The following is a 266,551-nucleotide window of genomic DNA, read 5'->3' on the forward strand; positions in this document are numbered from 1 at the left end:
CAGTTTTGCTCTTGGATAAGCTATGCTTGCGACTCTTACTGCTCTCATAAATATCTAAATGTTTGTCCCACATACTGCTAATGCAGTGAAGAGTGATCACGACTTTTCAAAAGATAAAACAATTGTAGTAGTTTCACTTATCCAAATCCACCCATTGAACTGATTTCCAGGATAAATCAAAAGCAGATAATTTAAGAAAGAAAAAAAATCAGCACCAAAAAACGTAAATGGCGGATGCTATTGTATCAGAAGTGGTGGGGAGAATTGCAACTATGTTAGAAGATAAGATTCGGTATGAAGTCAATTTGGTGAGAGGCGTGAAGGACGAACTTCGTTATCTTTCCAATAAGCTCAACACGATCCGAAAGGTGTTGGATGATGCAGAAAAGAGAGGAGTGAATGATCAAAGTGTCAAAAGTTGGTTGAAGAAGCTCGAAGCTGCTGCTTATGAGATGGAGGATATTTTGGATGAATGGAGCTATTCTCTTCTCAAAGATAAGATGGAAGCTTCGGCTGAGCCTGAGCCTGAGCCCGAGCCTAAGAAAAAGATAGGTTGCTCCTTCTTCAAACCTTCTTGTTTATCTTTCAAGAAAGTTTCTGTCCGTCGTGATATTGCCAAGAAAATTGAAAATGTGAAAGCCATGCTTGAACAGATTAACAAGGAGAGAAAGGAATTTGATTTTGTCATCGCACCGCCTACAACTGATCCCGTGCCCACACCTTGGAGAGTGCAATCCACACCTTTTGTTGACTTGACGAAAGTTCACGGGGTGGATATACATAACAAAAAAGATGACATAGTGAGGAAACTAATGCTTAATGGTGGTCATACCCAAGTTTTGTCTATTGTTGGGATCGGGGGACTTGGGAAAACAACTCTTGCCAAACTGGTTTATAATGATGAACGAATGAAGGATTGTTTTGAATTAAGAATATGGATTTGTGTTTCTGATCCATTTGACACGGCTGCGATTGCAATAGGAATTGTTAACGAAGTGGCAATACAAACGATTTCTCCAAATTCCAACCAATTGGCACTGGTATTAAAAAGGCTAGAAGCGTCCATTTCAGGAAAAAAGTTTCTTCTTGTGATGGATGATGTTTGGACGGATGACTACACCAGGTGGGAGCCTTTGAAAATCATTTTCCAATGTGGTGCAATAGGCAGTAAAATTCTGGTGACAACAAGAAAGGAAACTATAGCTGAGATGGTCGGTACCTCAAACGATGATATGTATCACCCAAATAAGCTTAGTGAAAAAGAATGTTGGTCATTATTGCGCGACACATCTCTTCCACGAAAGAGTGAGAAGGAACGTGGAAAGTTTGAGGATGTTGGCAAGAAAATAGCTAGCAAGTGCAATGGATTGCCTCTTGCTGCAATTGTTTTGGGAACACTTCTGCAGTTCAAGGATTTAGAAGGATGGAAACATGTAGAGAAGAGTGAAATATGGCAGTTGGAGAATGCACAAGTAGATCTTTTTCCTCATTTGGTTTTAAGCTACAATGAATTATCCCCGACTCTTAAGCGTTGTTTTTCATATTGTGCGGTCTATCCTAAAGATCACAGAATTCATGCAGAGACTCTGATAGAAGAGTGGATGGCGCAAGGTTATCTAGGCTCTGATATTGGAAATGGTGCAGTGGAACTCAAAGGGCGAGAGAACTTGAGAAATTTAGCAATGCGTAGTTTGTTTCAAGACATTGAGAGAAGTAAGCCGGGAGAGCAGATAGAATGGTGTAAAATGCATGATATAGTACATGATTTTGCTTTATTTCTTAGGAAGAATGATGAGAGAGAGAAAAGTTGTCAAGTTTGTGATTCTTCATTGGTTTCTCATGTCCAAGAATATCGGAGTCTACCGTTGGACTACAAACCTCCTGGTGATGTAAGAGACACAAATTTTTCTGAAGTTTGTGATTGCATGAAAAGCCTTAGGGTGTTAATAGTTGACAGATTTTTCAGTTCTATTCCTGTAGGAATGGAAACGTTGATTCACTTGAGATGGTTGGATTGTAGTTGGACTACATTGTCAAGGGATGGCCTTGAAATCATATGTAGGCTTTATTTCTTGCAAACTCTTCTCTTATCAAGGTGCGACCTAACAGAGATTCCACGAGAAATTGGGAATTTGGATCAGTTAAGACGACTTGACTTAAGTTGGAATGAAGAATTAAAGCGGTTACCGGATAGCATGTGTAAATTGGTTGAATTGCGATCTCTTTCCTTAGCAAGATGCTCTCTAGAAGTGATTCCACAACAAATAGGGAATTTGGTTCAGTTAAGACGACTTGATTTAAGTCGGAATGAAGACTTAAAGGAGTTACCAGAGAGCATGGGCAATTTGGTTGAATTGCAAACTCTTTCCTTAGCATACTGCAGTCTAGAAGAGATTCGGTGGGAAATTGGGAATTTGGTGCAGTTAAGAGAACTTGACTTAAGTGGTAATAGAAAATTAAAGGAGTTACCAGCGAGCATGTATAGTTTGGTTGAATTGCGATCTCTTTCCTTAGATAGTTGCCCTCTAAAAGAAATTCACAAAGAAATTGGGAATTTGGTGCAGCTAAGAGAACTCGACTTAACTTGGAATTATGAATTAGAGGAGTTACCAGAGAGCATTTGTAGTTTGGTTGAACTGCAAATCTTGAAGATTAAATGCACTCGTATCAACTGTTTTCCTGAAGCATTAGGTGAGTTAAGTAATCTCCACACACTGGAACTGTGCAAATTTAAAGTTGGAAGTCAATACAATAAGTTGGGTTTTCTGAAAAAATTATACCATTGTCTTACCGAATCTCTAGAACTGGGAATCTACTGGAGTAGTATGAGTGAAATGGAGGAATTTGTTGAGGAAGCTCGACAACCACAATTAAAGACACTCCTTCAAAAACTGAAAACACTCACACTATCTTTCGAGGATAGGCTGAATAAAAGGGAACAGTTATCATCATCAATGTGGAAGGAGCTACTAGAAGCTCTCGTGCCCCTTCACAACTTGATGAAACTGGAAATCATGGGATATGAGGGCTACAGGCTTCCAGATTTTATGTCATCGCCTCTCAACTTTATAAAACAGATAGATTTTATTAATTTGAGTAAGGTGTCATCATTGCCGGCTATGGGGAAACTACCTTTCTTGGAAATTCTCTCTATAGGGATAGTGGATCAATTGAAGTTGGTTGGGAGGGAGTTTTTAGGAATAGAATCTTCATCTGATCACGATGTTGTTGCTTTTCCTAAACTCAAGGAACTGAAATTTTGGTACTGCTTCATATGGGAGGAGTGGGAGGACATAACGGAGAAAGAAGAAGAATCTGCTGCCATCTCCATCATGCCATGTCTCAAAGAGTTGAATATCAGATACTGTGTGAGTTTGAAGAAGCTGCCGCATCGCCTCCTGCATAAGGTCTCCTCATCTTTGCGGTCGTTGAATATTTATAAATCAACAGATCTAGTAGAAACATACGGAGAGGACAAGGAAGGTTCAGCTTGGAGATCCATATCACAATATAATCCTCAACTTCAACTTGGCATAGAGGTCTAATGCAATTTATGTCTTTCTGTTTGTTTTACTTTTTTGAGGTTTAATTTAGGATTGTAATATATATTTTTCTTCTTTAATCGTAGATTTTTATTAGACAGATACTCTTTTTCTTTCATGGTGTTTTTTCCCCTGGGTTTTTTCACTATGAAGGTTTTAATGAGGTCCGGTCTTGAACGATCATTCTGTGATCTTCAATGTTTAGGTTTTGCTTTTAATTGCTTTTTTTAATTGTGTAAATAATATACTCCTATTTAGTAAAGCTACTCAAACTGATTGGCTATACGGCACCGACTCACGTAACATCACACACGATCACACACTAAATCTCTTAGATAGTTTTATATTTTAATGTTTATTTCTCTTTAATGAATATTGTCTAGTCTCTTTAATCAAAGCATAGCATCACATTCAATACTATAATTAGCGTGTGTGCACTCAACAATTTGTCAATAAACAAGTAACTAAAATTAAAATAGAATTAACCTTTCAATTTCGATTAATATTAACACAATAATATATAATTAAATTGGATGGTTCGAATTTAAAATTTAAAACAATTCTTGATTGTAAAGTTTACTTATAATTTAATCGAAATAGATCTATGCTCCATCTTAATTTATAAATTACTACACATGTATTAATAATCATAAAATATTTTTATACTATATTAAATCATTCAGCAGGATTCATCAAATATCGTTCTTAATTAATTTTAAATCTATATTAATAAGTAATAAATATTTTTTATTTTAGTATATGCATGTATTATAAATAAAGAACTATTAGGAATAAAACAAATTAAGTATATTGATGTGTACTCCTTTTAACCGGATTAGCTAGTTCGCTAGTCTGGAATATGATTATTTATAGTTTGAGTCGAAAATTTGTAAGTCAATCAAATTTGATTTCGGTTAGTCCGTAATTTGAGTAAAGTTAAATTAAAATTTAATGGAAATCAATCACGTACTATTAGAATTAACATTATAAATATAATCAATCTCTTACTCATATAAAGCCCAATAATCAGCCCATTAAATAACGTCCCAGAATAGTGTGTTGCTGTTGTACACCAATCTGTTCGAAAATTGGGCTTTATCTACTGCCCTAAGGGAAAAACTCTAATAGGAAAACACATCAAATTTCATTTCGATCTATTAAGATTAATGTAACAAATTTAATCTAAAGCTAGCCGACTTTAGCAATAAAATATGATTGACTTTGAAAACCTGTAAACAGGTGGTCGACTCTAATTAATCAATGGTGATGAGTTGGCTGTCAACATGTGCAATTTCTAAGAAATTTCCGAGTTGGTAGCAAAGAGTCGACTTCATTCCACGTAACCTCAAACTTAATCTAGATTATTACTATTATTAAATTAAATTAGTTGTCTCAATCAGCATATTAAAATATACCGATCATATTCATAGCTAAAAAACAAAGCAGCTCCAAAAAAAACCCGCAGTTCCGAAACGCAACGATCACGCCTCGCTCCTCAGAGTCCGCAGTGTGAGGCCGTTGTCTCGCCGATCGTTGAGCCGTGCAGGTAAGTCGCGCTCACTCATCTCTCTTTTTACTCATCATTATTCTCAATTTTATTTGAATGAATTTATGTGTTGAATGTTAGAGATTATATATAGAGTGTTACAGATCAAATAGGAGAATTCGTTCCAAAAGGAACATTTAGTCTATAAATCCCACTCGTTGGTCATGGTGAATTCTTTGCTCAGCCACCAATCTGAACCTTTTAAGCTCTCAATGAAAACAAGAATGTTACATACCAAACAGTAAAACTCATCACAAAACACTAGCCTATTAGGAAAGATAGTCCATTTAGTCTATAAAACCAGCTGCACCGATTGCTTTCACAGCCGATGTGGGACATTGAGTCCATAATATCGAGCATTAGTAAAGTTATGACCGTAGAAGAATTTTGGTTATTAAATTGCTTGTAGGCTTCTTAATTGAATTATGATTCGAATACTGTGATTCGAATTGCGGTCCAACTTTATGGGCCTCTATATAAGATCAAGCCCAGCCCTGCAGTATTTTGTAGTATATGATATCCCATAGATTATTTTACTATTTTAATAATATTGTTGTAAAAAGAAATTTTAGCATTAGATAAGACATCATGATTAATTAATGTTTGTAATAAAAATTGTTATGTTAAAAAATGATTAAAATATGAATGAACTTTGGATAGCAGTTATGAAATTGTTATATTCATATTCAATTCCAAATGTTTGCTTTTATTATTTGTATCCAAATTCAATTACAAATGATTTTTAAACATTTTTATATTTTTTATACCTAAATTCGAGGTATTGTGGACTCCGTCCCATTAAATATGCAACATTTGCTTTTCGACACAAGAATTTATATAGTGTTGTTTTGTGAGTTAATGAAGAAAGAGTAAAGTAAGAGAGAAGAAAAAGTAGAGAGAGTATTATTTCTATTTTTGGAAACGTTTCATTTTTAATGGGACAGACCAAAAAGGAAAACGTTTCATTTATTCACCGACGATAAATATTTTTTTCTTTTCTATTATTTTTAACCAGGAAATTTCACTTGACTCACTGACGAAATGAAAGTTCGTGGTTTTAAAAACAAATCTCATAGTTCATGGGAAAAACCGGAATTCGGGGAAAGGTTTTGGTTTAAAAAGCCAAAAACCCAATTATATATTATTCTTATTTAAACTAAAATATGGTATAAAATATAAACTAATTTCTCGCCATAATATTGTAAATTCATTCATTTTTTCAAAATATTATTTATGAAGTACTAACTTGTTAGAGGGATATATTAAATAAATGGGAAAGAAAAAAATAGAGAGAAGAGAGAGGAAAAAGAAATAAGAAATATAGATATATTGAATAGGGAAAAAACCGAAATAAGGGCAAAAATGTTCAATATGGTGTAAAAGTACCCAAGCAAAATTAAGTTTTTATCCAGAGACCTATAATGCAACACCAGGAACCTGTTTTGCAGTTCACTTTGAATATATTCTAAATTTATGATGTTTGATTATTTTTAATTCTAATTTTGGTATGAAGTATTATGAAATGATAAAATTTTATTTTAAAATGTTAGGAAAAAAGCATCTCCAAAATTCATAATCGGAGAGAGTAAGGAAAGGTGTAGGTAGTAGTGATCATGGCGGATGCTATTATTTCAGTTGTGGTGGAGAGAGTTGCGGATATATTAGTAAATCGGATTCAATATGAAGTCAATTTGGTGAGAGGCATGGACGAGGAGCTTATCGATCTTTCCGACAAGCTCAAGACAATCAAAAATGTATTGGCCGATGCAGAAATAAGAGGAGTGAACGATCAAAGCATCAAAAGTTGGTTGAAGAAGCTTGAAAATACAGCTTATGAGATGGACGACATTTTGGATGAATGGAACTACTCTCTTCTCAAACATAACATGGAAACTTCTGCTAATCAAAAAGTGGGGTGCTCCTTCATCCCATCTTCAAGTTTATGTTTTAAGAAAGTTTTTGTTCATCGTGAAACTTCCAAGAAAATAGAACATGTGAAAGCCACGCTTGATAAGATCCTAAAGGAGAGAAATGATTTTAATTTTGTCATCTCTCGGGCTGCAACTGATCACGTGCCCAACTCTTGCCATGTTCAAACCACATCTTTAGTTGAATCTGAGAAAGTTTTTGGGTTGGACGTAGAGAGGAATAAGAATGATGTAGTGAAAAAAATGTTGAATGATGGTAATACCCAAATTCTGTCTATAGTTGGGACGGGGGGACTTGGGAAAACAACTCTCGCTCAACTTATTTATAATGATACTCAAGTAGGGGGATGTTTTACAAGAATATGGATTTGTGTTTCTGATCCCTTTGACGTGGTTGTGATTGCTAAAGGAATTGTTGAGAGTGTGACAAAAGAGATTATTCCTCCAAATATGATCCAATTGGAGATGGTGCTAGAGAAACTTAGAGATTGTATTTCAGGAAAGAAGTTTCTTCCTGTCCTTGACGATGTTTGGGAACATAATTACAATAAGTGGGAGCCCTTGAAAATCAATCTCAAATATGGTGCACCGGGTAGTAAAATTCTAGTAACAACAAGAAATGAAAGGGTGGCTAAGATGATGGGGGCCCTAGACGGTGATATCTATCGCCCAAAGCCACTTAGTGATGAAGAGTGTTGGTCACTATTGCGTCTAATATCCCTTCAAGGACAGACCGATGCGAAATATAGAAAATTTGAGGATGTTGGCAAGAAAATAGCTAATAAGTGCAAGGGACTGCCTCTTGCTGCAAATGTTTTGGGAAGACTTTTGCAGTTCAAGACTAGTTTGGAAGAGTGGGAGCATGTGGAGAAGAGTGAAATATGGCAACTGGAGATGGTAGAATTAGAGCTTTTCCCTCATTTGGTTTTAAGCTACAATGAATTGTCCCCGTCTCTTAAGCGTTGTTTTTCATATTGTGCTGTCTATCCTAAAGATCATCAAATTGATGCAGAGAGACTCATAGAAGAGTGGATGGCATTGGGTTATTTAGGATCTTCTAGTGAAAACGGTGGAGTGGAACTCAGAGGGCGAGAGTACTTGAACAGTCTAGCGATGCGTTCTTTGTTTCAAGACATTTTGGAAAGTGATGGACAAATAAAATGGTGTAAAATGCACGATATAGTACATGATTTTGCTCTATTTCTTAGAAAGATTGATGACAGAGAAGAGGGTGCTAAAATAACAAAAAAAAGATGTCAAGTTTGTAATCCTCTTTTAGTTTCTCAAGCTCAAAAGTACCGTAGCTTAATCTGGGATGAGAGAAGGCATCCCCGTCTTTGTAACTGCGTGACAAGTGTTAGGGTGTTAAGGTTTGGGTGGCGTGCAAATGGTTTTCTTCCAAAGGGAATGGAAAAGTTGATTCATTTGAGATGGTTGGATTTTAGTTGGACTACATTGTCAAAGGATGGCCTCAAAATCATATGCAGCCTTTATTTCTTGCAAACCCTTCTCTTATCAGGGTGCAACATAACAGAGATTCCACGAGAAATTGAGAATTTGGTCCAGTTGAGACATCTTGACTTAAGCAGGAATGCAGAATTAAAGGATTTACCGGACAGAATGTACAGTTTGGTTGAACTGCGAACTCTTTCCTTAGCATACTGCTCACTTGAAGAGATTCGGGGAGAAATTGGGAATTTGGTTCATTTAAGACGACTTGACTTAAGTGAGAATACAAAATTAAAGGAGTTGCCAGACAGTATGTATAGTTTGGTTGAACTGCGAACTCTTTCCTTAGCAAGCTGCTCTCTAGAAGAGATTCGCGGAGAAATTGGGAATTTGGTTCAGTTAAGACGACTTGACTTAAGTTGGAATAAAAAACTAAAGGTGTTACCAGAGAGCATTGGTAGTTTGGCTGAACTGCAAATCTTGAATATTGACGGCACAGGTCACCACCGTTTGCCTCGAGCAGTAGATCAATTAAGTGCATTCAAGGTAGGAGGAATTCATTACGAGAAGTTGGGATTGCTGAAAAATTTTAACCATCGCAGTGAATCTCTAAAACTGGCACTCTACTCTAGTAGTACGAGTGAGATGGTGGAATTGGTTGAGGATGCTCGAGAAGCAGAATTAAAGATACACCTTCAAGAACTCGAAAAACTTGAAATATCTTTTGAGGGTACAATGAATGAAAAGGAGCAGTCATCATCGTCATCAATGTGGATGGAGCTACTAGATAATCTCGTGCCGTATCGCACTTTGGAGAAACTGACAATATGGGGATATAAGGACTCCAGGCTTCCGGATTGGATGTCGTCGCCCCTCAACTTGATAAATGAGATATGCCTGACCGATTTGAGTGAGGTATCAACGCTGCCAGCGATGGAAAAACTACCTTTATTGGAATATCTGTGTGTGGGAGGAGTGGAGCAATTGAAGGTGGTTGGAAGGGGCTTTTTAGGGATTGAAGGTTCATCTCATGATGATGATATTGTTGTTGCATTTCCGAAACTGAAGAAACTGAAATTTGATATGTGCCGGAAATGGGAGGAGTGGGAGGACATAACGGAGGAAGAAGAAGAATCCGCGGCCATCTCCATCATGCCATGTCTCGCGCAGTTGTCCATCAATTTGTGTGGGAGTTTGAAGAAGCTACCGCATCGCCTCCTACGTAAGGCCTCCTCGTCTTTCGAATTGTTGAATGTTGAGTACTCACCGGAGCTGATAAAAACATACGGATGGGACAAGGAAGGTTCACTTTGGAGATACATTTCCCAACATAATCCCCAACTTTTACTTCAATGGTAATGCAAATTTATGTCTTTTAATTCCTTCTGTGTTTGTTTTACTTATGTTGAGATTGTATTTGGAGTTGTGACATGTTTTTTTATACTAAATCTTTACTAGACGGGCACTCTTTTTTCTTCACGGTGTTTTTCCCTTTGGGTTTTTTTCACTTGAAGGTTTTAACGAGGCCCGGCCTTGAGTGATCGTTTTGTGATCTCCAAGGTTTTAGGTTTTGTTTATTCTTTTCTGTGATATGTATTTTTATTGCTTTAATCATAAATCTTTGTTAGACGGATACTCTTTTTTCTTCATGGTGTTTTTCCCTTTGGGTTTTTTAGCCATGAAGATTTTAATGAGGTCCGGCCTTGAGGGATCGTCCTGTGTTCTCCAAGGTTTAGATTCTGTTTTTTATGACATGATCATTTGGCTTATTTTCAATCGTGTGAATAATAACAGAGCTACTCAAATTGATTGGCGACTCAAATACATAATGGAGTGAAACTCAATTGCTTAGATGTAGATATAAATGATCCAAATATATATTTTAATTATAAAATTTTAATTAGATATTTAACATATTCATCATAATTTATTTTTATACTAATTAAATTATTCAGATTTTGATGACGGCTATGGAACACAGAATTATCTTCCTATATCTCATTGAGGCATTTCAATCTGGAAAGCTCAAGAGGAAATCTAATCTCACATGGTCATACCAATTAGAACACCATAAATCACACAAATCAACTCACAGAGCTAAGAAAATTAAATAAATGCAAAAACCAGCAAATGCAGAAACAGAGAATTTCAAAAAGGAAGGTAATTAGGGGAAAACCTCCATTGGAGAAATTGAGGTGAAGCACGAGTGAGAATCTCAACATACTTGGCCTTCATCACCCATTCTTCTTCTTCATCGTCTTCACAGAGCAAATGGGGGTTTTAGGCGAGGGTTTTTGCGATGTGCGACGACGTCGTTTCAAAATTAGATGTTGGATTCCCACCAGCTCAAACTCTAAATTGTAATTTTAAAAAGAATAAAATAAAAATTACTACTAATAAAATTATAAATGCTTGATTTATTCGGAACAAAAATTTCTTAATATTATTGGATTAGACATTAAATACCAAACAATTGAAAATTATAATTACTACTACCTCCGTCCCTGAAAATTTGACACAGTTTACCATTTCGGTCCGTCACTGAAAGATTGACACACTTTACTTTTATCATTTTTGGTAGTGGACCCCATATTCCACTAACTCATTCCTACTCACATTTTATTATAAAATTAATACTTTAAAAATATGACCCACATCCCATCAACTTTTTCAACTCACTTTTCATTACATTTCTTAAAATCCGTGCCGGTCAAAGTGCGTCAAAATTTGGGGGGACGGGAGGTAGTAATAGTTATTTTGTTTGATCAGTTGCACTTACACCAAATTATATTTGAAATGAACAATAGAATTATTTGTTTAATTTTCTAAAGTGAAAAATATCTAAGAGAGAATTTTTATCGCTTGAATCATTATTTATGGAGAAAAAACAATAAATTAAACAATTTATTTACTTTGAGTCATTATTTTAGTTCAAGCCCATGTCCATTCATCTTTTCGATTTAGACAAATTAGTGTTAAAAATGTGACCAATCTAGGCTTAAAATGAGATCAATTTATTAGATCCATTTCCACAATTTGGGTGTAAAATAGACAAAGAGAAAACTATGTTCTGGACAGCTAAATTATCCTAAAATTTTTATAAGAATTTGGACTTATAGGCCCACAATGGCTAAAAAATTTGTACATACCTTTGTTAGAAAACCTAATTCATAGTAGATTAATTAATTAATTTTCACCATAAGATAATTCAGACAAACGCCAAAAATATGATATAATCCAAATGAGTATTTTCTAAAAGTTTTAGGAAATTACTAAAATTTGCTCAAACTTTGATAGGTGTTTTTAGGCTATTTGCTCTTTGCAAAAATGTAAATTTACTCGATTTTGTTTTTTCATTTAAACTGAGTACTCTAGCTATCTTTTTGTCCTATAAAAAATCATTAAATAGATGTTTACTTGATCTTCTCCTTTAAAAACATTGAATCAGAATAATATCTTGCAACAAAATATAAACTTTTTAAGTTATATTTTGTGCTATGTATGATACTTTATTTTATCTTCAATGGATAAGGTCAAAAAATGTGTGTTGCCAAACTTATTATGGATGAAAGTGCATAGCATGTGCTAGACTTTGATTGTGGCAAACTAGTTCAATAAAATATTACTAGTGTCTAATGATGCTCTAATTAATTAATGTTAATGACTTGGCTGTCTGGCATTGTGTAGAAATTTCTGAGTAGGTGAATAGTTGTTCTTCTTCAATCCACAAACTCTATTATTACTATTACTATGATTAAAATAGTTTAAGCTCTACTAATTTATTAGTATAACGGAGCATGCCTCGAAAAAAAACTCAACACAATCAAATTATGTTCACACGCTTTTAAATAAATTAAAAAATTTAAAAACAATAGGCAACAGAAATATTTATTTGTTTAAAATTAAATTGCAATTGAGTTCAATTATTATGATATACCTTGGAAAAAAAAGAATGAAAATTAAATGTGACATTATTATTTAATAACTTTGAAAAAAAAGAATGAAAATTAAATGTGGTCTATTTCCTAGCACCTTAACGACAATACAAACGAAATCTAATGGATCTCTTTACTAAAATCAGAATGAACTTAATAAATATGCAAATAAATCTAATGAATCTCTTTTTTCTAGCTCATTAAATTAATGGCATGGTTTTTTTAAACGAACAATTGGGTCGCTAGAGATTTTGTTATCATCCAAAAATATCTATCTCTAGTAAAAAAAATCAATAAAACTTATGTCAAATAAGATATTATATGTACAGAGAAAAAAAATTAAATTTTATTAAATCAAACACTATTATATGTTTGTTGCCAAAGTTTGAATGCGTTGATACTGATACATGTCACATGTGAGCACGTGATTTACTTTGATTTTGGCGTACCAGTTCAATTAAATACTCTATTAGTTTTCTAAAAATAGAAACTCATTTCTTTTTCGGTCCATTTTTTAAAAGTAAAACTTTCTATTTTAGAAAATAAACCCAATAATCTACTAACACTATTTGCTTTATTTTTATTTTTATCTTTATCTTTGTCTTTCTTATTTTATCTAATTTTTCTATTTTCTTCTCTTAATTTATTAATTTTATATTAAAACTCGTGCCGTTTCTCAAGTTCTCATTTAGGAAACGGAGGGATTGTGATTAATGTGTAATCATGCTCTAATTAATTAATGCTGGTTGTCGGCAATGTGTTGGAAGTTTTGGACTCCAATAATACATACTTGAATTATTAATGTGAGCATGATAAATTATGATTAGTCTTTAAATAAATGGTGATGACTTGGTTGTCCACACTGTTTTATATACTATTTCCGATTAGGTGCCAAAAAAATTCTCTAGTTCAACCAACCTTGCTAACCTCAAACTTGATCTCTATTACTTCTGCTACTATATTTAAATTGGTCCAAAACACACCGCCGGGAGGCTGCCAGTTGTCACCGTCGGCCGTCGCACAACCATAGTAGCTGCCGCCTGCAGGTAAGTCGCTCTTTTCAGTCTTTTATTGCCTAAATTTTAATGAAACTGGATTTAAAATAATCATGTGTTACTTGAATTTGAATACCAGAGTGTTATAATCACATTAGAATAGGTGCGAGAATTTCGGTTATTCAATTGATTATTGTTGATTTTGAGCCTTAGAGGTGTAATCACATAAGGATAGGTGCCGGAATTTTTGTTATTCAGTTGATTATTGTTGTTTCATTAGTATCTATTGAATGACTAAAATAGAAAAATTCTACGGTTTCGGGCAGCCGAATTTATGAAGATCTTTTGGCCTCAGACTAACGTAAAGAATAGTCTTCTCTATATTATTTTATCTTACTTTTCTTCTCTCTCTTCACTTTAACTATCGATGACCCCTTCCTTCCTTTGGTTATAACGGGAATTCATGCAATTTAATTTTGTGTGTGAAGTGGGGCAGCGGAGTATACAAGTGAGAACAAGGGGGTACAACTGTACCCAAAATATATAATTTTAATACTAGTTTTAGTGTGAAATCACTTAAAACATTGGTAGTCCAGTGGCAACTAACTGGGACTGTCTATCACTTAAATCACTTGCGCCATTAATTTAGTCGCTTATTCTTCTTTCTTTTCATTGTTTTTAATTTATTTGAATACTTTTTAATTTATGTACTCACATTGTTCATTTTTGTTACGTACTTAGATAATTATTTGTACTCCTCACATTTTCGTGTTTGTAATGTACTAGTAGTAATTAATTTTTTAGTTAGGTACTAATAATTTGCACTCCTATTTTCTTTTCTAGACATTATTAGGATTGCTTACTATGTTTTAATTATTTTGATTTGCCCTATCATGCTTTGCTAAGTAATGTAACTCGTACTTCAAATAAAAAAAATTCTTAGTTTTTTTATTGTTTTTACTTTTTAATATTTAAATTTCTTAATTTTAACATTCTATGTCTAATATTATTTGTAGTACAACTCATACTTCATATAAAAAAGTTCTTACTATTTAAATTATTTTTATATTCAATGTTGTTTTATTTATATCATAATTATGGATAGTACAATTCGCACCCCCAACTAAAAAACTCTGGATAACCCACTGAAGTCGAGAGAGTAAAGTAAGACACAAAATAAAGTAGAGATAAATGTGTTTTTATTTTTAGTAATGAGTCATCTTAATTGGGACAAAATCTATTGCTCAAACCTATTAACCAACGGTTCAGCCTTCAATCGGATCGGTCAACCCTTGCTCAAACCTATTGACCAAGGTGTTGGACGAACCAAAACTGGAAATAAAACGTAAAAAAGATCTGAATGCTTGTCCCACATACTGCTCATGCAGTGAAAAGTGATCACAACCTTTCAAAAGAGGAGTTGTAGTAGTGTAACTTAACTAAATCCAACCATTGAATTGATTTCCAGGATAAATCGAGAGGAGATAATTTTAGGAAAAAAAACATAAATGGCGGATGCTATAATTTCAGAAGTGGTGGGGAGAATTGCAACTATTTTAGAAGATAAGATTCGGTATGAAGTCAATTTGGTGAGAGGCGTGAAGGACGAACTTCGTTATCTTTCCAAGAAGCTCAAGACGATCCAGATGGTGTTGGATGATGCAGAAAAGAGAGGAGTGAATGATGAAAGTGTCAAAAGTTGGTTGAAGAAGCTCGAAGCTGCAGCCTATGAGATGGAGGATATTTTGGATGAATGGAACTATTCTCTTCTCGAGCATAAGATGGAAGGTTCAGCAGAGCCTGAGCCTGAGCCTGAGCCTGAGCCTGAGCCTGAGCAAAAGATAGGGTGCTCCTTCATCAGATCTTCTTGTCTATGTTTCAAGAAAGTTTCTGTCCGTCGTAATATTTCCAAGAAAATAGAAAATGTGAAAGCTATGCTTGAACAGATTTACAAGGATAGAATTGAATTTCATTTTGTCATCTCTCCGCCTACAACTGATCCCTTGTCCACACCTAGGCGTGTGCAATCCACACATTTTATTGACTTGACGAAAGTGCATGGGGTGGATATACATAAGAAAAAAGAAGACATAGTGAGGAAACTAATGCTTGATGGTGGTGATACCCAAATCTTGTCTATTGTTGGAACTGGGGGACTTGGAAAAACTACTCTTGCCAAACTTGTTTATAATGATGAACAAGTGAAGGATTGTTACAAATTAAGAATATGGATTTGTGTTTCTGATCCATTTGACGTGGCTGGGATTGCAAAAGAAATTGTTAACAAAGTGGGAACAGAATCGATTTCTCCAGATTCCAACAAATTGGAACCGGTATTAGAAAAGCTAGAAGCATCCATTACAGGAAAAAAGTTTCTTCTTGTGCTGGATGATGTTTGGACAGAAGACAACACCGAGTGGGAGCCTCTGAAAATCAGTCTCCAATGTGGTGCAGCAGGTAGTAAAATTCTGGTGACAACGAGAAAGGAAACAGTAGCTAAGATGTTCCGTACCTTAGACGACGATATGTATCACCCAAATAAGCTTAGTGAAGAAGAATGTTGGTCATTATTGCGTGACACATCTCTTCCAGGAAAGAGTGATGAGGAGTGTGGAAAGTTTGAGGTTTTTGGCAAGAAAATAGCTAGAAAGTGCAATGGATTGCCTCTTGCTGCAATTGTTTTGGGAACACTTTTGCAGTTCAAGGATTTGGATGGATGGAAACATGTAGAGAAGAGTGAAATATGGAAATTGAAAAATATAGAAGTAGAGCTTTTTCCTCATTTGGTTTTAAGCTACAATGAATTGTCCCCAACTCTCAAGCGTTGCTTTTCATATTGTGCGATCTATTCTAAAGATCACAAAATTTATGCGGAGACTCTGATAGAAGAGTGGATGGCACAAGGTTATCTTGGCTCTGATAGTGGATATGTAGAATTGGAAGTCAAAGGGAGGGAGTGCCTGAACAATTTAGCAATGCGTTCATTGTTTCAAGACATTAAGAAAAGTAAGTCGGGGGAGCAGATAAAATGGTGTAAAATGCATGATATAGTACATGATTTTGCTCTATTTCTTAGGAAGAATGATCATAATGGAGAGAGAAGTTGTCAAATTTGTGATACTTCATTGGTTTCTCATGTCCAAGAATACCGGAGCCTACCATGGGACTACAAACCTTCTGTTGATGAAAGAGACGCAAATTTTAAAGTTTGTGATTGCATGAAAAGTCTTAGGGTGTTAAGAATTAACAGTGGAATTCCAGTAGGAATAGAAAAGTTAATTCACTTGAGATGGTTGGATTTTAGTTGGACTGAATTGTCAAAGGGTGGCCTTGAAATCATATGTAGGCTTTATTTCTTGCAAACTCTACTCTTGTCAGGGTGTGGGCTAACAGAGATTCCACGAGAAATTGGTAATTTGGTTCAGTTAAGACGACTTGAATTAAATTGGAACAGAGAATTAAGGAAGTTACCAGAGAGCATGTGTAAATTGGTTGAGTTGCGAGCTCTTTCCCTAGCAGGCTGCTCTCTAGAAGTGATTCCACGACAAATTGGGAATTTGGTGCAGTTAAGACGACTTGACTTAAGTGGGAATGCAGAATTAAAGGAGATACCGGAGAGCATGTGTAAACTGGTTGAATTGCAAATCTTGAAGATTGCAGACACTGATATCGACTATTTGCCAGAAGGATTAGGTGAGTCGAGTAATCTTCGTGCACTGGAACTGAACAAGTTCAAAGTAGGAAGTCAATACAACAAGTTTGGATTTCTGAAAAAGTCATACCTTTGTCTTCCTGAATCTCTACAATTGGAAATCTACTTGAGTAGTATGAGTGAAATGGTGGAATTGCTTGAGGAAGCTCGTCAAGCACAATTAGATATAGTCCTTCAAAATCTCGAAAGTCTCTATATACAATGTTTCAAGAATGGGATGAATGAGACGGAGCAGTCATCATCATCATCATCAATTTGGATGGAGGTAGTAGAAGCTCTCGTGCCCCATTACAAGTTAAATGAATTGATAATCAGTGGATGTAAGGGCTCAAGGCTTCCGCATTGGATGTCATCACCCCTCAATTTTATAAAAGAGATCTGTTTGAGTAATTTGAGTGAGGTGTCATCATTGCCGGCTATGGGGAAACTACCATTGTTGGAAGAACTCTCTATTGTGTATGTGGAGCGATTGAAGTTTGTCGGAAGGGAATTTTTAGGAATAGAATCTTCATGTGATGATGTTGTTGTTGCAGCATTTCCTAAACTCAAGGAACTGTCATTTAATGGCTGCTCCGAATGGGAGGAGTGGGAGGACATAACGGAGGAAGAAGAAGAATCTGCGGCCATCTCCATCATGCCATGTCTCAAGGTCTTGAATATCGAATCATGTGAGAGTTTGAAGAAGCTGCCGCATCGCCTGCTGCGGAAGGTCTCCTCATCTTTGTGGTTGTTGGATATCAGTGGTTCACCAGAGCTAGTAAAAACATACGGAGAGGACAAGGAAGATTCAGCTTGGAGATCCATTTCCCAACATAATCCCCAACTTAAACTTCGCCAATAGGTCTATTGCAATTTATGTATTTCTGTTTGTTTTACTTCTTGAGATTGAATTTGGGATTGTGATATGTATTTTTTGCTTTAATCAAAAGTTTATATTAGACGGATACTCTTTTTCCTACATTGTATTTTTTCCTCTTGGGTTTTTTTCTCCAACAAGGTTTTAATGAGGTCCGGCCTTGAGTGATCATTCTGTGTTCTCCAAGGTTTAGGTTTTGTTTGTTTAGTAACATAATCATTTGGCTTTTTTCGATTGTGTATTTAGTAGAGCTACTTAAACTGATTTGAAACTCAAAACTCAATATCTTCTCTCTCAAACTCCAAATACATGGAGTGAAACTCGTTTGCTTAAATATAGATATAAAATAGGGGTGTATTCAGATTAAAACCATAATGTATATTAAAACATCAAACCATGTAAAATAATATAGATATAATGTACTGTCAGCATAATGTACAGAATTCATATAATGTAAATGTACATTATTAGTGTGTACAATATTTAGAACAGTACATTATACATGAATAAAATGTACATTATTAGTGTGTATAATATACATTATTTACATGGTTTGATGTTTTAATATACATTATGGTTTTCATCTGAATACACCCCTATAAAATATCCATTTCTGCATTGTGTTGAAGAAGAAAAGAATAACAAAATAGGTAAATGGAAGAAAAGAAACCATGCATTGAATTCTCATTTATGAACTCCTAAAACTAAGAGAGAAATGCACACCATTTATGATTAATTCTCATTCTTAAATGGAGCCCAATTAAGTCCTACAAAACTAGCATTGAATCAAGAAAAGACAGCATTTTACTTCTAACTAAATTACTCTTTCCATAAATAAAAAATAGTCTCGTTTTATCATTTTGATCATTCTACTAATCAAATACTTCACTTTTAATTTTGAAAATTTATTTGATCAAACAAAAGTTTTAATGCGGCTTCTTTTTGGACCTAATCTCAGAACTGGGCTATCTTAGGAAGCCCAATCAATATTATATATTCAAATCTAATTTAACGAGAGATAGTAAAAACAGCTCTAATTTATGGGCCCTCTTATTAAGCCCACACAATTTCAATTGCAATAAGACCATGAAACCATCAATTTTGGCCTTGAACGAAACTAAAATCATTTTTGGTATGATAGACTGGAAGAGGGTAAAATAGAATGTATATAGGAATGAATACGTACCTTTAAGTTTTTATAATTAAACACTTTCATTAGGCTACTTTATAAAGCTAAAGTTATGCATTTTATAATCCAAAATTGAACAAATAATCCCAAAGGTGGCCTAATTTTTGGCCCATTCATCTATTTTTAAAAAATAGGCTTAATGTATGGCCCACAAAGCTGGCCCAACTCGACTACAACCCAGTCCGCGAACCCAGACCCGCTACATAAAAGCCAACCTAGGCATCTTGAAGGGTTTCAATTCAACAACAGCCAATGTTGATGGTTTCTTGCCACGCCGTCACCGGCTATCTAGTAACGCCGACGACCACCGGCCTAGATATATACACAGATAATCATAAAAATAAACAAGACAGATATAGAAATTGTTCACCTAGTTCGATAATATGTAATTGGATTGATGACAAGCCATAAATTTCATTATATGATCGGTGGCCACACTATTTACAATGAGAGAGGCAATATAGAAAATTATAATCCTGATATGCCCACAACACCAAAGAGACTTATTGTGAATGAAAGGATTGAAAACTGAAAAAATGTCAACCATCATGTCACACATCAAAATGAAAAAATAAGATAGAATGAATAGAAGACATTATTGCTAAACTTTTTTTTCGTTTCCATTACAATAGAAAACATGGGAGCAGGTGATTGATCTGGATTACCAGTTCAATAAAATATGATTAATGTCTAATCACGCTCTAATTAATTAATGTTAATGACTTGGTTGTTAGCAGGGACTGGACAATTATTGAGGGACTTAGAGAGTATATATTAGTTATACTATTTCTCTAGTCTTTTTTTTTTATATAAATAAAGACTCAATTTATTTTTTATGCTAAACACCTTATCGTCATACACGGTTTGATTTACTTAATATACTGTTTGTTGATGAGCTCTATGTCAACAGGGGCTGTGTAGATGGGCACGTGTCCTTAAAAGTTGGACATTCCACCTAACTAACTCTATTATACTAGAATTATTACTTTTTCAATATTATTAATTTGTTTGACTCAATCAAAATTATTAATAAGCAATGATAGGCCCATTCATTTAATCGCGAAAATCTACAATGAATTCAATTTCATTCATAAACGAAAGCTGTTCATTGGTCAGACTTACTTAGTGACATAGACAATAAATATTTTATATTGTTAGTATAATCTATCTAAACTAATATTCCATCCATCCCAAAAGAGCATGCACTTATATTTGGGTACCAATTTTAATTTATAATTTGTAACACAAAAGATAGATATAAAAAAAATAATTAAAGTATTGTTAGTTGAAAACTGATTATCCAAATAAAAATAAAAGAGTTTTCAAAATTAGAATATGCATATTTTTATGAGACTGACAAAAAAAGAAAAAATGAATGCTCGCATGAGATGGATGGAATATAAAAGAAGAGTTTTGGAGTTAGTTTTAGAACGTTTTTTTTATTCTTATAAAATATGCTTATATTAAAATTATATAATGCATAACCGTTAGAGATAATAAATGATTATATATTTTTCTATTTAGTACTACATCAAATAATAAAAGAGAATTTATTTAATTTTTATAATAAAATAAATCATATTGAAAAACTCATAATGCATAAAGTGACTGTTATGATTAAATTTTTAAAATGCTATTTAATGCAATAAGGGAGGAAAGCCAAAAAAAAATATTTGTGACGTGATATGTGATGGAATGTCATTATATGTTCACACTTCAATTATTGTTATACCGGTGTATTTCCGTTGTTCGATATAGGTATGAAAATATTATGGTGGCATCATAGATAAAGTGACATTATATCATCAATATAATCTATTAGATCTCATAATCTAACGTCTATAATTGAATTTCATGAATTGAGTGCATATTGCACTCTAATATATTAGGAATTGCTGGAATGAGCATTTTTGCCATTTTCAAAATTTGAAATTGAATAAAATTTGGGATATCGCCAAATTTCATCGTGAGAACAAAGAATATTGTAAAGAAGGTGATTAATGAATAAATCTAATTTCATCGTGAGAACTAAGATTATTGATTGGATGCATAAATAAGATTAGTTAATTTGCAATAAACTTCATCCAAAATTTGGAAATTTTCATTTTTCATAGAAATCGATCTCAAAATAATTAGAGGTTCTAATTTAAACCCTCCTCATACAGTCATATATGTTGAAAGAAAACAAAAGCGAAATCTAAGATAGTATTTTTTTTTTCTTTTAAGTAGGATTCTATCACAAGCCCCTGCATTCATTCAGCATAGAAACGTATTTTGTAAACAGAGAAAATAAAAGCGAATAATGGACACTCAACTCATATTTTCTGTCTATTTATGGCGAGATTTTCCCAGACAAATGATATCAATTAGTTAGCCTCGAGAATAGCAAAAAAAATCAGATACTAAAATTTATTATATACTCCATGTCCTTAGATAATGAGGTTTATATCTGCAATCGACATACTTCACTATTTTAATTAATCATATGTTTGTTTCGAAACTTTTAAGGATGAAAGGTGGTTGACAATCGAAAACATGTGACCAGGTGATTGAATTCATATTTAAACATGGGAGCAGGTGATTGATCTGGATTACCAGTTCAATAAAATATGATTAATGTCTAATCATGCTCTAATTAATTAATGTTAATGACTTGGTTGTTAGCACTGTGTTAGGCGTCAACAAGATGATAACTCTAAGAAGAGCAATTGCAATCAAAAGAGAACGGAAATATAGAAAGAGTATCAATGCGGCGGAATTAGAATTAGTAAAGTAGGGTTTGGAGGAATTAATTTAGATATATACCCTAAAAAAACTCATTATTTAAGGACACATAAAATTTGAAATTTAATTATAGACTTTTTGGTTGTAGTGATATTACTATTTCTCTAGTCTTTTTTTATAAATGAATACTCTATTTAATCATCAGAAACTTATAATCCACTCAACACATTACTTTATTAAATAAAAGGCTCACAAAAAATTGTAAAAATAATCCATATTCAAAAAGATTAACATTGACTTGATATCTATATTTTTATGATATAATTATTAAAATTTGTTCATGAGCTGTTTCTTGATGAGCTGTGCTCGATGTCAACAGCGTCTGTGTAGATGGGCACCTAACCATGAGGGCATATAGTCAATAGTCGAATCATTTATTCAAGTTCATACCATGAAATTAAAAAAATTAAGTAAAATATTAAATTATGAAGTTTTAATTTTTCTCAATTATCCCTTTAATATATTCTAAAAAATTATCGATATTGTCTTTTGATGAGGTTCAAAACGGTATTTTTTCATAAAATAAGAAAAGAAAAAAAAATACTAGTTATTTTCATGACATGTCATTTTAAATATCATTTAAAGACAGTATTTGTACATAGATAGAACAACTAAGAAATATTGAAACTTATAGGATTTACTATTTAATTTTTAAATTTAATGAAATAGATCAGAACTCAGACCAAATTTCATGATTTAATTGATTACTAATCCTATAATTAATGTCTATGTATATTAAATTTATCAAATGCACTAGGCATACTATACTTATTAATTGGTGAAAGCGTTGACGAATGAAACATGATCAATATAAGTATATTTAAAGTCTAATAATGCTCTAATTAATTAATGTTGATGAGTTGTTTCCCAGCTGCTACTCTGTGTTTATATATTTTCAAGTAAATGGCAGAGTCCTTAAACTTGATCTCTAAATTTTTCCAACGCTACGATTTTACCTTAAAAAAAAGCAGTTCCAAAACGTACGTAATCGTCTGCCGCAGCGCTTCCTGCTCGTCGTCACCATCCGCCGCCACACAACCATCGTACGTAGCTACTACTTGCCAGCGCGCTGTGCAGGTACTCCCGCCATCCCAAGATAAGTGAGTCATATTTCTTTTTGGGATGTCCCTCTATAAATGAGTCATTTTTATTTTTAGCAAAAAATAAATTATCTCTTTTAATTTATTCTCCACCTACTTTATTCTCTCTTTAATTCTTTACTTTTCTCTCACTTGTACGTTCCTCTCTCTACTTTTAACTCTTTAAATATCAATTTCTTAAATCTCGTACCAAAAGAAATGTTTCACTTAACTTGGGAAGGAGGTTCATGTCGCTCTCATTGCTCTTTTAATCTCTAGTGTTCTTAATTTTTATTTGTACGGAAAGTTTTATAAAAAACTTGCATTTAGTAACGGAATTATCCGTCACTAATCAGTGAATTTCTTCACATAACAACTTAGCAACATAGTGAATTTCAGCAGATCCTTCATTAAATAAACTTGTCAGTAAAAAACTTTGGTGACGAATTTGTTCGTCAGTAAAGTTACCAATTCAACCATAAATATAGGCGGCTGCTTCGCATTAGTGACAGAGTATTTAGTCGCTAATTAGTGACTGACACTTTTCAGTAATTTATCCTGTAACAGCCCGCCCTCCTAGGGTACAATAAATGTGGCGACTGCTACCAAAATGGACTCGAAGAAATGATTGAAGGCTAGGGTTTCAATTAAAGAGTGTTGACCAAAAGATTAGAAAGAAACTATCAGAGTGTTTAAAGCAATAACTTAACCTCGAAACTCGAATAAGAAAAAGGAAGGTTTAATAAATGACGTTCAACAATGTCAAGAGTATGGCATAGTTTTCCAAGATAAAAACCACAAGATAGTCTAAAGCCTCTAACTCAAAAGGAGAGTGCGAAATATTCGAAATAAACATAAGTGTATCAAAACTCAGCGGAAAACGACTAAGAGAAAGAATAGCTATGTATGAAGACACAACTACGCTTGAAGTTTCAAATATCCATCTTAATTAATTATCATGCTCAACACCCGCCACCGCTCGTCATCGTTCAACCTGCACATAAGGAAAACACATGCAGGGCTGAGTATTTTGAAATACTCAGTGAACTCGTTGCCAAAACATTTTATAAGTTATGCCACACTTACCAAGTGAACTCGAGTTTTAAGCAGTTTAAAGAGAATTTCACGAGTATCACAAAAATATTTAAGATAGATTGGCCAATCAAACAACTCCCCATTTCTCATCAATTCATAAATCACAATCTTTCCATAGTGCGACGAAAGTGTGGCCACACTTTTCGCCCACGAGACCGGCCGACTAGCAAGGACGGCTCCCGATCCCCTCGTGTAGACAGCCTGGTAGGGTTTGCGGCCCATACTCAGACCCGAATTCGTACAAACATATCCATAGCCTTAGCCAAATGGAGCGAACTCACAAACTAGGCATCGGGCGCACAATATCATAATAAGAAAGACATAGGCATGTCATAACAGTTAAACCACCCTTATAACACCAATAAATATTTTTGCAAGAAGTAAAAGAGTTTAAGAATAAAGCCCACCTCGACTGCTTAGGTTTCAAGTATGTTCTTTCCTTTGTTATCCGGCTTCGCAACTGAGGTTTCACCTTTTTAATCACATAGGCACACATATCACAAATTAGGTTCAACACTACTCTTACTTATGCATGTCTCGATGTTTTTCCCTCTTCCCAACGATTTATCTTATCATTACTAATCAATAAAAATCATGTCTATCGTACAATAATATTTAGCCATCAAACACACTCTACACAAACACAACACACACATGACACACACACACACTCACACACGACACACACACACACATGAAACATATTCCCACATCCCTTTATATCTCACTTTCACTCAACCAAGATGCATGAGGGTTCAAGAAGACCGATTAATCGGTTAGAGAGAAGAGGAATAAGTAGAAACAAGAAGATGGATATAAAAATACCTTATGAGAAAAATGAACGGTTGAAATTAAGTATTAGGCTTGGTTCTTCAAGATTCTTGGATCAAACTTCAATTCTTCTTCAAAAGATGACAAAATAATGGAGAATGGAAGAAGAAAATTTGGAGAGAGTGAAGAAGGGAGGGAGGCAAAAATTATGGGGCTAGGGTTAGGGGTTCCTCTTATTTATAGTGCTCAATAAGATCTTTAGGTAAATAGAATAGAATATTTGGTAAGATTTTATTCTCCACAATTAAATAAATAGACATTGTGAAGTAGGGAAGAAGAATTAACAAAAATAGACTAGGGTATCAAGGCATGTAATTTTTGAAATATATGGCTCCCAATTGGCCAAGATTTTGTTTTGGTATATTTTACGGGGTAGAATGAAATATCACGGAGCAGAATAAAATAATAAAAGTCTCCCCTTGGAAGATGAATTAGGCGTGTATTTTGGGGTTCTCCCATAAAGAATATATTTGAATATTAACTAAATTAAGATAAGGCAAGATCTCTTGAGGTATGGAAAGATTTGGTAGAATATTTAAATTCTAGGTATGGAAGGAAATCAAATAAGGGATCAATTAAAATAAAATAAATTATTCCTTCCCAACATTATGTGATTTTCAAAAATCACCTTAGAGATAATAGGGCTCAATTTTTCTCAATAAAAATAAGGAATAAATTGGGTCTTGGATTTAATTTGGATAAATATCCCAAGAATTAAATTAAATCCGGAAAAATAGAATTTCTTCTTCAAAAGTCAAGGGGGTCGAAAATCTCAAGAATAGAGTGGCTAGTATTTATGGAAATTTTCTCTAATATTCTCACTCACCCTTAAACAAATAATTCACCTCATAAATTTAATAAATCACATGCCACTCCACATAGTCAACAAGTTTGACTTTTCAAACTTTCCGGTCAAAGAAACTCATGCAATAAATTCATATATCAAATAATTCACATCTTCCACGTCATCAATAATAAATTTTAGGGCTCCAAAATTAGGGTTCGGAAATTCGGGATGTTACATATCCGCCACTAATTGTTAAGTTATAGTCACTGTCACTAATTTCCGTCACTATTTAGTGCTTTTTTTTGTAGTGAAATAATCATGTGTTAATATTAATGATTTATCTTTAGAGCCTTGGATATAACCATATGAGTATAGGTGCCAGAATTTTGGTTATTACATTGCTTATTATTGTTGTTTTGCAAAGTAATTAATGTTGAATAATTCAATTATAATAGTATTTATATGATGATACTGATGCATGGTTAAAACTGAAACCAATTTCTTTTCCAGTCCTTCATTGCTCCTAATTGGTTACTCAATTTGCTTGTCAGTTGTTTAGTTTGATATTTAGGGACAATTTGATTGAGAACATAGATGACAAAACATAATCAGAACATACATTTTACTAAGTTATTTTAGATTAGATAACTCCGGAACAGAGGACAGTTTGATAATTAGGTGCAGTTTGATAGAGGATAGTGATTCATTGTTGAACCAAAACAAATGGTCCGGCCAGACCCATCACTGGTTCAGACCGTTGATAGTGATTTCGGGCTAAGCCCAAAATCACCAAGTAGCCAGTCCACTGGTTTCAACATATTTTGACATATTTTTCATTTGTCTATTTCGCAATTTTTTACTTCACCCAACCTTGTTATTTCTTGCATGATCGTCATGCGAGGACTCTGTGCTTCACCTGAATTATCTCAACGATCCAACTCTTGCTCTGTTTCAATTTCTTCGCTATCAACTTGATGTTGATCCTGTCTCATCTATATAAGTGTCGATAACCCGAGGCGGATCTAGCCTTGTAGCACATGGGACAAATGTCCCTCACCATTTCTTTACCTTTATACATTAGTTACAAATTTTCAAATATATACACCCTCCATCCAAAAAAAATAGAGCATATTTACTATTTTTGTCCGTCCACAAAAAATAGAGCACATTCATTTATGGAAAGTTTTCAATAAATAATAACCATGCACATCATTCCACTAACACTACTTCTCACTTACTTTTTCTCCTTCTCTCTTACTTTTTTACTTCTCTCTTACTTTACCAATCCTACATTAAAACCCATGCCATACACCAATTGCTCTATTTTTTTGGACGGAGGGAGTATATAAACTTATACAAAATGCCCCTCCTCAAATGTATATAAATTTTTGACATATAATATTTGCCCCTCCTATATCAAAAATCCTGGCTCCGCCCCTGCCGAAAACCTTCCTCTTATAAAGCCCTTTTAGACGGTGAGTGACTCATTTCTAAACTCTTGAATTCGTTTCACTTGAGCTTCATTAAGCTTCTTCTCCCACTCATCTTGTTTTGTATGATGACATTAATTGATGCATGGTTAAACTGAAACCAGCTGTTCAACCTTGAATCGGATCGGTTAACCCTGGCTCGAAACTATTGACCAAGGTGTTGGACGAAGCATAACCGGAAATACCAACTATATTTTTCCCGGTTCCCATTCCGGTTAATGATTTATCCCATTAATTCGATCTCTAACGTATAGCATAACTGAATACTTCGAGACTAAATCTATGAATTACGGCCACCACTGTCGTCGTAACCTAAATCATATCACACGAATTTAATTATATTAATTAAAACATAAAGTTATAAAATAGTTGTAGCAGTGTCACTTATCTAAATCCAACCATTGGATTGATTCCCAGGATAAATCGAGAGGAGATAATTTAAGGAAGAAAAGATAAAGCAGCTCCAAAAATCATAAATGGCAGATGCAATAATTTCAGAAGTGGTGGGGAGAATTGCAACTATTTTAGAAGATAAGATTCGGTATGAAGTCAATTTGGTGAGAGGCGTGAAGGACGAACTTCGTTATCTTTCCAAGAAGCTCAACACAATCCGGAAGGTCTTGGATGATGCAGAAAAGAGAGGAGTGAATGATCAAAGTGTCAAAAGTTGGTTGAAGAAGCTCGAAGCTACAGCCTATGAGATGGGCGATATTTTGGATGAATGGAACTATTCTCTTCTCAAAAATAAGATGGAAGGTTCGGTTGAGCCTGAGCAAAAGATAGGGTGCTCCTTCATCAAATCTTCTTGTTTATGTTTCAAGAAAGTTTCAGTCAGTCGTGATATTGCCAAGAAAATAGAAAATGTGAAAGCTATGCTTGAACAGATTAACAAGGAGAGAGATGAATTTAAATTTGTCATCTCTCCGCCTACAACTGATCCCGTGCCTACACCTTGGCGAGTGCAATCCACACCTCTTGTTGACTTAACGAAAGTTCAGGGGGTGGATATACATAAGAAAAAAGAAGACATAGTGAGGAAACTAATGCTTAATGATTATGATACCCAAATCTTGTCCATTGTTGGGACGGGGGGACTTGGGAAAACAACTCTTGCCAAACTTGTTTATAATGATACTCAAGTGAAGGATTCTTATAAATTAAGGATATGGATTTGTGTTTCTGATCCATTTGACGTGGCTGGGATTGCAATAGGAATTGTTAACAAAGTGGGAACAGAAACGATTCCTCCAAATTCCAACCAATTGGCACTGGTATTAGAAAAGCTAGAAGCATCCATTTCAGGAAAAAGGTTTCTTCTCGTGCTTGACGATGTTTGGACAGAAGACAACACCGAGTGGGAGCCTCTGAAAATTAGCCTCCAATGTGGTGCAGCAGGTAGTAAAATTCTGGTGACAACAAGAAAGGTACAGGTAGCTAAGATGGTCGGTACTTTAAACGATGATATATATTACCCAAATAAGCTTACTGAAGAAGAATGTTGGTCATTATTGCGTGACACATCTCTTCTAGGAAAGAGTGATGAGGAATGTGGAAAATTTGAAGTGTTTGGCAAGAAAATAGCTAGAAAGTGCAATGGATTGCCTCTTGCTGCAATTGTTTTGGGAACACTTTTGCAGTACAAGGATTTGGAAGGGTGGAAACATGTAGAGAAGAGTGAAATATGGCAATTGGAAAAGGCAGAAGTAGAGCTTTTTCCCCATTTGGTTTTAAGCTACAATGATTTGTCCCTGGCTCTTAAGCGTTGTTTTTCATATTGTGCCATCTATCCTAAAGATCACAATATTCATGCGGAGAGTCTGATAGAAGAGTGGATGGTGCAAGGTTATCTGGGCTCTGATAGTGGAAATGGTGTAGCGGAACTCAAAGGGCGAGAATACTTGGAGAATTTAGCAATGCGTTGTTTATTTCAAGACATTGAGAAAAGTGAGTCAGGGGAGCAAATAGAATGGTGTAAAATGCATGATATAGTACATGATTTTGCTATATTTCTTAGGAAGAATGATGAAAAGGATAGAAGTTGCCAAGTTTGTGATCCTTCATTGGCTTCTCATGTCCAAGAATATCGTAGTCTATTTTGGGATAAAGAAGGGAGTTGTCATGTTTGTGATTGCTTGAAAAGTGTTAGGGTGTTAAGAATCAAGGGTAAAGCTCCTCCAATGGGAATGGAAACACTGATTCACTTGAGATGGTTGGATTGTAGTAATATTGCATTGTCAAAGGATGGCCTCGAAATCATATGTAGGCTTTATTTCTTGCAAACTCTTCTCTTATCAAATTGCGAGCTAACACAGATTCCACGAGAAATTGGGAATTTGATTCAGCTTAAACGAATTGACTTGAGTAAGAATGGAGAATTAAAGCAGTTATCGGATAGCATGTGTAAATTGGTTGAATTGCGATCCCTTTCCTTAAGAAATTGCTCTCTAGAAGTGATCCCACAACAAATAGAGAATTTGGTTCAGTTGAGACGACTTGATTTAAGTTTGAATAGAGACTTAAAGGAGTTACCAGAGAGCATTGGCCGTTTGGTTGAATTGCAAACTCTTTCCTTAGCATACTGCAGTCTAGAAGAGATTCGGAGAGAAATTGGAAATTTGGTGCAGTTAAGAGAACTTGACTTAAGTGGTAATAATTCGGATGAATTTCAACCTCTTCCCTTAGAATGGTTGTCTCTAAAAGAGATGCAGAGAAACATTGGGAAATTGTTTCAGTTAAGAGGCTTCCGTTCTAATTATGGAATGAAGCTACCAGAGAGCATTTGTAATTTGGTTGAACTGCAAACCTTGAAGATTGATGGCAATGATATCAACTGTCTCCCAGAAGCATTAGGTGAGTTAAGTAATCTCCGCACATTGGAACTGTGCGAATTTAGAGTAGGAAGTGAATACAACAAGTTTGGACTTCTGAAAAAACTTGACCGTCATCTTACTGAATCTCTAAAATTGGGAATCTATTGTAGTAGTATGAGTGAAATGGTGGAATTGGTTGAGGATGCTCGACAAGCGCAATTAAAGATACTCCTTCATAAACTCAAAAGTCTCAGGATACGTTTCGGGGGTACGATGATTGAAAAGGAGCAGTCATCAACATCAATCTGGATGAAGGTAGTAGAAGCTCTCGTGCCCCATTACAAGTTGAATCTACTGGAAATCAAGGAATATAAGGGCTCAAGGCTTCCGGAGTTTATGTCATCACCCCTCAACTATATAAAAGAGATTAGTCTGACTAATTTGAGTGAGGTGTCATCATTGCCGGCCATGGGGAAACTACCTTTCTTGGAAATTCTCAAAATTTGGAGGGTGGAGCAGTTGATGTTTGTCGGAAGGGAGTTTTTAGGAATAGAATCTTCATCTGAAGATGATGTTGTTGTTCCATTTCCTAAACTCAAGGAAATGAATTTTTATGGCTGCTCCAAATGGGAGGAGTGGGAAGACATAACAGAGGAAGAAGAAGAATCTGCTGCCATCTCCATCATGCCATGTCTCACAAAATTGACTATCCAAAATAGTGATGGTTTGAAGAAGCTGCCGCACCGCCTTCTGCATAAAGTCTCTTCGTCTTTGCAGTCGTTGAATATTTGGGAGTCATCAGAGCTAGTAAAAACATACGGAGAGGACAAGGAAGGTTCAGCTTGGAGATCCATATCCCAACATAATCCCCGACTTCAACTTCGCCAGCAGTAGAACTAAAGCAATCTACGTCTACCTGTTTGTTTTACTTTTTTGAAATTGAATTTAGGATTTTGATATGTATTTTTTTGCTTTAGTCGTACATTTTTATTAGACGGATACTCTTTTTCCTTCGTGGTGTTTTTCCCTCTGGGTTTTTTCACCGTGGAGGTTTTAACGAGGTCCGGCCTTGAGTGATCATTCTGTGGTCTCCAAGGTTTAGGTTTTGTTTGTAATGACATAATCATTTGGCTTTTGTTAATTGTGTAAATAATATACTCCTATTTAGTAAAACTACTCAAACTGATTGGCGACTCAAAACTTTACACCTTCTCTCTCAAACTCTGAATACATGGAGTGAAACTGGATTGCTTCAATATGTATATTAAAATATTCATTTATGTTTCGTGTTGAAAAAGAAGAAGAATGAAGAAAATAGGTAAATGGAAGAAAAGAAAATACATAGACAAGAAACGCACTTCAAAGAAATTAAATAACAACTTCACTAAACGCTGAGAGCTGAATTAGTGATACAGCACCGACTCACTAACATCTCTTTAATCAAAGCATACCATCACATCTAATACTCCCTCCGTCCCAGCTAAAATGACACATTCCTTAGCCAACACGGAATTTTAGCAGTTATGGTTAAAGTGTTTAATTAAAAAGAGAAAAAGTGAGTGTAAGTATTAAGATAGAGGGAAAGAAAGAAGAATATTTCAATAAGAGTGAGAAAAAATGGTTTGGTGTATTAATTGGAGAGAGAAAGTTTTCAAAAAAGGAAATGTATCATCTTAGTTGGATAAACTAAAAAGGAAAACATGTCATCTTAAGATAGACGGAGTAGTACTATAATTAGCATTTGTGCACTCAATAATTTTTCAATAAACACGTAACTAAAATTAAAATAGAATTAACCTTTGAATTTCTATTAATATTATACAATAATATATAAATAAATTGGATGGTTCAAATTTAAAATATAAAATAATTCTTGATTGTAAAATTATTCACTTATATTTAATCGAAATAGATCTATGTTCCATTATAATTTATAAATTACTACCCATATACTTCATCCGTTTCTTCATAGTTGAGTCATTTTTTCACTTCGGGAAGTTTCTTCATAGTTGAGTCATTTCCATATATGGTACTCCCTCCGTCCCTTAAAATTTGGCACCATTTGACCCAACACGGGTTTTAAGGAATGTGGTAGAAAGTGAGTTGAAAAAGTTAGTGGCATGTGAGTCCTACTTTTATATATTAGTTTTAAAATAAAATGTTAGTGTGAATGAGTTAGTGGAATGTAGGGTCCACTACCAAAATGGTAAAAAGTGAAAGGTGACAAATTTTCAGGGACATAACTTTTTTCTCTTTCTTAGTTTAATCTCTCTTGCTTTATTCTCTCTATTCACTTTATACTTTATTCTCTCTACCTTTTCCTCTCTTACTATTTTATTTATTTATTTAACACACCCAACATTCATTTCCGAAACTCCGTGCCAAAAAGTTCCGCCTCAGCTATGAAGAAACGGAGGGTAATAATCACAAAATATTTTTATACTATATTAAATCAGTCAGCAGTATTCATCGAATATCGTTCTTAATAAATTAAATTTGTATACATTAATAATTAGCTGGATTTAAGTTTATGTTTGATAAATAATTAATATTTTTTATTTTAGTATATGCATGTAGGGGAGCACTAGGGCGCATCCTTAATTAGAGTGCTAACGTACATCCAACCACGTGCTGCCATGTGGCACGAAAAATGCAATATTGTATATATAAAAATGCAATACACATTTGTGAAGTTTTTCATGCATATCCGCATATTGCATTTTAGTTATAGGAAAATTGCATTTTTTATTGCTAAGTTTTGCATTTTCACATAAATTGCATTTTATTTTGTTAAGTTTTGCATTTTCACATATATAAATGCAATCCGTATAGATATAAAATGCAGATTAAACAGTCAATATCGAAAATGCAAAACTCAACAAACAAAAATGCAATCCGCATATAACAAAAATGCAATCTGTCGAAATTCAATTATAACTTTTACAAATGCATATTGCATTTTTCTATAGATAATATTGCATTTTTCGTGCCACGTGGCAGCACGTCATTGGATGTACGTTAGCACTTTAAAATTAGTTAGCATATTAGTACATCCCTATGCATGTATTATAAAAGAATAACTATTAGGATTATAATAAATAAGGTATATTAATGTGTATACTCCTTCTAACCGGATTAGCTAGTTCGCTAGTCTGAAATATGATTATTTATGGCTTGAGTCAAAAATTTGTAAGTCAATCAAATTTGAATCGATTAGTCCGTAATTTGAGTAAAGCTAACTTAAAATTGAACAGGTTAACCCAATTGTTATTTTATGTGCGTATATTTAATTATTAGGAATCATTAATTAAAATGTTTGGAAATCGATCTCTTACTATTAGAATTAACATTATAAATTTAACTACAAAAGGTTTGGAACTCGCCTTATATTTTAATATAAAATTACTCATAAAAGGCCCAAAAATCTGCCCAAAGCCCCATTAAAATAACGGCCCGGAATAGTGTGTTGATGTGTACCTCAATCTGTTCGAAAATTGGGCTTTATCGACGGCCCAAAGGAGAAAACTCTCCTCGTCATCTCCACAAGCATTGTATATATATGGGCATCTTATAGAATACTCACTCACAAAATACTTATGGGATATTTCGTCGAACTGATTGTACGCGTAACAAAATTACGTTCCTAGAATATAAATCACAGATGCATTTCAGTTAATGGACAGAAGGCATATGAATTTATTTGGAATAATTTCTTCTTGGCTTATGAAATTCAAAATGAAACTCGAGAATGCTAAAAAAAAAATTCAAAAAGCAACTAATGAAGGCAGAGATTAAGATTAGCATATCACGAATCTAAAAGAGATTCGCACACCATTTATATTCTTAAGTGGTTACCTGATCACGGAACTGGGCCACCTTAAAAAGCCCAATCAATACTACAGATGCAAAATGTATACAAATTAGGAGGTGTTCGGTTGACGAGACTAAATATCATGATTAAATATGTATCATATTTGGTTTATAAGATTGACTCCCACAACTTAATCCTAGATGAATAGTCTCATGATTATTAGTCATACCCTCCCCCTTCAACTAAAATAATCCCACAACTTATTTCCAGATGGATAATCTCATGATAATTAGTCATAACGCCACCTTAAATTAAGTTTTTAATTTTAATAATAAGATATAGTTTTAATTTTATTCTATGTGACTACTTTTCAAATAATGTCATTTTCATCAATAATGTTAATATTAATTGGTTGGTTGAGGGCACTGCCTCAAGATAAGAATGTTGATAAGAATTGGTTGGCTCCTTACCTTTGTTCATTCCTCCCAACTCAAACATTATCACTATTATTATCGTTATTAGAATAGTTTTAATTGGCTCAGTTTAATCGTCAAAAAGCAACGGTGGTCCGGCGTGTGAAGCCACCGCGCAGTCGTTGTCCACGTCAGCAATCACACAGCTGCCGTACAATGCCTTAGAAATTTCCAAGTAGCTCCAAATTTAATCGCCCAAACATTTTGACAATTCTTGGCTTCTCACCAATCTTTGTATTAATTGACTTAAAAAAGGCACATAGTCATCCTAGCTTGTTCATTCCACATTATTAAAACTCAAACCTAAAAAAAGCATACCCATCTCTCAGAATCACACATCCATACAGCTCTCTATCCTGCACCTTGAGTCGTCCTCCCCATCGCTCCCGTCATCGTCCCCGTCGATCGGCCATCACACAGCCACAGTGCAGTTAAGTCGTGCTATATAGTATGTCACAACACTTTTCAGCCTATTTTTACTTTTTTTTTATTTTAAATTTGTGACAAAAATATATTTATGGGCTACCTGAAATTGTTTCACAACGTATACAAAGATTAAGTTATTAATTTTGAATTATAATCTACTCCCTCCGTCCCACAATAATTGTTATTCTTTTCCATTTCGGTCTGTCTCACAATAACTGTCACATTTCATTTTTACCATAAACTGTAAGTAGGTCTCACATTCCACTATCTCAATTCACTCGCATTTTATTATAAAACCAATATAAAAAATGAATCTCACATTCAATTAACTTTTCCAACCAACTTTTATTTACATTTCTTAAAACTCGTGTCACCACTAAGACTCTAAGAGTGACAAATATTGTGGGATGGAAGGTGTATTTTATTTTCATTCTTTATGCTTATATTAATTTGGCTTTGGCTCACCCCTCAGAGTCGGACATCCATTCAGACACTAAACTATAGTCCCATCGCCTCCCGTCCCGTCGTTGGCCATCACACTGCTCATAGCAGGTTATTCGCGATCTCTCTCACCACTCTTTTCAATCTTCATTGTTCTATATTTATTGCATTTAAATTTTATTTTTACCCTTTTGATTTAAATATTAGAAATGGGTCACTCATCCCTTAAAAGGTTATCCACACTTATATAGAGAAGCTAGGATCATCACCAAGCCAACGTGGGACAAGATATTAGAATTTTAACACACCCCCTCACGTGTGGGCCGGAATGACATATCGGACTTCCATCACGTGGGTAGGCAAGAGAAGAGATAAAGAGAATAAATCCATCATCGGCTTGGGCCCTGCTCTGATACCATATTAAAAATGGGCCACTCACCCCTTAAAAGGCCTCATAAGGGGGAGGGTTATCCACACTTATATAGAGAAGCTAGGATCATCACTGAACCGACGTCGGACAAGATATTAGAATTTTAACATTAAATTTGTAACACCAAGGTATTTATGACTGCCCGAATTTTCCCATATGTTATTCTTCAACAATTTTAAACGAAGATAAATCATTAATTTTAAATGTTAAGCTATTTCTTTTTATTCTTTATATCTATTTCTTTAATTATGTCGTTTTCATTAGTGTGATTCATACGTGAGAGGTGAGTGGTGATCAATTACTAACTAATTAGCAATTCCAATTTAAAATTAATTCTTAATCTATCAATTCCAATTTAAGATTAATTCTTAATCTAATGATTAAGAGATCTAGTGGTTAAAATAATATTAAGTAGATAATATTTTGAATTTAAATATTTAATAAATAAATTTAAAGGGTATTCTAAAAGAAGGTCGCTTGTTAGTTAAAGTACGAGTTTTTAATATTTTAAAAAAAATTCCCTTGAATCTTGTTTTCTAGTCTTCATTGTACTAAGTTAATTGTATTGTATCTGAATCTTAACTATACATTTTTTATTTAAAATTGTGAAAAATTGGGTTCACAAAAAAAGTGTACATTTAATATTCATTTTTCTTCGATTTCTTCTCCAATTATGGTACGATTTTTCCATATGAACTATTCGATCATAACAGATTTTATTGAGCTCCAAATTTAAGCTAATATTGGAAGGGTCATGTGATAAATTCGACTGATTATTAAAATAACGGTTTTTTTTTTTTAAAAAAAGGTTATTTGTCGCACATTCATACAAACGCTCAGAGCTAGCCCGCGGCGTGAGGCTGCCTAACGTAGTCGTCCGCCCCGTTGCCTCCCGCCATCGTCCCCGTAGACCAGTCACACACAGCCATAACCCGAGCAGGTTAGTCACTCATTACTATTGTTCTAAGTTTTATTAGAATTGAATTTCAAGTAGTGTGTTGAATGTTAGAGACAAAATTTAGAACCATAGTTAGAGGCTTAGAGCAATGACCTCGTTGCGATTTATGCAAGAATTCGATTAATCAATTTCTTGTTGGTTATAATTGCAGATAGCTGTTTTATTTTGTAGTTATTAGCATCGACCCTTCGATGTCCAAATAATAACTCATAAGAAAATGATTTATTAAACTAAAAAATTGTATATGAAACACCAAATCTATTAGGCAAGATAGTTTACATAAGACCATTACAAAACTTCAATATATTTACTATTCATTTTATTAAACTAAACAAATTGTATATGAAATACCAAATCTATAAGACTATAGACAGTTTTAGAGTGTCTTTCTTGATGCTCTATATAAAATTTCTATATAGACTATATGAAATACCAAATCTATAAGACTATAGACAATTGTATATGTAATAACAATTGTAACCGCGAAACACCTCGCGATTTGGTTCCGGTTTGGCAATTTCCAAAAAATCAGAACCAGCGGTTCCAAATTGTAACCGCCAGTTCCGGAACCGTGGGCACCTCTAATCCCAACTATCACTTAAACTTTTCTCCGTCCTAATATAATTTATATAAATAATAATCCTCCTTAGTTTCAGAGTGTCTTTCTTGATGCTCTTGCTCACCTTCTTCTTATCATTCAATCTTCAAAGTCTCTTCATTGGATAAGATATCCCATGCTTCTTTAATAAATATTCTGTCTTAGACATCATAATCTCTAACTAAAAAGTAGAGTAACGGTGTTAAATGAAAAAGTATATGTTCTAAGAAAACATACAAACTAAAAAGATCTAAATGTTTGTCCAACATGCAGATTGCAGCTCATGCAGTGAAGAGTAATCTTGACATTTCAAAAGAGAGCCCAAAAAATCAATAATTGTAGAAGTGTCTCTTTTCCAAATTCAAAAATATTGGATTCGGATATCGAATATCAAGAGAAAAAAATACAGCTCCAAATCACATATATAAGCATAGCTAGATAGTGAGGACAGTGCAAGTAGTATCTAGTGATAATGGATGCTGTAATATCACCAGTGGTGACGAAAGCTGGAGCATTCTTAGGAGGCATGATCACCGATGAATTCAATTTGGTGAAAGGTGTGAAGAAGGAGCTTCTCGAAATTTCTAACAAGCTTAAGACGATCGGACATGTGTTGGATGATGCAGAAAAGAGAGGAATGCAGAATCAAAGTGTCAAACATTGGTTGAATAAGCTCGAAATAACGGCCTGTGAGATGGACGACATTTTGGATGAATGGAAATACTACTCTCTTCACAAACAGAACACAGAACCTTCTGTTGTGCAAGAGCTGCTGAATTCTCTGCTCAAATCCCTAGACTGCTGGTTCATCCCATCTTCATGTTTATGTTTCAATGAAGTTTCTATTCGTCGTGATATTGCCAAGAAAATACAAAATGTGAAAGCCACGCTTGATGTGATTTTGAAAGAGATGGATGGCTTTAAATTTATTGTTGGCCTAGCCAACTCTCCACCTGTAACTAATCCTGTGCACACATCTAGGCGAGGACAAACCACACCTTTAATTGACAAGGACAAAGTTCATGGGGAGGATATACATAAGAAAAAAGAAGACATAGTGAGCAAACTAATGCTTAATGGTGGTGATATCCAAATTTTGTCTATTGTTGGAACCGGCGGACTTGGCAAAACAACTCTTGCCAAACTTGTTTATAATGATGAACGAGTGAAGGATTGTTTTGACTTGAAAATATGGATTTGTGTCTCTGATCCCTTTGATGTGTCTGAGGTCTCCAGAGGAATTGTCGAGAGTGTGACAAAAAATACAATTCATAGAAATATCCAATTGGGTTCAGAACTAAAACAACTAAGCGATTGTATTTTACAAAAGAAGTTTCTTCTTGTCCTCGATGATGTTTGGACAGAAGACAACAATCAATGGGAGCCCCTGAAAATCAGTCTCCAATGTGGTGCAGCAGGTAGTAAAATTTTGGTGACAACAAGAAAGGAAACGGTAGCTAAGATGGTCGGTACCTTAAATGATGATATGTATCACCCGAATAAGCTCAGTGAAGAAGAATGTTGGTCATTATTGTGTGACACATCTCTTCTAGGAAAGAGTGATAATGAATATGGAAAATTTGAGGTTTTTGGCAAGAAAATAGCTAGAAAGTGCAATGGATTGCCTCTTGCTGCAATAGTTTTGGGAACACTTTTGCAGTTCAAGGATTTGGATGGATGGAAATATGTAGAGAAGAGTGAAATATGGCAATTGGAGAATGCAAAAGTAGATCTTTTTCCTCATTTGGTTTTAAGCTACAATGAATTATCCCCAGCTCTTAAGCGTTGTTTTTCATATTGTGCCGTCTATCCTAAAGATAAAAAAATTTATGCAAAGACTCTGATAGAAGAGTGGATGGCGCAAGGTTATCTAGGCTCTGATAGTGGAAATGGTGTGCTGGAGCTCAAAGGTCGAGAGAACTTGAGACATTTAGCAATGCGTTCATTGTTTCAAGACATTGAGAAAAATGAGTCGGGGGAGGAGATAGAATGGTGTAAAATGCATGATATAGTACATGATTTTGCTCTATTTCTTAGGAAGAATGATGACAAGGAGAATTGTGATTCTTCAATGGTTTCTCATGTCCAAGAATATCGGAGTCTACCGTGGGACATAAGAGGTCAAGTTTGTGATTACATGAAAAGTCTTAGGGTGTTAAGAATTAACAACACTCCTCTTCCAGTACGATTAGAAACGTTGATTCACTTGAGACGGTTGGATATTAGTTGGATTACATTGTCGAAAGATGGCCTCGAAATCATATGTAGGCTTTATTTCTTGCAAACTCTTCTCCTAACATGGTGCCATATTACACAGATACCACGAGAAATTGGGAATTTGGTGCAGTTAAGACGACTTGACTTACGTGAGAATAGAGAATTAAAGGAGTTACCAGAGAGCATGTATAGTTTGGTTGAACTGCAATCTCTTTCCTTAGCAGGCTGCTCTCTAATAGAGATTCGGAAAGAAATTGGGAATTTGGTGCAGCTAAGAGAACTCGACTTAAATGGGAATTAGGGAATAAAGGAGTTACCAGAGAGCATTTGTAGTTTGGTTGAACTGCAAATCTTGAAGATTGAAGAAACTCGTATCAACTGTCTGCCTGAAACATTAGGTGAGTTAAGTAATCTCCACACACTGCAACTGTGCGAATTTAAAGTTGGAAGTCAATACAACAAGTTGGGTTTTCTGAAAAAATTACACTGTTGTCTTAGTGGATCTCTAATGTTGCTAATCTTCATAAATAGTTTGAGTGAAGTGGAGGAATTGGTGGAGGATGCTCGGCAAGCAGAGTTACAGACAGTCCTTCAAAAACTTGAAACGCTCGATATATTTTTCATCGGTAGGATAAATGAAATGGAGCAGTCATCATCATCACAATCATCAATGTGGATGGATCTACTAGAAGCTCTCGTGCCCCATTACAAGTTGGAGTCACTGTTAATCAGTGGATATAAGGGCTCAAGGCTTCCGCATTTTATGTCATCACCCCACAGCTATATAAAAGAGATTCATCTGACTGATTTGAATGAGGTGTCATCATTGCCGGCTATGGGGAAACTACCTTTCTTGGAAATTCTCTCTTTTTACACAGTAGAGCAATTGATGTTTGTCGGAAGGGAGTTTTTGGGAATAGAATCTTCATCTAGTGATGCATTTCCTAAACTCGAGAAACTGGAATTTTATGGCTGCTCCAAATGGGTGGAATGGGAAGACATAACGGAGGAAGAAGAAGAATCTGCGGCCATCTCCATCATGCCATGTCTCACACACTTGTCTATCACTGGATGTGAGAATTTGAAGAAGCTGCCGCATCGCCTGCTGCGTAAGGTCTCCTCGTCTTTGTGGTTGTTGGATATCAGTGGTTCATCAGAGCTAGTAAAAACATACGGAGAGGATAAGGAAGGTCCAGCTTGGAGATCCATTTTCCAACATAATCCCCAACTCGAACTTCTCCAATAGGTCTAATGCAATTTATGTCTTTCTGTTTTCTATCAAGAGTTGTGAGAGTTTGAAGAAGCTTCCGCATCACCTTCTGCATAAGGTCTCCTCGTCTTCGCGGTCGATGGATATCAGCGGTTCATCAGAGCTAGTAAAATCATTTGGAGAGGATAAGGAAGGTTCAAGTTGGTGATCCATATCCCAACATAAATCCCCAACTTTAACTTCAACAATAGGTCTAATGCAAATACCTACGCTTTTCTGTTTGTTTATCTTTTTTGAGATTGAATTTGGGATTGTGATATGCAATTTTTTGTTTTAATCATAAATTTCTATTAGACGGATACTCTTTTTCCTTGTGGTATTTTTCCCTCTTGGGTTTTTTCGCCAAAAAGGTTTTAATAAGGTCAGGCCTTGAACGATTTTGTGTTCTCCAAGGTTTAGGTTTTGTTATTTATTACATGATAAATTTGGCTTTTTTCAACTGTGCAAATAATATACTCCATATAGTAGAGCTCGGTGACTCAAAACTCGATATCTTCCTTGTCAAACTCCGAATACAAGGAGTCAAACTGAATTGCTTAAAAATAGAAATTAACTAACAACTTTAGTAACACACTTAACATCGCCCATGACCACACACTTAATCTCTTTCATATTGTTCCATTTTAATTTTTAAGTACTACAAATATATTAATAATCATAAAATATTTCTATACTCTATTACATCACTCAGCAAGACTAGTCAAATATCGTTGTTATTTATTTTTAAAACTTGTATACTAATACTAATAATTAATTGGTTTTAAAGTTTATACAGTGTTTGAGAAATAATTCATTTTTCGATTTTAGTATATGCATTTAGGATGTGATCAATTGCTAACTAATTAGCAATCAAAAACTGAGACCAATTTTTAATTATTAGATTAGAAGATCTAGTGGTGGATATAATGCCATGTGGAAAAATTTAAATGAGTATTAAATAAAATTGAAGGGTATTAATATCAATTCTCTCTTATTAAAACTTTAAATTTACATAACTCACTCGATTTATATTATTTTTTAGCAAAAAATATATCAAATTAAAGGTAATTTTATAAGGATTCTAACGATATATCACTTGCATATGTTCCGACGACGTTCGGATGATGAAATTTGATGATTTTTGTTTCAGTTTTCGTAACATATTTTTTTTATCAACAAACACATAAAAAAATCTCAATATAATGCATATAAAATCTCAACATTATGCATGTGAAATCTCAACATAATGCATGTGAAATCTCAATAAAATTGTATTGAGATTTTGTATATTATTTATTGAGATTCATAAGATTTAATCTCAACCACTCATTTTAAGATCTAAGAGTGGAGATTTGGTCTTGATGTTTGATTGTGATGCTAAAGCATTAGAAGATGACCCTATGCATGTATTATAAATGGAGAACTATTAGGAATAAAACAAATACATATATTTATATATACTCCTTTTAACAAGATAATCTAGTTGGCTAGTTTGAAATACGAATATTTATGGTTGAAGTAAAAAAATTATAATTTCAATCAATTTTTATGTCGATTAATCCGAATTTGAGTAAAACTAACTTAAAATTTAATAGGTTAATTCGATTGTTATTTTACCCATTTATTAAAATGTTTGGAAATCAATCTCTTATTATTAGAATTAACATTATAAATATTATTTAGAAAAGGATTGGAATTCACCTAATATGTTAATATAAAATCACTCAAATAAGGCCCAATAATCAGCCCAAATGCCCCCATTAAAATAACGGCGCGGAATAGTGTGTTGCTGGTACATAAATCCGTTCGAAAATTGGGCTTTATCGACGGCCCAAAGGGGAAAACTCTTGTCGGCGTTTCGAGTTTCGATAAACATTGAGATTTTGTTTCTTGAATATAAATCACAGATGCATTTGAGTTAAAACGTTGGGGACGTAGCATGAACATATGAAATTCAAAATGAAACTCGAAAAATATTAAAAAACACATTCAAAAAACAACTAATAAAGACAGAGATTAAGTTGGCTATGATACTAAGATTAGCCTATCACCACTTATATTCTTAACTGAATTTATAGTTTGTTAATTTAGTCGTGAAAAATTACAATAAATTTATTTGTTCAATTTTATATATTAAATTATTCAGCAAGATTCATCAAATATCGTTCTTGTCAAATTATTTTTTAAATTTGTACACTAATAATAATTAATTGGTTTTATGTTTATGTTTGTTAAATAATTAATATTTTCGGTTTTCGTATATGTCTGTATCATAAATGAATCATTAGGAATAAACAGAATACATATATACTAATTTTATTCTAGTCAATAAGGACCCATTTATCATAATGTTTGGAAATTGGTATTAAATCCCATTTCTCTTATGAAAATTAACATTAAAAAAATAATTAAAAAAACATGGCTAAAATCTGATTGGTCAGTGTCTACAAATCCAATGGCGGTGGCGCTACCAATATTTTCACTATCATCCACCGTTCGAGCTTCCTCTGTCGACACTGATTGATTACAAATCAATTGATTTTACGTTGGGTCCCCAAATCCAGACAGAGTAATTAACCCTACAATCCGATTGTGATCGCCTAAAATTATGAAAATCGAGAGAAATGGTTGAAGTATTGTTTGTTGATTGTTTATGTTTAAAGCATTTTTACGTGTCTGCAAGGTGTTGTGTGTCTCATCTCGAGGTGGGTTTTTGACAAAGTTTACACATGGTTGAATACCGATTTGGTTGTGGTTTGATATTGTTTTGTTTCTCGTAAATTCTTTTGGTTCTACAGTTCTATCGTGTTGGATTTGATCACAATCTTCATATTCATTAAAGGTCAATTGGCGTGCTCTAACCCGCGACATTTCAATTAGTTTTTAGTATAGTACTTTATTTTATATTTTAATTAAATTGAAATATCAAATTTCATTGTAAAAATATTTAAATTACGAAATAGTTATAATTCAAACCTTTAAGATATTACTACATCATTGAATATTGAAACTTACAGGCAAAAAACCCTTTAAATTATGAAAAATGCATTATGAAAAGTTGCGACATTGAATATAAAAATTAAATTCATATGTGAACCGAATTCATTGAAGTGAATATAAAGGAAAACTGGCTAAAATCCAGACACAGTAATTAACCCTACAATCCGGTGATTACAACAAGTTTTATTGATGGAACGATGGGTGATTTGAGAGATTTGCTGATTACAACAAATATATTTAATCAGGTGATTTTATTGATGGAACGATGGTAAGCGATGAAATGTTGTGACATACACTGTTGTGTAGTATAAGTAGACAAAAAAATTTCTTATCTCTCTTTATTACTCCAATTATTTAAGTTATAAATAGATTTAAAACTATACAAATATACTCAACATTTTATTCAAAGTAGCCTCTCCGCCAAATGAATATAGATATAGATAAGCATTTAAAAGACACATAGCTTAAGGTGATAGTGTCCACGAATATTCCTAATATTTATTTGGTCTTTTGATTTTTTTTTATTCGTGGCTGGAGTGAACTAGGCAGTCGCTTTTGCATTGCAAAAAAAGTTCTTATCTTTCTTTCTTCTTAACTGTATTTAGGCAGTAATTAATGTATTATCGATTTCAACATTTAATAAATCACTCTGCGCTTTTTCATCTTAGCATTGACCTCATCAATTAAGTTATTAAGGGCAAACTATTACATAGCTATATGTTTTTTAATTAATTCTTGTAGTATTTGATAGAGATTAAACAGAAAGAAACAGTCAATCAAGACAAACATTCATAATGGGCTTGTTAGAATCATATTGGGCTTAAATAGCTCTTGAAAAAAGGTTCAAACTTTATTATGCTGGTGAACAAAAAATTGAAAAGATAAAACAAATTTGTAGTATCAGTTTTTTTCGGCTGATTATTTATGGTTGAAGTATTGTTTGTTGATCGACAGTTTTAAAATGTGGTAGGGTTAATTACTCTGTCGAGGTAATTGATTTTTCTGTTGAATTGTAGCTCGGATTCCGTAATTTCGTGTGTGAATGAAACTGTTAACTACGCCTCTGATGATATCTCGCTTTTATATATGTTAATGTTAGCCATATTAATGTGTAGAGCATGTTTACTTCTTCGGAGTGTCTCATTACATGAATAATTTTTAGTGGATTGTTGGAATTTTTCCCCTGCTTGGTATATGCTTTTGCTTCAATTATATTAACTGTTTATTATAAGTTGTATGTGCTAATGATATAGGTGAATCTAGTGAATCATATTTGGGGTATGAAACATGGACTCCCAAACCACCTAGAGTGGAGAAGCCTCGTTCTACTTTCAATCCGGCATCACTAGCTTACTTAGGCGACTGCATTTACGAGGTGCGTGCCGTATAAGCTTCTTTCCTCTGTTCTCAATTGATTGTTGATTAAAATGACTCATGCCCTTATCTGAGGAGCTCTCTGACATGCATGTTTTTGGTATCATAGAATTAAGGTTGCACGTTTCAAATACGCAACATCGTAGAAGATTTCGTGGTGAATTTTTAGGTGTTGTTTTGACTACATGGAAGTATATCATGGAAGCATACTCTAAAAGAAACTTATTAATGTAGCTTCAACATAAGTTACATCACTACAAAAATCTTGTGATTTAGCAACGGACATTTCCGCTACTAAATAAGTTAATTCCGTTGCTAAATCACGTTAGCAACGGATTAGTAGCAGATAGTGTCCGCCGCTAAAAACCTTGCTGCCAAATGGCTTGCAGCATACACCATCCGCTGCTAAGTTTTAGCAACGGATTTCCGACAAAGAGTATCCGCTACTAAATGGTGATCAAATCAAAAACGAAAATGAATCAGGTTTAGCAACAGATATATCCGTTGCTAGTACTAGCGGATCAGTAGCGGAGTTAGATTAGCAACGGATATAGTCCGCTCCTGGATTATTTTTATTTTTATTTTTATATTTCTATTCTGTTGCTATTCCGTTGCTAATTTTAAAATTATATTACAGAAAAATTATTTTATTTCTTATCCAGTTACGGCAACCTGTTTACTACAACCCAACATTTCAACAAATAAATCACAATAATTCTTTGTAGCAAAAGATAATAATAGATATACTAATAAGTATTTTGAAAATTACATGAAGTTCGATGCTGTCATAACTCTAAAATATAGATGATAGTGAATCTCAAAAGAGTCAAACTCATAATTCTTCAGAATCATGACTACGAGATTGAAGCACAGAATAACTCGAGTTGTGGGACTGATGGGACATGAACTGGTCCATCTTCTCATATAGAATCTTCATATCCTCTTCTAATTTCATTCTCTTCTCGCGCTCTTCATTGAATTTTTCTTCCATCTCTTCAAGTTTGCGGTCCACTTGATGACTTGTCCCTCCAACATTGTGGGTAGAGGAATTATCTACAAGGCATGGTCCGAGGTCTCCGGTTCCAACCATCCTCCTCTTTTTGTCGAGACGGCCTCCCATAACTTGATTTACAAAAATATCATTCAAGTTGGCATTCTCGCCTTGAGCAGCAGCAAGCTCTTTGACCTTCGCCTAGTTAATATAAATGAAAATAAATGTTATATGAATTATCAATTGAATATATCTACATAATGCTAACGTAATACTCTAATACTATTTATATAAATTCTTAATTTAAAACGATTAGTTATTAAAATAAAGTCGCTACAACAACATATGCATTAATTCTTTTGTAATAGTCACATGAAGAAGTTCTTATTCTGCCTAAATCTTGGAGAAAGTTCAAAAGGTTAATTAAGTGTAGGTAAAAGATTAACTAAATCATAACATAATCACTTTTTCTGTGGGTTCAGAGCTAGACATAGCAACCTTGAAGCTTGCACCATTCTATAATGTAAAATGTTAAGTACGATTTGCACCATTGTATATATATATCTAAATACATATATACATATTTATAACTTACAGCTATATCGGCAGTCCTCTTATATGTGAATTCCCCATTCTTGCAATGTAGTGTCAAGAATGATTCATACGAAACTTCAGCAACGGGAACACCTTTTTCTTTTGCCTATTTATTAAAAATATAATAAAACAAACATTATTGCCAAATGAATTTCATATATATATATATATATATATATATATATATATATATATATATATATATAACACTTACCAACTTTTGAGCTTTTGATGCAACTGAAGTTGAGCCTCCGTAATTCTTACTGTATCCGGTTCCGGGACCATCGGGCTCGGAAAGTCTGGCCTTTTTTGCAAGTATCGATTTATGCATCACGTCGGGATCCTTCCAATGCTCTAGTAATCCTTTCCACATCACTTCTGATACGTAACCCGGTCTTGCTTTATTAGGAGCGTTAAACTTTTTTAAGCTGGTAATAAAGGACGAGAATCTGATTGCAGCTTTCTTTTTCCAAAGGACCCACACCTCCTGCTCCCATGAATCGGGCCAGAAATATGATTTCTGTAGAAAAATAAAAAATAAAAATATATTTGTAGGCAATATCCAAAAGTCAATAAAGCAATTCAAAATCAGAACACAAGTGAGAAAATACATAGATGTGTAAAATGCTATGCAAATGAAATTTAAAAACAAGAATGTAATCAAACTGTACAAATCAGATAGTATTACATTTGCTATATTTGGAAGTAAACCATGTCAGTAACATAAACAAATCAATTAAAATACTCCAACCATCCAAAAATAGTACGTAAAAGTCAAATCTAAGGTCTAAACAAACTGCACATATATGCACATTCTATGATTGCAAATGCTGTAAAAATTGTACTCCATATTCTCACACACCACACATTATATCAATTGCAAATAATCACCAATTTCAAATCTGGATTCTTGATTTATGAATCTGCTAAATTAATCAAACTAATACTTACTCGAAACTCCTCAAAGTAACCATTCTTAACGTCATCTGGGGTTTTAGCCCAGGTAAAACCCGTTGGATTTCGGATTTGGTGAAATGATGAGGTAATTTTACTTGCCATTTGCCAATGGGTCAATAATTTCCTACAATATTTTAATATTAGTTAATATATAATAACAAGAATCTTAATTAATAGTCAACATAACAAACCCAGAGTGCGGATCCCTTTCAATTTTTATCCTCCTATCAGGCACTACATGGTCATCATCTTCCATGTCATCGACATTCTCGTGGATGTTTCGTTCGGTTGATCTCATTTGAGAGGACTCGCCGGTGATAGTGTGATGGCCACGACGATGATACATATCTACATCACTGCAAAAACATAAGTGAACATTAGTAAATATTCATGTGTTTCTGGTCAAGCCACTCCCCACAAGAAAAGAAAGGAATAGAAATAAACTAAATAGAAAAGAATTGCAGCGGCAGATTGCAACACTGCAGCAGTTCATAATTCAACTCTCTCATAATGTACTAAAGTTCTAATCCCTAGTGTACTCTTCGGATGGCTTTTTAAACACAAAACATCATTCTAGTTAACCAAAAACTAAAATCAGTAAGAAACAATAATCATAATTAAGCAAAAGTGCCAACTAAACATAAATTCCCCAATAGAATTGATCGAACAAAAACTATAACCCTTTTGCCATACATTCTAAAATTGGTGCTTCTCTTTGGGAACACTCATTCACAAGCAATGCAAAATTTAGATGAGCACTGCGGGAAAGATAGAGATAGGGAGAGGGGGAGAAAAAACCGTGAGAGGAGAAGCAGGGATGCGGAAGATGACGACGAGGAGGCCTCGTCGGCGGCGTCGAGGAGGCGGCGGCGGCGTCGAGGACCCAGCAGTTGCGTTGAGAGAGGCAGTGGAGTTGATGCGACTTAGGAGGAAGGCAGAGTCGTGCGTTGCGTTGTGGTGTGAGTTGGGTTAATTATATTAGTATCTAATTAATACTCTAATTATGTTCCACAATTTCCAATTGATTTATACAATCTTCTATCGTGTTGACAAAATCAATAAAAGAAATAAAATATAATTTTATTTGCAGCTTAAACAAAAACATCAGCTAATTAAATGACATAAAACTAATTAAAAAATTATTTAAAAATTGTATATTTGTTTTGGATTTGATCGTGTGAATATTTGTTACAAATTTCTTTACGTCACTTATTTTTATTGCTATTCAATTAACAAATCTAATATCATAAATAACTCAATTAAATTTAAAATTTAAAGATATTATACACATATATAGATTATGGAAAATATTAAATTTGAACTTAAATGTCTACAAATTTAAGAAAAATATATTATTTTATTTAAAAATTGTACTCCCTCCGTTACATGATAGTTGAGTTATTTTTCTATTTTAGTAGTATCGTTTCCCTTTTTAGCAAAAAGCAACATCTTTTCCCTCTACTACTCAATTCATTCTCTTACTTTATTAATATTCTCTTTACTTTTCCCTCTTACCTATTTTATTATCTCTTCATTTAATATACTTTAATATCTCTTCCTTAATATCCATAACAAAAAAAAATGACTTTACTACCACGGGAAAATATTTATTTTAGATAAAACTCAAAATCATGTGAAAATTTGTTATGAATTTCCTATGTCACTTCTTTTGTATTACTACTATTAAGTAATAACTAAATTAATTCATATATAATTCAATTAAATTTAAAATTTAGGGGTATTTTGTACGTGTACAGTTTATGTACGTTTATCTTTATTTGGATAACAATAAACTTACATAAACTTACATAAATACGAATTAACTTAAAATAAACTATGCTAATCATTCCGTAATAATTTAAGAAAATATTAAATTTTAAATTAAATATCTTCAAATTAAAAAAAAAATTATTCTAACAAAAAATTGTATATTTATTTTGCAAATGCTGTAAAAATTTGTATATCAAATGCAAATAATCACCAAATTCAAATCTGGATTCTTGATATATGAATCTGCTAAATTAATTTTGAATCACATTTGTTTCATGGGTTTAAACTATAGTATAACAATCTGAGCTATATGAATATGAATAAAAGAATCGGAGAATTTGGGAAGGTGAACCGCACTATTTTTGTACTAACTTTTTTTCCTAACGTATGCAATTGATGAACTTATGAAATAAACTAGGTAATCTATCAGATCAAAATATTTCTTTAAATGGAAAATAAATTTTAAAATACTATATAAGCAAAACAATCTCTGCAATTACATAAACAATAATCTCAAATCAATAAATTTTTATGACAAAAAGTAAACGAAAAAAAAAGTGAAAAGCAAATTTTATGCTTATAAGACAATTTCCTGCGGTATCCGCACATTTCGGTTATTGAGAAGCAGAGTTGTGCGCACAACCCATACACCAACTCATTAAAGAGCCGATTTAACATTCCAAACAGATCAGACCACACCAATTCCTATTTACTTTCCTCCTTTTGTCCTTCCAATACAAACTCAACATACAAATTTTTCAGAGCTATTACAACTGTAGTGATCAGTGGCCCCATTATTGCTCCCTGCTAAAGTGAAGCAAACAGCAAACATCATTTAACAGATCATCTGTCGAAGATCATCTTACATAGGATGTTCCATAATCATTGTCTAAACGATGCATGATCTGATGTAGTTTAACAGAGCTAATGAAACCATGGAAAGTGATGTTGAATTGTCTATCAAAGTATAAGTAACAAACAACAGCAGACAAAGACAGAAGTAAACTACCTCCAATGCAGAGTCAAACAATGTCATCCCACCGATGATGCTGAGACCCGTAAGATAAGCACTATGACCAGGAATATCCTCCTGTATCTCTATAGTTCCATACTCCACAAGCGCAAGATGAATGATGGACAACGTGATTGCCAATAAATATCTTCCCTCGAACACCAACTGCAGCGTTGCTGGTATTGTCGAGATCCAATGGGGAAACAGAGGCAGCAAACAGCTCACAAACGCCATCACAGTTGACATATACAAAAAGTGTATTGAGAATAATCTGAAGATAAGCCAAGTCATGCATCCTTGATAGAAGGCAATCTCAACGGTTGCTAACAGCTAGAACTCCCGAGATGGCCTTATCCAGCACTTCAACACACCGGTCTCTTGCAGAAGGTGTGATGGGGAACATATATATCACTTGCTCGGTAACTCCACCAGACTCCGATGTGATCAGATAATACAACACCCAAAAAAACACCATGGATTGTGAAACAAAGTTGAGCAGCCCTGCAGCACCGGAGAGAATGGAGCTCCAAACCAAGAACACTAGCTTAGCGCTTCCACCTAGAACAGACGTGCTACTGACGGCGTGATCACAAACTGCTTGATCCCAACGACAAATTCAGTCATGTTATACTGCATTGCCAAGGAATCAATCTGATCCGACACAGTCTCGTAGAGCTTGGTCGAATACATATGCACCGGAAAAAATAGGAAATAGATATATCAAGAACAAGATCAAAGGGATATATATTTGACATATACTACTGTTATCAAAATTTATGCTGATAAAAAAAAATCAAGTACAAGATCAATGGATTATGTGGAAGTTTAAACTATAAATTTCATTCATTTAGCAAAATCCACAATGAATGCTAGTAAAATAAAAAAGAGAGAAAAAAATTATCCATATAGTGAAAAAAATAAAAACTGACAGCAACAGCTCCTGCTCTAGAATCATCATATCTATCTCATACATTATGATATTACTCATCATCTATATCAATATTTTCATCATCAGAAAATACTATATCTTCATCCGAAGGGTATTCATCAACATCATTGATATCTATCATCCCACCATTTGGATGAAGTATTGGAGTATCATCACCAATTGCTAGATTCATATCTAACAAAGGCACAAGCATTTCATCCTCTTGGAACGGTGGCTCTATTGTTGATGTTGTCGGGTTCGGAAGTTCAACCTTAGACCTTGCTTTCACCTTACACACTTCCCACCAATCCTTTTTTACCTGATTCGTGCTAGGATACGAGCAATAATACACTTGGGTGGCTTGATTTGCTAAGACAAATGGCTCATACTTATTATACTTACGCGTGTGGTTTATAGAAACCAATTTGAAATCCTTATGAACCACTGTCCCAGAAGTTGATGGATCAAACCATTCACATTTAAATAATGTGGTCCTTTTGATTGGCATACTAGGATAATCTAACACACAAACCTCAATCAATCGGCCATAAAAATCCATCTCATCAGTGCCAAATATTTCACCCTTTATACAAACTCCACTATTCATAGTAGCTCGACGTGACTGATATGATAGTGTATGAAATCTATACCCATTAATAACATATCCATGATATGTTTTAACCTCTAACAAAGGTCCTTTGGAAAGATCCTGGATATATTTGTTCACATCATTCGGTGGCTGACATCTTACAAATCTTTTGAACCAATCAGCAAATTGTGTGTCAACAAGATTTCCTAACTCAGAATGTGATAGCCTTGGATTTGATCTTATCATTTCATCTTCAAACAATCTTTCAAAAAAAGTAAAAGAATACGAGTTAGATATTTACTACTGTGCATTTGAAGATAAAATTAGGAAGATACGATATTACTCACTTCAGATATGTAGTTGTGACCTCAGGACAATTGAGTAGAATGTATGTATGCGCAGCATTGTATTCTCTAGTATCCATGTATCTAACTGACATTTTCCCAAGTGGGCGTCCCGCATGTTTGAAAACCGAAATAACATCGGGCCCCTCAAGAACACTATTACTTTCTCCGCCATAATTACGAGGCTCGTTCCTTATCTTTGTTTTCACATGATCCTCGAAATAATATGAACAAAATGTAGAAACTTCTTCTACCAAATAAGCATTGCATATGGATCCTTCAACTCGTGCTTTGTTCTTGACATTGTTTTTTAACCTCCTAAGGTACCTATAGGACAAATTATATAAAAATATTTTAAGATATTATATTTGTATGTTTATATAAATATCAATTTATACCTCTCAAATGGATACATCCATCGAAACTGAACTGGCCCAGCAAGACGAGCTTCATCGGCTAAATGAACTGGCAGATGCTCCATTGAGTCAAAGAAACTAGGTGGGAAAATACGTTCAAGATTGCACAAAATTATTGGAATGTTATCACTTAGCCTACCCATATCTTCAATTCTTATTGCTCTAGACGTCAAGTCCTTGAAAAATAGACATAACTCTGTGATAGCCTTCCAAACATTTTGAGGAAGAAGTTCACGAAACGCAACAGGTAGTATGCGTTGCATGAACACATGACAATCATGACTTTTCATTCCAAACATCTTTAGCTTCCTCAAATCAACACATCTACCCATATTAGACACATATCCGTCTGGAAATCGAAGACCTCTGACCCATTCACACAAGACTTTCTTTTCACGGTTGTCAAGGGTGTATGAAGCTTTTGGAAACTTCCCAGTCTCCTCGTTACGCTTTAATTCAGGTCTGGCACAATATTTATCGAGCTCTTCTCTCGACTTTGATGTGTCCTTAGTCTTCCCTTGGACGTTAAGCACGGTATTAAATACATTATCAAAGACATTTTTTTCAACGTGCATTACATCCAAATTATGTCGAATCAATAGTTCCTTCCAGTAAGGGAGATCCCAGAAGATGCTTCTTTTCTTCCATCCAGATCTAGCACGACTTGAGACAATCTTGTTCATGTCATTGAAGTCATCCATCACTCTTACCAAACCTAATGTATCTATCTCGTTCAAGATTTCTTCTCCTGACTTTGGTTCTGGTGGGCCATCTAGGATCATCGTGTTTTTACGGAATGCTTTTTTATTCTTTCGAAATGGATGATTAGTAGGTAAGAATTTTCGATGATTGTCAAACCATGATTGTTTACCACTTCTCTCTAAAGTAAACGCATCAGTGTTTTCCATGCAATGAGGACAAGCTAATCTTCCAGCTGTACTCCATCCAGACAACATAGAATATGCTGGAAAATCGCTTATGGTCCACATCAAAATTGCTCGCATTTGAAAATTTTGCTTCAATGAAATATCATAGGTAGGCACACCCACTTCCCACAATTGTTTCAGTTCATCTATTAATGGTTGTAGAAAAACATCCAACTTATCTTTAGGATTACGCGGCCCGGGAACTAACACTGTGAGGAACATGAAATGTTCCTTCATACATAGCCAAGGAGGAAGATTGTAAGGTGTTAAGATAACTGGCCACGAGGAGTACTGTTTCCCTGATTGGCCAAATGGTTGAAACCCATCCGTTGAAAGTCCTAATCGCACATTACGGCAATCTGAAGCAAATTCGGGGAATGTATTGTTAATGTGCTTCCACGCAGGAGAGTCTGCTGGATGTCGCATAACTCCATCATCAGTAGATGAAGAATGCCAACGCATTTCTTCAGCTGTGGCTTTGGATGCATATAGTCTTTGCAATCGAGGAGTCAGAGGAAAATAATACATCTTTGCTTTAGCCACCTGTTTGTTTTTATCCGCTATAGAACCAACATTTTGGTCTTGAAAGCGTGATTCGCCACAATGTCTGCATGTGTGTAACAAACTGTCGTCTCGCCAAAAAATCATACAATTATTTGGACAACAGTCAATTTTTTCAACCGGTAATCCTATGCCACGCAATAATTTTTTTGTGCTATAAAAGCTATTTGGCAATAAGTCATCATCACTTGGAAACCCTTCTTTGATCAGTTCTGTGACTCGATCATAACATTTCTCAGGCCAATGAAACTCTGCTTTCAAACTCATTAGTCGAACCACATATGACAACTGTGAATGTTTCTTGCAACCAGGCCACAACTCATTATCAGCAGCATTTAGCATATCATAAAGTTTCTGCGCATCAGGATGCGGTGGCTCATCCATGTTCTCATTGTTAAACTGAGGACCGGCAGCATCTAAAACCATCGTATGATATGTGCTTGGTGCTTCATCATTTATTTCCATACAAGAATTTCTAGTTGATTGGCTTGATGTTTCACCTTGGAACCTCCATATGTGGTAATTCTTTACAAAACCAAACTTAGAAATGTGAAATCGAACATCATCTGTCGATCTATATAGCTTATTATCGCACTTTCTACACGGGCACTTAATTTTGTCATTATCCATATAAGCTGGTTTACTCCTTGCAAATGTAATGAAACTTTCAAGCCCTTCTAAAAAATCAGGATTAAAACCAAAGTCGGGATGGTACCGCCTATACATCCACTCTCGATTTGAAGTCATTATTATATTTCCTGATCAGTAATTCAGAGCATCATATTAATTCCTAGTCAATAAGGTAGGCATGTTGTACAAACTCTTAACTAATTAGCATTCAAACACATAATTTATCAAGCTTAAAATAGAAACGATCAACAGTCAAACACATTAAATCAGAATGTAACATCAAGGCCACGAAATCACCTCACTTCAAAGCCACAAAATCACCTCACTTCACAACAAATTGGGTCGGTGAAGCCGACAAGGCTTCACCCCAAGCCTAACCACCATCTACACCCTAAAGCATGTTTCTATAAACAATTTACTCAGTACCATTACCACTATTTTCATCATGGTACAAAAAAACATAAACACAAAAGATAAAGATGCTAACCTTTGTGATAAACTCTTCTCTCAATCTGGTGCAGTTCTAAAATGTCCCAAAACAACTTAGAAGATTGAAGAGGCAGATTGCAACACTGCACAGTTTAGAATTCAACTATCTCATAATGTACTCAAGTTTTAATCCATAATGTACTCTTCGGATGACTTTCTAAATATTACCAAAAACATCTTTCTAGTAACCAAAAACCGAAATCAGTAACAAACAATAATCCTAATTAAGCAAAAGTGCGAATTAAACATAAATTCCATAATAGTATTGATCGAACATAACTTATAACCCTTTTGCCATACATTCTAAAATTGGTGCTTCTCTTTGGCCTTATTCAAAACATGAGGGAACACCACAATCACAAGCAAGTAATTGAATATGCAAAATTTAGATGAGCACTGTGGGTAGATAGAGATAGAGATAGAGAGTGGGGGAGAAAAAAACCGTGAGAGGAGAAGCAGGGATGGGCGGAATACGACGAGGAGGAGGAGGCGGCGGCGGCGGCGGCTTTGAGGACGCTGCAGTTGCGTCGTGAGAAGCAGTGGAGTCGACGGCGTAGGAGGAAGGGTTACAGTCTGTTCTATGTGGTGTACGTGTGATGAGTGAATTATATTAGAATAATTAATACTCTTTCCATTAAAATAATTGATTTATATCAATCTTATATATCACGTTGGAGATATAATTTTATTTGTAGCTTAAGCAAAACACGTCAGACAATTAAATGACATAAAACTAATTAAAATATTATTTTAATTAAGAATTGTATATTTGTTTTGGATTTGATCGTGGGAAAATTTGTTATAAATTTCCTTATATCACTTCTTTCTATTGCTATTCTATTAACAAAACTAATATTATAAATAATTCAATTAAATTGATAATTTAAGGGTATTATTCGCATACAAAGTTTATGGAAAATATTAGTAAATTTTATCTTAAATATCTACAAATTTAAGATTATTTTATTTAAAAATTGTACTCCCTCCGCTCCATGCTCCATAATAGTTGAGTCATCTTTCTATTTTAATAGCTAATATGTTCCACCATAGTAAAATCGTTTCCCTTTTTAATAAAAATCAACATCTTTTCCTCTTTCTCTTACTTTATTAATGTTCTCTTTATTTTTCTCTCTTTACTACTCCACTTTATTATCTCTTCATTTAATATATTTTGATATCTCTTTCTTAATATCGGTGACAAAATGAAATGACTTTACTACCGCAGAACGAAGGGAAAATATTTATTTAAGATCAAACTCAAAATTATATGAAAATTTGTTATGAATTTCCTATGTCACTTCTTTTGTATTACTAATATTAACTAATAACAAAAATAATTCATATATAATTCAATAAATTTAAAACTTAGGGGTATTATGTACGTGTACATTTTATGTACATTTATCTTTATTTGGATAACAATCAACTTACACAAATTGTACATACATAATCAAATTTTTTCAACATTCTCCATTGAAAATAGATTTATAAATACGAATTAACTTTAAATAAATTATGCTAATCATTCCGTAATAATTTAAGAAAGTATTAAATTTTAAATTGAATATCTTCAAATTCAAGAAAAAATAATTATTCTGACTAAAAATTGTATACTTATTTTGGATCAAACTCGAAATCGTGAAATTTTGTTAATTATAAATTTCCGAAGTAACTACTTTTGGATTGCTTTTAATTAATAATCCCTCCATCCGTGAAATGTTGTCCAGTTTTGCTATTTCGGTCCGTCCGTGAAAAGTTGTCCATTTTGCTTTGTTTTTTTTTTTCATTTTTGTACATGGACTCCACTTTCCACTAACTCTTTGCACCACATTCTATTATAAAACTAATATATATGTACGAGACCCACATTCTGCTAACCCATTTCAACTCACTTTTCTACATATTTCTTAAAATTTGTGCTGATTCAAACTTTGACAATATTTCATGGACGGAGCGAGTAACAAAACTAATTCATAAATAATTCAATTAAATTTTAAATTAAGTGGTATTATTCTAGCAGCAGAATAGTAGCGGATATTTTCCCTGCTGTAACATACTAACGGATAGGAATCCGTTGCTAAATTTATTTAATTTCAAAATTTTGATTTTTTCAATACAAAATAATAATAGCAGCGGATATGTCTGCTACTCTTTTCTAGCGGATGCAAATCCGTTGCTATATTCATTAAATCTTTTAATTAATAAATAAATAATTATTAGTAACGGATTTATCTGCTACTAATTACTAGCAGGCACTGATCCGCCACCGTATCCGTTACTAAATGTGGCGCGCTGTTATGCCGCCAAATATTAATGAAAATCCGCTACTAAATCCGCTACTAACGATGGCGACGGACGTTCCGCTACAAAGTCCGCTACTAGTAGTGTCAGATCAGAGTCCGCTGCTAAATTCCGTTGCTAAATCGCGAAATTTTTGTAGTGCATGGAGCAATATCTTTCACATTCCGCCTTGATAGATATATTTATTCTTTAGATGATTTTGATGGACATATTTGAGGTTATTTGAAATCCTTCCATGCTATCGTCATGTTTAATTTCTAATCCTTGTGCTTGCATTGTATCTGTAGGGATCAGATTAGTCTAGATTCACTAATTACCGAGACCTCTTTGTTCTTGTACAAGAGAGCTCAGCCAAACTCTCACCCACGCGGCTGATTTTAACAAGTAATACAAACTAAGATTTCTTGAATCTAGTTCTAACTATTAGAAGATCTTGAAGCTATTGCTCCAGCTTCAATCGCACTCAAAAGTACCTGCACACTCAAGGAACAAGTCAATACAACTAAGAGAGATCCTCTCGGATCTAAACACAAGATATCAACTAAAACACCAAAGAGTAAGAACAAGATATCAGTGGAACTTGGCTCAGAACCCGCCGCACAAACATAGATCTATTCTTCCAGAACTTAGATCCAAGGGAGCACCAATGGATTGGATAGAGTTAACCCTCAGACCACCAATACCTCCACCGTGAAAACCCCTCACACCAGATCAAGATCCACCGGACAAAACCTACACTCGCAAACCCTAGAACTTCTCCAGAACTAAGCAATCAAAGAGATTGCTTCACACCAGCACTCACACACGATCTTACTCTCAAAGAACCGAGAAAGATCAACAAGAGATGGCCGGAAGTACACCGGAGAGGAGAGGAGAGAAGAGAGAGAAGGTCACAGTCACACAGAAGAGAGAGAGAGATATGAGATATGAAACGGCTCAACAAAGCCAGCAAAACATAACACTCTCAACCCTGCATCCAACGGTCACGAAACAATCATCCAAAGAGAGGACACGTGGCAGCATCTGGTGAGAGGGGTTAAGTCATTGGGCTCAGGCCAATTTATAACATCTGGGCTTAACAAATAATCACAGCCCAAATAATAGTCCATCAACAAATATCCAACATACTCCACCTTGGACTTTTATTCTGGGAAACCAATCAAGTGTTGTGGGCTAAGGCATTCTCATCATAGCCTACAAGGCAGATCCCTCAGCACCAGAGGACTAAGTCCACAAGCATCTTGGGAGCTACCAGGTTGCCTTTAGACACCAGAGGGGCTGACACCCATTAGTCTAAAGGACTTCATGCCTCCAGCCACCTACCACCCTTACCACAGCAGATAAGGTGGCTGAGGTCTTTCCCCCGGGACATGCAACCTATCCTAGGTCAAAGTGCAAAAATTTAATGCAGAAAAGAAGTTTTGCTAAAGGTAAGGGCTTAGTTCCCATGTCAGCTGGGTTTTTATCAGTATGCACTTTAAGAAGAAACACTTCACCCTTTTCTACAATATCCCATGTAATGAAACCTTACATCAATATGCTTTGTTCTATCATGGAAAACAGGATTTTTACATAACTGAATAGCAGATTGAGAATCAGAAAACACAGTAGGAGATTCATTCACAAACTTAAGTTCAGAGAGAACTCCCTTTAACCAAACAGCTTCTTTCATTGCCTCAGTGATAGCAATATATTCTGACTCAGTAGTAGACAAAGCCACAATATGCTGCAGCTGTGATTTCCAGCTAACACATGACCTGCAAACAGTGAACACATAGGAGGTAGTTGACTTCCTCTTATCTCTGTCATTAGCATAGTTGGAATCCACAAAACCAGTTAGTAAAACACCATCATCACATTTAGAGTAGCACAACCCATACTTGGCAGTGTGTTTAAGATATCTCAGAAGCCACTTCAAAGCCTCCCAATGAACAGAACCAAGATTAGCCATGTATCTACTAAGGCAAGACACAGCATATGCAATGTCAGGCCTAGTACTAACCATCAAGTACATCACTGATCCAATAGCATTAGCATAAGGAACTTTCTTCATGGCCTCAATATCAAACTGAGACTTAGGGCACAAATCTTTACTCAACATAAAATGAGCAGCAAGGGGAACAGAGGCAGGTTTGGCATCAAACATGTTAAATTTCTTCAACACTTTATTCACATAAGGCTCCTGATGCAAAATAAGAGAATGATTCTTCCTATCTCTATCAATGCATATGCCAAGAATTTTCTGAGCATCTCCTAAGTCTTTCATGTCAAAATTATCACTCAGAGAAGATTGCACAACCTTAATAGTTTTCAAGCAAGGACCCATAATGAGCATATCATCCACATATAGCAACAGAAACACAGGAACAGTATCAAGGTTTTTAATATACAAGCAGGCATCAAAGGTACTCCTTGCAAAGCCTAACTTATGCATGCAATTATTAAACTTGATATTCCACTGCCTAGGGGATTGCTTCAAACCATACAGGGCCTTTTTTAACAAACACACATGATTAGGGAACTTAGGATCAACAAAACCTTCAGGCTGTCTCATGTAAATAGGTTTATCTAAGTCACCATGCAAGAAGGCAGTCTTAACATCCATTTGTTTTAATTCCCAATTGAAATGAGCACATAAGGCAAGCATTAATCTCACAGTGGTAAATTTAACAACAGGAGCAAAAATCTCAGTATAATCTACCCCCTCTTGTTGAGTAAATCCTTTTGCCACAAGTCTGGCCTTGTACCTAAGGCCCTCCACTTCATTTTTCAGTTTATAAAGCCACCTGCAATCAACTATAGAAGCACCAGGAGGCAAAGGTACAAGAATCCAAGTAAGGTTAATTTTTAAAGAGTGCATTTCCTCCATCATGGCTGTATGCCACTGACTCCAAAATTTAGATTTAGTAGCTTGCTTGTAGGTTTGGGGTTCATCCCCATCAGACTCATGAACATTGAAAGCTAGGTTTATAAGAGCAACTAAACCAACAAAGCCATCAAACTTAACAGGTTTCTTAACATTAGTTCTTCTAGCTCTATCTCTAGCAAGCACATAATCCTATAAGTTAGGGACTTCAATAGCATTTTGAATACCAGCAGGGCTATTAATCACATTTTGGACAGGGGAAGGAGGAAAATTTCTAGCAGGACTATCATGCATAACATTTTGATCATCATTTGGTTGTCCTTCATTGGGTGTGTCATCAGGCATATAGGCTGGATAGGTGTTCCAGAAGGGCTGCTCCACCTCACTTGGAGCATCATTGAGAGGCTCCACAGCAGTGAGTGAGTCTGTGGACTCCACCTCACTAAGAGGCTCATTGTCCACATCTTTGGGATCTGGGGTGTTTGTCAATCTTAAGCAGGGGAATTCATCTTCATTGAAGACCACATCTCTGCTTATGATGACCTTAAACCCAGGTTCATCCCTAAGCCAGACCCTATAACCTTTAACACCCTCAGGGTACCCTAAGAAAACACCTTTCCTAGACCTAGGCTCAAGTTTATCAGACTTGTGATGCACAAACGCAGAGCAGCCAAAGACCCTAAGGTGGGAAAAATTAAGAGGTTTTCCATAGAACACATATTCAGGACACTGACCAACCAAAGGCACAGAAGGAGACCTATTCACCAAGTAAGTGGCAGTTAACAAAGCTTCACCCCAAAAATTTTTAGACAAACCAGACTTAGATAGCATGCATCTCACTTTTTCAAGAAGAGTCCTGTTCATTCTTTCAGCAACCCCATTTTGCTGGGGAGTATATGGCACAGTTTTATGTCTTTTAATTCCAAAAGCATCACATAAGTCATCCATCTGATTATTGCAAAACTCCAGACCATTATCAGTTCTAATAGCCTTAATTTTCTTACCAGTTTGAGTTTCTATCAAGATTTTCCAAGTTTTAAGCTTTTCAAAAACATCAGACTTGTGTTTCATCAAAAAACACCAAACTTTTCTTGAGAAGTCATCAATCACAGATAAGAAATAAACACATCCAGAGTGAGAAGACACAGAGGCTGGACCCCAAACATCCATATGCAAGTATTCCAGAATGCATTTACTCACATTAACAGGTGCAGGAGAAGGGAAGGAAACCCTGTGCTGTTTACCCAGCACACAAGAATCACAGAAGGGCAACTCACTTGGGACATCATTATCAGACAAGATGGCATGCTTTTTCAGAATACTCAGACCTTTAGCACTCATGTGACCAAGCCTATTGTGCCACAACATGGTTCTATCATTTTTAACAACATTTGCATAAGCTTTTTCACATGAAAGAGGCACAGCAGTACAGACATATAAACCACACTTTTTGTTAGCTTTGAACAAGCACATAGATCCTTTGCAGATTTTCATGCAGCCTTCCCCCCCATTTTCCCCCCATACCCTCATTCTCAAGAGCAGGGCAAGACATCAGGTTATAACACAGATCTGGAACATATCTTACATCCTTCAAATTAAGCACATAACCATTTTCAAACTTCAAACACACAGTGCCAATACCAAGAATTTCACATTTCTTGTCATCAGCCATTGACACAAAGGTTTTAGTCACAGGTTTTAGCTCAGAAAAACACTTCCTTGAAAGGACTTACATGATAGGTACACCCAGAGTCACATAACCAATCATTAGTGGTAAAGGGGCATGAAGGAGAAGCATTCACAAAGGGCAAATCATGCACCATGAACACAGAGTCATTCATGTTATCATAGGTAGCAACATTTACAAGGGGTTCAATGTGGGAATTATTATTCTGGAATTTATTCTTTTTAGGTTTAGTGCACTCCTTCTTATAGTGCCCAACATCCCCACAGTTAAAACACCTTCTATAGGTCTTAGGATCCTTACTTCTAGACCTAGATCTATACTTCTTTTTGCCATTGTTACCTGAGTTAGAGCCACTTCCTGATTCAATTCCCCCTCTAGATTTAGACCTACCTCTAACATTTAGGACCTTGTTATAGGCATTCTTATCAACAGCTCTTTCCCTAAGTTCAAGTTCCTTAGATTTTAGGGAGCTTACAATGAGGTCTAGAGGTGCAGAGTCTCTGCCATACTTAATGGCAGCCTTAACATCACTATAGGAGTCAGGAATGACATTCATTAGGGCTATGCTGGTATAAGCATCTATTGTGGTGTCACCAGATCTCTTAATGTCTTGAACAAGCTTCTGAAACCTATCTACATTATCATCTATATCCTTAGCAAGGTCAAGCTTAAACTTAAACAACTTTTCAAGCAAATACATCCTTGAGGACATAGAAGTTTCAGTAAACAGAGTATCAAGTAATTTCCACATTTCAGAAGTAGATTCAACATGATCAACCTTTCTTATCACAGAATCAGACAAGTTTAGCACAATAGTGGCCCTAGCCAACTCATTCATTTCATCTTTTCTATCCTGATCAATATCCTCAGGCAAAGAACCATCAACAACCTTGAACACTTTTTGTTGAATCAAAATACACTTCATTTTCTGTTTCCAAATAGCAAAATCATTTTTACCATTATAAGGAACCAAACCAACAGGCTGAGACATTTTTGCAACAATTTTTGCAAGAACACAGGAGGCAAGGCAGAAACACACAAACTTACACACCTGAACACACAGGGACATACAACAACAAACACAAGGACAGGAACAGAGCTTTCTCACACAACAGAAAGGACCTCAAATCCTTGACTGTCACGAGCAACACTGGCCAAGGCTATCCCAGCTCGCAATCACTCACTTGTGGAGGGCGCAGGGGGTCACTTGGGCAGAATAAGTGCTTGGTGGTCAAGTAAAATGAGATCACAAGATCACAAAGCACAAGAACCAGCGGAAGCAACACAGAAAAAACAACAGAAAGCACAGAGAGACCTAAGTCTTTGCCAGAGACTGTCTACCAGAAAACAAGAGCCCAAGCCTATGGTGGCACTAAACAGAAAAGAAAAAGGAACAGGAGATAAAGCCAATTTACCAGAGCGAACCCTCACTCGAAGGAGGATTCCACTTGCCCACCTCCTTAAGCGACTCGGCGTGCTAGACTAATCCCCCCGTGGCTCTGATACTACTGTAGGGATCAGATTAGTCTAGATTCACTAATTACTGAGACCTCTTTGTTCTTGTACAAGAGAGCTCAGCCAAACTCTCACCCACGCGGCTGATTTTAACAAGTAATACAAACTAAGATTTCTTGAATCTAGTTCTAACTATTACAAGATCTTGAAGCTATTGCTCCAGCTTCAATCGCACTCAAAAGTACCTGCACACTCAAGGAACAAGTCAATACAACTAAGAGAGATCCTCTCGGATCTAAACACAAGATATCAACTAAAACACCAAAGAGTAAGAACAAGATATCAGAGGAACTTGGCTCAGAACCCGCCGCACAAACACAGATCTATTCTTCCAGAACTTAGATCCAAGGGAGCACCAATGGATTGGATAGAGTTAACCCTCAGACCACCAATACCTCCACCGTGAAAACCCCTCACACCAGATCAAGATCCACCGGACAAAACCTCCACTCGCAAACCCTAGAACTTCTCCAGAACTAAGCAATCGAAGAGATTGCTTCACACCAGCACTCACACACGATCTTACTCTCAAAGAACCGAGAAAGATCAACAAGAGATGGCCAGAAGTACACCGGAGAGGAGATGAGAGAAGAGAAAGAAGGTCACAGTCACACAGAAGAGAGAGAGAGAGAGAGATATGAGATATGAAACGGCTCAACAAAGCCAGCAAAACATAACACTCTCAACCCTGCATCCAACGGTCAGGAAACAATCATCCAAAGAGAGGACACGTGGCAGCATCTGGTGAGAGGGGTTAAGTCATTGGGCTCAGCCCAATTTATAACATCTGGGCTTAACAAATAATCACAACCCAAATAATAGTCCATCAACAAATATCCAACAGTATCACTTTCTAATTCATGATGTTTCCATATCCAAATGATGAATTATTTTTGGGATTTTGATGGTGTGTTCTATTGGTTGGGCACAGCTCTATGCTCGCAGGCATTTTTTTATTTCCCCCGCTAAATATTGAAGAATTTAATGACCGGGTGATGGCCGTAGTACGTTGTGAAGCCCAGGTACTTACTTGTTCCTTTCTTTTAGGGCATCATATTTGCTTTGCCTAGATGCTTCTAGATTTAAGGTTTTAGCTCCATTGATTATGTTAGACTAAGTTGGTAATAAAGTATCAGTATTGAACCTTCAAAAGAAGTCGAGTCCCTTGTAAAGCTGATTTAAACTTATATCTTTTAAGATGGATCACCCTTGTTTCTAATATATAAACTTGTAAAGCTAATTTTCATCAATGCACACCATTCTTTTGACTATATAAACATAATTAGTAATGATCATTCGTTAAAGCTATATATGATACTTTCATGTTTCTTCTATGTACATGGGGCTAATCTGTCTTTGAACCATAGGCTACATACATTCCTTTTAGATAGTTTCATGGATTGACTCATTCTTTTATTAAAGGGATTGTTATAGAGTCACAATAAATATGTAACCAAGCATTGAAGCATGCCTCTTTCATAGCCATGTTAGTGTGTTGTAAGGTGTCAAAACTGGAAAATGTGCTTTGATATATTACCAAACATTTATTTGAGCAAACAAAGCTTTAATAAGGCTTCTTTTTGGACCTAATCTCAGAAATGGGCTATCTTAGGAAGCCCAATCAATATTATATATGCAAATCTTATTTAATGAGAGAGAGCAAAAACAGCTCAAGTTTATGGGCCCTGTTATTAAGCCCACACAATTTCAATTGCAATAAGACCATGAAACCATCAATTTTGGCGTTGATCGAAACTAAAATCAATTTTTGGTATGATAGATTGGCCAGACAATCTATTAACTTTGATTTTAGAAAAAAAATGTAGATTGATTAGAATACATTATAGCAAGTTTGTTAGGCTCTCATATGAACCCTCTCCCCACTTACATGTTAGCATGTGATTAACTTTGATTTTGGAGCACCAAATTAATATAATATATAGTACTATGATTAGTGTCATGCTCTAGTTAATTAATGTTGATGAATTGGTTGTTAGCACGTTATAAACGTTCTCAACTATAGACCTATTAATGTTCAATACAGAAATGAGTATATGTAAAATATAATTAATGTCAAATGATGCTCTAATAACTAATTAATTAATGGTGACGACTTGGTACCAAAGAGTCGAGCACTCTTCATTACACCTAACCCTCAAACTCTATTATTACTATTTCGAATTAGTTTTGACTCTATTAATTTAATTAAATTTGGAAATTTAGAAACAACAGTATAAACGAAACAATACCAACTACAGTAATTACTAAATACTAGAATGAAAATGGACAATCTCTTTCTCTTAATTTCAATTTGTGGTATGGTTTTTCCTGGCGAACAATTGGGCCACTAGAGATTTTGTTAGCCTTCAAAAATATCACTCTAGCAAAAAAGATGAGAATAAATTTACGTCAAATTGAATGGAGTATTATATATTCCTAGAATAAAATTAAAATTTATTTAGTGATATTTATACGTGCACTAGGCATACTTTAGTAATTAATGATGAAGCGTTGACAATTGAAACATGTGGGCAAGTGGTTGAATTTGATTTTTTCCATAGTTGTTCAATATAATAGGAGTATAACTAAAGGATAATAGTAAATTAAATCTTTAGTCAAATTTCGATTCATAGTATTAAATTTAAAAGGTTAATACTTCATCCCTCTCATTTAAAATAAAATATTTACTTTTCGGCACGAGATTTTATGTAGTGTTGTGTTGTGAGTGTAGTATTCATTTTATTTTTAATAGGACAATCTAAAAAGGAAAAATGTTTCATTTTTAATGGGATAGAAGGGTATTAAATAACAAAGTTTTAATTTTTGCAATTGTCCCTTTAATATGCTCCACAAATTATCGATATTGTCATTTAATGATGTTCAAAACGATATTTTTTTTAACAAAATAAGAAAAGAAAAGAGAAATCACTTATTTTCATGAGCCATGCCATTTTGAATATCATTTAGAGAAAATATTTTGTACACAGATAGAACAACTGAGAAATATTGAAATTGTGTACTATTTAAATTTAAAATTGAATAGAACGGATCAGAATTTGATCAAACTTCATGATTTAATTGACTATTAACCATATAATTAAATTCTATGTATATTAAATTTATCAAATGAAATTTATATGTGCACTAGGCATACTCTGCTAATTAATGGTGAAAGCGTTGACAAATGAAACATGTGGGCATGTGGTTGAATTTGATTTAGGTTACTTGATCAATATAGGTATAATTAATGTATAATGATGCTCTAGTTTATTAATGTTTGAGTTGTTTCCCAGCTGCCACTGTATTAAAAAAATTCATGTAGATGGCAGAGTCCCTATTTAATCAGCTCTTAGACTTAATCTCTAAATTTGCCTAACGCAAAAATTTTACCTAAAAAAAGCAACTTCAAAACGTACGTCGTCGTCTGCCGCAGCGCCTCCTGCTCGTCGTCACCGTCGGCCGCCACACAACCATAGTAGCTGCCACTTACCAGCCGTGAAGGTATCTCATTGCTCTTTTCAGTCTTTATTCTTAATTTTATTTTTACTGAATTTCAAATAATCTTGTGCTAATATTAATGATTTATATTTAGAGCCTTATTATAACCATATTAGTATAGGTGCAAGAATTTTGGTTATTCAATTGCTTATTATTATTATTATTATTGTTGTTGTTTTGTATAGAAATTAGTGTTAATTCATTCAATGATAGTCATAATTATATGATAATAGTGATGCTTGGCTAAACTGAAACCAATGGTTCAATCTTGAATCGGACCGGTCAACCCTAGCTTCAAACCATTGATTTACCATCCATAACCAGAAACACCAACTATTTACTACTCAAACTATTGTACTATTTCGTTCTAGGTACCTATTTAATTCACAATTCTTAGTAATTTACTTCTTTTTGGACTTCAAATGTCCCATGTACCCCATAGACCAATGTCTTTTTACTACACAACGTTTAAGTTTAATTATCCTCTATACATTTATTGATATGAACCAAATATATGAAACAATATTAGTCATATCATTACATAACAGATACAATGTACTACCTCTGTCCCTGAAAATTTGATACATATTACCATTTCGGTCCGTCCCTGAAAATTTGATACACTTCACTTTTACCATTTTTGGTAGTGGACCCCATATTCCACTAACTCATTCATACTCACATTTTATTATAAAACTAATACTTTAAAAGTAGGACCCACATCCTACCAACTTTTTCAATTCACTTTCCATTACATTTCTTAAAACCCGTGTCGGGTCAAAGTGTAGCAAATTTTGGGGGACGGAGGTAGTATAAGGGTACTGATAAAATGCAATTGCATTACTACAAATCCCAAACTATGATCTGGATTATTAGATTTTAAGATTTGATGTCAACATATGATCGTCAACATAAAATATCAACACAATGTCAATCGGTTGAAAATGTTGAGGTTATGTTGAAATTTTCTATTGACGTTATTTGTCATCCGTTGACATCAAATCTTGAAATCTAATAGTTCAGATCCTAATTTAGAGTTTGTACAATATATAGAGTTTACATTTGATTACATCTGCACGTGATTAGGAGTATGTTTTGTTTACAAATATATTCCGGGTGCATGAAAGCGTGATAATTGAACATGTGGGCATGTGATTGACTTTGATTTTGGCGAATATAATATATAATTAATGTCTAATGATGCTCTAATTAATTAATTAATGTCGATTAGTTGGTTGGTTGGTTGCACCCTGTTATCAATTTCCTATCCATTCCACAAACCTCAAACTTTATCTCTGTTACTATTGCTCTGCTTTTAAATTAGTTTTGCCTAACGCAACGATTATTCCTAAGAAAGGCACCCCCAAAACGGAACGTGAGGCTACCGCCCGTTTGCCGTCGCACAACCGTAGTAGCTGTGCAGGTCAGTCGCGCTATCATTTTCAATCTTTCATTGTTCTCAATTTGCTTGTTGTTGTTTAGTTTGATATTTAGGGACAGTTTGATTGAGAACGTAGATAAGACAAAACATAGTCAGAACATACATTTTAGTAGTACTACTAAGTTATTTTAGATCAGATGACTCCAAAATAGAGGACAGTTTGATATTAGGTACGGTTTGATAGATGGTAGAGATACATTGCTGAACCAAAACGAATGGTCCAGCCAGACCCAACACTGGTTTGGAACCGTTGATGGTGATTTTGGGCTAAGCCCGAAATCACCAACTAGCCAGTACTGGTTTCAAAATATTTTCACGTATTCTTCACTTGTGTCATTTCTTGCATGATCGTCATGTGAGGACTCTGTGCTTCACCTAAATCATCTCTACGATCCAACTCTTGCTCTATTTCAATTTCTTTGTTATCGATGTCTCATCTATATAAGTGTGGATAACAATCCTCTTATGAGGCCTTTTAAGAGGACGAGTGCCCCATTTCTAATATCTCAACTCTTGAATCTATGAATTACGGCCACCACTGTCGTCGTGATATACAGAAATGAAGCTGACGCTTCTCCATCTAACCAAATTGTTATCATCGGAGAATCTTCTTCAGCTCTACCACTTGCATTCTTGCGTCTTCTTCGTCATTTCCTTGTGGTTCTTGAAGTTTCTTGATTTGACTCCTTTTCCCCAAAAACTTCTCATACAAATTCTTGCAACTTGGTTCAACTTCATCTCAATTTCTCCTCAATCTTCTTGGCAATCATTCTTGAACGATGATATTCATGCCTCTTTGTCTCCAATATTTTACAAAGCCGGTGGAGATTTTTGTTCAAAATGTTAATCTTCTCTATAAGCTGCACCCGGAATCTTCTCCATCGATTCATTCATTTATTCGGTTTTGTTCGTAACATAACTGTCCGACCATTGAGAAAAGGTTGCATTACCGAATTTGTTATATCCTTGAAAATTTGTCACTTATTTCCATTTTCATATGTCCCTAAAAATTCGTCGCCTTACACTTTTACCATTATTAGACCCCACATTCCAAACTCATTTCCACTCACATTTTATTATAAAACATTCTATTATATTTCTTAAAACCAGTGTCGAATCAAATGGTGACAAATTATAAAGGACAGAAGGAATATTTGCTTTAAGAAAACATAGGAATTCTATTATATTAATTAAAACACGAAAAGATCTGAATGTTTGTCCCACATACTTTTCTAAATCCAACCACTTAATTAATTTCCAGGATAAACCAAGAGGAGAAAATTAAAGGAAAAAAACACAAATGGCGGATACTATTGTTTCAGAAGTGGTGGGGAGAGTTGCAACTATGTTAGAAGATAAGATTCGATATGAAGTCAATTTGGTGAGAGGCGTGAAGGACGAACTTCGTTATCTTTCCAAGAAGCTCCAGACGATCCAAACGGTGTTGGATGATGCAGAAAAGAGAGGAGTGAAAGATGAAAGTGTCAAAAGTTGGTTGAAGAAGCTCGAAGCTACGGCCTATGAGATGGAAGATATTTTGGACGAATGGAGCTATTCTCTTCTCAAAGATAAGATGGAAGGTTCGGCTGAGCCTGAGCCTGAGCCTAAGCAAAAGATATGGTGCTCCTTCATCAGATCTTCTTGTTTATCTTTCAAGGAAATCTCTGTTCGTCGTGATATTGCCAAGAAAATAGAAAATGTGAAAGCTATGCTTGAACAGATTAACAAAGAGAAAAATGAATTCAAATTTGACATCTCTCCCCCTACAGCTGATTCAGTGCCCACACCTTGGCGAGTGCAATCGACACCTTTTGTTGACTTGACGAAAGTTCATGGGGTGGATATACATAGGAAAAAAGAAGACATAGTGAGCAAACTAATGCTTAATGGTGGTGATATCCAAATTTTGTCTATTGTTGGAACCGGGGGACTTGGCAAAACAACTCTTGCCAACCTTGTTTATAATGATAAACGAGTGAAAGATTGTTTTGAATCAAGAATATGGATTTGTGTTTCTGATCCATTTGATGTCGCTGCGATTGCAATAGGAATTGTTAACGAAGTGGAAAAAGAAACGATTCCTCCAAATTCCAACCAATTGGCACTGGTATTAGGAAAGCTAAAAGCATCCATTTCAGGAAAAAAGTTTCTTCTTGTGCTGGATGATGTTTGGACAGAGGACAACAACAAGTGGGAGCCTTTGAAAATCGTTCTCCAATGTGGTGCATCAAGTAGTAAAATTCTGGTGACAACAAGAAAGGAAACGGTAGCTAAGATGTTCAGTACCTTAGACGACGACATGTATCACCCAAATAAGCTGAATGAAGAAGAATGTTGGTCATTATTGCGTGACACATCTCTTCCAGGAAAGAGTGATGAGGAGTGTAGAAAGTTTGAGGTTTTTGGCAAGAAAATAGCTAGCAAGTGCAATGGATTGCCTCTTGCTGCAATTGTTTTGGGAAGATATTTGCATGACAAGAACTTGGAAAGGTGGAAAGGCGTGGAGAAGAGTGAAATATGGGAACTGAAGAATGCAAAAGTAGATCTTTTTCCTCATTTGGTTTTAAGCTACAATGAATTATCCCCGGCTCTTAAACGTTGTTTTTCATATTGTGCCGTCTATCCTAAAGATCACCGAATTCATGCGGAGACTCTGATAGAAGAGTGGATGGCGCAAGGTTATCTAGGCTCTGATAGTGGAAACGGTGCAGTGGAACTCGGAGGGAGAGAGTACTTGGAGAATTTAGCAATGCATTGTTTGATTCAAGACATTGAGAAAAGTGAGTCGGGGGAGGAGATAGAATGGTGTAAAATGCATGATATAATTCATGATTTTGCTCTATTTCTTAGGAAGGATGATGAGAGAGAGAAAAGTTGTCAAGTTTGTGATTCGTCATTGGTTTCTCATGTCCAAGAATATCGTAGTCTATTGTGGGACTACAAACTTCCTGTTGATGAAAGTGACGGAAGTTTTCATGTTTGTGATTGCATGAAAAGTCTTAGGGTGTTAAGAATTGACATTCCTCTTCCAAGGGGAATGGAAATGTTGATTCACTTGAGATGGTTGGATTGTAGTGGGACTATATTGTCAAAGGATGGCCTTGAAATCATATGTAGGCTTTATTTCTTGCAAACTCTTCTCTTATCATATTGCAAGCTAACAGATATTCCCAGAGAAATTGGGAATTTGGATCAGTTAAGGCGACTTGACTTAAGTTCGAATAAAGAATTGAAGGAATTACCGGAGAGCGTGTGTAAATTGGTTGAATTGCGATCTCTTTCCTTAGAAAGTTGCTCTCTAGAAGTGATTCCGCAACAAATTGGGAATTTGGTGCAGTTAAGACGACTTGACTTAAGTTGGAATGAAGAATTAAAAGAATTACCGGAGAGCATGTGTAAATTGGTTGAATTGCAATCTCTTTTCTTAGAAAAGTGCTCTCTAGAAGTGATTCCGCAACAAATTGGGAATTTGGTGCAGTTAAGAGAACTTGAATTAAGTGGGAATGAAGAATTAAAGGAGTTACCAGAGAGCATGTGTAAATTGATTGAATTGCAAATCTTGAATATTGCAAACACTGATATCGACTATTTGCCAGAAGGATTAGGTGAGTTGAGTAATCTTCATACACTGGGACTGAGGGAGCTCAAAGTAGGAAGTCAATACAACAAGTTGGGAATTCTGAAAAAATTATACCTTTGTTTTACTGAATTTCTAGAGCTGCATATCTACTTGAGTAGTGTGAGTGAAATGGTGGAATTGGTAGAGGAAGCTCGACAAGCACAACTAGATACAGTCCTTAATCTCGAATCTCTCGGTATATTATTCAAGAGTGAGATGAATGAGACAGAGCAGTCATCATCATCATCAATGTGGATGGAGCTACTTGAAGCTCTGGCGTCCCATCACAAGTTGGAAGTATTAATAATCGTTGCATATGAGGGCTCCAAGCTTCCGCATTTGATGTCATCACCCCTCAACTTTATAAAACAGATTGTTCTTTTGAATTCGAGTGAGGTGTCTTCATTGCCGGCTATGGGGAAACTACCTTTCTTGGAAACTCTTTGCATTACAGAAGCAGAGCAATTGACGGTGGTTGGAAGGGAGTTTTTAGGAATAGAAAATTCATGTTGTAGTGAAGTTGTTGCATTTCCTAAACTCAAGGAACTGGAATTTGATTTCTGCTCCAAATGGGAAGAGTGGGAGGACATAACGGAGGAAGAAGAAGTATCTGCAGCCATCTCCATCATGCCATGCCTTAATGAGTTAAGTATATACATGTGTGGAAGTTTGAAGAAGCTGCCGCATCGCCTCCTGCATAAAGTCTCTTCGTCTTTGCGGGTGTTGGATATCAGAGGTTCATCAGAGCTAGTAAAAACATACGGAGAGGACAAGGAAGGTTCAGCTTGGAGATCCATATCCCATCATAATCCCCAACTTGTACTTCGCCAGCAGTAGAACTAAGCAATCTATCTCTACCTGATTGTTTTACTTTTTTTTAGATTGAATTTGAGATTGTTATAATTATTTTCTGCTTTTATTAGATGGATACTTTTTATTTTTTATGGTGTTTTTTCCTCAGGGTTTTTTGCCATAGAGGTTTTAATGAGATCCGGCCTTAAGGGATCGTTCTGTGTTTTCCAAGGTTTAAGTTTTGTTTTTTAATGGCATAATCATTTGGCTTTTTTCAATAGTAGAAATAATATACTATTAGAGCTACTCAAACTGGTCGGCGACTCAAAACTCGACATCTTCTTTCTCAAACTTCGAATACATGGAGTGAAACATGATTGCTTAAATATAGAAATTAACTAACAACTTCAGTAAACGCTAAGAGCTGACTTTGCGATACGGCACCGACTCGCATAGCATTAACCATGACCACACAATTAATTTTATAATTAATGTTTAATCTCTTTAATCAATAGTGTTTCATAAAATAATTCTTGATTGTAAAATTTACTTTAAAATTTTGTCGAAATAGATCTATGTTCCATTTTAATTTTAAATTACTACAAATATATTAAAAAACATAAATTATTTCTATACAATATTAAATCACTCGGCAAGAATCAGTCAAATATCGTAATTATTTAGTTTTAAAATTTGACTAGTAATTAATTGGTTTAAGTTTATATTTGAGAAATAATTAATATTTTCGATTTTAGTATATGCATGTATTATAAACGAAGAACTATTAGGAATAAAACAAATATACATATTAATATTAATATACACTCTTTTTAACCGGATTAGCTAGTTGGCTAGTTCGAAATACCGAGTATTTATGGTTTGAGTCAAAAAATTGTAAGCCAATCAAATTTGATTCTATTAGTCCGTACTTTATATAAAGCTAACTTAAAATTTAATAGATTCGTACTTTGTATAAAGCTAACTTAAAATTTAATAGATTAACCAGATTGTTATTTTATGTGCGTATATTTAATTATTAGGTACCACTTATTAAAATATTTGGAAATTAATCTTACTGTTAGAATTAATATTATAAATATAATTTTTAAAAAAAATTGGAACTCACCTAATATTTTAATATAAAATCACTCATAAAAGGCCCAATAATCAGCCCAAACGCCCCTATTAAAATACGGCCCGGAATAGTGTGTTGCTGTTGTACACCCCGTTCGAAAATTGGGCTTTATTTATGGACCAAAGATGAAAATTTATTTATCATAACATATTTTTATATATGGAGTATTAAATTATTCAGGAATATTCATCAAATATCGTTCTTCTCAAATTATTTTTTATATTTGTACACTAGTAATAATTAATTGGTTTTATTTTTATGTTTGTTAAATAATTAATATTTTCGATTTTAGTATATGTCTGTATCATAAATGAAACATTAGGAATAAATAGAATACATATAGTACTAATTCTAATATAAAACCTTTTAATCTGATTAACTCTTCGAAATACGAATATATTTACAATTAGACTCAGAAATTTGTAATCCAATCAAAGGTCCATTCAATTAGTCCTAAAGCTAACTTAATTTAATGGGTTTATGTACACATATTTCATTATTATTCTAACTAATAAGGACCATTTATCATAATGTTTGGAAATTGGTATTACTACATCCGTTCCCCCATATTTTGACACAGTTTATTATTTTAGGTTGTCCCTAAAAATTTGACACACTCTCTTTTACTATTTTTGGTAATGGATCCATATTCCACTAACTAATTCGTACGCACATTTTATTATAAAACTAATATTTTAAAAGTATGACTTACATCCCACCAACTTTTTCAACTCACTCTCTATTAGTACATTTCTTAAAACCTGTGTCGGGTCAAAGTATGTCAAAATTTGGGGGACCGAGACAGTAATTCACATTTCTCTTACGAGAATTAACATTATAAAAAAATTAAAAAAGTCGGCTAAAATCTGATTGGTGAGTCTCTACAAATCCTGGCGCAAAAAGCAGACGCAGCTGGATATAATCTCGCCGGCGAATTCCAATGGCGGTGGCGCTTCCAATATTTTCGCTATCATCCACCGTTCGAGCTTCCTCTGTGGACACTGAGCAGCGCCTCCCTTACAACCGCCAGCGCACTTATCCGAAGAAGCCAGAACCTCTGACGGCGGCATCGCCTTCAACTTCAGCCAAAAAAACCACGAAAATCTCCATTTCAGATCTCCTCAATCGCAACATCTCAAGATCTACTACTCAAGGTATAATCTATTATTCAATTAAACTGAATTGCTCATGTATTTTTGTTGCTGATATGGTTGGGTTAATTACTCTATCGAGGTAATTGATTTTTCTGTTGAATTGTAGCTCGGATTCCGTAATTTCGTGTGTGAATGAAACTGTTAACTACGCCTCTGATGATATCTTGCTTTTATGTATGTTAATGTTAGCCATATTAATGTGCAGAGCATGTTTACTTCTTCGGAGTGTCTCATTACATGAATAATTTTTAGTGGATTGTTGGAATTTTTCCCTGATTGGTATATGCTTTTACTTCAATTGTATTTACAGTTTATTGTAAATTGTGTGTTATGGATATAGGTGAATCTAGTGAATCATATTTGGGGTATGAAACATGGACTCCCAAACCACCTAGAGTGGAGAAGCCTCGTTCTACTTTCAATCCGGCATCACTAGCTTACTTAGGCGACTGCATTTATGAGGTGCGTATTTGCTTCTCTCCTCTGTTCTCAATTGATTGTTGGTTAAAATGACTCGTGCCCTTATCAGAGGAGCTGTCTGACATGCATGTTTTTGGTATCATAGAATCTAGAATTAAGGCTGCGCATCTTTTCAAATATGCAACATCGTAGAAGATTTCGTGGTGAACTTTTAGGTGTTGTTTTGACTACATGGAAGTATATCATGAACTGATTAAGTATGTAGCATACTCTAAAATAAACTTATTAAAATAGCTTCAACATAAGTTACCTGGAGTAATATCTTTCACATTCCGCCTTGATAGATATATTTATTCTTTAGATGATTTTGATGGACATATTTGAGGTTATTTGAAATCCTTCCATGCTATCCTCATGTTTAATTTCTAATCCTTGTGCTTGCATTGTATCACTTTCTAATTCATGTTGTTTCCATATCCAAATGATGAATTATTTTTGGGATTTTGATGGTGTGTTCTATTGGTTGGGCACAGCTCTATGCTCGCAGGCATTTTTTATTCCCCCCGCTAAATATTGAAGAATTTAATGACCGGGTGATGGCTGTAGTACGTTGTGAAGCCCAGGTACTTATTGTTCCTTTCTTGTAGGACTAGGGCATCATATTTGCTTTGGGTACATGCTTCTAGATTTAAGGTTTCAGCTCCATTAATGATGCTAGACTAACTTGGTAATAAAGTACTCCTTATAAGTTTTGAATCTTCAGAAGAAGTTGAGTCTCTAGAGCTTGACTATTTAACCTTATATTTCTAGATGCATCATCCTTGTTTCTAATATATTAACTTGTAAAGCTAATTTTCATAAATGCACACCATTCTTTTGATATAGACATAATAATTTGTAATTGTTGTTCATTGAAGCTTTGTATGATACTTTCATGTTTCTTCTCTGTTTAGGAGTAATCTGTCTATGGTCCATAGTTACATACATTCCTTTTAGACAGTTTCACAGATTGTCTCATTCTTTTATTAAAGGGATTGTTGTAGAGTCACAATGATGTGTAACCAAACATTGAAGCATGCCTCTTTCATAGCCATGTTAGTGTGTTGTAAGGAATTAAAACTGGAAAATGTGCTTTGATAGCACACAAACATTTATCTTATGCTCATTATCACTTTTTGAGTTTTCTGAAAAATCAATATTGTTGCCATGTTTCAGGATGCAATGCTTCAAAAACTTACAAGGGATAATTTCTTATCACCAGAGGAGAGGTGTGTAGCTTGTCTAGTTTCCTTCTTGGCTCTTTCCATTTGCTTAATTTTAACTTTTGTTTCTGTGAGCAGTAATTAAGATACTATACAAAATTTATCACTTCTTTTAAAAGTCATTCAGCTGTTAGTATAACTCAATATGGATGGATTTCAAGTATATCCTCGAATGAGCCCATGGTCCTTTTTGAGTCTCTAGAGTCTATATCAGATTATGCAGTTCCTCCTAACTCTTATCATACAAACTTATCACCTCATGGTCCAGCCTTTCAATACCCTCTTTTGAAGTACTATAAAATAGTGATGTCGATAGAATCTGTTGTTATATGTTGATGATTTAAACAAGCATCGAACATCCAGGGAAGTGCTGCGTTGGGGGAAAAATATTGGTTCCTCCAAAACAAGGACGAAGAAGAGAGCAGGTGTGGCCGTTTACAACAGAGCATCTTCATTGGAGACACTTGTAAATTTCTTATATCTTATGCTTTCACTAAATCCTAAAGTGTCTCTTGCATTAGGTCCTTGTACTTTTAACGTTTCCCATCCAGTGCCTTCTAAAATTTTAAATCCTAGAGTATCATTATCATGAAGAAGAATGGCAGTATGCGGTCTTCTGCATTTATTTCCAGTGTTTTCCTTACACTGTTCTTATCATGTTGTGGTCATATGTGATCTTGCTATACTGATTATGTACACAGTGACACTATTATGTTCCACACTCTATGTGTCAATTTGGATTTCCACAATGATGTAGATCTTGTTGAAGACTCAATTACCTTGTTTTATTGGATGTATGATCTGTGCATGCATCCATTAGGTGCGCTTAAGCTAAATTGCAAGTAAGTGTTCTTGCCTTGAAGGGTAATATGGTGTACACTTTCTGTTTCAGGTAGGTTACTTGTATCTTACAAATGTTCAGCGGCTAGATGAGATCATGGAAAGAATAGGCTTTTCCACTGATACTTCTACCGACTTAGAACAAGGGGAAGGAAATGTTAACCACAACACCGATCTTTCCAAGATATGACTAACCCATGAAAGGAACTCCAGCGAGGTACAGTTTCACATAAACACCTTACCCCGTGACTTGCTTTTTACACCTAATGTAAAGAATAAACTTAATGCTGTTGCTTTTTACTAAGCAGGCGTTACCATTCTATTCTTCACGCATCATGTTCTCCCAGTGAAATCCAGTTGCTCCTTGCAGATTGCTCGTTGCAACGTGTAAAATGAAAGGTCCCTTGCATCAAAAGGCCAATTAAAGAAAGCAAGTAAAGACTGTAACTGGGCCGGAATTCTTGATCGGGTACTTGATTACTATCCCCTTGCATTGATCCCTAGATATATGACAAAAATGGACAGGTTAAAAAGTTTTATTATGTCACATGGTCAATTGAGCTTTTCCTCAACTGCTTTATGGAACTTTTCATATATTGACATCGACTACTTTGTATATATATCGAGATGATTTGTAACCTTGTTCTACAATGATCCACACGACATGTGCTAGGCAACATGAGTCTTAAATTCACCTTCTGTCTGTATCCATACTCTTTTACAGACTGCTTGTCTACTTATTTCACGAGCTGTGAGTGTGTTTGTTGAAATCAGATAAATGGTTCACACAAATATAGAAAGGTCACAACTAGAGATGCCCAAATTTAGGGCCAAAATTTTTATCCGTTTCGCGGATGAGGTGATCTCATGTGAGGCCGACTTGACCGTGAAGTCGATTATGAACTAGGGTAATTCAATCCACTTAAAAGTTAAAACCTTGCATTTAGTGTAGAGGTCCAGCTTGAAAGTGCAGTTGGTTGGCCCCTTTTCTGCCCTTGACAAACATGTATCATCTCTCAATGTTAGTATTTCTTTTTTAAGAGCAAATGAGAATTAATTTATTGCGTAAAAGTCGATGATAAGCGTGACAACATTGTGGGGTTTAGGCTGTTGGGATTTTGGCCCCATAAAGAGAGCTACAACTACAAGTTGGATAATTAAATACTTCCAAATTTTGCAAGTTGTAATGAAATTATTTTTGGATTTTGGCCCTATCTCATTTTCAACCCACACAAAAAATGAGATAAAGAGTGAAACTTTTAGAGTTGGAACTATCTTAAAGATGAAGTGCAACTTGGTACGAAGCTTTACCTTTAATCAATAAGTCGAGAGTTTGATTCAATATAGTTATAAATGTAACCTTAAATCAATAGGTCGGGAGTTCGATTCAACATGGTTATAAATGTAAATATTGTATCACTATTGAGCATCTTTTAAAAAAAGTATCAAGAACATTAGCAATATCATTGATACGATGCCATAAAATGTGATCAATGTCACGTGTGATGCCTTAACAGAATAAATTTTAATATATGATTAACAATTGTAATTAAAGAATGTGAATTGACATGCAATTAATCATATGACTTCAATAATGTAGAGGAAAACATATGTTTTCGAGATCTGTCCCTACAAAAGTCTTAAATTTGAGGGTGATTGGGTGACCTACAATAAACAAAAAAACATTATGTACCTTTTAAAATGATTATTTATTTACTGTAACCAGCTTTCTCATTTCATATTAATGTTTCCTAGTATAACCAATAGTGCACCTCAATTTTGATTGAACGAAACTTGTGCCCACATCGACTTTTGTATGTCCCTCTATTTTTCATTTTTATCCCATTGAATGAATTTTGTCTTTGAGTTTCTTGGGACCAACTAATATTCTTGCATGTGCATGATTCTAAATTTCTAATAGTGAAACATTAATTATTTAGTGGCCCTCATCTTCTCGATCTTGATATAGTTATGCAAATTTCACATAAAATTCTAGATGAGATGCTTTTGGTTCTAATACATCTGTTTCCGTTCGTCCCCAAAATTTGTTTTATTTCACTTTTATCATTTTTGGTAGTGGACCTCATATTCCACTAACTCATTCCTACTCACATTTCATTATAAAACTAATACTCCATATGTAAAAGTAGGACCCACAATCCACTAACTTTTTCAACTCACTTTTCATTACATTTCTTAAAACTCGTGCCCGGTCAAAGTGGGACAAATTTTGGTGGACGGGGTAGTAACATTTTTTATTTTACCAACCGCATAGATATCAAAATTAGATTTACTTTTACTTTATTAGTTTATCTAAAGTTAAGTAAGGAGTACAAAACAAATCGAGCTTTGACATGTTACTTAGTTATGGTACTAATTAGGGATCACACGAGTAATTAAATAATTAATGATATAATTAAGACTAGTAAGGCTATTTAGATTGAAGAAATAATGGAGAATCAAATAGGGGCTCAATAATAATGATAATAAAGATTTGCTTGGATAGTAGGTTATAGGTAGACACAATTATGTACATATAGTAATGGGTTGTTGGTTAGCAGTGGATGAAGGTCATGTGCATTGCTAACTAATTAAATAATTTTAAATTGATATTGCAAAATTTAAAATTCAAAGAGTGTCTAATTTTCATTTATTAAATGAAGCAAACTTTTTCTTCCCGGCAAGCAAAATCAATTCCTTCCATATCAATGCTCATCGAGTAAGTTTTAAACACCAAAATGTTCATGGTTAGTTCACATCCGATCGATTGCAGTTCAATCTTTATTTTGAATTAATTTTTATAACAATAATTTTTAACTTAATAATTTTTTTATTAATAATAGCAGTAATAATTGGTATTCTTTTATTAAGTGTATGGTACTTATTTGAACGATTGATAGCAACTCTTCTAGATTGTAAAAAAAATGTTAAAATTAAAATTCATTCTAAAATTCGGAAAAATTACATCCAAATTACAAATTATTACGCACAATTGAATTTGAAATTATAAATAACCCCAAAAAACACAATTCCAATGTGAAGAAAATGACTTTCCCATACGAAGACAATTTACGAGGCTCTAGGGGTGGGGAAATGGTTCTCGGTTCTTGGTTAACAGAGAACCGAACTATATTTTTCGGTTATTGGTTAACCGAGAACCGAAAAAATAAGGTTAAGGTTCGGTTAGTGGGTTTAGGATTTGGACGGTTCTCGGTTCTAACCGAGAACCGGAAGGTTAGAACCAAAGAACCGATTAGTAGATTTAATTTTGATTTTTTATAGGTTCACTTTAATTTCATAAACCCTACACCTTTCAAGTTTCAAAGAACAATGTTGTGGTAGAAACCAAACTCTATGTCCCTATAATTTGTTTGCATTTCAAACAAGAGAAAAAACAAATTATCTCTCTGATTCAATAACCAATCTCATGACAGCTACTTTGTTTATTAAATTCGGAACTTCAACGTATTAGATAAATATTGAACATTAGCAAATAACTTATAAATCTCATACTGATATAGTACATTGACTTATCTTCCATGAAAAAATTACCAAGTGTTTACCGACTCCTGATCAGTTTGGTTCCTGCGGTGGAATCGAAGACCGAACCGATCGGTTTCTCGAGGAACCGAACCAACAAAGGTTCCGATTCCGATTCTAAATTTTGGAAAAAATGGAATTCGGTTAACCGACTATCGGTTCGGTCGGAACCGAACCGACCGAATCCCCACCCCTACAAGGCTCAATGTGAAAAACAATTGTTATCAAGATTTTAAGCGAATAAAAAAATAGTTATATTTCACAAATTAAACCAACCCATGTGTTTAATAACCAAGATTCAATAATCACGTGCAATCCACCTCCCGATCAAGACCAATAAGAACCGAGCGTAGAGTAAACGCGCTACTTAGGACGTGATAAAACGGATCAACCGACCACATTGGGATTGACAATTTAGAATCTTTGTACATCAAAATTTCAATAAGCGCGTTTAGGCACAGCTTTTACGCAACAGCCAAACAGCCCCTTATTGTTTTGTTTCTTTGTTTTTCTTAATTTTTCCATTTTTTCTGCTTTAATGGGAACAAGAGAAAAGTTTCCTAAATGTCTCTTAAACAATGGAAACCCCATATTATTAAATTTTAATTTGAATATTTGAAGCTTAAAAATAGAAGTGTTGGGCAACGGGGGGACCCAATTCTTGGTGGGTTTGGTCCTAATCCTAATCGCTAGCTACTAACAATTAAACTTAGGATATTAAGTTATATTTTAAAGCATAAATTACGGAAGGAGATCGTTTCAAAATTAATTGTACTGAATGTGAATGCCTGAATAAACCCAACAAAAAATATTTTTTATTAGGTGAATGCCTGGAGTAATGAATTTTAGATCGTTCCAATAGATTAAAGAATGTGATAATTTTTTCATTCACTTTGAAAATTTATGGAGTCCAAATTATTGATCAATCCAATGATCCAGCCATGAAAAATTGTTGGGCTGCCTAAGAATTGATCCCATCGTCCATAATTAAAAATCTCATATTTAATCGGCACAAATTTTAAAAAATTGCTTGGCTAAGTAAAGTGTACAAAAAAAGTTAAGGAAATGTGGAGAATACTTTTATTTATTGATTTCTGATAAAATGTGAGTGATATGAATTAGTGGAACGTAGAATCCACTAACCAAATATAGTAAAAGTGAAATGAGACATTTATTACGGAAGGAATATATATTTTCAAGATGCTATGGGTGTATGAAAAAATTGGGTTCACTTTCACTTTTATTTACCTAAACACGAGTTACACATGAATAAAATATGCGGCACATAAATTGGTATCGTTTTAACCTACAGTAAAACTAGAATAAAGTAATCTTTTTCAAAGTAATGGTGTATTTTGTCACATCATAGTTAAAAATTAAAAAGTTATAATTTATATTTTGTTTTAAAAATTATACTCTAACCAAGATCATCAAAATTTATGATTTAAATGGTAATCATCCATAAATATAAATATTATTAAATCAAATTTTAGATATAATATTACGAAAAAACCATGTATATATATATTGGGATTTATTGAAATTTTTTCTAAATTTATGCCATGCATATAAACCAAATATTAGGGTCATCTTCTAATGCTTATAGCATCACAATCAAAAATTAAGACCAAATCTCCACCCTTGGATCTTAAAATGAGTGGTTGAGATTAAATCTTACGAATCTCAATAAATAGTAGACAAAATCTCAATACAGTTTTATTGAGATTTCACATGCATTATGTTGAGATTTCGCATGAATAATGTTGAGATTTTATATGCATTATATTGAGATTTTTTTATGTGTTTGTTGATAAAGAATATGTTACGAAAACTGAAACAAAAATCATCAAATTTCATCATCCGAATGTCGCCGGAACATATGCAAGTGAGATATCGTTAGAATGCTTATAAAATTACCTTTAATTTGATATATTTTTTGCTAAAAAATAATATAAATCGAGTGAGTTATGTAAATTTAAAGTTTTAATAAGAGAGAATTGACATTAATACCCTTCAATTTTATTTAATACTCATTTAAAATTTTCCACCTGTCATTATATCCACCACTAGATCTTCTAATCTAATGGTTGAAAATTAATCTCATTTTTTATTACTAATTAGTTAGTAATTGATCACATCCCTCAAATATTATACACATATTTAAATCAAAATTCTAACTATTTGATCAGAAACATTAAAATATATCCAAAATTATTCATGAAATATTAGAACAATATAATAATGGAACGCGGTGCAACTGGTTATTTAACACACACCGAGTGTTTTTGGGAGTAAATAAACCAACAGCAAGCAGAGAGGGGGCAAAGCAATGCTCATTTTCCCTGTTTGCTGCTAAAATTTGGAACTTTTTTGTGCTGAATTCTTTCTCTCTTATTGGAAGAAGCATAGAGAATAAAGTGGGAAAAGGGGATAGAAGAATCAAGCATCTTTTGCAAAAGATAGTGGGAGAAGTGAAAATAAGCAAACAAGAAAAGAAAAGAAAGCTCATTTCTCTCTAAATATTCAATCTTGGAGAAGGGTTTCTCGGCATTATGGGTTTGAAATTGAATATCGCAATTTGCAATGTGATTTTTGTGGTGTTATTGAGCTCATGGGTTTCTAGAGTGGAAGGCTCTGTTTCGTATGATTCAAGGGCCATTTCTGTTAATGGGGAGAGGAAGATTCTTATCTCTGGATCAATACACTATCCAAGAAGCACTCCTGAGGTATATTAATGGCAATGTAGCCCCAAATCTTTCCTTTTCTTTTCCCATTAATTGCATTTTGTTTAAAGAAATTTTTCTTTTAATAGTAACTTTTTCCTTTTTGGGAGGTGTAGATGTGGCCAGATCTTATTCAGAAGGCAAAGGAAGGTGGAATTGATGTGATTCAGACTTATGTTTTTTGGAATGGGCATGAGCCTGAACCTGGAAAGGTTGAATCTGTGTGTGTGTGTGTTTTATTATATTTTCTGATTTTCTCACAGAAATGTTTCTTTTTGATGAATATTTTTGCAGTATTATTTTGAGGAGAGGTATGATTTAGTGAAGTTTATTAAGCTGATTAAGGAAGCTGGGCTTTATGTCCATCTCAGAATTGGTCCTTATGCTTGTGCTGAGTGGAATTTTGGGTAATGATGCTAAACAAGCTGAGGATTTTCTAAATATGTGTGATTTTCTTGCATGATTTTTGAAGTTTTGTTTGTTTGTTTGCTGTTTCCTATTTTCAGGGGTTTCCCAGTTTGGTTGAAGTATGTTCCAGGGATTAGTTTCAGGACAAATAATGAGCCTTTTAAGGTTTGAATCTGATTTTGACATTTGAAGGTTTTGCTCCATAGATTGATATTTCAGAGCCCCTTTTAATTGGTTTTCTTGTTTGTGTATTCTGAAATGGCTTGTTGACAAAAGGCTGCTATGCAAAAGTTCACAACCATGATTGTGGACATGATGAAAGCCGAAAAGCTGTACGAAACTCAGGGCGGTCCGATCATACTATCTCAGGTAGTTGAATTTCCATCAAGAAAATATCTAAAGCATTAATAATGTTCTTTCCTTTCTAAAAATGTGTTCTTTGTTATAGATTGAAAATGAGTATGGACCGATGGAATACGAGCTAGGTGCACCAGCGGTGGCTTACTCAGAATGGGCAGCCAAAATGGCGGTGGATCTCGGCACTGGTGTCCCGTGGATCATGTGCAAGCAGGACGACGCCCCCGACCCAATTGTTAGTATTGCTCCTTTTTCTCACTTGAGTTTCAGTAGTGGGCTTGTGCAGTTTTTTGTCCCCATTCATAGTAATAAATCTTGTTTAAGATCTTGTCACTCTTGCACATGGTTTCGCTTCATAAATCTATCTTGCCATGATGCCAATCTGGCTGGTTGTCTTCAATTAAATAATCACAGAAGTGTGGAATCTGCCTCTTGATTATAAAATTAGCATGCTCAATTTCAACCATCACTCCTATTTTTGGAAGAATTATTTGTATAATCCAAAGGTTTCCATCTTTAGATCAGCTCTACAGGCTTTGAGTTTGCTTTTTTACTTTGCCTTTTCAGATTAATACTTGCAATGGTTACTACTGTGATTACTTCTCGCCCAATAAGGCTTATAAACCGAAGATGTGGACTGAAGCATGGACCGGCTGGTACTTACCGAAACTGACTTTTTAGCGAAATATATGTAACAGGATTATAACGTCTTGCAATATTGGTACTAGGTTTACTGAATTCGGAGGTCCAGTTCCGTACCGGCCAGTTGAAGACATGGCCTATTCCGTCGCCAAATTTATTCAATCAGGAGGTTCTTACATAAACTATTATATGGTAAACTGTTTATTTCCTCTAAACATGGTGAATACATAAAACTGATGATGGATTTATTTGAGCTAAGTGTGTTTTACATCCTTTTCTATCAGTTCCATGGAGGTACAAATTTTGGGCGGACTGCTGGCGGTCCATTCATCGCTACAAGCTACGACTACGATGCACCTCTTGATGAATATGGTTCGTACACAATTTTTTCCCCGTTGATGTGACACAGTGTTTGGCTTCCATTTCGATTTAAGCATTTTACCGCCTACACGACTAAATTTCTAGTGGCTCGACGAATCTTGACATCTTAATTTTTCATATGTAGGACTACCGAGGGAGCCAAAGTATGGTCATCTGAAAGACTTGCATCGAGCCATCAAGCTCTGTGAGCCAGCTCTATTATCTGGAGATCTTACAGTAACGTCACTCGGAAACTATCAGGAGGTCTGCTTTAGTTTATTAGTTACAATCCCCCCTTTATCGTTTCCATCAGCTATGACAAATATGTGACATTCTTCCGTGCAGGCTCATGTTTACAAATCAAAGTCCGGTCTTTGTGCTGCTTTTCTTGGAAATTATGATCAGCATTCATTTGCTAAAGTGGCGTTTGCGGACCAGCACTACAACTTGCCTCCGTGGTCCATCAGCATCCTTCCCGACTGCAAGAATACTGTTTACAATACAGCAAGGGTAAGAAATGGCCTTTCAGCCTCGTGTTTATATTGAGAGAGCGAATGTATTTGTGGAGCATCTTGATATATGTTTACTTTTTTTGGTGAAGATTGGTGCCCAAAGCTCCCAAATGAAGATGACCCCGGTCAGCAAAGAATTTGAGTGGACGTCATACAACGAAGAGGCTGCATCACGTGGGGCCAACTCGTTTACGATGGTTGGATTGGTGGAGCAGGTTAATACCACCAGAGACAACACTGACTATTTATGGTACACAACAGAGTAAGTCTGTTCGTCGTGATATAACTAGCATTGTAATAGAATTAGACCATTCTTTTCCTTTCTCAGTTTCTTGTTCGTTTGTTGTTATTCAGAGTGGAGATTGACCCGAGCGAGGGATTTTTAAGAGGTGGGAAGCCTCCCGTTCTTACAGTATCGTCTGCTGGACACGCCCTGCACGTATTTATCAACGGACAACTTTCAGGTAGGCGATCTAATGGATAATGTCAAGTATTGTAAATCTCGTTCGATGTAACAGTCACTGCAAAGCATTCTGGTTCGACAACAAGAAACTGTTTTCAATTACCACTTAATTTTGGACATTATTTCTCTCAGGAACTGCCTATGGAAGTCTAGAAGATCCCAGATTAACCTTTAGTGACAGCGTGCCTCTGAAAGCCGGAGTAAACCAAATCTCGCTACTGAGCATTGCTGTTGGTCTCCCGGTACATTTTCTATCTCTTCTCTGCCTCTCATGCATAAACGGAAGCCTTATCTTTTAATTCTTGTTAACACATCTTCATTTGCATAAGCGCAGAATATCGGCCCACATTTTGAAACATGGAAGGCCGGAGTTCTTGGTCCTGTTTCACTCACTGGTCTTAATGAGCGGAGAAGAGACTTAACATGGCAAAAATGGTCTTATACGGTTAGTTTACAAAACCTGTGTAGTACTATTTATCCCCGATCCCTCCCTGCATTCCCGTTTGTTAACTCGTCCTCACTCTGGAATCTGGACAGGTCGGTCTAGAAGGAGAATCCCTTAGCCTTCATTCAATCAGTGGAAGCTCTTCTGTAGAATGGGTTGAAGGATCGCTCGTAAGTGAAAGGCAACCGTTGACGTGGTACAAGGTAAACGTATTTCAATTATTTTTCTCTATACAACAAACTAAGTATAAGAATGATGTATACTAATGACTGAGTTCAACTTTATAGTCATTTTTTCTTTATCGTTAAGTTTTCGTGTAAATACAAGCAGTATTTTTCTCTTCGTTTTCCAGACTACTTTCAACGCTCCAGAAGGAGACGAGCCTCTGGCTTTGGATATGAACACCATGAGTAAAGGTCAGGTGTGGATAAATGGTCAAAGCATCGGGCGCTACTGGACCCAGTACAAAGCGTCTAATGGCTGCACGCCCTGCAATTATACGGGTTGGTTCACCGAGAAAAAATGCCTAACCAACTGCGGTGAAGCTTCTCAGAGATGGTAATGCGAAATCAATTTACTTTACTCCTCTTTCACTCAGATAAGAGCACGAATTTGATAAAGCTCGGATTTTTATGTTGTAGGTACCACGTTCCTCGCTCCTGGCTCCGTCCAACGGGAAATTTGTTGGTCGTGTTTGAAGAATGGGGAGGGAATCCTTACGGGATCACTCTCGTGAAGAGGGAAGTAGCAAGTGTATGCTCTGATATATATGAATGGCAGCCGACCTTAGTGAACTGGGAGCTGCGGTCATATTGGAAAGTCGACAAACCATTGAGGCCGAAAGCTCACCTCTCGTGTGCTACGGGTCAGAAGATCTCATCCATCAAGTTTGCTAGCTTTGGAACACCTGAAGGCACCTGTGGAAACTTCCAACAGGGGAGCTGCCACGCATTCCATTCCTACGACGTTTTTGAAAGGGTATTACCTTACATCATCTTACACACATTTACCTCTTTCTGCATTTTATGACCGTCTCCCGTGTCTGATTTCGGCCTTCTCGTTCTCTTTACAGTACTGTGTCGGCCAGCAATCTTGCGTGGTGCCTATAACACCCGAGATCTTTGGTGGAGATCCATGTCCGAATGTGATGAAGAAACTCTCGGTCGAGGCCATCTGCAGCTAACAAGAGGCGCTCGTTTATTTCTTTCGATGCAGGTACTCCTACACCACAGTCAATTTTGAGACCACATTGTTCACCACAACCATTTTTATTTGGGCTAAGTTGGGTTGAAGTTGTACATACTTGCAACACACACCATCTAAGTCCAAAATCACAGTAGATTTTAACGATGATTCGACAGAAGAACGTGTATATATAGATAGTTTTCGTCATTGTTCATCGTGCATCGCTGCGTTGTAAGGCGCATCGTGGCAACGAAATGAGTCCATGTGCAGTCTCATGACTTGTGAGGTTGTAGTATTTCTCATGTTGAAGAAATCCATTTGTTAGAAATGCTTTTGCAAGTATCAAGATTTGTTGGTGACATGTTGTTTGTTGATTTTTATTTCTTGGCTTTTGGATTATCTTGTGTTGAGTTAAGAGGATCAATTTAGTGTACATCGTTGCTATGTGTAGTAGATCAAATCAAGATTAAGCTAATTTAAATGTTAAAAAAATATGGAAAATTGATCTTTCATTATTAATAATCAACTAAAAAACAAGGGTTAATTGTGTATGTGTTAAGATTTAGTCTCTTCCATATTTTTCAAAATTTGAATGTTTCTATTAATTCTTGATTGTCCCATTGTTTTTTTCTCAAACAAATACGATGTTGAGTTGGAGCATATGTGTAAAATTTTGATAATATTGATTAGGGTTTTTTGCCTATAAATGCATGAACTTTCAATTTTTCAATTACAATGTGAATGATTAAATGACGTATCTTGAGCCTCGAAACTAAATAATGAAATACTAATAAAACAAATTTGGTCATATGAGACTTTTTCACAACTTCGTGTATTGTTATTAAATTTTTAATAGGCAAATAACTCTAAAAAAGAAGCATTATTGTAGTATGAAAAATATAGTATTTGTTTTGTAAATAAATGCTGAATTGACCAAAAACTAAGATGTATAGGAATGTCTATGTTATGATCAAATACTATCTTTTGGATTGATATTTACCAAATTCTTTAATTCATTAGGCAATATATTTCCAAAACTGTAATATGATGGGCAAAGAAATGAAAGAATACCAACATAAAATATCTATAATAATATTAATACACTTTTTAATTTAGATCAAACAAATATTAGTAGGCAGCCTACAAATTAGCAAAAATATTGGGATTTAGGTAATACTACCATTTTCCAAATACAACAATGAGGTACGCAATAAAAAACCGCATTCCACATATAAAAAGATGTATGGAATTTTATTTTTTACTTTTTTCCCAATTATTAGAATTAGGCTGATTAAATCAGACCCCCAAAAATAAATCAACCACACAAGATATTCGCAATTAATTTGTTTTTTTTTTAATTAACCCTCTTTTGTCGCCAACCAAAAATCCATGACAAATGGTGACATAAGCCTCAAGCACACTAAAATTTGTAAAATCCTTAATTTGGACACAAATTGCAATGATTTGCAACAAAATGTAAGCTTCTTAAATGCAAATAATATACATTTAGTAATGTAAGCCAAAACACTTACTCCTCAAGCACACAATCCAAAGCACAATAAATGAAAAATATAAATAGTTTTAAAGCTTAATTTAGTAATGTTAGGATGCCCAATTTCCAAGATTTCCTCATATATTCAAATCATTCTGGAAGAATGGAATCTCATTTTTTTCCACAAATGACAAAACCTAAAACCTTAGGTCAATAAGAATAATACCTTGAGCTCCCATTTTCAAGAATTGAAAACCTAACCTAGACCTTCCTTTCCTAAGAATTCAAATAATCTTCACAAATAAAAAATAATGGAAAATTACCCTAAAAAATCATGAATTCTAGTACAATGTTGATCTTTTCAATCAAACGACGATGTTTCTTTCGAGATAGATACTCATCAGCGGTAACGTCCACGTATAATTTTTCGAGTGTCACATCAGATTTAATTTTGCCAGAAAAATCACCAAAACTTCATAATTTTTTCCGTTAATTCTAATGAAGCGAAATCAAATCGACCGAAATTATTCAAAATTTATAATTTTTTCAACAATTTAATCTCATTTCTAAACCTAGAACAAAACAAAAAAGATTACTTGGAAGAGTTAGAAAAAGCAAAAACTTGGTAAATACAAACAAAAGAGAAAAACTGATTCAGAAGAAGCGGTTTCAGTTCACCTGATTCAAATTGCAAAAATTCCAAATCCACTTTTTATTATAAAAATATTATCTTTGCAAAAAAACACACGAACACACAGTGAGAAAAGAAAACTCACCACTTTCTCTTTCTCTTTAACCATGGCGGCCACCCCACTTCTTCTTCTTCTCCCAATCACCACTCTCAATTCGCCGCAGCAAGCTTCAATCTTTCGCGTTACAATGTCCTCCTGCCTCTCCTTCTTCCTCCTCCTCACCCTCTCCATCCTCCTCTTCACCCTCTACACAATCTTCAAGAATCACAATGGCGGAAAGGGGGAAGAGGGCTCGGTAAAAATCCAATCTTTACCCGAAAACGCCGCCGAGAAGCCGAATCAGGAAACGGGCCGAGAGCCTGGCCCGGGGAGTTCGGCCCGGTCACTGCTTCTCGAGATCTTGCCGCCGGAATGGGAGGCCCTTTTGGGTGGAGGGGAGGGTGCTGGTGAGGAGAGCGGGCCGGGCCGGGAGGATAAGAAGAGGAGGAAGAAACGGGCCCGGAAGAAGAAGGCCGGGCCGAGTGAGGAGGAGGAGGGGAGGAAAGGGAAGGAGGAGTTGGTGTGTTTGTATCCTTTTACGAAGTCTTGTAGTGCTACGCAGAGGAAGATCAAGCAGCAGTATGATCAGCTTGTCAAGTCTCATGGATCAAATGGATTGACTCTTGATCAGGTTTTTTTTTTTTCAATTTATACCCATTTTTTTTTAATTATAAGTTAGTTGATTGTGATTTGTGAATGTGGTTAAAGACTCAATCTTTTATTCAATGCTTAGCTATTGAGAAATGCCATTAGTATTTGATGAGAGTGTTAGTTTGACTGAATGTATACTGTACTTGAACTGAGATTGTTGAGGCTGTGTGCATCTTTAGATAGGCTTGATTTGAGAATTGAGACTATATATACATACATATGATTTGTTGATAGTTGGTAGTTGGTTTCTTGATTTGGGTCTGAAACAATGGTTTTGTTGCTGAAGCCTATCGAGATTTCGTGCTGTTTATAACTGTGGTATTTGAATGGGTGTGTTGAGTTCTTCGCTCGCCTTAAAGCTTTACATGAGCTTAGGTGGCTCTGATATGATCATATAAAAGCATAGCTCTAGTGACGACTAGTGTAATGTTAGTCTCTTTCTTGAAAGTTTTGGGGACTGAACAGATTAATCGGAGTAGATGAAAGTTCAGGGAAGAAAAGAATCTCTGCACGTTGCTAGTTTCGTGTTTGTTATCCTTCTAAATGTTTTACTCCATGGTTCTAGTTTACGCTTCAACTGATTCTGATCATATCTTTTCTTGAGCACTCAGAGGCCCGTGTAATTGAATATCCACGGGTATTATCAAATTCAGATGTATAGAACAAGGCAATCGAAGAGTAGAGGAAAAAACGTGCTGAAAAGTAGTCATACTGCTTAAGATCTCTTCTTGTATTATGTATTTAGTGAACAGTGCAAATTTTAGAATTTAAGAAAAGAAGATGCTAACTTCATTTAAATGAGGAACATGATCTGATTTAATATTAGGAGGGGTGTGGTGAAAATTGTGACGGAAACTTGAAATCATGCTGTAGTTACACTTTTTTGGCTTCTATATTAGTATCTAACAATCCCTTCAATATGTGGCCTTGAATCTATTTGATGCTGCAAAAAATTTCTAGCACTTTGCACATTTGCTGTTTTTCCAAAATTTGAGTATTCTGTGTTACTTTTTCATGTTGCAGGTTGGACAATTTGTCAATTGCCTGGTTGAAGCGAGAAACGAGCTGCAAAGCAAGTACGTTTGTTGTATACCTTTAGATTACGAGTTAAATTAAGTTTCTTAACCGTATGTTCGTAAACATCAGATCCGAAGTCATCAAGAGGAGATTCACCATCACCAAGGCCCTTCTGTTTAAGGCCGACAGATCCTCCTTTGACCGCCTCCGTCAACAGGTGCAGGAAAATCACTCTTGAGTCCTGAGTCATATTTTCGTCCACGCCATCTACTGAATCTCGATATCTTTTGTGATGCATAGATATACAAGCTGGAACTAGAGCAGAAGAGACTAGAAGAGGATGCTTTCGTGTATAACTGGCTTCAACAGCAGCTTAAGGTCTCTCCCGCATACAAGAAGGTACGTGTTACTTTATACTATCCGGCCACTGGATTGGGGTACGATTTTTTGACATCTCCTCATCTTGAAAGATGCTAGAAATCAGCGCGTGTATGGAGACGAAAGCAAAGTCCAGCAGCCCTGAAGAGAGCCAAGACGCCAGCTTCTGCGATATATCATTTGAAGAACTACTAGCACAAGAGAAGAAGGATGCGTTTTGGTACGTTTTGAACTCTTTTTCTGTGTACTTTCGTAGAGAGGGGTGTGATTGTGATGGTGATTTTTGTGCGCTGCAGGCAGAGAAACGGGAAGCTGAGAACTTGCTCGGGGTGAGAGACGAAGTTTGGCGGAAACTGATTTTAGGTGATTCAGAAATAACATGTACATCCAAAATCCAAAAATCACTCACTGCTGCAGGAATCTGATGCTGACTATGCTCTCTTGGATTCATTTGATCATTTTTGATCCTCAATTACCAGTTTTTGTGTTAGTGGAGTGTAATCCATCCAGCATAGTGCAAACAGATTTTCTGTGAATCAAGTTTTTGCATAACTTTTTTGTTATTTATACCAACCACAGTTTGATATGAACTAGCCTTCCCTCTATCCATCTGTTGTCAATCCATTTATTCTTATTACTCCACGAAAAATAGTCTTGATGTTAGACGACACGAATTTTAATGCAAAATTGATAAACCACGAGAGGAGAAAACATGGTTAAAATATGCAAAATAAGGGAGGGATTAATTTTGTGGTAAACAACCCAAAATGAAAAATTATGATTATTTTTTATGAACAAAGAAAGTGTTTGGTAAACAAAATGGCTAAGTGGATTCAATTTGAATTATATCTAAGATTTATTTATAGTCAAACGAAAGTAAATTAGAAATGTACTCAAAATTATAATACATAAATTGGGACTTATAGCTACACGAAATGTTAATTTATGTATAAATGGTTGGGGAGCCTAAAGAAAAATGGGTGAAGCCACAACAAAGAGGGAAATGTTCATCAATCAAGAGAAAATTATCAAAATAGAAGAATAACTAGGAAGAGCATGATATATTATAAACTACAATTCGTATAATTGGTTCTTCCAGCATGTCTAGGATCTGTCTACTATCAAAGTTCTTCAAAATCTTAAAGACTCCAGAAAAGTGACGTCGCCGTCGACAGACACGAAAAAACTAAGAATACAAGACAAGCCCTACATAGGCAGCAGAAAATTGAGATTTTGCAGCAGTAGACATTTACACAGTTTAAAAGCTCATCCTGCAAATCGGAGGTACCTGATATGACATCACTTGTCTTCCATCCCAAAGACTTCTTAACATCCGTGAAACTGTCAGAATCTCTCGCTACTATGTTGTGCTTAATCGATCTTCACGGAGGAGTATATCTTCCGGACAAACCAGAAGCAAGCATAGAACCCGATAGTTCCGGTCAGGGCAAAGAAAGCATATGATGCGATGAGCATGTACCCGAAATACAGAATACCCGAAACGAGCTTGGTGATTTCCAGCTTGGTGAAGAAGTAGAAAGCTGAGTACAGGAAGAGGTACAGAGCGGAGGAGCCAGCTGTCAGATAAGCTCTCCACCACCAGTTGTAGTCTTCGCTGCAAAGCTGGAAATAGCAGAGGACGATTGTGATCTCTGCGGATGTGACTATCAAGATCACGAAAACGATGAAGAGGAAGCCGAAGATGTAGTAGAACTGGTTCAGCCAGATGGAAGTCAAGATGAAGAATAACTCGATGAAAACTGCACCGAATGGAAGAATGCCTCCGATGAGCACAGAGAATATTGGTTTCATGTACCAGGCCTGTTCGGGTACCTGCCTCGGGATTTTATTTGTCTTCACAGGATCTTCAACGGCAGGCTTTTTAAATCCCAAGTAACTACCAACAAATACCAATGGTACTGATATTCCAAACCACAAACATACAAGCGCAAACATTGTTCCAAAAGGTACAGCACCAGATGACTTTTCACCCCAAATGAGTGCATTCAACACAAAGAAGACTGCAAAGAGTATACCAGGGAACATGAAGGCTGTTTTTAAGGTGTTCCTCTTCCACTCAGTTCCCTTGAACATTTTGTAAAGACGGGCAGACGAGTATCCACCGAACAACCCCATAAAAACCCACAAGAGAACCATAGCTGTCATCAGCCCACCACGGTTGGAAGGAGATAGGAAACCAAGCAATGCGAAAATCATTGTGACGAGTGTCATTGCAAAGATCTGGATGCCGGTACCAACGTAAACACACAGCAATCCATAGTTTGATGGTGCTCTAAAAACATCTCCATGAACCAGCTTCCACCCAGTTTCTTCTTGAGCTTCATCTTGGGTTTCCAATTGATTATAGTTGGCAATATCCTTGTACAGAGTTCTCATCATTATCATGGCAACCATACCAGAAAGGAAGAGGACAATCATCAAGGAGTTAATGATTGAAAACCAGTGAATCTGATCATCGTTCATGAGAAGGTAAGTATCCCACCTGGATGCCCACTTGATATCACTCTCCTGCAACAATCTCGTGTTATTGTTGTTGGAGGACCAACAAAAGATATTAGTAGGGTACTTGAATTCTTAGGGTTACAGGAGCTTACCTTGAAAGTAACGTCGTAAGTAAATACGATGTCTTTGTCTTTATCCACTTCCTGTGGTACAGTACTGCCCTGAACCATATTTTTGGTGTTTTGGTTGCACGTTGGCACGTTAGGGTTCTTTTCATCCCACTCCTTGAACTCATGGTTAATGCTGCAGAAACAATATTGGAAAAAAGGAATGAAAATTCAAAAAAAAAAAAAAACTTCAAGAAGAAATTAACTGTAGAGACCAAAATGGAAGCCCTAGGTATTCTATATATGGATGTGGAAAAATCATTCCAATATCATCTTTTTTTTCTCATAGAAACTCCAAATACAACTTCAAGAGTATTCTGTACATGCAACTATGCAAAGTAATCTGAGCTACTGCAGTTATAAAAAAAAAGTAACACACCTTCCAGGGGATACTTCAAATCCAACAATTCGAGCAGTATCAGTCTCAGGATCTTTATGATACATAACTCTGAAGCTTAAGTGGTTATGAATAAAATATTTCTCCTCTTTGCTCTGGAAAATATTTACATGCATTAAAGCAATTAGATGTGTATGCAATATACATTTAAATCAGACATCTTTAACATAAAAAAAGAGACAAACTAACCCCAGCATAGTTTCCCTTGAATCCTACACGATAACCATGCTCATAAGTTGTAGATGGAATTCCATCTCTCCTTTGCCTAAGTACAGCTACTGGAAGATTATCCAGAATCCTGCATTAGGTTTCAGTTTCGGATGTTATCATGAAGAATGAATAAAGAAATCATCACCAGCTATCATCCTACGGTAGAGGAAGAGGATGGATAATGCCAAAAAAAGACGAAGCAAAAAAAGGACAGCAGCAAGAAAGAATACACTTACATATTGACTCTGTACTCGTCATCTATTTTTTCCTTGAAATCCTTTGCAGCTTGAGCATCAAGATGACTTTTGCAAGCCACCGTACAAGATTTTTCCTCCCTCATGTTAAACTAATATTGCAAATCATAACAGTTCATATTAGGAACTGAGGGATAATAAAAAGAGTAAACAGTGTACAGAGTTTTTATCCAGTCGTGAATGCTTACCGTATAAATTGAATTTTCGATACGGTCACCTCGAAGCACCTCACCAAGGTTTTCAGCGACATTCTGAATTTTAGATGGCTTGCAGTATTTCAAGAAATAATAGTCATATGGAAGTTGTGTCTTAGTAGATGACAGCTTGTTCACTTTCACAGGAAGTTCATCCCCCTGTTATGAATGGGAAGGAAAAGTGTTACAATTGGAGAAGGCATAAAATTCTGAGTAAGCAAGACGTCTTCACATCAAGATGTGAGATAAGTAGCTAGCAAGCATGAGATGTATGAAAAAAATATGATTCTTAAACAAAAGATATGTAAATTCATAAACTCTTATATTAACTATAATGATAATATACATAATAACTTTGCTCCCTCTCTAATACCACTGAGCCATAATACTTGCACTCATTTTTTTTAAAAAGAAAGCAACTGATGAAATCTAACATTTGACAAGCAAGAAGAGGAATCAGGCACAGTAAATTATGTACATCTAACAAAAGGGTTATGCTTCTGCATTAGGTCAACACTGGCAACTTGAAGGAGGAAAAATAACACTTTATCCACGACTAGCACATGGAGAACCCGATCGAGCTAAGAAATTAAGTGTTATCAGTAATTCGCATTTCCCTATAAAATCCATAGTCACATACTATTAAAAAACGCTTCATTATTATGGGCTTTATGCATCACAGTTAGCAATTCTAGATCCACTTTGATCTCTCCTTCTTACTACAAGATATCCAGTCATCATGAAATCGAGATCACAAAATGCTACTACTAGCGACTTGAAATCAACATGAACCATCATCAGAAATATAAACAATAGGGAATCACATATTATTCCTGAATCAAACATTAGCAGTCAAAACTAGAAATACAGCCAGACAAAAGCAACACATGCAGCCCCAATCACTGAAGTCAAACACTCACATGAAGCATCATAAACAATTAAAACAAATTATCCAATCACACACACCAATGCCACCTATCCAAACACATAAAGCAGTAAAAAACCACTTTTCACACTCAATACGCCCCCAAAAACCCCGGATCGCCCCAAAATCATCTAATAACCGATCAGGTAAGCATAAACCCTAGATCTCCACCGATCAACGGAAGAATAGAGGAACAAAGTTCACATAAAGCCAACACGCCACCGACAGATCTAATCACCGAGGTTTATCCAGCTAAACCTCGATCTAGAGCTCAAAATTGAGAGATAGAAGAATCGTTACTCTTGCAAAATCACGAGGCGCAACGCCGGGGAGGTAGAAGGAATGCGCCGACGAGAACAAGACGAGCAAGCAGGAAACAATGGCGGCGACCCGATCCGGGCTTCGGCGACCCATCTCCCTCGATTCGGATCCTTCTGCGAAGAGAGAGAAATTCAAGTAAAACGAAATGAACGGTGGATCAAATAGAGGTTTTATAGTCGCTACTATTTATAAAGTCGCATTTGTTGCACACGACTTTTGTGTTAATGAGATGTGACTTGATTGGGGTATTGGTGAAATGTCGCAATTAAACGGATATTTATTGGTCAATATTTGGTGATATGCTATCTGATAATGTAATTAATAAACAGCTTGTGTTGAAAGAAAAATGATTTTATACTTTATATAGGAAAAGAAACATGTTTGGTTCATGTTGTGTGTGTTTTCAATTTAAGTAATTAGAGATAATTACCATACATCTGCTGATAAGGGCATTAGCAACGCGGGCCCATCATGAAGGGACGAAACGATCGTGAGCTGCATTTTAGGGGGTAGAGGGTCCGGATGTATCACTGGGGCACGAGAGCTAGTGGACCACTCGCCTCGCACACTTGCAAAGCCCGCGCCTGACTTAGCCAATTAGAACGGACCATACAGTTCATTAGGTGAACGATTAAGTAAGTTTTATTTCGGTCGTTTAAATTAATTTTTACAAAGCAATAAAATTGATACTAGTATTTTCCTTTATTTCTAGTTCATATGATCGCTTTCCACTTTTTTTTTTTACTCCATCCGTCCCATAGAAATAGACCATATTTCTTTTTCCGTCCGTCCCATACAAATAGTTCATATCCATTAATGGTAACCTTTTTCTCTTCTCTTTACTTTGTTATTTATGGACCCCACTATCCACTACACAATTTCAGTTATTTTTTCTCATTTTCTCTTATTTTACCAATTATGCATTAAAACCAGCCCATATCAAATAATCTATTTCTATAGGACGGAAGGAGTATATTTTAATTATTTCACCCTCTATAAACAACTCCATTCTTGCCATTTCATTTATAAATAAATAAACAGAAATTTGAAAGATCACATCATAGGAAATACGAACCAAACAACTCTAACACTAGATCAACACATGCTCAAGGAAGAAGAAAATATCCATTAAAGTTCGTTATTTAATTAGTTTGAGGAAAAGTTTGGTATATTTTTGGTTTCGAAAAAGTTTGGTAATTAGTTATAAAGAGAATTCAATACAACCACTCTATTTTTAGCTATAAAAAAATAAATTTCTCTCATCTTCAATTTTTCACATTTTACAAACACACAAAATCACGTACGCCTATTTAGGATCCTCCCTTTGTTCGCACAATTCTCCGATCTCCCAATCTCCGGCAGCTCTCCGCCGTCGCATTGAATTTCTCAATTTTATTCCGGCCATGGGTACGCCTACAACATTATATTTTGTTGTTTTTATTATACAAATGCATTGATCAAATAATCTGCTAAAATAAGTATCAAAGAATTTTCTGGTATTGGATTGCGATATTATATTATCAATGCATTTATTTGCTTTGTTTTGGTTATTTGATTTTTATACGATGCTGATAATGGGTTGCATGAGTACTATTTCTTTTGATTTATGTTTAATTTTTTATTTGCATGAAATTAAATTTTTGGAATCATGTAAAATGTGGATATAATTTTTCTTCCCTAGAGAGTTGGAGATATCGAATTAGCTACAACCTCGTTGGGAGCGAGTAGTACTTCGATAGCTTCCCTGTTGCATCGTATGCATGAGTTCGTGTACAAAACACAGATAAAAAATGATCGTGTACGAGGCTTCTCGTCGCGAATTCATTATCACATGCATATGATTGCACTATGCACACATTTGTGTTTGCATGTTGAGAATTTGAGATTATAGTGAAATGAAACCACTATCTTGGAAGTAAGTGATTCTTCATAACAACGGTTGATTATCCAGATAAAGAGTGTTGCTCGACTCACCTCATAGACGGTGATGGTAACTTCAACGTTGAGGGGGTCGACATATTCATGAAAGAAGTGAAACTCGCAGAATGCGGGCTTTCTTATGCAGTAGTAGCCATCATGGGCCCTCAGAGCAGCGGTATAGTTTTTGATACTTAGTGATTGCCATTTGCCAACTATCATCCCGGTTGCGTGAAACACGTTTCATTTTTTGACAGGGAAGAGTACATTGATGAATCATCTCTTCAATACTAATTTCAGAGAAATGGATGCTTTCAAGGGAAGGCACGCATTTTTTTGACTCTGCTATTGTAGTTTGTTTCGTTATTTGTTTCAGATGTCGATACTTTTCAACTCTATCAGGTCCCAAACCACAAAAGGTATATGGATGGCTAGGTGCGTCGGCATGGAACCTTGTACTGTTGTTATGGATTTAGAGGGTACTGATGGAAGAGAACGAGGAGAGGTCTAACCAATTTCTACCAAGTGACTGTTAACATTCTTGTGGCCTTTTGTGAGCATGCAATATGTTTTCGTTTTCCTTTCCCTCGGAACCAATCAGTTGTTATTTTGCTCTTCTCCAGGATGATACTGCATTTGAGAAACAAAGTTCTCTTTTTGCCCTTGCTGTATCGGATATAGTTCTGATAAACATGTAAGTTTGTTGAACTGCATTAAAGGTGGACTAGCTTTTGTTCCATGTTAATGACTATAGTGTTTTTAGGATTATTGATATATTACAATATTCAGGTGGTGTCATGACATTGGTCGTGAGCAAGCTGCAAATAAACCTCTCCTGAAAACTGTGTTTCAGGTGAGTTATTGGTCTGAATATGATGTTTGAAAGTCTTTAATACGGATAGGGAATATATCGATGATTTAAGTTGATTTAACATGCTATGTATAGGTTATGATGAGATTATTTAGTCCGCGTAAGACAACTTTGTTGTTCGTTATTCGTGACAAGACAAGGGTATGCTCTCCTCTAAATTGAGTTCTTAGGTGTATATGTAAAAAAAACTGTCTATCTAGATGCTGCATTTGTCATGTTTGTTATTGTAGACACCTTTGGAAAACCTGGAACCAGTTTTACGAGAAGACATTCAGAAGGTACGCTTTGGTGAATTCTACATTGTACACTGGTGTTTTCATTACAATGTCTCCCTAATACATTCCTTTTATTTTTTTTCCTGTACTTGGCTAGATATGGGATTCTGTCCCGAAACCGGAAGCTCATCGGGAAACTCCATTAAGCGATTTTTTCAATGTAAGATAAAAAGATTTTGATAAATTCATTCAAGTCTTGCTCATTTGTAATTAAATGATGCATGAGTGTTTCTCTTGAATCATTAAATTGCAGGTTCAAGTTGTGGCTCTCTCTAGTTTTGAAGAGAGAGAAGATCAATTTAGAGAGCAGGTATATATGCATGAAGGAGCTAAACGTTCGATCGTTTAATTATTCTCAGCCTCTCTAGAAGAGGCTAATGATTTACACCAAATATTGGAGGTAGGAGCAGTTCATTTGGTTAACATCTTCTCTTTAATTATAGGTGGCAGATCTAAGAAAGCGATTTCACCAATCAATAGCACCTGGTGGGCTTGCCGGTGATAGGCGTGGTGTAGTTCCAGCTTCAGGCTTTTCATTCAGTGCACAAGAAATATGGAAGGTCATAAAGGAGAACAAGGACCTTGACCTGCCTGCACACAAGGTAGCGACGCGTACATATTTTTAGGACTAGAACAAACTTCGTTGGACGTCTAAACATTTTGAAGGCTTGCTTGTTCGCTTATAGGTCATGGTTGCTACTGTCCGTTGTGATGAGATCGCTAATGAAAAGTACACATCTTTCAGTGAAAATGCGGTATTAATCTTATGACAAGTATTATTAGAGCTGTTCTTTTCTGTTTTTGATAAACTTATGAATTGTTAAGTTGCTTTTCATATTTCCAGGAATGGCGTGAATTAGAAGAGACAGTAAAGACTGAACTAGTACGAGGGTTCGGGAAGAAGCTTACATCAATTATTGATGTTTGTATAAAAGAGTAAGTTCAATCAGATTTAATTATGGCTCTTTGTCATGTTTAAACAACTTTGTCATGTTATTTACTTTCCCATGTTAGGTATGATTATGAAGCCACATTTTTTGACGAAGGAGTGAGAACTGCAAAGCGGAAGCAATTGGAAGATAAGCTTTTACTGGCATGTTTCTTAGTCTTGTATCATACATTGATGTCAGAATCATGCTTCTTTATGCACATTAGTATTTCTCCCGGCTGAAATGTTGCATTTATCTTGTCTATTAATGCTTTGTTTCATTTGCTGTTTTTACTTACAGTTTTCCTTTGTTTTCATTAGCTTGTCCAACCTGCGTACCAATCCATGTTGGGACATATACGCGCAGGAACCTTGGATAAGTTCAAAGAAGCATTTAACAATGCCTTAAACGAGGGAAAAGGATTCTCTGCAGCTGCACGCGACTGTACTAAGCTCTGTATGTCTCGGTTTGATGAAGAGGCTGAAGGTATGGTTATCCAACGTGTTTTTCGCAATGTCCTTAATGTGCTACAAGTTTGCATCAACCTTGTTTTTTGATGATCATGAGAATTGGTTTATCGTTTGATTTATCGCTGCTTTGCAGGCGTTCATATTGAGCAAGCAAACTGGGACGCTTCTAAAGTGAGAGAGAAACTTAGCCGTGACATTGACGCGCATACTGAATCAGTTCAGACAGCCAAGTTGTCGGAGCTTACAAGCACGTATGAGGTGAGAAATAGTCTTATTAGATCTTGTCCTGTATTCAGGTTGTGATCCTTCGTACTAATTTCTCGTATCTTCAGGCTAAGTTAGACGAGGCATTGTCTGCGCCCGTTGAGGCTTTGTTAGATGGAGCTAGCAGTGACACATGGCCGGCAATCAGAAAACTCCTCCAGCGCGAGAGAGAAAAATCCGTTTCTGGATTTTCCGGTGCGCTTTCTGGTTTTGAAATGGATAACTCAACCAAGGATAAAATGGTGTCGAAGCTGGAGACTCATGCAAGAGGGATCGTTGAAGCGAAGGCAAAAGAAGAAGCTGGAAGAGTTTTGATCCGTATGAAAGATAGGTATTCGTCGTATTCATTGTATGGCCTTTCGATATATGTTGCTGGTTTATTCATAACTGTTTCTGGCTGAAAACTAGGTTCACGACGCTATTTAGCCATGATTCTGATTCGATGCCACGTGTCTGGAATGGAAAAGAAGATATTCGAGGAATTACTAAAACTGCGCGTGCTTCTGTATGATTTTGTCTACTTAGATCTGTCATTGGACTATTAGTTCTCCAATAACTTCTTGTATGTTTGTTTTATTCAGTCGTTGAAGTTGCTATCGATTATGGCTGCCATCCGGCTGGAAGACGATGCTGATAACATTGAGAACATCTTGTCCCTTGCTCTTATGGACCCGAAAGCAGCAGCTTCCGCCAATAAGAGTATCACAGCGGACCCTCTGGCCTCGAGCAGTTGGGATAAGGTAGTCCAAGCATTATTCTTTCGTTTCGTTTCGTTTCTCTCTTGCTCATTGTTTATTCACTGCCCAGATTCCAACAACCCGAACCTTGCTAACACCGGTCCAGTGCAAATCTCTATGGAGGCAGTTTAAATCTGAAACCGAGTATACAGTCGGTCAGGCAATCACTGCTCAGGTAAACTTGACATGCCAACACTCGTCGAAAAATGAGGCTTCATTTCTTGATCACTATTTCTTATGCTGCTTTATTTCTCCAAAATCAGGAGGCCTGCAAGAGAAACAACAACTGGCTACCGCCTCCATGGGCAATCCTCGCGCTATTTATCTTGGGTTTTAACGAATTTATGACGCTTTTGAGGTACTCACCATCTCATCATGTGTTTGCTGATGGTGTATTTTGACACTTCACCCTTTATCTTGACAGAAATCCTTTGTACTTGGGAGTGATTTTCATGGGATTTCTGCTCGTGAAAGCCCTCTGGGTGCAATTAGACGCCTCCAACGCCTTCCGTCTTGGCTTTGTAAGTGAATACTTACTTCTCTAGCTAACAAAATACTACTACTGTCTATGACCCTATTGCCTTACAATGTTTCAACTCAGATTCGTGTTTTTTCTGATATTCGTTCTACTTTGGTCGCACAAAGCAGACAATCTCATACTTTTCGGATAGTGTTGCGAGTCACCAAGAGTTTTAACTCTAAACAAACTCTATATATGTGTTTGTTGGGAGCAAAGTTATGAGTTTCTTGACATGATCACATATGTTATAACATAGTCATCTTTGAGGTCTGATGTCTGTTTTTCACACCTACAGCTACCTGGGATTCTCTCAATATCCACCAAATTTCTCCCTACTGTAATGAACCTTATGAAGAAGCTAGCCGAGGAGGGCACAGCGGCTGCCACTCCAAATCAAGAGCGAAACGCGTCTAGTCAGTCGAAGAGCTCCCCGGCTTCCTCTGGGGTAACTTCATCTGACTCTGCACATAACAAAACACAGTAAGCAAACATACATTTCTTCTTGTTTGAGGACTCCATCTACTAGTATTGATCACAAATGCATAATGTTGAAGAGTTTACTTTGGGGGTGGTTTATATATAAAAAAAAAATGCCCCATTTTTTTTCTATGTTTTGTTGTTTTGGTGATAATCCTCAATGTGATTATTTGGTTTAGTCTCCTTCAGTTTTGTATTGTTAGAAGTTGAATTTAATTTGTAATTAATTTGAACTTGGTCACCATCCATTTTGTATTTAAATTGGAGTAATTGGCTTCATACCACTGAGGCCATGATCTCTATGTTTCTCTTTTCCCCTTTTTCTTGCTGCATTTTCATTTTAAATATCCTATATCATGATATATTCAAATAATTTCTTAAAATTCTTGCAAAATCAAACGAGACATTTATTGATGAACGGAAGCAGTGCAATATAGATGAAGTAGGATTAGTAGCAAGCTAATTGGGCTTGATTTGAGCAAAAAATTCACCAATGGGCTCAGCCCAGAATAGCTTAATGGGCCTTTTTTTCTTTTCTTTTTTATGCACTTAACTTAATAGTCTTTGAAGGATCTAAATTATCTAATAACCTATTTTTGTGAAAAATTGTTATGCACAATGCGCCAATTTTGGCAGTTGGGATTTGAACTTATTTATTGTGGCAAGGAACAATATTATTTGATGTATATAACTATTTGTCAACTACCCTTTTAGTACCCCCAATCATAAACTGAAAATTATATTTTTGACGACTCTATTCGTTTCTGGAAATTTGATTGTCACTCTGCATAAATTAACATTATGATTTCCATCTAAAACTTGGTCCCTTGTACGCCTCCCATAAAGCTGATGTTTCAAAAACTAGAAATTTTGAAATTGAAATTTATACATCACCTAAATCTAGGCATTATCACAATTAATATATAGTTGATGTTATTTAGTCTTAATAAACACTTCACTTATGCTCTCACAACTACTTTTAAGTTATTATAATTTCACAATCATAATCTTTTTAGCATTAAGCCATTAACAAATATTTCAACACTACTTTTTTTTTCATTTCCTACTTATATATTTTAATTTAATAATTTATGAATAAATAAAAATGTTAAAAAATTCATTAAACAACAAAAGTTAGACCACATGGCGGAGTTTAATTGAATGATGATTAACCACTTTGCATAGTACTTTTATACTCCTCAAAGTGTAAAGCACGATATGAAGTGCTCTGACAATGATATGCTTTGATGATCTGTGCACTACACGAAGTATTCAACAACACTCCGTTGGTGATGCCGTAAAACTTAGAAGATGTTCATCAATTTGTGATCATGAAATGACTAATTTGACCTTACCACTATATACAACATTATTCACAAATTAAATAATGCATTGAATATTTTGCTTAGTTCTTCATCTATAATGTACTACGTGATTGTATGTTGTCTTCTCTTTGTTCTGCAATTTTGAGCTGTTCCAGCCTAGCTTTTACAGCACATTGATTAATGCAATAAATGTATGTACGAGTAATGCAAACCAAGAAGTATTAATGGTAAAAGTTAGTTGATGCCATTTTTATTTTTTTCAAATTTGAAGACAGCATATATTATGAGTTTATCATTACTACTTGGTTGGTGGTATATTCGTACAATAATAACAGCATTGTCTGCCACGTCATTAGAGAAACGAACCACAAAATTGATACTAGGGACAATCGGATCAAATACGGAATACTAATTTAGACAGAGACCCGGATGCGCGTATCTTAATCTTATGCATGTGGGTCGGAACAATCTGGATCCAATTTGAACCGATCCAAATACCAGTGCGATTATAGACATATTTTCATGTGCATCAAGTGTAGGCATAATCAACGAATGTTCGGGTATGATCACAAGTACGAGTGTGATCACCAAATGTGCAAGTGTGATCGTCAAATCTTAGTACGAATGTGCATATTATAATATTGTAATATCACATTTTATATCTCTTGCAATCGAATTAGCAATAAATCCATGTAGCTTAGTCAGATTATGAATTACTATTAACAAAAAATTAAAATTGAATTAATAATATAATTTAATACTCAAATCTCTTTACATTATATATAGAGATATAATTTGATTCAAATATAAATGGATGTAATAGCACCACTAACCCTGACCCATTTTGTGAACCAAATTAGTCGAATATAAATTGGTGGTATTCTCATCTGTGACATTATTCCCAAGATTCATTACTAACCATGAATTTAATTGGAAGGCTCCACACATTAATAATAATGGAAACATTCTCAACATCATTTTCTTCTATTTTCTTCTCTCAAAATCAATGTCAAAATTGATAGTCACCTCATTTCAAATGTTTGGGACCGTAATACATAGAAATGACAATTAGTCCCACACGAAATGTAACGTAATACAGTCATTTAGAAAATCAATATCATTTGTTTGTTACAATTTCATCACTTATTCAATAACTTTGTTGTAAAACTTAAATACCAACATATCAATGTCAATCAACCAATTATCCAATATTACAACTTCATTTCAAGTAACTAACTACAATAGTTACTCATCACTCACCGAGTCTCGATCTGAGCAAAGTAAATATATTACGATCATCTACTCCAAGTATAGAACGATCCCGAGTCATTTATTCACAAAAATAGTTACTAATTGGTTTGAGTATTCAATATTTTGTCGGTATTTATTTGATTAGAAAATTGTTTTTATCCGATAATAGTATTACAATAACAATCAGCTATAATCAAAAGAGTTTTCAATGTAAAGATTGGCAACATTGACTTCAATAATTTGAATTTTATCATAGCTCTTTTTCCATTCTAGCTATGGTAAAATACAAGAAAATTTGAAACAACTTAATATTGTGCTACTTTTGAAATAAAATATTTGTGAGTAGTGAATTAAACTTGATTTTCACACACTTACTCACTCACACTAATTAATAGAAACCTATAATTTAACACAGCACTTTAAATTTTGTTCCTATATTTGCCCTATCCTACCTAATTTATAGATTTATCAGTGGTTGAACGTGGATCTATTTGATCAACCTATGTATTCATAGAAAATTTATCCAAATTTATGTATTAAATAATAAAGTGGTACGTTTAATAGGATGAGGCAGTGAGGCACCATATTGCTAACATTATAATATGGTTTCAAATTTAATTAAATGCTGTTAATTACTGATGAAAATTTGAATGCATCCGAATTTGAGCTGTTCTCGTATCTTCAAATTGGAAGAGTTCATGTTTTTCGTGATTCTACTAGAATATTAGTGATGGGAACCTATTTAATTAGTATCAAGTCTACAAAAATATGCATTTATGGACAAATTGAGAGGTCCAGACACAGTAATAGAAAATTAATACTATTATTATATAGTATAATTAATCAACATTATCATATAGAACCATAAAATGTTGTTGTAATTTATACATATAGGATATAAAAAAATAACTAAATTTTCTCTAAATTTATAAAAATTGATCAGTGTGAAAATCATGATCGTCCACTTACTTAGTCAACTTTAACAAACCTTTAATTAGCTAGCTTTTACAAAGAAAAAAATACATGTATAATAATTAAATTAGTTGGAGGCAAGTAATCAATGGATCCAGAAATTGATTTTGAAATATAATTACAATATTTTACAAGGGTTGTAGTGTAGATAAATGGGGCAGTTAGCTCTCTAGATTTTGTGTTGCAAGTACAATTATTAGTATTTCTTTTTTTCTTGAATGGGAAAATCTCACTAATCCTCAACCGAATTATTAATTTATAATTTACCGATTCAACAAATTTTATAAGTCCATACCTACACTTGCTATTATTATATGATAATTGAGTAGCTAGTACATTAATCTATAAGCTAATACTATAGGTCACTCTTGCTTTATTTTTGTGAGGTGTCGTAATTTAATACGAGAATAGAGCCTTTAATACTATTTGGAAGCTGGTTTATTTTGTTTAGCTGGATTAAGAAAGTATAAAAATACTATTTTGACCTAGAACCAATTAATGTTATAATGGGTGAATTCGTGATCAAATTCAAAGGTGATGAATTCGATTATAAATATGTGTGAACATTTAAATAAAAAATAGGAGGTATTGGAAGCTGGTTTATTTTGTTTAGCTGGATTAAGAAAGTATAAAAATACTATTTTGACCTAGAACCAATTAATGTTATAATGGGTGAATTCGTGATCAAATTCAAAGGTGATGAATTCGATTATAAATATGTGTGAACATTTAAACAAAAAATAGGAGGTACACGTTTTTCCTCGCATTTCAAGAAAAAAAAACTCACTATGTCCTACTTTAGAAGTTCCGGTTGAGTTCGACACAAGTTTTAAGAAATGGAGTATATAGGAAAGTTGATGAAAAAAAGTAGTGGAATGTGAGTCCTATTTTTATATATTAGTTTTATAATATAACGTGAGTGGAAAAATGTGAGTGAAATGTGGGGTCTATTACCAACTATGGAATATTCTAACCGGGACTCCTAAAATGGAACACCCAAAAATAGTAAATCGGGACTCCTAGTGGGACGGAGGGAGTACAATACTAATTAATATAAAGGGATATGATTAATTGATAAATATTGATAACTGACAACTATATTAATAACTTACATTATGAATGTCAATATGAAAATATTTGTATGTTAACTATATTTAGTTGACATACAAATGTAATTTTGTATATCAAACATATGTACGTTAACTATATTTAGTTGACATACAAATGTAATCATGTTTAGATAGTTGTTAACATAAAAAAAAAAGAAAAAATGTAATTTTGTAATCTTATTAATTATATAATAAATGTGTATATTCAACTAATTGCACGATTCCAAAAAGTATGGAAAAGGGTAAATTGAAAAGAATGTTGTAATTATACTCTAAATTATTTAAACGAGACATTTATTTAAAAACAAGAAAAGACACTTACTTAAAAATAAATGAAGCTAACTTATTTTATTTGTTTTATAAAACTACATTAGTTGTCTATATACTATATATAGTTAAACTTTGATTAAATATCCATACCACAAATTGAATAGAAAATTGTGGAATTAAAAGGAATGACTTTTTAAATCAACACAATTGGCCTAGAAAATTCCATTTTCACAAGGACTAGAAATAAAGACACATAACTGCAAAGTGCAAACCAAGAAAATATTTTTCCATTGTTCAATTTAATCACATGACAGCATAGTATTATTCAAACTTCTCTCTCCATCTCTCACAAAACATGGACACAATTGAGTGGCTTGAATTAAATGTTACCTATGATCACCACATACATTTGTAAGAATTCCAAGTGCAGGCTGGATTTTCTTTTGTTGAGCTGTCAAATTACACACACATAATCAATCACAAAAATGAAAAATATAATAAAAATATTAAAATTCTATTGCATAAATCCAAAAGGCAGCATGCATTAATGGCTTCTCCAACCGTGCCATTCATTTCTCCATTAATGCCCCAATTTTTTTTATTTCCCAGTTGGATTAATTCTGTGCAACATTCAAAGAAAAGATGCATCATTGTTCTTCATCTTCTGCTGTTTCATCTGTTTATAAATAATCCCCACCAAAATAAATAATTGTCCTAATTAATTAAGTACTTTATAACTTATACTATATAAGTTTACTTACCCTTTCTGATAAATGCATGCATCAATATCCCTACCTTAGTTAGTTTAATCATCTCTCTCTTCTCTCTCTCTCTCTGCAGAAAATTTGTGCATAATATATATATATATATAGAGAGAGAGATATAAACGCAGAGAGGAAGGCCAACCAGTGGTAGCCACATCGATCAAGGGATTTTAAGGGGTGTTTTGTGGAATATGAATTGAATTATTTGATTTTGGAAGGAAATTAGTGTGTGTTGTGGGTGTTCTTTTTTTTTTTTTATATTACTATGGCTTTGGTTGGTTGTGCAGTTGTTTACTGGTGTTCACTTGTTTGGATCACTACTCAGCTCTCTCTCTCCCAAGGTTTTTTCTTTCTCTTCTCCCTTCTCTTGTCTTGCAGAAACACACACACTGACACTTCCATTGTGTGTGATTTTCTTGATTTGGAGGTGGGGTTTCTTTGATATTGTTCTTGTGTATGCCTCTTTGAATATTTGGAAAATTTAACATTAGGAATACAATGTTTTTTTTATTGTGTTTTTATAGATAAATTAGCTCATAGTCTTCACACACACAAACAAAGGTTTCTTTCTCTTCTCTTGTACAAACACACACACACACACATTGTTTTCATGTTTTTAAGGTGGGATTTCTTTGAAATTGCCCTTGTTTGGGATTTTAAGTTTATGCATGTTTGAATCTTTAGAAAATTTAACATTTTTAAGAATACATTGGTTCTGTTTTTTGTGTTTTTGTATCAACTAAATTACCACATCAAACACACACTGTCACTTCCATTGTGTGTGATTTTCTTGATTTGGAGGTGGGATTTCTTTGCTAGTACTATTATCCTTGTTTGGGATTTTAGTAGAAAATCTAACATTTTTAGGAATACAATGGTTATATTTTTAGATGTGTTTTTTAGTGGTTTTATTGTGTTTCCATCAACCAAATTAGGGACTAAATTACCTCATCCTCTTCACTCTTTCTCTCTCTCTCACACACACAACACAAACATAGAAAAAAGAGCAAGAATGTAGGAAGTAGAATCAAATTTGAATTCATTCATTCTAATAAAAAAGATTGAATCTTTTTCACACACATCAACAAGAAGTCTGTTTTTCCCCAAACAAAATCCAAAACCAAGAAAAAGGGAGGAAAAAAACAAAATCAGTTACCATATTCCCCCAAAAAATTAACTTTATTGCATTTCCCAACACCCTTTCCCTCAATCAACCCCTTCCCCCAATTTGCCCTAATTTCCCCCAATTTGCCCCAAATTTGCCCTAATTTGCCCTAATTTACCCAAATTTCCCCCAAATTTGCCCTAATTTCCCCCAATTTCAATTTCCCCCAATTTCTTCTCATCACAAATTCTGCAATTGCAGGTGCTCAATATGAACATCCAGCGCAATACCGGTACCCCTTCATCAGGCCAGCCAGCTCGTTCTCATCGGTGCCGTCCTCCGCCGCGTGGGTGAACCCCGCCGCCGCGTACGACTACATCATAGTGGGCGGCGGCACGGCGGGGTGCCCCCTCGCCGCGACGCTGGCGCGGAACTACTCCGTCCTGCTGCTGGAGAGAGGGGGGACGCCGTTCGCGAACTCGAACGTGTCGTTTATGCAGAATTTCCACATCACTCTGGCCGATATATCGGAGAAATCGGCGTCGCAGATGTTCATCTCCACCGATGGCGTGTTCAATGCCAGGGCTAGGGTTTTGGGCGGTGGGACCTGCATCAATGCTGGATTTTACACCCGGGCAAGCGCAAGGTACAACTCCCTAAAATCCTCTCTTTTGGTAGTATTGATTTATTTTGTTTTTTTATGTTTTTTTTTTCGCTTTTCTTAATAGTGTAGGACAATAATATGACTTTATTTAAGTGGGACTTTAGAGGTTCTAGTTAATGAAGTGTTAATATATGGTATTATTATTATTATGAAAAGAGAGCAACAAGCATAGAAATTTCTCGAATATTTGAGAGAATATTCGAGAATGTAGACTTCAGTCCTTTATGAAGTTCGGTCAAGTTCTAGTTTGTTCCGTACATTTTAAATTTTGAATGACGATCACAAATTATTAGAAATTTCTTAATTTTTTGGGGAATTGCGATGAATATTGACATAAGCTAAATATTGTCATTTTGAGTCTAAGAAACTAAAAAAATATTAGTAGTCCTATGTTTTAATTTTTTGGGGAATTGCGATAAATATTGACATAAACTTGCATTAAAGTGAAGATTTAAACGGCTAAACGTTGTCAATTTTTAGTCTAAGAAACTAAAAAATAAAATAAAATAAAATTGTTATAGAACAATTGAGAAATTTTTAAAGTTTTTAATTTGTCATTTAAATTTTGAAAGATACGTGACAAATTAAAATGACATATTTTTGTGATTTTATAGACAAATAATCCTAAATTAAAATAGTTTCTTTTAGGTCAAAATCGTGTACAATAGTTGCTTGCATACCCACACACGTAGTGTGTGTATTTGCTTAATGACATTTCTATAGTTAATGGTGATCAATTCAAATTAATGAAAAAAGGATGGAAAATAATATAAAAGTAGTAAGAAAGAGAGTGGAAAATACAAGTAGTAGTATAAAATCAATGGAGTATGAAAAAGAGTGGAAAATACTAGTGATAGTATAAAAGTAGTAGGTCAATTTCTAGTAAAGCATCTACTAATTATCAATCAACCATACCTAGGCTAATAAATGCCTACATTAATGGTGATTATTTCTTTTAAAGTGAAAAGCAAAATACCCAAAAATGGATGGTCCGAGTCTATTTTTAATCAATTTTAATGAAAACGAGAGATAAGAAAAAAACAATCAATTTAAACCACTAAATTTTGTGGCCTAATTTGCTCCATGTGAGGAGTTAATGTCGCACCCACCCACTCCACACACATGAAGAGAGTGTTAGGTTTGTGTCATTACTCAAAACCTACTTAGGATTTGATGCATTTATTATCGATCAACTCCATTTGATCATATTATGGCTACTTAGTACTATTAAATTTATTATTTATCATATCACTATTAAATTATGAACATGTCCTAATCGTGGTTGACCATATGTGGGGCTATTTAATCGATCGATTCGGTTAATAACTAAACTGATTTGATGGTTATTTGCTTAAAAATGGCTCCGAAATAAAAATCGGACTAGTACTGATTTGAAATTGGTTAGTCTACTAATCGACCGGTTTTAATGACCATTATTTTCTAGTTTTTTTTTTTTTATAAATAAAATGTAATATTTCAACTTTGTATAGTCTTGTTATGCAAATATGTCAAACGAAAAGAATTTATGACAATGAAATACTCCCCACAAATACTTGGAGTGAAACATTTAATAAATAAATATATGCAAGTGTGTGTTTTTGTTGTTTTTTCTATAAAATTCTTGTGTTTTTTCCAATTACTTTTTTTTTAAACTTAGGTAGAGGCTGTCACATGGGCTAAAAAAAGATTAAAAAAAGTAGATAAATAACACATTTATAGGTAGGAAGTTAACCACTAAAGAAGGCTGAAGATTAATCACATTTATAGCAACTTATCTACCACGAACTATCATCAATGAAATAACTTTTTTTTTTCTTTTTTTCTTTTTTTCTTTTTGTTGTTACCTAAATAAAAAAATGTTCATTCTTTTTCTTATATTGTGAAATGTAATCCAAACTTAGTTAATAGTTATAGCAAATATTTAGACCATGTAAACTAAGTTCATGTTAAAGAATTTCAATTCTTGACTCATTTTGATGGTTTTAACCATTGATGTGGTGCAGTGAGATTGAGAAAGCAGGGTGGGATGCTGAGCTTGTGAATGAGTCCTACCCTTGGGTCGAGAACCAGATCGTCCATCGGCCCGATTTCGGTCCGTGGCAGCGAGCCATACGCGACAGCCTCTTAGAAGTTGGGGTGGCACCTTTCAATGGCTTCACCTATGACCACTTGTATGGCACCAAGGTCGGTGGAACCATCTTCGACCGCTTTGGTCGCCGCCATACGGCTGCCGAGCTTCTTGCCTCCGCCAATCCCGATAACCTCAGTGTCCTGGTCCGTGCAACGGTCCAGAGGATCGAGTTCGACACAACGGGTAAATTTGATATATTCTTAAATGAATTGATCATGTTGCAAATCTAACACTTTTGAGTGGCAGGGAAAAGGCCTAAGGCAGTTGGAGTGATCTTCAAGGACGAGAACGGGAAGACGCATAGGGCGGTGCTGTCGAAGAGGGCGAGGAGCGAGGTCATCGTGTCCTCGGGTGCGATCGGGAGCCCTCACTTGCTGCTGTTGAGCGGGATTGGCCCGAAGGCTGATCTCGAGAAGTTCAACATCCCGGTGGTGCTTGACAACGGGTTCGTGGGGAAGAACATGTCGGACAACCCGATGAACACGATCTTTGTCCCGAGCAAGACGCCCGTGAAGCAGTCCCTCATCCAAACCGTCGGAATCACCAAGGTGGGAGTCTACATTGAAGCTAGCAGTGGCTTCGGACAGAACAAAAGTAGCATCCATTGTGACCATGGCCTTGCTTCTGCTGAGGTTAGTCCCTTTTTCGCTATTTAGGTAAACGAAATTGTTCGCCTTCTGTCCATGACTAAATGTCAGTGGAACGTGAGTTCTACTTTTATATATTAGTTTTATGATAAAACATAAGTGAAATGAGTTAGCGAAAAATTGCACTGTTTCCAATTTGTGGATTCATTAAGGTTCCTCTGTTTGCTGTACAAAACAGATAGGGCAGCTCTCCACCATTCCCCCGAAGCAGCGGACGCACGCAGCGATCCACGGCTTCAAGAACCGGAAGCGGAACCTCCCGGTCGAAGCCTTCCAAGGAGGCTTCATCCTGGAGAAGATCGCCCGGCCGCTCTCCCAAGGCGAGGTGAAGCTCTCCAACACCAACGTCGACGAGAACCCCTCCATCACCTTCAACTACTTCAGCCACCCGGACGACCTAGCCCGGTGCGTGGAGGGCATCCGCATAGTCGAAAAGCTCCTCAAGTCGAAGCCCTTCTCCAACTACACGCAGCTCGACGACGACGTGGTGGAGAAGCTCCTCAACATGAGCGTCGAGGCCAACGTCAACCTCATTCCCCGGCACACCAACGACACCAAGTCGCTCGAGCAGTTCTGCAAGGACACGGTCATCACTATATGGCACTACCACGGGGGCTGCCACGTGGGGAAGGTGGTGGGCCCCGACTACAGGGTCCTCGGTGTTGACAGGCTCCGGGTGGTGGATGGCTCGACCTTTTTTGACTCCCCGGGGACTAATCCTCAGGCAACGGTCATGATGTTGGGACGGTAAGTTCGCCTACGCCCCTCTCGTGTTAGTTAACGGTTGTGGTCTAATAAACTTTGGGCGAATGCAGGTACGTCGGGGTGAAGATTTTGCGAGAGAGGCTAGGGGAAGCAGCCCGGGTGTAAGGATGTGGAGGATTTGTAATTCTTTTAATCTTGATTGTTTTTGGTAGGGTTAAGAGGTAGCTGATGATGTGTGAAGAATGTTTGTGGAGTTTGCAGTCTCTGTGTTGTATTGACAGTATCAACTCTCTTGATGCTGCTTTTGTGTTATGTCTTTATGGATCATCCGCCACGTCTTTTCTTCACTTCTCTTATGTCAGTTCGAAACTCGTGGGCTGGCCTGAATGGTTATGACCAGTAATCGAACTTTTTTCGTAAACGTTACTTGAAATCAAAAAAATTGGTTATCGGTTATTCAATAACCAATTTTATTCGATTCGATTATCGGTTAACTGATAATTGTCTGATTGATTAAACATTAACATTATAAACTATAGTTGCAATGAATACTCATGCTCACTCATGCTCCCTCTTGACACTCTCCTCAGCCTCTCCCAAAATCTCCTCTTCCTTTCCATCTTCAAAGGAGCAGAGTTAAACACCCTCCTAAACGACTCTGATTCCCGGCCTCGAACAGCAGCCGATGCGCTCGACAAATCCACACCTGACAGCTCCACATCCGCCCCAATGTTCAACTCACATTGGTCATCCGCCTCAATGGAGAGGTCATCTCGGCTGGCACTTCTGGACATGACCTCCTTCGTTTCATCGAGCTCGTTGCACACGAGCTTCAGAGCCTGGACAACTTCCCCCATGAAGGGGCGATGGGAGACCTCAGGCTGGACACACATTGATGCTATGGCTGCAACTCTGGCCACACTGTCCAGCCTCACAGCTGGTTTTAGAGATGGATCGATGATCGTTTCAAGGCCTTCGCTCGTTGCAAGGAGAGGCCGGGCCCAAGCCACTAGATTCTCCTGGCCTGAGGGCTGTGACAAATCGACAGGCTTTCTCCCGGTTAGGAGCTCGAGGAGAACCACGCCATAGCTGTAGACGTCGCTCTTGACTAGGAGATGGCCCGTCATCGCGTATTCCGGAGCTAAGTATCTGCAGCAAGGAGGTGTGAGTTTATCAGGCAGTTCCTGCTGTGAAAATAGATGGATTTGAGTGTTTTTTCAGAGGAAAAATTCTTACCCAAAAGTTCCCATCACATGAGTTGAAACATGCTTGTTTGCTTCATCCATGGCTGATCTAGCCAAGCCAAAATCAGAGACTTTGGCTGTGTAGTCATGCTCAAGCAAGATGTTGCTTGACTTGAAGTCGCGGTGTATGACACGTGGGCTCGAGTCCTCATGCAAATAGGCCAGACCCCTGGCTGCGCCGAGGGCGATTTTCATCCTAGCTGCCCAATCAAGAGGAGCAATCTCCTTATCTACCCCTGCACAAAACAAGAACACCATGTTTCTTGGCAAAACTTATGCAACCTTTTGAGTATTTAATTGCAACGTTGAATCGGGACTGACCATGTAAATGAGACTCGAGGCTCCCGTTGGGGACGAGCTCGTAGACTAGGCATCTAGAGTGCTCATCAGGGCATATGCCTATCAGCTTCACCAAGTTCCTGTGGTGGAGCCTGCCTAGCATCTCGACTTCTGCAAGAAACTCGCGGCCGCCTTGCTTGTCATCCCTCTTGAGAACTTTCACAGCCACTGTCCTCCCATCGTCAAGAGTGCCGCCGTATACGAGCCCAAAGCCTCCTTCCCCTACAATCCTTGAACCATCAAAGTTATCTGTGGCCCTCTCCAAATCCTCAATGCTAAAGACTTTAGAGGCCCCTGTGTATGCAATGAGGCTCGAGCTCAACGACACTGAGGCTGAGCTCGGCCTGCTCCTCAACGTCAGCATTCGCCCACCACCACCTGCCAATTCATATGCATATCCATGACAATTAAAGAACAAAAAAGTATGTGATCATTTCATCATTATCTGAAGCCAAACCTGACTGCTGCTTTCCATCCTGTGAAATTAGCCCTTGCTGATGACTTTGTCCACGTTGGAAAACGCCGTTGCGCCATTTTGATAGAATCAGTAACATAAATCCCATACAAACTACAAAAGCTGTGACAGATGATAGAACAATTACAACGATCATGTTTTTGCCTGACTTGTTTTTCCTCCCCTTCGGCACGTCTACTCCCAGAGGCTTTATCGGGCCGGTGCCATCCCCTCCGCGAGGATAAGGCTGCACGTCGACTGTAGCAGAGGTAGACGGCCATGCTGGTGGAGACGGAGGTAGGCCTGCACCAAATTTCACCTCACAAATATGCATCAGAACAGAAAAAATGATCAGTGTTTTTAACCATTTATGTTACCTGGATAGTGAACATAGAGCACATCATAAGCACCAAAAGTGGAAGTGTTGATGGAGAGCTCTTTGCTCCAGAACATTTTGTAAATCGAGAAGGCGGTAGCAGATGTGAAAGCCTCGGATAGAGGTACTAAATTGATGAGTACAGTGGTTTTCTGTAGCTCTGTATCGGCTGCATCTGCTCCCATTATATGAACTTGGGATTGATTTAACGCGACAGCCTCAGCGATTTGCTCACCAAGCTCGGACACCATTGGGAAAAATGCATACAGAGAGATGCTGAATTGGAGCCTGACTTGAATAGGCCAAACACAGGCACACGTTGCTCCGGGTGGAGTGAATGTCAGCGGTTCAGTGCACGTGACAGATACACATCCTACAAGATCGATAACAAGTATACATCTTGTTTTCTTGTTTTCTCGAGAAAGAGAAGATTTGAGCAAGAAAAACAGGTACTACCTTTATTGGGAGGAGGAGGTGGGAGTTCCATGCTTGGTAATGGTGGTAGAGATTTCACGTTGCTCACTGCAGGGGAGCTCGTTGGAGAAACAGTAGGCGAATGGGACGGTCCTTGTAGACGAAGGCGAAGATTTAGTATAAATAGGAACCACTTTAAGATTGAAAGATGTGTGGTGTGGAAACTGACCTTTTAAATGATTGTGTGGAAATGCAGGCAAAGGAAGAGGCCCTTTCCGACTCCACCTTACCGGAGATGCAGTCGGCCCTGCACAAAAACAACGAGCGATCATCAAAACCTAAAGAATCAAAGACAAGACAGGCACTTGGATCAGCCAGGCTCTAACCTTGGTGAGGTGCAAGAGAAATGTGATGGACTTTTTTCCTTAAATGGTGCTTGTGATGAGATGAGACGGGCAACAAAGGCACGGATTCTGAACTAGGAGACAGCGTGGAAGGCGCATCTGCATTGCTGGAGGAGTTCAATATTTTTTCTCAGAGCAGAAATTGACAATGTATTAATTTCCTAACCTCTACTTGATGGATTATGCAGAGGTGGTTGAGCATGAAGGCTTTTGGGATGAGGAACTGCATTGAGAAATTTCATTAACTAACAGCGACTCAAACGAGAAACGAGGAGAGGCGAACCGTGGAGTACCATTTAGTTGAACTAGAAATCGGTTTCTGCCTCCATAGACACTAAGATCAAGAGCCCATTTAGATGATGGGAAATCAAGACCTGCTAAAATGTGTTAGATTATACCTATCAACTTATTCATCTGTATTGACAAATCATGATCCATTCTTGGTGAACTAATGTAACATATTGATCAAACAGTTTAACAAGTTTAAAAGGAAACATTTGTTCAATCAAGAATAAGCTTCTCTAACACATCATTGGCAATTAAGCATAATTTTCACCAAAAAATGAAATTTTTCATGGATCTAAGTTCTGATACAGCTAAAACAAAAGAGCCCATTTACCTGTAGATTCTTGAAACAAGAAAGTGCAGAGAATCACAAAGCTGAACTGCAGCAGCTCCATATCTCCCAAGAAGAAGAAAAAAATACAGACTTTTCAAGTCAAGAATCATCAATCATTCACTTCCCAGTTCAATAAAAATTCAATCTTTACAAAAAAAAGCAGAATATATTTGCATTGGCCTCAGTCCCACATATAGTATCACTGATGCAGACAAAACATAGGGGAAAAAAATCAAACTTTATTTCTGTTTCAGTGTGTTTTTCTTATTTTTGGGAGTTTTTAACTCTGCAAGAGCTAGAAAATTTACAGAGCTTGAGTGCTGGCAGTGAAGTAGCATTACTTTTCTTGAAATTGGTAACAAAAAAAATAAACTGATCAAGAAAAGGGGAAAGAACTGTAGATTCTTTCATAAATCACTTTTGCAAAAGGGATTAAAGGCTGATGGTGGGGATCAAAGAGAAGCTGCATAAACCAAGAAGATTAAAAGGAAAAAAAATGATTCTTGCAGGAAAAAAAATGAAAAATGATTCTTGCAGGAAAAAACATAAATAAAATAAAAAAATAATGTGTTGGTTGAGGCTTTGAAGTCTTTGCTGTTTGAATAAATGGAGAAATTGGCCTAAATACTTTTGGATTTAAGCTGCAAAATTCAACATTCCATTAAATTAGTTACAGACCACTAGCATGACAACAGTGCCTCCTGTTTTTGTCAAAGGATGCTGCAATTTTTCAACCTAATTTAATAAAACAATCTCCCTTCTACTGAGGTGGAATTCAATAAAGTAATCAAACCTAATTTAGTGATTATGACTACTTAAATGCTAATGATTTAGTTTGATATGGTTGTGAAGCAGACATAGTGAAGACTGAAAGTTCATTCAATTTAGTGGCAAAATTTGAATTAATTAATTTGCTCAAGTAGAATGTAATTCAAATTATGGTCATTCATACTCAAAATGTCATTTTGTGTTTTTATCTTAGTGATTAGTAAAAGAAAAGGATAATTTTTAAAAATATCTGAAATGACTTTCAAATATATTAAAATATTGGTTCAATTCATCAACCAAACTTTTGAAAGGGCCATACATGCACATGTTTCTGTTACCTGTGTTTGAAAGGATCAACTTTCTTTTATTTTTATTTAATTAGTGACATTAATTTCTTGTGGGATTGTGAGAGCGTCCAATGACCCCACCGGTTATATAATCTATGTAAGTAGGCCTGTCAAACCGGGTATCCGCGGATACCCGATCCCGAATTTCCCAAAATCTAATATCCGATATCCGATCCGAAAATAATTTCGGGTACCCAAATACCCGACTCGGGTATCCAGTCCCGATAAATCGGGTATCCAATCCCGATTTTAAGAAAATTAAAAATTCATAAGTTATAACATCCATTATTCATCCATAATAAACATCACAATTCAAATATTAATCCTAAATTTGACTTAAAAGCGAAGGATTTTGAGATTATATTTAATTATTTGATTTTTTAAAATAAAAAAATGAATATTTAATTTATTAAATTAATTAAAAATTAAAAATTAAAAAAATCGGGTAATTCAGGTAATTTGGGTATACCCGATCGGATATCGGGTAACCCGATAATCCAAAAATCTTATACCCGAACCCGATCCCGAAACCTGAAAAATCGGATATCGGATATCCAATTACCCGATATTTCGGATTTGGATATCGGGTATCCAATATCCGATATCCATTTTGACACACCTATATGTAAGTATTAATTTCTCATTTGATTCATTTATTTAGATTCTAATAATGGTAAAAATAATTAGTAGTACTTAAAAAATAATGATAAACATTTTGTAGGGAGTAATTAATTTTTCATTTTATATAAAAATAAGAAACGTAGAATAAAATATGGTTACATGGGGTTTGGAGTGTCGGTGAAGACTTTGTTTTTAAATATAGATTTGATCGATTCAACATATATTTTATATTACTAAAGATGTGTAAGATTTTAATGGAAACAATAATTGATAGGTGAAGATATTCCCCCACAAACCATTTTAATAAAAGCGAAAAAACAAATCTAACGACATCACTTTATTCTCAAGATTATAAATTCTTATTTTGGACATTTGTCACACATTGAGTAGATTTAGTAAAATATCAACTACATTTAGTAAGCACCCCCAAATTAAAAAATTTGTACTTGGAGAAAAATAAAAAAATACAAAACCACCCCCAAATTCCCAGATTTTATGCAGAAGGAGAAATCCTCCCAAAAAATTAAACCATGAATTTCCAGAAAGCAATGATCTTTGGAAGATTTTTGTCAAATTGTTGGTTGAAACCCCTCCAATTTCACTCATTCATCAACGCCAGCCAACAAATTCGATGCTTTTCGGCTTATCCCCAATTTGATTTCAGCTGTATAAGTGATCCTGATGATGCCGTTGATCGATTCCGGAATATGATGAGAATGCAGCCTCCCCCTTCTGTTATTGATTTCACCAAGTTATTGAGTGCTGTGGTCAAGATGCGTGAATTCTCTCTCGCCCTTCATCTGTTCGATGAAATGCGTCTAAGGGGTGCTCCTGTAGATCACTACACCTTGAGTATTGCGATCGATTGCTTCTGCCGATTGAAAAGTCCTGATCTTGGGTTTTCAATTTTAGGCATTTTCTTCAAACGTGGATACGAGCCTAATGTGGTAACCTTTACCACTCTCATCAAAGGGCTTTTATTGGTGGGAAGGATCCCAGAGGCAGCAAAGCTATGTTGGAAGTTGTCTGCGGAGCAGCTCTGCAATCCCAATGAACAAACATATAGTACTATGATTAACGGGTTATGCAAAGCCGGAGGTACTCTTGATGCGCTTGAATTGCTTCATCGATTGGAAAAAGATAGGTGCAAACTTAATGTTTATGCTTACAACATAGTTATTGATGCTCTGTGCAAAGATAGTAAGGTAGATGCAGCTCTTCGACTTTTCTCCTCCTTGGGTGATAAGGGGATTTCACCGGATGTTGTGACATATAGTACTGTAATTGAGGGGTTATGCAATCATGGAAGAGGGAATGAGGCAGAAGCCATCTTGAGGAGGATGATATCGAATAAGGTCTTCCCCAATGTGGTCACTTGTACTATTTTTATAGATGCTCTGTGCCGAGAGGGAAGGATGGAAGAGGCCGAGCATATGTTGGTAACTAGTATGAAGCAAATTGATGTCCAACCTGACATTTTCGCATACACTGCATTGATGAATGGATATTGTTTGCTAGGACAAATGGCAAAAGCTAGAAACATTTTCCAACTAGCAGTGAAATCTGGCATCAAGCATAATGTTACAAGCTATAATAGTTTGATGAACGGGTACTGTAAAGTGGGACAATTTGATGTAGTTTATCGCTTATTTACCTTGATTCGTAGGAAAGGGTTAGAGTGCAATGTGATTTCTTATAACATAATGCTAGAGGCCTTAATTTATGAAGGCCGGTGTGAAGAGGGCTTCAAGTTGCTGAAGGGGATGGAAGCTCTACAAGTGCATCCTAATATATTGACTTACAATATCTTGTTAGGTGGCTTGTGCAGGGCTCATCGTATTGATGAAGCATTTTCCATGTTGCATACCATGGAAAGCAAAGGCGTCATTCCAGACATAGTAACTTATAATATCCTCATTGATGGATTGTGCAAAGATGGTAAACTCAGACGGGCAAAGGATGTGTTTGTCGAGCTTCCTTCCAAAAATTTGCAGCCTAATGTCGTAACATGTACAATTCTTGTTGGTGCAATTTGTAAAGAAGGTCGGATAGATGAGGCTATGGATTTGATGATGCAAATGGTTAACAATGGTTGCTTACCTGATGTTGTCACATATAAAATCCTTATGGCTGCACTCTGCGAAGAAGGACGGATAGAAGAGGCTAAGGATGTGATGATGCAAATGGTGAACGAAGGTTGTTTGCCCAACAGTGAGACTTACAATGTTTTTGTTCAAGGTCTTCTCAAATGGAACAAGATGGACGATGCAATTCTTGTATTGAAAGAGATGATTGCAAGAGGGGGATGTACAGTTTGCGCCACCACTATTTCGATGTTGAGTGAACCTCTGCGAAGGGAAGGTAATGAAAGTGTTCTATTTGATATGGTTATGAAACTTTTGCCAAAGAAGGTGTAGGCTAATCTAGTATAGACATAGACAAGAAGCTAGAGAGAGATATGCATAAATTGATTGAAATCCATAGTGGTCCATTCTAAAACCAATTGGTGATATGACGAAGGACTCATTAGCCTTATATAGGGATTTTTGTTCTCTTTGATGTGGATATTGTTTTGGTTATTCTTGAACCTCCAAGTTAAACCTTGAAGGGATTGTACTTGTTTTTCCAGATTGGTTGGACCAACCATCTAGGAAATTGGCCTTAGTTTAAAGTTCAGATGTATGTTGGTTGGTGGTCAGTCTGTTTCAGTCATCTTTTTTCAGTTTTAGTATGTATACTGCTGGTTCACTTAAATTTGGTTTAGTTAAATTTGGTTCACAGTTGACGATACTCTCCGATACCATGATAGAAATCCATAGGTTTCCATTCTAAAACCAACTCGTTGTAAGAGGAATAACCCATTAAACTTATATAGGGTTCTGAACTAGGACGCAGCGTAGAAGGCACGTCTGCATTCTGAAATCGGTTTCTGCCTCCATAGACACTAAGATCAAGATCCCATTTAGGTGATGAGATATCAAGACCTGCTAAAATGTGTTAGAAGAAAGCTTATAAACAGCCAAATAAGCTTAAAGCCCAATAAAATTATAGGATTAAATTCAAAAATCTGTCAACATTGTTATCTGTAGTGACAAATCATGCAACATTCTTCCTAAATGATAAGTCTACTTAAACTAATGTAACTTACTGATCAAACAGTGTAACAAGTTAAAGTAAAAAATGAAGATTCTTGCTGAACTTACAAAGCACACCATAACTAACTACTAAAAGGATGCATCTGATCAAAAAAGAATAAGCTTCTGTAACATCAGTAGCATAGTTTTCACCAAAAAAGTGAAAATTTTCATGGTTCTAAATTCTGATACAGCTAAAAAGATAGAGCCCATTTACCTGTAGATTCTTGAAACAAGAAAGTGCAGAGAATCACAAAGCTCAACTGCAGCAGCTCCATATTTCCCAATAAGAAGAAAAAAATAAAGACTTCCCAAGTCAAGAATCATCAATCATTCACCTCCCATTTCAAAAAAAAATCAATCTTTATAATAAAAAGCAGAATATATTTGCATTGGCCTCAGTCCCACATATAGTACTACTGATGCAGACAAAACATATGGAAATATCATATTATATGTGTGTTTTCCTTAATTTTTGGATGTTTTTAACTCTGCAAGAGCTAGAAAGTTATTACAGAGCTTGGTGTTAATACTTTTCTTGAAATTGGTCACTAAAAAAATAAACTGATCAAGAAAAGGGGGAAGAACATTGCAGTCTTTCATAAATCACTTTTGCAAAAGGGATTAAAGGCTGATGGTGGGGATCAAAGAGAAGCTGCAGAAACCAAGAAGATTAAAAGGAAAAAAAATGATTCTTGGAGGAAAAAACAAATACAGTAAAACTTAAATAAATATATTGTTAATGTGTTGGCTGAGGCTTGGAAGTCTTTGGTGTTTGATAAATGGAGAAAATGGCCTAAATCCTTTTGGATTTAAGCATAAAAATTCAACATTCCATTAAAATCAGTTGCAGACCATTTGTCAAAGGATGCTGCAAATTTTCAACCTAATTTAATAAAACAGTCTCCATTTTTCTGAGGTGGAATTCAATAAAGTAATCAAACATAATTTAGTGATTATGACTACTTAAATGCCAATGATTTAGTCATATTGGCATGTTTAAGAATAGTTTGTGATAAAGAACTGATGGTTTTGAAGCAGACTGCAGACATAATGAAGACTGAAAATTCATTCAATTTAGATGCAAAATTTAAAATAACCAATCTGCTCAAGTAGAGTGTAATTCTAATCATAAAATTTACAAATACTATATTAGTTATGGCCATTCATATTCAAAATGCCATTTTATTTTTAATTAGTTATTATACTAACTGAAAGGGATAAATTTAAAAAAATCTGATATGGCTTTTAAATATATTAGTATTAAAATATGTATAAAGATTTGGTTCAATTCATCAACCAAACTTTTGTTTCTGTTACCTGTGTTTGTAGTATATAAAATTATTTTAACAAATATTGGAGTATGGGACTTAGGGGTGGGAAAAAATACCGACATACCGAAATACCGAACTTACTATATCGAAAAAAATACCGAAAATACCGATTTTTCAGTATACGTAGTTTTCGGTACGGTATCAAGGTACTGAAAACTTTCGGTACGGTAACGGTATCAAATATCTCATACCGCGGTATACCGTGGTATACCGAATCTTCGGTATATACCATACATGCGGTATACCGCGATTTACCGAATCTTCGGTCTATACGTTATATGTATAAACTTAAAATATTTAATATACATAATCTAATTCAATACTATATAAAATACCTCAAACATTACTTTCAGAGTTAATACCTCCGCTCCACATCTCACGCAGATTCATTTGACACATATTGCCATTATTTTACTTTAGTTTCATTTGGTACATATTTGAACAGTAACCTAAATCAACCTAAATCGTGTCCCATTTTATATTTAATATTAAATATCAGTAGTTGGATTATGATGGTTTCATCAAGTTTAAGTTTAAATGTTATTTTAAATATTTTGGATATATGTTTAGTTGTTTTGGATTTGGATTTGAATTGAAGTTTTATTATTTTGGACTTTTTTCAAATAGTTGAACATTTGGAATGTTATTTTATATATTTTGGATTTAAAATTATAATAGATTTTTTTATAACATGTATAACGGTATTACGGTATACCGCATTAGCGGTATGATAATGGTATTGAAAATTATCATACCGAATTTTCGGTATACCAAAGGCCGATATACCGAAAATACGTTAAGGTATCGGTGTAGAATTTTGTCATACCGCTACTTTCGGTACGGTATGTGGTATAACAAACACTCTTGGTACAGTATGCTGTACCGATCCACGTCTAGGATGGGTATGGAAAAAAGGATCAACTTTATTTTATTTTATTTTATTTAATTAGTGATGACATTAATTTCTCGTGGGATAGTGAGAGTGTCCAATGACCCCACATGTTATATGATCTATATAAGTATTAATTTCTCATTTGATTCATTGGATAGTGAGAGTGTCCAATGACCCCACATGTTATATGATCTATATAAGTATTAATTTCTCATTTGATTCATTTATTTAGATTCTAGTATCTTAATTTTTTGTATTCATATCGTTTTATAAAATAAAAATATATAGCCATGATTTAAAATTGTTGTGAAAATAGATTAATGGAACTTTAGTTTTTATATAATTTGTAGAATTAACATCATATACAATCATTTTTAAATTATTAGATCAAACTACATGTACAAAATGAAAAAAGAACCTACATTTACTAAATCAAAATGAGAGTGATGGTGGGTCTGAATTATATCACTTGACCTAAATTATTACTGCATAATATATTAATTCAGTGTCCCACTCAATGCCGGCCAATTTTTAAATAATTTTTTTAAAAAATCATTTGATTTTTTTGAGGGAAGGGGATAGGAGGGGTATGATTTTATTTGTTATAAACTAGTCGATATGAATATAATTTGGGTTATTATTTTGTTTGAAGTTTAAACATGTACAAAAATTGGCATCTAGGACATAATTAAAAAAAAATCATTTTGATATTTTATAAATAAAAATAGACACAAAGAATAAAAAAATAATCACTCTAACCATTCAACTCTTATAAGGTCATTGTTGACCTTGAGGTTTCACTTACTAGAAAATTACTTGCTCACTATTTAATGAATTGAGTGAAATACATCAATCGTACTTGATCTTTCACTTTTACACATAAATGGTACCTGATCTTTATTTTATAAGTATCGTTTTTGGTATCTAGTGACAAAAAAATCCTAGGTACCAAACATGTGATTTTTTGTTATGGAGGATTTTTTAGAAATTTCAATTAAATAGGGAGTACCAAACATGAAAAAAAAAATCCTTTCTTAAATTTTTTTTTCTGCTTTAGTTTTTTCTTCCGTCTTTTTTCCTTATATAGACATCTAATTGCATTTATAATAGTATAAATCAAGTACAAAACACCTAATTAAATTAGTTATTTAAAGTAATTAAATCAATTGAATATTTATTAGTAGTATTAAATTATTTTATACTCCGTACTAATTTTGGTAAGTGGACTCTACATTTCACTAACTCATTCCATTCACATTTAATTATAAAATCAATATATAAAATCGCATTCCACTCATTTTTCTATCCATTTTACTATGTAGAATTAAATAATTTTTTTAAATCAGTGCCAGTCAAATATAAGACATTTACTCATGCCTGGAGGGATAGTATTTGCAAAGAGAATAATAATTGATAGGTGAATAATGTCAAATGTAGGTGTTGTAAGGGTATAAATGACTCCATATTACTATAATAAGATTGCCCCACATCCCATTATAATAAAAGAAAAAAACAAATCCAACTCTTTTCCTTGATGATCTACTCCTACTTTAGAGCATCCGCAATGGTCAACTAGCGACCGGCTAGCCGATTTGTCGCGCTAGCCGATCGGCTAGCCGAACCATTGCAATCGGCGAGAGCGAAATCGGCGAGCGGATCGGCGTGGGCTGGCCGATCGCTCGTCGTTGGCCGAAGCGCTGGCCGATCGGCTAGCCGCCATTGTGGCGGCCCGATCGGCCAGCGGCGATTTTTGTTTTTTTTTTTAAATCATATATAAACGCGATTTTCGTTTCATTTTCATTTGCACCACTTGTTTTAACGAGTTTTCTCTTTCTCTCTAACTTTCTGTACAAGAGCATCATCGAGCGATGGATCACAACAACGAGTCCAGTCCAGCGACGAGAGGATCTCAGACTCCCACGGTACCTGTGGGATCTGGATGAGGGCAGATGGGCCAGGGTTTAACATCCCTTGGAATCAGATGATGGGGATGATGGCTGGTGTGCCCGGGGGGGGGGGGGATGGGGGGGAACCAGGGGGGTATGCCGTGGGGGATGCCGGGCGGCGGGCAGGGGAGCGGCGGGCAGTCAGCGCCCGGGTGGGGGGTATGCCCCAGGTGCAGCAGCAGATGATGCTGCAGCAGATGATGAGGATGATGTGGCAGGGCGGGATGCAGGAGGGGATGCAGTACGGTATGTGTTAGGTTTGGTATACTGAAAAGCATGTTTCGAGCAAGTTTCGCACGAATAGAATCTTGCTTGTATACGTAAAACTCTACAATCCACTTTTAACCCGATTCAGTATTATTCGAGCAGTCTCGCACGAATAGAATCACTATTATTATTACATTGTGTTTGCTTGTGCATTTATAAGATGTCTTACAAACATTTAAATGCATAAGAAGTAAACAAAGTCTAAGTCTTTTGCTTAGTAGACCGGTTGTGGGTGTCGTCCACTTTAAGGTAACACGGTCAGATCTATGCAATGCTTTGCAAAAGAAAAAGAAGAATTTCACAACCTAGATAGGCTTAGACTACCTATCGTGAAAGGTTGCAATGTCAGTCCGCATATTTCTAAGCCTTACTGAAATAAGATGACATTGGTGTGGTATAGCACTGAACGGATCTAACAGCAAGACGTGTCTTTATGCTATCTACTGAAAGACTAGGTCTTGATAAAATACTATTTCTTAATCTACATATGTTAGCATTGAGCATACAGTATTGATTATGCACTACTTTGACTTATCAAATGGTGCGGGTTTTTCGCAACCCAATAATCCTGATATATTGGGTAGTGGTGATTAATATCTAGCGGTGCTAGGATTGCTATTATGTTGAAACGTGCGCGAGGTGAGTCTCGTTTGATAATGTCCTCAAGAGGAGCTCGAACAAGGTTTTATTATTCAGAAAACTGGCCAGTTGGAGTTTTATTACTCTATGAATAATAAATAAATATTTCTTGCTAAGTCCACTCTTGGAATTAATAAGATATTAATTAATTAAGTCCATAGCAGATATTAATTAATTAATGGACATTTATATCTTAAGCGCGGGAAATAAATTATAAAAGTGGAAACCCGGATTACTTGTAATTTCGGATTTGGATGGGGAGAGTTCAATATTACTTCTGTAGTGGCTGCTCGTAATATTCCAATATAAGCTTGTATTAAATTGTGGGTTCAATTTAATTAGTAAAAAGCTAATTGGGCGAGCCCATATCCAAAACCTTCCATAGATCCCTGTCTGGGCCCATAAGGAACTTAATATAAATAGGAGAATAAAGGAGACAGAAAGAACACAATTTTCATTATTGTATTTTTCGAAAATTTCAGCTCCCCAGCTGTAGGAATTTTCGAATTCCTCTCCTATTCCAAAAAGGATTTCTTCTGTCTTCTTTATTTAAGTCCTGATATTCTAATAAGATCAGCCCACACTGATATTGGAGTACAGTTCGGGAACCAGAGAGAAGATCCGTGGTCTAGTATTGAAGATCATCACGTGGAGAAGGCGCAAGCAATCGTCGATTCTTTGGAGAATCAAATCGGTAACTCTAAACCGTAGAATTCATGTTTAGGATTTACTTTCTATGAGCATGAATTATTTGCGTTCTAGCATGCAATTATCTGTTTAACATGTGAATTGATTAATCGCATAATCGGTCAAATAGATCCTTATCTGATTTATTTGTTTTGTACAAGTCTTCCGCTGTGCAAGGGGCTCCAAACCCCAGCAATTGGTATCAGAGCCAATTTTTGGCTCTGATTATGTGGATTAATTTCATGTTATGTGAGTTGCTTGAATGCATATTTTTATTCGTTATGTGTTTCGTTAGATGTTTGTTGTTTTATTTGTTTTTCAAAACAACGAACGACGAAGAACACAAGTACGGAAATAGTTTTTTGCCCGTCAATTCCATGCTATCATTGAATCCTTTTTCTTCGCTGCATCGTGAAAAAGGAATTTGCCTAATATGTAATCACTATGTCTTACCATGTCTCCTTATGACTTTTTGAGTATGTAATGATTGCACATGTATTCCGTGAGTATGCCTTACGTGAGTTATGGAATTGAGACATGGAATTTGCTGCGCTGAGTCGTGTGGCCGAGGACGGTGTCTTGCACGTGTGCAGCGCCGGCGGCTGCGGATACGGTGGGAACGACAGCTGTTCGAGTGGGAGCCCTTCGTGGGCAGTTCCGGGCTCGGAGGAAGCTGTTGTCGTAGCCGCTGCAGAGGCGACGTCGCAGTAGCGACGATGCAGCAACAGCAGCAACGGCGACCGGAGAAGATGCAGCTGCAGCGGCTGTGCTTGGCGGCTGGATGTCTCTCTGCAGCAGCGCCTGTGGGGGGCACGGGCTGCCGGAAACGACGCAGCGGCTGCGTCGTTTCAGTGAGAGTCAAGCCGAGCCATGCAAGGTTCGGTCAAAGTTCGCTTTCCAAATTTGATTAGGATTTCCAAATCCTTGGATTCAATTTTGGAAAGAATTCAAGATTAATTTGGAAATATCTTTTGTGGATTTTATATATTACATAAGATTTGATTTTGTATTAAATCATGGATTAATTATAGATTTTATCCTTATTTTATGGATTTGTAGGGATTTAATTCCTAGATGAAAATCCTAGTTAAATTAGGATAATGACAATCTAATGTTTATCTATATCCTATGGATTAATGTGGATTTATTCCTAGACAAATCCTAGTTGGATTTAGATAATGATCATATTATTTTATTCTTATCCTATGAATTTATATGAATTTATTCATAGATAAATTCTAGATGGATTTGGATAGTGATAATATAATACTCTATTCTTATCTTATAGATTTATATGGATTTATTCCTAGATAAATCTTGGAAAGATTTGAATAATTCGAATATAATATTATTTAATTCTATGGATTTATATGGATATACTCCAAGTCAAATCCTAGATGGATTAGGATTAATATTAATATTGATTTATTTTATCCTATGGATTTGAATAGATTTAATTCTATTAAGACAAATCCTAGATGGATTAAAATAAGTATTAATCCAAGTTATCCTTATCTTTTGGATTTATATCCTAGATAGATTAAGGATAAACATGATATATAAGAAATCCTTAATTAATTGGATTTAGATAACTTTATTTATCTAAGAAATCCTAAGTCATGTTTGATATATTCTAGATGTCTATTCTAAATAGAATTAAGATTTTTACAAATCTTTATTGATTGGATTTTATTTTTATCTTATGGATTATGATGGAAGTGTTTCTATCTAGTAATATCCTAGTAGGATTTAAATAATGATAATCCTAGATCAACGTTATCTTGAATTGTAGGATTTGATTTTATCGAAATAAAATCTAGAATAATCCTAAATGGATTTAGATAGTTAACTCTATCTTGATAAATCCTAAATAAATTTGGATAAACATTATCCAAGATAAAATTTAATTATTTAATTGATTCTCCCTTGACTAGATTAAATAATTGTCGATAATTATCCTGTGTGTTTAAATGCCATGCATTAAATGAATTTATCTGTTTATTTGGTGTTTATCTATTTTAAGTGGATTATCTGCTTTATCTGCTTATGTGATAATTATGCAAAAACCATATAAAAATATCTAAGTGATGATTACAACAAGTGCGTTGTATACGGTCTCCATCGGTTGGTCTGCCAAACGTTGTGAAGCTGATTTTCTAATATTATCGCCACCTACAGAGTAGGGACAATAATCCCACGAAAACAGCAAGTTCATAAGGGCGGACTTCTCACATAATAAATAGAATGAACTAGAAAGCGGTTCCCAATATTATTGCCACCTGCAGAGTGGGGACAATAATCCTTAAGGAACTGCGAGTTTCAGGGTTCAATCAGAATTTATGAGATAGCTTGATTTTGTTATCAACACAAGAACATTGTTATGGGAGTGTGTTGTAGAAATAAAATTCTGTAATGCTAAATCTGATGGTCGTGCTTAGGCAGCATTAGGCGTGTCAACCTCCAGAGGAGGAAGCTATTGATGCGTCGGTGTTGTGACCAGGAAAATTGTCAAAATTTTAATGCGTATTAACCTCCAGAGGAGGATACAATTTATTAATTTTGCTGTTGTAAGATACATAATTGTTTTGTGGTTATTTGTGATTATGTATTGAGCATGAGTATGTGATAATAAGTTTATTTGCCAAATCTTCATTATGTCATTTAATATTTGTCTGCGATCCTTAAAGAAAGTAAACTCGAATGCCTAAATTATGTAGACCGGAAACGAAAATGGATAAGTTTCTCATCGCTGAAAACCTTGAGTTTATACTCAATGATTCATGTCCTCCATTCCCTCGACATAATTCCACAAAGAATGTTCGAGAATGCATTATGCATGTACTTGACAAGCTCTTTGAGGAATAAGGTCAAGCTATTTTATCACCTCTTTCCTTACCACATTTTGCATAATAGGATTAAGCCTCCTTTGGTTTTGGGCCTTAGGCTTATGGTCATTCTCTAAATGGATCCTATGCATACACAGAGATGGACTTATTCCCTTCAAGTCCGAGATTGACCACCCTATTGCTCCTTTAAATTTCCTAAGAACTCTCAACAGTTTGTCTAATTCAGAAGCAGAGAGAGATGACGATACAATTACCGGTAGGGTGTCATCTTCTCCTAGGAATGCGTACTGCAAATGTGAAGGAAGAGGATTCAGCTCCACTTTGTTGCTCTTTTCCTCATCCTTGCCGTCTTCTTCTTCATTCCTAAGAGGTAGGAACTGTTGACGGTATGCTCTCGGGACCTCCTTCCCTGAGCACCTACAAACTCAATAAGCTCATGATCAGCTTCCATGGTATCAATAAGATGAGAAGAATAAATAGAGTTAACGATACACCCCTCTAGTTGATCTTCTGGTGCGTTGGCATAGGCCATCTTTCTGACACAATCATCCACTATAGTCACTACATTGCAATGCTGCAGGCTTCCTCCTGGTTCCACGTCGTGCCTCTTCAAGGCTTCATAGATGGAGAAAGTCACGCTCTCGCCATTGAAGCGAAAAGTAAGCTCTCCATTGTCAACATCGATCAGGGCCTTCCCTGTAGCTAGGAAAGGTCTTCCTAAAATGAGAGGCACCTTCTTGTCTTCCTCCATGTCCAATATCACGAAGTCAGCTGGGAAGACGAACTCGTTCACTCTCACCAATATATCCTCCACTACACCCACTGGACGGGACACCGATCTGTCTGCCATCTGCAACGTGATAGAAGTGGGCTTCATCTGGCCAATCTTCATCTTGTTATAGAAAGACAGAGGCATGAGATTAATGCTCGCTCCAAGGTCGCATAAGGCATTCTCCACAAAGTAGTCTCCGATGGTGCACTCAATAGTAAAGCTTCCCGGATCCTCCATCTTGGCTGGGAGCTTTCTTTGCAAGATCGCACTACAGTTTTCCGTCAAGTTGACGGTCGCATGATGTTCCCACTGTTGGGGTTTGTATACTAAAAGATGCTTCGAGCGTACATGCCTTTGTACAGTCAGCTTGTGCATGTATACGAGAAACGCCACATCCACTTGTTTACCTAATTATGAGAATAAATAATATAATATAATGGTTTATTATTGAAATATAATAAACAAGTCTAAGGCTTTTTACTAAGAAGGTCAAGTAGGGAAATTCGATGAATCTCCTCATGAGTTTTCCAGTAGGGGACTTGGCCAGATCTAGTAAGAAGAAAAACGTATTCACAACCTAGATAGGCTTTGGCTACCTATCGGTACGGTTGCGGTGTTTGTGATAATTCTCTCTTACCTAAGAAGAGATTAGTAACACCGGTGTGGTAAAGCACTGAAAGGATCTAATCCGAAATGTATTCTTTATTGCTATCTACTGAAAGAATATATTTCAGAAAGTTTTAGTATTTTCTAGTCTATGATATTAATATCAATATTGTTTATTCAATCAAACGCCACTTTGACTTATCAATATGTGAGAGTTTGTACGTAACTCAAGTTCATGATATCTTGGGTGGTAGTAGTTGAATAACATGAAGGTATTGGAATATTATTTCATAGAATTCGCGTGCCCAGTGTGGTATGATTAAATCCCTAAGGGGTGATCCCCAAGAGGTGTTTGAAAAAGGAATTTATTATTCAGAAAACTGCGCAGTTGGAATTTATTCCACGAATAATAAATAAAGTTTCAAACTAGAAAAACTCTTTGGAGAATTAATTTAATTCTAGTCACATAGCAGACAAAAGAATTAAATTGACGGATCAAGATAATCTTAAACGCGGGAAATATTATAAAATAAAATGGACCCAAGTTATTTGTAATTTGGTGATTTAAGTGGGAGTGCAATATTATTCTTTAGTGGAATAAAATAATATTCCATTGATAATATATTAAATCATGGGCCATTTGATTTAATTAGTAATTTATCTAATGGGTGAGCCCAACACTTAAGTCATTCCATGGATCCCCTTACTAGCCCAATAAGGTCCACTATAAATAATGAATGAATGGGAAACCCTAGCACACAATCCAAGACAACACAAACCCTAACCCTAGTGCCTAGAAATCGGCGCCTCCTCTCTCTCTCACTTGGTCTCGATTTTCGTGCCTAGCACGTGAGAGAATTAGGGTTTTGATTATTGTTCTTGATCTATCCTAATTCATAGGATTAGATCTAGACAATTTCGTGATTGTATTGGTTTTCCCTAGATCCGTTCAAAGTTATTTAATTGGTTCTCTAAGATCCGCCCACACGGATGGAGAATCAAGGACGAGGGAATAGTGAGGAAGATTCGTGGTCGATAAACCAAGGATCTCCGGGTGGTGCAGCTAGCAACTTCAATCCAATGATGGATCAAGAGGTAACAATCGAATCTACATCAAATTGCATGATTATGTGTTTTTGATGTGTTATATCTATAGATCTATGTTTATTGCATGAAATTGGAATCGAATGCATAATCACCTAAATAGATCCGCCTAGGACCTATTTGGTTTCCGTGTCTTCCGCTGCGGTAGTCCCAACAATTGGTATCAGAGCCAATTTTTAGGCTCTGATTATGTATTTGATTAATTGAATTTTTCGAAAATTATAGTGTTAAAACTTGGGATTTTCGAAGATAATGCAATATGTGTTGGATCTATGTTTTTCTTGATTTTCTTTTTGGATCTATGATATGATGTTCTAGATTGATGATTGAATATTATGAATCTTGAATTTTATTCAAGTTTTTCACAAAAATATTCTAGATCTATGATGAACATCATTAGATCTATATGTTCTAAGTAACATATACTAGTTTATATGTTTAATGTTACATATATGTATGTGTTTAAGTGAATATATGTTTTTGAATCAAGAAATAAAGTGGTCCATGATTGAATACTTGGATCGATGAAAGAATATTATGAATCTCGAATTTTATTTGAGTTTTTCACAAGAATATTCTAGATCTAAACAAGTATTCATTAGATCTATAGTTTTATGTTCTTAATATGCTAGATCTATTTAAATTGCTAAAAGCTAGATGTTTAAATATGCATATGTGATGAACATAAAAGATTGTTACATATTAAGAAACGAATAATTAAGATTTAAGATCGCGGTCAAGCGAAGCGACCGCGATAAATCAAGTTAATTAGATCGAAAAACGGAAAAAGGAATACAAGGGTTAAAACCCTAGTTGTGTTCCAATACCGGGCTGCGGATCACGCCTTGTCGGGGATCGTTGATCCAGATCCGGTTGCGCGAGGCAGCGGCGGTGGCCAAGAGGCAGCGACGATCTGCGTCGTCTTCGGGCAGCCCTCGCGGTTGTAGATCCGAGCAGCTGCGACGTCGTCTCCTCCGGGCAAGTGCACAGCCACGTGACAGCAGCAACGAGCAGCTCCGTTGGACAGTGGCAGCCCTGACTTCGGTTGGGGCAGCAGCCGCGATGTTCCAGGCGACGGAGGGCAGAACGGCGTCGCGAGGGGCTGCTCCAGTGGGAGCGGCAGCGACGGACGGTGTTGGTCAGTGAAGGCGGCGACGCTGCAGTGGGCAGCAGCTCCGGCAGCAAGCCGGGCAGCGGCTGCACAGCCGTATGGCTGGCAGCGTAGTCTCCGTCGGACAGCAGCTGCGCCGTCGGCGAACAGTAGCTCCGATGGACAGCGGCGGCCATGACTTCGGTTAGGGCAGCAGCCGCGGTGTTCTAACCAACGGAGCAGCAGAGACGGCGACGGTCAGCGGGCGGCGGCTGCTCCAGTGGGAGCGGCAGAGGCAGTGCCGCTGCAGTGGGAGCAGCGGCGGTGGTCGTGAGCAGCGGCGGAGGTCGGGCGCGGCAGCAGCGGCTGCCGCGAGGCCCGTGGCGGCCCAAACCCTAATTAGGGTTTCGGGTTGCATCGCCGTTGTGTCGTCTCGTTCTTCGTTTTTCATGTTTTCGTTTCTTAAGGCACAAGCTATTTATAATTGTGGTTTAAAATCCTAAACCTAGAATAATTAAAATATCTTGTGGGAATTAGAATGATTTTGTAATTAAATCAAGATTCTAATTTAAAAAGAGAATATTTGTCTTCTTTAAAATTGCCAATTGATTAATTAGGTCAAATAAATTGATTTAATTTGTTAATTAGTTGATTTTGATGGATTCTTTCCATCTAGATAATATCATGGTAATTAACATAAAGAAATTCAATATTTGATTGATCTAATATTTGGCTTTTCAATAATTGGATGTAATTTTAAAGAATATTCTCAATATATGCTTTCATGTTTTAAATTTAAGGTTTAATTGAAAAATTGTCTATATTTTTAATTTTGGTGTGTTATGGAATTATTTCCTAGAAATATACCTAAGTAAAAGACATAAGTTTTTCAATTGTTTAAAACCTTAAAAATTTTCGAAAATTAAATAAGTAATAATTGGATGGATTTTATTTGGAATCCTATTCCTAGTTTGAATTTTGTCTTTAATATGATGTAGGTGAATTTTATTTCATCTAGATAACATCGGATTAATTAAAGAAGTGAAAAATTCATTTGGGCATTAACATGCTACTAAAATCCTAAATTATTAAAGTGTTAAATGATTAATTGGATTTTAATTGGAATTCAATTCCTAGTTTAATTTGAATTTTATCTTTAATTTTGATGAAGGTGAATTTGTTTCATCTAGATAACATCAAATGTGATTTAAAGGTATGAAAATTCATAGAGCATTAATTTTGCTATTAAAATCCTTAATTATTTATTTAAGTTGAATTTTGTCTTTAATTTTGATGAAGGTGAATTTTATTTCATCTAGAAAACATCATTTTGAATTAAAGATGTAATAAGATTCTTCTTGTCATGTGATTTTATGAAAGCTATGAGAAATTAAGTTCTCAAATTTAATTGGTGTGTTTTAAATGGATTTAGTCTTAATTGGATAAATGCGGATTTATATATCCAAGTGGGCATTTAAAATTAAGACTTAGCTAATCTTTTATGATATACACCTAGACATTAATTTTAGGATAAAGATGGATTAATTCTATCTAAGAAAATCCTAATAGTATTAAAAGGTAATTCTAATAATCAAGATACGTTATTTTAACTAATAATGTATGATTGTTTAAGATTGGACTTAATGTCTAGATAATCTTGTTTATGTGAAGATAGAATTTTAATTCTATCTATTTATTTTAGATGCTTAATTAAATGATCAAGTTTCGTCATTATGCTTATGTGAACCTTTTGTAAATGTGTTTACATGTTTTATTGATGAAAGATGGATATTTAATTTGAGTTATGATTTTATTTGTTAAAATCTAGTTTAACTCATGCATCGCCTATGTACTTATTGCCTTACATGCATAGCTAGTACATGTTTAATTGTTCTTTGAATGTGGATATCTTCCTTATCTGCTTAAGTGATAATTAAACTATTAAAACCACCAACAAAGAAAATATGAAGCGATAATTACAACACGTTTGTATATGGCCTCCATAAAATTGGTCTTAGTACGAAGTAGTGACCGGCCTGTCTTTACGGGAGGAACATTACCAGTTCGTAAGTTTTGACTTCTCTAGATAAAGGGTTATTAAAATCGTAAAATTAGTTTTTCAGTAATATCGCGACTGGTCTTTACCGGAGCAATATTGCTGCGAAATTATAAGGATTGTATTTTAATAATTCTTAGAGGGAGCTATAGGAGAAGGTGCTTGTCCGGTTCGACCTTTCTTTAGAGGAGTTCACGCACAAGTAAAGAATCCTTAGTGCTTAATTTTATGGTTATACGCTTTAGCATTGTTAGTCAGCCATGCCATTTTTATGGTCTTTGGACTATCTGTCGACATTGTGGCCAGTAAAAATAATGAATTTCTTGCATGAATAAGACTCGGCTTCCTCGTAGAAGAACGTTTGTGCTTGATTTTTGTGGATGTAAAATTGATGAATTGTTTTGTGGTTATTTGCAATTCCTTGAAATTTTACATGTTTATATTATTGGTGTTTTATTCTCAGCTTGAACGAAAGATGTTTAATACTTGGGAAGTTTATAGTGCGATCCTTAAATCAAAGGAATGCGATTCTGATTCTTATTTGGATTGGAAAAGGAGACTTGACATTGATCAGTTGGTTAGCGATTTGAGGTTGGTCCTCACTAAAGATCGCCCCTCTGCTTATTACATATCAGACAGGGAAAAGGATGCTTGTGATCGATGGGATACCGCGAGCCGTCATGTCAAGAGGTTTTTGTTGGCCTCGGTCGGCAATGCTCTTGGCAAGATTGACAAGCCCGAAAGGTCATTGATTGAAGAACCTAAATGGTTTGATGAAATGTCCACCAAGTGTCTCATGAGATCGGTGGTGAACATTTTGAGGAGAACGGTCTTGAAGGAGAACCAAAACATTAACGACTATGTCGTGGAAATGGTTGACGGTTTTGATAGACTAGAGAAGTTGGGTGGGAAAATAGGCCCAGAAACCCAACAACTCATGATTCTCGATGGACTTCCAAAGAGCTATGAGAATGTAAAGAAAGAGATAATGGACAAGTTATGGCCAACATCTCTTCTAGTACTCTCTAGCAAGCTCATTGAGGCACAAGTCCACATAAGAAAGATGGAGGGTGGGATGGTCAATAACTCCACTGACCTAAGACGCAAGTCTGACATGGCAGAGAGTTCGAGCCAACCCAATGTGATTAGGAGGAAGACATGATCTTAATCTAGCTATGACATTTATGTTTTGAACAATGAAAGTCTTATTTTGCTTTATTTACATTGTTGAATTTTTGAGGATTTTTGATACTTGATATTGTTTGGTTTTGATATCATATGGATTATTGATGTGGAATTTTATTCCTAGACTATCAATTGTGTTTTTGGATTATCGATGTCATTTTATAATGCTTGCATTATTAGATAAATGAAGTTTTGATTATCCAATTATTTATGACATCAAATGTAACATGGTTAATATCAAAATGTTTACTTGTAATTAAATTTGTTGATTCAATTATTATGAAGTTTTCTTCTAGAAATATTGATTATTAAGTTTCTTTAATCCTTAAGTCTTTTGAACCATTATTTTGTTGATGAGTCAATAGAACATTAATGTTCGACATGGATTCAATACAAAATAAAATGATCTTATGATCGCGTTTGTTCAAATAAAGGTGTAAGAAAAATAATCACAATAATTGATTACAAGACAAGTAAATTAAATTCAACTAGAGACAAGATAAGTATTTATTATAAATACTAGAAGTTCTTGTATAGTAAATATAGTGTGCACATTAAATTTGTTTTAATGTTCCAAGCCAAGAGTTAACTATTTAAATAGTTGATATTTTATTTATTTTGTTGTGAAAGTGATAATTAAAATAGTGGGAGCTTTTTCTTAAATGAATGATTAAATTCTAAGTGTTTAATAAGAGCTTCATAGCTCATTTTATTAAACTAGGAAGAATTTAACTCCAAGCACTATTTAAATTGTTTTAATAGCCTTAAAGAATATTGAGACTAGTATTTTTCTACTTTTAAAAGTGGGAGCTAAATTTTGTCTCATAGAATATTCATAAATGGAATTAAGGTAATGTTTGATAGAGTTAAAGGGGTTCACACCCTAGATTGAAAGAAGTGATGAATTGCACACTTTCTAAGACTCTAATAACATTAAAAGATATTTCCAAGTTAGCTATTAAAAATTAGAATTACTTTTGGGTTTCCAAAGAAAGTATTTCTAAAGATCACAACAAATGGTTAAATAAATGAACTCTTGGAATTTATGACTATAAAACAAAGAATGCAATCATTCGGTTTTATTTTGTCATAAGGACTAATTTCCAATTAGTCATTGTGATGAGGTAATTATGTTCATACATAAATTTACATCACAAGTAATATAGCAAGGATAATACCAAGTTAAATTGGGATTATATATTTAAAGTTTTGAGAATCATATTCGACGTGATTAAAACTTTATATATTGCTATAAGTATTCTACTTTAATTAGTAGAAATTCAGAAGGATCAAAATAATGGATTTTGATAGAGGAATATGTATAAGTGCACTTGAGAAAGGCACATAAAATTATTCCACTGGATCAAAGGGCCTAGAAATATTTTGATCAAATAATCGTGCTCCTTAGCAAGAATTAAGGTTATAAATTACAAGTATCTTTTCGTTTTATGTACTCTAGAAAACTATGTTGGTAGATTCTTTTAAAAGAATTATAGTTTTGAGTACATAGTGGCCAAAGCCTGCTTTGAGTATAAGTGGGAGAAAATGTGTTGTGAATGTGTAGCACAAGGCCAATAAAAGCGGTTGGTATACTCGAAAGCATTCTTTGAGTATAAGTGGGAGATTGTTGGGGTTTGTATACTAAAAGATGCTTCGAGCGTACATGCCTTTGTACAGTCAGCTTGTGCATGTATACGAGAAACGCCACATCCACTTGTTTACCTAATTATGAGAATAAATAATATAATATAATGGTTTATTATTGAAATATAATAAACAAGTCTAAGGCTTTTTACTAAGAAGGTCAAGTAGGGAAATTCGATGAATCTCCTCATGAGTTTTCCAGTAGGGGACTTGGCCAGATCTAGTAAGAAGAAAAACGTATTCACAACCTAGATAGGCTTTGGCTACCTATCGGTACGGTTGCGGTGTTTGTGATAATTCTCTCTTACCTAAGAAGAGATTAGTAACACCGGTGTGGTAAAGCACTGAAAGGATCTAATCCGAAATGTATTCTTTATTGCTATCTACTGAAAGAATATATTTCAGAAAGTTTTAGTATTTTCTAGTCTATGATATTAATATCAATATTGTTTATTCAATCAAACGCCACTTTGACTTATCAATATGTGAGAGTTTGTACGTAACTCAAGTTCATGATATCTTGGGTGGTAGTAGTTGAATAACATGAAGGTATTGGAATATTATTTCATAGAATTCGCGTGCCCAATGTGGTATGATTAAATCCCTAAGGGGTGATCCCCAAGAGGTGTTTGAAAAAGGAATTTATTATTCAGAAAACTGCGCAGTTGGAATTTATTCCACGAATAATAAATAAAGTTTCAAACTAGAAAAACTCTTTGGAGAATTAATTTAATTCTAGTCACATAGCAGACAAAAGAATTAAATTGACGGATCAAGATAATCTTAAACGCGGGAAATATTATAAAATAAAATGGACCCAAGTTATTTGTAATTTGGTGATTTAAGTGGGAGTGCAATATTATTCTTTAGTGGAATAAAATAATATTCCATTGATAATATATTAAATCATGGGCCATTTGATTTAATTAGTAATTTATCTAATGGGTGAGCCCAACACTTAAGTCATTCCATGGATCCCCTTACTAGCCCAATAAGGTCCACTATAAATAATGAATGAATGGGAAACCCTAGCACACAATCCAAGACAACACAAACCCTAACCCTAGTGCCTAGAAATCAGCGCCTCCTCTCTCTCTCACTTGGTCTCGATTTTCGTGCCTAGCACGTGAGAGAATTAGGGTTTTGATTATTGTTCTTGATCTATCCTAATTCATAGGATTAGATCTAGACAATTTCGTGATTGTATTGGTTTTCCCTAGATCCGTTCAAAGTTATTTAATTGGTTCTCTAAGATCCGCCCACACGGATGGAGAATCAAGGACGAGGGAATAGTGAGGAAGATTCGTGGTCGATAAACCAAGGATCTCCGGGTGGTGCAGCTAGCAACTTCAATCCAATGATGGATCAAGAGGTAACAATCGAATCTACATCAAATTGCATGATTATGTGTTTTTGATGTGTTATATCTATAGATCTATGTTTATTGCATGAAATTGGAATCGAATGCATAATCACCTAAATAGATCCGCCTAGGACCTATTTGGTTTCCGTGTCTTCCGCTGCGGTAGTCCCAACAATTGGTATCAGAGCCAATTTTTAGGCTCTGATTATGTATTTGATTAATTGAATTTTTCGAAAATTATAGTGTTAAAACTTGGGATTTTCGAAGATAATGCAATATGTGTTGGATCTATGTTTTTCTTGATTTTCTTTTTGGATCTATGATATGATGTTCTAGATTGATGATTGAATATTATGAATCTTGAATTTTATTCAAGTTTTTCACAAAAATATTCTAGATCTATGATGAACATCATTAGATCTATATGTTCTAAGTAACATATACTAGTTTATATGTTTAATGTTACATATATGTATGTGTTTAAGTGAATATATGTTTTTGAATCAAGAAATAAAGTGGTCCATGATTGAATACTTGGATCGATGAAAGAATATTATGAATCTCGAATTTTATTTGAGTTTTTCACAAGAATATTCTAGATCTAAACAAGTATTCATTAGATCTATAGTTTTATGTTCTTAATATGCTAGATCTATTTAAATTGCTAAAAGCTAGATGTTTAAATATGCATATGTGATGAACATAAAAGATTGTTACATATTAAGAAACGAATAATTAAGATTTAAGATCGCGGTCAAGCGAAGCGACCGCGATAAATCAAGTTAATTAGATCGAAAAACGGAAAAAGGAATACAAGGGTTAAAACCCTAGTTGTGTTCCAATACCGGGCTGCGGATCACGCCTTGTCGGGGATCGTTGATCCAGATCCGGTTGCGCGAGGCAGCGGCGGTGGCCAAGAGGCAGCGACGATCTGCGTCGTCTTCGGGCAGCCCTCGCGGTTGTAGATCCGAGCAGCTGCGACGTCGTCTCCTCCGGGCAAGTGCACAGCCACGTGACAGCAGCAACGAGCAGCTCCGTTGGACAGTGGCAGCCCTGACTTCGGTTGGGGCAGCAGCCGCGATGTTCCAGGCGACGGAGGGCAGAACGGCGTCGCGAGGGGCTGCTCCAGTGGGAGCGGCAGCGACGGACGGTGTTGGTCAGTGAAGGCGGCGACGCTGCAGTGGGCAGCAGCTCCGGCAGCAAGCCGGGCAGCGGCTGCACAGCCGTATGGCTGGCAGCGTAGTCTCCGTCGGACAGCAGCTGCGCCGTCGGCGAACAGTAGCTCCGATGGACAGCGGCGGCCATGACTTCGGTTAGGGCAGCAGCCGCGGTGTTCTAACCAACGGAGCAGCAGAGACGGCGACGGTCAGCGGGCGGCGGCTGCTCCAGTGGGAGCGGCAGAGGCAGTGCCGCTGCAGTGGGAGCAGCGGCGGTGGTCGTGAGCAGCGGCGGAGGTCGGGCGCGGCAGCAGCGGCTGCCGCGAGGCCCGTGGCGGCCCAAACCCTAATTAGGGTTTCGGGTTGCATCGCCGTTGTGTCGTCTCGTTCTTCGTTTTTCATGTTTTCGTTTCTTAAGGCACAAGCTATTTATAATTGTGGTTTAAAATCCTAAACCTAGAATAATTAAAATATCTTGTGGGAATTAGAATGATTTTGTAATTAAATCAAGATTCTAATTTAAAAAGAGAATATTTGTCTTCTTTAAAATTGCCAATTGATTAATTAGGTCAAATAAATTGATTTAATTTGTTAATTAGTTGATTTTGATGGATTCTTTCCATCTAGATAATATCATGGTAATTAACATAAAGAAATTCAATATTTGATTGATCTAATATTTGGCTTTTCAATAATTGGATGTAATTTTAAAGAATATTCTCAATATATGCTTTCATGTTTTAAATTTAAGGTTTAATTGAAAAATTGTCTATATTTTTAATTTTGGTGTGTTATGGAATTATTTCCTAGAAATATACCTAAGTAAAAGACATAAGTTTTTCAATTGTTTAAAACCTTAAAAATTTTCGAAAATTAAATAAGTAATAATTGGATGGATTTTATTTGGAATCCTATTCCTAGTTTGAATTTTGTCTTTAATATGATGTAGGTGAATTTTATTTCATCTAGATAACATCGGATTAATTAAAGAAGTGAAAAATTCATTTGGACATTAACATGCTACTAAAATCCTAAATTATTAAAGTGTTAAATGATTAATTGGATTTTAATTGGAATTCAATTCCTAGTTTAATTTGAATTTTATCTTTAATTTTGATGAAGGTGAATTTGTTTCATCTAGATAACATCAAATGTGATTTAAAGGTATGAAAATTCATAGAGCATTAATTTTGCTATTAAAATCCTTAATTATTTATTTAAGTTGAATTTTGTCTTTAATTTTGATGAAGGTGAATTTTATTTCATCTAGAAAACATCATTTTGAATTAAAGATGTAATAAGATTCTTCTTGTCATGTGATTTTATGAAAGCTATGAGAAATTAAGTTCTCAAATTTAATTGGTGTGTTTTAAATGGATTTAGTCTTAATTGGATAAATGCGGATTTATATATCCAAGTGGGCATTTAAAATTAAGACTTAGCTAATCTTTTATGATATACACCTAGACATTAATTTTAGGATAAAGATGGATTAATTCTATCTAAGAAAATCCTAATAGTATTAAAAGGTAATTCTAATAATCAAGATACGTTATTTTAACTAATAATGTATGATTGTTTAAGATTGGACTTAATGTCTAGATAATCTTGTTTATGTGAAGATAGAATTTTAATTCTATCTATTTATTTTAGATGCTTAATTAAATGATCAAGTTTCGTCATTATGCTTATGTGAACCTTTTGTAAATGTGTTTACATGTTTTATTGATGAAAGATGGATATTTAATTTGAGTTATGATTTTATTTGTTAAAATCTAGTTTAACTCATGCATCGCCTATGTACTTATTGCCTTACATGCATAGCTAGTACATGTTTAATTGTTCTTTGAATGTGGATATCTTCCTTATCTGCTTAAGTGATAATTAAACTATTAAAACCACCAACAAAGAAAATATGAAGCGATAATTACAACACGTTTGTATATGGCCTCCATAAAATTGGTCTTAGTACGAAGTAGTGACCGGCCTGTCTTTACGGGAGGAACATTACCAGTTCGTAAGTTTTGACTTCTCTAGATAAAGGGTTATTAAAATCGTAAAATTAGTTTTTCAGTAATATCGCGACTGGTCTTTACCGGAGCAATATTGCTGCGAAATTATAAGGATTGTATTTTAATAATTCTTAGAGGGAGCTATAGGAGAAGGTGCTTGTCCGGTTCGACCTTTCTTTAGAGGAGTTCACGCACAAGTAAAGAATCCTTAGTGCTTAATTTTATGGTTATACGCTTTAGCATTGTTAGTCAGCCATGCCATTTTTATGGTCTTTGGACTATCTGTCGACATTGTGGCCAGTAAAAATAATGAATTTCTTGCATGAATAAGACTCGGCTTCCTCGTAGAAGAACGTTTGTGCTTGATTTTTGTGGATGTAAAATTGATGAATTGTTTTGTGGTTATTTGCAATTCCTTGAAATTTTACATGTTTATATTATTGGTGTTTTATTCTCAGCTTGAACGAAAGATGTTTAATACTTGGGAAGTTTATAGTGCGATCCTTAAATCAAAGGAATGCGATTCTGATTCTTATTTGGATTGGAAAAGGAGACTTGACATTGATCAGTTGGTTAGCGATTTGAGGTTGGTCCTCACTAAAGATCGCCCCTCTGCTTATTACATATCAGACAGGGAAAAGGATGCTTGTGATCGATGGGATACCGCGAGCCGTCATGTCAAGAGGTTTTTGTTGGCCTCGGTCGGCAATGCTCTTGGCAAGATTGACAAGCCCGAAAGGTCATTGATTGAAGAACCTAAATGGTTTGATGAAATGTCCACCAAGTGTCTCATGAGATCGGTGGTGAACATTTTGAGGAGAACGGTCTTGAAGGAGAACCAAAACATTAACGACTATGTCGTGGAAATGGTTGACGGTTTTGATAGACTAGAGAAGTTGGGTGGGAAAATAGGCCCAGAAACCCAACAACTCATGATTCTCGATGGACTTCCAAAGAGCTATGAGAATGTAAAGAAAGAGATAATGGACAAGTTATGGCCAACATCTCTTCTAGTACTCTCTAGCAAGCTCATTGAGGCACAAGTCCACATAAGAAAGATGGAGGGTGGGATGGTCAATAACTCCACTGACCTAAGACGCAAGTCTGACATGGCAGAGAGTTCGAGCCAACCCAATGTGATTAGGAGGAAGACATGATCTTAATCTAGCTATGACATTTATGTTTTGAACAATGAAAGTCTTATTTTGCTTTATTTACATTGTTGAATTTTTGAGGATTTTTGATACTTGATATTGTTTGGTTTTGATATCATATGGATTATTGATGTGGAATTTTATTCCTAGACTATCAATTGTGTTTTTGGATTATCGATGTCATTTTATAATGCTTGCATTATTAGATAAATGAAGTTTTGATTATCCAATTATTTATGACATCAAATGTAACATGGTTAATATCAAAATGTTTACTTGTAATTAAATTTGTTGATTCAATTATTATGAAGTTTTCTTCTAGAAATATTGATTATTAAGTTTCTTTAATCCTTAAGTCTTTTGAACCATTATTTTGTTGATGAGTCAATAGAACATTAATGTTCGACATGGATTCAATACAAAATAAAATGATCTTATGATCGCGTTTGTTCAAATAAAGGTGTAAGAAAAATAATCACAATAATTGATTACAAGACAAGTAAATTAAATTCAACTAGAGACAAGATAAGTATTTATTATAAATACTAGAAGTTCTTGTATAGTAAATATAGTGTGCACATTAAATTTGTTTTAATGTTCCAAGCCAAGAGTTAACTATTTAAATAGTTGATATTTTATTTATTTTGTTGTGAAAGTGATAATTAAAATAGTGGGAGCTTTTTCTTAAATGAATGATTAAATTCTAAGTGTTTAATAAGAGCTTCATAGCTCATTTTATTAAACTAGGAAGAATTTAACTCCAAGCACTATTTAAATTGTTTTAATAGCCTTAAAGAATATTGAGACTAGTATTTTTCTACTTTTAAAAGTGGGAGCTAAATTTTGTCTCATAGAATATTCATAAATGGAATTAAGGTAATGTTTGATAGAGTTAAAGGGGTTCACACCCTAGATTGAAAGAAGTGATGAATTGCACACTTTCTAAGACTCTAATAACATTAAAAGATATTTCCAAGTTAGCTATTAAAAATTAGAATTACTTTTGGGTTTCCAAAGAAAGTATTTCTAAAGATCACAACAAATGGTTAAATAAATGAACTCTTGGAATTTATGACTATAAAACAAAGAATGCAATCATTCGGTTTTATTTTGTCATAAGGACTAATTTCCAATTAGTCATTGTGATGAGGTAATTATGTTCATACATAAATTTACATCACAAGTAATATAGCAAGGATAATACCAAGTTAAATTGAGATTATATATTTAAAGTTTTGAGAATCATATTCGACGTGATTAAAACTTTATATATTGCTATAAGTATTCTACTTTAATTAGTAGAAATTCAGAAGGATCAAAATAATGGATTTTGATAGAGGAATATGTATAAGTGCACTTGAGAAAGGCACATAAAATTATTCCACTGGATCAAAGGGCCTAGAAATATTTTGATCAAATAATCGTGCTCCTTAGCAAGAATTAAGGTTATAAATTACAAGTATCTTTTCGTTTTATGTACTCTAGAAAACTATGTTGGTAGATTCTTTTAAAAGAATTATAGTTTTGAGTACATAGTGGCCAAAGCCTGCTTTGAGTATAAGTGGGAGAAAATGTGTTGTGAATGTGTAGCACAAGGCCAATAAAAGCGGTTGGTATACTCGAAAGCATTCTTTGAGTATAAGTGGGAGATTGTTGGGGTTTGTATACTAAAAGATGCTTCGAGCGTACATGCCTTTGTACAGTCAGCTTGTGCATGTATACGAGAAACGCCACATCCACTTGTTTACCTAATTATGAGAATAAATAATATAATATAATGGTTTATTATTGAAATATAATAAACAAGTCTAAGGCTTTTTACTAAGAAGGTCAAGTAGGGAAATTCGATGAATCTTCTCATGAGTTTTCCAGTAGGGGACTTGGCCAGATCTAGTAAGAAGAAAAACGTATTCACAACCTAGATAGGCTTTGGCTACCTATCGGTACGGTTGCGGTGTTTGTGATAATTCTCTCTTACCTAAGAAGAGATTAGTAACACCGGTGTGGTAAAGCACTGAAAGGATCTAATCCGAAATGTATTCTTTATTGCTATCTACTGAAAGAATATATTTCAGAAAGTTTTAGTATTTTCTAGTCTATGATATTAATATCAATATTGTTTATTCAATCAAACGCCACTTTGACTTATCAATATGTGAGAGTTTGTACGTAACTCAAGTTCATGATATCTTGGGTGGTAGTAGTTGAATAACATGAAGGTATTGGAATATTATTTCATAGAATTCGTGTGCCCAGTGTGGTATGATTAAATCCCTAAGGGGTGATCCCCAAGAGGTGTTTGAAAAAGGAATTTATTATTCAGAAAACTGCGCAGTTGGAATTTATTCCACGAATAATAAATAAAGTTTCAAACTAGAAAAACTCTTTGGAGAATTAATTTAATTCTAGTCACATAGCAGACAAAAGAATTAAATTGACGGATCAAGATAATCTTAAACGCGGGAAATATTATAAAATAAAATGGACCCAAGTTATTTGTAATTTGGTGATTTAAGTGGGAGTGCAATATTATTCTTTAGTGGAATAAAATAATATTCCATTGATAATATATTAAATCATGGGCCATTTGATTTAATTAGTAATTTATCTAATGGGTGAGCCCAACACTTAAGTCATTCCATGGATCCCCTTACTAGCCCAATAAGGTCCACTATAAATAATGAATGAATGGGAAACCCTAGCACACAATCCAAGACAACACAAACCCTAACCCTAGTGCCTAGAAATCGGCGCCTCCTCTCTCTCTCACTTGGTCTCGATTTTCGTGCCTAGCACGTGAGAGAATTAGGGTTTTGATTATTGTTCTTGATCTATCCTAATTCATAGGATTAGATCTAGACAATTTCGTGATTGTATTGGTTTTCCCTAGATCCGTTCAAAGTTATTTAATTGGTTCTCTAAGATCCGCCCACACGGATGGAGAATCAAGGACGAGGGAATAGTGAGGAAGATTCGTGGTCGATAAACCAAGGATCTCCGGGTGGTGCAGCTAGCAACTTCAATCCAATGATGGATCAAGAGGTAACAATCGAATCTACATCAAATTGCATGATTATGTGTTTTTGATGTGTTATATCTATAGATCTATGTTTATTGCATGAAATTGGAATCGAATGCATAATCACCTAAATAGATCCGCCTAGGACCTATTTGGTTTCCGTGTCTTCCGCTGCGGTAGTCCCAACACCCACTTCTTCTTTTTGGCGACAGCTTCCTTGAGAAACTTGACATATCCGGGCATCTGCTGTAATGCCTCAATCAGTGGAATGTTAATCTGCACCTTCTTGAAGATCTCCCAGAATTTGGCGAACTGATCATTTTTCTTCTTCCTTTGCAGCATTTGGGGGAATGGCACTCTAACCTCTGCTGGTTTGACTAGTGTGTTCACCTCAGGGTGAACTGCAGTAGATGATGTCTCGAGTTCCTCCTTTCCATCTTCAGTTGCTACTTCCTTCTCTGCCTCAGCTGCAGGTGCTGATGGAGTCTCTGGCATGGAAGGACCCTCATAACTCGTCCCACTTCTCAAGTGAATCGCCTTGCAGTCCTTGGGATTTATCGCTGGCTGCCCCGGGAATTGCCCTGGCTTATGCTGGCTGCTCACAGATTGAGCGATCTGACTCATCTGTACTTCTAAGTTCTTCATATGTGTCACCATGCTGTGCACATCATTCTCTACCTTCTCGAGCCTCTTGTTTGAATGCTCCATATTTTTCTGAGACTGGGTCATGAAGGCATTCAGTATGTCCTCTGAACTCCTCTTCTGCGGCTCATGGATCATACCTTGAGAAACTGCAAACCCCGGAGGTGGCTGCAAGGCATTGTTGGGATTCCCATATGAGAGGTTGGGATGTGGCTTATTCCCAAAGTGGTTGAAACCTCCACCCCCTTGATTGGGGCGGGAGTTGTTATAGTATCTGTTACTCCCTTGGTGTATGTAGTTGACATCTTCTACACCTTCTAGTTTATCTTGCACCGATGGTCCCACTCCCATGAGATCCAACTTCCTGTGGATGAGCTCCAATTGATTTGCCAAGCTGCTGTCGGGACTGGCTTCTGAGGCAGAAGCTATTCTGTGCACCTTGCTCCTTTCATTAGTCCAAGTTCCATCATTCGAGGCAACCCTCTCGATCACCTCCATTGCTGCCGCCTCACCAATCTTTATCAGTGATCCTCCTGCGCTCCAGTTTAGCTCGCTCTTTGCATCAGGCAAACACCCCTTGTAGAATGCGAGGACTTGATGGGTTGGACTCAAACCATGATTAGGGCACCGCTTCAAGAGGCCCTTAAACCTTTCCCACGCTCCTCTGACACTCTCTTGAGGAGTCATCTCAAATGCCAAAATCGCTGATTGCCTATTCAAAGCTTCACTCGGAGGGTAGTACTTCGCTAAGAATTTGGCCACCAATGCATCCAGGGTACGGATGGAGTTGGGCTCCAAACTGTCCAGCCAGTCCCGGGCATCATCCTCTAGAGAGAAAGGAAATGCCCTTAATCTGATCTGTTCATCCGGTACTCCATTGATTTTCGCCGTGTTGCAGATCTGCATGAACTTGGTGATATGTTTGTTAGGATCCTCCGTGGATCGGCCTCTGAAGACATTGTTCTCTACCATCTGAAGGAGCCCCCTCCTGAGCTCAAAGTTGTTAGCATCCACGTTGTTGCTAACGATTGCTGGATTGGTCACCCCATTATAAGCAAACATATTCTGCACTGGTATCCCATTCTGTCCTTGATCTAACCGCTTTTGCAATGCTGCGAGTTGCTCTTGAAGTTGAGCATTCGTTAGAGGAGGTGGTGGGTTGTTATTCATGTTGTTCCCCCCGTTCTCTCCGTCCATATGTGGCTCAAACTGAACAGGAGAGTGAGCTGGTGAAGGTGACCGCGTCTGGACCGGAGAAGCAACTCGGATCCGTTGGTTTAACCTCTTCAAAGCGTTTCTCCTTCTGTTGGATGCTTCGATCTCAAGATCAATAGGCTCTAAAGGTAAACCCTTAGAGCGTGTTTGCATACAACCTGAAAAAGACAACACAAATCTGAGACCTCAAAAATAAAAGTAAAAATTAAAGCAATAAAATCTAGAGTAGTAATCTCTATCTTTACCACGATATTAAGCTAAAAACACAAATTGTCCCCGGCAACGGCGCCAAAAACTTGACTCGAATTATTTTTAAACACGAGAATTACCCGCAAGTGTACGGGGCTATCATAGTATAAGCAAGTCAAGAGTATCGTATCCACGAAGACAAATTGTGTAACTCAAGTACCACGAATCGATTTTGACTACTATCTAGAAAATCCGGAAGAGTTGGTTTTGATTTTTAAAAAAAAACAAATTAACATAAACAAGCTTAAAGCACGCAACAAAGAAAAGTTTCAAATAAAGAGAACACGGTAGAGCCTTGGATCCAACTACAACGAACACGATGTGAACAATTCAACAACTTCGATCACCCAATTAAAGTCTCTAGGATTACTAGGAAAGCCGCTAGTCTAGACTAAGCCCTCTCTCGAGTGCACTTAATCAGTTGATTAATCATTAATATTGAAGTCTCCTTCTAATACTCAACAATTAACTCCTTAAAACAAAAGGCTAAAGCCCTCACTCTAGAATTCCTTCTCTCGAATGCAAATTATCTAGGTGTTGTTCACTCTTTTATCAATCCTAATTAGGTATCTCTCGATTACTCAAAACTAGGCCAACAAACCCAATTGGTAGCTAAGCAATTAAATTGAAAAGGCACAAGAACGAAACAAAGAAATCACAAGAGCATAAGGCAATCAAAAGTCCTTGAATTAATCAAAAGCATTCATTGTAGTCTTCACCAAAACTCTACGAAAGATTTAGCTACTCATATTCAATACAAATCCACAAGAAGAATCCATAGAAAGATAATTGAACATAGTAAACTAATAAAAGTACTCCCAAGGGTGAATTGAATGGCAAATCGTCTTCGTCTTCAAACTTGTTGATGAATCGGACTTTTTGTCTCTTCAATCTGCTCTTAAAGGTGGAAAAGCTGTTTCTGGGCGTGTGGAAAGTGTGCTGAAGTCGAACCCTAGGTCCTATTTATACCCGGGGCGAAAATAGAAGAATTCAGCAGTTACGAGCAAATCGCCCGGCCGGGCGATTTTTGAGTAGCAAAACGCCCGACCGGGCGTTCTTCTAAACCAACGAATTGAGCAAAACGCCCGGCCCGGGCGTTTTCTCATGGAGAAACGCCCGGGCACAGAGAATACGCCCGGTTTTGGAGACCAAACGCCCGGGCTGGTGCATAAAAACGCCCGGTCTAGTGTAGTGCAATGCCGACCTCCTGCTTTGGTACCAATTTCGTCTGTTTCCACCTGTTGTGACTACAAAAACTCGACAAACTCATCATAACACTAAAATACAGGATCATAGATGAAAACTCAAGTAATGTGCTACGAAATACTAAATTATGCACTTTCAAACAACTAAAACACTTGCTAAACTATGAGTTTATCAATCCGTCCCAGATAATTCGTCCCAGTTTTCCATTTCGGTCTGTCCCATATAATTTGTCCCACTTCACTTTTACCATTTTTGGTAGTAGACCCCATATTCCACTAACTCATTCCTACTCACATTTTATTATAAAACTAATATATAAAAGTAGGACCCACATTTCACTAACTTTTTCAACTCACTTTTCATTACAATTCTTAAAACTCGTGCCCGGTCAAAGTGATCCGAATTATCCGGGACGGAGGGAGTATACTCCCTTCGTCCCGCTTTAGGAGTTCCGGTTGATCAATTTTGGGCATTCCACTTTAGGAGTCCCGGTTGAGATAAATTAATAAAAAATGCCTATAAAGTGTTAAAAGTGGGTCCCAACATCCACTACAACTAATAAAAAAGTGTTAAAAGTGGATCCCAACCTCCACTACAATATTTATTTATTGGACATTCAATTAAAAGTGGGTCCCAACATCTACTACAATATTTATTTATTACACACTCAAACACTTTTTTCTTAAAACATGTGTCCGACTCAACTAGGACTCCTAAAGCGGGACGGAGGGAGTATAATTATAATGGGCCACTCCTCATGATATTAATTAATTTTTGGATAGAACCTATGAATTTCTACGATGATATCTAGCCATGATCTTCATGGTTAAATAGCCAAATGATTTTCTACTCTCACAATAACTAGAATTCTCATTTAAATTCTTCTTATATAGTATAATGAAAACAAGCAGAATAACAGGCACTCTTTCTATTTCAATTTATGGTATGGTTTTTCTTGAGGAACGATTGGGGCCACTACAGATTTGGTTAGCCTCCAAAAATATAATTCTCTTTTTTCTATTCTCACAATAACTAGAAATCTCACTTAAATTCTTCCAATATATAATGAAAAAAAGCAGAATACAAGACACTCTTTCTATTCTCTTTCTATTTCAATTTATGATATGGTTTTTCTTGAGGAACGATTGGGCCACTAGAGATTTTGTTAGCCTCCAAAAACATCACTCTCTAGCAAAAAAGATTGAAATAAAATTTATGTTAAATTAAAAGTTATACGAGTATATGCTAATATGCGCAGAATATAGTAAAATTTATTACTACCTCCGTCCACCAAAATTTGTCCCATTTAATTTTTATCATTTTTGGTAGTGGACCCCATATTCCACTAACTCATTCGTACTCACATTTTATTATAAAACTAATATATAAAAATAAGACCCACAATCCACTAGCTTTTTCAACTCACTTTCCATTACATTTCTTAAAACTCGTGCCGGATCAAAGTGAGACAAATTTTGGTGGACGGAGGTAGTAACCGAGATTTATATGTGCAGTAGTAAATAATTTGCCGAAAGCGTTCACAACTGAAACAAGTGGCCACGTGATTAAATTTGTATTTTTGCTACTTGATGTTGATGAGTTGATTCCCAGCTGCCACTCAATTATAGTAGTAACAATTTAAGTAGATAGCAGAGTCCCTACTTAAACTTGCGATCTAAATTTTCTTATCGCTACGATTTTACCAAAAAAAAGCAGCTCCAAAACGTGCAATATCATCGTCGTCCGCCGCAGCGCCACCGTCGGCCGCCACACAACCATAGTAGCTGCCACTTGCCAGCCGTGAAGGTATCTCATTGCTCTTTTCAGCCTTTATTGTTCTTAATTTTATTTGTACTGAATTTAAAATAATCATGTGTTGATATTAAAGATTTGTATCTAGAGCCTTAGGTATAACCATATGATATGAGTCTAGGTGCAAGAATTTTGGTTATTCAATTGCTTATTGATTTTTTTATAGTAATTAATTAGTGTTGAATAATTCAATGATAGTAGTACTTATATGATGATAGTGATTACTGTTAAACTGAAACCAATGGTTCAACCTCGAATCAGACCGCTCAACCCTGGCTTGAACACGTAACCGGAAATGCCAACTACTTCCTTCGTCCACAGAAAATAGTTCCATTTCTGGACAACACGTGTTTTAGTGAGAAATTGGTAAAGTAAGAGAGAAGAAGAGAAAGAGTGGGTAAAATAAGAGAGTTAGATGGAAAAAGTAGGTAAAATATGAGAGAGAAACTTTCTATTTTAAGAAATGAGATTATTTTTTATGGACATTCTAAAATAGCAAAATAAGACTATTTTTTTTGGACGGAGGAATTATTTATTACCCAAGACTATTGTAATATTTCATTCTAGGTACCTAACTCACAATTCTAAGTAATTACTTCTTTTTGGACTTCAAATGTCCCTTGTACCTCATAGACCAATGTCTTTTTACTACTACTGCTTATAAATTAGTTTTGTCTAAGAAAGGAACCCCCAAAAAAGCAACTCCGATGCGAGGAACGTGAGGCTACCGCCCGTTTGTCACCTCCTGTCATCGCACAACCATAGTAGCTACCAGCTGTGCAGGTCAGGCACGCTCCCTTTTTCTGTCTTTCATTGTTCTAAATTGCTTATAGGTTATTAGATTAGTACTACATTTCATTTTACTAGATCAGATAACTCCAAAATAGAGGACAGTTTGATAGTAGTTAGGTAGTGATTCATTGCTGAACCTAAATGAATGGTCCGGCACCGTTGATGGTGATTTTGGGCTAAACCCGAAATCACCAACTAGCCAGTCCACTGGTTTCAATATTTTCTGCCCACAAAACCTTTTCTATTTCACTCAGGCTTGTCATTTCTTGCATGATCGTCATGTGAGAACTCTATGCTTCCCTTGAATCATCTCTAACATCAAACTCTTGCTCTATTTCAATTTTAACGTTATTTCCTCGTGTTGAAATGATAAACTGGACTGAGAGGCTGATTCTCTAAATCAATCCATTTTCAGCTATTGCAATATTGGCATTTTGCTTTCGTGTTTTGTTTGATCTTTGAGCTTGGAAATCTTTTCTAGTTGACTCAGCCTTGTCGGATCTTGATCCACTTTTGTATCATTGAAACCCCAATCTCCCCTCAATTGTTAGCAGCATCAACCTTCTCACCAAGACTTATCACCAAACTCCATACTTAGTCTCTTATAAATTCTTGTAAATCCAATGTAACTAATTAACTAACTAAGTACTACAAGTTTATCTTCTCTCCAATCTTCTCGGAAATATAATGTTCTTGATCATCTTCTCCGTCGATTCATTCATTTTCTTTGGGTTTTACTTTTTTGGAACATAACTTTCCGACCATGGAGAAAATGTTGCGTTTCCGAATTCGTCAAACATATGAATTCAATTATATTAATTAAAACGAAAAAAGAATTGAATGTTTGTCCCACATACAGGTGAAGAGTGCCCTTGTCTGTACAACAGAGAACCAATAGTTGAAGTGTTACTTATCTAAATCCAAATATTGGATTGATTTCCACCATAAATAAAGAGAAGCAGCTCCAAATCGCGTAAAATGGCAGATGCTATAGTTTCAGCAGTGGTGGAGAGAGTTGCAAGCATCATTGAAAACAAGATTCGGCATGAAGTCAATTTGGTGAAAGGCGTGAAGAAGGAGCTTCTCAATCTTTCCAAGAAGCTCAATACGATCAGAAAGGTGTTGGATGATGCAGAAAAGAAAGCATTGAATGATCAAATCGTCAAAATTTGGTTGAAGCAGCTCGAAAACACGACTTATGAGATGGACGACATTTTGGATGAATGGAACTACTCTCTTCTCAAACATAAGTTGGAAGATTCTGCTGAGCCTGACCAAAAGATAGGCTGCTCCTTCATCCCATGTTCGTGTTTATCTTTCAACAAAATTTCTGTTCGTCGTGATATTGCCAAGAAAATTGAACATGTGAATGCCAAGCTTGATCAGATCTTAAAGGAGAAGGATGATTTCAATTTTGTCATCTCTCAGCCTGCGCCCGAGTCTCACCGACAACCAACCACATCTTCTATTGACTTCAAGAATGTTTATGGGTCGGACATATATAAGAAAAGGGATGACATAGTAAGGAATATGATGCATAATGGTGGTGGTACCCAAATTCTGTCTATAGTTGGGACGGGGGGACTTGGAAAGACGACACTAGCTCAACTTGTTTTTAACGATCCTCAGTTCGATAAGGATTGGTTAAAAATTTGGCTATGTGTCTCTGATCCCTTTATTGTGTCTAAGGTTGCCAAAGATATTGTTAAAAGTGTGGGAACAGAGACGATTCCTCCAGATGCCGACCAACTAGAAGTGGTGTTACAAAAATTAAAAGCATCTGTTTTAGGAAAAAAGTTTCTTCTCGTCCTTGATGATGTTTGGTCCGAAGACAGAGACAAATGGCAGCCCCTGAAAAACAATCTCGAACGCAGTGCCGCAGGAAGTAAAATTTTGGTGACAACGAGAAATGAAAGGGTAGCTAAGAGGATGGGTACCTCAGATGATGATATCTATCACCCGAAAGAGCTTAATCCTGAAGAGTGTTGGTCATTAATGCGTGCCATATCCCTTGAAGGAAAGAGTGAGAATGAATGTGTAAAATTTGTGGACGTGGGCAAGAAAATAGCTAGCAAATGCAAGGGATTACCTCTTGCTGCAGTTGTTATAGGAAGACTTTTGCAGTTCAAGGATTTGGAAGGGTGGGAACACGTAGAGAAGAGTGAAATATGGCAGTTGGAGAATGCCGAAGTTGATCTTTTCCCTCATTTGGTTTTAAGCTACAATGATTTGTCCCCGGCTCTTAAGCGTTGTTTTTCATATTGTGCCGTCTATCCTAAAGATCACAGAATTCATGCGGAGACTCTGATAGAAGAGTGGATGGCGCAAGGTTATCTTGGCTCTATTAGTGGAAATTGTGCAGTAGAACTCAAAGGTCGAGAGAACTTGAGAAATTTAGCAATGCGTTGTTTGTTTCAAGACATTGAAAAAAGTGAGTCGGGGGAGCAGATAGAATGGTGTAAAGTGCATGATATTGTACATGATTTTGCTCTATTTCTTAGGAAGAATGATGACAAGGAGAGAAATTGTCAAGTTTGTGATCCTTCATTGGTGTCTCATGTCCAAGAATATCGGAGTCTATCGTTGGACTACACTTCTCCTTTTGATGAAAGAGACGGAATAAGTCAAGTTTGTGATTGCATGAAAAGTGTTAGGGTGTTAAGAATTCCAGGTGGCCTTCCTCTAGTTGGAATGGAAACGCTGATTCACTTGAGATGGTTGGATTTGAGTGAGTCTGGCCTGTCAAAGGATGGCCTTGGAATCATATGTAGGCTTTATTTCTTACAAACCCTTCTCTTAAGATATTGCGGCCTAACCGAGATTCCACGAGAAATTGGGAATTTGGTTGAGCTAAGACATCTTGACTTAAGGTGGAATCGGGGAATAAAGGAGTTACCAGAGAGCATTAAAAGTTGTTGAAGATTAAAAGCACTCCTATCAAGTGAGTCGTTGGGAGCAGATAGAATGGTGTAAAGTGCATGATACTGCAAATCTTGAAGATTAAAAGCACTCCTATCAAGTGCTTGCCGGAAGCATTAGGTGAGTTAAGTAATCTCCACACACTGGAATTGGGCAAATTTAAAGTAGGAAGTGAATACAACAAGTTGGGTTTTCTGAAAAAGTTGCACCGTCATCTTATTGGATCTCTTGAATTGGAAATCTACTGGAGTAGTATGAGTGAAATGGAGGAATTGGTTGAGGATGCTCGACAAGAACAATTGAAAACACTCCTCCAAAAACTTGAAATACTCGAAATATCCTTTCGGGGCATGATGGATGAAATGGAGCAGTCATCATTTTCATCATCATCAATATGGATGGAGGTAGTAGAAGCTCTCCTACCCCATTACAAGTTGAATGTATTGGAATTCAGGGGATATAAGGGCTCCAGGCTTCCGCATTTGATGTCATCACCCATCAACTTTATAAAAGCGATTGGTCTGAGTGATTTGAGTGAGGTGTCATCATTGCCGGCTATGGGGAAACTACCTTTCTTGGAAATTCTTCATATTATTGGTGCCAAGCAATTGATGTTTGTCGGAAGGGAGTTTTTAGGAATAGAATCTTCATCTGATGATGTTATTGTTACATTTCCTAAACTCAAGAAACTGTTAGTTTCTGACTGCTCGAAATGGGAGGAGTGGGAGGACATAACGGAGGAAGAAGAAGAATCTGCTGCCATCTCTATCATGCCATGTCTCACACACTTGTCTATCGAGGATTGTGAGAGTTTGAAGAAGCTGCCGCATCGCCTCCTGCGAAAGGTCTCCTCGTCTTTGTGGTCGTTGACTATTGTTGGTTCAACAGAGCTACTAAAAACATACGGAGAGGACAAGGAAGGTTTAGCGTGGAGATCCATATCCCAACATAATCCCCAACTTCAACTTTGCACAGGGTTCCGATACTAATATTTATGCTTTTCTGTTTGTTTGCCTTTTTTGAGATTGAATTTGGGATTATGATAATTATTTTTTTTGCTTTATTAGACGGATACTCTTCTTCCTTCATGGTGTTTTTCCCTCTGGATTTTTTGGCCATGAAGATTTTAATAAAGTCTGGCCTTGAGTGATCGTTACGTGTTCTCTAAGGTTTACGTGTTGTTTTTTATGACATGATGATATGGTTTTTTTCAATCGTTTAAATAATATTTGTATAATAGAGCTACTAGCAAATCAAAACTGTGCATCTTTTCTCTCAAACTCGAGTACAGGTAGTCATTCGCCAACACCGTAAGGGAGTGGAGAGGGCTCAAGTCCTTCCCAAAAATTTTATTTTTGTTATTTTCTACTTTTAACTTTTTTTTCTTAAATTTCAAAAATTACCTTTAGCCTTTCCCAAATTAATACTGTAGAAAAATAAATCATGGAAATTTGAAGGTAAAAGGGGGCTGAATCAAATCATTTGATTCAAATGTAGATATATTTTTTTTTTAGAGATGTGATCATAGTTTTTGATGAAGAAGAAGACTCCACATTTTGAAAAAAGTTTTATATAATAATTAAACAATATTATTGTACTCCATAAAACTTCCTTGTAAGAAGGCATGTAGATATGTTGACTTGTGTTCCTAAAATTGTACCGAGTACACCTATATTTTTTAAAAGTGAATCGTGTTAAATTTTGATATTTACACGAAATTCAAAATTGATAACTTATAGAAGTGTGAAAACACATATAGATTCTATTTACAGTTATAGGATTGCAATGTTTCAATTTGTATATTTGATCATCAGTTTATAAAATATTTTAAATTTTTAGATTTTTTTTATGCTACTACTATTTTTCATAAATTAACTCTAAAATATAATATTATCCATAATTAATACAGTAGTTTGGGCCAATAGCCTTCTGAACTTTATATTAACACTCACATTATCACATTATATGTCCTAAATGGGCCTGATTCCAAGTTTGGGCCAATAGCCTTCTGAACTTTATATTTTCAGCCCAACTCCTACTATAAAATTCAATAATACCCCTATCCATTTAGTAACAAAAATTTCAATAAATATCGAAACATACTTTTCAAGCCAATCAAAATTTTGCAGGTTACATTTTCGTTATGATTCCATAGAAAAAGAAATAGTTGCTGCTTAGATACTTCACTTATTAAGAAGCCTCATTAAATTCTTTGGAATGACCACAAAAAATCCATCTAAGTTAACATGTAAATATTATGATTGGAAAATTGATGCATCATTAACAAACACAATCATTCTTTCTCATCTTAAATCCTAAAAAATGAGGGGCAGTTTGGGAAATTGGAGCAAGGACTATTGAGTGCCTCTCTATTTAATTTCCATTATTCCATATGTGTTATATAATTTGGACCCTTTATTTTGATATTTCTTGCTCATTTTAGGAAATGGATTCATCTCAAGGCAATAATTTGTTGCATGGCTTATTTCTTCCCTTCACAATTAAAAGTCAACCTAGTTTAATTATTGCACATGTCATGATATTTATTGACGTTACTTTCCTTCCGTCTGCCATTAAATGTTTTGTTTAACTTGTTATAAATTTAAAAAATTAGTTGAATACAGGTGAAAAAAAGATATGTGAAATTGAATATGAATCTCGCTTTTATGTATGAATTTTAGAGTGAATATGAGTATAATAAGTAGAAATGAAGTTCATCTATCATTGATAGTAAAAATAGAATGGAATATTTTACTCTGAACATCACAAGATACTAAAATAAAAACATCTAATGATTAACATATGAAGTATTAATTCATGAAAAATGGATTATCCATCTTTTATGTGAAGGAAATTCGCTATTATTATTTTTTTATACACTAAATAAATCACGGTTTATGAGCAATTTGAACAAAAATAGTTTTGTTTGTAATATATATATTGAGCGGGTTTTTTATACTCTACATAGTCGGTTTTTTCTAGATTTTAATGATTAATGTGACATCATTCAATTTCTAATAAAATTACCCAAGTAAATGTAGTAGTATATCACAATTACTATAAAATAGACAAAAATTTATGACAATCTTTAAATTACTTGCTTAGCAGGAATCCTAACCTCTAAAATCAATCCACAATAAATGGATGGGTTGAATTAAGTGGAAGTAAACTAGTATTCTAAATGAAATATTCACTAGCACTGCATATATTATTTTATTTTCAAATTTATTTGTTCAGACAAAGTTTCAATAAAATAATCTAAAGTTATATAGTCTCTTTTTTTAATCTAATCACATAACTGAGCTACCTTAGAAAGCCCAGTTAATTTTGTAGATGCAAATCTTACCATATCAAAAACAGCCCAACTTTATGGGCCTGTTAACTATATCAATTAAGCCCACACAACAATTTCAAGAGCAATATTCCACAAATCTCGTTGAAAATCAGTGCCATGCCATCAATTTTGCAATAGTTCAATAGGGGAACGATGATGTGATGGAGAGTCATGGATATTCAATGTGGATGCTCTAAACTCAAAGGGTCCTTGCCATGTAACCTAAAATTTTAATATTACTCCCTCCATTCCGCTTTAGCAGTCCCATTGACTTTTCGGCACTCGTTTTGTAAAAATGCTAATAAATAGTTAAAGTGGAGAAATAATAAAGTAAAAAAGAGAATAATGTAGATAAGACTCTTCTCTATATTATTCTCTTTTTTACTTTATTATTTCTCCACTTTAATTATTTATTATCATTTTTACAAAATGAGTGCAGAAAAGTCAATGGGACTGCTAAAGCGGGACAGAGGGAGTATTATTTTACTGAAGTCCAAAATTAGTCTCGTGTATTTGATGAAAAAAAATTGGTCCTACATTAAGTGTAATGGCTTTTGGTCATGGACAAAATGTTTTGCTCAATATTTAATAGTTTCGTAAAAGTTTAATGGTCAATTGTGTTTTGACCCAACTAATGAGTTAAATTAATGGAACAAAATAAATACTTTAGGACCAGAAGCTAACACAGACTTAATGTGTAAGATCAAATAATTTTTTTTTTTTGCAAATGTACGAGATCAATTTTAAACTTTAAAATGCAATTGATCGTTAATATTTTATGGACCATTAAATATATACCAAAGCATATTATTTAAAGCCAAAAGTAAACACACTTTATATATAAGACTAATTTTTATTTTTTGAACAAATATACGAGATCAATTTTAAATCTTAATCTTATTATTATTTGAAATCTAAAATTTTAATATTATTATTATTTGAAATCTCTTAAACTTGTACAACAGGTATGCCCAATGCTTCATTCTCCATCATGTCTAATAACCAACTTACTCCATTCCGCTACAAAAATCTACTAATTGAATGCTCACCTTTACAATAAACAGTCGACGCTATTATATTTTAAGGAATGTAATCAAATGCAAACTCTATACAAACTGCAAACTATAATCTGGACCATTAGAAAATATCAACAGATGGCAAAATTGCAGTAACAAAAAATTTCAACACAGTGTCAACGGTTGACGTTGTGTTGATCTTGTGTTGACATTGTATTGATATTGTTTTAACACTAAAATCTTGAAATTTTACATTGTGTTGACATTGTATCAAAAAATTTGGAGTTACTACATTATATAAATTTACATTTTATCACTATCACTGCCCTCTATTCTAATTACTTCTGTTTGTAGCCAAACTTATGTTTAGCTACTAAATCAATAAAATATGATTAATGTCTGATGATGCTCTAATTAATTAATGTTGATGCCTTGGTTTTCGGCATCGGCACTGTCTCGGTGCCAACGAGTCTTTGTTCATTATAGCTAATACCCAAACTCCCAAGTTAAAGTTACTATTATTAAATTAAATTTGTTATGACTAAGTTAAATTATACGTAACAACCACACGTTCTTCATTTCACCTAATCCTCAAACTCTATTATTACTACTCCCTCGGTCCAATGTCCGTCCCTGAAAAAATATAATTTTTTTTAATTTTAGCTAAAACATAAAGACAAATGTGACTCATTCTCCACTAACAATATTTTAAATATATTTTTCTTTTTATCTCTTTCTCACTTTACCAATTATGTATTAATTTGTTAAAACTTAACCATCATATCTCCGAAAATACGCAACCATCATTTTTGTAGGATATTGAAACTAATATATACAAATATAACTATCTCACGTTGGTATCCATAAATATTTGAAACCACTGTATAATTCTAATGGGTCACTCCTCCTAATACCAATTGATTTTAAGATGGAACTTATAGATTTTTATCATACTATCAGAGTGGGTAGCCGACTGTCCAATGTCCAAGGTTCATTCGCTATTAAATTAAATTTGAAAATTTAGAAACAACAGTATAAATGAAACAATACCGACTAATTATATAAACTAAAGTAAATGAATTTGTAATGAAATTTATTGCATTCCTACAAAGAGAAATTGTTTTCTCTTACTGGGATCGATCGTATGTAGATCTTCATAGTTGATGGGCCGAAAATGATTTTCTATTCTCACAACTCATTTAATTCTTCTCATATATATTGATAAAAAAAAAAGCAGAATAATAGACACTCTTTCAGTTCAATTATTGGTATGGTTTCTTGTTAGCCTCCAAAAACATCATTCTCTAGCAAAAAAGATGAAATAATATTTATGTTAAATTAAAAGTTATATATGCGCAGAATAACTAATTTATTAATTGAGATTTATACCGTTATACGTGCACTAGGCATACTTTACTAATTAATTTGCTTTCTGATAACAAGTGGCCATGTGATAAAATTTGTTTTTTGCTACTTGTTCAATTTAAGTATAATTAATGTCTAAAGATGCTCTAATTAATTAATGTTGATGAGTTGTTTCCCAGCTCCCACTGTATTATAAAATTTCAAGTAGATGGCAGAGTCCCTTTTAATCAGCCTTTAAACTTACTCTCTAAATTTTCCTAACTCTATGATTTTACCTAAAAAAAGCAGCTCCAAAACGTACATCCTCGTCGGCCGCCGTAGCACCACCGTCTGCCGCCACACAACCATAGTAGCTGCCACTTGCCAGCCGTGAAGGTACCTCATTGCTTTTTTCAGTCTTAATTTTTGGTTATTCAATTGCTTATTAATGTTGTTTTGTGTTGTAATTAGTGTTTAATAATTCAATGATAGTAGTACTTATATGATGAATTGATGATAGTGATACATGGTTAAGTTGAGTTGAAAGTTGAAACCAACGGTTCAACCTTGAATCAGACCGGTCAACCCTAGCCTGGCTTGAAACCGAAATGTCAACTACTCCCTCCGTCCTCCCAATTTTGTCTCAATTTGATTGGACACAAGGTTTAAGAAACATAATGAAAAGTGGGTTGAAAAAGTTGGTACAATATGGGTCCTACTTTAAAAGTATTAGTTTTATAATAAAATGTGAGTGAGAATAAATTAGTGGATTGTGGGATCTACTATAAAAAATGGTAAAAAGTGAAATGTGACAAATTTGTAGGATGGACGAAAATGAAAAAAATTGACAAAATTTAAGGTATGGAGGGAGTAATATAGACCAATATCTTTTTACTGCTGATTTTAAATTAGTTTTGTGTAACGCAGAGATTATACCTAAGAAAGGCACCCCCAAAAACGAAAGTCCAAATCGGAACGTGAGACTACCAGCTGTGCAGGTCAGGCATGCTATCTTTTTCAGTCTTTCATTGTTCTAAATTGCTTATTGGTTACTCAATTTGCTTGTATATCTATCTAGGGACAACAACGTAGATAAGGCAAAACATAATCAGAACATACATTTTACTAGATTAGATAATTCCAAAGTTTGATAATCAGTAGTGAACCAAAATGAAACTGGTTCGGAACTTTTGGCTAAACCCGAAATCACCAACTAGCCAGTCCACTGGTTTGAACATTTTCGGCAGACAAAATCTTTTCTAATTCACTCATTTCTTGCATGATCATCGTCATGGCGAGGACTTTGTGCTTCACCTGAATCATCTCTACAATCCAACTCTTGGTCTATTTCAATTTCTTCGTTCTTGTTTCATCTATATAAGTGTGGATAACCCTCCCCTTATACATGAGGCCTTTCAAAAGAGTGAGCGACCCATTTCTAATATCTCAGGACTCTTGAATTTGTTTCACTTGACCTTGATTCAGCTTCTTCTCCACGTATTCCCTCAATTATTTTGATTGGTGATTTCTGAAGCTCTTCTGCATTGTCCAAAATCCTTTATACTTCACTCAGACTTGTCATTTCTTGAATGATCATCTGCCGAAGACTCTATGCTTCCTTGAATCATATATCTCTAACATGATCAAACTCTTGCTCTATTTCAATTTTAGCGTTATTTCCTCGTGTTTCATGAACCTTCTCCTTTTAATTCTAGCCGATCTAGCTTTTTCTTCATCCAACAATACCACATGTGTTACAACACACAATGATGTAGTACACAACACCAACACCAACCCACAACGTTTTGATGATTGCATAATTTCTTCTACCTAATTTATTCCTCAAAGTTGGAGGAGTTTTTACTTTCAATACCCCTCCTCGACAATGACTTTCTTCTCCTCATGTTCAGTTGCTCTTGTAGATTTAGTACTGAGCTCTTCGGGAACATGTCCCAACATGATCCTTCATGTTAGGCTGATTCTCTAAATCAATTAATTTTCAACTATTGCAATATTGTCGTACTTGGCATTTTGCTTTCGTGTTTTGTTTGATCTTTGAGCTTGGAAATCTTTTCTTGTTGAGTAAGCCTTGTCAGATCTTGATCAACTCTTTTTTATGCCAAGGACTATGTCTTGTTATGATTGAAACTCCACATGTTGCTGTCAATCTCCCCTCAAATTCTAGCAGCTCCAATTTTTTTTTTTCGTTAAACTAACTTTCGGACCATGTAGAAAATGTTGCGTTGCCGAATTCGTCAAAAATGAAAAAGTATATGTTCTAAGAAAACATATGAATTCAATTATATTAATTAATATGAAAAAGAATTGAATGTTTGTCCCACGTACAGGTGAAGAGTGAACCAATAGTTGAAGTGTCACTTATCTAAATCCAATAATATATTGGATTGATTTCCACCAGAAATAAAGAGAAAAAAGAGCATCGCATAAATGGCAGATGCTATAGTTTCAGCAGTGGTGGACAGAGTTGCAACTATGATAGAAGACAAGATTCGGTATGAAGTCAATTTGGTGAAAGGCGTGAAGAAGGAGCTTCAAAATCTTTCCAAGAAGCTCAATAAGATCCGAATGGTGTTGGATGATGCAGAAAAGAAAGCAGTGAATGATCAAAGCGTCAAAAGTTGGTTGAAGGAGCTCGAAAACACGGCTTATGAGATGGACGACATTTTGGATGAATGGAACTACTCTCTTCTCAAACATAAGTTGGAAGATGTTGCTGAGCCTGAGCCTGAGCCTGAGCAGAAGATAGGCTGCTCCTTCATCCCATGTTCATGTTTATCTTTCAAGGAAATTTCTTTTCGTCGTGATATTGCCAAGAAAATAGAACATGTGAACGCCACGCTTGATCAGATCTTAAAGGAGAAGGATGATTTCAATTTTGTCATCTCTATGCCTGCGCCCGAGTCTCATCGACAACCAACCACATCTTCAATTGACTTCAAGAATGTTTGTGGGTCGGACATATATAAGAAAAGGGATGACATAGTCAGAAATATGATGAATAATAGTGGTGATACCCAAATTCTGTCTATAGTTGGGACGGGGGGACTTGGGAAGACGACACTAGCTCAACTTATTTTTAACGATCCTCAGTTCGATAAGGATTGGTTAAAAATTTGGGTATGTGTCTCTGAACCCTTTATTGTGTCTAAGGTTGCAACCGATATTGTTAAAAGTGTGACAAAAGACACTATTTCTCCGGATGCCGACCCGCTAGATGTGGTGTTACAAAAATTAAAAGCATCTGTTTTAGGAAAAAAGTTTCTTCTCGTCCTTGATGACGTTTGGTCAGAAGACAGAGACAAATGGCAGCCCCTGAAAATCAATCTCGAATATGGTGCACCAAGAAGTAAAATTTTGGTGACAACGAGAAATGAAAGGGTAGCTAAGAAGATGGGTACCTCAGATGATGATATCTATCACCCGAAAGAGCTTAATCCTGAAGAGTGTTGGTCATTATTGCGTGCCACATCCCTTGAAGGAAAGAGTGAGAATGAATGTGGAAAATTTGAGGATGTGGGCAAGAAAATAGCTAGCAAATGCAAGGGATTACCTCTTGCTGCCATTGTTTTAGGAAGACTTTTGCAGTTCAAGGATTTGGAAGGATGGGAACATGTCAAGAAGAGTGAAATATGGCAGTTGGAGAGTGCCGAAGTTGATCTTTTTCCTCATTTGGTTTTAAGCTACAATGATTTGTCCCCAGCTCTTAAGCGTTGTTTTTCATATTGTGCCGTCTATCCTAAAGATTACAAAATTCATGCGGAGACTCTCTGATAGAACAGTGGATGGCGCAAGGTTATCTTGGCTTTGATAGTGGAACTGGTGAAGTGGAACTCAAAGGTCGAGAGAACTTGAGAAATTTAGCAATGCGTTGTTTGTTTCAAGACATTGAGAAAAGTGAGTCGGGGGAGCAGATAGAATGGTGTAAAGTGCATGATATTGTACATGATTTTGCTCTATTTCTTAGGAAACATGATGACAAGGAGAGAAATTGTCAAGTTTGCGATCCTTCATTGGTTTCTCATGTCCAAGAATATCGGAGTCTATCGTTGGACTACAAACCACATTTTGATGAAAGAGGCAGAATTAGTCAAGTTTGTGATTGCATGAAAAGTGTTAGGGTGTTAAGACTTCGGGGTGGACTTCCTCCAGTGGGAATGGCAACGTTGATTCACTTGAGATGGTTGGATTTAATTCGGTCTGACCTGTCAAAGGATGGCCTTGGAATCATATGTAAGCTTTATTTCTTGCAAACCCTTCTCTTATCATGGTGCGGCCTAACCGAGATTCCACGAGAAATTGGGAATTTGGTTGAGCTAAGACATCTTGACTTAAGTTGGAATGATGAATTAAAGGAGTTACCAGAGAGCATTAGTAGTTTGGTTGAACTGCAAATCTTGAAGATTGAAGGCACTGATATCAACTGCCTGCCTGAAGCATTAGGTGAGTTAAGTAATCTTCGAACACTGGAACTGTGTCCATTTATAGTTGGAAGTCAATACAACAAGTTGGGTTTTCTGAAAAAACTATACCATTCTCTTACCCAATCTCTAAACTTGGAAATCTACTGTAGTAGTATGAATGAAATGGAGGAATTGGTTGAGGATGCTCGACAAGCACAATTAAAGACGCTCCTTCAAAAACTCGAAACACTTAAAATATCTTTCGAAGATGCGATGAATGAAATGGAGCAGTCATCAGTATCATCATCATCATCATCAATATGGATGGAGGTAGTAGAAGCTCTCGTGCCCCATTACAAGTTGAATGAATTGGCAATCAGGGGATATAAGGGCTCCAGGCTTCCGCATTTGATGTCATCGCCTCTCAACTTTATAAAACGGATTGTTCTGAATAATTTGAGTGAGGTGTCATCATTGCCGGCCATGGGGAAACTACCTTTCTTGGAAATTCTCTTTATTTACTTTGCGGGGCAATTAATGTTTGTCGGAAGGGAGTTTTTAGGAATAGAATCTTCATGTGATAATGTTGTTGTTGCATTTCCAAAACTCAAGGAGCTGAGATTTGGTTCTTGCTCCAAATGGGAGGAGTGGGAGGACATAACGGAGGAAGAAGAAGAAGAATCTGCGGCCATCTCCGTCATGCCATGTCTCACATACTTGTATATCAGATACTGTGAGAGTTTAAAGAAGCTGCCGCATCGCCTCCTGCATAAGGTCTCCTCGTCTTTGCGGTCGTTGAATATAAGTTGTTCATCAGAGCTAGTAAAAACATACGGAGAGGACAAGGAAGGTTCAGCTTGGAGATCCATTTCCCAACATAATCCCCAACTTTCACTTTTCCAAGATTTCTGATGCAATTACTTATGCTTTTCTGTTTGTTTGCCTTTTTTGAGATTGAATTTGGGATTGTGATAATTATTTTTTTGCTTTATTAAATCATGGATTTTCCGAGCTTGTTTAGTTCATAGATTGTTATAGTTGATATGTAAATCAGTAAATGTAATAGTTGTGTACTTGTATTTTATTTTGTTAATTAATATAGATGGATCTATTGAATTTGAATCATATTTGAAGCCCAACCCATATAGGCGACTGCATTTACGAGGTGTTTATTTGATTCCCTCTATCTAGGGGTGTCGAAACGGGTACCCGCGGGTACCCAAACCCGATTTTGCGGGTACCCGTACCCGAAAACTTCAATATTATACTACCCAATCCCGACCCGTATAGTTAAACGGGTAACCCATACCCGCATCGGGTATTCCAAACCCGCAGTTGCGGGTACCCAAACCCGTAGGCATAATTTGAATTGTGTATTATGGAGTATTATTCAATGATATTATGCTTTTAGTTTTCGCTTATTGAAATTCTAGAATGAATTTTGGGATTGTTGCTAGTTCCTACACTATGATTTTAGATTTGTATTTTTTTACTTTGTTGTATGTGCATAATTTTTAACTATGCACAAATATGATAATTTCTCATCTCTTAAATATACTATGATTACATATGAAATATAATGCAAATCAAAATTTCAAACAAGCAAATATGATAGAAATATCAAGCATGTCCAAAATTAAATCACCATTTAAAAGTTTAATATAAAATAAAAAAATAATTCACTTTCATAAAAAGTCCAATATAAATAACTTCAACTAAAGGTGTAAATATTTTAAATCTCTAATCTAAATACACTAAACTAATAAAAATTTTACTTTCACCAAATAATTGGAAATAAAGTGTATCATTGGGGGTATATATAGATATAGATTTGAAACTAATTAACTAAAATAAAATATTTGAAAACCTTAATCCTAAAAGTAATGGGTATTATCGGGTCTAGCGGGTATACCCGCGCGGGTAGCGGATATACCCATACCCGCAAAAATTTAAAACAAACTACCCGATCCCGCCCCGTTTCCCATTGTCGTCGGGTAGTGGATACCCGCTACCCGCCGGGTAGCGGGTCGGGTTGAGGGTTTCCCGATACCCGCTACCCGTTTCGACACCCCTACCTCTATCACTCTATGAATAATAATCTAATTACATTTCAATCTATTTTCTATATTTTATTAATTTTTAATGAAAGCTTGCGTTGTTCAATCTCGACCAAGACTATTGGTTGGGAATTGATCTGAGTATATATTTTTTCGTATAACTATCTTATTCTTCATTTGAGTCAAATCATTAATTATTGCTCTATAGAATAAGTAAATAAGATAATAGTGGAGAGAAATTTAAACATTTAATAAAATTATTGTTTTATTAAAATTTATAAAGTAACTTATTCTTTTTTATGGTCACATTGGAAAATAATGATCGTAATTATATTCATTATGTAATTATTAGTATAATTATTTTTAAATGAATATATAAAAGAGGTAACTCAACTTTCTTTGAAAAGAGGTAGTACTATATTGTAACAACATGAACAATAATTAGTACTCCCTCCGCCCCCCAAATTTTGTCACCATTTGATCCGGCACGGGTTTTAAAAAATGTAATAGAAAATAAGTTGAAAAAAGTTAGTGGCATGTGAGTCCTATTTTTATATATTAATTTTAAAATAAAATGTGAGTGAGAATGAGTTAGTGGAATGTAGGATCCACTACCAAAAATGATAAAAGTGAAAAGTGACAAATTTTTAGAGACGGACGAAAAGATAAATAAGTGACAAATTTTCAAGTATCTGATGGTTTAAAAAAATGGACTCACCAGCCCCTCCTAGATTGTTTGTCGTCAAGTCAACGGTTTGGGGCCCAATTATCATACGTTTATTTTGGTGTATCAATTTAATTGAATTTTACTTTCTCTCTTCTAGGGGTGTCGAAATGGGTAGCGGGTATCGGAAAACCCTCAATCCGACCCGCTACCCGATGATAATGGGAAACGGGGCGGGATCGGGTAGTTTGTTTTAAATTTTTGCGAGTATGGGTATACCCGCTACCCGCGCGGGTATACCCGTCAAACCCAATAATACCCGTTATTTTTAGGATTAGAATTTTCAAATATTTTGTTTTAGTTAGTTAGTTTCAAATCTATATATACTCCCCAATGATAGACTTTATTTCCAATTATTATCCGCTGCCAAATGAAGGATTGCAAGATTGGTGAAAGTGAAACTTTTATTAGGTTAACATAGAGATTAGAGATTTAAAATATTTAGACTTTTCTTTGAAGTGATTTATATTTAAACTTTTGATTAAAGTGAATTATTTTTTATTTTATATTAAACTTTTGATTGGTGATTTAATTTTAGACATGCTTGATGTTTCTATCATATTTGCTTATTTGAAATTTGGATTTGCATTAAATTTCATACGTAGTCATATTATATTTAAGAGATGAGAAATCACCATATTTGTGCATAGTTAATAGTTGGAAACTATGCAAATACAACAAAGTAAAAATAATACAAATCTAAAATTTGTAGTGTAGCAACTAGCAACAATCCCAAAATTCATTTTAGAATTTCAAACATGTACATAAAATTATTGTATTAGATGACTAGCATTGATAATAAGCGAAAGCTAAAAGTATAATATCATTGAATAATATAATACACAATTCAAATTATGTCTACGGGTTTGGGTACCCGCAACTGCGGGTTTGGGATACCCGATGCGGGTATGGGATTACCCGTTTAACTATACGGGTCGGGATTGGATAGTATAATATTCAAGTTTTCGGGTACGGGTACCTGCAAAATCGGTTTTGGGTACCCACGGGTACCCATTTCGACACCCCTAGAAATTGTATTCCGACAGCGCCGGCCCATTGACGAGAAAGAAATGGCTCTGCAATTAGTTCCGGCGACAGCGGCGGCCCATCGACGAGACGAAGTCGTTACCGTCAACCTCATTTGTCGTTTCCAATGAAACAATTGAATTTCGATTTTGAATTTAGACTTTTGAATTTTAAATTTTGAATCTTGAATGTAAGCCCTTGATCTATGTTTTTGAATTCCGACAATGTTGAAATGCATATTAATGTTCTAAAACTAGATTTGAAACACATATATGACATAACATTATGGACTATAATTTCGTCGAAGATGAAGCAGAAAAATAGAACAAAATACCGTCAAACTAGTCCTACATATTCATTATCAACATCAAATACGTCCTGAACATTTGCAATAATTAGATGACTAATAATCCGAGATTAAGCCTAATCGGGTCAAAGAGAAATTGTTTTCTCTTAGTGGGATCGATCTTATGTAGATCTTCATGGTTAAAAGGCCGAAAATGATTTTCTATTCTCACAATAGCTAGAACTCTCATTTAAATTTTCCCATATATAATGGAAAAAATGCAGAATAATATACACTCTTTCTCTTTCAATTTATTGTATGGTGGGCCACTAGAGATTTGTTAGCCGCCAAAAACATCATTCTCTAGCAAAAAAGATGTATGCCCGGAATAACTTTAAATTTATTAATTGAGATTTATATGTGCACTAGGCATACTTTACTAATTAATTTGCTGAAAGCGTCCACAACTGAAACAAGTGGCCATGTTATTAAATTTGTTTTTTGCTACTTGTTCAATATAGTATAATAAATGTGTAATGATGCTCTAATTAATTAATGTTGATGAGTTGTTTCCCACAGCAGCCACTCTTTAAAGTAGAATATGGCAGAGTTCCTACTTAAACTTACTCTCTAAATTTTCCTAACTCTATGATTTTACCTAAAAAAAAAGCAGCTCCAAAATGTACATCCTCGTCGTCCGCCGCAGCGCCACCGTCCGCCGCCACACAACCATAGTAGCTGCCACTTGCCAGCCGTGAAGGTATCTCATTGCTCTTTTCAGCCTTTATTGTCCACAATTTTATTTGTACTCAATTTCAAATAATCATGTTAAAGATTTATGTTTGGAGCCTTAGTTATAACCATATGATTTGTATGTGCAAGAATTTTGGTTATTCAATTGCTTATTGATTTTTGTCTAGTAATTAATGTTGAAAATTGAAACCAACGGTTCAACCTCGAATCAGAGAGGTCAACCCTGGCTTGAAACCGTACCCGGAAATGCGTTGTACTTCACAGAAAATAGTCTCATTTGTGGACGACATAGGTTTTAATGAAAAATTGGTAAAGTAAGAGAGAAGAGTATGAGAAAGTACGTAAGAGAGTTAAATGGAAAAAATAGGTAAAGTACGAGGGATAAACTTTCTATTTTAAGAAATGAGACTATTTTTTGTGAAATGGCAAAATGAGACTTTTTCGTGGACGGAGGGATTATTTATCACCCAAACTATTGTACGATTTCGTACTAGGTACCTAACTCACAATTCTAAGTAATTGAAGTACTTCTTTTGGGAAAAAAAAAGGTACTTCTTTTGGACTTCAAATGTCCCATGTACTAACTACCTCATAGACCAATGTCTTTTTACTACTACTGCTTATAAATTAGTTTTGTCTAAGAAAAGCACCCCCAAAAAAAGCAACTCCGATGCGCGGAACGTGAGGCTACCGCCCATTTGTCACCTCCTGCCATTGCACAACCATAGTAGCTACCAGCTGTGCAGGTCAGGCACACTATCTTTTTCTGTCTTTCATTGTTCTAAATTACTTATTGGTTACTCAATTTGCTTGTCGTTGTTTGATTGAGAACATTGATAAGCAAAACATAATTAGATTATAGTACTACATTTTACTAGATCAGATAACTCCAAAATAGAGGACAGTTTGATACTCCCTCGTCGGCGAATAGGAGTCTCGTTTTTCCATTTTAGTCCATCCGCGAATAGGAGTCCTGATTCATTTGTACCATAAATGGTAATAGGGTCCCACCTTCCACTTACTCACACAACTGAGTGACATTTTATTTGAAACTAATGTATACAAGCGGGAAACTCTTATTCCACTAGCTTTTTTCCACCCACTTTTCTTAATATTTCTTAAAACTCGTGCCACCAAGAAATAAGACTCCTAATAGAGGACGAAGGGAGTAGTAATTAGGTATGATTTGATAGACGGTAGTGATTCATTGCTGAACCAAAATGAATGGTCCGACACCGTTGATGGTGATTTTGGGCTAACCCGAAATCACCAACTAGCCAGTCCACTGGTTTCAACATTTTCTACCCACAAAATATGTAGAAAAGTAAAATGCAAAAAATAAAATTGAAGAACTCTTGAATACTACTCCATTTGATTGATTTGAATTGTTTTGTTGATACATAGTACATTCCTATTTATAGGACTAGAGAAGTAATGCAGTTAGGAACAATACAATTGGAACTATAATACTCCCTCCGTCCCAAGGAAGATGACCCCTTCCTTGGGCGGCACGAGATTTTATGCAACTTTATTTTGTGTGTTGAGAGGAGAGAGTAAAGTAAGAGAGAGGGGATAAAGTAGAGATAAAAGTGTTTCCATTTTAAGTAATGGGTCATCTTAGTTGGGACAAACTAAAAAGGAAAGTGGGTCATCTTCAATGGGACGGAGGGAGTATTATTAATGTTATATTCCTTGAAACTCTAAAGGGACCGTTTCCAATATTCTCGAGACACTCATATTATATTTCCAACAAAATCTTTTCTAATACACTCAGACTTGTCATTTCTTGTATGATCGTCATCCGAAGACTATGCTTCCCTTGAATCATATATCTCTAACATCAAACTCTCGCTCTATTTCAATTTTAACGTTATTTCCTCGTGTTTCATTCACCTTCTGTTGAAATGATAAACTGGAATGAGAGGCTGATTCTCTAAATCAATGCAATATTGGCATTTTGCTTTCGTGTTTTGTTTGATCTTTGAGCTTGTAGAATCAGTGATGCCCTCGGACTTCAAAATCTTTTCTAGTTGACTCAGCCTTGTCAGATCTTGATCCACTTTTGTTATCACTGAAACTCCAAATCTTGCTGTGAATCTCCCCTCAATTTCTAGCAGCATCAACCTTCTAACCAAGACTTATCACCAAACTCCATACTTAGTCTCTTATAAATTCTTGTAAATCCAATGAAACTAATTAACTATGTAAGTACTACAAGTTTATCTTCTCTCCAATCTTCTAGGAAATATAATGTTCTTGATCTTCTCCGTCGATTCAGTCATTTTCTTTGGGTTTTTCTTTTTTGGAACATAACTTTCCGACCATGGAGAAAATGTTGCGTTGCCGAATTCGTCAAAAATGAAAGAAAACATATGAATTCAATTATATTAATTAAAACGAAAAAAGAATTGAATGTTTGTCCCACATACAGGTGAAGAGTGAACCAATAGTTGAAGTGTCACTTATCTAAATCCAATACTATATTGGATTGATTTCCACCATAAATAAAGAGAAGCAGCTCCAAATCGCATAAATGACAGATGCTATAGTTTCAGCCGTGGTGGAGAGTGTTGCAACTATGATAAAAGACAAGATTCGGTATGAAGTCAATTTGGTGAAAGGTGTAAAGAAGGAGCTTCAAAATATTTCCAAGAAGCTCAATACGATCAGAAAGGTGTTGGATGATGCAGAAAAGAAAGCATTGAATGATCAAATCGTCAAAATTTGGTTGAAGCAGCTCGAAAACACGACTTATGAGATGGAAGACATTTTGGATGAATGGAACTACTCTCTTCTCAAACATAAGTTGGAAGATTCTGCTGAGCCTGAGCTTGAGCAAAAGATAGGCTGCTCCTTCATCCCATGTTCGTGTTTATCTTTCAACCAAATTTCTGTTCGTCGTGATATTGCCAAGAAAATTGAAATTGTGAACGCCAAGCTTGATCAGATCTTAAAGGAGAAGGATGATTTCAATTTTGTCATCTCTCTGCCTGCGCCCGAGTCTCACCGACAACCAACCACATCGTCAATTGACTTCAAGAATGTTTATGGGTCGGACATATATAAGAAAAGGGGTGACATAGTAAGGAATATGATGCATAATGGTGGTGGTACCCAAATTCTGTCTATAGTTGGGACGGGGGGACTTGGGAAGACGACACTAGCTCAACTTATTTTTAGCGATCCTCTGTTCGATAATGATTGGTTAAAAATTTGGGTATGTGTCTCTGATCCCTTTATTGTGTCTAAGGTTGCCAAAGATATTGTTAAAAGTGTGGGAACAGAGACGATTCCTCCAGATGCCGACCAACTAGAAGTGGTGTTACAAAAAATAAAAGCATCAGTTTTAGGAAAAAAGTTTCTTCTTGTCCTTGATGACGTTTGGTCAGAAGATAGAGACAAATGGCAGCCCCTGAAAATCAATCTCGAATACGGTGCCCCAGGAAGTAAAATTTTGGTGACAACGAGAAATGAAAGGGTAGCTAAGAGGATGGGTACCTCAGATGATGATATCTATCACCCGAAAGAGCTTAATCTTGAAGAGTGTTGGTCATTAATGCGTGCCATATCCCTTGAAGGAAAGAGTGAGAATGAATGTGTAAAATTTGTGGATACGGGCAAGAAAATAGCTAGCAAATGCAAGGGATTACCTCTTGCTGCAGTTGTTTTAGGCAGATTTTTGCAGTTCAAGGATTTGGAAGGGTGGGAACACGTAGAGAAGAGTGAAATATGGCAGTTGGAGAATGCCGAAGTTGATCTTTTTCCTCATTTGGTTTTAAGCTACAATGATTTGTCCCCGGCTCTTAAGCGTTGTTTTTCTTATTGTGCCGTCTATCCTAAAGATTACAAAATTCATGCGGAGACTCTGATAGAAGAGTGGATGGCGCAAGGTTATCTTGGCTCTAATAGTGGAAATGGTGCACTGGAGCTCAAAGGTCGAGAGAACTTGAGAAATTTAGCAATGCGTTGTTTGTTTCAAGACATTGAGCAAAGTGAGTCGGGGGAGCAGATAGAATGGTGTAAAGTGCATGATATTGTACATGATTTTGCTCTATTTCTTAGGAAACATGATGACAAGGAGAGAAGTTGTCAGGTTTGTGGTCCTTCATTGGTTTCTCATGCCCAAGAATATCGAAGTCTATCACGGGACTATAATTATCCTGTTGATGAAAGAGACAGAATAAGTCAAGTTTGTGATTGCATGAAAAGTCTTAGGGTGTTAAGAATTCGGGGTAGACTTCCTCCAGTGGGAATGGAAACGCTGATTCACTTGAGATGGTTGGATTTGAGTGAGTCTGACCTGTCAAAGGATGGCCTTAAAATCATATGTAGGCTTTATTTCTTGCAAACTCTTCTCTTATTAGAGTGCAACCTAGCAGAGATTCCACGAGAAATTGGGAATTTGGTTGAGCTAAGACATCTTGACTTAAGGTGGAATCGGGGAATAAAGGAGTTACCAGAGAGCATTAGTAGTTTGGTTGAACTGCAAATCTTGAAGATTAAAAGCACTCCTATCAAGTGCTTGCCGGAAGCATTAGGTGAGTTAAGTAATCTCCACACACTGGAATTGTGCAAATTTAAAGTAGGAAGTGAATACAACAAGTTGGGTTTTCTGAAAAATTACATCATTGTCTTACTGGATATATAGAATTGGGAATCTATTGTAGTAGTATGAGTGAAATGGAGGAATTGGTTGTGGATGCTCGACAAGCAGAGTTACAGACAGTACTACAAAAACTTGAAATACCTGAAATATCCTTTGAGGTCATGATGGACGAAATGGAGCAGTCATCATTTTCATCATCATCAATATGGATGAAGGTAGTAGAAGCTCTCGTGCCCCATTACAAGTTGAATGAATTGCTAATCAGGGGATATAAGGGCTCCAGGCTTCCGCATTTTATGTTATCGCCTCTCAACTTTATAAAACGGATAGATTTGACTAATTTGAGTGAGGTGTCATCATTGCCGGCTATGGGGAAACTACCTTTCTTGGAAATTCTCTATATTTGGAGTGTGGAGCAATTGATGTTTGTCGGAAGGGAGTTTTTAGGAATAGAATCTTCATCTGATGATGATGTTGTTGTTGCATTTCCTAAACTCGAGAAACTGGAATTTTATGGCTGCTCCAAATGGGAGGAGTGGGAGGACATAACGGAGGAGGAAGAAGAATCTGCTGCCATCTCCATCATGCCATGCCTCATTGATTTGACTATCATTTTGTGTTCCAGTTTGAAGAAGCTGCCGCATCGCCTCCTGCATAAGGTCTCCTCGTCTTTGCGGGAGTTGAATATCAGAGGTTCGTCAGAGCTAGTAAACACATACGGAGAAGACAAGGAAGGTTCAGCTTGGAGATCCATATCCCAACATAATCCCCAACTTCAACTTCGCACAGAGCTCTAATGTAATTTATGTCTTCTTGTTTGATTTACTTGTTTTAGATTGAATTTGGGATTGTAATATTTATTTTTATGCTTTAATCATAAATTTTAGTTAGATGGATACTCTTTTTCCTTCATGGTGTTTTTTCCTTTGGGTTTTTTTGCCATGAAGGTTTTAATGAGGTCCGGCCTTGAGCAATCATCCAACGTTCTCCAAGATTTAGGTTTTGCTTTTTATGATATGATCATATAATTTCTGTCAATCGCATAAATAATATTTTTATATACAGCTACTTAAACTGATTGGCAACTCAAAACTGTGTATCTTCTCTCTCAAACTCCTAATATATATAGTGAAACTAGACTGCCTAAATATAGATATAAAATTATCCATTCCTGCATTGTGTTGAAGAAAACGAACAAAAAATGTAAAATGGGCCTGAGTTATCTGAGTTAGCGATAACACACATATATCCTAAATGGGCCTGATTCCAAGTTTGGGCTGATAGCCTTTTCGACTTTACAATTTCAGCCCAACTCCTACTACAAAATTCCAATTATACCTCTATCGATATAGTGACAAAAAATTACGTATAGAATCGAAACATACTTTTGAAACCAATCAAAATTTTGCAAACAAACTAAGAAAAAAAAGTGAGTTATTTTTTTTAGAATAAATGATTAGATAATGAAGCCCCTACTAATAATATTCTCTATGTCTTGCACTGCATAAGAGCTTTTTTTTATATAAAAATAAATAAATAATAACATTCACATTATCACATATGTCCTAAATGGGCCAGATTCCAAGTTTGACTAATAGCCTTCTAAACTTTATATTTTCAGCCCAACTCCTACTACAAAATTCAATAATACCCCTATCCACTAGTAACAAAATTTTCGTTTAATATCGAAACATACTTTCAAACCAATCAAAATTTTGCAGGCTATATTTTCGTTATGATTCCATTTTCTTCCTTCATTTTCTCTGTACGTTTTCAATTTACAAGTTCAATTCAGCCCTTCCTACCATTAAAATTTTGTTGATTTAGTCTTCAATGGCCCTATCTTGACATGGGCTGGAGCTTGCTTTTGAAATTTTCAAAAAGCTTTGAAGTAGAAAAAAGAGAAGAAAATAACTTGTTGGCAGGGGCTTAAGCCCTCCATTATGTCTTACTGTGTCCGCCACTGCTGAGGGGAGGTACGCAAACGTCCCCTCCCTTCATTAAATTTCTAACCGAAGATTGCCACGTGCCGTTTATCAAATAATATGTTTTTCTTTGAAAGGATCGCTAGTCTTTTCTCATTTACCCTCGTAGTGACTCTAGTCTTACAAAATTTGATTTTTCATCTATGAATACAAATCACTAATTTAGATCTTGTACATTAAATTAGACTATCCTGGATTTTCATATATATTTGTATTCAGACTTCAAAAATATACATGAAAAATATAGTTTCTAATAACTTTAAGTAAATATTGATTTGGTTATTTTTTCAGCGTCTAATAACTTAATTTCTGGAGCAAACACAGCAATCAACGGCCACAGCTCGAATACCGCTATTAATATGATAATTAGGCTTCTTGTAGTATTAATACTGTATAATTATGAATTTCGCTCTAATTATATTGTGGTTTTCAAATTTTACGTACTTTATCAACGGCTATCTCAACCTTTAAAAATTTTCATTTTTATTCCATTCTTTAATAGTTGTACTCCCTCCGTCTATAATTAAATGTCACATATGGGCACATGTTTTAAAAAATTGTTTGACTTTATAAAATAAAGTGGGTAGAAAAAATTAGTGGAATGTGGATCCTGTTTTTTTATATTGATTTTATAATAAAATGTGAGTAAAATATATGGTCCAATCAATAAATATAGTAAAAGTGAAATGAGACATATATTGACTGACGAAAGAAATCAGCCTAAAAGCCCAATAAATTAATGCAGCCGTTGCTGCTGTCCATAAAAAAATGGGTTTTATCGATGGCCCAACTCCGCCACGGCCCATAATCCAGGCCCGCTACAGAAAATCCGACCAGTGGCATCTGGATAGGTTTTGGGTTTTGACAATCGGTTTTGTTACGAAGATGATTGCTCTTCCTCACCTAATTGTTGACTCTTAAAATGTGTTTTTCTACATATTGTATTTAATTATTTATAAAATTAATTTAGGATGATAGCTCTTCCACACCTAATCCAGCATAGTATATAATTGTACAGCAGGATGCATGAACATGGAAATGTAGAGGCTGCTTCTGATGTGAAACTATAATTTAATTTATAGTAATAGTTATGGCTGCATCTATATGTCTGGTACTGGCAAGATCAAAAGTCAACAATGGTCACACATCAAAATGAAAAAAAAAAGGATGAAATAGATAACATTTTTGCTAATTTTTTAGGTTCTCATATTTGTTTTTTTGGTACCAAATTCAGTAAAAATATGATTAAGGTCTAATGATGCTCTAATTAATTAATGTTGATGGCTTAGTTGCCTGTCGCTACTGTCCAATAATTTTCTTGTTCATTCCGCCAACCTCAAACTTAATCCGTGTTTTAATTAAAATTGATTTTGCTAAAGCAAACATTATTCCTAAGACAATCTCCCTAAAAATAACAGCTTTAGACGAAACAACCACATGATGACTTGGTGCCAAGGAGTCGTTCTTCATTACACCAAACCCTCAATTGATGACTCTAATCTTATATTTCCGAATTAGTTTTGACTCAATTGATTTATTAAAACTCAACGATCATATATACCGTATGATCGTATTCATACCTCCAAGAAAACGCAGCCATCATTTTGTTGGAAATCGAAACTAAAATATACAAATATAACTATTCCTGTATCCATAAAGACATGAAATCACTATTTAATTCTAATGAGTCATATCCCTAATATTAATTGATTTTAGGGTTGAACGTATGGATTTCTATTATATGATTATCTATTCTCACATAACTAATTTAAATTCTTCCTATATATAATGAAAAAAAGACCAGAATAATAGTCACTCTTTTTATCTCAATTTATGGTAGTATGATTTTTCTTGAGGACCGATTTGGCCACTAGAGATTTTGTTAGCCTCCAAAAACATCATTCTCTAGCAAAAAAAAGATGAAATAAATTTTATGTTAAATTAAAGTTATATATGCGCAGAATAACTTAAAATTTATTAGTTGAGATTTATATGTGCACTATGCATACTTTACTAATAAATTTGCTGAAAGCGTTCACAACTGAAACAAGTGGCCATGTTATTAAATTTGATTTTTGCCACTTGTTCAATATAGTATAATTAATGTCTAATGATGCTCTAATTAATTAATTAATTTTGATGAGTTGTTAGCCGGCTGGCACTGTATTATAAAAGTTCAAGTAGATGGCAGAGTCCCTATTTAATTAGCCCTTAAACTTACTCTCTAAATTTTCCTAACGCTACGATTTTACCTAAAAAAGCAGCTCCCAAACGTACATCCTCGTCGGCCGCCGCAGCGCCACCGTCGGCCGCCACACAACCATAGTAGCTTCCACTTGCCAGCCGTGAAGGTATGACCCTCTCTTATTGCTCTTTTCAGTCTTAATTTATTGTTCATAATTTTATTTGTACTGAATTTATAGTAATCTGGTCTTCATAGATCAAAACCCCATGTTTAATAGTATTAAAGATTTATATTTGGAGCCTTATAGGTATAACCATATGATATGAGTGCAGGTGCAAGAATTTTGGTTATTCAAGTGCTTATTGATTTTTGTATAGTAATTGTGTTGAATAATTCAATGATAGTAGTAGTAGTTATATGATGTGTTGAATAATTCAATGATAGTAGTAGTAGTTATATGATGATGGAAATGCCAACTATTCTGTCTGTCTACAAAAAATAGTCTAATTTGTGGACGGCACGAGTTTTTGTGGACATTCCAAAATGGCAAAATGAGACCATTTTCGTAAACGAGGGATTATTTATTACCCAAACTATTGTAGTAAGTACTATATATCATTCTAGGCACCTAACTCACAGTTCTAAGTTACTTCTTTTTTTGTACCTTATAGACCAATATCTTTTTACTACTAATGCTTTTAAATTAGTTTTGTCTAACGCAGAGATTATACATAAGAAACTCCAAATCGGAACGTGAGGCTACCGCCGTTTGTCACCGGCTGCCATCGCACAACCATAGTAGTCAGGCACGCTCTCTCGCAGCTATCTTTTTCAGTCTTTCATTGTTCTAAATTGCTTATTGGTTACTCAATTTGCTTGTATATCATAGGGACAACAACATAGATAAGGCAAAACATAGAACATACTACATTTTATAGATCAGATAACTCCAAATAGAGGACAGTTTGATAATCAGTAGTGATTCATTGCTGAACCAAAATGAAACTGGTTCGGAATTGATGGTGATTTTGGGCTAAACCCGAAATCACCAACCAGCCAGTCCTCTGGTTTGAACATTTTCGGCCAACAAAATCTTTTCGAATTCACTCAGTGATAAGGGTTTAACCTCTTATCGAGTAGGAAGATTGGATGTCAATCAATCAGAGTGCTTAGGTGTTGAATGCAGAAAAATAAAGAAGATAAAAGATAAATTACTTGGTATTTCATTGATTGATCGAATCCATAAATGATAACAATCTATACTATTTATAATACTAAAATAGTACTAGTAACCTATCTTATCGAACAAGAAAACAAGATATGGATCATCTCTACGATCCAACTCTTGCTCTATTTCAAGTTATTCGTTATCGAATTGATGATGATCTTGTCTCATCTATACAAGTGTGAATAACTCTCCCCTTACAAAGGCCTTTTAAGAGAGTGAGTGATCCATTTCTAATATCTCAGGACTCTTGAATTTGTTTCACTTGAGCTTGATTCAGCTTCTTCTCCACATGTTAATTTCCTCAATTATCGACATCCCACTCATCTTGTTTTGCATAGTAATTAGTGTTAACTCATGAGACATTTATTGACACGATTTTTCAACTTATCTAATTCTTCTTTCTTCCACTATTGCAAGCAATATCGATGTACCTGTCATTTTTACTTGGTGATTTCCGCAGCTCTTCTCCATTGTCCAAAATCCTTTTTACTTCACTCGATTTTAGTGTTATTTCCTCATGTTTCATGAACCTTCTCCTTTGTTTCTAGCCGATCTAGCTTTCTTTCTTTACTTTGAACTTGATTCAACTTCGACTTCTTCTCCAGAGTTATGTTCATTTAACGACATCATGGAATCCTCAAACCCCACATGTTGGACCGTCTCATAGACCAACTCTTGTTCATTTAGTGCAACATCCATTCATCATCGTAAGCATGTTACATCACCACATGACTTTCTACTGGCTTCTTCTTCATCCAACAATACCTAGTTACCCACAACATTTTGATGATTGCATAATTTCTTCTACCTAATTTATTCCTCAACACCCCTCGACAATGACTTTCTTCTCCTCATGTTTAGTACTGAGCTCTTCGGGAACATGTCCCGACATAATCCTTCATGTTAGGCTGATTCTCGTACTTGGCATTTTGCTTTCGTGTTTTGTTTGATCTTTGAGCTTGGAAATATTTTCTAGTTGACTCAGCCTTGTCAGATCTTGATCCACTTTTTTTTATGTCTTGTTATCATTGAAACTCTACATGTTGCTGTTAATCTCCCCTCAAATTCTAGCAGCTCAAACCTTCTCACCAATCTTCTCGGAAATATAATGTTCTAAATACTTCTCCGTCGATTGGGATTTTTTTTGCACATAACTTTCCGACCATGGAGAAAATGTTGCGTTGCCGAATTCGTCAAAAATGAAAAAGTATATGTTCTAAGAAAACGCATGAATTCAATTAGTATATTAATTAAAACGAAAAAAGAATTGAATGTTTGTCCCACATACAGGTGAGAGAGCCTTGTCCTACAACTGTCACTTATCTAAATCCAATATATCAGCTCCAAATCACACAAATGGTGGATGCTATAATTTCACAAGTGGTCGGGAGAATTGCAACTTTGTTAGAAGACAAGTTTCGGTATGAAGTCAATTTGGTGAAAGGTGTGAAGAAGGAGCTTCAAAATCTTTCCAAGAAGCTCAATACGATCAGAAAGGTGTTGGATGATGCAGAAAAGAAAGCAGTGGATGAGCAAAGCGTCAAAAGTTGGTTGAAGGACCTCGAAAACACGACTTATGAGATGGACGACATTTTAGATGAATGGAACTACTCTCTTCTCAAACATAAGTTGGAAGATTTTGCTGAGCCTGAGCAAAAGATAGGCTGCTCCTTCATCCCATGTTCGTGTTTATCTTTCAATGAAATTTCTTTTCGTCGTGATATTGCCAAGAAGATAGAACATGTGAATGCCACGCTTGATCAGATCTTAAAGAAGAAGGATGATTTTAATTTTGTCATCTCTCTGCCTGCGCCCGAGTCTCACCCAGAACCAACCACATCTTCAATTGACTTCAAGGATGTTTATGGGTCGGCCATATACCAGAAAAGGGATGACATAGTGAAGAATATGATGCATAATAGTAGCGGTACCCAAATTCTTTCTATAGTTGGGACGGGGGGACTTGGGAAGACGACACTAGCTCAACTTATTTTTAGCGATCCTCAGTTCGATAAGGATTGGTTAAAAATTTGGGTATGTGTCTCTAATCCCTTTATTGTGTATAAGGTTGCCAAAGATATTGTTAACAGTGTGGGAAAAGAGACGGTCTCTCCAGATCCCGATCAACTAGACCCGGTGTTACAAAAGCTAAAAGCATCTGTTTCAGGAAAAAAGTTTCTTCTAGTTCTTGATGATGTTTGGACAGAAGACAGAGACAAATGGAAGCCCCTGAAGATCAATCTCGAATATGGTGCATCCGGAAGTAAAATTTTGGTGACAACGAGAAATGAAAGAGTAGCTAAGAGAATGGGTACCTTCGACAATGATATCTATCGCCCAGAAGAGCTTAATCTTGAAGAGTGTTGGTCATTATTGCGTGCCACATCCCTTGAAGGAAAGAGTGAGAATGAATGTGTAAAATTTGTGGATGTGGGCAAGAAAATAGCAAGGAAATGCAAAGGATTGCCTCTTGCTGCAGTTGTTTTAGGAAGACTTTTGCAGTTCAAGGATTTGGAAGGATGGAAACATGTCGAGGAGAGTGAAATATGGAAATTGGAGAGTGCCGAAGTTGATCTTTTTCCTCATTTGGTTTTAAGCTACAATGAATTGTCCCCGCCTCTTAAGCGTTGTTTTTCATATTGTGCCGTCTATCCTAAAGGTCACCGAATTCATGCGGAGACTCTGATAGAAGAGTGGATGGCGCAAGGTTATCTAGGCTCTGATAGTGGAAAGGATGCACCGGAGCTCAAAGGGCGAGAGAATTTAAAGAATTTAGCAATGCGTTGTTTGTTTCAAGACATTGAGAAAAGCAAGTCGGGGGAACAGATAGAATGGTGTAAAGTGCATGATATTGTACATGATTTTGCTCAATTTCTTAGGAAGAATGATGAGAGAGATAAAAGTTGTCAAGTTTGTGATTCTTCATTGGTTTCTCATGTCCAAGAATATCGTAGTCTATTGTGGGACTACAAACCTCCTATTGATGAAAGAGATGGAAGTTTTAAAGTTTGTGATTGCATGAAAAGTCTTAGGGTGTTAAGAATTAAGAGAGTTAGAAGTCCTCTTCCAATGGGAATGGAAACGCTGATTCACTTGAGATGGTTGGATTGTAGTTATATTGCATTGTCAAAGGAAAGCCTTGAAATCATATGTAGGCTTTATTTCTTGCAAACTCTTCTCTTGTCACGGTGCGAGCTAACAGAGATTCCACGAGAAATTGAGAATTTGGTGCAGTTAAGACGACTTGAGTTAAGTGAGAATAAATTAAAGGAGTTACCAGAGAGCATGTGTAAATTGGTTAAATTGCGAACTCTTTTTTTAAAAAGATGCTCTCTAGAAGTGATTCCACAAGAAATTGGGAATTTGGTGAAGTTAAGAGAACTTGACTTAAGTTCTAATAGCGGAATAAAGGAGTTACCAGAGAGCATTTGCAGTTTGGTTGAACTGCAAATCTTGAAGTTTGAATTCACTAATATCGACTGTCTGCCTAAAGCATTAGGTGAGTTAAGTAATCTCCGTACACTGGAACTGTGTGATTTTAAAGTAGGAAGGCAATACAACAAGTTGAATTTTCTGAAAAAGTTACAACGTCATCTTATTGGATCACTATCATTGGATATCCACTTGAGCAGTATGAGTGAAATGGTGGAATTGGTTGAGGATGCTCGAAAAGCACGATTAAAGACACTTCTTCAAAATGTCGAATCACTTGTAATATCTTTTGAAGGTACGATGAATGAAATGGAGCAGTCATCGCCATCATCTTCATTGTGGATGGAGTTGGTTGATGCTCTCGTGCCCCATTACAAGTTGGAGATACTGACAATCTTTGATTTTAAGGGCTCAAGGCTTCCGCATTGGATGTCATCACCCCTCAACTGTATAAAACATATAGGTTGGATTAATTTGAGTGAGGTGTCATCATTGCCGGCTATGGGGAAACTACCTTTCTTGGAAAGTCTCCAAATTTGGGATGCGGGTCAATTGATGTTTGTCGGAAGGGAGTTTTTAGGAATAGAATCATCTTCATCTCATGATGTTGCTGTTGCATTTCCCAAACTCAAGAATCTGGAATTTTATGACTGCTCCAAATGGGAGGAGTGGGAAGACATAACAGAGGAAGAAGAAGAATCTGCTGACATCTCCATCATGCCATGTCTCACACACTTGTCTATCAATGAGTGTTCGAGTTTGAAGAAGCTGCCGCATCGCCTCCTGCATAAGGTCTCCTCGTCTTTGCGGGAGTTGAATATCAGAGGTTCGTCAGAGCTAGTAAACACATACGGAGAAGACAAGGAAGGTTCAGCTTGGAGATCCATATCCCAACATAATCCCCAACTTAAACTTCGCACAGAGCTCTAATGTAATTTATGTCTTCTTGTTTGATTTACTTGTTTTAGATTGAATTAGGGATTGTGATATTTATTTTATGCTTTAATCATAAATTTTTATTAGACGGATACTCTTTTCCCTTCATGGTGTTTTTCCCTTTGGGTTTTTTTGCCATGAAGGTTTTAATGAGGTCCGGCCTTGAGTGATCGTTCTGTGTTCTCCAAGGTTTAGATCTTGCTTTTTTTTGACATGATCATATCATATGGCTTCTTCCAATCGCATAAATAATATTCTTATAATAGAGCTAATTAAACTGATTGGTAACTCAAAACTGTGTATCTTATCTCTCAAACTCCGAATACATGTAGTGAAACTGGATTGCTTTAAATATAGATATAAAACTCCTGCATTGTGTTGAAGAAACGAAAAAAAAAAGTAAAAATGGAAGGGAAAAAACCATGCAAAGAGAAGAAACGCACTTCAAAGAAATAGTGAAACCAATCAAAATTTTGCAGGTTACATTTTCGTTATGATTCCATAGAAAAAGAAATAGTTTCTGCTTAGATACCTCACTTATTAAGAAGCCTCATTAAATTCTTTGGGAGGACCACAAAAATTCCATCTAAGTTAACATGTAAATATTATGATTGGAAAATTGATGTATCATTAACAACACAATCATTCTTTCTCATCTTAAATCCAAAAAAATGAGGGGCAGTTTGGGAAATTGGAGCCAAGGACTATTGAGTGCCTCTCTATTAAATTTCCATTTGTGTTTTGTAATTTGGACCCTTTATTTTGACATTTCTTGCTCGTTTATGGAAAATGCAATAATTTGTTGCATGGCATAAATTTTAAAAAAATTAGTTGACTGCAGGTGAAAAAAGACACGTGAAATTAAATACGAATCTCACTTTTATGTATGAATTTTATAGTGAATGTGAGTATAATAAGTAGAAATGAAGTTCATCTATCACAAATAGTAAAAATAGAATGGAATATTTTACTATGAACATCACAAGATACTAAAATAAAAACATCTAATGATGAACATATGAAGTATTAATTCAAGAAAATTGGATTATCCATCTTTTATGAGCAATTTGAACAAAAATAGTTTTGTTTGTAATATATATTGAGCGGGTTTTTTATACTCTACAGAGTCGGTTTTTTCTAGATTTTAATGATTAGTGAGACATCATTCCATTTCTAATAAAATTACTCAAGTAAATGTAGTAGTATATCACAATTACTATGAAATAGACAAAAATTTATGACAATCTTTAAATTACTTACTTAGCAGGAATCCTAACCTCTAAAATCAATCCACAATAAATGATGGGTTGAATTAAGTGGAAGTAAACTAGTATTCTAAATGAAATATTCACCAGCACTGCATATATTGTTTTATTTTCAAATTTATTTGTTCAGACAAAATTTCAATAAAATAATCTAAATTTATATGGTTTCTTTTTTTAATCTAATCACAGTTCTGAGCTACCTTAGAAAGCCCAGTTTATTTTGTAGATGCAAATCTTACCATATAAAAAACAGCCCAACTTTATGGGCCTGTTAACTATATCAATTAAGCCCACACAACAATTTCAAGAGCAATATTCCACAAAACTCGTTGAAAATCAGTGTCATGCCATCAATTTTGCAATAGTTCAATAGGGGAACGATGATGTGATGGAGAGTCATGGATATTTAATGTGGATGCTCTAAACTCAATGGGTCCTTGTTCATTCCAAGTAACCTAAAATTTTCATATTATTATTTTACAGAAGTCCAAAATTAGTCTCGTATGTTTGATGAAAAAAAATTGGTCCTGGACAAAATGTTTTGCTCAATATTTAATGGTTTCGTAAAAGTTTAACGGTCAATTGTGTTTTGACCTAAATAACGAGTTAAATTAATGGAACAAAATAAATTCTTTAGGACCCTAAACCCTAAGCTAATATAGACTTAATGTGTAAGATCAAATAATTTTTTTTTTTGCAAATGTATGAGATCAATTTTAAACTTTAAAATGCAATTGATCGTTAATATTTTATAGACCATTAAATATATACCAAAGCATATTATTTAGGACTAATTTTCATTTTTTAACAAATATACGAGATCAATTTTAAATTTTAATCTTATTATTATTTGAAATCTAAAATTTTAATATTATTATTATTTGAAATCTCTTAACTTGCAGGACAGGTATGCCCAATTCTTCAATCTCCATCAAGTCTTATAACCAACTTACTCCATCCCACTACAAAAGTCTACTAACTGAATAATAGAAATTTTTTTAATTTTAAAACCTCCTTTCTCTTTAATGGGATGGAACTTATTCTCCACTAACAATACTTATTAGAATTGGAAATAAAGGCTAAACTGATACCTAATTACTCCCTCCGTCCCCGATTAAGAGTCACACTTTTCCATTTCGGTTTGTTCCCTATTAAGAGTCACACTTCATTTTTACCATAAATGGTAGTAGGTCCCACATCCCACTAACTCACTTCACTCACATTTTATTATAAAACCAATATAAAAAAGTGGGCCCCAGATTCCACTAACTTTTTCAACCAACGTTTCTTTACATTTCTTAAAATCCGTGCCCGAAATAGAATACTGGGTCGAATTATCTGCGACGGAGGGAGTAAATATTATGATTGGAAAATTGATGTATCATTAACACAACACAATCATTCTTTCTCATCTTAAATCCAAAAAAATGAGGGGCAGTTTTGGAAATTGGAGCCAAGGACTATTGAGCGCCTCTCTATTTTGTGTTTTGTAATTTGGGCCCTTTATTTTGACATTTCTTGCTCATTTAGGGAAATGGATTCATCTCAAGACAATAATTTTTTGCATGGATTATATCTTCCCTTCATAATTAAAAGTCAACCTTGTCTAATTATTGTACATGTCATGATATTCATTAACCTTACATTTTTTTCGTCCGCCATTAAATATTTTGTTTAACTTGTCATAAATCTAAAAAAATTAGTTGAATACAGGTGAAAAAAGACATGTGAAATTAAATACGAATCTCACTTTTATGTATGAATTTTAGAGTGAATATGAGTATAATAAGTAGAAATGAAGTTCATCTATCATAAATAGTATAAAAATAAAATGGAATATTTTCCTATGAACATCACAAGATACTAAAATAAAAACATCTAATGATGAACGTATGAAGTATTAATTCAAGAAAAATGGATTATCCATCTTTTATATCAAGGAAATTCGCTATTACTATTTCTTTATGCACTAAATAAATCACGGTTTAGTTTATGTGCAATTTGTGTGTAATATATATTGAGCGGATATTTAATACTCTACAGAGTCGGTTTTTTCTAGAGTTTAATGATTAATATGACATCATTCCATTTCTAATAAAATTACCCAAGTAAATGTAGTAGTATATCACAATTACTATAAAATAGACACAAATTTATGACAATCTTAAATTACTTACTTAGCAGGAATCCTGACCCCTAAAATCAATCCACAATAAATGGATGGGTTGAATTAAGTGGAAGTAAACTAGTATTCTAAATGAAATATTCACCATCTATGCATACATTATTTTATTTTCAAATTTATTTGTTCATACAAAGTTTCCATAAAATAATCTAAAGTTATATGGTTTCTTTTTTTAATCAAATCACATAACAATTTTGTAGATGCAAACCTTACCATATCAAAAACAGCCAACTTTATGGGCCTGCTAACTATATCAATTAAGCCCACACAACAATTTCAAGAGCAATATTCCACAAATCTCGTTGAAAATCAGTGCCATGCCATCAATTTTGCAATAGTTCAATAGAGGAACGATGATGAGATGGAGAGTCATGGATATTCAATTTGGATGCTCTAAACTCAAAGGGTCCTTGTTCATTCCATGTAACCTAAAATTTTAATATTATTATTTTACTGAAGTCCAAAATTAGTCTCGTATGTTTGATGAAAAAAAATTGGTTCTACGTTAAGTGTAATGGCTTTTGGTCCTGGACAAAATGTTTTGCTCAATATTTAATGGTTTCGTAAAGTTTAACGGTCAATTGTGTTTTGACCTAAATAACGAGTTAAATTAATGGAACAAAATAAATTCTTTAGGACCAGAAGCTAATACATACTTAATGTGTAAGATCAAATAATTATTTTTTTTGCAAATGTACGAGATTAATTTTATACTTTAAAATGCAATTGATCGTTAATATTTTATGGACCATTAAATATATACCAAAGCATATTATTTAAGACTAATTTTTATTTTTTTTAACAAATATACGAGATCAATTTTAAATTTTAATATTATTATTATTTGAAATCTCTTAAACTTGCAGGATAGGTATGTCCAATTCTTCAATCTCCATCAATGTCTTATAACCAACTTACTCCATCCCGCTACAAAAGTCTACTAAAAAATAGATTTTTTTTTTTTTATTTTAAAACCTCCTTTCTCTTTAATGGGATAAACTTATTCTCCAATAACAATACTTATTAGAACTTGAAATAAAGGCTAAACTAAAACCTAATTATATTTTATTTTTCAATTCTAATAATACTTTAAATACTTTTTCTTTTTATCTCTATCTTACTTTACCAATTATGCATTAATTTAGTAAAACTCAGCAATCATTTCTCCGAAAAAACTCAACGTCCATCATTTTTGTTGGAAATTTAACTAATACATACAAATATAACTATCTCACATTAATATTCATAAACATCAAAAACCATATAGTTCTAAATTCTAATGGGTAACTCCTTTTAATACCAACTGATTTTAAGATGGAACTTATAGATTTTTATCATAGTATTAGAGTGGATAGCCGACTATCCAAGGTTCATTTGCTTTTAATTAAATTGAAAATTTGGAAACAACAGTAGCAAAACAATACCAACTAATTATTAGTATATATAAACTAAAGTTAATTAATTTTGTAATGAAATTTATTGCATTCCTACAAAGAGAATTGTTTGCTGTTAGTGGGATCAATTGATGTAGATCTTCATGATTAAAGGACCGAAAATGATTTTCTATTCTCACAATAACTAGAACTCTCATTTAAATTCTTCCCATATATAATGGAAAAAAGAAGAATAATAGACACTCTCTCAGTTCAATTATTGGTATGGCTTTTCTTGAGGAACGATTGGGCCACTAGATATTTTGTTAGCCCCCAAAAGCATCATATTCTAGCAAAAAAGATGAAATAAAATTTATGTTGAATTAAAAGTTATATGCGCAGAATAACTTAAAATTTATTACTACCTCCGTTCAGATAGCTTGTCTCACTTTGACCTAGTATGGATTTTAAGAAATATAATAAAAAATGAATGTGGGTCATATTTTTATATATTAGTATAAAATAAGAGTAATAACGGGTTAGTAGAATATGAGATCCACTGCCAAAAATGATAAAAAGTGAAATGAGATAAACTATGTGGGATGGATTGAAACGGAAAAATGGGACAAACTATTCGGGACGGAGAGAATAATTGAGATTTATATGTGGCATACTTTACTAATTAATTTGGTGAAAGCGTTCACAACTGAAACAAGTGGCCATGTGATAAAATTTGTTTTTTTGCTGCGCTTGCCGTCACCGTCGGCCGCCACACAATCATAGTAGCTGCCACTTGCCAGCCGTGAAGGTTTGTCGCGCTCTCTCATCGCTCTTTTCAGACTTGATTTATTGTTTATAATTTTATTTGTTCTGAATTTAAAATAATCACGTTTAAAAGTGTTAAAGATTTATGTTTGGAGCCTTAGTTATAACCATATGGTTGTAGATGCAAGAATTTTGGTTATTCAAGTGCTTGTTGATTTTTGTGTAGTAATTAGTGTTAAATTGAAACCAATGGTTCAACCTCGAATCAGACCGCTCAACCCTGGCTTAAAACCGTAACTTGAAATGCCAACTATTTCCTCCGTCCATAGAAAATAGTCCAATTTTTGGACGGCACAGGTTTTAATGAGAAGTTGGTAAGCAAAAAGTAGGCGAAATAAGAGAGTAAGATGGAAGTATGAGAGAGAAACTTCTATTTTAAGAAATGAAACTATTTTTTTGGACATTCTAAAATGGCAAAATGAGGAATTGTTGTACTACTATGTCGTTCTAGTTACTAACTCACAATTCTAAGTAATTACTCTTGTCTGAAAAAGGCACCCCAAAAAAAGAAACTCCAAATCGGAACGTGAGGCTACCGCCCGTTTGTCACCGCCTGCCATGGCACAACCATTGTAGCTACCAGCTGTGTAGGTCAGGCACACTATCTTTTTCAGTCTTTCATTGTTCTAATTTGCTTATTGATTACTCATTGTTTGATTGGTCAGAACATTGAAAAGGCAAAACATAATTAGATTATACTACTACATTTTACTAGATCACCAAAATGAATGGTCCGGCACCGTTGATGGTGATTTTGGGCTAAGCCTAGTATAATACTAATAAAGAATAATAAGATGTAAATGGATAAATGAATAAAGTTGTGCGGGCGGTGAGGATTAAATGAATTGTACATCATTTTCGGCCCACAAAATCTTTTCTGATTCACTCAGCCTTGTCATTTTTTGCATGATCGTCATGCGAGGAATCTGTGCGTCACCTCAATCATCTCTACGATCCAACTCTCGAATCCCATCTCGATCATGATCTCCAAGTGTCTCTCGTCATGTGAGGACTCTGTGCTTCACTTTTATCATCTCGAACAATGATGTTCATGCTTATTTTTATCAATGTTATTGGAGATATTTGTTCAATATTCTTCTAAGACACTAGCCATTTTTGTCATCTCTAACATCAAATTCTTTCTCTATTTCAACTTTAGCATTATTTCCTCGTGTTTCATGAACCTTCTCCTTTGTTTCTAGTCGATCTAGCTTTCTTTCTTTACTTGAACTTGATTCAATTATGTTCATTTAATGTCGCGGAATCCTCAACATCTCATAGACCAACTCTTTCGTAGATTTAGTACTGAGCTCTTCGGAAACATGATCCTTCATGCGAGGCCGATTCTCTAAATTAATCCATTTTCAACAATTGCAATATTGCCCTACTTGGCATTTTGCTTTCGTGTTTTGTTTGATCTTTGAGCTTGTCTCGGACTTGGAAATCTTTTCTAGTTCACTCAGCCTTGTCAGATCTTGATATCGTTGCTTGTCAATCTCCCCTCAATTTCTAGCAGCTCCAACCTTCTTTCTTCACCTGAGCTCATTTCACTTCTCTTATAAATTCTTATAAATCCTATGAAACTAAGTTTATCTTTTCTCCAATATAGTTAAATTCTATTAATTAAAACGAAAAAAGAATTGAATGTTTGTCCCAAATACAGGTGAGGAGTGACCTTGTTGTGAACCAATAAATGACAGATGCTATAGTTTCAGCCGTGGTGGAGTGTTGCAACTATGATAAAAGACAAGATTCGGTATGAAGTTAATTTGGTGAAAGGCGTGAAGAAGGAGCTTCTCAATCTTTCCAAGAAGCTCAATACGATCAGAAAAGTGTTGGATGATGCAGAAAAGAAAGCAGTGAACGATCCACTCGTCAAAAGTTGGTTGAAGGAGCTTGAAAACACAACTTACGTGATGGATGACATTTTGGATGAATGGAACTACTCTCTTCTCAAACGTAAGATGGAAGATTTTGCTGAGCCTGAGCCTGAGCAAAAGATAGGATGCTCCTTCATCCCATCTTCATGTTTAGGTTTCAAGGGAATTCCTTTTCGTCGTGATATTGCCAAGAAAATAGAAAATGTGAACGCCATGCTTGATCAGATCTTAATAGAGAAACATGGTTTTAAATTTGCCATGTCTCTGCCCGTAACTCATCCCCTGCCGGTGCCCGAGTCTCAGCGAGAACAATCCACATCTTCGATTGACTTGAAGAAAGTTCTTGGATTGGACATAGTGAGCAAGAAGAATGATATAGTGAGAAAACTGAGGCGTGACGATGATTGTACCCAAATTCTGTCTATAGTCGGGACGGGGGGACTTGGGAAGACGACACTAGCTCAACTAATTTTTAACGATCCTCAGTTCAATACAAATGATTGGTTAAAAATTTGGGTATGTGTCTCTGATCCCTTTATTGTGTCTATGGTTGCCAAAGATATTGTTAAAAGTGTGGGAACAGAGACGATTCCTCCAGATGCCGACCAACTAGAAGTGGTGTTACAAAAATTAAAAGCATCTGTTTTAGGAAAAAAGTTTCTTCTCGTCCTTGATGACGTTTGGTCAGAAGACAGAGACAAATGGCAGCCCCTTAAATTCAATCTCGAATATGGTGCACCAGGAAGTAAAATTTTGGTGACAACGAGAAATGAAAGGGTAGCTAAAAGGATGGGTACCTCAGATGATGATATCTATCACCCGAAAGAGCTTAATCCTGAAGAGTGTTGGTCATTAATGCGTGCCATATCCCTTGAAGGAAAGAGTGAGAATGAATGTGTAAAATTTGTGGATGTGGGCAAGAAAATAGCTAGCAAATGCAAGGGATTACCTCTTGCTGCAGTTGTTTTAGGAAGACTTTTGCAGTTCAAGGATTTGGAAGGGTGGGAACACGTAGAGAAGAGTGAAATATGGCAGTTGGAGAATGCCGAAGTAGATCTTTTTCCTCATTTGGTTTTAAGCTACAATGATTTGTCCCCGGCTCTTAAGCGTTGTTTTTCATATTGTGCCGTCTATCCTAAAGATTACAAAATTCATGCGGAGACTCTGATAGAAGAGTGGATGGCGCAAGGTTATCTTGGCTCTAATAGTGGAAATTGTGCAGTAGAACTCAAAGGTCGAGAGAACTTGAGAAATTTAGCAATGCGTTGTTTGTTTCAAGACATTGAGAAAAGTAAGTCGGGAGAGCAGATAGAATGGTGTAAAATGCATGATATAGTACATGATTTTGCTCTATTTCTTAGGAAGAATGATGACAAGGAGAGAAGTTGTCAAGTTTGTGATCCTTCATTGGCTTCTAATGTCCAAGAATATCGGAGTCTATCGTTGGACTACAATGTCAAATATCCCAAAGTCAAGCAATTACCAAGTGAAGAAAGAAGAAAATTAGGAGAAAATATTGTAACTGATACATTATCATTTAGTCTAGAAATAGGTTATTCTTTACCTAAAATACATTGTATTGAATCCTATATCAAGGAGAAGAATGAACAGAAATAATACACGACAGAAAGTATTCTACTCCAATCTCTTCTCTCTTTTTTAAACATGGTATCACGAGCGGGTAAGGACTCACGAAAATTTCATCACAGTCCATAAACCTTTCTCGACCTTATTTTTTGCACCTGCATAAATCAGAAACCATGTCAGATTCAGAGAAATCTGACACCGAAACACCAAAAAAAACGACGGAAACATCAAGCCAAAATTCGCCCATGTTTTCGCCAGAACTCGCCGCTCAATTTGCGGAGTTCCTAAGGCTCAGTTTTGGCTCAATACCGAGCAATCACAACCCACCACCACCACCAAAGAATCATCATCCCGAATCTCTTGGAGATATTGTCGTCCAAACCAAACTGGATGGGGAAAATTATCCCCTCTGGGCCGACCTTATGGATCGAGCAATCGGAGGAAAAGGACTAACTTCTCACATTGATGGAGTGTCTGAACCCCCCCTCCGATCCGACCCTACTTACCAACAGTGGCAACAACGCGACCATTGTGTGTTCAATTGATCATCAACAATATCCAAGGCGATTTGGTGAATGAAGTATCCCAATATGCGACGGCAAAAGACTTATGGGATGGTCTTGCTATCACATATGGGAGTGGGACAGATCCGTTCCAAGTGTATGACTTGCACCGACAAACCGAAGTCATCAAACAAGAAGGACTTTCGTTGGAAGCCCTATGGAATAGATTGCAGAAACTATGGATATCCATCGATCGCCACGACCCTAACCCAATGGAAGGAGAAGCTGTCACAGCCATAGAAAGGTACAAAAAAATTGTTCAAAAGCAACGATTATACCAATTCATCACGGCGTTGGACGATAGATACGAAGCTGTCAAAAAAGATATAATCCGAAGGGATCCTTTACCCTCGGCGCGTGTGGCGTATGGAATCGTCCGTCGGGAGGCGACAAATGAGCAAATTATGGGAGGCAGCCTCCCTAAGGAGGCGCAACACCAGACAATCGGCACCGGCCTTGCCGCCACGAACCGCAGCCGCCCCGGGACACAAAACCCAGCCCCAAATCGGCCATGGAACCGCAGATCAGACGATGACCGGAGCCGGTTGGTGTGCTCACACTGTGGAGGGAAGAAGCACACTAAAGAAAGGTGCTTCCTCCTCGTCGGCTACCCGGAGTGGTGGGACGACATGAAGAAACAAAGGGCGGCACGCGCGGCTGTGAATCGGACGGGCAGAGCGGCGGTTACAGTGGCAGACCGGGCTACCGAAGCTGTTCGAACAGCGGGCAACTCCGGCGGCGGCACAGCTCACGGCAAGGAGGCTAGCGGTGGCGGCGAGAAATCAGGTGTGGAGGAAATTGCTTTTGCACAGGCGGCAAATTGGGTTTGTGAAGGAGGTAATGAGACCTTTCATTTTAATCCTCCAAACTTTGCAAATATACAAATTGCACCCCACCAAAAAATACTAACTGCAGCAACCCCAAAGCTATCCCATTATTACAAAAAATACCCCACCCCAGTCAACCCTTGCATTTAGACCCCAGTCAAACCCATTTTTTGCAAAACATACCCCACACAGTGCCACATAATGCGAATCAGCCCCAAAACTCCAGAAAATCCGATTTTCTTCCCTCAAGTTCCATGTTTTGTCACACAAGCCCAGATAATTCTTCAAATTTACAATTTTCGCCCAATATTGTCTGTGAGAATAAATTTCAGGCCTTGGCAAATACATCTACACTTGAGAAGTTGAAAAAGGATTCCCAATGGATCTTTGATTGTGGTGCTACAGACACTATGTCCTTTGAAGCATCGGATTTCTTGGATGTCACGACCTCCCGGAAGAAATTCGTTCAAACTGCAAATGGACATCTGATTCCTGTCCAGGGAGCTGGAACAATTAAAATCTCTCCTACACTAGAGATTTCTAATTGTCTATATGTTCCTACTCTGGCTCATAAATTATTATCTGTTAGTCATGTAACCCGTGAATTGAAGTGCAACCTACTAATGCAGCCAAACTTCTGTGTTTTACAGGATATCAAGACGGGGACGATAGTTGGGCATGGCACTGAACATCGAGGATTGTACTATGTGGATAGGATGGCTCAACACGGTACTGCGATGCTGACTCACGGACCGACTGAGGCTCAGGGTCGACTTTGGCATCGCCGGTTAGGACATCCTTCCATAGGATATTTAAAAATGCTTTTCCCTAAGTTAGCCAGCAATCATTTCTCTTTCCATTGTGACACTTGTTTTTTGGCAAAAAGCCACAGACATTCTTATAAGTTAAATAATTCTCGTGTCCAAACTGCTTTCTCTTTAATACATTCTGATGTTTGGGGTCCTGCTCCTGTTTTGGGTAGTCATGGGTTTAAATATTTCCTCTTGTTTATTGATGATTGCACACGCATGACTTGGATATATTTTTTAAAATCTAAATCTGAAGTTTTTGAAAAATTTACTCTCTTCTATACTTTTGTGCAAACACAATACAATGGGCAAATCCAAACACTTAGATCAGACAATGGAGGAGAGTTTGTAAATGCTAGGATGCAAAGTTTCTTTTCTGAAAAGGGATTAGTACATCAAACAACCTGTCCACACACTCCTGAACAAAATGGGGTAGCAGAATGGAAGAATAGGAAACTCCTAGAAATGACTAGAGCTCTACTACTCGATTCCCATGTCCCAAGAACTTTTTGGCCCGAAGCCCTATCCACTGCTGTGTACCTCTTAAATCGTCTCCCCACTCACATCCTAAACTTCAAAACACCTTTAGACATCTTCACCACTCTAAACAAAATACCTCCACCCCTCACCCTCGAACCAAGAGTGTTCGGATGCTCTGTATTCGTCCACATACCAAAACAAGACCGATCAAAATTCTCCCCATGTTCCATAAAATGTGTTTTCTTGGGATACGGTAAAAACCAGAAAGGCTACAGGTGCTATGATCCAAAATCCAAACGCCTTTTTGTCACCTTAAACTGTGATTTTGTTGAAGCTGAGTATTTTTACACCCAACTTAGCAGTCAGGGGGAGGAAACACATTCTCAACCAATCAGTGACCCACTAAGTTGGGATCCTACTCCATATCTGGAACCAAATCTAAGCATGCCATTGCCGAACCTAGTGACTGAAATTGGTCCAACAGAAGATGCGAGCTGCAGTACCACCGAGCCGTCCACAGAGTCCCATGTACAACCTCATGAGTCTGGTGACACTGTTCAACCATTGTCTTCGCCTGTGATTCCTGAGGTTAGTAACACTGACAATGGTATTCCTACACTTGATACTGACCATTGCAGACAGGAAACTGAGACTCCTCCAGAGAGCCCAGAATGCAGTGGAAGGCCATTTGAGATGCCACTGAGAAGTACAAGAGGGGTACCACCAAGAAGATATTCACCTGACTGGCGAGGTCCAAAGACGAGATACTCTGTAGCAAATCTCATGGAGGGACAACTCACTGAGATGGCTCGAGCCTTCGAGACTGCCTTGTATGAGGAAATAGATATACCTCAAACAGTTGAGGAGGCCATGAAGCATAAGCACTGGCGGGAAGCCATGAAAAAAGAGATGGATGCACTACTGAGAAACAATACTTGGGAAAACTGCAAGCTACCTGAAGGAAAGAAGCCAGTTGGATGCCGTTGGATCTTTACCATTAAGCGTCGAGCAGACGGTTCAATTGAGAGATACAAAGCCCGATTGGTGGCAAAGGGGTACACACAGACTTACGGGATTGACTACGAGGAAACATTCTCCCCAGTACCAAAGATGAACACTGTCAGAACTCTACTCTCTATAGCAGCGTGCAAAGAATGGCCGCTTCACCAGTTCGATGTGACGAACGCCTTCCTGCATGGAGAACTGAAAAAGAATGAGGAAGTATACATGGAGGTCCCTCCAGGATATTCTGGAATGTTTGGAGAAGGACAGGTGTGTAAGTTGAAGAAAACATTATATGGTTTGAAGCAGTCACCGCGAGTTTGGTTTGGAAGATTTGCACAAGCGATGCTAAAATATGGCTATACTCAGAGCCATTCAGACCACACATTATTCATTAAAAGAAATGGTGATCAAGTGGCATGTCTGATCATATATGTGGATGACATGATCATAACAGGAAATGATAAGGAAGAAATCGAGAGTCTGAAGATGAACCTGTTTCAAGAGTTTGAGATGAAGGACCTTGGACAATTGAAATACTTTCTTGGAATCGAAGTACTGCGCTCCAAAAAAGGGATATTCCTCCGACAGAAGAAGTACGTTCTTGATCTCCTAACAGAAACTGGGCTATTGGATTGCAAACCATCAGATGTTCCGATCATGGTGAATCATGGATTGAAGTTCGAGGATAATGCAGAGCTGGCTGATCGAGGGGAGTATCAACGTCTTGTGGGTAAGTTGATCTATCTTGCACACACAAGACCTTGTGATATTGCATATGCAGTTGGAGTTATAAGTCAGTTCATGCACCGACCTCAAACAAATCATATGGATGTTGCATTAAGGATAGTTCGTTATCTGAAAGGGACGACTGGCCATGGAGTATTGCTAAGCAAAAATGACGATCTGGAGATTGATGGGTATACTGATGCAGACTGGGCAAGTAATCCTATAGATCGAAAATCTACTGGAGGATACTTCACCTTTGTTGGAGGTAACTTAGTCACTTGGAAAAGTAAAAAACAGAAGGTGGTAGCTTTATCAAGTGCAGAAGCTGAATATCGCGGAATCAAGAGTGGATTGACTGAGATATTGTGGTTAAGGCGTCTACTTACAGAAATAGGATTTCCACCTACTCAAAAAAGTCAATTATTTTGTGACAACAAAGCAGCCATAAGTATATCTGAAAATCCAGTCCAACATGATAGGACTAAACATGTGGAAGTTGATCGTCATTTTATCAAAGAGAAGATTGAAGGAGGCATCGTGGAACTACCATTTGTAAGGTCAGAAGATCAATTGGCCGATATACTCACAAAGGCAGTGAACCCTAAATTGTTCAAAGAAGTCTTGAGCAAGTTGAGTATCGGAGATGCCGTTGCTCAACTTGAGGGGGAGTGTCAAATATCCCAAATTCAAGCAATTACCAAGTGAAGAAAGAAGAAAATTAGGAGAAAATATTGTAACTGATACATTATCATTTAGTCTAGAAATAGGTTATTCTTTACCTAAAATACATTGTATTGAATCCTATATCAAGGAGAAGAATGAACAGAAATAATACACGACAGAAAGTATTCTACTCCAATCTCTTCTCTCTTTTTTAAACATACAAACCTCCTTTTGATGAAAGAGACAGAATTAGTCAAGTTTGTGATTGCATGAAAAGTGTTAGGGTGTTAAGAACTCGGGATGGACTTCCTCCAGTGGGAATGGAAACGCTGATTCACTTGAGATGGTTGGATTTAAGTCGGTCTGTCCTGTCAAAGGATGGCCTTGGAATCATATGTAAGCTTTATTTCTTGCAAACCCTTCTCTTATTATCATGCGACCTATCCGAGATTCCACGAGAAATTGGGAATTTGGGAGTTACCAGAGAGCATTAGTAGTTTGGTTGAACTGCAAATCTTGATGATTAAAAGCACTCCTATCAAGTGCTTGCCGGAAGCATTAGGTGAGTTAAGTAATCTCCGCACACTGGAATTGTGCGAATTTAAAGTAGGAAGTCAATACCACAAGTTGGGTTTTCTGAAAAAATTACACCGCCATCTCACTGGATCTCTAGAATTGGGAATCTACTGGAGTAGTATGAGTGAAATGGAGGAATTGGTTGAGGATGCTCGACAAGAACAATTGAAGACACTCCTCCAAAAACTTGAAATACTCGAAATATCCTTACGGGGCATGATGGACGAAATGGAGCAGTCATCATTTTCATCATCGTCAATATGGATGGAGGTAGTAGAAGCTCTCCTACCCCATTACAAGTTGAATGAATTGGTAATCAGTGGATATAAGGGCTCAAGGCTTCCGCATTTTATGTCATCATCCCTCAACTTTATAAAACAGATTCGCCTGCGGCATTTGAGTGAGGTGTCATCATTGCCGGCTATGGGGAAACTACCTTTCTTGGAATTTCTTGAAATTACTGGTGTCAAGCAATTGATGTTTGTCGGAAGGGAGTTTTTAGGAATAGAATCTTCTTCATGTGATGATGTTGTTGTTGCATTTCCTAAACTCAACAAACTGGAATTTGGATGGTCCTCCAAATGGGAGGAGTGGGAGGACATAACGGAGGAAGAAGAAGAATCTGCTGCCATCTCCATCATGCCATGTCTCACAGTCTTGACTATCAAGTCATGTGTGAGTTTGAAGAAGCTGCCGCATCGCCTCCTGCGTAAGGTCTCCTCGTCTTTGCTGGAGTTGTATATTTGGAATTCATCAGAGCTGATAAAAACATACGGAGAGGATAAGGAAGGTTCAGCTTGGAGATCCATATCCCAACATAATCCCCAACTTCAACTTCAACAATAGGTCTAATGCTAATATTTATACTTTTCTGTTTGTTTGCCTTTTTCGAGCTTGAATTTGGGATTGTGATAATTATTTTTTGCTTTATTAGACGGATACTCTTTTTCCTTCATGGTGCTTTATTTGATAGCCTTTCCCAAATTAATACTGTAGAAAAATAAATCATGGAAATTTGAAGGTAAAAGGGGCCGAATCAAATCATTTGATTCAAATGTAGATATAAATTTTTTTTAGAGATGTGATCATAGTTTTTGATGAAGAAGAAGACTCCACATTTTGAAAAAAGTTTTATATAATAATTTAACAATATTATAGTACTCCATAAAACTTCCTTGTAAGAAGTCATGTAGAGATATTGACACGTGTTCCTAAAATTGTACCGTGGACACCTATTTTTCAAAAAATGAATTGTATTAAATTTTGATATTTACACTAAATTCGAAATTAATAACTGATAGAAGTGTGAAAACACTTATAGATGCTTTTTACAGTTATAGGATTGCAATGTTTCAATTTGTATATGTGATCAGTTTATAAAATATTTTAAATTTTTAGATTTTTTTTATGTTACTACTATTTTTCATAAATTAACTCTAAAATATAATATTATCCATAATTAATCCAGTAGTTTTTTTTTTTTTTTTTTTTACATTTTAGGTTATATATAAAAATTACTCATTTTATATTTTTATTAAATTTCTTTTTTTATCTTTCATATATTACTCTAACTTTTTTTTGTTAAAACTTGTAAAGCTTATTATTAAATCCAACGGTACCAAAGAATGTAGTATGTATTCCTTCGTCCCAAAAAAGTGACTATTTTAGGGCGACATGAGATTTTATGCAGAGTTGTGTTATGTTTTATTATGTGTTATATGGAAAGAGAATAAAACATTGATAAATGTTTTTCTATTTTTCGTAATACGTCGCTTTAGTTGGAATAAACCAGAAAATGAAAGTGAGTTATTTTCGTTGAGACTTAAGTGATTAGCTAAGAAGCCCCTATCAATAATGGGTTATGTCCTAAATGGGCCTGATTCCTAGTTTGGGCCAATAGCCTTCTGAACATTATATTTTCAGCCCAACTCCCACTATAAATTCAATAATACCCCTATGCATTTAGTAACAAAAATTTCGTTTAATATCGAAACATACTTTTCAAACCAATCAAAATTTTGCAGGTTACATTTTCGTTATGATTCCATGAAAAAAGAAATAGTTGCTGCTTAGATACCTCACTTATTAAAAAGCCTCATTAAATTATTTGGAAGGACCACAAAAATTCCATCTAAGTTAACATGTAAATATTATGATTGTAAAATTGATGTATCATTAAATCCAAAACAATGAGGGGCAGTTTTGGGAATTGGAGCCAAGGACTATTAGTGCCTCTCTATTAAATTTCAATTTGTGTTTTATCATTTGGACCCTTTATTTTGATATTTCTTGCTCATTTTAGGAAATGGATTCATCTCAAGGCAATAATTTGTTGCATGGCTTATATCTTCCCTTCACAATTAAAAATCAACCTGGTCTAGTTATTGTACATGTCATGACATTTATTAACCTTACTTTTTTTCCGTCCACCACTAAATATTCTGTTTAACTTGTTATAAATTTAAAAAATAGTTAGTTGAATACTTGTGAAAAATGACACATGAAATTAAATACTACGATTCTCACTTTTATGTATGAATTTTAGAGTGAATGTGAGTATAAGAAGTAGAATGAAGTTCATCTATCATAAATAGTAAAAATAGGATGGAATATTTTACTATGAACATCACAAGATACTAAAATAAAAACATCTAATGATAAACATATGAATTATTAATTCAAGAAAAGTGGAATATCCATCTTAAAAATAATTATCAATAATGTGTCCATGTAAATAAAATACACCTTAAACAATTTAACATCTAAATTTAGAAACATGCAAGTTTCACTTTGCCGAAGCTAGCATTTCAAGCTTCCCGCCCTTATATGTGAACTATACTTGGAAATTTTCATCATGAAAAGATTAATAAAATCAAAATTTCACGTGGGTCCTACAATAATAATTGAATAAAAGAAGAAATCAACATGTGATCGCCTTTCTTTTAAACACAAACAATATTGAAATAAGGCCTAAAGTGCTGGGCCAATCTGAGTTGGGCTCACACAAATGGAACCAGTATATTGTAGAGTGTTATTAAAATCGATTGCCTATAATAGTTGTTTACCTTGGCAATGTCTGGACACGATGATGATCTATACAATACATTCAAACATATTTCAATAGAAGTTATAATAAATTCTAACATATTTATTAAAGTTTAAATAAAATATTTTTGTATCACTTCGTCAAATAGTATGACTTAGGATTATTATTTATTTACTACTCCCTCGACCAGTTATAAGAGATTGATATTTTTTGTTCCATTGTAAGTGATTACTTTTTTTTTTTGCAAAAAGGTGTTAAAAAGAATCCCCAATATAAAGAAACTCAAGATTCATCAGGGGGAACTGGAGAGTTGGTCTGTAACCTATCTCAACAATCTTTATGACAATTACTACAAAATAGACAAAAGTTTATGACAATCCTTAAGTTACTTACTTAGCAGGAATCCTAACCCCTAACATCAATAATAAATGGATGAGTTGAATTAAGTGGAAGTGAGCTAGTATTCTAAATAAAATATTCACCATCTATGCATATATTGTTCTTAGTCTAATCACAGAACTTGGGCTAGCTTAGAAAGCCCAATTAATTTTTATAGATGCAAATCTTAGCTAGCGATATCAAAAACAGCCCAACTATATGGGCCTGTTAACAATATTAATTCAACCCACATAACAGTGATATCAAAAACAGCCCAACTATATGGGCCTGTTAACGATATTAATTCAACCCACATAACAGTTTCAAGAGCAATATCCCGCGAGGATATCCAATGTGAATGCTCTGAACGTAACCTAGAATTTTAATATTATTATTCCATTAAAGTCTAAAATCAGTCTCGTATGTTTGACGAAAATAATTGGTCCTATATTAAGTGTAATAGCTTTTGATCCTGGATAATATATTTTGATTAATATTTAATGGTTTCGTAAAAATTTAACGGTCAATCGTGTTTTGAGCTAAATAATGAGTTAAATTAATAGAACAAAATAAATTGTCTAGGACCAGAAGCTAACACACACTTTAACTTCAAAATTTAATTGATCATTAATATTTTATGAGACAGTTAAATATATACCAAAACATATTATTTAAGACTAATTTTTATTTTTTAGAACAAATATAAGAGATCAATTTAAAATTTTAATCTTATTATTATTTGAAGTCTCTTAAACTTTAGGACAGGTATGCCCAATGCTTCATTCTCCATCATGTCTAATAACCAATTATTCCATTCCGCTGCAAAAATCGACTAACTGAATACTCACTTTTACAATAATCAGTCGAGACTAGACTATTTTAATTACTTATGTTTAATTGTAGCCAAACTTATTAAGGCGTTGACAAATAAAACATGTGAGCATGTGACCAAATTAAAGTTTAACTACCAAATCAATAAAATATGATTAATGTCTAATGATGCTCAAGTTAAATTAATTAATGTTGATGACTTGGTTTCGGACTCAGTTAAATTAATTGTAACAACCACATGATGACTTGGTGCCAAAAGGTCGTTGTCATAACACCTAACCCTCAAAGTCTATTTCCGAATTAGTTTTGACTCTATTAATTTATTAAAATTCAACGATAATACCTCCAAAAATATACAAATATAAACTATATATAATTTTAATGGGACACTCTTCCTAATACTAATTGATTTAGGATAATATCCATAAATTTCTATCATGGTATTAGAGCTGGTCACCAACTGTCCAAGATTCATTCGCTTTTAATTAAATTTTGGAAATTTGGAAACAACAGTATAAAAGAAACAATACCAACTAATTATTAAAAACTAGAATGATGTTTATATGCGCAGAGTAACTTAAAATTTATTATTCGAGATTTATATGTGCACTAGGCATACTTTACTAGTAATTAATTTGATGAAAGCGTTGACAAATGAAACATGTGGCCATGTGATTAAATTTGATTTAGGCTACTTGTTCAATATAAGTATCTAACTAATTAATGTTGATGAGTTGTTTCCAAGCTGCACTGCATTATAAAATTTCAAGTAGATGGCAGAGTCCCTATTTAATCAACCCTTAAACTTACTCTCTAAATTTGCCTAACGCAAAGATTTTACCTAAATAAAGCAGCACCAAAGCATACTCGTCGTCCGCAGCAGCGCCTCCCGCTCGTTGTCACCGTTGGTCGGCCGCCACACAACCATAGTAGCTGCCACTTGCCAGACGTGAAGGTATGTCGCGCTCTCTCATTGCTCTTTTCAATCTTGATTTATTGTTCATAAATTTTATTTGTACTGAATTTATAATAATCATGTTTAATAGTACTATTAAAGATTTATATTTGGAGCCTTAGGTATAACCATATGATATGAGTGTAGGTGCAAGAATTTTGGTAATTCAATTGCTTATTAATTAATGTTGTTTTGTATAGTAATTAGTGTTGAATAATTCAATGATAGTAGTAGTACTTTATAATAACTAGTGTTAGCCCACGCGCTATGCGCGACACATAATATTTTTGTTCTATTAATTAGACACTGTGAATAAACTAAATAAAATAAAAAATAATATCATTACATAAGATTAGAAGATAAAAAAATATAGTACCCATGTTAAATAATTATACATATAAAATTAAATAAATTCTAAACTAAACCAACATAAAAATATTTGTTAATTACGACACTTTTAGGTTTCTACAGTGGAGAAAATATCATCGTTACAACAAACATACTTCAATACTAAAATACTATTGATTGGTATAAAATATTTAATACACAACTAAAAAGTATAATGAGGACAATAATATCATCATTAAAAGATAAAATGATGTACAAATTTAAAAAACACACACATATAAATATTAGAACAATAAAACAATAGTTCGTAAGACATGAAAAAACTTAGTATATGTGAACAACCTTAATTGTACAATAATAAGAATAGCAAAATAGAACAAATATAAATAAAACAAAAACTCCAATATCTCGCTGACTCAACCCAGACTTTTTTTCCACCTTAATCTCCAAATTAATGATTTATGCATATGCGCGAAAACAAAGGTGATAGTTTATGATCTTCATCTTCTTTGCTTCCTTTTGTCATTTCGTTGTTTTAGGTATTTTCTTGCCATTGAAACTATAGAGTGACGAAGTTGAGGACAAATGTGTAAATTTGTAGCTTAAAAATAATATAGATAGTCAGAAGCTTATGCAATTTCTAATATGTACAAAAAGAACTATTATAGCATGAACGGAAAAATTAAAACAAAATTTTAAAAAATAAAACAAACTAATACTGAGAAAACCTTAAATATGAACTAACATTACCGAAATAAAATAATATTATATAAATGTACTACTATAGGTAAAGAGTAATAACCATACCGATGAAAATTCTTCTTTTTGCTGAAAATTGGTGATATAATGAGACAAGAGAACGAAGAACAAATTATAACCTAGCAAATTATACGTATTAAAAGAATAAAAGTTGAAAATATTACGTAAATTCCTTGGAACCGTGTCTTGAATCCTTGTTCCCTGCATAAAAAAAAATAAACAATGTAGTATGATTTTAGTTTTGGTAAATGACTAAAAAAATCGCAATAAGCTGTGCAAAGACACGAATACCATCTGATCGTTGAACACACACTCCAATGATATTACATTAGTTTATCCACAATGAATTTATAAACACCACACACCTCACTCAAATTACTGGCCGTAGATTGGTAAGGAATGTGAATTTCATGATGTGAACAAATTTTTATTTTTGCCAACAATTTGTGATGGAGTAAGGAGAGAAATTGAAGAAATGAAATAAAATCTTGCAATTGATACATATTTATAGATATAAAGTATTGGAAAAGAATCATAAATATAGCGGTTACAAATTAATAATTTGCATAATTACACCTCATTTTCAATTAGTATTTAAGTTTACGGAATCAGACGTTTTATTCTTATATATTAAAAGTCCACGACCTAGCATTTTATTAATTGACCTTTCAATATATTAACTCTAAATTTATAGGTTCACTAATCAATTAACGGTTTTTAGTTATAAAGTATGACTACACTTAAGATAAAACGGTAGTATATGATTTTAAAATTGTATTTACAATTAATCATTCTCAATTAATGTTGGAATGTCCTAGTTATTTCATAAATATTCAAATTGATCCCATAATTTATAAATATTCTAAAATGAGGATACAATTTATAAATATTTTAAAAGAAGACTAAAACTCGCCTTTTATATATGTATAGATTCAATAATTCAACCTTAAATCAGACCGGTCAACCCGGGCTTGAAACCGTAACCGGAAATGCCAACTATTTATTACCCAAACTATTGTACAATTTCGTTCTAGGTACCTAACTCACAATTCTAAGTAATTACTTCTTTTTGGACTTCAAACGTCCCATGTATGATGTACCTCATAGATCAAATCGGAACGTGAGGCTACTGCCCGTTTGTCGCCGCCTGCCATCGACAACCATAGTAGCTACCAGCTGTGCAGGTCAGTCGCGCTCTATCTTTTTCAGCATTTCATTGTTCTAAATTGCTTATTGGTTACTCAATTTGCTTGTCGTTGTTTAGTTTAATATCTAGGGACAAGAACATAGATAAGACAAAACATAATCAGAACTAGAACATAGTACGTTTTAAGATATTTTAGGTCAGATTATTCCAAAATAGAGGACAGTTTGATAATTAGGCGCGGTTTGATAGATGGTAGTGATTCATTGCTGAACCAACATGAATGGTCCGGCCAGATCGAACACTGGTTCAGACCGTTGATGGTGATTTTGGGCTAAGCCCGAAATCACCAACTAGCCAGTCCACTGGTTTCATAATTTTCGGCCCACAAAATCTTTTCGAATTCACTCATTTCTTGCATGACCATCGTCATGGCGAGGACTCTGTGCTTCACCTGAATCATCTCTACGATCCAACTCTTGCTCTATTTCAATTTCATTGTTATTTCCTAGTGTTTATGGAAACTTCTTGTGAAAAATCTCTTTGTTCCACATCGACTTTACGATGATCTTGTCTCATCTATATAAGTGTGGATAACCCTTCGCGTCCCTTATTGGGCCTTTTAAGAGAGTGAGTAAACACTAAACTCATTCCTTTGTTCCACATTGACTTGACGATGATCTTGTTTCACTTGAGCTTAATTCAGCTTCTTCTCAACATGTTCCCTCGATTATCCACATGGCATAATCCCACTCATCTTGTTTTGTATAGTAATTAGTGTTAACTCATAAGACATATATTGACACATTGAGACTACTTATCTAAATCTTCTTTCTTCAACTATTGCAAGCAATATCGACGTACCTGTCATTTTGCTTGGTGATTTCTAAAGCCCTTCTCCATTGTCCAAAATCCTTTTTACTTCACCGATTCACTCAGACTTGTCATTTCTTGCATGATCATCATCCGAAGACTCCATGCTTCCCTTAAATCATCTCTAACATCAAACTCTTGCTCTATTTCAATTTTAGCGTTTTTTTCCTCGTGTTTCATGAACCTTCTCCTTTGTTTCTAGCCGATCTAGCTTTCTTTCTTTACTTGGACTTGATTCAATTATGTTCATTTAACGTCGTGGAATCCTCAAACCCCACAATGTTGGATGTCTCATAGACCAACTCTTGTTCATTTAGGGGTGTTTGATTTGTAAGATTGTATCCCGGATTAAATTAATAGTGTGTTTGGTTCGTGAGATTAAGTCCCTCAACTCAATCCTAGATGGATAATCATGGGATAATTAGTCATAGATAACCCCCTATGACTAAAATAATCTCACAACTCAATCTTAGATTATATCTTGGTATTATTTTACCTTGCTAACCGAACACCACCTTAGTGCGCGCAAAATCCATTCAATTATGTTCACTTAATGTCGCGGAATCCTCAACGTCTCATAGACCAACTCTTTCGTAGATTTAATACTGAGCTCTTCGGGAACATGATCCTTCATGAGAGGCCGATTCTCTAAATCAATCCATTTTCAACTATTGCAATATTGCCCTACTTGGCATTTTGGTTTCGTGTTTTGTTTGATCTTTGAGCTTGGAAATCTTTTCTAGTTGTTGACTCAGCCTTGTCAGATCTTGATCCACTTTTGTATGCCAAGGACTATGTCTTGTTATCATTGAAACTCCACATGTTGCTTGTCAACCTCCCCTCAATTTCTAGCACCTCCAACCTTCTTTCTTCACCTGAGCTTGATTTCACTCCTTTTCATCTCTTTTATAAATTCTTGTAAATCCTATGAAACTAAGTTTATCTTTTCTCCGAACTTCTTGGATATATAATGTTCTAGATATTTTTCCAAAGAAATACTTGTTCAAAATGTTCTTGATCTTCTCTATAAGCTACACACAAAAACTTCTCCGTCGATTCATTCATTTTCTTACCGTTTTTTTTTTGTAACATAACTTTCCGACCATGGAGAAAATGTCAAAAATGTAAAAGTATAGGTTATAAGAAACATATGAATTCAATTATAGTATTAATTAAAACGAAAAAAGGATTGAATGTTTGTCCCACATACAGGTGAAGAGTGAACCAATAGTTGAAGTGTCACTTATCTAAATCCAATACTTTCCACCATAAATAAAGCGAAAAAAGAGCAGCTCCAAATCGCATAAAAAATGGCAGATGCTATAGTTTCAGCAGTGGTGGAGAGTGTTGCAACTATGATAAAAGACAAGATTCAGTATGAAGTTAATTTGGTGAAAGGCGTGAAGAAGGAGCTTCAAAATCTTTCCAAGAAGCTCAATGCGATCAGAAAGGTGTTGGATGATGCAGAAAAGAAAGCAGTGAATGATCCACTCGTCAAAAGTTGGTTGAAGGAGCTCGAAAACACAACTTATGAGATGGACGACATTTTGGATGAATGGAACTACTACTCTCTTCTCAAACGTAATACGGAAGATTTTGCTGAGCCCAAGCCTCAGCAAAAGATAAGCTGCTTATTCATCCCATGTTCGTGTTTATCTTTCAACGAAATTTCTGTTCGTCATGATATTGCCAAGAAAATAGAAAATATGAACGCCACGCTTGATCAGATCTCAAAGGAGAAGGATAATTTTAATTTTGTCATCTCTCTGCCTGCACCCGAGTCTCACCGACAACCAACCTCATCTTCGATTGACTTGAAGAAAGTTCTTGGGTTGGACATACAGAGGAAGAAGAATGATATAGTGAGCAAATTGATGCATAATGGTGGTGGTGCCCAAATTCTGTCTATAGTTGGGACGGGGGGACTTGGAAAGACGACTCTAGCTCAACTTATTTTTAACGATCCTAAGTTCGATAAGGATTGGTTAAAAATTTGGGTATGTGTCTCTGATCCCTTTATTGTGTCTAAGGTTGCCAAAGATATTGTTGAAAGTGTGGGAACAGAGAAGATTTCTCCAGATGCCGACCAACTGGACCCGGTGTTACAAAAGCTAAAAGCATCTGTTTCAGGAAAAAAGTTTCTTCTCGTTCTTGATGATGTTTGGACAGAAGACAGAGACAAATGGCAACCCTTGAAAATCAATCTTGGCTACGGTGCACCAGGAAGTAAAATTTTGGTGACAACGAGAAATGAAAGGGTAGCTAAGAGGATGGGTACCTTATACGATGATATCTATCACCCGAAAGAGCTTAATCCTGAAGAGTGCTGGTTATTATTGCGTGCCACATCCCTTGAAGGAAAGAGTGAGAAGGAATGTGAAATGTTTGAGGATGTTGGCAGGAAAATAGCTAGCAAGTGCAAGGGATTGCCTCTCGCTGCAGTTGTTTTGGGAAGACTTTTGCAGTTTAAGGGTTTGAAAGGGTGGGAAAATGTAGAGAAGAGTGAAATATGGGAATTGGATAACGAGGAAGTCAAGCTTTTTCCTCATTTGGTTTTAAGCTACAATGAATTGTCTCCGGCTCTTAAGCGTTGTTTTTCATACTGTGCCGTCTATCCTAAAGATCACCGAATTCATGCACAGACTCTGATAGAAGAGTGGATGGCGCAAGGTTATCTGCGCTCTGTTAGTGAAAACGGTGCAGATCAGGATCTCAAAGGGCGAGAGTACTTGGAGAATTTAGCAATGCGTTGTTTGTTTCAAGACATTGAGAAAAGTGAGTCTGGGGATGAGATAGAATGGTGTAAAATGCATGATATAGTACATGATTTTGCTCTATTTCTTAGGAAGAATGATGACAAGGAGACAAGTAGTTGTCAAGTTTGTGATTCTTCATTGGTTTCTCATGTCCAAAAATATCGGAGTCTATCATGGGACTGCAAACCTCCTGTTGACAAAAGAGACATAATTTTTCATGTTTGTGATTGCATGAAAAGTCTTAGGGTGTTAAGAATTCAGGGTAGACTTCCTCAAGTGGGAATGGCAACACTGATTCACTTGAGATGGTTGGATTGTAGTTACATTCAATTGTCAAAGGATGGCCTCGAAATCATATGTAGGCTTTATTTCTTGCAAACTCTTCTCTTATTACAGTGCAAGATAACAGAGATTCCACGAGAAATTAAGAATTTGGATCAGTTAAGACGACTTGACTTAAGCTATAATACAGAACTAAGGGAGTTACCGGAGAGCATGTATAATTTGGTTGAATTGCGTTCTCTTTCCTTACAGGAATGCTCTCTAAAAGAGATTCAGAAAGAAATTGAGAATTTGGTTCAGTTAAGACTACTTGACTTAAGTTGGAATAGGGAATTAAATTTGTTACCAGAGAGCATTTGCAGTTTGGTTGAACTGCAAATATTGAATATTGAACACACTGATATCAACTGTCTGCCTAAAGCATTAGGTGAGTTAAGTAATCTCCACACACTGAAACTGTATCCATTCAAAGTAGGAAGTGAATACAACAAGTTGGGTTTTCTGAAAAAATTACACTGTCATCTTATTGGATATCTAGAATGGGAAATCTACTGTAGTAGTATGAGTGAAATGGAGGAATTGGTTGAGGATGCTCAACAAGCACACTTAAAGACACTCCTTCAAAAACTCGAATCACTCCAAATATCTTTCAAGGGTAGGATGAATGAAATGGAGCAGTCATCATCATCATCATCATCATCAATGTGGATGGAGGTTGTAGAAGCTCTCGTGCCCCATCACAAGTTGAACAAACTGGAAATCGAGGGATATAAGGGCTCCAGGCTTCCGGATTTTATGTCATCACCCCTCAACTTTATAAAAGAGATCGAGCTAAGAAATTTGAGTGAGGTGTCATCATTGCCGGCTATGGGGAAACTACCTTTCTTGTTAAGCCTCAATATTGAAGGAGCGGAGCAATTGAAGGTGGTTGGACGTGAGTTTTTAGGAATAGAATCTTCATATGTTGCTTTTCCTAAACTCCTTCACCTGTCATTTGTATCCTGCCACAAATGGGAGGAGTGGGAGGACATAACGGAGGAGGAGGAAGAAGAAGAAGAAGACTCTGCGGCCATCTCCATCATGCCATGTCTCAGATTCTTGTTTATCCTATCGTGTACTAGCTTGAAGAAGCTGCCGAATCGCCTCCTGCGTAAGACCTCCTCGTCTTTGCGGACGTTGTACACTAGTGGTTCATCAGAGCTGATAAAATCATATGGAGAGGACAAGGACAAGGAAGGTTCAGCTTGGAGATCCATATCCCAACATAATCCCCAACTTCATCTTCGCCTATAGGTCTAATGCAAATATCTATGCTTTTCTGTTTGTTTACCTTTTTTGAGATTGAATTTGGGATTGTGATATGTATTTTCTACTTTATTAGACGGATACTCTTTTTCCTTCATGGTATTTTTCCCTTTGGGTTTTTTGCCATGAAGGTTTTAATGAGGTCCGGCCTTGAGTGATTGTTCTGTGATCTCCAAGGTTTAGGTTTTGTTTTTCTTTTTATGATATGATTATATAGCTTCTTTCAATCGTGTAAATAATATTTTTATAATTGAGCTACTTAAACCGATTGGTAACTCAAAACTGTGTATCTTCTCTCTCACACTCCGAATACATGTAGTGAAACTGGATTGCTTTAAATATCGATATAAAATGATCCATTATTGCATTGTGTTGAAGTACAAGAACAAAAAGGTAAAAATGGAAGGAAAAAAACAATGCAAAGAGAATAAACGCACTTCATAGGAACGCCTAATTACTAACACGTTCACTAAACGTTGAGATCTAAGTTAGCGATACGGCACCGACTCACGTAACATCACCAACGACCACACAACTTTTTTATAAAAATAAAATAAAAATAAGACTCGCATTATCGCATACTCCTACTAGTTTTACACCCGTGCAGTGCGGTCTATTTACATATGAATATTTTAAAATACGGATCTTATCATAAATTAACTTAATCTAATTTCGTAGCATACGATATACTATATAGTTATACTAAGCCAACAAATTAATGTATTATATTAAATGAATAAATTACAAAAATAAGTACTTCCTCCGTCTAAGAATAATAGACTCAGTTTAACTTGACACAAGTTTTTGGAAATATAATGAAAAGTGTGAAAAAAATAATAGAAGGTGAATCATAATTTTATATACTCCCTCCATCCCAATTATTGATTTTTTTTTTTTTTGCCGTTGTTTTGCGAATATGATAATAAATAGTTAAAGAGAGGAGAAAGTTTTAAGAGAAAGAATAATATAGAAGAGGGTTGTATCTACATATTTCTATTATTTACTTTACTTTGTTCTCTATTTTAACCATTTATTAATTTTTTTTCAAATACGTGCCGGAAAACAGTCAAAACACTTGAGATAATAGTTTTATAATAAAATATGAGTAAGATAAAGTTAGAGTAATCTGCGATCCATTAATAATAATATGGTCCATGTAAATAAAATACACCTTAAACAAGTTTCAATGAATTACCTAGGGGTGAGCATTCGGGTTTTGGTTCGATTTTTTGCCCAAACCGAACCGAACCCGAAAAACCAAATTTAGGCTAAATTTGAAATCGAACCGAACCGAAAAACCGAAAACCGAATTTAAAAAACCGAACTAAACCGAAAAAATCGAAATTATAAGAAAACCCGAAAAAAAGAAAAATCTAAAACCGAAAAAACAAAAAACAGTGGATTCTTCAACTACCTCCATTGTTGATCAAAACATATAAAGCTGCAGGAGAGACATGATTGAGGCAATTACACATACAACATTTAGTGAAAAACAACATAATAGGAGAATTTCTCAAAATTTTTATCATTGAATCCACATCTGCTTCTAAACATCTCCCCCAAAAGTAAGAGCATGTCCACCAAATGCTTCTATCTGCAAAATAATCCACATCTGGCCGGAGCTCTCTCTCTGTGACAGTGTGGAGGGGCGCCGGGCTGGAGTTGGCCTCTGGAGGCTACGGCTTGGTGAGAGATGGAGAGATTTTGGGTCTTAGAAAAGGAGGAGGCGGAGCGGCTATTCACAGAAATGAGAAAACACGCGATTGTGTTTATGTTTTAGGGTTTTATTTTTAAGTATATTTAAATAATAGTGTGTATATATATATATTAAATTATAATCCGGTTATTCGGTTTTTCGGTTTTTTTTTTGTCCAAACCGAACCGAACCGAAAAACCGAAATATTCAAAATTCTAAAACCGAACCGAACCGAAAAACCGAACAAACCGAACCGAATTTTAAATTTTCGGTTTGGATCAGTTCGGATATTCGATTTTCAGATTTTTTGCTCACCCCTAGAGTTACCGAACATTTCATGCTAGCTAGCATTTCAAGCTCCCCGCGCTCTTCTACGAACTAGCTTGGTAATTTTCATCAGGAAAAGATTAATAAAATCAATAATTGAATAAAAGAAGAAATCAACATGAACCACACTCCCCATTCAACGTTCAAGCGATGAAACGATGATCAATCAATTCTCACTACCGCTTTCATAATCACTCATTCGCAGCTCGATTCTCTCAAAAGAGGCGCCGGCGACATGCGGCGGCGGCGGTGGTAGAGGTTGCTAGCTAAGGTTAGTGATTTGTGAACTTCATTTTCGTTTGATCGGTGGAAATTAGGACTAAACCTAGCTTTAATTGCACAAATCAGGAGTATAATTAGCATCATAGAGCTTCTCTCTTCTCCACCACTCGCTGAAATATACATAAGTTAGGGATGATGGCAGCAGCTTATGCAGCTCTGATTTCCGTTAACCATATCCTAGATCAGCTCCGCCTCCATCCCCGCCCTCCAATTTCAATCCAAAATCAACACGCTCAATCGCTCACTAGAATCATTTCCTCGCTGCTTGATTTCCTCGAAGGCTACACTCCCCGCGTCGACCACAGCGACGAAGCTGACGAATTGGAGTGTCGAATTGCCGATGCAGCTCATGCGGCTGAAGATGTAATTGAGGGGTATATAGTCGATCGGATTCTCGCTAGATCGGAATCGTCGAGTGATTGCGAGGAAATCAGTTGTGTTGTGTTCGGTCGAATTCTGGAGAGAGTCATAGGGGAATTGGATTTGATTGAGAAGGAAGCGATGTTGGTTAAGGAGAAAGGGGGAAATCAAGGCCAGCTGCGAAGACTCTCATCAGTGCCGGCTGGCTCGGGGCGTGACGTTGCGATGATAGGAGTTGATGAGATATTGGTGAAATTGATGGATACGCTTACCAGTGATAAGTCCGGTCGACAGGCCATCTCGATAACAGGTATGGGTGGGATCGGCAAGACCACTCTTGCTAGAAGTATTTATGAAAATCAAATTGTTGAGCACCATTTTGATATTCTGGCTTGGGTTACAATACCTCAAGAATACACAATGGGAGATTTACTTTTACAACTTGTTCTTTGTCTTAGAAAGAGCCAAGGGATGAGTAGGGAAAGCTTGAGGGAGATGAGTGAGGATGAATTAGGAGAAATTTTATATAAAAGTTTATGTGGTATGGATTACAACATTTCTTCCCTAATGATATGAACCAAAGTAGAATCATGATCACCACTAGACTAGCAAACGTGGCGGTAAAATTAAGCGGTTCTCACAGTTACAAGATGGATTTTCTTGATGAGAAGGACAGTTGGAATTTGCTCTGCATGTATGTGTTTGGAAATGAACGTTTCCCACGTGAGTTGATGGGTATCGGGAGGAAAATTGCAAGAAATTGCAAAGGACTTCCTCTATTTATTATTACAACTGGAGGGCTCTTGGCAACGTCTGAGAGGACTCTGGAATATTGGGAACATATAGCAAGAGATCTATTTTCAATTGTGAATTTGGAAGCAGATGAGAGCTGCTTAAAGATACTATACACGAGTTATATTCAATTACCAGTTCATTTAAAACCGTGTTTTCTTTACATGGGAGTTTTCCCGGAGGATAGGGTCATCATTGCATCTGAGCTCATCAAACTATGGGTTGCAGAAGGATTTCTTCGACCAATTGAAGGGAAAAGCTTGGATGAAGTTGCGAAAGAGTACTTGAAAGAACTCGTTGACAGGAATCTTATTTTAGTTCACAAGTGGGGCTCTGGTGGAAAGATAAAATCATGCAAAATTCACGATCTCCTGAGGGATCTTTGTTTGAGAGAAGCTGATAAAAAAAAGTTTACTGGTTTTACAAGGCCAGGTAATCCCAATGCCGGAATTCCTCGGTGCCGCATTCTTGTTCATCGCCGACGCACATCAAAAGAGGAATATCTCTCCAATGCTTCCCATAAGTCATCTTCCGAATATGTGCCACGTACTCGGTCTTCGATATGGAATTCTTTTGATTATAATTTCTTCCGTACTTTTTCAAGACGGGGTCTTACAGGCCGTTTTGAAAGATTTTCAGAGTCACCCAGTCTTAGACTGTTGAGGGTGGTTAAAGTATTTGATCATACACTTAGATATTCACCTTTTTTGAAAGAAATGAAATGCCCGTATTTCCAAGATAGTGTATCTAAGCTGCTGAACCTGAGGTACATTTCTTGTCCACTGAGGATATGGAACTCTTTTTCCCCTTCAATGTGCCGCCTCTGGAATTTGCATACTTTGATTGCTAGGCATACCACGGCGGTTGCTCCACCTGAAATATGGAAAATGCCTCTACTTAGGCATGTGGAATTCTACAACATCTCTCTCCCAAATTCTCCCATTGATGGTTTTGTTTTGGAGAGCTTACAGACTCTCTTTACTGTCGCTATTGGGAACTGCAGGAAAAAGGTGTTGAAAAGAATCCCCAATATAAAAAAACTCAAGATTCAACAGGAGAAAATGGAGAGTAGGTCTTTAACCTATATCAACAATCTTGCCTGTTTGCAGAAACTCGAGTCTCTTGAAATCAATATATATGGTAGCTTTTTCCGAAACTCAACTCCGTTGGAGTTTTGGAGAAACCTCGCCCTCCCACAATCTCTCAAGAAGTTGACTTTGTCCGGCACTCGAATCCTCTGGGAAGACATGCCGGTAACGATAGGTTGGCTTCCCCAGCTTCAAGTTCTCAAACTGAAATGGAATTCTTTCGTCGGATCTGAGTGGCAAACGGTTGAAGGTCAATTCTGCAAACTCAAATACTTGCAGATTGACGGTTGTGACTTGGTGTCCTGGGCAACCGAAAGTACCCACTTTCCACGCCTGGAACACCTTCAACTTGAACATTTGATATTGATGGAGATCCCTTTATCTATTGGAGAAATACCAACGCTCCAGTCAATCAAGTTGGTTGATTGCAGCACTTCTGGTGCCGCATTCTTGTTCATCGCCGACGCACATCAAAAGAGGAATATCTCTCCAATGCTTCCCATAAGTCATCTTCCGAATGTGTGCCACGTACTCGGTCTTCGATATGGAATTCTTTTGATTATAATTTCTTCCGTACTTTTTCAAGACGGGGTCTTACAGGCCGTTTTGAAAGATTTTCAGAGTCACTTAGACTGTTGAGGGTGGTTAAAGTATTTGATCATACACTTAGATATTCACCTTTTTTGAAAGAAATGAAATGCCCGTATTTCCAAGATAGTGTATCTAAGCTGCTGAACTTGAGGTACATTTCTTACCCACAGACAGGGCACACTTTTTCCCCTTCAATGTGCCGCCTCTGGAATTTGCATACATTGACTGCTAGGCATACCACGGCGGTTGCTCCGCCTGAAATATGGAAAATGCCTCTACTTAGGCATGTGGAGTTCTACAGCATCTCTCTCCCAGTTCCTCCCATTGATGGTTTTGTTTTGGAGAGCCTACAGAGTCTCTGTACAGTTACTATTTGGGACTGCCGCAAAAAGGTGTTGAAAAGAATTCCCAATATAAAAAAACTCAAGATTCATCTGGAGAAACTAGAGAGTTCATCTGTAACCTATCTCAACAATCTTTCCTGTTTGCATAAACTTGAATCTCTTGAAATCACTTCATTTGGTGGCTTTTTTCAGCACTCAACTCCATTGGAGTTTTGGAGCAACCTCGCCCTCCCACATTCTCTTAAGAAGTTGACTTTGTTGGGCACTCGAATCCGTTGGGAAGAGATGCCTGCAACGATAGGCTGGCTACCCCATCTCCAAGTTCTCAAACTGAAACGAGATTCTTTCGTTGGATCTGAATGGGAAACAGTTGAAACGCAGTTCTGCAAACTAAAATACTTGCAGAATGACGGTTGTGACTTGGTGTACTGGACAACAGAATGCACCCACTTTCCATGCCTTGAGCACCTTCAACTTGAACATTTGATATTGGAGGAGATCCCTTTAGCTATTGGTGAAATACCAACGCTTCAGTCAATCAAGTTGGTTGATTGCAGCACTTCTGCTGTCGCCTCTGCTACAAAAATATGAGAAGATCAACAAGAGAACTATGGGAATGATGACCTTCAAATTCAGGTAGAAGATCAACAAGAGTACTATGGGAATGGTGGCCTTCAAATTCAGGTAGAAGATCAACAAGAGTACTATGGTAATAATGGCCTTCAAATTCAGGTAGAAGATCAAACAAACAAACCAATATGGGTGCATGACAGTCTAGTTCTGGCGCAAAGGAATCAAAACAAACAACTTTCATCATATTACCAAAGTAAGGTATGCATTTTAATTTTACAGTATAAAGTCAGGAATGCTATTAGCCCAAACTTGGGTATCATGCCTATATGAACTCTATCTGTTGCCTGTTGGGCAACAGGAAAAGGGAGCAGTTTTTGATTGGTATTGATTGCATATTAATCTCTGTAAATATGAAGCAGTTAGCGATGGATATAAAATTTGGGGGGTCTAATCGCTTTAATCCTGGAGCACGATGACATCTGCAAAAAATATTCCTGTAAGGAGTAGGTTTGACACGAACGCCTCGTGATACTCCTTACAATTGATTCATAGTTTCTAACATCGTTGTGTTGGTATTGGCAGTGATGTCTTCACAAGTTTACATTGCATGTTGAGAGGTGCAACCGACTTTCCGTTTCCATTCCAGTAGACGATGAAGTCGAACCCCTAACCCCCTGGCCAAAGGTGAGAAGGAGTTGTTGAGTGTGAGTAAATTTGATATCCTTAAGTGTAGTACTACATCGTTAAAATCACATATACACATACTCAATGGATAAAGTGGTAAAGAAACACACATGACCAATATTATTATATTGAGGATTTGGAAATATATCTCATGATATAATAAAATCGATCTAGTTACTTGTAAGTACATAAATTATTTTCAGAATATATTTTTTAACTAATTCTTTTTTTTTTTTTTTTCTGTCAAATGTTAGTACATGATATTTTTTGGAATTTGGTGTAGTCCAAATGTTGTTGCTAACAAGTCAGTTCTCCTGAGTTTTTTAATGTTATACAGAAGGTTGACTTTTTGTCAAAATGAGTACAAAATATTTGAAAGTTGTTGCTATGATCTACTTCTTTTTTTTTTCTTTTTCTTTTCTCTTTTTAGTAACTATATATATCATTCGAAAGAAAGGTATAGAGTTTTGCAATAATACATTTATTTGAATTTAATTTCACGTCTCAATCTAAAAAACTACTACTGGGATCCTGGGCTAATACCCAATGCACAATATTAAAAATTCATGAAATTCATCATTTGTTAAAGTTGGTTAAAAACCAAAATTTTAGGTTATTTGTATATTTATGGCAATTAATTCATAAAAATAGATTTTTTTACGCTTATAAAGCTGGTAAAGCAATGAATTAGGGTTTCTAATGTTCGTTGGTTTCTTTCTACAGTGTTGCTAGCAATGGCGATGGCCGTGGCGTCGCGGAGCTGCTGGGCTACGTGGCCAGCGGAGGTACGTAAATGTAACACCAGTCCCTTCCCCCATTAAATTTCAAACTGAAGATTGCCATGCGTTTGTTATATATTAAGGTGGTGTTTGGTTTTCTAGATAAAATAATACTAAAATATAATTTAGGATTAAGTTGTGAAGTTATTTTAGTCATAGGGGGTTAGATTAATTATTCCATGATTATATATTTAGGATTGAGTTATGAGATTGAATCTCATAAACCAAACACACTTCATATTTAATCCAGGAATACAATTTTGCAAACCGAACACCCCCTAATAAAATTGAATAGGACAGGCATGGGCGGACCCAAAGAGAAAGAGTGAGGGGATTAAGCCCTCAATGGAATTTTTTTTCTACTTTTTTCTATTGATTTATTTAAAAAAATTAAGTCAAATTTAATGTAAAATCTAATGTAAAAGCCCCTTCAAATTATGAAAATTACTCAAAAACATACATTAACATAAAATTTAGAAATCTCACCCTCTATCGAATATTTATTTATGCGTCCGTCCCCAATACTTTATTCTTCATCATGTTTAATAACCAACTTATTCCATTCTGCTGCAAAAGTCGACTAACTGAATAGTACTCACTTTCACAGTAAACAGTCGACACTATACTATTTTAATTACTTTTGTTTGTAGCCAAACTTATTAAGGCGTTGACAAATAAAACATTGTGATGTGAGCATGTGACCAAATTTAATTGTAGCTACCAAATCTATAAAATATGATTAATGTCTAATGATGCTTCAATTAATTAATGTTGATGACTTGGTTTTTGGCATCGGCAAAGAGTCTATGTTCATTCCAGCTAATCCCCAAACTATAGCGGTATATTATTAAATTAAATTTATTTTGACTCAGTTAAATTACACGTAACAACCACATGATGACTAGGTGCCAAAGAGTCGTTCTTCACTAGGCATACTATACATTAAAAAGCAGAATAATGTGCACTAGGCATACTTTACTAATTCATTTGATGAAAGCGTTGACAATTGAAACATGTGGTCATGTGATTAAATTTGATTTTTGATACTTGTTCAATATAGTATAATTAATGTCTAATGATGCTCTAATTAATTATGTTGATGAGTTGTTAGCTGGCTGGCACTGTATATATATACCCAGAATAACTTAAAAACTCTAGCGAAAAAGATGAAATAAAATTCATGTTAAATTTAAAGTTATATATACCCAGAATAACTTAAAATTTATTAATTGAGATTTATATGTGCACTAGGCATACTTTACTAATTAATTTGATGAAAGCGTTGACAATTGAAACATGTGGGCATATGATTAGATATATATGAAATTGCGTAACAGTTCAATAAAATACTAGTTAATGTGTAATGACGCTCTAATTAATTATGTTGATGAGTTGTTAGCTGGCTGGCACTGTATTATTTATTTTAGATAAATTTATAATATAAATTTTAACTTTTATTTCAAATAATCAAATATGAAAAAAGTATTACTCGGAGTCTCATAGCATTTGGTATTTGGTATTTAGATGGATAGGCGAAAAATGTTCATCATAGCTGGGGGGTAGAAAAAATGTCCAAAGTAACATAAATGTGATTTTCTGATACCAAAAAGAAAATCCAGTGCATTCTTCAAATATTAGAGACTGTGTATTTAGTTGCCACGCTTATTAAGGATGAAAGCGTTGACAATTTATTTCAAATATTCAATAAATTATAATTAATGTGTAATGATGCTCTAATTAATTAATGTTGATGAGTTGTTTCCCAGCTCCCACTGTATTATAAAATTTCAAGTAGATGGCAGAGTCCCTATTTATTCAGCACTTAAACTTAATCTCTAAATTTTCCTAAGGCAAAGATTTTACCTAAAAATAGTAGCTTCAAATCCTACGTCCTCGTCGTCCGCCGCAGAGCCTCCCGCTTGTCATCACCGTCGGCCGCCACACAACCATAGTAGTTGCCACTTGCCGGCCGTGAAGGTATGTCGCGCTCTCTCATTGCTCTTTTCAGTCTTCATTGTTCTTAATTTTATTTGTACTGAAGTTGAAAGAATCATGTGTTAATATTAAAGATTTATGTTTAGAGCCTTAGGTATTACCATATGATATGAGTGTAGGTGCAAGAATTTTTTTTATGCAATTGCTTATCAATGTTGTTTTGCATAGTAATTAGTGTTGAATAATTCAATGATTGAGGTACTTATATGATGATAGTTAGGCCTGTCAAAATGAATATCTAAATTTTTGGATTTTGGATCGGGATCGGGTATTAAGATTTTTGGATTATCGGGATCGGGTATCGGGTTACCCGAATTACCCGATTTTTTAATTTTTTTTTAATTTAGTAAATTATGGATTTATTATGTTATTTAAAAATATAAATAACTTATTCAGATGTTAGAACGTATAAATTTTGAATTTCTAAATGTTTGTTATTTTCTCTTAATTTTGAACTACTTCAAGTTTGTATCAAATTCAAACTACAAGTTTGTAGTTAATTTCTCATAAATTTCGAACTACTTCAAGTTTGTATCAAATTCGAATTACAAGTTTGTATTTCTAAAGTTTGTAGTTAATTTTCTAAAAATGGTAAAATGGTAGGAATGAGTTAGTGGATTGTGGGACGCACATAATTGGAAAAATGAGACTAAACTTTCAAAGACGAAAGGGTAATTAACAGTACTTCCTTTTTGGACTTCAAATGTTCCATGTACCTCATAGACCAATGTCTTTTTACTACTACTGCTTTTAAAATAGTTTTGTTTATAACGCAGAGATTATACCTAAGAAACGCACCCCCAGAAAAAGAAACTTCAAATCGGAACGTGAGGCTACCGCCCGTTTGTCATCGCACAACCATAGTAGTCAGGCACGCTCTCTCACCGCTATCTTTTTCAGTCTTTCATTCTTCTAAATTGCTTACTGGTTACTCAAATTGCTTGTCGTTGTTTAGTTTAATATCTTAGGGATAAGAACATAGATAAGACAAAACATAATCAGAACTAGAACATACGTTTGAACTTATTTTAGGTTAGATTACTCCAAAATAGAGGACAGTTTGATAATTCGGCGCGGTTTGATAGATGGTAGTGATTCATTGCTGAATCAACATGAATGGTCCAGCCAGATCCAACACTGGTTTGGACCGTTGATGGTGATTTTGGGCTTAAGCCCGAAATCACCAACTAGCCAGTCCACTGGTTTCAACATTTTCTGCCCACAAAATCTTTTCTACTAATTCACTCATATCTTGCATGATCATCGTAAATGACTCTGTGCTTCACCTGAATCATCTCTACTATCCAACTCTCGAATCCCATCTCGATCATGATCTCCAAGTGTCTCCTCGTCATGCAAGGACTCTGTGCTTCACCTGAATCATCTTGAACAATGATGTTCATGCCTATTTTTTATCAATGTTATTGGAGATATTTGTTCAATATTCCTCTAAGACACTAGCCATTTTCGTCTTATGTTTTGTGGTTCTGTATTCAATCTTCTTTCCCCTCAAATTCTAGCAGCTCCAGCCTTCTTTCTTCACTTGAGCTTGATTTCACTCCTTTTAATTCATCTCTCTTAGTCTCTTATAAATTCTTGTAAATACTATGAAACTAAGTTTATATTTTCCAAAATGTTCTTGATCTTCTCTATAAGCTACACTAAAAAACTTCTCCATCGATTCATTCATTTTCTTTCAGGGTTTTTTTTGTAACATAACTTTCCGACCATGGAGAAAATGTTGCGTTGTCAAATTCGTTAAAAATGTAAAAGCATATATATGCTCTAAGAAAACATATTAATTCAAATTTATTAATTAAAATGAAAAAAGAATTGACTGTTTGTCCCTATTTACAGGTGAAGAGTGACCTTGTCTGTGAACCAATAGTTGAAGTGTCTGTGAATCAAACCAATACTATATTGGATTGATTTCCACCATAAATAAAGAGTAAAAAGAGCAGTTCCAAATCGCATAAATGGCAGATGCTATAGTTTCGGCAGTGGTGGACAGAGTGGCAACTATGATAGAAGACAAGATTCGGTATGAAGTCAATTTGGTGAAAGGCGTGAAGAAGGAGCTTCAAAATCTTTCCAAGAAGCTCAATGCGATCAGAAAGGTGTTGGATGATGCAGAAAAGAAATCAGTGAATGATCAAAGCGTCAAAAGTTGATTGAAGGAGCTTGAAAACACAACTTATGAGATGGACGACATTTTGGATGAATGGAACTACTCTCTTCTCAAACATAAGTTGGAAGATTTTGCAGAGCCTAAGCCTGAGCAAAAGATAGGATGCTCCTTCATCCCATGTTCATGTTTAGGTTTCAAGGAAATTCCTTTTCGTCGTGATATTGCCAAGAAAATAGAAAATGTGAACACCACGCTTAATCAGATCTTAATAGAGAAAGATGGTTTTAAATTTGCCATCTCTCTGCCTGTTACTCATCCCCTGCCGGTGCCCGAGTCTCAGCGAGAACAATCCACATCTTCGATTGACTTGAAGAAAGTTCTTGGATTGGACATAGTGAGCAAGAAGAATGATATAGTGAGAAAACTGATGCGTGATGATGATTGTACCCAAATTCTGTCTATAGTCGGGACGGGGGGACTTGGGAAGACGACACTAGCTCAACTTATTTTTAACGATCCTCAGTTCAATACAGATGATTGGTTAAAAATTTGGGTATGTGTTTCTGATCCCTTTATTGTGTCTAAGGTTGCCAACGATATTGTTAAAAGTGTGACAAAAGAGACAAGTTCTCCAGATGCCGACCCACTAGAAGTGGTGTTACAAAAATTAAAAGCATCTGTTTTAGGAAAAAAGTTTCTTCTCGTCCTTGATGGGTTTAGGCCTTGGGCACCATCGTACAAAAATTAAAAGCATCGAACCATCGGCCTTGGGCACCATTAGAGCCGGAACAGCACACGGACTCATACTCTCACGGATGACCCCCTTCTCGAGCAACTCCAAGACCTGTTTCTGCAACTCCTCGTGTTCTTTAGGCCTCAAACGATACGCTGCCTTATTCGGAATAGATGAACCAGGCAGGAGATCAATGCAATGTTGAATATCCCTCATAGGAGGCAGACCTGGTGGAATAGCTGCAGGTAAGACATCTGCATACAATTCCAGAAGCGGTTGCACCTCTGCTGGGATAGCCATGTCCCCAGTGTTCCCTTCGACCACCACAAGCACAAAGAAGTTTCTGGCTTCAGTCGCTGCAGCTACAAAAGTAGACCTCGTCAACAAGTTACTGCTCCCAACAATCTTATCATCTTTATTTGCGGCAGGTTCACACCTCTCGTCTGGACTGGGACACAAAGTAATGCTGGCGCCATCCTTCTTAAAGGTATACGTATTCTTGAAGCCGTCATGCTTGACTTTCCGATCAAACTGCCACGGGCGACCCAATAACATATGACAGGCATCCATAGGAATAACATCACACCATACTTCATCTTGATACCGTCTCCCAATGGAAAATTGAACGAGGCAGCGTTTATGGACTTTTAACTCGCGCCCTTTAACAAGCCATGACAGCTTGTAAGGCTGGGGATGGTCCACTGTCTTCAAACCCAATTTCTCCACCATGGTTGCAGATACCACGTTTTCGCAGCTACCCCCATCAATAATCAAATTGCATACTTTTCCTTTGGTGGTGCACTTGGTATGGAATATGTTGTGCCTCAACCACTGGTCATCCTCTGCAGGCGATATATTCAGAACACGTCGAACGACCAATGCAGGCCCACGATCTGCATAAACTAACTCGGAATCCGTGTCCGACCCAGCACCATCATTCTCAGATTCATCAAAAATAGGCGCATCATCCTCCCCAACAAATGTGACCATCTGCCTATTTGGGCAATCAGCCTGCATATGCCCGAAAACCTGACATTTAAAACACCGTACGGGCTGTCGCGCCCTCGGCCCAGGCTCAACAGACTGCCCAGGTTTCGTTGTGACCTGTTGTTTTGCTGCCACCGGTGCAGCTGGTTGTGAAGATCCCGAACCTCCATGAAAATTCGCCGACTCTCTGGCTGACGACCAACGACTCGAGACTTTCTTTCCTTTCAACTGCTTCTCAACTTTAAGAGCAAGAAAGTTCGATCCCAAATTGCGTTTCGCATGTACCGTGCGAATTTCAAAACAATCTGACACCGCCACCTTTTGCCCGATTTCTACGTTGAAACTGCATCACGTTTGGTCAGACGACAGCGACAAATGGGAGCCCTTGAGAATCAATCTTAACTGTGGTGCACCTGGAAGTAAAATTTTGGTGACAACGAGAAATAAAAGGGTGGCTGAGATTATGGGTAGTTTAGACAATGATATCTATTACCCGAAAGAGCTTAATCCTGAAGAGTGTTGGTCATTGTTGCGTGCCACATCCCTTCCAGGAAAGAGTGAGAATGAATGTGGGAAATTTGAGGATGTTGGCAGGAAAATAGCTAGCAAGTGCAAGGGATTGCCTCTTGCTGCAGTTGTTTTGGGAAGACTTTTGCGGTTCAAGGGTTTGGAACGGTGGAAACATGTAGAGAATAGTGAAATATGGGAATTGGATGATAAGGAAGTCAAGCTTTTTCCTCATTTGCTTTTAAGCTACAATGATTTGTCCCCATCTCTTAAGCGTTGTTTTTCATATTGTGCCGTCTATCCTAAAGATCACAGGATTCATGCGGAAACTCTGATAGAAGAGTGGATGGCGCAAGGTTATCTGCGCTCTGTTAGTGGAAACGGTGCAGAGGAGCTCAAAGGGCGAGAGTATTTGGAGGATTTAGCAATGCGTAGTTTGTTTCAAGACATTGAGAAAAGTGAGTCGGGGGAGGAGATAGAATGGTGTAAAATGCATGATATAGTACATGATTTTGCTCTATTTCTTAGGAAGAATGATGACAAGGAGACAAGTTGTCAAGTTTGTGATCCTTCATTGGTTTCTCATGTCCAAGAATATCGGAATCTATCACGGGACTATGATTATACTGTTGATGAAAGAGACAGAATAAGTCAAGTTTGTGATTGCATGAAAAGTGTTAGGGTGTTAAGAATTCGGGGTGGACTTCCTCCAGTGGGAATGGAAACGCTGATTCACTTGAGATGGTTGGATTTTAGTAGTACTGAATTGTCAAAGGATGGCCTTGGAATCATATGTAAGCTTTATTTCTTGCAAACCCTTCTCTTATCATCATGCGGCCTATCCGAGATTCCACGAGAAATTGGGAATTGGGTTGAGCTAAGACATCTTGACTTAAGTTGGAATCAGGGAATAAAGGAGTTACCAGAGAGCATTAGTAGTTTGGTTGAACTGCAAATCTTGAATATTCAAGTCACTAATATCAACTGTGTGCCTGAAGCACTAGGTGAGTTAAGGAATCTCCACACGCTGGAATTGTGCGAATTTAAAGTAGGAAGTGAATATAACAAGTTGGGTTTTCTGAAAAAGTTACACCGCCATCTTACTGGATCTCTAGACTTGGTAATCTACTGGAGTAGTATGAGTGAAATGGAGGAATTGGTTGAGGATGCTCGACAAGAACAATTGAAGACACTCCTCCAAAAACTTGAAAGACTCGAAATATCCTTTGAGGGCATGATGGATGAAATGGAGCAGTCATCATTTTCGTCATCATCAATATGGATGGAGGTAGTAGAAGCTCTCCTACCCCATTACAAGTTACATGCATTTAGAATCAGGGGATATAAGGGCTCCAGGCTTCCGTATTTGATGTCATCGCCTCTCAACTTTATAAAACAGATTCATCTGACTGATTTGAGTGAGGTGTCATCATTGCCAGCTATTGGGAAACTACCTTTCTTGGAATTTCTCTCTATAGCGGGTGTATGGGAATTGATTATGGTTGGAAGGGAGTTTTTAGGAATAGAATCTTCATGTGATGTTGTTGTTGTTGCATTTCCTAAACTTGAGAAACTGTCATTTAATGCCTGCTCCAAATGGGAGGAGTGGGAGGACATAACGGAGGAAGAAGAAGAATCTGCGGCCATCTCCATCATGCCATGCCTCACTGAGTTGAATATCTGGAGTTGTGGGAGTTTGAAGAAGCTGCCGCATCGCCTGCTGCGTAAGGTCTCGGCGTCTTTGCGGTCGTTGACTATTAGGTGGTCAACAGAGCTAGTAAAAACATACGGAGAGGACAAGGAAGGTTCAGCTTGGAGATCCATATCCCAACATAATCCCCAACTTCAACTTCAAAAATAGGTCTTATGCAAATACTTATGCTTTTGTGTTTGTTTTCCTTTTTTAAGATTGAACTTGGGATTGTTATAATAATTTTTTACTTTATAGACGGATACTCTTTTTCCTTTATGGTGTTTTTTCCACAGGGTTTTTCGCCATAGAGGTTTTAATGAGGTCCGGCCTTAAGGGATTGTTCTGTGTCCTCCAAGGTTTAGGTTTTGTTATTTATGACATGATCATTTGGCTTTTTTCAATTGTAGAAATAATATATTTATTAGAGCTACTCAAACTGGTCGGCGACTCAACACTCGACATCTTCTTTCTCAAACTCCGAATACATGGAGTGAAACTTAATTGCTTAAATATAGAAATTAACTAAGTTCTTAAGTAAACGCTAAGAGTTGAGTCAGCGATACGGCACCGACTCACATAACATCACCCATGACCACACGCTTAATCTCTTTCATAATTTTATATTTAATGTTTATTTATTGTTAAGCCATTATAATTCAACCGTGTAAAATAGCACCACTCACCTTCATTGAAAAAAAAACTTGATATTTCTAGGTGGCTCCAATATTCACTGTCTTCTTTCTGCAGTGTTGCTGGTTATTGTTAAGCCATTGTAATTCACCAGCCAGTGTTGCTGGTGAGTCACCTTCATTGAAAACAAACTTGATATTTCAAGATGGCTCCCAATATTCATTGTCTTCTTTCTGCAGTGTTGCGGGTGATGTCCATAGCGTAGGCGGAGTTGCTCAGCTACGTAGCTGTAGGTAAACTCTCCTCTTTCATGATGTTTAACACTAAAATTTTGAACTGAAGATTCTCATCTATTAATACAATTGAGGATAAAACACAAATAGACAATAGAGGATCTGATTTGGAGTTAAAAGGTTGGCTACCCCTTCTTCAAGCTCTCAAAGCTTCAAATGGGATTCTTTCATTGGATCTGAGTGGAAAATAGTTGAAAGGCAGTACTGCAAACACAAATACTTGCTCATTGACGATCGTGACTTGGTGTACTGGACAACAGAAAGAGACCAATTTCCATGCCTTGAGCACCTATGGGAATGAAGACCTTGAAGTTCAGATCGAAAGATCAGCTAGGTGAACTATACGAGGATGTTCTTCAAGTTCTGGCGCAAAGGAATTGGTTTTCAGATTTTTGGATGAATAAATGGAGCAAAGATATAAAACAGGTTCGTATAAATTGTTTTCCTGCCTTAATAGTTCTAGTGTTTATATGCAAAATAGATATGAATCATGTGATGATAGAGTAATGAAGTCTAACCGTGCATATGAACTAGTTGCCACTTACCTGTATAAAAGAATTATATGATCTGTCTAAATATTAGTACTCCAAAATATTTTGGTTTCATGATTTATAGTGTTTCATTGACTGCAACCCTTAACTATTCGACTAATTTTGCAGATGTTTCCAGTTGGCTGCTAGTTTAGGGTCGCCGAAAAATTTTTATGGCTGCCCCTGGACGGTCCAGCTGAAGAAGGTGGAAGCTCCGAGTTCTAAGACTGTGAGGTGGGAGAGGTTCCTCCCAAAAATGGCTCTATTATGAGTTAATGATGTTTTACTTACTTAAATTGTTTTGAAAATTTCAATTTAAAGCATTTTTCTAGTATTTTAGTTCAAGTCACATGGCAATATCTGGAAAATTAACCTCATGGCTTGATTTGCAAAAATTAGAAAGTTGGTCCTTAAGATTACAAATTCTGAAAAATTTGTTAAAAAATGCAAGTTCAGTCAAACATTGCATACTTTTCCCTCATGAACCAGACTTTCTTTCCTTGTCACTTGACAGTTTGATACATCATTTGTTGTGAATTTATAGGATGTTAAATTCCCACATGTTTTTTTCTCTGACTCTCTGTCTGGCCTGAATTTGTCAGATATCACCCAGGCTTGCAACTATGATTAGAAGCAGTTTTTTGAACGACATTGTTTGGAAACTAAGCTCTGTTTTTCTGAAGCAGTTGCTGCAGTTAATGGTGGATAAAAAGCTTGGGAGGGTCTAATCACTTTATCATGGAGCACACTGTTGCAAAAAAGTTCCAGTAATGAATAGCTTTTACATGAATACCTCGTGTTATTCCTTGCAATCGATTCATGGTTTATAACATCATTGTGTTTGTATTGGAAGTGATTATTAGTACATCGTCAAAATCACATATACTAATAAAGTGGTAAAGAAACATAGATATTGTGACCTAAGAGATGGATTGACTGCATCTTCTTGCCCATGTTGAGTATTTTACATATGCTAGATGATCCTGTGGAAGATCCCGGATCGTTACTAACGTTTCTTTTTTATCTTCAGATTAATAGTATGGCCAGGGCTGAAGGTGACATCGAGGAACCGATGAACGAGCAAGCTATTGCAAATGTATATGCCTCCATGAGGAACGAAATCAACCAAATCTACTCCAAGATCACCGAGCTTGAAATGGAGGTCAGCGAGCACTCCCTCGTGGTCAACGCCATAAAACCGCTTGATCCATCAAGGCGGTGCTACCGGATGATTGGAGGTGTCCTTGTCGAGAGAACAATCAGAGAAGTTCTCCCAGCCGTGCAGAGGAACAAGGAGGGTCTCGAAGAGGTGATTGCTCGGCTCAATGAAGCGTCCGAGAAGAAGAAAAAGGACCTGGCCGAATTCGAGTCCAAGTACAAAATCAGAATCCGGAAGGGCGATGGTGAAATGAAGGATGAAAGTAAGAAGGAAGGGAACGCGCAGGGCGTCCTCGTTGGCCCTGCCGGATCGAATTAATTGCAGTTGAAGGTTATATGCTTCTGTATCATCCTTTTTTTTTCCCTTTTATATCTATGGGTGTGCTGCTTGTTAAAAGTCTTGAAGCTTTTCTTGGGATAGGACATGATAACTTTGTACCGAGTCTAGTAATCCAACTTTTGAGTTATCATTTTTTTTTTCTGGTTGGGCATGGTTAAAGGACCTCCTAAGAATCGCAACCATCCTTTTTGTTGAAAATAGAAGCTAAACTATGCAAATATAACTATCCCACGTCGATATGCATAAAGACTTGAAGACTTGAAAGTTGAAACAGTGAAACTATTACTCCATCCGTGACTCGAATTATTTTTAAACACGAGAATTACCCGCAAGTGTACGAGGCTATCATAGTATAAGCAAGTCAAGAGTATCGTATCCACGAAGACAAATTGTGTAACTCAAGTACCACGAACCGATTTTGACTACTATCTAGAAAATCCGGAAGAGTTGGTTTTGATTTTTAAAAAAAAACAAATTAACATAAACAAGCTTAAAGCACGCAACAAAGAAAAGTTTCAAATAAAGAGAACACGGTAGAGCCTTGGATCCAACTACAACGAACACGATGTGAACAATTCAACAACTTCGATCACCCAATTAAAGTCTCTAGGATTACTAGGAAAGCCGCTAGTCTAGACTAAGCCCTCTCTCGAGTGCACTTAATCAGTTGATTAATCATTAATATTGAAGTCTCCTTCTAATACTCAACAATTAACTCCTTAAAACAAAAGGCTAAAGCCCTCACTCTAGAATTCCTTCTCTCGAATGCAAATTATCTAGGTGTTGTTCACTCTTTTATCAATCCTAATTAGGTATCTCTCGATTACTCAAAACTAGGCCAACAAACCCAATTGGTAGCTAAGCAATTGAATTGAAAAGGCACAAGAACGAAACAAAGAAATCACAAGAGCATAAGGCAATCAAAAGTCCTTGAATTAATCAAAAGCATTCATTGTAGTCTTCACCAAAACTCTACGAAAGATTTAGCTACTCATATTCAATACAAATCCACAAGAAGAATCCATAGAAAGATAATTGAACATAGTAAACTAATAAAAGTACTCCCAAGGGTGAATTGAATGGCAAATCGTCTTCGTCTTCAAACTTGTTGATGAATCGGACTTTTTGTCTCTTCAATCTGCTCTTAAAGGTGGAAAAGCTGTTTCTGGGCGTGTGGAAAGTGTGCTGAAGTCGAACCCTAGGTCCTATTTATACCCGGGGCGAAAATAGAAGAATTCAGCAGTTACGAGCAAATCGCCCGGCCGGGCGATTTTTGAGTAGCAAAACGCCCAACCGGGCGTTCTTCTAAACCAACGAATTGAGCAAAACGCCCGGCCCGGGCGTTTTCTCATGGAGAAACGCCCGGGCACAGAGAATACGCCCGGTTTTGGAGACCAAACGCCCGGGCTGGTGCATAAAAACGCCCGGTCTAGTGTAGTGCAACGCCGACCTCCTGCTTTGGTACCAATTTCGTCTGTTTCCACCTGTTGTGACTACAAAAACTCGACAAACTCATCATAACACTAAAATACATGATCATAGATGAAAACTCAAGTAATGTGCTACGAAATACTAAATTATGCACTTTCAAACAACTAAAACACTTGCTAAACTATGAGTTTATCAGATGGATATCAATAGAATCTGTCAAGATGATTCGATTGGAATATCCTAGAGTGACAGAATGTTTTGAGGATCTTTTGATCACTTAAATAGTTTCTGACACAAGTCATCGCCTAATGTAATAAAAAATGACTACAAGAAGGTTTAACTGAAAAGTAGAAAATCTTCAGAATAATAGTCGTTAAATTACTGTTAGAGGAAAGAAACATGATTGATGATAGATTCATAAAGGCTGCATTTTCTTAAGTCCTAGTTCATTTGAACAAAAGACTAGATATGGAATTGGGAGAGCCTGAATTGTCGTCAAAGTTTGTTTAAAGCGAGAAAAGATGCTTTGTGAGTTGGATTGACCTATTTTCAAGAAGGACAGTAACTTACATGACAATGCAACTTCTAAATAAGAGATCTTCATCCAGTTAGGTTTTTGTTGCAGTGGGAGCTATTAATGCTCAACTATTGTTTTATGGTTGATGCTTAAGGCATCATAGTATTAAAATAATATAAATGCGACAAGATTGAGTATTCAACAACACATCAACTTCTTAATCATTGAATGTTAAAGTATTTATGGCTCTTAGCCTTAAGGCCAAGAAAATACTTAGAAATTGTTCGAACTAATCTAGACTATCAAGATTTTGACATTTCGTTAAATAGTTTGACAGTTGAGAAAGTCTGTTTAATGCACTATGAGTTAGAATCATTTGATTTTTCAAGAGATTCAGAATACTTATAGAAGTGCAACATAGAAAGACTAACAAGTCTTAATGGTTTACACCATAAGAAGACGAGCAAAGGGTTATGATCAGTAGTAGGAGTCTAATCTCCATTAACGAATCCAAGCATTCATCTAATGAATGGGATAGTTATGTAAGAAGGAATCGAAGTCTTTATAAGACAAGTTTGATTAAGTGATGAGTTTTACTCATTAAAATCTTATCATTGATGGGATAAACATTAAAGAAACTACCAACATCAGTACCTTCTACAAAACACGAGTTGTGGACTAGAGCGTCTCTAGTCTAGCACATCTCAAGGTGTAATGTTGTTCCAACATGTGTTGGAAAAGTGTCCAAGAAATTGGAGTTGAGTACTGAGGTATGTTTTAAGGTTTGTCCCAAACAATGTAAGGTTATAAGTTCTGTAATCTTCAAAGATATAATTCTTGTATGAAGATTAAGAGATGAACTACAAGCCTAACAGCGTGATAACTCTCAAAATAAAGAGAGATATATCGGATTTTCCACATTACCAAGAAGTCATACCATTAGAAACTTTTGCACTAGTAAAATCAACTTCAGTACCTCAGATTGTAAGAATCATATCGTAATGGGAGCGTTCCACTGGAACACAACAAGTTCATGGGTCTAAGAGTGTCGTAAGACTCAGTCTTAGATTAACTTGAACATAATCCCTTTAACTACAATGTAGTATTGGTTAATTTGGATAATCATCTTTGAACAGGTGATAGATTCCATATTACAATCTAAGATAGACAACATGTTTTACAAGACTTGCAATACTACCTACAGGCTGTGTCAGTCAGTGGGAGCAAGTATCTTTGCAAATGTAAATGTGGATCTCAAATGGCTAGACAATGACAATGGGTTATGCCCAAAGAGAATTATCTTCTCGCTATCGTTGTGCCAGAATTTATTTGATCATATTGTCTATTATAACTTACATAAATTAGAATGTATGTATTATGATTGTCAAGACAGCCTTCTATAAATAGAAGTCTTGAGGAAATCATCTACTAGAACGTTCTAATGGATATGTAATTAAGGGCAAGAAACGCATGATTAGAAGCTTATATAGACCTTCGTGGTCTTAGGCAAGCATCTAAATCAGAGTATATGTGTTTTATCAAAATTGTCAAATGTTTGGAATTTGACATGTGTGCTTAACAGTGCTGTAAGCACAAGGAAGTTGAAAGTGCATTACATATGGTATTATTGGTACTCTACGATGATGAAATCTACAAAAGTTGCAAACAACTAAGATTGACATCTGGCGTAGGAAACTGGTTGTCTACCCAGTTTAAGATAAATGATTTAAGAGAAACTAATTACATTCTTAGCATCTAAGTCCTTTTAAGATTGCTAGAAAGAATGTTGAGATTCTCTCAGGAATCCTATATCTACATATTGCTTGGAACATTTAAGCATTAGAAATTCCATGAAAAGGTTTATACCTCTCAAGATGGAATTGTCTTGTCTCTAGTCAAGTGTCTTTTGACGCTTAGTGAGATCAAGAATTATGAGACTAGTTTCGAAGATAGTTGTCTCATGTATGCTATAATGTGTACTAAGTTTGATATTAGTTGTGCTTATGCATAGCAAGTATATATCATATTGACCATGACAAAGGATTTTGATTGAGGTAATGAATATACCCTAGTGCTTGAGAAAGGCTAGTAACTGTATTCTAGTTTACCAGTCATTCATGCAATGTCCTTGGGGTTACACTGTCTTAGTTTTATGACTAATCAGTGATCGAGTGAGTCATCCTCTGAGTATGTGTTTACCTTAGCAGTATCTTCCTAATAGCTTTAATCGTAAGTTTGAGTATGCCTATGAGTATTACGTTTGGTTGTGATTACTCTAGTGAAGGCTAACTCAAGGGACTGACGAGCTAATAAGCTAAGCAATCACATAGAGAGATGAAATTAATTAAAGATCAAGTACGCAGCAAAGACATTATGGTGCAAAATATATTATCAAAGAACAACCAAGCAGATTCTTCTTTCACCTTGTGAAATGAATGGTAGTTCGATATATCTAGAATCAATACCTGCTTTGTGTATAAGTGGGAGAGTTTTTGGCAGTGGGTATACTCGAAAGCATGTTTTGAGTATAAGTGGGAGATTGTTAGGTTTGGTATACTGAAAAGCATGTTTCGAGCAAGTTTCGCACGAATAGAATCTTGCTTGTATACGTAAAACTCTACAATCCACTTTTAACCCGATTCAGTATTATTCGAGCAGTCTCGCACGAATAGAATCACTATTATTATTACATTGTGTTTGCTTGTGCATTTATAAGATGTCTTACAAACATTTAAATGCATAAGAAGTAAACAAAGTCTAAGTCTTTTGCTTAGTAGACCGGTTGTGGGCGTCGTCCACTTTAAGGTAACACGGTCAGATCTATGCAATGCTTTGCAAAAGAAAAAGAAGAATTTCACAACCTAGATAGGCTTAGACTACCTATCGTGAAAGGTTGCAATGTCAGTCCGCATATTTCTAAGCCTTACTGAAATAAGATGACATTGGTGTGGTATAGCACTGAACGGATCTAACAGCAAGACGTGTCTTTATGCTATCTACTGAAAGACTAGGTCTTGATAAAATACTACTCCCTTCGTTCCATAGTAGTAGAGTCATTTTGCCATTTTGGTACGTTCCATAGTAGTAGAGTCATTTCCTTTTTTGGTAAAAGTCAACACATTTCTTCCCACCTACTTTACTCTCTCTTACTTTATTCTCTCTACACCTCTCTACCTTTTTCATTTCTTACTTTATTCTTTATTTACTTAACTCACCTAACACAACTTTTCTTAATCTCCGTGCCGAAAAGAAATGCCTCCACTACTATGGAACGGAGGGAGTATTTCTTAATCTACATATGTTAGCATTGAGCATACGGTATTGATTATGCACTACTTTGACTTATCAAATGGTGCGGGTTTTTCGCAACCCAATAATCCTGATATATTGGGTAGTGGTGATTAATATCTAGCGGTGCTAGGATTGCTATTATGTTGAAACGTGCGCGAGGTGAGTCTCGTTTGATAATGTCCTCAAGAGGAGCTCGAACAAGGTTTTATTATTCAGAAAACTGGCCAGTTGGAGTTTTATTACTCTATGAATAATAAATAAATATTTCTTGCTAAGTCCACTCTTGGAATTAATAAGATATTAATTAATTAAGTCCATAGCAGATATTAATTAATTAATGGACATTTATATCTTAAGCGCGGGAAATAAATTATAAAAGTGGAAACCCGGATTACTTGTAATTTCGGATTTGGATGGGGAGAGTTCAATATTACTTCTGTAGTGGCTGCTCGTAATATTCCAATATAAGCTTGTATTAAATTGTGGGTTCAATTTAATTAGTAAAAAGCTAATTGGGCGAGCCCATATCCAAAACCTTCCATAGATCCCTGTCTGGGCCCATAAGGAACTTAATATAAATAGGAGAATAAAGGAGACAGAAAGAACACAATTTTCATTATTGTATTTTTCAAAAATTTCAGCTCCCCAGCTGTAGGAATTTTCGAATTCCTCTCCTATTCCAAAAAGGATTTCTTCTGTCTTCTTTATTTAAGTCCTGGTATTCTAATAAGATCAGCCCACACTGATATTGGAGTACAGTTCGGGAACCAGAGAGAAGATCCGTGGTCTAGTATTGAAGATCATCACGTGGAGAAGGCGCAAGCAATCGTCGATTCTTTGGAGAATCAAATCGGTAACTCTAAACCGTAGAATTCATGTTTAGGATTTACTTTCTATGAGCATGAATTATTTGCGTTCTAGCATGCAATTATCTGTTTAACATGTGAATTGATTAATCGCATAATCGGTCAAATAGATCCTTATCTGATTTATTTGTTTTGTACAAGTCTTCCGCTGTGCAAGGGGCTCCAAACCCCAGCAGTATGCATCCCGGGATGCAGCACGGTATGCATCCCGGGATGCAGGGGGTGCAGGGGTCACCGGGAGGGGACACGGTATATCGGCCCTCGCTTGATTTTTTGACGGCTTCGTCTCACACGTCGACCCCGGTGGAGACGCAGTTCTCTGGCGATGACCTTCTGTCATTGCATGATATGGGGATCGATCTCGGGGAAGATGATACTCCCGTTCCAGCGACGCGAACCGCGCCGAAGAAGAAGACGAGGGGGGAGGGGAAGGGCAAGGCGGTCGGCGAGTCATCGCAGCCCGCTGCCACTGGCCGGAGGAAGTGGACGGAGGATGAGTACGCCGGGGTGGCCAAGGGGTGGTTGGAGGTGTGCGACGATCCGCTGGTTGCGAACAGGTCGTCAACATGTGGGCGAAGATCAGAGCTGCCTATAAGAGGCACTGCCCGCACGGGAAGGACTTCAGCAACGAGGAGGTCCGGAAGGGGTGGGAGCGCACCAGGGCCGCGGTGGGCCGTTTTGCGAATTTGTACGCCAACGCCCTCCGTCAGCTCAGAAGTGGGCAGAATGAGGACGACGCCCGGAGGATAGCCGCGAGTCAGTTCCCCTTGGAGGGGAAGTATAAGGAGTTCACCTTCTGGGAGTGCTTCTTGTTATTGAAGGACTCTGAGAAGTTCCGGGCGGGGTGCGACGCTGGGTGGCCGAAGAAGCAGCGACTGAACTATAGCGGCGACTACAGCGGCAGCAGTGGTGGATCCCACGACCTCCCCCCGGATGCTGAGGAGTTTCCATCCCCTCCTTCATTTACTGGTCGCCCCCGCCCGGTTGGACAGAAGCGGGCGCAGCGGGCTGCGAGGGGCGAATCCCCCCTATCGCCCCGCGAGGTCCAGTCCTCCGCCCTCCCACCCGCCCCACTCGAGTACACTCTCCATTCGCATAACCAAACGCGGGCTCAGATGTTCCAGGTCTTCCAAGAGTGGAAGAACGCCACTGACCCCACGGAGAAGAGGTTTCTTCACGAGATGCTCGAGAGCATGCGTGTGATTTAGAGATCGCGAGGACACGGCTGGGGGTTCCGACGTGGGCTCAGATACCACGGGTGGCGGCAGCGGCGGCGGCGACGACGAGGACGAAGACGACGGCGATGAGGAGTAGAGAGTGGCGGGGCTCGTGTGTTGAAGCCCTTTTTTAAAAAAAAAAATCATGTACTTTTTTTTTAAAATCTTTGTATTTTTTTTAATGGAATGGATTATTTTTCCCATATATGTGTCGTAAATTTAATTCCGCATTTTAATCATAAATTTAATTCCGTTAATGTAGTATTTTTTGAATTATTTTTATTGCGGCTGGCCTATGGCTGACCTAAATCTGATATGGCATTACTGACATGGCAGGGGAGAGAATGACTGATCTATAGCTGGCCTATGGCTGACCTAAGCACCATTACAGATGCTTTATATTAGTGGAGTACTATCTATTCTATAAAGCTTTTAAGTGTTTCTTATTATAAAGCATAACAAGCTAATTTCCCAATACAGAAAACGGAAGGAGATAAAAACACCCCCAAATTCCAGGGAGAAATCCACCCAAAAATTAACCCATGAATTTCCAGAAAGCAATGATCTTTAGAAGATTTTTGTCAAATTGTTGGTTGAAACCCCTCCAATATCACTCATTTATCAACGCCAACCACCAAATTCGACGCTTTTCGGCTTATCCCAGATTTGATTTCAGCTGTATACGTGAGCCCGATGAAGCCGTCCATCAGTTCCGAGATATGATGAGAATGCAGCCGCCCCCTTCTGTAATTGATTTTAACAAGTTATTGAGTGTTGTAGTGAAGATGCACCAATACTCACTCGCCCTCCACCTTTTCGACGAAATGCTTCAAAGGGGTGCTCCTATAAGTCACTACACGTTGAGTATTGCGATCGATTGCTTCTGCCGATTGAAAAGTCCTGATCTTGGGTTTTCAATTTTAGGCATTTTCTTCAAACGTGGATACGAGCCTAATGTGGTAACCTTTACCACTCTCATCAAAGGGCTTTTATTGGTGGGAAGGATCCCAGAGGCAGCAAAGCTATGTTGGAAGTTGTCTGCGGAGCAGCTCTGCAATCCCAATGAACAAACATATAGTACTATGATTAACGGGTTATGCAAAGCCGGAGGTACTCTTGAGGCGCTTGAATTGCTTCATCGATTGGAAAAAGATAGGTGCAAACTTAATGTTTATGCTTACAACATAATTATTGATGCTCTGTGCAAAGATAGTAAGGTAGATGCAGCTCTTCGACTTTTCTCCTCCTTGGGTGATAAGGGGATTTCACCGGATGTTGTGACATATAGTACTGTAATTGAGGGGTTATGCAATCATGGAAGAGGGAATGAGGCAGAAGCCATCTTGAGGAGGATGATATCGAATAAGGTCTTCCCCAATGTGGTCACTTGTACTATTTTTATAGATGCTCTGTGCCGAGAGGGAAGGATGGAAGAGGCCGAGCATATGTTGGTAACTAGTATGAAGCAAATTGATGTCCAACCTGACATTTTCGCATACAATGCATTGATGAATGGATATTGTTTGCTAGGACAAATGGCAAAAGCTAGAAACATTTTCCAACTAGCAGTGAAATCGAGCATCAAGCATAATGTTAGAAGCTACAATATTTTGATGAATGGGTATTGCAAGCTGGGACGAATTGATGAAGTTTGTCATCTTTTTACCTTGATTCTCACGAAAGGATTGAAGCACGATGTGGTTTCTTATAGCATAATGCTAGAGGCTTTAATTTTAGAAGGCCGATGTGAAGAGGGCTTGAAGTTGCTGAAAGAGATGGAAGCTCTACAAGTGCACCCTAATGTATTGACTTACAATATCTTGTTAGGTGGCTTGTGCAGGGCTCATCGTATTGATGAAGCATTTTCCATGTTGCATACCATGGAAAGCAAAGGCGTCATTCCAGACATAGTAACTTACAATATCCTCATTGATGGATTGTGCAAAGATGGTAAACTCAGACGGGCAAAGGATGTGTTTGTCGAGCTTCCTTCCAAAAATTTGCAGCCTGATGTCGTAACATGTACAATTCTTGTTGGTGCAATTTGTAAAGAAGGTCGGATAGATGAGGCTATGGATTTGATGACGCAAATGGTGAACAATGGCTGTTTGCCTGATGTTGTCACATATATAATCCTTATTGGGGCACTTTGCGAAGAAGGACGGATAGGAGAGGCTAAGGATATGATGATGCAAATGGTGAACGAAGGTTGTTTGCCCAATAATGAGATGTACAATGTTTTCGTTCAACGACTTCTCAAATGGAACAAGATGGACGATGCAATTCTGGTATTGAAAGAGATGATTGCAAGAGGGGGATGTACAATTTGCGCCACCACTATTTCGATGTTGAGTGAACCTCTGCGAAGGGAAGGTAATGAAAGTGTTCTATTTGATATGGTTATGAAACTTTTGCCAAAGAAGGTGTAGGCTAATCTAGTATAGACATAGACAAGAAGCTAGAGAGAGATATGCATAAATTGATTGAAATCCATAGTGGTCCATTCTAAAACCAATTGGTGATATGACGAAGGACTCATTAGCCTTATATAGGGATTTTTGTTCTCTTTGATGTGGATATTGTTATGGTTATTCTTGAACCTCCAAGTTAAACCTTGAAGGGAATGTACTTGTTTTTCCAGATTGGTTGGACCAACCATCTATGAAATTGGCCTTAGTTTAAAGTTCAGATATATTGTTGGTTCAGTGTGTTGGTTCAGTCATTTTTGTTTCATTTGCTAACATAAATCATATTTCTAGTAATTGTTTTTTATATAATTATATTTACAATACTGTTATGATAATATAATCGGGTCATAGTGAAAATACTAAAAATGATCAATAATATGGAGAATTATACAAACAAAATAAAAGATCGCCCAGAAAATAACATTAGACCTTATTTCTTAATTGGCCCATATTTGGGCCTCAAAAGAGAAAAAATTATCAGTGTTTTTAACCATTGATGTTACCTGGATAGTGAACATATAGCACATCATAAGCACCAAAAGTGGAAGTGTTGATGGAGAGCTCTTTGCTCCAGAACTTTTTGTAAATCGAGAAGGCGGTAGCAGATGTGAATGCCTCGGATAGAGGTACTAAATTGATGAGTACAGTGGTTTTCTGTAGCTCTGTGTCGGCTGCATCTGCTCCCATTATATGAACTTGGGATTGATTTAACGCGACTGCCTCAGCGATGTGCTCACCAAGCTCGGACACCATTGGGAAAAATGCATACAGAGAGATGCTGAATTGGAGCCTGACTTGAATAGGCCAAACACAGGCACACATTGCTCCGGGTGGTGTGAATGTCAGCGGCTCAGTGCACGTGACAGATACACATCCTACAAGATCGATAACGAGTAAATCTCTTTTTTTCTTGTTTTGTCAAGAAAGAGAAGATCTTAGCAAGAAAAACAGATACATTTATTGGGAGGAGGAGGTGGGAGTGCCATACTGCAGGGGAGCTCGTTGGAGAAACAGTAGGCGAATGGGACGGCCCTTGTAGACGAAGGCGAAGATTTGGTATAAATAGGAACCATTTTCAGATTGAAAGATGTGTGATGTGGAAACTGACCTTTTAAATGATTGTGTGGAAATGCAGGCAAAGGAAGAGGCCCTTTCCAGTTCCACCTGACCGAGAATGCAGACGGCCCTGCACAAAAACAACGGGTGATCATCAAAAGAATCAAAGAAAAGAGGGGCGCTCGGAGCAGCCAGGCTCTAGCCTTGTTGAGGTGCAAGCGAAATGTGATGGACTTCTTTCCTTAAATGGTGTTTGTGATGAGATGAAACTGGCAACGAACACGAGGATTCTATGCTGGGAGATGGCGCGGAAGGCGCATCTGCATTGCTGAAGGAGCTCAATATTTTTTTCTCAGAGCAGAAATGGACAATGTATTAATTTCCTAACCTCTACTTGATGGATTATGCAGAGGTGGTTGAGCATGAAGGGTTTTGGGATGAGGAACTGCATTGAGAAATTTCATTAACTAACAGCGACTCAAACGAGAAACGAGGAGAGGCGAACCGTGGCGTACCGTTTAGTTGAACTAGAAATCGGTTTCTGCCTCCATAGACACTAAGATCAAGAGCCCATTTAGATGATGGGAAATCAAGACCTGCTAAAATGTGTTAGAGAAAAGCTTAAAAACAGCATAATACTATATCTTATTGACAAATCAACTCTTCTCTAAATGTTAAGTCTACTTAAACTAATGCAACACATTGATCAAACAGTTAAACAAGCTCAAGGAAAAAAGAAGATTCTTGCTGAACTTACAGAGCACATCATAAACTAACTACTAAAAGGAAGCATCTGAACAATCAAGAATAAGCTTCTCTAACATCATTATTAGCATAGTTTTTACCAAAAAAAATAAAAAATTTCATGGATATAAACTCTGATACAACTAAAACAAAATAGGCCATTTACCTGTAGATTCTTGAAACAAGAAAGTGCAGAGAATCACAAAGCTCAACTGCAGCATTTTATATTGTGGAATGTATTTATTCATTGAAGTATATAAATTGAATAATAGAATGGTGGGATCCTTGAATAGTGTAAGAGCATGGATGTGGTGTTGTACTCTTGCGGAAGAACTAGTCTAAATGGCTATTTTGATATTTCAGTTAAATGTGTTTTTTTTTTCTGTTTTATCTATAAGTCAAATTTAGTTTTACTATTTCCAAATATTTCCATATTTGTTTTACTAAAAACTTACTTACTCAATAGTCAATATATATTGATTTAGATGTGGAATAGAGTATTAGATAACTTAAGACTATTAAACAGGGTAGTGTTAAAGAAAATAACTAAGTTATAGTGCATAACCAAATAACTAAATTTGAAGATCATTTTCAGATACTCATTAGATTATTTTTAATCGATTTCGTTTCTAACATGGGGCCAATTTTTAGATCAATTTTGTTTTTACGAATTCACACTTTTTAAAATAAACTAGCGTCGCCCACGTGGGATGCACATGCATGATCCATTTTTTTATATTTAAACTTATTTTATACTGAAAAATAATTTTATAAATTCATAACAATATGATTGTATGAAATCTGAAATCATAAATATATAAAATAAAAACAATTATTAAAAAATATAAAATCAAACAAAGAAAAATAATAATATATTATTTCAAGTTCTAACATCACAAATTTATACAATAGCAATTTATTGTACCAATAAAAACTCATATAACCAAATAAGTTTATAAACTAAAAATTGCACACAAATCACATATCATTTAAATCACTTTTAGATCTATACTACAAAAGATCAATCACAAACACATGTAAATAAAAATAATGTATAAAGATAATATTAGAAGATAGCCAAATCGTTCAAAATCATCAACAAAAATACAGCAAAATAGCATGGAATATACAATCGATATCAATACGCATGCATTTAGCCGGAAGGAAAAAAAAAAAAAAAAAACTGGTTGCATACCCTAATAGAATACCCCGTATCGCCTACTTTCCGTGTAGCTGCCAAATATTCAAAATATCGATTCCAAGGCCCATTAATATATTTCCCACCATGTCTCAAACCTATTGTTTAGTACTTATTGAATTTACCTTTTATTCCTTCCACAATAATAAATGTAGTATAAATGTATGTATATATGTTTATTCTAGCACTGTGTTATAAATGATATCGAAATATGATATACTACTATAGTACTACAAAGAAAAATAGAAACTTTTATAATATAAATTGCTATATGTGATTTACCATGTATGATTAGGGACCTAAGAGCATCCACAATAGCGAACAGAGGATGGACTAACCGATTTTTATTTTTTTCTATTGCACATTGTGGGAAGATATTAAAGACCTTGCAGCGCCAATTTGATCGCATTAGCCTGCAAAAATGAAAGAAACATCGTTGTGAACCCGAACCAACCATGCCACGACTGAATCATGGAAATGCAAAGGGAGAAACCCAAAAAATTCTTATGAAACCGCATTACCTGCTCATCAGTAATTCTACGCAGAGGCAAAACATCTCCAATGACAACATACCCTTCCTTGCTCTGAGGAGCTCTCAACGTTGAAATCAGCTATGCCAAGGAACGTTGAAGGAACCCGAACAACCTTGGAAGACGAATAATGTCCTGCAAGATGGCATAAAAAATATATCAACCATCAAATAATAAAACCAAATAATCACATTAATTTATTTTACGATTTTTTTTGGAAATCATTGTCCACTTAAATGTTTGAATTGTATAGAACCTATTAAATCTAAATCACAGTTACTAAAAGTCCATAAAGTTAATTGGTTAGTGGGTAAGTGACAATGAATGTCATTAGTGGGTGGTTAATCATGAAAAAAATGAAGAGTCGTTTATTAATGTTTTATTTAGGTTACATAACACGATATTTAAATTTAATAGTAATAATATTAGAAAAATCTTTTTATATATGACATTCATATAATTATTTCAAAATTCCTCTTTTATATATTTATAGATAGATAGATTGATTGATTAATCGGTATCTAAAAATGATCTTCCTATTTTTAATTAAATACATATATTTTTAATTTAATAACGTTGACTTTAATTATATATTAGTAGAGTTTAGCTCTTTTTTTCCCCTGCCCCATTAATTAATTATAGCATAGTAGATTTGATCTATTCAACATTGATATCTAAATATGCGTAAAACTGCAACTGTTCAAAGAGAACAATTATGGAAAGCTAAACAATCCCAGATTCCCGGATTTCAAGCAAAAGGAGAAATCCACCCAAATTAACCCAATAATTTCCAGAAAGCAATGATCTTCAGAAGATTTTGTTCACATCGTTGGTTGAAACCCCTCCAATATCACTCATTCATCAACGCCAGCCACCAAATTCGATGCTTTTCGGCTTATACCCAATTTGATTTCACCTGTATAAGTGATCCTAATGATGCCGTTGATCGAATCCGGAATATGATGAGAATGCAGCCTCCCCCTTCTGTTATTGATTTCACCAAGTTATTGAGTGCTGTGGTCAAGATGCGTGAATTCTCTCTCGCCCTTCATCTGTTCGACGAAATGCTTCAAAGGTGTGCTCCTGTAAATCACTACACCTTGAGTATTGCGATTGACTGCTTCTGCCGACTGAAAAGACCTGATTTTGGGTTTGCGATTTTAGGCATTTTCTTCAAACGTGGATACGAACCTAATGTGGTAACTTTTACCACTCTCATCAAAGGGCTTTTATTGGTCAGAAGGATCCCAGAGGCAGCAAAGCTATGTTGGAAGTTGTCTGCTGAGCAGCTCTGCAATCCCAATCAACATACATACAGTACTATGCTTAATGGGTTATGCAAAGCTGGAGGTACCCTTGAGGCGCTTGAATTGCTTCGTCGATTAGAAAAAGATAGGTGCAAACTTAATGTTTATGCTTACAGCATAGTTATTGATGCCCTATGCAAAGACAGTAAGGTGGAGGAAGCTCTTCGACTTTTCTCCTCCTTAAGTGATAAGGGGATTTCACCGGATGTTGTGACATATAATACTGTAATTGAGGGGTTATGCAATCATGGAAGAGGGAATGAGGCAGAAGCCATCTTGAGGAGGATGATATCGAATAAGGTCTTCCCCAATGTGGTCACTTGTACTATTTTTATAGATGCTCTGTGTCGAGAGGGAAGGATGGAAGAGGCCGAGCATATGTTGGTAACTAGTATGAAGCAAATTGATGTCCAACCTGACATTTTCGCATACACTGCATTGATGAATGGATATTGTTTGCTAGGACAAATGGCAAAAGCTAGAAACATTTTCCAACTAGCAGTGAAATCTGGCATCAAGCATAATGTTACAAGCTATAATAGTTTGATGAACGGGTACTGTAAAGTGGGACAATTTGATGAAGTTTATCGCTTATTTACCTTGATTCGTAGGAAAGGGTTAGAGTGCAATGTGATTTCTTATAACATAATGCTAGAGGCCTTAATTTATGAAGGCCGGTGTGAAGAGGGCTTCAAGTTGCTGAAGGGGATGGAAGCTCTACAAGTGCATCCTAATATATTGACTTACAATATCTTGTTATGTGGCTTGTGCAGTGCTCATCGTATTGACGAAGCATTTTCCATGTTGCATACCATGGAAAACAAAGGCGTCATTCCAGACATAGTAACTTATAATACCCTCATTGATGGATTGTGCAAAGATGGTAAACTCAGACGGGCAAAGGATGTGTTTGTCGAGCTTCCTTTCAAAAATTTGCAGCCTAATGTCGTAACATGTACAATTCTTGTTGGTGCAATTTGTAAAGAAGGTCGGATACAAGAGGCTATGGATTTGATGATGCAAATGGTGAACAATGGCTGTTTGCCTGATGTTGTCACATATACAATCCTTATTGGGGCACTTTGCGAAGTAGGACGGATAAGAGAGGCTAAGGATTTGATGATGCAAATGGCGAACGAAGGTTGTTTGCCCAATAGTGAGACTTACAATGTTTTTGTACAAGGTCTTCTCAAATGGAACAAGATGGACGATGCAATTCTTGTATTGGAAGAGATGATTGCAAGAGGAGGATGTACAGTTTGTGCCACCACTATTTCAATGTTGAGAGAACCTCTGCGAAGGGAAGGTAACGAAAGTGTTTTATTTGATATGGTTATGAAACTTTTACCAAAGAAGGTGTAGGCTAATCTAGTATAGGCATAGACAAGAAGCTAGAGAGAGATGCATAAATTGATAGAAATTCCTAGAGTTTCATTCTAAAACCGATTGGTGATACGAGGAGCGACTCATTATACTTATATAGGGATTTAGTTCTCTTTGATGTGGATATTGGTAATAATTATTCTTGAACCTCCAAGTTAAACCTTGAAGGGATTGGACTTGTTTTTCTAGATTGGTAGAACCAACCATCTATGAAATTGGTCTTAGTTTAAAGTTCAGAGATATACTGTTGGTTCAGTCATCTTTTTTAAAGTTTCTATATTGCTAGTTCAGTAAAATTTGGTTCACCGTCGGCGACATGCTCCAATACCGCAATAGAAATACATAGATTTCCATTCTAAAACCAACTGGTTGTAAGAGGAATAGCCCATTAAACTTATATAGGGATTTTACTTATCTCTCACAGTGGAACATTATTATAGATATTTTTGTTTCATTTGCTAACATAAATCATATTTCTAGTAAATGTTTTTATATAAATATATTTACAATACTGTTTTGTTATATTTAATCGGGTTATAGTACAAATACTAAAAATGATCAATAATATGGAGAATTATACAAACAAAATAAAAGATCGCCCAGAAAATAACATTAGACCTTATTTCTTAATAAGCCCATAATTGGGCCTCAATGTACTCCCTCCGTCCAAAGGAAGATGACACCTTTCTTGGGCGGCACGAGATTTTATGTAACTTTATTTTGTGTGTTAAATGGAGAGAGTATAGTAAGAGAGAAGATATAAAGTAGAGATAAAAGGGTTTCCATTTTAAGTAATGTGTCATCTTGGTTGGTACAAACCAAAAAGGAAAGTGAGTCATCTTTAATGGGACGAAGAGAGTATAAAAGTAGCCTATTTTGAGGTCCAATAGTTTGAAATACTTGAAAGCATATTTAAGTTGGTTACAAAAAATATTCCCAAAATTTATTAATCATACACCATTCATCATTTACTTGAAAGTAATTCTTTCGTGCCACTATAAGTGAGTCGTGTTTATTTTTAGGTTGTCCTAATATAACTGAGTTGCTTTTTTTTTGTAATAAATAGACAATGCATTTACTTTTGCATATATTATTATTTCTCCACTTAGCTTACCAAATTATATTTTCTTAAATATTGTGTATAAAAGAGTGTTTCACTTATAGTACCGCAGATAGAATAATTTTTTTCATTTTATATGTTTATAAAAATTAGACTCTTTACATGTTATTGATATTATCCGACAACGTATTTCACATAATATATTATTTAATTTATTATTTTTATAAAATAGTCTACCATTTTTTCCACTGGCAATTCGTTTTAAGTCATTATCATTAATTACACTATATTTAATACTTATTACACTATTCTCTTTTATTCCGCAATAGCGGACGTCAGCACGGACTAGCCATAGGCTAGTGAGAAGGGCGTGGCGGACGTCCGTTATTGCATAAGGCTAACGCGACGGACGTCCCGGAGACGGTCATCCGCGGACAATAGGTGTTAGCCGATTTCTAGCCTATCGTTGTCCGCCTATTGCGCGGCAAGTGATAGACTAACTGATAATATACAAACAAAATAAATGATAGCATGGAAAATAAATTAGCCCATTATTGGGCCTCAATGTATAAAAGTAGCCTATTTTGAGGTCCAATAGTTTGAAATACTTGAAAGCATATTTAAGTTGGTCACAAAAAATATTCCCAAAATTTATTGATCATTCATCATTTATTTTAAAGTACTTCCATACCACTATAACAGAGTTGTTTTTTTTAACAAAAAGACTATATATTTACTCTTGCATAATTTATTCTTTCTGCACTTAACTTACTAAAGTATCATTTTTCTTACATTTTGTGCATAAAAATTAGTCTAAAAATTAGTCTCTTTATGTCACGACCCAACTTTGCTAATTATAGCAAGGTTCGATATACTGTGACTGTGGTTGATATTAAGAAGGTGGGTTGAGTACGAAAAGAAGGATTTAATGGTCGAACTTTCTGTCTATAGAGTATAAACGACGAATACATGAATAGAATGGTTAGATCGAAATGACTCGAGTCGGTGACCATACAATATACTGGCTAGTTATCAGAGTATTTAGAGACAAAAAGGGATTTCTCTTGTTTCAATGCACAGCGAAAGGAACTGAACGCGGTTCCATGTATGAAGCACGAACCTCTGAGAGTATTGAATGGAAATATAGGTAGGTCTGGTTTAATTAGCACCCTCCACTCCATCACAGCTCAACCTGCACATTTAGAAATACATGCAGGGCTGAGTACAAAGGTACTCAGTGCACACGTTGTCAAAATCTACAATATATATAAAAACAAATATTGCCAAGCCATCATACAAGTAATACTCGGGGTTTTTCTGAAAAAGACCCAAGCTTACTAAATTCTTTTACTTTAAAAAGTTGATTGTTCTGTAATTCGCCATATCTGAACTTTCCTTCTTGTGCCGGGAAAGTGGCCACTTTCCACGAGCACCTGACCGGCCAACCCTCTCGATGACACACGGTCCACGTGCACAGTAGTCCGAATAGGGACTCTCCCCTTGCTGGGACCCGAATTTGATTTCTCATCACTTTATTTGGCATAGCACATTCGGTATAACCAAATAGACAGGCATCATACATAAAACAAAACATTTAAGGCATGACAACATTATTTTCATAATTAATCATTATAAAATGATACTTTATATTTTTATCCGTTGTAGGATAGGAAAGTGCACCTCGTACGCTTCTTTTTCCGCATGACAATATTAACTCACTTGGAGTTAAATTCCTTGCGATGGATCTTGTCCAATAAAAGATAATAACTATTTAGCTTCAAAGAAATAACAATAGCGGATGATATGCTCTTCAGATATGCATCCTACTTTCCTTCTCTCTTTCATAAACTCATTCACTTTAATTAAATTCGAAGATTTAGTCATTGGTATTAATTAATCGAGAGATTAATTAATTAAATAAACTTGAAGATTTACTTGAGAAAAACATACAAACTCACCTACTTAAATTAATTCAAGAGAATTTATCTCAAGCAATTAATTTAATCTTAACATTACAATTAATAAATCCCAAAGGAAGAATTGATAAACTTTAGTTCAAAAATCTCTCTAAACTATTTAACCCATCAAGCACAAAATATTACACATAAAATTATGGACCGAGCCACTTTTCTTTTAAACTTGGAAAAAGGCCCAGAACCAAGGAGCATAATCATTAGTTCTAGTACATACTGAGTCAAACTAGGCTCCATATACGTAACTTATTTCTTATCATCATTTATCTTTATTCTCTTTCTAACTCTCTCTCTTCTCTTTCTTTTTCTTTTCTAAAATTTCGCCACACAAGATACAACCTAGAGTTTTTTCACGATCGGGAATCTAAAAAGTATCCGATCGTCACGAAATTTTAACTGAAGGTAGAAGACTCATAAAGCATCATTCTTACCGAAGGAGATCAAATTTTAACGGGTAGATTTTCTAGAAATAATTTCGGAAGTGGCTGTCGGTTTCTACAGTAGCAGCGTTGGTTTTCTATACGATCGGGGGTTCAAACGTTGTCTGATCGTTCTGAAATTTTAAAAGAAGGTAAAAAACTCTCTAATTTCACTTTGACCGAAGTAAACTTTATTTTAACGATTAGATTTTCTATTATAAGTTTTCGAAGTGACTGCTAAATCAAGAGGTTGATTCCCAAATTGAAACATGTTACGAGATTTTCTAGTTTCTTGAATGAAACAAATATGACGTATTTGGTAAAAAGGAGAGCATGCTTGGTTATGATTTTATGTTCTATATGATTTATTGCTAACATGACATGTTTAATGGAATCATGCTAAAAAGATGAAAAGGTTTAATTGGATATTTGAGAAAATTACCTTAAAATGAACAAGTTTTGTTTAAATGAACCTACTTGAAATTCTCCTTCTTGAAGAATGCTTGCGTGCAAACTTGCTAGGAAAGGTGGAAAACTTTTCTGTCTACTTGCTTAAAATTTTGGGTGAAAAGAGATTTAGGTGTGTAGGATTTTGGTAGGAAGAAATCTGAGAGTGCGTCGAAGAAGCGTTAAACAGGATTTTGGTGTGTGTAGTAAAGCTATGCCTCGGTGAAATTATGAAACTGAAATTTTTCACAACTCTCCTTCCTTATACTAATTTCTGCCGACATTCGCGTGAAATGAAAATAATTGAAAGCTTTTAATTCAACGCTCTTCCTGATTTTGGAGATATGTCTCCCTTGATTTAAATTCTTGTCTGCAGATTTTGCAGAAAATGATGACTCACCTTTACATGCACATATATACATATACACTTAAATTATAAAACGTGATGTATATACTTATGTGATGACTTCGTGTCGTTTTCAGTGAATAGTGTCGCACTATTCACATGTTGACTATGGTTAACTTGTCCTATCGTTTGTAGGAAGTTGGGGTTTCCTGAAGATAGGATACTAGCTTTGCGAAGAAGCTTTACCTCATTTATTAGTACATTTCTCATTGAAGAGAAATGACTATATTTTGTATATGGACATTTAATATCCATCTGATTTATAATCGGACAATTATTTTATCACTTTATGTATCTTCTTGCACATCAAAGTTCTTGATCAAAATTATTTTCTCATTGGCGTTTAACTATCAATTAAAACCCATCAAAGATTTATACAAAGAAACATAGGAGTTCAAAATACTACTTGCTTTAAGTATTTTTTTTTTACTCTATACACGTTTAAGGGCGTTAATTTGAGCGGGACATTACACTTTACATTTTATTGATATTATCCTACAACATATTTCACATAATATATTAATTAATTATTATTTTTTAAAAATAGTTTACCATTTTTTCCGCTGGCAATTTGTTGCAAGTCATAATAATGTTAGGCCTATTTTTTAGAGTACTAAAATGGATAAAAATAATTGTAATTAGTTAATGCAAATAATTACTCTTATCCAATGACAGAACTATCAGTAATGCTACAGTAATTGACACACTTTTACATAATCATTTTGATGTTGAATAAATAAAAAATAGATATAAAAATTACGAAAAATAATCACTCTAATTTTTCACTAACACATAACTTAGCATTAGTCTACATGGCTAATGTGATAATTCATTTCAATTTATTGTTTTCTCTTTTATAGTTAAAAGTCATGTTTTTTTAGTTTTACTATTTCCAAATATTGCTAAAAGAGTGAAGGTTACTCAAGAGTCAAGACCATTAATACTGGTAAGAATAAAAATAATAATATAATAATAAACTTTTTACTCAAGAGTCAAGACCATTAAAGAAACTGAAAGTATATAAAAAAAAACACCCCCAAATTCAAAAGATTTTAAGCAGAAAGAGAAAGCCGCCCAAATTAACCCAATAATTTCCAGAAAGCAATGATCTTCAGAAGATTTTTGTCAAATTGTTGGTTGAAACCCCTCCAATATCACTCATTTATCAACGCCAGCCCCCAAATTCGACGCTTTTCGGCCTATCCCAGATTTGATTTCAGCTGTGTACGTGAGCCCGATGATGCCATCGATCAATTCCGGAATATGATGAGAATGCAGCCGCCCCCTTCTGTTATTAATATCAACAAGTTATTGAGTGCTGTGGTGAAGATGCACCAATACCCAGTCGCCCTCCACCTGTTCGACGAAATGCTTCAAACGGGTGCTCCTGTAGATCACTACACCTTGAATATTGCAATCGATTGCTTCTGCCGATTGAAAAGACCTGATTTTGGGTTTGCGATTTTAGGCATTTTCTTCAAACGTGGTTACGAGCCTGATGTGGTAACTTTTAACACACTCATCAAAGGGCTTTTATTGGTGGGAAGGATCCCAGAGGCAGCAAAGCTATGTTGGAAGTTGTCTGCGTTGCAGCTCTGCAATCCCGATGAACAAACATATAGTACTATGATTAACGGGTTATGCAAAGCCGGAGGTACTCTTGAGGCGCTTGAATTGCTTCATCGATTGGAAAAAGATAGGTGCAAACTTAATGTTTATGCTTACAACATAATTATTGATGCTCTGTGCAAAGATAGTAAGGTGGAGGAAGCTCTTCGACTTTTCTCCTCCTTGGGTGATAAGGGGATTTCACCAAATGTTGTGACATATAGTACTGTAATTGAGGGGTTATGCAATCATGGAAGAGGGAATGAGGCAGAAGCCATCTTGAGGAGGATGATATCGAATAAGGTCTTCCCCAATGTGGTCACTTGTACTATTTTTATAGATGCTCTGTGCCGAGAGGGAAGGATGGAAGAGGCCGAGCATATGTTGGTAACTAGTATGAAGCAAATTGATGTCCAACCTGACATTTTCGCATACACTGCATTGATGAATGGATATTGTTTGTTAGGACAAATGGCACAAGCTAGAAACATTTTCCAACTAGCAGTGAAATCGGGCATCAAGCATAATGTTAGAAGCTACACTAGTTTGATGAACGGGTACTGTAAAGTGGGACAAGTTGATGAAGTTTATCGCCTTTTTACCTTGATTCGCAGGAAAGGGTTAGAGTGCAATGTGATTTCTTATAACATAATGCTAGAGGCCTTAATTTTTGAAGGCCGATGTGAAGAGGGCTTGAAGTTGCTGGAAGAGATGGAAGCTCTACAAGTTTATCCAACTGTATTGACTTACAATATGTTGTTAGGTGGCTTGTGCAGTGCTCATCGTATTGATGAAGCATTTTCCGTGTTGCATACCATGGAAAACAAAGGCGTCATTCCAGACATAGTAACTTATAATATCCTCATTGGTGGATTGTGCAAAGATGGTAAACTCAAACGGGCAAAGGATGTGTTTGACGAGCTTCCTTCCAAAAATTTGCAGCCTGATGTCGTAACATGCACAATTCTTGTTGGTGCAATTTGTAAAGAAGGTCGGATAGAAGAGGCTAAGGATGTGATGATGCAAATGGTGAACGAAGGTTGTTTGCCCAACAGTAAGACTTACAATGTTTTTGTTCAAGGGCTTCTCAAATGGAACAAGATGGACGATGCAATTCTGGTATTGAAAGAGATGATTGCAAGAGGGGGATGTACAATTTGCGCCACCACTATTTCGATGTTGAGTGAACCTCTGCGAAGGGAAGGTAATGAAAGTGTTCTATTTGATATGGTTATGAAACTTTTGCCAAAGAAGGTGTAGGCTAATCTAGTATAGACATAGACAAGAAGCTAGAGAGAGATATGCATAAATTGGTAATATGAGGAGGGATTCATTAGCCTTATATAGGGATTATAGTTCTCTTTGATGTGGATATTGTTATGGTTATTCTTGAACCTCAAGTTAAACCTTGAAGGGATTGTACTTGTTTTTCCAGATTGGTTGGACTCATCTATGAAATTGGCCTTAGTTTGAAGTTCAGATATATTGTTGGTTCAGTGTGTTGGTTCAGTCATTTTTATTTCATTTGCTAACATAAATCATATTTCTAGTAATTGTTTTTCATATAAATATATTTACAATACTGTTTTGATAATATAATCGGGTCATAGTGCAAATACTAAAAATGATCAATAATATGGAGAATTATACAAACAAAATAAAAGATCTCCCAGAAAATAACATTAGATCTTATTTCTTAATTAGCCCATATTTGGGCCTCAAAAGAGAAAAAATGATCAGTGTTTTTAACCATTTATGTTACCTGGATAGTGAACATATAGCACATCATAAGCACCAAAAGTGGAAGTGTTGATGGAGAGCTCTTTGTTCCAGAACTTTTGGTAAATTGAGAAGGCGGTAGCAGATGTGAACGCCTTGGATAAAGGTACCAAATTGATGAGTACAGTGGTATTCTGTAGCTCTGGATCTGCTGCGTCTGCTCCCAATATACGAACTTGAGATTGATTCAACGCGACAGCCTCAGCGATTTGCTCACCAAGCTCGGACACCATTGGGAAAAATGCATGCATAGAGAGAGGCTGAATTGGAGCCTGACTTGAATAGGCTAAACACAGGCACATGTTGCTCCGGGTGGTGTGAATGTCAGCGGCTCTGTGCACGTGACAGATGCACATCCTACAAGATCGATAACAAATATAACTCTCTTTTTTCCTGTTTTGTCGAGGAAGAGAAGATTTGATCAAGAAAAACAGGTACCTTTATCGGAGGAGGAGGTGGGAGTATAATTGGTAATGGTGGTAGAGATTTCATGTTGCTCACTGCAGGGGAGCTCGTTGGAGATACAGTAGGCGAAGATTTAGTATAAATCGGAACCATTTTTAGATTGAAAGATGTGTGATGGAAACTGACCTTTTAAATTATTGTGTGGAATTGCAGGCAAGGAAGAGGCCCTTTCCAACTCCACCTTACTGGAGATGCAGACGGCCCTGCACAAAAACAACAAGCGTTCATCAAAACATAAAGAATCAAAGACAAGACAGGCACTTGGATCATCCAGGCTCTAACCTTGGTGTGGTGCAAGTGAAATGTGATGGACTTTTTTCCTTAAATGGTGCTTGTGATGAGATGAGGCGGGAAACGAAGGCGCGGGTTCTGAACTAGAAGACAGCGCGGAAGGCGCATCCGCATTCTGAAATCGGTTTCTGCTTCCATAGAAACCAAGATCAAGATCCCATTTAGGTGATGGGAAATCAAGACCTACTAAAATGTGTTAGAAGAAAGCTTATAAACAGCAAAATAAGCTTAAAGCCTAATAAAATTTTAGGATTAAATCCAAAAATCTGTCAACATAGTTATCTGTCTGATCAAACAGTATAACAAGTTCAAGGATAAAAAGATAGTAAGGTGGACGAAGCTCTTTGACTTTTCTCCTCCTTGGGTGATAAGGGGATTTCACCGGATGCTATGATATATAGTACTATAATTGAGGGGTTACGCAATCATAGAAAAGGGAATGAGGCTGAAGACATTTTGAGGAAGATGATATCGAATAGGGTCTGCCCCGATGTGGTTACTTGTATTATTTTTATAGATGCTCTATTCCAAGAGGGAAGGATGGAAGAGGCTGAGCATATGTTGGTAACTATGAAGCAAATTGATGTCCAACCTGACATTTTCGCATACACTGCATTGATGAATGGATATTGTTTGCTAGGACAAATGGCAAAGCTAGAAACATTTTCCTACCAGCAGAGAAATCGGGCATCAAGCATGATGTTAGAAGCTACAATACTTTAATGAACGGGTATTGCAAAGTGGGACGAGTTGAAAAGTTTGTCGTCTTTTTACCTTGATTTGCACGAAAGGGTTGGAGCGCAGTGTGGTTTCTTATAACATAATGCTTGAGGCCTTATTTTGTGAAGGCCGATGTGAAGAGGGCTTCAAGTTGCTGAAAGAAATGGAAGCATTTTCCATGTTGCATACCATGGAAAAGAAAGGCGTCATTCCAGACACAGTAACTTATAATATCCTCATTGATGGATTGTGCAAAGATGGTAACTCAGACGGGCAAATGATGTGTTTGACGAGCTTCCTTCCAAAAATTTGCTGCCTAATCTTGTTGGTGCAATTTGTAAAGAAGGGCGGATGGGAGAGGCTAAGGATATGATGATGCAAATGGTGAACGAAGGTTGTTTGCCCAATAGTGAGACATACAATGGTTTCGTTCAAGGTCTTATCAAATGGAACAAGATGGACGATGCGATGCTTGTATTGAAAGAGATGATTGCAAGTTGGGGATGCACACTTGGCGCCACCACTGTTTCGATGTTGAGTGAACCTTTGTGAAGGGAAGGTAATGAAAGTGTTCTATTTGATATGGTTATGAAACTTTTACCAAAGAAGGTGTAGGCTAATTTTGTAGAAATCATAAATGATATTTCTAAGAAATGTTTTTTATTATATTGTTTTGTTATATTTAGTGATCGCCTAGAAAATACTAACATTTACCTTATTCTTTAGATCCAATAGAAGGAAATACACTTGAAAGCATATTCAACTTGGTCACATAAAGTATTCCCCAGATATTTTAATTATATATCTTCCATTATCTAAAAATAGTAGTAATTTTTTTTTTATCATTTTGTATGTTCATGAAAATTAATCTCTATACATTTATAGATGTTATCATGCAACATATTTCACAAAAAATACTTTTTAAAAATGGTCTACCCTTTTTTCCAAGCGCAGTCCATTTTAAAATCATTATCATTACTTAAACTACTTTTAAAATTGATAAAAATGATTTTGGTATATGCAAATAACTCTTACTCAATTATACAATAACAGAACTATCACTATTGCTTCATTAATTGTGTGCAAGAAGAATATAAGAAAGTGATAATGAAGGCTCACTCTCACACGTGGTTTAGGAAGCAAGAACAGAGAAAATTCGATGCATCAATCAATACAAATATTTAAGCTATAGTCCAATGAATATAGTGGGTGAGATACATATATCAATTTTAGGTTCACTATTGCAATATTCTATTTACATCGACTTACCTCTGAAATAAAGTATCCTTCGAATAATAATAAATCGATGGTTCAATATTTATGATGTGCCACAATTTTGCATGGTTGAAACGAAATACAAATAAATTTTTTTTATAATGATGCTACAAAATTTGGATTTTGGTACATAATATTTGGTGCAAAAGTGAAACTATTGGGTACTCAAACATTATATTTGATCTCACGAATTATTCCTAAATGAATACTCCTATAATAATGAGCCATAGCAATCAAACAACAATATTATATTTAGTTCAAGAAATTAGACCTTAAAACTTAATCCCATAGCTATCTATCTAACTAAAACATTTAATAAAACATTTACTGAACATAATCTCATGTAGATAATCACGTAATAATAAGTCATATTTAAACGACATCTGATGGTAATTAATTGTAATTAAGTAGTACTATCAGCTAAGGCCATCCACAACGCTATCTCTTATCCGTCTCTTAACCGTCTCATCTCTTCACTATTCATGGGCCTCACTGTACTTTTCAACTCATCTATTAACTAAGAGACAACACCTGCAACCCTCCATCTCTTAACCATCTCTTAACTATTCATTCAATTTCATTTTTTATTTTTAATTCCAACAAATTCAATTAATAAAAACACACTTCATTAAAATAAAATAAATATTACAACTTAAAAGCCTAAAAATAGAAAAAAAACACATAATTTAAAATCCTAAAAAATAAAAAAAGTACATAATTTAAAATCCTAAAAAATAAAAAAACTACTCCGCTGGCGAATCATCATCCCCCGAAGTCGGCGGTACAACTATACCAAGTTGAGCTCTCATATACTCAATTCCGGCCATATGGGCTGCAACTTGGCCAGGATTCATTTTTGAGAGGTTCGTCATCGTGACGACTAGGTACATGGACATTAGGGTGTGCGAGCTCGTGCCCGTGTCGGAGCCTGAGCCCTCGCCCCCGCCTGGCTTGGTCCGCCGCGGCCTATCCCTCTCGCTCTCGCTCTCCCCCTGGCTCTAGCCGCCTTCGCCGCCTTGGTCCCTTGCGGCCGACATCGTGCACCGGACGAAGACCCCCCTGCATCATCGGTTGGCGTGCTCTCATGTGAGGTGTTGTCTTCGCCGCCATCACTAGACGAGTAGTGGCCACGCGCCGTGCGCTTCGTGCGTTTTGAGCCCGACTCGACACCGCCAGCCCACTTGTCAAGGTGGTGGACTTGCGACCAAACATCGACAAGCTTGAAATCTTTGCCGACGTCATCTTTGAAGACCCGCAACGCCGCTCTCAGAATGTCGGCTCCACTGGCTCCGCTCTGATAATTCGCCTCTTCTCCCCTGTATATCGCGCAAAATTTTTTGACATCTTTGTCGCTTCGCTCCCAATGACTGCGGAGCATCTTCACGTTGCGGGGAACGGTATTCGTCGGTCTTCGTGCGTTGTAAACTTCGGTGACTTTTAGCCAAAAACACTTGTGGATTTGTTGATTCCCGACGACAGGATCGTACGAGACGCTGATCCAAGCGTCGTACAGAGCCAATGTCTCGGCTTGGCTGTATGCATGACGGCTGCCGTCTCCACCAGCCTCTGCAGCCGCTGCCTCCTCTTCCTCTTCGGCATTGACGCCGAGACTGAGGTTGATCCTGCCGGAGCCGGAGCCGGAGCCTCCGCCAATTGGCCAGTCGGGCAAACTGCGTTCAGGCGCCAAAAAATTCTCCGGAATTTGGGATAATCCCGGCGATTGTCCGTACCTCTAGGTGGGGGAGGGACGATAGTATGCATCCACATCAAAATGTGGTGTTTGGTACGCCAGCGAGGTGGTCGAGCCTTGGGTGCTCGGCGACGAACCGGGAGTACCCAAACAGTTGTACATGCTCGTCCAATCGTCGAACGAGTTCAAGTCGAACCCGACGGAGCGTCGCTACCGGAGCCGCCACCGCTGGAGTTTCCATCGCCGGACATTTTTTTAACAATTTGAGAGTAGTGTTTGTGTGTAAAATGGAAGAGGAATGAGGATGAGAGTTGTGTTTGTGTGTAAAATGGTGAATGGAGTATGAAGTATATTTATAGAAGAATTAAAAAAAAAATTGAAAATTCGACCGTTTGGTCCTAACGGTCATTTGACCGTTTGAATTTTTTTTTTTATTAAATTCGAATTTTTCGAATTTATAAATAAAAAAAAAATTATTACGTCATAATTACGACGCCCACTCGCGGGCCGGCGAGTGGGCGTCACGCAACGCTCCAGCGCGCGCCACGTGGGCGCGTGCGTCGTCTCGCCAGCTCGAGGCCGGCCTCGCCGGGTCGCGTCGCGCGACGAGTTGTCTCGTCTCGTCGAGACGAGACCGAGCCAAAATCGAGCCCGCGTTGCTGCGGATGCTGTAATTAGTGTCTCACACCCAATCTCACACTATAAATTTGGATTCCTTTAAAATACTCTACACTCTCTCCTATTTATACCTATACATACAACCAATATTATAATTATATATTTTTTGCCTTATTTCGCGAGCCCGATCGAGAAGGATTAATCTGATTCTATCGAGGACGGATTCGGAACACATGTGCTCTAACAAAAAAAATTGTAATTATATACTCCCTATGTCCCATTATAAATGAAACGTTTTTCTTTTTCGGTTGTCTCATTAAAAATGAAACGTTTAATAGAAATAACTTTATCTCTCTCTATTTTACTTTCTCTTCTTTATCTCACAAAACAATACATATGTAAAATCTTGTGCCGAAAAAGCAAACGTTTCATATTTATTGGAACGGATGGAGTATATACATTCTTTTAAAAAAAAAAAAAAAAAAAACAGAATTCAGAGAGAGTGAAAAGATGGACGACAGAATGCATCCATCAGCGAAGCCAGCTGCCGCGAACGGCGATGCCACTCCAGCGAACAAGGCGCAGCTCTACAACTCCACGCGCCCGGCCTACCGCCCGCAGGCGCCGCCGAAGCGCGGCCGCCGCCGACGCAGCTGCTGCTGCTCGTGCTGCCTCTGGTCGACTCTCACCATTCTCATCCTCCTCCTCCTCGCCGCCATCGCCGCCGCCGCCTTCTACGTCCTCTACCGCCCCCATCGCCCCTCCTTCGCCGTCAATTCGCTCCACCTCTCCCGATTCAACCTCACCGGCACCTCCCTCGCCTCCTCCTTCAACCTCTCCATCACCGCGCGCAATCCTAACAAAAAAATCACCTTCTTCTACGACGCGATCTCGGTCAAATTCATCTCCGGCGACCTCGACATCGCCGGCGGATCCTTCGCCGCCTTCACTCAGGCGAAGAGGAACGTCACGACGCTCAGAAGCGCCGTTTCGAGCTCCGGAGACCAAATCGCCGACGGATCCGACGCCTCGCAGCTGAAATCAAGCCTCAAAAACAAAATCCTGCCGCTGAAGATTCAGCTGGATACGAAATTGAAGGCCAAAATTGGGGGAATTAAAACGAAGAATCTCAAAATTAGGGTTACCTGCGACGGAATTAAAATCCTGATCCCCGGCGGCGAAACGGCGTCGTCGGCGACGACTTCGCACGTGAAATGCAAGGTCGATCCAAGGATCAAAATTATCAAATGGACTGTTTGAGCAGAATTTTTGAATAAGGTGTGATTTTTTTTAGGATTTTTTTTTCTATTTAATTATGCTAAATTTTTTTGGATTTGGTAAATTATTATGTTAATTATATTAGAATTTATATCCCTTCGTCCCACTTTAAGAGTCCCGATTTACTATTTTTGGGTGTTCTACTGTAGGAGTCCCGGTTGGAATATTCCATAATTGGTAATAGGTCTCACATTCCACTTACCGAAAACCACTCACATTTTATTAAAAAAACTAATATATAAAAGTAGACTCACATTCCAATATTTTTTTTCACCAGCTTTTCTTTGTATTTTTTAAAACCGTGCCGAACTCAATCGGGACTCCTAAAGTGGGACGGAAGCGTATATACTTAGTTATATTTGATGTATGCGGTTAATATTTACCTTTAAATTGGCGTTAATTGTGGGATAATGAATTATTAAACTAATATAGGAATTTGTGATATTAATTGCTGAATCAATTTGTATCTATCATTGAAATAATAATTCGAAGAGTAGTGATTTAGAGACATAATGTCTCCAAGCCATAATACCCTTATGTCACTTTGACATAGCTATATTTTATATTGTGACTAATTTACCCTAATATCATATTAAATGAATATGTATCTAGTTAAGGAAAATCAAATCAAATTAAATACATTTATCTAAATGCATGTTCATTAATTAGAGATAAACTTGAATTATGCATAAAGTTATAAATGGATTTCAGAAAAAATCATATGTATATATATATATCCTTTTGCCATGTTAATTAATACGTATTTTAAAAAATAATATTAAATTAGATTATAAATTTATGATTATAGTAGTATTAATTTAAACACCATATAACAAAAATATTTTATTTAATTATAAAATAATTTGATAACTTAATATAGAATTACTATATTTTACTATATGAAAAAATAAAAATTACTAAAAATTAAAACATTTCTTTTTCAAATTTTAATTTATAATAAAATAATATAGTTATTATGATGAAGTATTTTTTTGTGTTATCATATTTTTGTGTTATTTTCTATAGTCTTTGTTACATCAAATAATTTTTTATTTTAATTGACTAGTACTAGTAAGACTCTGTCACTCAAATTAAAAAATTTAAAAAAATTAAAATTTTGGAACAAATAACTAAAATCAAAACCACAAACCCAGTAAGTATAAATTATACTACTCCATCATATATTTATTTAATTTTTTGTTAATATAGTGAATATACAAGAACTCTAATATTTTTTTAAAAAAGAGAGAAAATATTAACTATATATCTTTAGAATATTAAATATTACATGAATTAAAAATATGTAATTATTTTTTAATTGAGATCAACTCAAAGTTTTACAAATTAAGAACTTAAAAGAGAGAATATGTAACTATATATCATATATCATTAACTATATATATCTTTAGAATATTAAGTATTACGTGAATTAAGAATATGTAACTAGGTAACTATATATCATATATCAAATTCTAATTTGTTACAAAATATAGTGAATTGGGTCAATAACACTAATATTTTATATAAAAATTAGAAAAAATATAGTATTAATTATATATCTCTAAAATATTAAATAGATGAGTTAAAACATGTGATTTTTTTTAATCGAGCTTCAATGCAATGTTCCAAAAGTTAATAATTAAGAATTCAAGTAAACTTTTTGCATCTATAGTAAATTTAAATTTTTATAAAGAAATTATTATGAATAAAACGTAACAAAAAAGAATAAATTTATCAATATTGAAGATTATTTCAATTTAATTGTAAAGTAACCATCAATAAGTTTATCAATATTTTGATTAATTATTAGTTTACTAAAATGAGACAAAAACAATTTAATACTTCATTGTGCTTATTATTTTTTAGTAATTATTTTATTATCTCACATAAAGTTAATAAAGTCTAGTTTGATATGCATTTTATTCATCAATAAAATATACTATTAATTTAATAAAATTATAAAAATATGTCTTTAAATAAATGTAACAAAAATGAGAAATACTATTAAAAAAATCATGCGTCAATATATGTAGGTCCCACATTGTCAAAACAAAACTATACATGCATGATTAGTTCTATTTCTTTAAATAAGTGTATTTAATAAGCTAATTAATTTAAGGGTAATAAAGTATATACACAAAATATAAATTTCTTTTAAAATAAAATTCAATGCACAATTACTATTTAAACCCCATTGTCACATTGACATTATGTCTCTAAAACATTTTTGTAATTCGAAATTGACTTTACTCGAGTAAATGTTGGAGATCAGATTTCATTTGTGTCAGATTGTCATAAGGAGTTAATAGATTTGTCTACACGTCTGCTAGATTTAGAATTTATGAAAAAGTTAATTATTAGATTAATTACACTTTGCTAAAAATAGGAAAGCAGTAAAATGAATAATTAGTTTTGTTTTATTTCATGATATATCTAACATTTCACTTTTTCGTTATAAATCATCTAAATAGTAAAAATAATAATTATTAAAAATTTAAAAGTAATTGGAAATTAAATATATATGTAAATAATGTTGTAAGTAGTATTTAATTTTATGGTGCGTAAATGGAAAGTGGGTTCACGAAAGTAGGTGGTGGTGCAAGCGTCGGTGGAAATTAAATTTATTGAATTGTAAAAACAATTTGGCCTAACTAGTTCATTTTTCACTATTTTAATGCAAAAAAAAAGAACTTTATTATTTTAATTATATTATTTTTTTACCACATGACCATGCACTATTTAATAGTACTCCTATATTTATTCCAATATACTTATTCAAACTAATATACTCCATTATTAAGATAGAATTTTTCTCTCTCATAGTGTAAAGAAAATGAATTAATTTTTTTTTTTATTTCCGTTGAATTAGTATGATTCAGTTATTCTGATTTCAATTAATTTGATCCAAATTTATTTTAAAAA

At 35.8% G+C, this 266,551-nt stretch overlaps 23 protein-coding genes, 2 long non-coding RNA genes and 9 pseudogenes across 39 annotated transcripts in view; 28 read left to right on the top strand and 6 right to left on the bottom strand.

Moving 5' to 3' along the window:
- LOC125204800 (disease resistance protein RPP13-like) overlaps nucleotides 1–3,745 on the top strand; it is a 7,863-nt gene extending 4,118 nt beyond the window's left edge. Inside the window, exon 2 of the mRNA XM_089060406.1 lies at nucleotides 171–3,745. Coding sequence (XP_088916532.1) covers nucleotides 228–3,545 — 3,318 coding nt within the window. The 5' untranslated portion in view covers nucleotides 171–227 and the 3' untranslated portion in view covers nucleotides 3,546–3,745. The remainder of the gene's footprint in view (nucleotides 1–170) is intronic.
- Nucleotides 3,746–6,642: 2,897 nt separating this feature from the next.
- Nucleotides 6,643–10,092, top strand: LOC125204794 (putative disease resistance protein RGA1). The gene has a single exon (XM_048103529.2). It carries the CDS (start codon nucleotides 6,702–6,704, stop codon nucleotides 9,822–9,824), a length of 3,123 nt encoding a protein of 1,040 aa, XP_047959486.2. The 5' UTR covers nucleotides 6,643–6,701; the 3' UTR covers nucleotides 9,825–10,092.
- Nucleotides 10,093–14,854: 4,762 nt separating this feature from the next.
- On the top strand, nucleotides 14,855–18,106 carry LOC148923916 (putative disease resistance protein RGA1). The gene has a single exon (XM_089060527.1). It carries the CDS (start codon nucleotides 14,904–14,906, stop codon nucleotides 17,946–17,948), a length of 3,045 nt encoding a protein of 1,014 aa, XP_088916653.1. The 5' UTR covers nucleotides 14,855–14,903; the 3' UTR covers nucleotides 17,949–18,106.
- An 8,118-nt stretch (nucleotides 18,107–26,224) lies between these two features.
- On the top strand, nucleotides 26,225–31,164 carry LOC148923917 (putative disease resistance protein RGA1). The gene has a single exon (XM_089060762.1). The coding sequence runs from the start codon at nucleotides 27,695–27,697 to the stop codon at nucleotides 30,920–30,922; it is 3,228 nt and encodes a 1,075-aa protein (XP_088916888.1). The 5' UTR covers nucleotides 26,225–27,694; the 3' UTR covers nucleotides 30,923–31,164.
- A 3,279-nt stretch (nucleotides 31,165–34,443) lies between these two features.
- Nucleotides 34,444–40,964, top strand: LOC148923918 (putative disease resistance protein RGA1; annotated as a pseudogene). Its single transcript, XR_016132667.1, has 4 exons — nucleotides 34,444–34,742; nucleotides 35,211–35,290; nucleotides 36,418–36,549; nucleotides 37,439–40,964. The product of XR_016132667.1 is annotated as a putative disease resistance protein RGA1 (transcript).
- A 4,873-nt stretch (nucleotides 40,965–45,837) lies between these two features.
- Nucleotides 45,838–47,803, bottom strand: LOC148923919 (uncharacterized). The gene is made up of 5 exons (XM_089060780.1): nucleotides 47,739–47,803; nucleotides 47,542–47,671; nucleotides 46,805–47,110; nucleotides 46,592–46,696; nucleotides 45,838–46,197 (listed from the first exon to the last, which is right to left on the bottom strand). Exons 1-5 carry the CDS (start codon nucleotides 47,801–47,803, stop codon nucleotides 45,838–45,840), a joined length of 966 nt encoding a protein of 321 aa, XP_088916906.1.
- Nucleotides 47,804–49,910: 2,107 nt separating this feature from the next.
- On the bottom strand, nucleotides 49,911–51,019 carry LOC148923920 (uncharacterized; annotated as a pseudogene). Its single transcript, XR_016132558.1, has 2 exons — nucleotides 50,327–51,019; nucleotides 49,911–50,121 (listed from the first exon to the last, which is right to left on the bottom strand). The product of XR_016132558.1 is annotated as an uncharacterized LOC148923920 (transcript).
- Nucleotides 51,020–51,309: 290 nt separating this feature from the next.
- On the bottom strand, nucleotides 51,310–54,840 carry LOC148923921 (uncharacterized). The gene is made up of 3 exons (XM_089060781.1): nucleotides 52,589–54,840; nucleotides 52,194–52,517; nucleotides 51,310–52,108 (listed from the first exon to the last, which is right to left on the bottom strand). Exons 1-3 carry the CDS (start codon nucleotides 54,838–54,840, stop codon nucleotides 51,310–51,312), a joined length of 3,375 nt encoding a protein of 1,124 aa, XP_088916907.1.
- Nucleotides 54,841–66,973: 12,133 nt separating this feature from the next.
- LOC125205750 (putative disease resistance protein RGA1) lies at nucleotides 66,974–73,063 on the top strand. The gene is made up of 3 exons (XM_048104852.2): nucleotides 66,974–67,082; nucleotides 68,433–68,502; nucleotides 69,782–73,063. The coding sequence occupies exon 3, from the start codon at nucleotides 69,821–69,823 to the stop codon at nucleotides 72,974–72,976; it is 3,156 nt and encodes a 1,051-aa protein (XP_047960809.2). The 5' UTR covers nucleotides 66,974–67,082; nucleotides 68,433–68,502; nucleotides 69,782–69,820; the 3' UTR covers nucleotides 72,977–73,063.
- A 1,857-nt stretch (nucleotides 73,064–74,920) lies between these two features.
- On the top strand, nucleotides 74,921–78,465 carry LOC125204586 (uncharacterized). 2 transcript variants are annotated; one of them, XM_089060397.1, is made up of 7 exons: nucleotides 74,921–75,220; nucleotides 75,561–75,682; nucleotides 76,174–76,263; nucleotides 76,856–76,908; nucleotides 77,266–77,368; nucleotides 77,795–77,959; nucleotides 78,051–78,465. In XM_089060397.1, the coding sequence occupies exons 1-6, from the start codon at nucleotides 75,007–75,009 to the stop codon at nucleotides 77,930–77,932; spliced, it is 720 nt and encodes a 239-aa protein (XP_088916523.1). In that variant the 5' UTR covers nucleotides 74,921–75,006; the 3' UTR covers nucleotides 77,933–77,959; nucleotides 78,051–78,465. The 2 variants fall into 2 exon arrangements, with proteins under 2 accessions (XP_088916523.1, XP_088916524.1); XM_089060398.1 differs by having other exon boundaries at nucleotides 78,113–78,465.
- A 5,118-nt stretch (nucleotides 78,466–83,583) lies between these two features.
- Nucleotides 83,584–88,776, top strand: LOC125204425 (beta-galactosidase-like). The gene is made up of 19 exons (XM_048103087.2): nucleotides 83,584–84,008; nucleotides 84,122–84,217; nucleotides 84,300–84,412; nucleotides 84,512–84,578; nucleotides 84,690–84,782; nucleotides 84,862–85,005; nucleotides 85,338–85,426; nucleotides 85,499–85,604; nucleotides 85,697–85,784; nucleotides 85,918–86,036; nucleotides 86,118–86,282; nucleotides 86,374–86,546; nucleotides 86,639–86,748; nucleotides 86,880–86,989; nucleotides 87,082–87,192; nucleotides 87,285–87,395; nucleotides 87,545–87,750; nucleotides 87,834–88,170; nucleotides 88,265–88,776. The coding sequence occupies exons 1-19, from the start codon at nucleotides 83,835–83,837 to the stop codon at nucleotides 88,373–88,375; spliced, it is 2,523 nt and encodes an 840-aa protein (XP_047959044.2). The 5' UTR covers nucleotides 83,584–83,834; the 3' UTR covers nucleotides 88,376–88,776.
- A 1,826-nt stretch (nucleotides 88,777–90,602) lies between these two features.
- LOC125204433 (CA-responsive protein) lies at nucleotides 90,603–93,251 on the top strand. Its single transcript, XM_048103098.2, has 6 exons — nucleotides 90,603–91,231; nucleotides 92,275–92,327; nucleotides 92,398–92,485; nucleotides 92,569–92,667; nucleotides 92,739–92,866; nucleotides 92,943–93,251. Exons 1-6 carry the CDS (start codon nucleotides 90,668–90,670, stop codon nucleotides 92,977–92,979), a joined length of 969 nt encoding a protein of 322 aa, XP_047959055.2. The 5' UTR covers nucleotides 90,603–90,667; the 3' UTR covers nucleotides 92,980–93,251.
- A 437-nt stretch (nucleotides 93,252–93,688) lies between these two features.
- LOC125204427 (transmembrane 9 superfamily member 7-like) lies at nucleotides 93,689–97,720 on the bottom strand. The gene is made up of 7 exons (XM_089060753.1): nucleotides 97,557–97,720; nucleotides 96,326–96,490; nucleotides 96,120–96,229; nucleotides 95,863–95,971; nucleotides 95,656–95,768; nucleotides 95,262–95,412; nucleotides 93,689–95,175 (listed from the first exon to the last, which is right to left on the bottom strand). The coding sequence occupies exons 1-7, from the start codon at nucleotides 97,668–97,670 to the stop codon at nucleotides 94,018–94,020; spliced, it is 1,920 nt and encodes a 639-aa protein (XP_088916879.1). The 5' UTR covers nucleotides 97,671–97,720; the 3' UTR covers nucleotides 93,689–94,017.
- Nucleotides 97,721–98,872: 1,152 nt separating this feature from the next.
- LOC125204431 (protein ROOT HAIR DEFECTIVE 3-like) lies at nucleotides 98,873–104,314 on the top strand. Its single transcript, XM_089060754.1, has 23 exons — nucleotides 98,873–98,984; nucleotides 99,529–99,672; nucleotides 99,752–99,818; nucleotides 99,897–99,999; nucleotides 100,118–100,188; nucleotides 100,284–100,347; nucleotides 100,441–100,506; nucleotides 100,596–100,643; nucleotides 100,738–100,800; nucleotides 100,894–100,950; nucleotides 101,084–101,242; nucleotides 101,327–101,395; nucleotides 101,485–101,576; nucleotides 101,655–101,733; nucleotides 101,890–102,055; nucleotides 102,173–102,297; nucleotides 102,372–102,634; nucleotides 102,712–102,808; nucleotides 102,885–103,043; nucleotides 103,111–103,215; nucleotides 103,304–103,398; nucleotides 103,465–103,561; nucleotides 103,856–104,314. Exons 1-23 carry the CDS (start codon nucleotides 98,981–98,983, stop codon nucleotides 104,042–104,044), a joined length of 2,382 nt encoding a protein of 793 aa, XP_088916880.1. The 5' UTR covers nucleotides 98,873–98,980; the 3' UTR covers nucleotides 104,045–104,314.
- Nucleotides 104,315–109,583: 5,269 nt separating this feature from the next.
- On the top strand, nucleotides 109,584–115,327 carry LOC125204429 (protein HOTHEAD). Its single transcript, XM_048103094.2, has 6 exons — nucleotides 109,584–110,069; nucleotides 111,095–111,479; nucleotides 113,501–113,811; nucleotides 113,875–114,260; nucleotides 114,454–115,022; nucleotides 115,091–115,327. The coding sequence occupies exons 1-6, from the start codon at nucleotides 109,994–109,996 to the stop codon at nucleotides 115,143–115,145; spliced, it is 1,782 nt and encodes a 593-aa protein (XP_047959051.2). The 5' UTR covers nucleotides 109,584–109,993; the 3' UTR covers nucleotides 115,146–115,327.
- An 80-nt stretch (nucleotides 115,328–115,407) lies between these two features.
- LOC125206954 (receptor-like serine/threonine-protein kinase ALE2) lies at nucleotides 115,408–119,506 on the bottom strand. The gene is made up of 11 exons (XM_089061372.1): nucleotides 118,831–119,506; nucleotides 118,505–118,585; nucleotides 118,378–118,434; nucleotides 118,194–118,310; nucleotides 118,037–118,114; nucleotides 117,850–117,960; nucleotides 117,395–117,766; nucleotides 117,021–117,320; nucleotides 116,546–116,941; nucleotides 116,217–116,460; nucleotides 115,408–116,129 (listed from the first exon to the last, which is right to left on the bottom strand). Exons 1-11 carry the CDS (start codon nucleotides 118,889–118,891, stop codon nucleotides 115,514–115,516), a joined length of 2,433 nt encoding a protein of 810 aa, XP_088917498.1. The 5' UTR covers nucleotides 118,892–119,506; the 3' UTR covers nucleotides 115,408–115,513.
- Nucleotides 119,507–121,009: 1,503 nt separating this feature from the next.
- LOC148923922 (uncharacterized) lies at nucleotides 121,010–123,335 on the top strand. The gene has a single exon (XM_089061373.1). The coding sequence runs from the start codon at nucleotides 121,097–121,099 to the stop codon at nucleotides 122,981–122,983; it is 1,887 nt and encodes a 628-aa protein (XP_088917499.1). The 5' UTR covers nucleotides 121,010–121,096; the 3' UTR covers nucleotides 122,984–123,335.
- Nucleotides 123,336–129,987: 6,652 nt separating this feature from the next.
- On the bottom strand, nucleotides 129,988–151,483 carry LOC148923923 (uncharacterized). The gene is made up of 4 exons (XM_089061644.1): nucleotides 149,663–151,483; nucleotides 132,806–133,392; nucleotides 132,486–132,728; nucleotides 129,988–130,303 (listed from the first exon to the last, which is right to left on the bottom strand). The coding sequence occupies exons 1-4, from the start codon at nucleotides 151,481–151,483 to the stop codon at nucleotides 129,988–129,990; spliced, it is 2,967 nt and encodes a 988-aa protein (XP_088917770.1).
- Nucleotides 151,484–154,464: 2,981 nt separating this feature from the next.
- Nucleotides 154,465–159,458, top strand: LOC125204798 (putative disease resistance protein RGA1; annotated as a pseudogene). The gene is made up of 3 exons (XR_016132822.1): nucleotides 154,465–154,591; nucleotides 155,282–155,380; nucleotides 156,249–159,458. The product of XR_016132822.1 is annotated as a putative disease resistance protein RGA1 (transcript).
- Nucleotides 159,459–164,262: 4,804 nt separating this feature from the next.
- On the top strand, nucleotides 164,263–169,473 carry LOC148923924 (putative disease resistance protein RGA1; annotated as a pseudogene). Its single transcript, XR_016132823.1, has 3 exons — nucleotides 164,263–164,398; nucleotides 164,930–165,000; nucleotides 166,351–169,473. The product of XR_016132823.1 is annotated as a putative disease resistance protein RGA1 (transcript).
- Nucleotides 169,474–173,195: 3,722 nt separating this feature from the next.
- Nucleotides 173,196–194,979, top strand: LOC148923925 (disease resistance protein RGA2-like). 6 transcript variants are annotated; one of them, XM_089061261.1, is made up of 4 exons: nucleotides 173,196–173,213; nucleotides 182,161–182,211; nucleotides 182,753–182,851; nucleotides 184,564–187,881. In XM_089061261.1, the coding sequence occupies exon 4, from the start codon at nucleotides 184,630–184,632 to the stop codon at nucleotides 187,633–187,635; it is 3,006 nt and encodes a 1,001-aa protein (XP_088917387.1). In that variant the 5' UTR covers nucleotides 173,196–173,213; nucleotides 182,161–182,211; nucleotides 182,753–182,851; nucleotides 184,564–184,629; the 3' UTR covers nucleotides 187,636–187,881. The 6 variants fall into 6 exon arrangements, 3 of the variants coding, with proteins under 3 accessions (XP_088917387.1, XP_088917385.1, XP_088917386.1); XR_016132821.1 differs by lacking the exons at nucleotides 182,161–182,211; nucleotides 182,753–182,851; nucleotides 184,564–187,881 and adding exons at nucleotides 193,784–193,880; nucleotides 194,953–194,979 and having other exon boundaries at nucleotides 173,203–173,276; XR_016132819.1 differs by lacking the exons at nucleotides 173,196–173,213; nucleotides 182,753–182,851; nucleotides 184,564–187,881 and adding exons at nucleotides 193,784–193,880; nucleotides 194,953–194,979 and having other exon boundaries at nucleotides 182,155–182,211.
- LOC148923926 (disease resistance protein RGA2-like) lies at nucleotides 173,311–178,773 on the top strand (annotated as a pseudogene). Its single transcript, XR_016132824.1, has 2 exons — nucleotides 173,311–174,015; nucleotides 175,701–178,773. The product of XR_016132824.1 is annotated as a disease resistance protein RGA2-like (transcript).
- Nucleotides 194,980–194,982: 3 nt separating the features above from the next.
- Nucleotides 194,983–203,393, top strand: LOC125204793 (putative disease resistance protein RGA1; annotated as a pseudogene). The gene is made up of 2 exons (XR_016132825.1): nucleotides 194,983–196,617; nucleotides 202,047–203,393. The product of XR_016132825.1 is annotated as a putative disease resistance protein RGA1 (transcript).
- A 4,109-nt stretch (nucleotides 203,394–207,502) lies between these two features.
- On the top strand, nucleotides 207,503–215,240 carry LOC148923927 (putative disease resistance protein RGA1). The gene is made up of 3 exons (XM_089061258.1): nucleotides 207,503–207,615; nucleotides 209,830–209,906; nucleotides 211,952–215,240. The coding sequence occupies exon 3, from the start codon at nucleotides 212,050–212,052 to the stop codon at nucleotides 215,068–215,070; it is 3,021 nt and encodes a 1,006-aa protein (XP_088917384.1). The 5' UTR covers nucleotides 207,503–207,615; nucleotides 209,830–209,906; nucleotides 211,952–212,049; the 3' UTR covers nucleotides 215,071–215,240.
- Nucleotides 215,241–217,278: 2,038 nt separating this feature from the next.
- Nucleotides 217,279–221,523, top strand: LOC125220032 (putative late blight resistance protein homolog R1A-3; annotated as a pseudogene).
- Nucleotides 221,524–224,428: 2,905 nt separating this feature from the next.
- On the top strand, nucleotides 224,429–225,452 carry LOC148923928 (uncharacterized). The gene is made up of 2 exons (XR_016132826.1): nucleotides 224,429–224,575; nucleotides 225,370–225,452. It is a non-coding gene; the product is annotated as an uncharacterized LOC148923928 (long non-coding RNA).
- A 1,048-nt stretch (nucleotides 225,453–226,500) lies between these two features.
- LOC148923929 (putative disease resistance protein RGA1) lies at nucleotides 226,501–231,042 on the top strand. The gene is made up of 2 exons (XM_089061262.1): nucleotides 226,501–227,434; nucleotides 228,792–231,042. The coding sequence occupies exons 1-2, from the start codon at nucleotides 226,795–226,797 to the stop codon at nucleotides 230,807–230,809; spliced, it is 2,658 nt and encodes an 885-aa protein (XP_088917388.1). The 5' UTR covers nucleotides 226,501–226,794; the 3' UTR covers nucleotides 230,810–231,042.
- Nucleotides 231,043–231,276: 234 nt separating this feature from the next.
- LOC148923930 (uncharacterized) lies at nucleotides 231,277–232,322 on the top strand. Of its 2 annotated transcripts, XR_016132325.1 has the most exons (3): nucleotides 231,277–231,437; nucleotides 231,511–231,990; nucleotides 232,224–232,322. It is a non-coding gene; the product is annotated as an uncharacterized LOC148923930 (long non-coding RNA). The 2 variants fall into 2 exon arrangements; XR_016132324.1 differs by lacking the exon at nucleotides 232,224–232,322 and having other exon boundaries at nucleotides 231,511–232,167.
- A 773-nt stretch (nucleotides 232,323–233,095) lies between these two features.
- Nucleotides 233,096–233,743, top strand: LOC148923931 (prefoldin subunit 2 pseudogene; annotated as a pseudogene).
- A 7,693-nt stretch (nucleotides 233,744–241,436) lies between these two features.
- On the top strand, nucleotides 241,437–245,047 carry LOC148923932 (uncharacterized). Of its 2 annotated transcripts, XR_016132517.1 has the most exons (3): nucleotides 241,437–243,287; nucleotides 243,894–244,438; nucleotides 244,518–245,047. XR_016132517.1 is itself a non-coding variant. In XM_089060437.1 (1 exon), the coding sequence occupies exon 1, from the start codon at nucleotides 241,457–241,459 to the stop codon at nucleotides 243,341–243,343; it is 1,887 nt and encodes a 628-aa protein (XP_088916563.1). In that variant the 5' UTR covers nucleotides 241,437–241,456; the 3' UTR covers nucleotides 243,344–243,619. The 2 variants fall into 2 exon arrangements, 1 of the variants encoding a protein (XP_088916563.1); XM_089060437.1 differs by lacking the exons at nucleotides 243,894–244,438; nucleotides 244,518–245,047 and having other exon boundaries at nucleotides 241,437–243,619.
- Nucleotides 245,048–247,613: 2,566 nt separating this feature from the next.
- On the top strand, nucleotides 247,614–249,896 carry LOC125204432 (uncharacterized). Its single transcript, XM_048103097.2, has one exon. The coding sequence runs from the start codon at nucleotides 247,711–247,713 to the stop codon at nucleotides 249,577–249,579; it is 1,869 nt and encodes a 622-aa protein (XP_047959054.2). The 5' UTR covers nucleotides 247,614–247,710; the 3' UTR covers nucleotides 249,580–249,896.
- A 5,052-nt stretch (nucleotides 249,897–254,948) lies between these two features.
- Nucleotides 254,949–256,987, top strand: LOC148923933 (uncharacterized). The gene has a single exon (XM_089060438.1). It carries the CDS (start codon nucleotides 255,010–255,012, stop codon nucleotides 256,771–256,773), a length of 1,764 nt encoding a protein of 587 aa, XP_088916564.1. The 5' UTR covers nucleotides 254,949–255,009; the 3' UTR covers nucleotides 256,774–256,987.
- Nucleotides 256,988–257,782: 795 nt separating this feature from the next.
- Nucleotides 257,783–259,497, top strand: LOC125206956 (uncharacterized; annotated as a pseudogene).
- A 3,358-nt stretch (nucleotides 259,498–262,855) lies between these two features.
- On the top strand, nucleotides 262,856–263,769 carry LOC148923934 (NDR1/HIN1-like protein 13). The gene has a single exon (XM_089060543.1). It carries the CDS (start codon nucleotides 262,862–262,864, stop codon nucleotides 263,609–263,611), a length of 750 nt encoding a protein of 249 aa, XP_088916669.1. The 5' UTR covers nucleotides 262,856–262,861; the 3' UTR covers nucleotides 263,612–263,769.
- Nucleotides 263,770–266,551: the final 2,782 nt, after the last annotated feature.

The sequence above is a fragment of the Salvia hispanica genome, chromosome 6 (assembly GCF_029641045.1).
Source record: "Salvia hispanica isolate PSC_SH4W2 chromosome 6, Shi_PSC_v1, whole genome shotgun sequence".
NCBI classification, from domain to species: domain Eukaryota; kingdom Viridiplantae; phylum Streptophyta; class Magnoliopsida; order Lamiales; family Lamiaceae; genus Salvia; species Salvia hispanica.

What these genes read in the sequence shown, in the direction of transcription:
- LOC125204794 (XM_048103529.2), top strand. Translation starts at nt 6,702, where the DNA reads ATGGCGGATGCTATTATTTCAGTTGTGGTGGAGAGAGTTGCGGATATA.
- LOC148923916 (XM_089060527.1), top strand. Translation starts at nt 14,904, where the DNA reads ATGGCGGATGCTATAATTTCAGAAGTGGTGGGGAGAATTGCAACTATT.
- LOC148923917 (XM_089060762.1), top strand. Translation starts at nt 27,695, where the DNA reads ATGGCAGATGCAATAATTTCAGAAGTGGTGGGGAGAATTGCAACTATT.
- LOC148923919 (XM_089060780.1), bottom strand. Translation starts at nt 47,803, where the DNA reads ATGGAAGATGATGACCATGTAGTGCCTGATAGGAGGATAAAAATTGAA. An exon ending in GTTACTTTGAGGAGTTTCGA is followed by an intron (nt 47,111 to 47,541) that starts GTAAGTATTAGT and finishes ATTTTTCTACAG; the next exon opens with AAATCATATTTCTGGCCCGA. An exon ending in CATCAAAAGCTCAAAAGTTG is followed by an intron (nt 46,697 to 46,804) that starts GTAAGTGTTATA and finishes TTTAATAAATAG; the next exon opens with GCAAAAGAAAAAGGTGTTCC.
- LOC148923921 (XM_089060781.1), bottom strand. Translation starts at nt 54,840, where the DNA reads ATGACTTCAAATCGAGAGTGGATGTATAGGCGGTACCATCCCGACTTT. An exon ending in TGGATGTATCCATTTGAGAG is followed by an intron (nt 52,518 to 52,588) that starts GTATAAATTGAT and finishes TTTGTCCTATAG; the next exon opens with GTACCTTAGGAGGTTAAAAA. An exon ending in GTCACAACTACATATCTGAA is followed by an intron (nt 52,109 to 52,193) that starts GTGAGTAATATC and finishes TTTTTTTGAAAG; the next exon opens with ATTGTTTGAAGATGAAATGA.
- LOC125205750 (XM_048104852.2), top strand. Translation starts at nt 69,821, where the DNA reads ATGGCGGATACTATTGTTTCAGAAGTGGTGGGGAGAGTTGCAACTATG.
- LOC125204586 (XM_089060397.1), top strand. Translation starts at nt 75,007, where the DNA reads ATGGCGGTGGCGCTTCCAATATTTTCGCTATCATCCACCGTTCGAGCT. An exon ending in TAGGCGACTGCATTTATGAG is followed by an intron (nt 75,683 to 76,173) that starts GTGCGTATTTGC and finishes GGTTGGGCACAG; the next exon opens with CTCTATGCTCGCAGGCATTT. An exon ending in CATCTTCATTGGAGACACTT is followed by an intron (nt 77,369 to 77,794) that starts GTAAATTTCTTA and finishes TTTCTGTTTCAG; the next exon opens with GTAGGTTACTTGTATCTTAC.
- LOC125204425 (XM_048103087.2), top strand. Translation starts at nt 83,835, where the DNA reads ATGGGTTTGAAATTGAATATCGCAATTTGCAATGTGATTTTTGTGGTG. An exon ending in CAAATAATGAGCCTTTTAAG is followed by an intron (nt 84,579 to 84,689) that starts GTTTGAATCTGA and finishes TGTTGACAAAAG; the next exon opens with GCTGCTATGCAAAAGTTCAC. An exon ending in ACTGAAGCATGGACCGGCTG is followed by an intron (nt 85,427 to 85,498) that starts GTACTTACCGAA and finishes TATTGGTACTAG; the next exon opens with GTTTACTGAATTCGGAGGTC.
- LOC125204433 (XM_048103098.2), top strand. Translation starts at nt 90,668, where the DNA reads ATGGCGGCCACCCCACTTCTTCTTCTTCTCCCAATCACCACTCTCAAT. An exon ending in AGAAACGAGCTGCAAAGCAA is followed by an intron (nt 92,328 to 92,397) that starts GTACGTTTGTTG and finishes CGTAAACATCAG; the next exon opens with ATCCGAAGTCATCAAGAGGA. An exon ending in GAGAAGAAGGATGCGTTTTG is followed by an intron (nt 92,867 to 92,942) that starts GTACGTTTTGAA and finishes TGTGCGCTGCAG; the next exon opens with GCAGAGAAACGGGAAGCTGA.
- LOC125204427 (XM_089060753.1), bottom strand. Translation starts at nt 97,670, where the DNA reads ATGGGTCGCCGAAGCCCGGATCGGGTCGCCGCCATTGTTTCCTGCTTG. An exon ending in CGCCTCGTGATTTTGCAAGA is followed by an intron (nt 96,491 to 97,556) that starts GTAACGATTCTT and finishes CATTCATAACAG; the next exon opens with GGGGATGAACTTCCTGTGAA. An exon ending in TCGAAAATTCAATTTATACG is followed by an intron (nt 96,230 to 96,325) that starts GTAAGCATTCAC and finishes TTGCAATATTAG; the next exon opens with TTTAACATGAGGGAGGAAAA.
- LOC125204431 (XM_089060754.1), top strand. An exon ending in ATTGATGTTTGTATAAAAGA is followed by an intron (nt 101,577 to 101,654) that starts GTAAGTTCAATC and finishes TTCCCATGTTAG; the next exon opens with GTATGATTATGAAGCCACAT. An exon ending in AGCTTACAAGCACGTATGAG is followed by an intron (nt 102,298 to 102,371) that starts GTGAGAAATAGT and finishes TCGTATCTTCAG; the next exon opens with GCTAAGTTAGACGAGGCATT.
- LOC125204429 (XM_048103094.2), top strand. Translation starts at nt 109,994, where the DNA reads ATGGCTTTGGTTGGTTGTGCAGTTGTTTACTGGTGTTCACTTGTTTGG. An exon ending in TCAGCTCTCTCTCTCCCAAG is followed by an intron (nt 110,070 to 111,094) that starts GTTTTTTCTTTC and finishes CTGCAATTGCAG; the next exon opens with GTGCTCAATATGAACATCCA. An exon ending in ATGGCCTTGCTTCTGCTGAG is followed by an intron (nt 114,261 to 114,453) that starts GTTAGTCCCTTT and finishes TGTACAAAACAG; the next exon opens with ATAGGGCAGCTCTCCACCAT.
- LOC125206954 (XM_089061372.1), bottom strand. Translation starts at nt 118,891, where the DNA reads ATGGAGCTGCTGCAGTTCAGCTTTGTGATTCTCTGCACTTTCTTGTTT. An exon ending in TCCACACAATCATTTAAAAG is followed by an intron (nt 117,961 to 118,036) that starts GTCAGTTTCCAC and finishes TTCGTCTACAAG; the next exon opens with GACCGTCCCATTCGCCTACT. An exon ending in CATGTGATGGGAACTTTTGG is followed by an intron (nt 116,130 to 116,216) that starts GTAAGAATTTTT and finishes TCCTTGCTGCAG; the next exon opens with ATACTTAGCTCCGGAATACG.
- LOC148923922 (XM_089061373.1), top strand. Translation starts at nt 121,097, where the DNA reads ATGAATTTCCAGAAAGCAATGATCTTTGGAAGATTTTTGTCAAATTGT.
- LOC148923923 (XM_089061644.1), bottom strand. Translation starts at nt 151,483, where the DNA reads ATGCAAACACGCTCTAAGGGTTTACCTTTAGAGCCTATTGATCTTGAG. An exon ending in TCGCCAAAAAGAAGAAGTGG is followed by an intron (nt 133,393 to 149,662) that starts GTGTTGGGACTA and finishes AAACCCCAACAG; the next exon opens with TGGGAACATCATGCGACCGT. An exon ending in AAATTTAAAGGAGCAATAGG is followed by an intron (nt 130,304 to 132,485) that starts GTGGTCAATCTC and finishes GAAACGACGCAG; the next exon opens with CCGCTGCGTCGTTTCCGGCA.
- LOC148923925 (XM_089061261.1), top strand. Translation starts at nt 184,630, where the DNA reads ATGGTGGATGCTATAATTTCACAAGTGGTCGGGAGAATTGCAACTTTG.
- LOC148923927 (XM_089061258.1), top strand. Translation starts at nt 212,050, where the DNA reads ATGGCAGATGCTATAGTTTCAGCAGTGGTGGAGAGTGTTGCAACTATG.
- LOC148923929 (XM_089061262.1), top strand. Translation starts at nt 226,795, where the DNA reads ATGGACGACATTTTGGATGAATGGAACTACTCTCTTCTCAAACATAAG. An exon ending in GTTTCTTCTCGTCCTTGATG is followed by an intron (nt 227,435 to 228,791) that starts GGTTTAGGCCTT and finishes TGAAACTGCATC; the next exon opens with ACGTTTGGTCAGACGACAGC.
- LOC148923932 (XM_089060437.1), top strand. Translation starts at nt 241,457, where the DNA reads ATGAATTTCCAGAAAGCAATGATCTTTAGAAGATTTTTGTCAAATTGT.
- LOC125204432 (XM_048103097.2), top strand. Translation starts at nt 247,711, where the DNA reads ATGATCTTCAGAAGATTTTGTTCACATCGTTGGTTGAAACCCCTCCAA.
- LOC148923933 (XM_089060438.1), top strand. Translation starts at nt 255,010, where the DNA reads ATGATCTTCAGAAGATTTTTGTCAAATTGTTGGTTGAAACCCCTCCAA.
- LOC148923934 (XM_089060543.1), top strand. Translation starts at nt 262,862, where the DNA reads ATGGACGACAGAATGCATCCATCAGCGAAGCCAGCTGCCGCGAACGGC.